Source organism: Dasypus novemcinctus, chromosome 4 (assembly GCF_030445035.2).
Source record: "Dasypus novemcinctus isolate mDasNov1 chromosome 4, mDasNov1.1.hap2, whole genome shotgun sequence".
Taxonomy (NCBI): Eukaryota; Metazoa; Chordata; class Mammalia; order Cingulata; family Dasypodidae; genus Dasypus; species Dasypus novemcinctus.
In genome coordinates this window covers 136,316,968-136,605,325 of record NC_080676.1, presented here as the reverse complement: position 1 = coordinate 136,605,325, position 288,358 = coordinate 136,316,968, and the positions used below count along the sequence as shown (strand labels likewise).

Genomic DNA, 288,358 nt, shown 5'->3' with positions numbered 1-288,358 from the left:
CATTCAGAATGCTGATTTGAAATTTTTACCTGTTTCTTAAATGATGGCCAGAATTGCAGATGGACTATAGTCACTAAAACCTATGAACTGAGGGGAAAGTTGGGGAGGAGGTATTCTGGGAGAAATGTTGCATGTTTTGTCTTTGTTTCTTTGGAACTTAGTCCTCAGAAGCACACAATGAGCCCTTTGAGGTAAGAAGTAGTAAGAAACCACCAAATCTGCCTTCGTTGCTTTACAAAAATGAAAAGGGGGAAATGTTGTGGGGAAACTGGCTTACCTGTTCCCTATTTGTTGCACTTGTCCCCAGTTATTGTAAACATTGCCATGGTGATGAGGAATAGCTGCTCTGGAGTTCCTAAAAAATATGATGCAGAAACTAGGGTTGAGGCTCGCAGCTATAAACCCCCTGGTTCCATCCTTGGTTCTTCTCTCGTGTTTCTCTCTGTCCTTTATTTCTATAAGTTCTGCATTGCCTTCCCTTTGAGGCAACTGATTGCTGACTTAGTGCAGCATCAGGTACTTGAGGAAATGCAAAAAATAAAATACTACTACCATTAGTTTCCTATTGTTGCTTAGTGGCTTATAGCTACACATATTTATCCTCTTATTTAGGAAGTCAGGGGTCAAATTAATCTCAAGGGCTAAAATTAAATGAATACATTTTCTTGTTTTCTCCAGCTTGTAGAGATTGCTGATGTCCCTTGGCTTTTAGCTCCTTTCCAATAACTGCATCACTCTTACCTCACTTTCGGTCATGAAATCTCTATCTCTGACTCTGATCCTCCTGTCTGCCACTTTTCAGTGCTCTTGGAATTATGTTGGACCCACTCACTCTATTTCAGGATATTTAACTTAATCACATCATCTACAAAGTTCCTTTTGTGATGTAAGATATTATAGTCACAGAAACCAGTGATTAAGAAATGGACATTTTTAAGGGATCATTAGTCAGCCTACATACTATTTAATGCAAACATAGACAAATTTTCTTCCAGATATTTCTGCTGGTTAAATAAAAGTTTAAATGTGGGTATTTTGTGCAATTGTAAGATACGTGTTTTACAATTGTATATATATTGCTTGCAAATAAGAGATGGCATTTGTAATCTAATCATAAGAGAGTAGGATTATTCAACTACTGTTTGAATTGGTTTAGAAATGGAAAATAATCCATTATGTTCTTCCCCAAGGCATTAACCATTAACATCCCATTAACACATCCAATGGGAAATGTTACTTCCATGTACTATTCTAGATCAACAATATTGATGCTTTCGTTGTAAATCAAATAAAATGGGGTGGGGGATTGCTGGAAAATGGTGAATAGGAAGATCCTGGAATAAGTGCCTTCACCAGCACAATTATCAGACAGACAGAAAATATCTTAATCAACTATGTCAAAACTCTGGAGTCCAGTAGAATACTGTACAGCATCCAGAGAAAAGCAGGAGGAAAAAGCTGGTAAATTATGGTAAATACCAATAAATTCTTTTCTCCATGCAGTGGTTATCATTGATCATTCCTCACTGTCACTGGGGGTCTGGCTTTGAGGAACATTGTTCCAGATTGTCCCATACGAAAAGTCAGAAGAGACTTTAAAATGTTAAATTTTAACCCTCTGGCCAATCCAGATAGAAATGAGAAGGGATTCAATATGGCACAAATAAAGAAAAAATAAAAACAAAAGTAGGGATTAACAAAAGAATTGAGGTACAAAAATTATTACTCAAAAAAGTAAATAGCAAAATGATAGAAGAAATTCCTGCATTATCAGTTGTGATTGTAAAGAAGGAAAATGGATTAAATTCTCCAATCAAAAGGAAGTGATTGGGAGAATGGAACAATAACAAAAAAAAAAAGCCAAAAAACATGAACCAACTATTTGCACTTTATAAGATACTCACCTTAAATTCAAAGACAAATGTAGGTTGAAAATAACTATAATTATAGAAAGCACAGTTTTATAATTATACTATTAAGGATAGTCCATGATTTAACACTATTGGTGTTATGCAGTTCTATAGGTAAAAAAAAAAACAAATTTTTGTAGTAACATATATATATATATATATAAAACCAACAGTTGTTCATTTTAACCACCTTAAAATATGTAATTCAGGGCTACTAATTGCAATTCACAGTACTGTACTACCATCACCACTATCCATTACAAAATCATTTCCAACAGCCAAAATAGAAACTGTATTTTAAGCCTTAGTTCCCTTTTCTTTTTCCTCACCCCATTCCCTGGTAACCTATATTCTATATTCTGCTTCTATGAGTTTCCTATTTTAATTATTTCCTATCAATAAGGTTATCATGCTTATCCATTTTTCATTTAATGGACAGTTGGTTTGCTTCTGTCTTTTAGCAATTTTGAATATTATCACCATAAACATTGATATGAAAATATCTTTCAAGTCCCTTCATTCTATTCTTTTAGGTATATCATAGTAGAGGGATTGTTACATTATATAATAATTCTATTCTGAACTTTCTGAGGAACTTCCAAACTCTCTTCCATGTAATTGCACCATTTTATATTCCCACCAGCAATGAATTAGTGTTCCTATTTATCCGTATCCTCTCCAAAATTTGACATGTTTTTTTTCTTTATTAATAGTGGCCATTCTTGTGGGTGTGAAGTGGTATCTCATTGTGGTTTTCATTTATATTTCCATAATGATCAATAATGTGGAGCATCTTTTTTTTAATAGTTTATTAAGAAACAAGAAAATGAGAAAAGTACACGGTCTAAGGCATGACCCATGGGTCTGCTGCAGAGTACGATGTACCTGTTGTGCATCATTTCATGTGCTTCTTAGTCATTTGTATATCTTCTTTGGAAAAGAGTCTATTTAAGGCTCTTGTCCATTTTAAAATTTGGTTGTTTTCTTTTTGTTGTTGAGTTCAAAGATTTCATTATATATTCTGGGTGGAAAATCTTTTCAGATACATTGTTTCCAAATATTTTTTCTCATTGCATAGGTTGCCATTTGCATTCATGAGAATATCCTTTAAGACACAAAAACTTTTACTTTTGATAAAATCCCATTTACCTAATTTTTTGTTTGTTGCTTATGTTCTGGTTGCGAAGTACAAAAAACAAAACAAAACAAAACACTGCTCAACACAATGAAGATGATTCCCTACAATTTTTTTCTAAAACTTGTATTGTTTTAGCTCCTATATTTATGTCTTTGAATAATTTCGAGTTGATTTTAGTATATAGTGTGAGGTAAGAGAGTTCTCCTTCATTCTCTTACATCCATACTCCAAAATTTTGCAGCACCATTTTTTGAGGATGAAAATTCTTTCCCTGTTGAGTGATCTTTTCAACCCTGTCAAAACTCAGTTGGCCATAAATGTGAGGGTTGATTTTATTGAGCTCTCAATTCCATTTGTTCATAAGTCTGTCCTTGGGCCAATATCATGCTATTGTGATTACTATGGATTTGTAATAAGATTTAAAATTTCTTCTTGATCAGGAAGCAGACTTGGCCCAGTGGTTAGGGCATCTGTCTACCACATGGGAGGTCCACGGTTCAAACCCTGGGCCTCCTTGACCTGTGTGGAGCTGGCCCACCTGCAGTGCTGATGTGTGCAAGTCGTGCGGTGCCATGCAGGGGTGTCTCCGCATGGGGGAGCCCCATGTGCAAGGAGTGCACCCCATAAGGAGAGCTGCCCAGCGTGAAAGAAAGTGCAGCCTGCCTAAGAATGGCACTGCCCACACAGAGAGCTGACACAACAAGATGATGCAACAAAAAGAAACACAGATTCCCATGCCACTGACAACAACAGAAGTGGACAAAGAAGAACACACAGCAAATAGACACAGAGAACGGACAACTGGGGTGGGGGGGAGGAAGGGGAGAGAAATAAAATAAATAAATCTTAAAAAAAATAAATAAAATAAAACTTCTTCTTGAATAGTACAATTTTTCCTATCCTATTACTTTGAACCTACATATGTCTTTGAATTTAAGGTAAGTATCTTATAAAGTGCATATAGTTGGTTCATGTTTTTTGGGTTGTTTTTCTTTTTTTTTTTGCCCATCAAGGGGCAGGGACACAAGGTCCTACTGACATGGCCCAATCAAAGCCCTAATCACAATTTAATCATACCCACTATAATCCAATATCTATTTTTGGAATTCATGAACCATACCAAACTGTTATACTCCACCCTCTGGATTCCAAAAAGATATTACAGTATTAAAAAAAAAAACACTTTAAATCAGTAGCAATTCTAAATATAGATTCATATCATAATCAGTTTAAAGAAATACAGTTTGTCTTGGGGCAAAGTTCCTTCTGCTGTAGACCTCTTAAACTTACAAAATCATTTACTGCTTCCAAAAAACAAATGGACAAAGGAAAACATTTCTATCAAAATAAGGAGAAATTGGGAGGAAAATATGAGTCATGGGTTCTCTACAGTTCAGTAAGCCTACAGGACATACTACATTACATGTCAAAGACTGAGAGTCATTCTTAAGATGATGGTTTCTTCTTCCTGGATCCTTATGGTAACCTGCACCTTCCACAGGCTCACCCAACAAACCTTCTTTGGGTCCACTCTCATCAAGTATCTGGGTGGTAACCAAGCTCCAGACCTCACCTTCCAAGAGCATTAAGGTGAATTCCACACCTTACCCAATCTTTGGGTTAGAGACTTAACCCCCCTAGTACAGTGAGGGGGAGGCAACATTCTCCCTAAACTTTGGTATACAGGCTCAAACCTCTCAGAGCAATGAGCTGACCACCTGGCTTTCCATAATCCATGGTGAACAGGCACACCCCTCTCAGATTTAAGGGATGCTGACCTCAACTGTCCTAATGCTGGAGAAAGGTGCTCCACCCTCTCTGTACTCTGGGATGGAAAAACTCTCCCAGCATCAGGTGGAAATATCCACCCTCTTCAAGTACTGGAGCAAACTCACTCTCTCTGTACATATATGTGGGGTCCTTTCTTGGCCCAAGGCAATGTCTTAATTACAGATCAAAGCTTCCATGGTTTTCCTCTTAAAGCTGTTCCCCCTTCAATCTTCCCTTTACATGTCTCCTTTAGTCCAAGCTGACAGTGGTTTTATTCATACAACTATCTCAAAAAGCTTGTTGGTTTAGCATGCAAGAAGCAGGGTTCCAAGCCATCAGACAGTAAAACTTTCCACAATTCTTTCCTTCTTAACTGCATCTTCAATCCTGATTTACTATTCCAAGTTTAGTTAGGTCCTTAAATGGGGGACATTCATCTGGGAGCTTGATTTCCAGGGGCTTGGAATTTCCAAAATCAGTTTCCGGTTTTTTTTTTTTTTTTGGTGTATGTGCCCTAAAGTTCAGTCCTCAGTGTATTTCTCTCCTCTAGCATTTTGCTATAAGCTTCAAGGGGAAGCCAAGCTGCATCCTCCGAGTTTACCTTGGAAAGTTCTTCAGCTAAATGCCCAGGCTCACCATTTTCAAATTCTGCCTTCCCTAAAACACCAGGAGTAAAGCTTGCTAAGTGCTCTGCAACTTTACAACACAGACTGCCTTTCCTCTGTTTCCAATAATAGTTATATTATTTACTTCTAAGGCATCATGAAAGTCTCTTTAGCATCCATTTTACTATCAACAGTCTCTTCAAAGCAATCTTGGCCTTTTCCATCAAGCACTTCCCAATTCCTCCAAAAAAGACCCCTTACCCACTAGTAAAACTGTGCCAGCATTTTTGGTATTTGCAAAAGCTCTTCTCCACTCCTCAGTACCAAATTCTTCATTAGTCAGCCAAAGGGGTGCTGATGCAAAATACCATAAATTGGTTGATTTTTACAAAGGATATTTATTTAGGGTAGAAACTTACAGTTACCAGGCCATAATGCATAAGTTACTTTGCTTTTGCCATGTATTGGAGCAAGATGCTCCAACATCAGCATCCAAGATGCTGCCAACATCTGCCAGGGTTCAGGCTTCTTGGGTTCCTCTCTTCCTGGAACTTGCTTCTCTTTCCTCACAAACTCCTCTGTGTGCTTTCTTCCCAGGGCTCCAGTTCAAGACTTGCACCTCCCTTCTATGTAGTGCAGTTTCTCTGTAAGACCCTGTTCACCAAGAACTCAATGTCCTACTGACGTGGCCCAATCAAAGCCCTAATCATAATTTAATCTTGACCAGGTACAGACAAGTTTACAAACATAATCCAATATCTATTTTTGGGATTCATGAACCATATCAGACTGCTACATAGGCATTCCTTGGTTTGCAGCTACATCATTTCTAGTCTCTGCCTCCATCTTTGTGTGGCCTTCTTCACCCTGTGTCTGTTGGTCCCTGTGCCCAAATTTCCTGCTTCTTTTATGGACATCAGTTGTACTGGATTATGGCCCACCCTTATCCAGTTTGGCCTCTTCTAAATTAGCTACAAGTACCCTATTTCCAAATAAGGTTATGTCTGAGGTGCTGGGGATTAGGACTTCAACATATCTTTCTGAGACACACAATTCAATCTATAATAACCACCCAAAATTAGTAATCTTAATCTCTAAAAGCTAATGGAAATCAATAAAGAAATACCAAGAACCACATAGGTAAATTTAGCATCTTAAGATCACTGAGAAAAACAATGGTATAAACATACACTTTTTTTTGAATGGGCAAAGTTATTAATGGATAACCCACACATTCTCAAAAAATAAATCGCTAATAACAAGCCATAAGAAAGCCATTCTTGGTAATAAGTGAAATGCAAGTTAAAACACAAATATCTAAAGATTTTTAAAAACCACAATATGTAGCATTATTTTAACTTCTATAAAGTTTATTATTAACAAATTAAAAATCAACTCTGTTAATAATTAAGTGTGTTGACCCTACTAGAATATCAGTTTCTGAAGGAACATGCTCAAGGTACCTTCAAAATTATTTAAAGTTGCTTCTGAAGGAACATACTCAAGACACCTTCAAAATTATTAAGCATCAATTCTCCACAGTGATTGTTGATTTCTTACTAAAGACACCCAGAGCCTTCTTCATTCTGACCCCTCCTGACAAAGATAAATGAGACAACAACTGCTGAACTGTCCCTCATTCTTGATAACCTGCAAAATGATCCTTCAAATCCTTGATTTGTCATTTAACCCAAGTGAAATTTTTAAAAAGGACCCCTATCCATTCATTCTTTCTGAGATGCTCTATAGTCACTCTGCTGTGTGCTAATCCCTATATCAGCAAAGTATATAAACCTAAATTAGTTCAACTGTATTTAGTATGTTTTTATGGTCTTTGATTATTGGACTTCTACAGTGGACATTTTGCAACTTCATTTTCACAAGGTAACTACTAACATGGTTTCAATTATTCAGCATATTCAGGAAATAAGGGAAGTAGGATCAGATATTAGATATTTAGCTCTACCATTTTTAAAAAAAATCTTATAAATGTATATCTGATTTCAATATTTTAAAAAATCTATATTAAATGTGGAATGTCTGGATAGTGAGTACATGAGAGTTTGCTATTATTCTTTTAGCTATCTATATGTTTTGATACATTAAGGAATGTATCAGATAGTGGAAAATCTACTGTGGTAGTTTGATATTGTTTATATTAATTCCAAAAATAGAAATTGGATTATTTTGTAAACTGATCTGCTCTTCTGGGTGCATTAGATTGTATTAAATTCAGAGGTTTCTCTTTTACTTGATTATATAATGATTAAGGCTTTGGTTGGGCCACATCAGTAGGAACTGACATGGCAAAGGAATTAGTAGAATTTTAATGCTGGAGCCCAAGGAAATAAACATATAGGAGAAAAAACATGAAGAGGAAGAGAGAAAGCTCCATAGACACAGCAGAGGCCCAAGAAAGAGAATGAGCCTGAGAATCAATAGCTGACATTGTGGAGAGAACAGAGCACCTGAGCCCAGAGAGAAAAGAGACCCCGGAGAGAGATGAGACATATCCCCACCTACAGCTGATACTGAAAGAAGCTGGAACCATGGAGCCTTAAGAGGAAAAGGAAGCCTGGGCCCTTGCAGACATCGGCAGCCATCTTGCTTTGGTGAGTGAAGTAACTTACACTTTATGACCTGGTAACTGTAAGTTTTTACCCCAAATAAATACCCTTTATAAAAGCCAACAGATTTCCGGTATTTTGCATCAGCACCCATTTGGCTGACTAATACACCTACTTTATGCCATTTTTACTGTAAACTTGGAAAAACCAAAGAAAGGAGATGCCTGTAACATAGGAAGCTACTTTTAGCTGTCTGGTGATTTATGAGATGGACTGAATAGAAGACCCTCCCTATAAGCAAGCTGTAGCCTAGTCAGTAACTGACAAAATCTTTCAGCTCCTCTTTCTAAGGAAGACTGAATTTGAGAGGCAACTAGGGCCTCATAAACAGTAGTGTAAGGCAGAAGCTGAAATCTATATAAATGAGAACATAGTAAATGTAGTAGGCATTCAGGAAACATTGCTTAGGAAGCCAAGATGGAGAAGAAATAGAGAGCATTATTAGATGGGGTAGAGAAATTAGATGATGCATGCTGAAAAAAAGAAAGCAGTAAAATTTGAAGCTGGAGCTACTGCTGATAAAAGAGCAAAGATATCCAAAAGGTTCTATTTCACTCAATATACAGTGAACAGACTGAGGCTTTTCTATGCTGAATAATGGTCCATTTATCCATGATGGCTTACCTGGTTGTGATCATTTTAGGCTCTTCATTACTTTCCTTGGGATTCCCTCAAAACCATAATTGTTTTCATCCTGATCTAAAAGGGAAAGCTATCAATCTACCCCATTGAGTATGATATTATCTATGGGTATTCATATATACTTTTTATCATTTTGGCTTTGGTATTAAAAGTAAAGTTGGCCTCATAAATTGATTGTGGTAGTGTTCATCCAATAAAAAGCTTTAGAAGGATTTGAGGAGGTTAGGTGTATTAGTAAGCCAAAGAGTTGCCAATGCAAAATACCAGAAATTAGTTGGTTTTTATAAAGGTATTTATTTGGGGTAGGAGCTTGCAGATACCAAGACATGAAGCATAAGTTACTTCCCTCAACAAAGTCTATTTCCACATGTTGGAGCAAGATGACTGTTAACATCTGCCAAGGCTCAGGCTTCCAGGGTTCCCTTCTTCCTAGGTGCTGCTTCTCTCTGGATTCAGGTCCTCTGTTTTCTCCACAAGGTCAACTGTAGACTATGAGGCACTCTAGGCTTTACCTCTCTCCAAAAGGTCAGGTATAGACTACCTGGCAAATGGCTCTGTCTCTCCCCAGGGCTTCTAATGTATCTAAGGAGCCACCTCTTCCTCTGTGTTCTTCTCCTGGCTCAGGTCTTCTCTTCCTGGGCCTTTCTTCTCTTTCCTCTGTGACCTTACTTCTTGGGGCTTTAGGTTAAGGCTTCAGCATCAAACTCCAAAATCAAAACTCCAACATTGAAAAACCCCCAAATCTGTCCTTTGCCATGCCTTTTATCTGTGAGTCCCCATCCATCAAGGGGTGGGGACTCAATCCCCTAACGACGAGGCCCAATCAAAGCCCTAATCATAAATCAATGATGCCCGGTACAGACCAGATTACAAACATAATCCAATATCTATTTTTGGAATTCATAACCATATCAAACTGTGACACTCCACCCTCTGAATTCCAAAAAGACATTACAATATTTGAAAAAGCCTTAAATCAGTAACAATGAAAGTACTAAAAATCATATCACAATCAATTTAAAGAAATAATTTTCACTGGGGCAAAATCCTGTCTGCTAAAGACCTCTGAAACTTACAAAACAATTTATCTATTTCCGAAACACAAATGGACAAAGGATAAACATTTACATTATAATAAGGAGAAATTGGGAGGGAAACATGAGTCAGAGGTCTTCTACATTTCAGTAAACCTGTAGATCATCCTCCATTTGATTTCAAAGTCTGAGAGTCATTCTTAAGAAGATGTTTTTTTCTCCTTCGGCTCATATGGGGACCCTCCCTTTCCACCCGCTTGCCCAATGACCATTTTCTTGGTTCCATGCTCATCAAGCATCTCAGTGTCAATGAAGCTCCAGAACTTTCCCTCCAAAGTGTTGGGGTGATTGCCACACTTTACCTAATCTTTGGATTAGAGTCTTAACCCCCTACTACAGTGATGTGAAGACAACATTCCCCCTAATCTTTGGCATACAAGCTCAACCATCTCAGAGCAAAAGGTTGACCACTTGGCCTTCCCTAAACCTTGGGGGATAGGTCCAACCCTCTGAGAACTTTGAGGTACTGACCTTAACTGCCCCAATCCTTGGGGAATGTGCCCCACCCTCTCTGTACGCTGGGGCAGCAAAACTCTCCCAGAACCTTGGACAGGAATATCCACCCTCTTCAACTGTTGGGGCAAACTCACCCTCTCTGTACACATTGGTGGGGTTTCTCTCTTGGCCCAAGGTGATGTCCTAATTCCATATCTCAGCTTCTATGATTTTCCTCTTGAAGTCATTTACCCTTTCATCTCTCCTTTCTGTGTTCCTTTTATTCCAGGCTGACAGTGGTTTTGTTCATACAGCTCTCTCAAAAAGTCTGTTGGTTTAGCATGCAGCAGGCAGGGGTCCAAGCCATCAGACAGTAAGACTTTACACAAATCTTTCCTAGGTAACTGCATCTTCAATCTTGATTTACAATTTCCAAGTTTAGTTAAGTCCTCCAATGGGGCACTTTCATCTGGGAGTTTGATTTCCAGAGGCTTGGAATTTCCAGAATCAGTTTCTGTTTTCTTTCTGTCCAACAGTTCATTCCTCAGCATTTCTCCCTCATCAAGCATTTTGCTAGAAGCTGCAAGCAGAAGCCAAGCTGTTTTCTCTGAATTTACCTTTGAAAGTTCTTCAGCTAAATGCCCAGGCTCACCATTTTCAAATTCTGCCTTCCATACAACACCAGGAGTTAATCTTGATAAATTCTCTTTGACTTCAAAACATGGATCACTTTTTCTCCAATTTCCAATAATAGTTTCATCATTAACTTCCAAGGCATCATAAAAAGTCTCTTTAGCATCCATATTGCTGTCAACTCTCTCTTCAAAGCACTGTAGGTGTTTTCTTTAAAGCATCTCAAAATTCCTCCAAAAAATACCCCTTGCCCATTTATAAAACCATACCAGCATTTCCATAATTGCAAAAGCACTTCCCCACTCCTTGGTACCAAATTCTGTATTAGTCAGCCCAAGGGATACTGATGCAAAATACCAGAAATTAGTTGGTTTATAAGAAGGGTATTTATCTGGAGTAGGAGCTTAGAGATAACAGGCCATGAAACATAAGTTACTTCCCTCATCAAAGTCTATTTCCATGTGTTGGAGTAAGATGACTGTTGATGCCTGCCAGGGTTCAGGCTTCCAGGTCCCTCTCTTCCCAGGTCCTGCTTCTCTCTGGGCTCAGGTCCTCTGTTTTCTCCACAACCTCAGCTGTAGACTATAAGACTCTCTAAGCTTTGCCTCTCTCCACAAGGTCAGCTGTGGACTATCAGGTGAATAGCTCTGTCTCTCTCCCTGGGGCTTCTGCTGTATCTAAGGAGCTTTCTCTTTTCCTCTGTTTTCTTCTCCTGGCTCAGGTCTTCTCTTCCTGGGGCTTGCATCTCTTTCCTCTGTGTGCTTACTTACTGGGGTTCCAGCTTAAGGCTTCAGCATCGAACTCCAACATGAAAATTCCAACATCAAAAACCCCCAACTCTGTCATTTGCCATGCCTTTTATCTGTGAGTCCCCACCCACCAAAGGGTGGGGATTCGATGCCCAATCATGTGGCCCAATCAAAGCCCTAACCATAGCTCAATGATGCCCAAGTACAGACCAGATTACAAACATAATCCAGTATCTATTTTTGGAATTCATGTCCATATCAAACCACTACAATATGTACTAATCCTTCTTGGAGTGTTTGTTGGAATTGTCCTGTAAAACCATCTGGTCCTGGGCTTTTCTCTGTTGGAAGGTTTTTGATTACTAACTCAATCTCCTTACTTGTAACTGATCTCTTGAAATTTATTTCTTCAAGACTCAGTGTAGGTTGTTAGCATGTTTCTAGGTATTTGGCCATCTCATATAGGTTGTCTAATTTGTTAACATACAGCTGTCCATAATATAATTTATGATCCTTTTTATTTCTGTGGAGCCAGTATTCATACTCCTCTCATTTCTGGTTTTATTAATGTCTTCTCTCTTTTTTTCTTTGTCAGTTTAGCTAAAGATCTGTCAATTTTATTGATCTTTTGAAAGAAACATCTTGTGGTTTTGTTAATGCTTTCAATTGTTTGTTGTTATTGTTCTTAATTTCATTTATTTATTTTCTAATTTTTGTTATTGCTTTCCTTCTGCTAACATTTGGTTTAGTTTTTTGTTTATTTTCTAGTTCCTACAAGTGTGCACTTAGGTCTTTGATTTTAGTTTTTTCTTTTTTTATATACAAGCAATAAGGGCTACATAAATATTCCTCTCAGCATTGCCTTTACTGCATCCTATAAATTTTAATATGTTGTTTTCTTGTCTTCCTTCTCAAGATATTTATTGATTTACCTTGTAATTCCTTCTTTGACCCATTGGTTATATAAGAGTATATTATTTAACTTCCACATATTTGTGAATTTTCCAGTTTTACAACTGTTACTGATTTCCACCATCATTGCATGAGGATCAGAAAAGATGTTTTGTATAATTTCCATATGTTAACACTACTGAGACTCTCTTTTACCCAAGATTTGGTCTATGCTGAAGACAAACCACTTGTACTTGAGAATAATGTACTTCTTTCTGTTTTGGGGCACAAAGTTCTGTATATATCTGTTAGGTCTAGTTCATTTATCATATTATTCAAGTTCTCTATTTCATTATTGATCTTCCATCTAGAATTACTGTTGATGAGATTGGTGTGTTGAAGTCTCTAACTGATATTGTCTAGTTGTCTATTTCTCCCTTCAGTTTTGTCAATATTTACCTCATATATTTTGTGGCATTGTGGTTAAGTGCATAATTATTTATAATTGTCATTTCTTCTTGATGGATTATACTTTTATTAACATATAGTGTCCTTCTTTGTTTCTCGTAACAGCTTTAGACTTAAAGTCTATTTTGTCTGATATTAATATAGATACCCCAGCTCATTTTGATTACTATTCACAAGGAATATCTTTTTCCATCCTTCCGCTTTCAAGCTATTTGTATTTTTTGGTCTAGGGTGAGTTCTTGTAAACAACATATAGTTGGATCATGCTTTTTTTAATCCATTCTCTCAATCTGTGTCATTTAACTGTGGAGTTTAATCCATTAACATTCATTGATATTAGCATAAAGGCAATACTTACTTCAGCCATTTTGTCCTTTGATTTTAATATCATGTCTCTTATCTCTCCTTTCCTTTATTGAAGCCTTCTTCTCTTATAGTTGATCTTCTCCACCCCCCAAGATGGCTTCCTTTTATGTTTGCTTTTTTGTTGTTGTTGTTATCTGCTCATTGTCTGTTTAATTCTTTTGGAGACACTGAAAGCCAAATCCAGGACTTCCCATGTGGGAGATGGGTGCTCAACTTTTTGAGACTCATACACTCCCTACTTGTTTGTTTTTGCTCATTGTCTGCTTGTTGTTTTGCTCCTTGTCTTGCTCATTGTTTTTGTTCATTGTCTGCTCATTGTTATTTCATGTTGTCTGCTCTTTTTTTTTTTTTTTTTGCTCATTGTCTGTTTGTTGTTTGTCTTCTTTAGGAGGCACAAGGAATTGAACCCTTTTCTCCCATGCGGGAGGTGGGCACTCAACTGCTTGGGCTACATCACTCCAAAGTTCATCTTTTATGATATTATCTGACAGATTCCTTTCACATTTCTGTTTCTGTATATATTTATAAATTTTAAATATTTTCTTTGTGATTTTCCTGGCATTTATATTACATAACCTACAACTACAACCTACTCATCTGAAAAGATACTAACTTAACTTCAGGAGAATACACATTATCTGTTCCCATATCCTTTTGGATCATCTCTTTATGTTTTTGTTTGTTTGTTTGTTTGTTTCCTCCACATTTTCTCTTTATATTTTGCATGTCCATCACCAGGAAATGACTTTTTTCTTGTTCGATTTATTCTGAGTCATATAGGACTTAAAGAGTAGTGTTGTATTTAGACAGTACAGTGCTATTGGGTTTTGCAGATACACTTGTAGCTTCCTTTACTGATAATCTTCATTTCTTCACCCTACTCCAGGTCACTCATTCATGCATTTTCTTTTTAACCTGCAGAACTGCCTTTAGTAATTCTTGTAGGCATGTCTTTATGGACAAACTCTCTCAGTTTCTGTTTATCTATAATACTTTAAAATTGCCCTCCTCATTTTTTAAGAACACTATTCCAGATAAAGAATTTTTTTGCTGGCAGTTTTTATCTTTCAGTACCTTAAATATATCATCCCATTGCCTTCTTGCTTTCTTGGTTTCTGATGAAAAATCAGCACATAATCTTTTTCAGATTGCATTGTATGAGACAAATCACTTTTCTTTTGTTGCTTTGAGAAGTCTCTTATTTTTGGCATTGACATTCTGAATAATATTTGCCTCAGTGTAGGTCTATGAGAATTTTCCTCTTTGGGATATGTTGCACTTCTTGGACATATATATTTATGTCTTGTGTAAGAGTTGAGAAATTTTGGGACTTTCTTTCCTCAAATATTCTTTCTATTCATTTTCCCTTCTCTTCTCTTTCTGGGACACTCATGACATGTAGGTTTGTTCATTTCATACTGTCACTCATAGCCCTTATTCAATGATAAATTTTATTCTATTTCTCTATCTGTTATGACTGTATGACTTCAATAATCCTGTCTTCCAGGTCACTGATACTTTCTTCTGCCTGTTGAGATCTGCTGTTGTATAGCTCTAGTGTTTTGTTAATCTCTATTATTGTGCCTCTGAGCCTCATAATATCTGTTATGTTTTTTATACTTTCAAGTTCTTCTTTACACTTATGCATTTTCTTTTTAACTACTTATCAATATTTTGAATTAATTAATGAGCTGTCATTAAATTTATTTGATTTCTATTCCAATCTTTGAATCTCCTCTGAAGTTTAAATTCATTCCCATTACTGAGTTATGTCTATCTGATTCTTATTGTGGCTTTTAAGGTTTTGCTGATGCCTGGGCATCTGATTATTTTGATATGTCAATTCTTTGAATGTCAATTTCTCTATCTTGCTAAGGATTTTATGTTTGATTAGCTTTATTTTAAGGATCCTCTTTGATTCTTGGTCCAATTTGTACTGGACTTTTAAAAAGTCTCTTCAAATCTTCTCTTCTTCACCTGATTCTTGCAGTATAATTTTTAAGATTGCACTTTTTGTGCAATTGTTTCACCTGCAGGAGAAAGTTTCCTTCACTGGGATTCTTGGTCTGATCTGTATTTTTTTCTGCAGACTTTTCTCCCCAGCTCCTGTGATTTATTTAAATACTCTCCCTCACTTTGTGCGCCCATGTCCTTATACTTTTCAATTGTAGGACCCATACTGTCTTACAGCAGTTCAGTTTTCTCTCACCTTTTTTCCCTATGAGAATTTTCTGCTTCCAGTTTCTTCATCTTTCTGATACCCCACTCCTAAAAATCAGGTAGCTCAATCCAGACACATCAATTTTGCTTTTAGGTGGTCCATCAGAAAAGGATGGGATTGAGTGTGTACAACACTCACCAACACAACAATTCTGCTACAGCTGCAGTCTCTCTGTCTTTTTTCTTTAACCCTTTGGGGCACTTTTGTATGAAGCACTTATCAGCCACTTGAATCCTGCCCTATGTCTCTACAGACTTACATCACTGTGCCTGTGTTATTTACATACATGGTATATAACTGCTGAGTATCTCTGTGGTCTACATCATAGCTGGAGGAATCAAGGTCATGTTGTTTCTGCACAACTAACAAGCTTCATGGCACTGAGTGAGGGAGAGGGATCCAGATTGTTGGGTCTGGAAAAGAAATTTCCAAGCTGATTTTGGAAATTATTTTTTTCTTTTACTTCAATTCAGAATGTGTGGGGTTCTTCTAAAGACTCTCTCATATTCCAGAGTTCCAAGCAAGTGAGATCTGTCCTTTTATTAGTTGATTCTGATGGGAGACTTCCAGGGGATGTCATACTGCTGCGTTGATGACATCACTCTATTCATCTATTTTTAAAGTCTTGCACTAACTGAATTTTTCAGGAATTATGGTATAGGTATGGTATAGGCAGTTAATACCCAGTCTTGGGGAAAGACATCATGAAAGTAAGTGATTCAAATGAAAATTAAGATAGAAATATATGTCCAATAGAATATAGGCACAACTTTTTGTGGGGTGCACTGCTGCTCAGTGGTGTAAATTAATAAAATAGATGTGTAAAATAGATAAGCATCCCTTTCTGTAATCTTAGAGATCTTTCCAGGGAGGGGAGCCTGGAAAATACTGGATTTCCTCTTATAAGAGGAATGGTTTTTACCATTCAGTGTTCCCTCTCATTTTCAAACTTTGTATTTATGTTTTAAAATAAATGGAAGAAACCTCAACTGTTAATTCAGAAATATTTGTGAGATAATCATGGAAAATTTGCTTTGATGGCAAAACTAATTTTCATTTGAACATAACTCATTCTTCTCTCTCATTAAGGTAGATAACATGAATGTTGAAAAGCACTAAATAGCATAATCGCAGATTTAATTTTGTAATTTTAACATAGTTATGAGTTGTGTGAAGTGTTTGGTGGCTCAGGAAATATAGTTTGCCTTCTTTTGATAGGTCTAATCTCCTTGTGTTTTACAAAAATTTTATAGTATAATTATCCATTTTATAATGTATTTCAACTTTGTTTATACCTGCAATATACACAAGTCTATATTCATAGCATTTACAATCAGAAATTTTAAGCACAACTACAAAAATATACAACATTCAATTCACACAGTGATTAGGATTCAATGGAAGCAAATTATTAGTAATAGAAATTTATTCTGAAATAGCATAAAAGGGAACTTCTGTAATGGTGATACATATTTCTTTGCTTATTACAATTTTGTTGCAAAGTATTCACTAACATTCCTAAATTTCTTTATATGCAAAGCATTTAATTCTGACTATATTTTTTAAAATTTATATTTCTGTAATGATTTATTTGGGCCTATATTTAGAGCATTTTTTTTAGGTTTTCTGCATGGAAGTTAAATATTTTGATGGGACTGTGTTTGTATTGATTTAATCAAAATTCTTACAGCTATCTTTTCAATTAAATACTTTTTCTTCCAAGTTTGTTTTATGCTTCTTTCAGAAATTTTGTTATTTATATGAGTATTCCATTGAAAATCTTATAATGTTATGACATTAGCTATTAACAAGTTTCTAATCATTGATAAATATATCATATGGAGAAAAAATATATTTGGACCCACATTTGCTATATGTATAGCCAGAAAATGAGACTTAATTGCTGTGTTGCTATAGAATGAAAAATTACATTAGTTGTATTAGCCAAAGGGGTGCTGATGCAAAGTACCAGAAATCTGCTGGCTTTTATAATGGGTATTTATTTGGGGTAGGAACTTACAGATACCAGGCCATAAGCATAAGTTACTTGCCTCACCAAAATCTTTTCACATGTTGGAACAAAATGGCTGCCAATGTCTGTGAGGGTTCAGGCTTCCTGAGTTCCTCTCTTACAGGATCTTGCTTTTCTCTGGGTTCAGGGTTCCTCTCTTCCTGGGGCTTGCTTCTGTTTCCTCTGTGAGCTTACTTCCCAGGGCTCCAGCTTAAGGCTTCAGCGTCAAACCCCAACATCAAAATTCCAACATCAAAAACCTCCCAAATCTGTCCTTTGCCATGTTTTTTATCTGTATTTTATTCGTGGGTGGGGACTCAGTGCCCTACTGGCACAAAAGGTTTACATAATTACTTAACCAAGTAAACATATGAATCCCATATGATATAATATGCCCAGAGGAAAAGATCAGTTTACAAACATAATCCAATTTTTGAAATTCATCAATAATAGCAAACTGCTACATTAGTCTACTAAGAAACTGTAGAGAAATAGAAGAGTTGATTTATCTGTACATTTTACTTCTTTTTAATAACAAATACAACTCTAAATTTCCCATTTTAAACACTTACAAGTGTCCAATTCAACAGCACTATTCACGTTCACAATATTGTGCTAACATAAACCTGTATCTAGTACTCCAACGTTTTCATCACTTCAAACAGAAACTCTGTACTAATTGAACAAAAACTCCCACTTCCTCTTCCCACTATAGACCCTGGTAACCTATAATATACTATCTTTCTCTACAAAATTTATTTCTTCTAGGTATTTAATATTAGTGAAATCAAACAATAGTTGTCTCATTGAATGTGGCTTATTTCACTCAACATGGTGTTTTCAAGTTTCACCCATAAGAAGCATACACCAGAACTTCATTTCTTTTTACAGCTTTATTTAATAGGTAATTACATGCAAAAATAACCATAACTTTCATGGTATAATCATTTTATCTGAATATTAAGCATTTAAATGATAGCATTTGTTATGCCATCATTTAATATATCAGCTGGTGTTCATTTTCTTACTTTTAGCTTTATATTTGCAGAAAAATCCTTCAATGGACAAAATGTAACTAACCAAATTCTGTAATAGTCCTATTTGTTTTTACATAGTTTGTGCACTGTATCATAAATTCAGTTTATCATATTTTTGTTGAGATAAATATATTTAATTTGAGGACATTTTAAGCATAATATTTTGGACACAAACTGTCAAAGAATTTAAAACATGAAAGTTACTTTTATTCCATTAAGGTAATCAGTCTTTTTTTCCCTGAAATTATTTATTTATAAATCATTAATATTAACCAATATATACATTGAAATCTTTTTTGTCCATTTCCTTTCTGAAAATTTAGAAAAAAATTGGTTTAATATTTAATCTCAAATACTAGTTGTAGAAATCATAATTTCTTCTGCATTTTCTTTGCTTTCTTGCCTTCAGAGAATAATTGTATTTCCCCATTTATAAAATAAAGATGGTGCTAATTGCTAATGATTGATTTCACTAAAAGAGGTTTTTAAAATTCATGAATATTGTTTAACCGTGCTTTGTGGAAGAAATGTACTATCTAACTAGAATACAGAATTGAAAATAAATTCTGCAATTTTACCATATTCCTCTCTGTATACCATAATGTTCTCTTTTTTCACTAAAATTAATGAATGCTTTATCCACCCTGTCAATATCCTTTAGCTAAGTATCACCTGGAACACATTTTTGGGTGAAAATGTTAGGTTTATTACTACTTACAGGGAGGGAGAAACCTCACAATGGGTAACCATGTGGAGTGTCAGCAAGCAGGTGTTAAAGACTTATAATAGGAGTTGAGCTTGAATCAGACAAGCTGTGCAGGGCTTAAGAAAGCTGAGCTTTGCTTGTATTAGAGGCTGCCAGGAAGAAGGGATAATTTTATGGTTGGGTATCTTAATAAATCTTATCCAAAGGAAGGACAACTAGATTGAAGTTAAAAATATAACTGGTATAAAAGCATTACTCAGATATATTAGGAGAGGGAGATGATTGGTAATTTTTGTGGTTTAGACAATATTCATGTTTGTCTGTTTCCAGACATAATTACAGAATAGTCTTTTTTTGGTTTGTTTCAATCATCAGGGCCACAGGGTGCTCATGTTTGATGCTGATGTACTGTGAAATTGTTAATATTCAATAGTAGAGCACGAGGGCCTACTTCTGAGTCCCAGGTCAATTTCTTGCCATACCAGCACCTGGGTGATAGCACCACATCACCTTTGGAAATTCAGTGGGTGCTTTTATCTTTCTCAACTGCATGAACTCCAAAATCCTTAAATTAATAGAAAGTGTATTAGGTCTTTTTTTTAATTTTCTTTGGCTGAACAGAAATGGGATGAAAATATTTGGGGGAAAGACAAATTATGATTTAAATAAATCAGAACAAAAAATTTTAATAACTTTTTCTACAAAAATAAAATATTTTACATAAAATATATGTTTCATGTACAATTAATGGGAGAAATAAAATATGTATTGAGCATTAGAGATCAGAAATAAGATGCCATCTCTGAGTTATTTTTGCCCTTTTATTTAATTATTGAAGTTAATCATTTTAGGAAAACTTGTAATACTTTGCTATACTCTGAATGGGATTTAAAATTTACCCAATTAATCGTTTTTACTCTATATCAAAAACTGTGGTTGAAAAAATTTTTAATCCTAGAAAAGATTTCTCTGAGTTGTTTTCACAAAGTGGTTATAAAAATTAGTTTATTAGAAAGCAGGAAATTTCCAAACTGTGGTCTTACAAAAAATTGTTATGTTAATGTTAGTTACAGAAAAAACAAAATTCTGATATAATAATTTTAAAAACCTGTAGACCAGCAGAGTTTGAGGTTGCAGGGACAAGAAGTGAAAATTTTCCTAGTGGGTCACTAGGGGTAATACTGAGTAGTACCAGTCCCATTTCCACCCCTTGATTCTTGGACCCATGGATCTTGGTTATGGGAGAAACAGCATCATAAAGTGGATGCTGATTTAGAGCACACACAGACTCCTAGAGAAAATTGTCCCAGCCCTGCAAGGTATTATCATCTATTTGGTGCCATAATTGAGTCATCAAAGGGCCATTCCACCATTCTATCAATCCAGCTGTTTCAGACTGATGGGGAACATGGTAAGACCAGTGAATTCCATGAGCATGTGCCCATTCCCACACATCATTTACCATTTGCTGTGAAATGGGTTCCTTGATAAAAAGCAATGATGTGTGGAATGCCATGGTGGTAGATAAGACATTGGTAAGACCATGAATGGTAACTTTGGAAGAAGCATTGCATGCAGGAAATGTAAACCCATGTCCAGAGTATATATCCAGTTAAAACTAATCGCTGCCCCTTTCATGGTGGAAGTGGTCCAATGTAGTCAACCTGCCACCAGTTGGCAGGCTGATCATCTCGAGTTGAGTGTGGGGCTGAGTGTGAGTCTCTGCTGCTGGCAGATAGGGCACTCAGCAGTGGCTGTAGCCAAGTCAGCCTTAGTGAGGGGAAGTCCTTGTTGGCAAACCCATGCCTAACCTCCATTCCTACCTCCATGGCCACTTTGCTCATGACCCCATTAGGCAATGACAGGACTAGCTGGAGAAAGAGGCTGAGCATTAGCCACAGAGTGGGTCATCTTATCCACTTGATTATTAAAATCTTCTAAAATCCTCCTCTGCTGAGGTCACCCTCTGGTGAATGTGGGACACAAATATTTACATGTTTTTTGGCCACTTAAAAAGCTCTATCCAATACCCCAGACCTCTTTATCACCAATTTTTGAATCATGTTCCTTCTCATTCCCTGACTATCCAGCCAAATCTTTTGCAAAGCCATGAACAGTGTACAAAAGCACACATGGACATTTCTTCTTCCAAGGAAAATGAACAACCAGGTGCACTGCTTGAAATTCTTCCCACTGGGAGGATTTATGCTCACCACTACTCTTCAGGGGTTTCCCAGAAAGGGCTTGCAGTGCTGTAGCTGTCTGCTTGTGGATGTCACCCGTGTATCATGCAGAACCATCTGTAAAACAGGCCCACGTTTTCTCATCTTCAGTCAGCTGATTGTAAGGGACTTCCCAAGAGGCCAAAGCTGTAGAGTGGGAAAGAGAAGGTAGCATAGCAGGGTTGTGTCCATGGGCATTTGGGCTTCTTTCTCATGTAACTTGTGCCTGAAGGCCTTGCTCAAGCCCTATCTTGTATATGCCATTTTATTATGGAGAGCTCCTGTGCATGCCTAACTTCATGGTTTAGTGGGTCAGATAATACCCAGCTCATGATAGGCAACTCAGGTCTTGTAGTAATTCGATGGCCCACAGTTAAGTGTTCAGTCTCTACTAAGGCCCAGGAGCAATCCAAAAGCTGTTTCTCAAAAAGAGAGTAGTTATCTGCAGAGGATGGCAGGGTTTTGCTCCAAAATCCTAAGGATTTGTGTTATGATTCCCCTATATTAGCCTGCCACAATCTCCAGATAGCATCTCTATTTGACACTGAAATTTCCAGCAGCATTTAATCTGTTGGATCATATGGCTCTTGCACAGTAGCCTGGGACCTGTTGCAGAGCCTCCTCTTGTTCCAGTCCCCAATTAAAACTAACAGATTTTCTGGTGACCCAGTAAATAGGACAGAACAGCACACCCAAATGAAGCATGTGTTGTCTCTAAAATATTAAGAGTCCAACTAAGCATTGTGTCTCTTTTTTGGTCATAAGAGGGGCCAGATGTAACATCTTATCCTTCACTTTAGAAGGGATATCTCAACATATTCCATGTCACTGGCCACCTAGAAATTTCACTGAGGTTGAAGAACCCTGTATTTTCATTAGATTTATCTCCTATCCTCGCTCATGCAAATGCCTTAACAATAATTCTAGAGTCTTTGCTACCTCTTGCTCACTAGGTCTATCAACATGATATCATCAATATAATGGACCAGTTTGATATATTGTGGGAGGGAGAGAAATCATGGTCCCTGCAGACAATATTATGACATAAGACTGGTGAGTTGATATACCCCTGAGGCAGGACAGTGAAAGTATACTGCTTGCCTTGCCATCTGAAAGCAAACAGTTTATGTTGGTCCTTACTAGTAACAATTGAGAAAAAAAGCATTTGCCAAATCAACAGCTGCATACCAGGTACCAGGAGATGTGTTGATTTGCTCAAGCAATGATACATCTGGGACAACAGCCACAGTTCAGGTCACCACCTGGTTAAGTTTATGATAATCTACTGTCATCCTCCAAGATCCATCTGTTTTCTCTCCAGGCAAATAGGAGTGTTGAATGGGGATGTGGTGGGAATCACCACCTATGCATCCTTCACATCCGTGATGGTGGCACTAATTTCTGCAATCCCTCCAGGAATCCAGTATTGCTTTTGGTTTACTATTTTCCTATGTAGGTGCAGTTCTAGTGGCTTCCATTTGGCCTTTCCAACCAAAATAGCCCTCACTCCACAAGTCAGGGATCCATTATGGGGATTCTGCTAGTTACTGAGTATGTCTATTCCAATTATGCATTCTAGAACTGTGGAAATAACCATAGAATGGGTCTGTGAACCCATTGGATCAATTGTGAGCTGGACCTGATTTAAAACTCCATTAATCCACCTGACCTCCAAAAGCCCCTACTCTGACTGGTAGACCACAGTGGCATTTTGGTCACTTCTGAGCCAGGGTCTAATAATCCCTAAAATGTCTGATCATTTCCTTTTCCCCAATGCACAGTTACTCTTGTAAAAGTCCATAGGTCTCCTTTGGGAAAGGTGGGAGAAAGATTAACAGTATAAATTTTGGGCAGATTAACAGAATCCCTTCCCAAGGGAACCTGGTCTTCTCCTCATTCAAGGGGCTCTGGGTCTGTAAACTGCCTCAACTCTGGGAATTGATTTAGGGGCCATGATTCTCTGCATCAGTAATTTGAGTTAGGATTTTGTTCACTCAACCTAGAACTCTTCTGTTTATACAGATCCAGAAGAAATTTAGTAGAATGCCCACTATTTCACTTCTAGGCACCCCATGATGTATTAGCCAATGCCATAACTACACGACTCAGACTATTTTGAGTGCTTTTTTGTTTTTTGTTTTTGTTTTTGTTTTTTATCATTTCAAACATTTTTATTTATTTTTTTAATTGATTTTGTAAAAATATTACATTAAAAAAAAATATGAGGTCCCATTCAACCCCACCACCACCACCCCACCACTCCCCCTCCCCCCAGCAACTTTGAGTGCTCTTTTGAATCTGTCTTTCATTGCAGTAGCCATTCCCATCTTGTCTTTGATGATTAACTGCAAAAACTTGACCTTTACCAGACCAACATCCAATCATCCCCATAATGCTTAAGAATTCTTAGTCCATTACAGTCCTCCCTATAGTAATATCTGGACTACAGGGAAAAGCAACCACTAACTCTATCTGAGAGATAGAGTTAGTCTTACAAATTTATTCCTCACACCCCTGGTTAAAGGTGTGTCCTCTGAATATTCCTGGGGTGGATGGGCAAGTCTCAAATGCTAAATCCACTCTAACATTCCAATATCTTTAAATCTTTGAATTCCCTCTTCTCTACATCAGGGCAAATTGGGCATCTCAACCTCAGACATGCAGGGCCATCTTCTGGCTCAAATTTTATCAGTCACTCACACAACCGTGGGGATGCACAAGTCCAGATTCCACAGGCAGCCCACAACCAGGGCCTCCAATGAAGTCCAATGAAGATCCCTGATGAGTTCAGAGAGACATTGGCTGTGCAAAGATGAGCTAGGAAATTCTCACTCAATGCTGGAATCACTTCCCCTCTTAAGGTGTTCAACTGGTTGGATAAAGTGTCACTCATTGCTGATGGTAATCTCCCTGGTTGATGTAACTGTAATTAACTATCTGCGATTTACCCCTGCACTAAAGTCAATGGTGACTAAAGTCCATAAATACCCTTGTATTACAATTAGCCCACTGCTTGCCTGACCAAAACTGCACACAAGTACCTGTCTGAGTTGACACATTAGCTTAACCATCACAACTACTTAGTGGGTGTTCATGACTTCCCCAAAGAAAGAGGTGAGGGTGAGCGAGGTCTAGGCAATGGCCTCAATCACAGACACTTAATGGGTGTCTGTGATTTTCCAGTCTACCCCTAAACTTTTAAACTTTTAAAGATGGAAATGGATCAGACATGCTGGCCTGTCACCTTCATCAATATTGACTAGTTAAGATTTGAGGACACTAGTGACTGAAACATATTAAGATGGCTTCACTTATGCATACCATTACTCTGAGCAGGGTGATCAGGCCTGTCTGAAGTAATGGATGCTTCAAATTCCCTTGCTCCCTGGGGATAACTGAATAGTTCCCATAAATAATCCATATACCTTGCAGCCAGTGGTCTTGCTGTTGAATTTTAGATACATCCCATTTTACCTCCCTTAAAGTACTGACACATGTATGGCAGTATATGTGACATAATACATGACATAGTAACCCATGTATTTGTATTATCTCATATGCCTCTTTGTTAGGCTTTAAGGACGTCTAAGGTAATATGGTCATCAGACATTATGTTGGCTAGAAGTCTAATGATTTTTGCTGAGACTGAAGGAATCATGACGTGTATTTGGCAATGCCAGCCAAGATGGCTGACAGAATGCATAACATAAGTTCACTGATGAACAAAGTGGAAAGATGACTGAGCCACTTGCCAGTTTCATTGCAGTGAATGTTGTTGTATCTTGACAGGTTGCAGAAGACTGCACAGCCAATGGTTGTGCCAATATCCTTGTCACAAGGACTTTCCAATTCAATACAAATGTGAGACAGGGAAGATAAACTCCTCATGTATCAATCTGGGATTGGCAAAGTGGAAAGAGTGAGGAATCAGATGGCAGATTCAGCTGTTGATCATATTTCCCTCTACCATGATGGCCTGGGTCAGCTGGAGAAGGGTGTCTTCAGGGCAACTGCAAGATTAGGTCTATAGGAAACAGAAGAAAATAACAGTAACTTGTCTGACAGAGTAGATGGGTAACCACCTCCCATAGGAGACACTTCTTTTGCCTTATTTGCAGTACCTATTTTTTTCCTAATAAGACTACCCAATCTGTCGGTCCTTTTCCCTGAGCATCAACTTCACCCCTTTCATATTGATCTGAGTGCCTTATCCATATCTTCTGACCCACTTCCACCCCTTCTTGATAGATGTGAGTTGTCAAGGTGTCCTATGACCATTCGCAAGGAATTATTGGACTAACTAGGATTAGATATTGCCCACTATGATTGTTAAGTTAATGTGTCAACTTGGCCAGGTAATGGTGCCCAGTTATTTGGTCAAGAAAGCACTGTAATAACTGTAATGCAAGGATATTTCATGGACTTTAATATTCAGTGAGTTGATTGCATACATAGCTGACTACATCTATAATCAACTGAGGAGATCACCTTTAGCTTTAGCAATAAGGGACAACTCATCCAATTAGTTGAAGACCTTAAAAGGAGCATTGATTTTAGCATTAAGAAAGAATTTCCATCTCTGTTTCAGAAAGTCAGTATCTCTTCGAGAATTTACTGAAGACCTTCATCAGAGTCCTGGACTTGCAGCCTGCCCTACAGAATTTGGATTTGTGTATCCCCACATTTGCATATTACAATTTTATAAAATCTCATACTATTTACAGATAGCTCCAGTTGGTTCTGTTTCCCTAGAGAACCCTGACTACAATACCCACTAACCTCCAGTATGGGTGTGTCAGATGCCACAGGTCCACCCCACTGGATTGTCATTCCCTGTTAAGCACTTGTAGACACACTTCCACCATCTCACCACTCCAACTGGTTGCCCTAACCTCCAACCATCCTTGGAATTGTGTGGAAGGTATAATGGTTTGAAAAAAGTGAATGTTACCTTGACGATGGCTGGAAAGGAAAATCCAAGTGGTGTGTCCTAGTTTTCCCTTCCAGGGCCTATCCTCATTCTGATGAGTGTAAAAGTAGATGTCCAACAAAGCCTGGGATCCTCCTCTACCCTCAAACTCTCCCCATGTTAGGAAGTATGATTAAACCATGTTGCCCTCCTAGGGAATTGCTGAGTTCAGTTTTCACAGGGCCCAAATAGTATAGAAAGTGCATCCAATGAGAAAGTTGTCAGCATGTTAATGTCAAACTTCCTTTTTCAAGCAGTCAATCAATCATGCCACAATTCCTGTTTCCTGTGGATAGTGATGTTATAGAAGGTCCATATAATTCTCTGAATCAGGGCCCATCATTGAGTGGACTGTGTAGTAAAGTGGGATCCTTGGTAAGAACTGTCATCTGAATACCCAAAGGATGAAATATTAGATTTTCCAAGTTGTCCCATATGTGTATTGCATCTGCTGTACACACTGGAAAGACAAGGCCATATCTTTTAGTGGTGTCCACCACAACCAAGGCATAGGATCTACCCTGGGATGGCAGGAGAAGGCAGAAGTAATCTATTTGCCATGAGTTGCCCAGTGTGACCTCTCTGGGAATAGCTCCCAATGTCCCATTCAAGTTCTGTTTTCTGGTTGTAGTCTCTCACATTGGTAAATGATGAATTGGGCCTCTTTTAATGGGTTCCTGGGCCCATAATTACATAGTGTCAGAATTTCTATATCCAGTTTGGTGGTGGATCTACACTGGAGCAGAAGTATCCACAGGCATTTTAGTTTTGTCATGGATGTCACCCTGGATAATTTCATTGCCCTCATTCTATAGGAAGGGCTGATCCTCTGCCTCTCTCCTAGGAGAATTTCCAGTGTTGTTGAGTATGAAAAGCAGCTTGTGTGTATCTTTTATACCACTTCCATTTGATGATGCTCTGTTGTTGAGCACTGCCTGGGTGAGTATTCTGATTATCTAGAATCCAGAACATTATGGGAATCTCTGGTCTCAGGAGGCCCTGGGAACTCTGGGTAATCCTTTCTATTTACATCAAGGCCAATAGCATGCCAGAAGTTGTCTCTCTAAGAGAGGATAGCCATGGCATGCATGAGGTAACATCTTGGTCCAGAAGCCCAGGGGACTGAGAATTATTATTTTTTTTAATTTGGAATAAGGAAAAAAATAATTAAAAATATAAAATTAAAAGACACTGACATTCTATCTTACATCACAATAAGATCTATTATTTTGTATGTATGGTGATGTTTTCTTCTATTTATTTCCCCAGTGCCTTATTTTTTTCCTTTTGTTTTCAAAGAAGCTTTAGGTTACAGAAAAGTTATGTACAGAATATAGGGGATTCCCATAAACCAACATCCTCCCCCTTTTCCTTAAATCTTTCTGCTCTCCATGTGCCAGCTGGGCCCTGAATCTCAATAGAGTTGCAGTACCTGCTCTCCAATTCATTGGACTTACCCAGGACAACTAACAAGGAGATGATAATGGATAATGACCATCTCAAGGAACAGAGAGCATACAAATGCCAGCAAGATAGTTCCATCCATCTGCTCCATGGAATCTAAGATCCCTCTCAATTAGAGGCAAAGTGGGCATCACATTCCCCAAATCCTCAGGACTGGGGAATGAACTACAGACTAGAACGGACTTACTGGTATTCTAGTATAAATTTATTGTGATTCTAGCAATGAAAAAACTTTTATCATTTGATGTGGAGGCAGTGTTGTTCTGAAGGGAGTGAGAAGGAAGAAGAGGTGTAATATGGGGGAATTTTTGGGACTTGGGGATTGTCCTGATTGACATTGCAATGACAGATACAGGCCATTATATACCTTGTCATAACTTAAAAATTGTGCACAAGAGAGTGTATGCTATAGTGTAAGCTATAATCCACACTTAGTGGCAATGCTCCAAAATGTACTCATCAATTGTAAGAATTGTAACAAATGTACCACTCTAATGAAGGATGTTGTCAATGTGGGAAATGTGGCAGGATTTGGTAGTGAGACATATGGGAATCCCTTATATATTTTGAAGTAACACTTAAGTAAACTAAGTATCTTTATATATATATATATACATATATATATATATTTAAGAAAATAGTCTATAGTCAAATGTCATACTCCACTCTCTGGTGTTACTGGCCACACTGGGCTATTATAAGCACAGATGTTAAAAGTGGAGAAAAACCACAGATAAAAGGTCTTTTATGCATTCAGTAATGTCCTTTTCACCACCAAGGAGGTGTTATTGCTGCTGAACAATGCAGTGAGTAGTAGAGGGTACTAGGAATTTCTCGTTGTCACTTGCCAATTTTGATGGCCAGAACTTGTTGGGTTGGGGGGGCATATTTTCACAGTCACTGCTGGGAAATGCAGTGGTGTGGGATTAACAATTCCAACAATGCATTCCTCAGAGGGAAGCATGAATATAGAGGCAGAAAGGGGTCTAAATAGACCTAACCACTGGATGTCATTAACTTCCTTTCCACACACACGTGTGTAATACCCATACCCTCCCAAAACTATTTGCCATGGCTCCCCTCTATGCCTTCTAGAATAATTGTGGCATGGTTTCCTGTATCCAAATGCACCTTAAAGGTTTGTTTACTGCCCCCAAATTGCGCACATACTGGGACAAATGGCCTTAAATTCCTGGGGATTGGCTGGAGACATTGGTCCCACCCATAGGCTATTTTTAGTCAGGTCTGGGTAGGCTGGGACTAAAGGGAGTGGCAAGAGATATACAGACTCCACCTGACCCTCCACCACTGGACCTGGGGATTATGGGAAGGAGGTAAGGCAGAAGCTGTTTATTCCCATGGCCTTTCTTGTAGCTTGTATTTTCCCCAAAGTCCTCCAAGGAGACCCTGTCTATTGTGTCTTTCAGGACTCCTTGCTCCAATAACCACAAGAACAAAGTTCAGGGAGTGGGGGCTCCGAGCAACATGGGTAAACACTTACTGCTTCTGTGGGTCTGAGAGTCTACAACATTCCTGGGCAAGAACTCACTGCCTATCCCTACTCCCCATGTCACCACGTGGCCACAATTTTAACATGGGTGCCCTTCCTCCCAAATGGGGAGGATACAATAAACATGCTCAATCACATCTCTATGAGGGAAGCCCAGGGTTGAGGAGCAAAACCAGAGAGATCCTTTCTAGTAAAATCACCAATGTCTTGTCACAATATCAGAATCCAGTGTGGGCTAAATCCCATTGTTGTGGCTGGAAAATCCACATAACACTGCCCAATTGTCTTGGTGTAATCACAACTTACTCTTCCTTACTCCAAGGCTAAGTCAGAATTTGGAAGAGATCACCCAGAGTGGAGTCATACTAATATGACTTCTATTAGTTAGTACTCAGTCAAACTAAGTTGGGGTCACGCCATACCTACCTGAGGCTCAGTCAGGGTTTATTCCACATATGTGTGGGAACAGAAAGTTAATGCCACCCTGTAGGTCAGTCACTTTAGACTGTTGCTCTCTCTCTACCTCCTGATTCCTCCTCTCTCAGCTCCAGTTGGCTGAGAGTCTGTTGAAGGAAGGAATTGGATATAAGATGGGTAAGACTTCACACAGCTTGGTTAATCAGAGCTCCTTTATCAGAAAATTGGGACTGCTGTAAGGAAGTTGTCTTCTGTCTTCTGCCCATATCTATCTTTCATAGCCCATTACTTCTTCTCTGTAAAAACTCACACTTTTGCTTTTATCTCCAGTTTCTCATCTTCAGTTCTTTTAATATCCTAAATAACAATTGCTCTTACAGTAACCTGAGAAGCCATCTGGGTACCCTTGGTTCACTGAGTTTTCTTGGCTCCAGAATAAGAACAGATGTAAGAAGCCAAGAACCATAGGAGTGTAGTTTGGATGGCAGAAACCCCAACCTCTCTAACCTCTATGTGAAATGAATTTGCCAACTCCCTGCTATTCATGGGGGGATTTTCAAAGTCCCATTTATCACCATTTCTCCCCTAAATAGCAGAAACAGTATTCCCTAGGCCCCTTAGTCATGGATCTATGCCTCTACCCAGGCTGGTAGAGCAGGTACGACCCCTCAGTTTAGTCCACAAAGCCACAAAGCCGTGATTTCTGTATTAGCCAGTACAAAAGGAACAAAAGAGGAGAAAAGCAGTTAAAAAAAATCAACCCACTCCATAGGTCCCTGTGTGCCTTATTCACTGTGCCAAGAACTATGGAGTGAATTGTTACAAGGGTACATCATGGGAACACAGGTTCAGAGCATAACAGAGACTTTCAGTAAAGGATCTCTTTATTACTTGAACAAAATATAGAATCCAGAAAAGTCAACAATCTCCTGTCACTTAAACAACACAAAGTGTCCAAAAGAGCAAGACAAGAAGTCCCATTATGGCTGATCTCTTGTAACTTCAGTTTGGAGTCAATAGAGAGTAACTCTGTACATCCCACTTTCTATGGAAGAAAAGAGACCAATCTACACTGTTGAAGTGGTTTTTTGCTTACTCAGAGGAGGGGGCTCCGCCACTAAGAATTTCTGTTACCACAAGCACCTGGGCCTGCTTGTTGCCAGTTGCTGGGTTTTGAGTCTGGCTAGTCCTCTTTATTAGACTTAACATCTCCCTCAGGTTGTGGAATGGCACACAATGGAAAAAGAGGTGGGGTAGCAGAGGCTGGGGGATGGAACTTAGTGTGTGATTTTTTATTTCCCCTGAGAAGGAGGTGGGGGTAGGTGTTGTCTTAATAGATGTCTGTAGCTGCTTAACAGGTGTTTGTGATTTACCTTGTCATAAGGCTCATTACAGTTTTATCCATTGTAGGCTCTACCACACAATTTATTCTGTCACTAGAGTTCATTTATCTATTATGGCATATATTCATATTACAAAAGTCTGCTTTGAGAGGACAGGGTTGATAAGTAAACCCCAATTTTATGATTATAAATCCATTTTCACAGTAGTTACTTAATCTTGGTACAAGAATCTTAACATCAAGGAGTTTATATTGTCCCTGACATTAAACGTCACAATTCAAGACCAATTTTCTTAAGTCAAAAGACTCACAGAGATAATAAATACTTCAGAAAGTAAAAAGAAATCATGCTAAAATTAAAGTTTATTTTATTTATATTATGTTATTTCTTTTGGGTTGTAGTCAAATCATGTATTTTTTATTTTTTTACATATTTTGCTTGAGTGATGGACTTTGTAGATAAAAATGTATAAATATAATTCAAGTTTCTGGGTGATGTTATGTTCCTCCAGGGTGGAATTACTATTTTTTCTATTTGGAAGTTTGATTAGGAAGGTAAGTCAGATATTGAGGAGATGTGAAGCTATATTTAAATTCCTTTAATGGATGATCCCTTTATGGCTTCCTCTTACTCTAGAAAGCAGTACTGGGGTGTTCAAATGAAATATCTGGAGTGTATAAGAGGGCCCATTCTCCTAAGTGGTACCTGAATTCTATTTTTTTCCCAACTTGGTTAGTCTGCCAAAATCTCTGTTCAGTTTCTCAGATTCTCAATTGCCCTTTTTGAAAAGGGAAATGCCTTTAGTGTAAAAGGTGGCCCCAAATATTAAACTTAACAGTTGATGTGTTCTTCTCTTTGGCATCTTGTTCCTTCAATACTTTGATGTTTTCTTGAAGGTTCTCCAATACCTTCAAAAATATTTTGTTTTTAATATTTTTTCTAGTGTTTCTAATTATTTTCATGGAATGGTTGCATTCCTTCTTTTTTGTTGTCACTCTCTCATTCTCTATGTTTGTCACTCTGATGAAGCCAACTACCAAATTGGGAAGGGCCATGTGGCAAAGAATTGATGATGGATAACAGTCAGTGTGGAACTGAGGATCTTGATCCAACAGTCCAACAGGAAACTAATCCTGTCAAGAACCATGTGAATGAATTTGGAAATGGATTGACCCATGTCTAAACCTGAGATGACAACAGCCTGTTATTAGACAGCCAAAGGGGTGCTAATTTAAAGCACCAGAATCCATTGGCTTTTATAAAGGGTTTTTATTTGGAGTAGAAGCTTACAGTTACAAGGCCCTAAAGAGTGCAACTCAAGGCACTATGAGAGATACTTTCCCATCAAATGTCTGTTGACACAAGATGACTGCTGATATCTGCAAGAGTTCAGCATCCTTTTTCCTCTTAAGGCTCCATGGGCCTCACTTTTTCCAATCTCAGCTATAGGCTGGAGGGCTTGTTTCTTTGGGGACTTAGCTGCTCTGGTCTCTTCACAAAGTCAGCTGTAAATGATCAGGCAGATGGCTTATCTCACTTTCCAGGGCCGCAGGATCAAAACTGACAAGTTCTCTCCTCTTCCATGTTTATGGAGCTCTTCTGTTTCTCTGTGTACCTTCTTCCCCATCTGCTTGATTGAAAATCTGTTTATGCAACCTGTAGCAGTTTGATATAGTTATGAATTCCAAAAATAGATATTGGATTATGTTTGTAATCTGGACTGTATCTGGGCATGATTAAGATATGATTAGGTCTTTGGGCCATGTCATTAGAGCATTGAGTCCCCACCCCTTAGCGTTTTGATGTTAAGAGTTTGATGCTGAAGTCTTAAGCTGAAGTCCTGGGAGAGAGACAGAGCCGTTTGCCTGATAGTCTACAGCTGACCTTGTGGAGAGAGGCAAAGCCTAGAGAGCCTCATAGTCTAGAGCTGACCTTATGGAGAAAACAGAGGAGCAGAGCACAGAGGAACCCAGAAAGCCTGAACCCTGGCAAACGTCAGCAACCATCTTGCTCAACATATGGAAATAGACTTTGGTGAGGAATGTAACCAATGCTTTATGGCCTGGTATCTATAAGCTCCTACCCCAAATAAATACCCTTTATAAAAGCCAACAAACTTCTGGTATTTTGCATCAGCATCCCTTTGGCTGGCTAATACACAACCCACAAAGGGGGTGGGGATTCAAACTGAGCCACCCTAATGACATGGTCAATTCAAAGCTCAAATATTGATTTAAATCAAGTAAATGTAAAAGCTTTTGAAGTTAAATTAATCAAAGAGTATCATACCCGGAGGAAGAGATCAGCTTACAAACATAATGACTACCTCTTTTTGGAATTCATAAATAGACTGCTGCTACCCATTCCTTGATAACATCCTTTGAGAAATTGAAGCAGAGCACCCAGCTAAGCCTTGCCCAGTTTCCTGACCCACATAAACTGAGAAAACAAATGTGTTATTTCTAAGTGGCTAGCCTATGGAGTCATTTGTTATATATGAATGCATAATTAATAGGCTGATTCTGGAAGGGGAACCCTGAAAATTTCAAATTTCAATACCTCACTTATTTGGCTAAATCTTGTTGTTCAGTACTATGTTCCTTTCCATGTATGAGTGGTTCTTCACTTAAGAATGCCTGATTATTTTTTTAATTATTTAAATCTTGGCTATGAATGACAGTAATTGGTTCACACTTCTATTTCCTCAGAATTTTGCTGGTATCATTCTGTTCTTTTGTGGTTTTGTGATGGGGCTCAGCCCTTGCTTAACAGGCCCTCCTGCCTCTCCTTTTATTCTGCAATGATGTTTCAGTCTGTTTCCATTTCATAGCCTGGGGGAGATATTAAATCTAATGAAAATGCCAGACCAGATCTTAAACCCAGAAACTGGGAATGGGCTAATCAAAACATGTATTTTCAGTGACTGGGTCCCCAACCACTGAGGTGGATAAATAGCACATTCAAGCATCATAGATTTGTCTGTCTTCTCCAATGCAATGTGAGACATACAGAGCTTCCATTTATCAAACCTGACCTGAGCAGTTTGGGCCATTCTGGGGCCTAGTTACCTGTGATCTCTTCTTGTTCTTTTTTTTCTTCCCTTTTTTTCTCTATTTTTTTAAAATGTTACATTCAAAAAATATAAGAGGTTCCCATATACTCCCCACCCCCACCCCCCACTCCTCATATATCAAAAACCTCTTTCATCATCATGGGACATTCATTGCATTTGGTGAAAACCACAGAGCTAGCAGAGGATGGTTTCGATCCATCAACCTCTGGGTTATGGGTCCAGCATGCTTCCACTGCACCACTCTGCTCTCCTTTTCTTCTGGACCTTTTTGCCTATGTAAATAATAAAGCACTTATTTGTTAAAAGTTTCTGTTGTACCTGAGCCTGTGTTCCCATGAAACTCCCTAGGTCCTATGAAAAAATCTGAGACCATTTTTATTTCCACCTCCACCAACACTCAGAAGTATAAAATCTTTTCTCTCTAGTTTATTATTATTTCTTTGTTGAATCCTGCAAAATATAAGTCTTATTAAAAGTTTGATGTGGACAGAAGAGGGAAAAATGGTAAAAATTTTGAAAAATAAAGAAAAAATATTAAAATTTTAAAAACAAAAAATTAAAGTTTGATATCAATTTTTGTTTTCTATTTATGGATGTGCATATTTATGTGTTCATGTATCTACTATTTATTTATTATGAAATATTGAATGTTACATGCAGTTCTTTCATTACAGAAAAACTTTCTTGTATTAAAATTTAGGAAACTTTTCTATTTGTTGAATTGTTCCTACTTTTATTTTTACTCTAAATTTCCTGAGATTATCTGTGGCTTTTCATTTATTTAAGTGTTCTCATTTTTTCCCATTTATTCAATTTCCTGTAATGATACTGTTTGATTCTCATTTGTTTTTTAAAATCCTAATGTCTTTTAATTTTTATAAATAGTTTATTATCTAATTTTTAACTATTTGCTTTATTTAAAACTCTCCAAATATTAAGGCATTTATGAGGACATTTACTCATTTCCTTCTCCCACTCCAAACTGAATACTTTGCAATTTTTTTATGCCAGGTATTTTTTTTTTTAGTTTTCTATTTATAATGTACTTTTTTTTTTTTAAGATTTTTTTTATTTATTTATTTAATTCCCCTCCCCTCCCCCGGTTGTCTGTTTTCTGTGTCTTTTTACTGCGTCTTGTTTCTTTGTCCGCTTCTGTTGTCGTCAGCGGCACGGGAAGTGTGGGCGGCGCCATTCCTCGGCAGGCTGCTCCCTCCTTCGCGCTGGGCGGCTCTCCTTACGGGTGCACTCCTTGCGCGTGGGGCTCCCCTACGCGGGGGACAACCTGCGTGGCACGGCACTCCTTGCGCGCATCAGCACTGCTCATGGGCCAGCTCCACACGGGTCAAGGAGGCCCGGGGCTTGAACTGCGGACCTCCCATGTGGTAGACGGACACCCTAACCACTGGACCAAAGTCCGTTTTCCCTATAATGTACTTTTAAAATCTTCATTATGTTTATCGTCATCAAATTTGGCCAGTTTCTATTCTTGAATTAATTTTCTTTAACTTTCATTCAACTATATCAAATGAAATTTGGTTTTCTCCTGTTACAGGTGGAATACTCTATTCATATTTCCATAGCCTGAGTGTGGTGAGTAACTCAATTACATTTGGGTTATTCTTTCTTGGAGTACTTTGCTTCTATTATTTTTGGTATTTTCATAAATTCTTTCCACAAAGCATGTTTCCCAATTATGGAGAAAGATGTGTGTTCTTTTTCTCTGACTTCATATTTTTCTCAGTTTAAATAAAGTCCTGGTATTTTGCTTTCCTTATAGAGAATTCATGACAATTTTTCACTTGCTCCACCTATATACTGCATTTTTTCCCACCCAACTGTCAAAATAGAAATACATATGTATATATATATATGAAAATACTGTTTGTGGATAGCAACAGATTTGGGAAAGTTGATATCTTTTCAACTCAACAGTAGATCCTGTTTCAGTGTCATGTAAGTTCAAAGCCTTTTGTCAGAGCCATTCAGGATTTCTTTCTTCTTTTTTCCCTGTTTCTTCTTTTACTATTTTGAATTAATGAATACTATATTCATTGTGTTTATGCCATTTATATTTTCCTTTTAACATTGTTTAGCTTAATTCATGCTTCTTCACTTGGAAATCCTCACGTTACTTTTCCCTCCTTCCCTTCCTGAGGAGGTCCCCTCATCTGTCTGCTTATTGTCTGCTTGCTATGCCTGCTCATTGTGTCTGCTCATTGTCTCTGTTCATTTTCTCTGCTCATTATCTGCTTGTTTTGTCCATTCCTTGTCTGCTTGTCTTCTTTAGGAGGCACTAGGAATGGAACCCAGGACCTCCCATGCCAGAGGAAGGCACCCAACTGCTTGAGCCACATCTGATTACTTTTGAAATTAAGCACTACTTTTGCTTAATTTGCTGATTACTTTTGAAAATAAGAAAGTACCAAACTAATAAAAGAATTAGTCCCAATATCTGTGCTAAATACTAAATAGAAATAACTTGTCTCATATTTAGTGGCAAAACATAAAGGAAGAAATAAAGTTCTTAAAATTGACTTAACCTACCTATCCTAAGTGTAATTTTCATAAAATAAAAATAAAAATAAATGTATTATTTCTAAATTCTTAATCATTCTATGCAGTAGGCTCTAGATCTATATGTCAGTCCAAATTCACAGAACTCTACACTCTAAAAAGAACACATATAAACTAAAATTTTCCAATTTCTGTTATTTTTAAAGGATGTGTGCATAATGCTTATGTAAATCATTATGTAAATCTGGAATATAAACTGTCATTTCAGAACATAAATGTACAACTTTTCTATTGAAGTTTGGTGATTCATAACTGATTAGATGGGTGTTCTAACAAAACTTACTTGAACAAATTACAGAAGAAGTGGAAATCACAAGTCAGCCTTAACTTGAAACCATATTAAAATAAAATGAAACACTTTTTAATTTAAATTTTATAATTGAGTTATCTCATTTGGCAACACTGGGTCCTTTTCCATTAATCAGGAGCAGAATGAGTCAATGAAACTTAAAACTGTTAATAGTGAATTATTCAAATTCAACTTGCAAGAGGTATTTCTAAGTAAAAATATATTCACCAAGCTTCATTACCCACTTTTATTAAAAAATAAAAAAATAAAAGTCCATAAACATAACCCAGTATCTTCTAAATATTCATCACTAGATTAAATTTTATATATATTATAAATGCAATATATTTGAATAACAATTTTTATAAATTAGAACTAAAAATGTTATACTTTGTCACTCAGTTAGAATATTCAGTTACCAGAATATATACTTAGCCAAGTATTTTAGATGGAATAAACCGGGAGTACTTGGAGTTTGAACACCATGGTGCACTGAGTTTATAGCTATACAAACAAGCTGATTCACTGGAAAATGCAGTATATGTTTAATAACTGTTACACAATGGATATTAGTAAATAATTCTAATTCTAACAGTTCTAAGTTAGAAAATAATAAAAAATAAGATTTTAGAAATAGTAGCAATAGCAGCCATATATTGAGCACTTATGTTTTTAATTCTTGGGTAAGGCTCTACAAATATCCATACTCACATCTATCTATCTATCTATCTATCTATCTATCTATCTATCTATCTATCTATCTACCTACCTACCTACCTACCTACCTACCTATCTACCTACCTATCTATCTATCTAATCTACATGTATCTTTGATCTAATCATGTTTTCTCAATAACCCTGTGAGCAGCTTTTGTAATTTGAGAAAACTGAAACTCTAGGAGGTTAAGTAACTTATATAAAATAACAGTTTGTATATGTCAGAATCAAAACTCCAACTTAGATTTATTTGACTCCAAAGTCTATGTTCTTTTTGTGTATCTTGTTTTTATTTTCAATTACTATTTTCTACTTCCTGAAATTGGGAGATGAGAGTTTATTTATTCTTAATATCAATCAACACCCTTCAGTCAGTATTGTTGCTGCTTTTACTTTGTAAGATATATAAAACTCTTTAAAATTATGAAAAATGATAACCTGGAACCTGGTATTTGATTTAATTTATTCCTAATGTTAAATTGTTAGTCATATTTTAGTTGTTTTTATGTTTTAAGAAGTATGCTATTTGAAAATAATGAAAAATGAAAATTCCCACTTCTGAGGGAATTGAAGTATAAGTACATGCACACTAGAAACACAAATGCATGTATATATACATTCTATAGGTAACATTGTAGAAGTATTCTCTTTAGTTATAAACACTGGGTTATATTATTTATTACTCTACTTCATTTTGAGTTAGGATAGAAAGTAAGTGAAATTCAACTCAAACCTAAATGCATTATATTGTTACAGGGCCATATTGAAAATATTGCCATTTAGGAACTTTATTTATTTATTTTATTTTATTATTTTATTATTTTATTTTTATTGATTTTGTAAAAATATTACATTAAAAAAAATATGAGGTCCCATTCAACCCCACCACCCCCACCCCACCATTCCCCTCCCAGCAACACTCACTCCCATCATCATGACACATCCATTGCATTTGGTAAGTACATCTCTGGGCATCTCTGCACTTCATGGTCAATGGTCCACATCATGGCCCATACTCTCCCACATTCCATCCAGTGGGTCCTGGGAGGATTTACAATGTCCGGTGATTGCCCCTGAAGCACCATCCAGGGCAACTCTAAGTTCCAAAGGCACCTCCACTTCTCATCTCTTCCTGCCATTCCCCATACCCATCAGCCACCCTGTCCACTTTTCCCATTCCAATGCCACCTTTTCTCTGTGGACCTTGGATTGGTTGTGTCTGTTGTAGGAACTGTTAGGTTGTTCATATTGCTGGTATTCAAAGTGATTTTCTTGTTGCTGAATACATAGCTAAAAAAAAAATGTAGAAAAGAAATTTTCACATTGCTTTAGAAAAATCTCCAAGTGGGGATCCAAGTTCAAATTCATGATTTGGGAAAGAATAGGTTTTTGAACAATTTAACATTAAAAAGGTTTAAACATGTTGATTTGGTGTGAAAATTCAGTAAAAATGCACACATACTCTTAAAAAGTCGTATATATATGTCTTTACTTTTTAAGGGTAATAACTGTTTAGATAGTTATAAATATTATAAATATAACTATAGATAGTTATAAATATTCCATCTCAAATTGTATTTTAAGTAAAATAGAGAAATAATTAATCTTGCCTTTTTCTGTACATTCAAGGATGGCTGAAAACAAACCAAGCTCAATAAAGATACATTTGTATCACACAGAGAAGCAGAAAGTTGTTTTTAAAATATGAAGCATACTTTTATTTCTCAAATATTGATTTAGTAAATTAATAAGGAAATTAAAATAACAATATTAATTTATTTTTTCATTCATCAATATTATTGCACATATATGTTATATGCATTATGCTAAGTGCTGAATATTTATCAGTGATCAAATTGTCTTGCCCTTCTATATTCAATGAGATAGAATGATAAATGAGAAATGATAAATGGTGCCCTTACACATTGAATTAAGAAAATTAATTAGTAATAATATTAATAACATGAATCTCAACTAGAAAATAATCTCATTTCCAAAAATATTCTTTGTCTTTTAGTTAACGTAACAAATTAATGAAAAATCACAAAAAATTATTTTGGAAATGATATGTCCATAGTCTTAAAAACTTGTCTTTTCTATATAATACCAGTTACAAACCTTTTCATCTTTAACTGCAGTTCATATAAGTCATTCATTTTTTATGCACCATGAAAACTAGAGTGGAGCAGTTAACAAGTTGTTTCAGTGGTTAATTCACTTATCAAACTGGAAAGATTAACAACATATATTTGTACAAGAAAATACAAAATCTATAAAATGATTATGTGTATATGGAAAGCTAGCAATGACAAGATTGTGTTTACAGTTGTCATGAAAGATGTGAGTAATAAATTATCAGTCAGAAAGAGAGACACCTATTACTACTTCCAGGGTTGGAGTATCACCACATGGAGGGTAGCAAAAACAGCGATTTCTCCTACATGTGACTCAGTCAAAGGTGAATCAACATACTCCATTGTTTGCAGATGTTAGGGTCACCCAACAGGTACGACTCACATAGCAATGGACATAATAATATTTTATTAACATAGAGAAGGAATTGAGTAATGTCAGCTTCAGCAGTGGGTGTCAGTTTCGCAAGGCCAGCATGTTTCAATCTGTGCCCCAAGCAGGGTGATATTCTAATTGCAATAGCTCTCTTGTGTGTGTGTATGTGTGCACATGCTATAATGGGAGTTACCCTGCTCCCTCCCTGCTAGAGAAACAATTGAGGTGTGAGTTAGATGTTATAAAATATGTCCACTTCAATCAGATGGCCACAGTGAATATTTACATGCTCCAGGCAATAGGGGAATTTCCCAGCAGGCCTCTTATCCACTAAGTTATGGTGTTTTATCTCACCAGGACTAGATATCTGGTCCTGAGCCCAGGATGAATTTATGGGTCCCAGGGATCCTACCACAAATATCACCTACCACAAATATCGACTTCACCACCTTCCCAAAATCTAGGATGACCGTCTAACCTCCTGCCATATAAAACATTTTATTTCTCCAAGGCACAGAGAATATTAACGATGGGGGATTCTTAGGTAAACCAGTAGACCAGTATTCATTGCCTCTTTTTGGTATGGTGTTGGTGCCATGTTTATGCTGAGAGATAAAATGTGTATATATACAACACTGTGAAGAACTGTATGAAATACATCTTCAATATCCATTATGAAGAGTTTTCCAGACCATGGCCATTTCCCTTTGATTTACCTATCATCCATTTCTAAACTAGTGCAGTGTATTTTCCTTTTTATGCTTACAAATTTTACAATGTTTGTTGTCTATAGTTGTTTCTTGAACATTCATAATAATTTGAGATAAAAAAATAAACAACATAGTTTTAGAAAATACTTTTAAAAATAGATTTGCAAGGTTTTGCTTGATTGTTTTAATATTTTAAGTGTGTCTGGGCAAGTTGATGGAAGAAGAGTAGATCATGTCTCCAGCTTTCCACCAATCTGTTTTTGGTAGAGAATGGCTCCAATAATAGATTGTAAATTTTGATGCCCTTGTAAGTAAATGCCAAATTTCCAGTATAACAAAAATCTTTAAAATACATTTCATTGATAATTAAATATTTCTATTCTTCTGTATTTTAAGATGTAAAACAATATAATTTATAAAAATTTAATTAATAATATTTGAATTGGATGTGAATTGTATTCCATTGACTTAAACTTGTATTAATTTCATTTCTTATTATGAGTGGCCTATTCCTGTCAAGGTTCATACCTGTTGATGGTGACTACTCTTAATTTCTTTTATATGGGGTCTTTTTTTTTTTTATTGATTTTGTAAAAATATTACATTAAAAAAACAATATGAGGTCCCATTCAACCCCACCACCCCCACCCCACCACTCCTCCCCCAGCAATACTCACTCCCATCATCATGACACATCCATTGCATTTGGTAAGTACATCTCTGGGCATCTCTGCATCTCATGGTCAATGGTCCACATCATGGCCCATACTCTTGATGATGATGGTTCTTAGACTTTTCCTGGAGCCTCAGTTTGGCTAAGATATTCTATAATATTTGTGGTCAGAGTTGGGTTTTTGGAGTACAGGGCTGACAATAAATGATAGAGACTAAAGTGGGGAAACTAATCAAACTATTTCCTGAAGAATGAGCACAGATCAAACTTGATATCACCTTCAGGTTTTTTTTTCCTTTATTAATTAAACATGTTGGTAATAGTCATTGAAGATGCAGGATAATGAATACAGACAAAGCGAATTTACTAGTAAACTTTTGCATAAGAAGCACTATTCTTTTATAGAAGGATTCACTAGAAATTACAAAAAAATGAAATGTCAAACACTCAGTGAGCTCAAATATTTTCCAATTTGTTTTCATCTTCATTTAAATCTAAGATAATGGCAGAGGTATAAAAATTCAGGCATCTTGATTCTTCTATATTTTTTACATGTCATAAGTCATAAGGGAATATAAAGATATACATACAAAATAATTACAATAATAAAATAACTATAAATAATTTCTTAGAAAAACTGTAATTTGAAAATACTGAATAATATTTACCCAAATCCTTTCTTCATCTTTTGCAGATGAAAAGAGGAAAGGAAAGAATATAAACTTTTTTTCCATTTCCTATAAAGTTTCCCTACAAGTTTCTTTTTTAAAACTAACTTCTGGTCATTGTCCAAAGGACTTTAAGGTAGAACTGGAATCTCACAGAAAATAAATGAGTGAAAAGAGTAAAGAAGTCAATTTAGTGGATAGGACAGAAAAGGGTATATAACTTTCTGAAGGAGTTTTATATCCTCTTTGAAAAAGTGGGAGAATAAAGCCTTCTACAAAATAACTAAAATGTTTGTTCCCTATATTCCACTTCACATCAAACTCTGATTTCATACATCTTTTTCTTTGTCCACTATTCATCAACCAGATGCTTCATTCACTCAGAAGCAGAATTCTAGGTCTGCAAATTTCAGATACCCAGCCAGCTCTGTAATGTAATATTTTCAGCAATGCACTGATGCCAACACTTCACTTTTTTTTCTTCTTTTATCATCAATACAGCTCAGATGCTGACTTCACCAGCTGGGATGCATATACCATGTGTTTAGTTGTGATAATGGCTATCAATGTTTAATTATATTTTAAATTTGTAATGGAAAGAAATTATTAATGAATTGTGATAAGCATGCTATGTGAAATATGTAATAATTTGCTGCTGACAATGTTGCTGAATTTTATGACAAAGTAACCAGATTGAAAATCAGTCATGCAATACTTAGCAAACTTGCACAGCTCTTGACCAAACACAATGGAAATTAGTTTTTTTTTTTTTTAACATTTGCATATGACCCTTGCTCTGCTACCTTGCTCTCCTGGGGCAAGTTACTTATGTTCTCTGCAACCTCAGTAAGCTCCTACCTAAAATGAAAATGAAAGAATTGGATAATATGATTTCTAAAGTTTCTTACAGGTCTATTATCCTTTATTACCCTGTTTCCATAACTGGATTTTAAAAATCCCTTAAAGAGTGATATAAGGTGGGCATGTGGGGAAGATGGCAGTGTAGGGAGCTCCAGGACTCATTCCTTCCATCATAGCAACTATTAAACAGGCAGAATTGTCTGATAGAACTGTTTTGGGGCTCTGGAGGCCAGGAGAGCACTGTACAGAATCCAAAAAAGAGTGAAAGGAAGAGACATCCATCTCTTTTTGTCATCTTGTTGCATCAGCTCACCATGCCTGCCCATCACATCAGCTCACTGTCTTCTTTAGAAGGCACTGAAAACTTCTTCTTCCTGCTTTGTTGTGTCTCTCATGTTTTTTTCTTCTTGTGTCCCTTGTGTTAGTTTGCCATGCCTGTGTACATTGCACTAGCTTGCTGTCTTCTTTAGGAGGCGCTGGGATCTGAACCAGTGACCTCCCATATGGGAGGTAAGAGCCTAGGCCCCTGAGACACATCTGCTTCCCTGATCATGACTTTTGATTAGTGAATTTGGATCCCTGGGTCCCTGCTCTGAGCTACTGTTTCAATCTAACCCAGACAAAGGCAACCACAGCCATTCTTTCAATTCCATACTTTAAAGGGACAGATTTGGTGGAGATTTAAAATTATCATATGATTTGGCAATCATGCTTCCAGGTATATACCCAGAAGAATTGACAGTAGGGTCTTGAACAGATATTTGCACAATGATGTTAATAGCAGCATTATTCACATTGGCAAAAGATGAAAGCACCTTAAGTGTCCATGGATGTGAATGGTTAAATAAAATGTGGTACATACATGTGATGGAACATTGTTCAGCTCTAAAAAGGAATGAAGTCTTGGTGCATGTGACAACATAGATGAAACTTGAAGACATTATGTTAAGTGAAATAAGCCAGACACAAAAGGAAAAATATTATATCACTGGTTATAGTCTAATTATAATAAGCAAACTCGTATAATCAGAATCTAGAATATAGGTTATCAGGAGATAGATTGGGATTAGAGAATGGGGAGTTGATGCTTAACTTGCAGAAAATTTCTATTTGGGCTGATGGTAAAGATTTGGAAATAGATGGTGGTGATTGTAGGACATTATTGGGCAAATAATCAACAGCACTGGACTGTACAGGTGAATGTGGTTGAAAGAGCAAACATTAGGGTATATAAATTATTATAATAAAAATTAAAAGATAAAACAATAGTATATAGCACAGTGAACCCTGTTGTAGATGAAGGCCTTATAGTTAAAAGTACAGGTATAAGAATGTTCTTTCATGAATTATAGCAAATGTATAAATCTAATACAAGATAGTAATAAAAGGGAGGTATATAAATAAAAATACACCAAATGTAAATAATGGACAATAGTAGAACTATTTTAATATTTCATCAATTGTAACAAAAGCAGCTGCTATTAAAAATGGTACAATTACCAAAAAAAAAAAAAGTGGGATCCCAACAATAGTAACAAGTATTCCACAGCAACACAACATGTTGGTGGTGTTCTTATATAGGTAAATTCTGTATTTTATGCATGATTGTTTTGTAAACCCACCAATTTTCCAATAAAAAAATAGGTGACACAAAATTGACATAAAATAGACATATACATGTCAATATTTGTCATGAAGGCATTTTGCTTTAATACTAATCTTAAATGTTTATGAGTCAAATCTGTAAAAATAATATTTTGGAGGATTATGGATAATAATCATATGAGAGATTTATGTTTTGTATACTATGTAATAGAATGTCTTTTTTATTTTTGAGAAATATATCATAAGTGAACAGTAAAGAAACTTGTTCTATCTTTACAGTTTCTTCAAATACTCCTTTTAATTAAAAAAACTGAGCTCAAATTGCCTCATATCGTATTGCTGCTAATTAAGTTTTTAAGGTTTGATTTACCTCTGATATCAAAGAGTAAAGAATTTAACAATCTGCAGGAAATGTAATTTCATTTCTCATTGCTCTAATGTAATTAATAAAATTAAGAGTTTTGTCACTTCAAGATTATTCTTTTAAACCAGTTATTTTTAAAGAATATATTTATTTTGTTTTCTGACACTTCATGCATTTGTTCAAAACTGATTAAATGTGGGAACTACAATTTTATATTATATTTTATATTAACAATATCATAATTATTTAATGATAATTAAAACATACACTGATAAAAAAACATACACTTAGTCAAAATATGCTTACCCAGCAACTATAGTAGTTTTCACATGAAAAAAAACTATTATTTTACTTAGTGAGATAGTCTAAAGTAATATATAATGAAGTTATATTCAAAGCTCTTGGACAATAAAAAGTAGCATATGGACCAAGAGACCAGATTTTGCTTTAAAAATTAAATGATGTTTTGTTTATTCATTTATTTAGATTTTTGTATTCATGACATGAAAAACCACTATTATTATTTCCATTTTGGTGCTTTTTTTTTAAATATCAGTAGTGCTGTGTTCTTTTATTAAGACCATTTTAAATGCTATTTGCAGTCAATCCATCATTTGTATGATTGTTCTTGCCTCAAATTAATTTTTTTCCTGAATTCATTTTCATAATATAATTATTTTAATATATCATAGATTTTCCCTGATACTTCCCAACTTCTGAGTTTTTTACAAATCTCCTCTCAGTACTTTCAGTCACTGGTACTTAACCAATTTTCTTCTTTATTTTCTTTTAAATGTTACATTAAAAAATATGAGTCCCCCATATACCTTCAAACCCACCCACCCCAACACTCCCACATCAACAACCTCTTCTATCATCCCAGCACATCCACTGCACCTGGTGAATACATTCTGGAGCACCGCTGCACCACATGGACAGTGGTCCACATTGTAGTCCACACTCTCCCCCATTCCACCCAGTGGGCTGTGGCAGGACACACAACGTCCAGCATCCATCCCTGCAGCACCACCCAGGACAACTCCAAATCCTGAAAATGCCCCTACACTATATCTCTTCTTCCGTTTCCCTCCTATCACCAGCCACTGTGGCCACCCTCTCCACACTGGTGTGCCTTTATCAGTTTGTGTCCTTGTTTTCAGTTCTACTGTGTATATACACAGCACTGGAATTGTTGGGTCACAGGGCAAATCTATAGCTAGTTTTTGAGAAACCGCCCAACTGTCCTCCAGAATGGCTGGATCCTTCATTCCCACCAGCCGTGGATGAGTGTTCCCTTTCCTCCACATCCTCTCAAACAATTGTAGTCTTCTGATTTTTTGATAGCTGCCAGACTTATAGGAGTAAGATCATATCTCATTGTTGTTTTGATTTGAATTTCCCTAATAGATAGTGATTTTGAGCATTTTTAATGTGTTTTTTAACCATTTGTATACCTTCTTTGGAGAAGTGTCTGTTCATATCTTTTTCTAATTTTTTAAATTGGCTGTTTGTCTTTTTATTTTCAAAATGTAGGAGCTCTTTATATATGCAAGATATAAGTATCCTATCAGATCTATGGTTACCAAATATTTTCTCCCATTATGTAGGCTCTCCTTTCACTTTCTTGACAAACTCCTTTGAGACATAGAAGGCTTTAATTTTGAGGAAGTCCCATTTATCTATTTGTTCTTTTGCTGCTCGTGCTTTTGGTGTGAAGTTCATGAAGACGTTTCCTATTACAAGGTCCTGTAGATGCTTCCCTACATTGCTTTCCAAGGTCTTTATGGTCTTGGCTCTTATATTTAGGTCTTTGATCCATCTTGAGTTGATTTTTGTATAAGGTGTGAGTTGGTAATCCTCTTTCATTCTTTTACATATGGATATCTAGTTCTCCAGGTACCATTTGTTGAAGAGGCCATGCTCTGCCAGTTGAGAGGGTTTGGTGGCCTTGTCAAATACCATATGGCTGGATATATGAGGATCTATATCAGAGCCCTCAATTCGGTTCCATTGTTCAGTGTGTCTATCCTTATGCCAATATCATGCCGTTTTCACTGTTGTAGCATTGTAGTATGTTTTGAAGTCAGGTAATGTGATTCTTCCAACTTCATTTTTCTTTTTCAATATGTCTTTGGCTATTCGGGGCCTCTTTCCTTTCCAAATAAATTTCATAGTTAGTTTCTCCAGTTCATTAAAGAATGCTGTGTTGATTTTTATTGGGATTGCATTGAATCTGTAGATCAGTTTGATATCTTAATAATATTTAGTCTTCCTATCCATGAACAGGGAATATTCTTCCACTATTTAGGTCTTCTTTGATTTCCTTGAACAGTGTTGTGTGGTTTTCTGTGTATAAATCTTTTGCGTCTTTAGTTAAATTTATTCCTATGTATTTGATTTTTTTATTTACTGTTGTGAATGATATTTGATTCCTGATTTTCTCCTCAGATTGCTCATTACTGGTGTACAGAAATGCTACTGGTTTTTGCACATTGATCTTGTAACCTGCAACTTTACTGAACTCATTTATAAGTTCTAGAAGCTTTGTTATAGACTTCTCAGTGTTTTCCATGTATAGGATCACATCATCTGCAAATAGTGAAATTTTGACTTCTTCCTTTACAATATGGATGTCTTTTATGTCTGGTTCTTGCCTCAGTGCTCGAGCAAGTACTTCTAAGTCTATGTTAAACAGGAGGGGTGATAGTGGGCATCCATTTTTTATTCCTGATCTTAGAGGGAAAAATTTTAGGATTTCACCATTCTAAATGATGTTAATTGTGGGTTTTTCATATATGCTCTTTATCATATTCAGAAAGTTTCCTTGTATTCTGATCTTTTGCAGTGTTTTTATCAAGAAAGGGTATTGTATTTTGTCAAATGCTTTTTCTGCATCTATTGATATGATCATGTGATTTTTCCCTTCAATCTTTTTATGTAGTGTATTACATTAATCGATTTTCTTATGTTGAGACATCCTTTCATATCAAGAATGAATCCCATTGATCATGATGTGTAATTTGTTTAACGTGATGCTGAATACGATTAGAAAGTATTTTCTTTAGGATTTTCATGACTAAGTTCATTAGAAAGATTGGTCTGTAATTTTCCTTTCTTGTGGTGTCTTTGTTTGGCTTTGGTACTAGAGTAATGTTGGCATCACAGAATGAGTTAGGCAATGTTTCTTCTATTTCAATTTTTTGGAAGAGTTTAAGCAAGATTGGTGTTAGTTCTTTCCTGAATGTTTGGTAAAATTCACCTGTAAAGCCGTCTGGTCCAGGGCACTTCTTAGTTGGGAGATTTTTAATGACTAATTCTATCTCTTTACTTATGATTGGTTTGTTGAGATCATCAATTTCTTCTTTTGTCAATATAGGCTACTTATGTGTTTCTAGGAATTTATCCATTTCCTCTAAATTGTCATTTTTGTTGGAATATAATTTTTCAGAGTATCCTCTTATGGTACTGTTTATTTCTGTGGGATCAGTGGTGGTATCTCCTTTCTCATTTCTTATTTTGTGTATTTGCATCTTCTCTCTTTTTTTCTTTGTCAGTCTAGCTAAGTGTTTGTCAATTTTATTTATCTTCTCAAAGAACCAGCTCTTGGTTTTGTTTATTTTTTCAATTGCTTTCTTATTTTCTATTTCATTTAGTTCCACTCTGATCTTTGTTATATCTTTCTTTCTTCTTCCTTTGGGGTCAATTTATTGTTTTCTTACTAATTCCTCCAATTGTGAAGTTAGTTCTTCAATTTTAGCTCTTTCTTCTTTTTTGATATATGAATTTATAGCTATAAAATTCCCTCTTAGTACTGATTTTGCTGCATTCCATAAGTTTGGATATGTTATGTTATCATTTTCATTAGTTTCAAGGTAGTTATTAATTTCTTTTGAGATTTCCTCCTTGACCCACTGTTTTTCTAAGAGTGTGCTGTTTAACTTCAAAATCTTGGTGCTAAATCTGGGTCTCTGGCCCTTGCAGATTTCCAGCTTCATTCCTCTGTAGTCAGAGAAATTATTTTGTATGATTTCAATCTTTCTGAATTCATTGAGACATTTTCTGTGGCTTAGCATGTGGTTTATCTTGGAGAATAATCCAGGTTCACTGGAGAAGAATGTATATCCTGCTGTATTTGGGTGTAATGTTCTGTATATGTCTAGTAGGTCCAGCTCGTCTAATATATTGTTCAAAGTCTTTGTTTCTTTATTGATTCTCTTTTGAGATGTTCTGTCCAAAGCTGATAGTGGTATATAAAAGTCCCCCATTATAATTGCAGAGGCATCTGTTCCTTCACTTAGTTTTTCCAGTGTTTGCCTCATGTATTTGGAGGCAGCCTTGTTCAGAGTATAAATGTTTATGATTGTTCTTTCTTCTTGAAAGATTATCCTTTTCACTAATATGTACTGTCCATCTTTGTCTCTCACCATTGTTTTGCATTTAAAGTGTATTTTGTCTGATATTAATATATCTACTCCTGCCTTATAAGATTGTTTTCCAGACATTCACTTTCAGCCTCCTTGAATCCCTGAGTCTAAGATAAGTTACTTGTAGACAACATATAGATGGGTCATATTTCCTTATCCCATCTTCCAGTCTGAGTCTCTTGATAGGTGAGTTTAATCCATTGACATTCAGTGTTATTACTTACAAGGAATTACTTATATTAGCCATACTTTCTTGGGATTTGTGTTCATCATATTTTGTTTGATTTTCTTTTTCTGTTTTTGTCTTTTTAGTTGCTCCTACACTCTCCTCCAACTTTGTCTCTCTTGTTTTTTTCTTTCTTTATTCCTGCAGAACTCCCTTTAGTATTTCTTGAAGGGCAGGGTTCTTGTTGGCATACTCTTTCCCTTTGTATATTGGAAGAATAAAAATTGTTTTCTAAGTTCCATAGGTCTATAGGCAGAGAGGACTTTGCCCCAAGACAAACTGTATCTCTATCTCTTTAAATGATTGTGATGTGATTTAGTACTTAGCACTGCTAACTAAAAGGATTTAAAGTTTTTTGAATATTTTAATGTATTTTTGGAATTCAGGGGGTGGAATGTGGCAGGTTGAGATTATTTAACAAAGAGAGATTAGGTTTACAAACTGATCTGTTCATCTGGGTATGATCCCCTTTGATTGCATTTGATTCAGCTGTGATGTCTTTGATTAAATTATGTTAAGTTTAGGGGTTTGACTGACTCAACCACATGAGGTAGGGTGTAACTCAGGGTTGAGTCCCTGCCCCCTTGTTGAGCTATATAATGGACACTCACTCAAGAAGACACACAGAAGAAGACATGAAGAGGAGGGACTTGGTCACTTTGGTCTTGGCATGTGAAGAGAAAGGAGAAGTCTCAAATAGTCAAAGACATGGGTGGAGAGACAAGCCCTATACCAGCCTGTGGTTGAGAGAGAGGAATGCTGAACTCTCTGAGATTGGCAACCATCTTGCTTCAACATGTGTCAAATGACTTTGGTGAGAAAGGAACCTTGATTTGGACTCTTTAGGGCCTCGATAACTGTAAGTTTTTACCCCTAAATAAATACTCTTAATAAAAGCCAATATGTTTCTGGTACTTCACACCAACACCCCTTAGGCAGACTATTACAGTCACACTAGTATTTTTACATATAATTTTTTGCATTTAATTTTCCACTTTTTGTTCTTGATTTATTTGTGTCTTAAAGTTTCAATTGCATTTTGTGTGAATAACTTATAAAGTTTAGCTTTATCATAAAGTATGAGAATAATCCTCTTTTAAATGGGGATTTTAGTCTTTTTAGATTTAATGTAATGTTTGATATGTTTGGATTTAGGTATCCTATTGGCACTTTATTTATATTTGTACCATGTCTCTGTTTTGTTTTGTTTTTTTAATTACATTTCTCCAGCCTTTTTAAGTTGACTCAAATATTGTTAGTGTTCAATTTTATCTCTTTTTATATGACTTTTTAAATAAGCCTACTTGAGTTATTATTATGTTAATTCCTTTAGTGATTACAATATGCAACTCTAACCTATTAAATTCTATGTTTAAAAGAACTCTATTACCTCACAAATTAAAAAATATATATATGACAAGATATTTCTAATTAATTGCCTGTGTACTACTTGTGTTCTTATATTTACATTTTTCATTCTAGAAAGGCCATAAAATGCATATTTATTTGATTATTATTATCTTTTTCTAAACACTGATAATCTTTAGGAGATTTAATTATAGATCAATAGAGAGATAGATAGGTAGGTAGGTAAACTGATGGATAGATAGGAGGATAAATTGATATAGACAGATAGATGGATGAGTAGATCAGGTTTTAAAATTGATCAACCTTAACACAATTGATGTTTTGGGATGGGTGATTGTTTTTTGTGGGCATGTTGCCCTATGCATTGTAGGAAATTTGGCAGCATCATTATTCTCTACTCACTGGGTGTCAATAGTACACATCTGCCATTGCCACCCAAGTAACACCAATGAAAAGTATTTCCAGACTTTGTTAAATGTCCTCTAGAAGAGGTATATGAAGCTGAAAATCATTGGTATAGAGCATATATCACTTTTGTATAATGGCATATTTATACTTTTGCGTGTTCTTTTTTCCTGGGTTTCTATCTGTTGTCATTTTTTAAGTCTATAGAGTTTCTTTTTAAGCAGTTCTTATGGCCATTTACTAAAAATGATTTCTTTCAGTTTTGTCTCTCTAAAATAGTCTTCATATATAGGCTTTATATTCTAGATTGGCAGTTCTTTTTTATCATTAATATGTAAAAACATGCAAAAATATAATATAAATATATATCCTATTTCTTATCACCCATGAATGAGTTGTCTGTTAAAAATTGGATGTGAAAAAAAATTGTTATCTAAAGTAAGAGAGAAAAAAGGCTTAAAATGAGACAAAGAGAATCAATATGTCTCAGATGGAATATATCTGAATACTCTAGAGAGATGATACTTCAGCAGTTTCAAGGATTTGCAGGTAGGAATGATGGAATGGTGATGATAATATTATAGATTCTGGAGAGATGGCAAAGTAGGAAGCTCCAGGAGTCAGTCCTGATAGCAGAACAGTTATTGAACACTCAGGCAGCAGCTGTCTGAATCAATTATTATGAAACCTACAGTCTAGCAGACCACTGTACAACATCCAATTAAAATTAGGAGGAAGAAACTGGTGAAATTGTGATAAATACTGGTGAATTCCTCTTTCTGTGAAAAGTGAAGCATCCCCCTTCCCTTTTGAATTGGTTTGTTTGGCTGTGTTAACTCCTGGCAATCAATAAATTGCCATGATATAACTGGCTGGATATAAACTCAAGAAACAAATGGTATTGGGAATACACATTCTAAAATATTAAAATATGCAGAATGTAACAAAAGATTACAAGACAAAGAAATAAGAAATGGTGGCCAATCCAAAGGAAGAGGATAAATATCCAGATAGCACCAATGAAGAATAATACACTAGAAATATCAGAGAATTTTTAAAAGATATTTAATATGCTCAAAGAGATGAAAGAAAATATGTAAAGGATATCAGGAAAACAATGAATATGAGAATCTCAATAAAAGGATTGAAACCTTTAAGAGGAACTAAACAGAACTTGTAGAGATTATGGCTACAGCAATTTTTTTCTTTGTTTTGGCTTTATTTTTTAATATTGCATTCAAAAAATATGAGGTCCCCATAAACCCCCAAAACCCCTCATCCCACTCCTCCCCCCATAACGACAACCTCCTCCATCATCATGAGACATTCATTGCATTTGGTGAATACATTTCTGAGCACCGATGCACCTCATGGTCAATGGTCCACATTACAGTCCATACTCTCCCACATTCCAACCAGTGGGCCATGGGAGGACATACAATGTCTGGTAACTGTCCCTGCAGCACCACCCAGGACAACTCCAAGTCCCGCAAATGCCCCCACATCTCATCTCTTCCTCCTACTCCCTACCCCCAGCAGCCACCATGGCCACTTTCTCCACACCAATGCCACATTTTCTCTGATTACTAATCACAATAGTTCATGAATAGAATATCAGTAAGTCCACTCTAATCCATACTCTATTCGCCCATCCTGTGGACCTTAGAATGGTTGTGTCCACTCCACATCTATATCAAGAAGAGGCTTACATTCCACATGGATTCTGGATGTAATTCTCCTGCTTTCAGTTGCAGGCAGTTGGCTCCCTGGTGTGGAGGTTGACCTTCTTCACCTCCATGTTAGCGGAGTGGGGTAAGTCCAATAAACCAGAGTGTAGGAGTTGCAGGTCTGTTGAGGCTCAGGGCCTGGCTATAACATGGTCAGTCCAGAGATTCAGGTCCCCCGGGTATACATTAAACCACAGCACCAACTACAATTCTGGTAAAAGTAACAGGAGAGGCTTGTGGACAAAGATAACATCTAAGTCCAGCTCCATTGCACAGAAACACAAACCCCAAAGTAGGGCCAACTGACATGGCACTGAACTCCATCTGCCATGACCATAGAACCTGTGGGTCTCTGTAGCCCTCAGAAGAACCAATACCCATGCTTGTATCTACTTTATCTGTCTCTGGGACTCTGCTGAGGTGTGCATAAAGGCAACCCTTATGATAACCTCCTGGCTCATTTTGGAGACTCATAGCCATATAAACTCATTTGTCCTTTCCATTTCCCCCTTTTCTTCAGGGCAAAAAGCATTTTAACTCCTGGTATTATAGGCAGACTGAGATATCCAGTTAGTCCAAGTTGATCTTTTTATTCAAGGTCATTTTCTAGTTACATCATCGGTTGGTACTTGGTAGTAATCCCTCAGTGCCAGGGAGGCTCATCCCTGGGAGCCATGTCCCATGCTGTGGGGAAGGCAACACATTTACATGCTCAATTTGGCTTCTAGTCTGGCCACATTTGAGCAACATGGAGGCTCTCAGGAGGTAACTCTTAGGCACCCTGCAGCTCTAGGCCTTGTTCTTATTTCAGGCACACAGGCTTACAAGCATAGTCATTAGTATCAAGGGCTCATTGTTGGACCTTCCTTCTTTTTGGTCTTTGCAATTGCACTTAGGGGATTGTTGCTATTCCTTTAGGGACTGTGATAGAGCTCCCCTGGCTAGGAACTCAACACTCCCTCAGTTGTTGTTTTTAATTGTAACCACTATGAAAATATCCAAACATTTTTATGTATCCTGGATATATGCCTTGTAGGACTCCCTGCCAACTGTGTGTCCCCGTCAATAACATCCCACAGCAGTATTCCTCCCCTGCCATTGTTGAACCTCTCTGTGATCCAAAACTTCTTCAAAAGTGAAGCCCGATATATTGCCAGGCTGCATTAATAGTAAAATGGAATATAGTGATGAGTTTAAAGGTTAGATATAGAATACATATTAATTTAGAAAAATTAAGGTAAAAATAAATTGGAGTATCAAAAAATTTAAAAATGCAAAAACTTTATTTTGATATTTTGCCTTCCATCACTGCAATAAGTGTTACCCTGTATGAAAATTGGCAAGGCAACTTCTTCTGTCTTTTCCTCAGTGTCTACGTTCTATCTTTTTCTTTTCTTTTTTCTAATCATTAAGCTTAGCTTCATGAAAGTTTTAGATCACAGTAATTCATATATACAATATACAGTACTCCCACATATCCAACATAAAACCTTTTCCCTTCCACAGCAATAATCTTTTTACATATTCATATTATATTTACTGAAACTGATGTACAGATATTGAGACAATAGCTTTTAAATAAGGTAGCATTTGGGTTTACATTGTGGTTTATATTTTAGACTATACAATTTTCTAAAGTTTTAGTTATCTTATGTTTTACATTATAATTTGCATTTTAGCCTATAAACCCCTATATATTTTTGGTGTAATTTAACATGTCATATCCATCCTTGCATACTCTTGTGGAATACTTCTATTGCCCACACAGTTACATTGGTTCCAACTATTCAATACCTCTTTCCCCCTGCCCTTAGAGCCCACAGTGACAGTCAATCGTCATTGCTTGAAGGGCCATGTTCAGAGATACTTGCCACAGTGTTGAGGGCTTGACATGCTCAACTGCCCTAATGCACTGGGAGCCACCATTTTTCTTGTGAGATACAATTCCCTCTATTTGAGAACATCAGTCCTCCCCACGACATGGGTATACCTTCACTCTCATTGTATGCTTTCTATCCAATGATATAACCCACTATGGCAAAATGAGGATTCACATACTCCCTAGAAGCCTGCCCTGTGTTGGATTATCCCCTTTAAGCATCTTAGATAGGTAACATTCCTTATCATATTTTTGAAAAAGTATTCTCAGCATTATACTCTCAACCAAATACCTGACAATCTCCTATGTTCTTATGTTACCCCACCCTCCCCCCAATTTCTTGGGCAATATTACACATCCTCCCATCTCTAGCCCCCCTCAAGCCCTCAAAGCCCCACCCAAAGATAACTCTATTCCCCCATTTTATCCCTTCCTTGTACAAATACTTACCTCCAACTTATCATAGCTTTCACCCATGTAGGTGCCAGCTTACATCCTTCCCCTACCACCCACTTTCCTTTAAGCCTATCATCCAGTCTCTAGTTCTCTGAGGCAGCTTAGTTTATTTAATTCATATCATTAACATCATGTAGTATTTGTCTTTCAATGCCTGGGCTGCTTCACTCAACATAAGGTTCTCAAGATTCATCCATGTTATCACATGTGTTTGTAAGTGTATTCATTCTTAAAGCTGACTAGTATCTCATTGTATGTATATACCACATTTTATTTATCCATTCATCCGTTGATGGGCATTTGGGTTGATTCCAACTTTTGGCAATAGTGAACAATGCTGCCGTGAACATTGGTGTGCATATATCTGTTTGTATCCTTGTTTTCAGTTCTACTGGGTATATACCCAGCAGTGGAATTGTTGGATCATGGCAAATCTATTGCTAGTATTTTGGGAAACTGCCAAACTGTCCTCCAGAATGGCTAGATCCTTCTACATTCCCACCAGCAGTTGATGAGTATTCCTATTCCTCCATTTCCTCGTCAGTATTTGTAGTGTTCTGTTTTTTTCATAACTGCCAATCTTGTGGGAGTAAGATGGTATCTCATTGTAATTTTGATTTGCATTTCCCTGATAGCTAGAGACTTGGAACATTTTTTCATGTGCTTTTTAGCCATTTGCATTTCTTCTTTGGAGAAGTTCCTGTTTAAATCTTTTTCCCATTTTTTAAATGGGTTGTTTGTCTTTTTATTTTCAAGATATAGGAGTTCTTTATGTATGCAGGTTATAAGTCTCCTATCAGATCTATGGTTACCAAATATTTTCTCCCATTGTGTAGGCTCTCTTTTCACTTTCTTAACAAACTCGTTTGAGGTGCAGAAGGCATTAATTTTGAGGAAGTATCATTTATCTATTTATTCTTTTGCTGCTCTTGCTTTTGTTGTGAAGTTCATGAAGCCATTTCCTATTACAAGGTCTTGTAGATGCCTCCCTACATTGCTTTCCAAAGTCTTTATGGTCTTGGCTCTTATACTCAGGTCTTCGATCCATCTTGAGTTGATCTTTTTATAAGACATGAGATGGTAATTCTCTTTCATTCTTTTACATATGGATATCCAGTTCTCCAGGCACCATTTGTTGAATAGGCCATTCTCTCCAAGTTGAGAGGGTTTGGTGGCTTTATCAAATATTATATGACTATATATATGAGGATCTATATCAGAACTCTCAATTTGGTTCCATTGGTCTATTTGTTTTTCCTTGTGCCAATACCATGCTGTTTTCACTGCTGTAGCTTTGTAGTATGTTTTGAAGTCAGGTAGTGTGATTCCTCCAATTTCATTTTTCTTTTTCAATATGTCTTTGGCTATTCGGGACCTCTTTCCTTTCCAAATAAATTTCATAGCTAGTTTTTCTAGTTCCTTAAATAATGCTGTATTAATTTTTATTGGGATTGCATTGAATGTGTAGATCAGTTTTGGTAGGATAGACATCTTAATAATATTTAGTCTTCCTATCCATGAACAGGGAATAATCTTCCATTTATTTAGGTCTTTGATTTCCTTGAACAGTCTTGTATAGTTCTCTGTGTATAAGTTTTTTACATTTTTAGTTAAATTTATTTGTATGTATTTGATTTTTTATTGACTATTGTAAATGGTATTTGTTTCTTGATTTCCTCTTGAGCTTGCTCATTAATGGTGTACAGAAATGCTACTGATATTTGTGCATTGACCTTATAACCTGTGACTTTACTAAATTCATTTATGAGTTCTAGAAGCTTTATTGTAGACCTCTAAGGGTTTTCTATGTATAGGATCATGTCATCTGCAAATAATGAAATTTTGACTCCTTCCTTTCCAATTTGAATGCCTTTTATATCTGGTTCTTGCCTCAGTGTTCAAGCAAGTACTTCTAAGACAATGTTAAATAGAAGTGGTGATAGTGAGCATCCTTGTCTTGTTCCTGATCTTAGAGGGAAGGATTTTAGGATTTCACCATTGTAAACGATGTTGGCTGTGGGTGTTTCATATATAATCTTTATCATGCTCAGAAAATTTCCTCATATTCTGATATTTTGCAGTGTTTTTATCAAGAAAGGGTGCTGTATTTTGTCAAATGCTTTTTCTGCATCTATAGATAGAATCATGTGATTTTTTTTCCCTTCAGTCTGTTTATATGGTGTATTAGATTGATTGATTTTCTTATGTTGAGCCATCCTTGCATACCCAGAATGAATCCCACTTGGTCATGGTGTATAATAGGCAGGAGTAGCTATATTATTATCAGAAAAAATAGACTTTAAATGCGAAAAAATGGTGAGAGACAAGATGGATACTACATATTAGTGAAAAGGAAAATATTTCAAGAAGAATGAACAATCATAAATATTTATGCTCCTAACAAGGGTGCCTCCAAATATGTGAGGCAAATACTGGAAAAACTAAGTGAAAGAATAGATGCCTCTACAATTATAGTGGGAGACTTTAATACACCACCATCAACTTTGGACAGAACATCTCAAAAGAGAATCAATAAAGAAACAAAAACTTTGAACAGTTTATTAGAGGAGCTGGGTCTAATAGACATATACAGATCATTACACCTGAATACAGCAGGATATACATTTTTCTCAAGTGCACATGGATCATTCTCCAAGAAAAACTATATGCTAGTACACATAGAAAAGCTCAATGAATTCAGAAAGATTGAAATCAAACAAAATAATATCTCTGACCACAGTGGAGTGAAGCTGGAAATCTGCAAGGGCCAGAGACTCAGATTTCACACCAAGATATGGAAATTAAACAGCACACTCTTAGAAAAACAGTGGGTCAAGGAGGAAATCTCAAAAGAAATTAATAACTACCTTGAAACTAATGAAAATGATAACACAACATACCAAAACTTATGGGATGCAGCAAAAGCAGTACTGAGAGGTAAATTTATAGCCATAAATTCATATATCAAAAAAGAAGAAAGATAAAAAATTGAAGAACTGCACTTTTGGAGGAATTAGTAAAAAAACAACAAAGTAACACCACAGGAAGAAGTAAGAAAGAAATAACAAAGATAAGAGCAGAACTAAATGAAATAGAAAATAAGAAAGCACTTGAAAAGATAAACAAAACCAAGAGTTGGTTCTTTGAAAAGATCAATAGAATTGACAAACTGTTAGCTAGATTAACAAAGAAAAAAGAGAGAAGATGCAAATACACAAAATAAGAAATGAGAAAGGAGATATCACCACTGACCCCACAGAAATAAAGACTATCATAAGAGGATACTTTAAAAAACTATATTCCAACAAAAATGACAATTCAGAGGAAATGGACAAATTTGTAGAAACACATAAGCAGCCTATATTGATGGAAGAAGAAATTGAATGTCTCAACAAACCAATCACAGGTAAAGAAATAGAATTAGTCATTAAAAACCTCCCAACTAAGAAGAGCTCAGGGCCAGACAGCTTCACAGGTGAATTCACAAAACATTCCAGAAAGAACTAACACCAGTCTTGCTGAAACTCTTCCAAAAAATCAAAACAGAAGGAATATTGCCTAACTCATTCTATGATGCCAACATTGCCCTAGTGCCAAAGCCAAACAAAGAGACCACAAGAAAGGAAAATTACAGACCAATTTCTCTAATGAACCTAGACACAAAAATCCTCAACAAAATACTTGCTAACCATATCCAACAACACATTAAATGAATTATACTCCATGACTACAGAAATTTATATGAATCTTCTCAGCAGTGTTTCAATAGCAGATTAGAACTGGCAGAAAAAGGAACCAGTGAGTTACAGGGAATGCAGGGTTTGGGGAACACGAGGTTCAGGGAACACAGGTTTGTGAACCATGTTTGACAGTTATGTTTCACTATCTGTACATCAGCTGCAGCAAATATAACATGAACATGTAAAAAGATCCTTGCTGGGGAAGAGGGGAAAGGGCTTAATGTTGGATATATCAGAGTCCCCTATATTGTATATGTAACCTTACTGTGATCTGAAACTTTTTTGAAGACAAAATAAAAAATTAAAAAAAAAAGGTTGTAGACACTGAGGAAGAAGTGTAAGAAATTGTCTTGCCACTGTACAGAAAGGGCAACACCCATTACAGTGATGAAAGGCAAAACAGCAAAAACAATATTTTATGATATTTTTCATTTTTAATACCCCTATTTATTTTTATTTCATTTTAGCTTTTCTAAATTAGTATATTTTCCATTTCTAATCTTTAAACCTATCATTACTATTTCATTTTCCTATTAATTGAATTTGGCAATATAATAGGCTTTATTTTTTAAGAAGTTATGGCTATACACACATGTTCTACAATCATGGCAGTTGACTCTGGACTTCAGTGCCTTGTCAGTGGGACCATTTTTGGAATTTCTGTTCTGGAATGTGATGGAGTTGAAATTAGATGTAACCTTTCTACACATGCCTCTTCTGCCACTTTTACTGAACCTGTGGTTAGCACTGCAGTTGGTGCATACCCAGGAGCCTTGAATCTCTGGACTGGTCATGTGCCAGCTGGGCCCTGAGCCTCAGCAGAGTTCCAACTCCTACTCTCCAGTTCATTGGACTTACCCAGGTCAGCTAACAGGGAGGTGAAAATGATCAACCACCACATCAGGAAATTGAGAATGTCCACAACTACAAGCAGGAGAATCACATCCATCAGCCATATGGGATCAAAATCCCCTCTTGATTTAGACATGGAGTGGGCATCACCATCCCAGGATCCACAGGATGGAGGAATAAAATATGGATTAGAGTGGACTTACAGGTATTCTACTATAGAACTATTGTGACTCTAGCAGTGGTAGAAATTGTATTATTGATGTGGAGACAGTGGTCACATTAGATGCTGAGGGCAGGGAGAGGGAAGAAGAGATGTGATGTGGGGGCATTTTCTGGACTTGGGGTTGTCCTAAGTGATATTGCAGGGACAGATGCTGGGCAGTATATATCCTGCCATAACCCATTGAATATACTGGGGGAGAGTGTAAACTACAATGTGAACTATAATCCATGTGGTGCAGCCGTGCTCCAAGATGTATTCACAAAATGCAATGAATGTGCCATAATGATGAAGGAGGTTGCTGATGTGGGAGGAGTATGGGGAGATGGAGTGTGGGGTATTATATTTTTTAATATAACATTTTTTGTGATCTATGTATCTTCAAAAAATACAATAAAAATGAGAAAACAAAGAGAGCCAGTGAAATCAAACAAGACAATTTAGATGAGTCAGACTGCAGGAAAAACTATTAGGAGAAGTGAGAAGTGAAGATATTCTAAGAGACCTTGGGGACACCATCAAGTATATAATATATGCTTATGGTAGTCATTGAAGAAGAGGAATGAGAGAAAGGCGAGAAGGAATGTTTAAGGAAAATAATGACAGAAAACTTCCCAAACTGCAAAAGATGTGAATGTGTATATTTAGGAAACCCAGAGAACAAACAGGATTAACTTGAAGAGAAATGTGCCTAAGCTTTAGGTTCCTCAGCTTTTTCAAGCAAATGCCACGAAATGGTTCTACCTGAAAAATAAGGATTCATTATCTTACAGTTTTGAGGCCAAGAAAATGTCCAAATCAAGGAATCAACAGGGTGGAGCTTTCTTTCTTTCCTTCCTTCCTTCCTTCTTTCTTTCTTTCTTTCTTTCTTTCTTTCTTTCTTTCTTTCTTTCTTTCTTTCTTTCTTTCTTTCTTTCTTTCTTTCTTTCTTTCTTTCTTTCTTTCTTTCCTTCTTTCTTTCTTTCTTTCTTTCTCTTTCTTTCTCTTTCTTTCTTTCTCTTTCTTTCTTTCTTTCTTTCTTTCTTTCTTTCTTTCTTTCTTTCTTTCTTTCTTTCTTTTTCTTTCTTAACAGAAGACCACTTTTATTTTAATCATTTGACATTTGTGTGATATATTCAACTCAAATGTTTTATACTAAATACTGTTTTCAAGAGATTAGGACTTGAATCTGAGTTGACAGAATTCACAAATTACATAGTTCATGAGAAGTAAAAATTCTAAAATCTGATTTCAGATTCCCCCTCATACCTGACAATGCAAGAGAAAGTTTTCACACATTTTAATGTTGCCCAAGCATGAGAACCATAATTCTGATTTATTAACTTTAGGTAAAAATAAGGTAGAAAAGTCCTGGATTACAGGAATAAAAAGATTGATGGCTATTTGTACAATAAATGCTAATAAAACAGGCCATACAGCCTGTGTGGTCATACAGCCAACACAGTCAGTTGGCAAATGCAGCCAAAGGTTCCAGGTATATTGTACACCATTTTCTGTGTAATGTCTTGGCCTTTTTGTTTAGAACAGAAAAGGCAGATTGGCAACATAAGCCTTATTAAACACATCTATTTGTTTATAGTTCCTTCTGAAATTAAAAAATTTGAATGGAATATATGTTAATAGTTTATGCAGCATTAGTTTTCTTTTGAAGTTTAGGAAATCAGGTTGGCATCAGAATTATGGAAAATGTTAGAAGTGATGACACAATCAATAAATCAGGACTGTAAGACAATCCCAGGTGATTATTTTAAGTGTGAAACACAGGTATAATCTAAAAGTTCACATGTAGAAAAAGTTTCTCATTTGATCCTTTCATACCATCTAGAAGGTGGGGGAAATAAAATTTGAGAAATTAAATGTTACTGCACCTCACAGTTGTTGACTGAGCTCACCAATGTCAGTCAAGACAATGCCGCAATTCCTAGTACATTAGGTTTTAATTTTTTAACTGAAAGATCACTCTTTAAAAAACTAACTCCTTTTCTCTTATCCCAGGATACCACTGTGCTGTGGGATAAAACACACAACTTGTCTTCTATGTGGCCTCAACTAGATATAACAGATAGGTATGCACAGGATGGACTTGAAAATAGATTTTAAAAATACTTCAATCCATTAAAGAAAATAAAGCTTAAAAATACCATGCTTCATCTACATAGGTTTAACTTTAGTTACCTAGTACATTTTGAATTGGCTCCCATTAAGTGGATTCAATGCTTTGGTGTAGAAACCAACAAAGTTCATCTATACTAGGCTTTTAGCTGGACAGTGCAATATTTATTTGCTTGTAAAGTGCCACTTGTATATACAAACTAGAAAGTGAGCTTTAAAATCTGCTTTAAATGAAACAGGAGGGTGACATCTTCCAACTGTCTTGTGGTAGGTAGTAACTGCATGCTTAATCCTGCTGGATTCAATGAGTTTGAGGGTCTTCCCCCTCAAAAGCTGAGAATGCTCCTGGAACATTAGGAAAGTCATGTAACACCAACCTACTGGCAAAACCCAAACATTAGCAACATCTTTCATAAAAACCCTACTAACCTTTTGTCTTAGATGTCCTCTTTCTAGGCAACACTATAATAGTATTAACAAGACTAGTTGAGGTAGCTACACAGTTTTAAAGATGCCATCAAAGAATATTAAATTTGTGTCAACTCATGATGTAGCTGGTTGATACATTTCAGTAGTTGATGTTTTATTCTTGGGGGGAAAAACCAGCAAAATAAGAATACACCTTCAGTTTATTTAGAAGTCAGCATCCAAGGTAAAGGAAACCTCTGCTGAATTGACATCACTCTCATCCTCTGATACTCACCCACTTTCTTTTCAAAGAAGTTGGTCTTTCCTTCCAGTGAGATATTCTCCATGAAGTCAAATAGATTTTCTACCCTGAAAACCTTGTTGAAACCTAGTTCCAGCATAAATCTATCTGCCATCAATGCAATGTATGGCTTCATTAAAGTGCAAGTCATTCCAATCAGCTTCACAGCTAGGGCCTCAGTCAGGAACTCCTGTTCTATCTCAATAGTATTGATAATTATTTCTTTTACTCTCTGCTCTGAAGGTTGGTGAAGCAGATGTTTGAACATTAGGTAGACAAAGTTGCAGGGTTAACCCTCATCTCTGCTAATAAATTCTCTATCCTCATTTCTTGAGCCAGAAAATCAATGCAAAAGAGTCAGAAAAGAAGACTCCTACTGCTGTAAAGGCTACAACATGTTTGTCCTCCATAGGATAGCTTCTTTTTGTCCCCAAACCAATGCAAGGCCCAGTCTGGCTTCCTCTTTAAGGATGGCATCATTTCAATCACATTGGAGAGAAATTCCCTTTCTTTGTGATCTATAATGTGTCAGTAAGGAGAGTATACATTTCTGAATGTATGTTTTCCATGGCAATCTGGAAGCCATGGGTTTCTGTAATCTGAACTTCTTGGCTAAATTGCTCCTCCAAGTTTTCATTTACTACCAGTCACTTGCTGCAAAGAAAGCCAAGACATGTGATATAAAATGTCTCTCCTCAGGCTTTAGGGTTTCCCAGTGCTGAATGTTCTTGGAAAGACCCACCTCCTCAGCTGTCCAAAAGGAAGCCTCAGCTTTCTTATATACCTGCCAAATGTCTTGGTATTCTATGGGAAAGATGACAAAGCAGAGGGTATTTTCTCTCAGGAGTGTTTCATTCTCCTTGCTGGGTGCAGATACTTAAGTTTTGTTCTGTGGCTCAGCAGGCTCCTGAAAAATCTTCCTGGTGGCCTTGTTAGCCAGAGTGCAGGTGCTGCTGAGGGCCAGGGATGTATTCTCTTTGTCCAGCAGGCTGAAACCCTGGAGCTGCTATGGGTTGGTCAAAGGGAAGATCAGGATGGGGACAGACAGAATGGCAGTGGGCAGCACAGAGACCAAAGCAGCAAGACTGACAGAGATGAGTGGCACTGTGAAACTTTCTTCCAAAAGCCTAGCTACCAGACATCTTTGGCTCTTCTATTGTATGGCAAAGCACATAGTGGCATCTGTTTGTCTCTCCCTTCTCTCCTGGATTGGCTTGCTTTCATCATCTAGCCTCCATGACTTCTTCACTCTTTCTCTGTATTCATCCTCAGTAATACAATTAAGACCCATCTTGAATGGATTTTATTGAAGTATCCTCATCAAAGTTCCTAGTTACAATGGACTTCCAAGCACAGGAATGGATTAACTTTAGGACTAGTTTTTCTGGGATGCATTTAGCTTGAAGCCACCACACTCAGACAAATAGTAGTCAAATTGTTTACACAAAAGACAAGGAGAAAGTTTTAAAAGCTACAAGAGAAAAGTTTCATGTTATGTATCTGGGAGTCACAATTAGATTGATCAGAAACCAAAACCATGGAAGCAAGAAGGCAGTGTGTTGAAATACTTAAAATACTAAGAATAAACAAAATAAAACAATGGACAACCTCCAATTTTATATCCAGCAAGACTTTCTTTCAAAAGAGGGAGAAACTATGATGCTCCCAGATGAATAAAAGCTGATGGAGTTCATTACCACTAGATCTGCCTGGCATGCATTACTAAATGGAGTTCTTTAGACAGGAAAAGACACTAGACAGTGATTCTAATGTGGCATAAAGAAATAAAGACCTTGGGTAAAGGTAATCATCTTGGTAATTGTACATACCAGTACTATGTTTTGGTGTATAACTATGTTTTATTCCCTACAAGTGCTAAAATGCAAATGGATAAAAAGAAATGATAAAGTTATGGTTTGGGGCATACAATATGCAAAGGTGTAAGTGGTAACAAGCATGAAAAAATTGTGGTGGGACAAAGGGGTATAGGAAATGGGTATGTGTATGCTACTGAGGTCATGGTGTTTTTAAATTAAATTTTTGTTGTTATATATTTAGGTGTTAAATTAAGCCCCATAGTAATCACAAGAAAATATTTGAAAAATATATCCAAACAGAAATGGGGCACACTACATAAAATCAATGTAGGCACTATCAGAAAAACAGAGGGTCAAAAATGGTATAATACTAACAAATATAAAATAACAAAATGGCAGAAGTCCTGCATTATCAGTAGTGCCTTTTTATTCTTTATTTTTAAAGGTGCTTTACATTATATAAATGTTACATTGCAAATACAGGGAATTCCCATATATCCCACCCCCTCTCCATAACTTTTATTAGTGTGGTACTTTTAGTAGAATTGAAGAACACATATTGACCTATTGCTACTAAGCATGGTCTATTGCTTACATTATGGTATACACTTTGCACCACACATTTTATAGGTTTTGACAAAATGTATAATGGCTTCTATTTGTCACTGCAATCCAGTAAAAAGGCAGAAATTGGAAGATTATATATAAAACATGACTGAATTATATGCTGTTTAAAAGAGACACATCTTAAATTCAAAGACATAAGTAAGTTGAAGATGACAGGATGAAAAATAAAAGAAGTAATAAAAAGAGAGCTGGGGTAGCTGTACTAAGAGTCAGATAAAATAGACATTGGTCAAAAAGTTATTAGGGACACAGAAGGTTATTATATACTGATAAAGGTTCAATTTAACAAGGAGACATAACAAACACATATGCAACTAACAGAAGCAACCTAAAATATATGAAACAAATACTGACAGATTTGGAAGGAGAAATCAATGGTACTACATTAGTAGTAGGAGACTTTAATAAACAACTTTCCAAAACGGATAGAAAATCTAGAGAGAGTATCAATAAGGAAATAGAAGATATGAACAATACTCTAAATCAGCTAGGCCTAAGAGACATATAGAACATTTCACCCGACAGCAAAAGAATGCACACTTTTCTCCAGTTTTCATGATCATTTCCATGAATAGCCCATATGTTTAGCAAAAAACAATCTCACAAAATAAAAATATTGAAATCACCAAAAATATCTTCTCTGACCACAATGGAATGAAGTCAGAAATCAATATTAGAGAGAAAATTGAAAAATTCACAAATATGTCAAATTAAACAATGAATGAGTCTAAGAATAAATTACAAAGGAAATTAAGAAATATATTGAGAGGAATGAAAATGACAATACAACATACTAAAATGTATGGATGATGCAAAGGTAGTGTTGAGAATATTTATAACTTTAAATGTTTACATTAAAAAAGAAATTGGAAACCTAACCTTAAAACTGGCGGACCTGGAAAAAGAAGAGCAAAATAAACCCAAGTGAGCAGAAGCAAGGAAATAGCAAAGATTAGAGCAGAGATAAATGAATTAGATAATTTAAAAATCAATAAAGAAAATCAACAAAACCGACAGCTAGTTCTTTGAAAAGATCAATAAAATTGACAAACTTTTCACTAGACTGAGGAAACAAAAGAGAGAACATTAATACCTAAATTCAAAATGAAAAAGGGACATTACAACCAACCCAGCTGAAATATATACGACTAAAAGAGGATGCTATTAACAACTCTATGCCAGCAAATTAGACAATCTAGATGAAATGGATAAATTTCTAGAAACTGAAAGACTACTTATAGTGGTTCAAGAAAAAATAGATCTCAACAAACCAATAAACAGTTTAGAGATTGAATCAGTTATACATATATACAACTCCCAAAAAAGAAAAGTCCAAGACCAGATTGCATCATGGAGAAGTTTACCAAACATTCCAAAAGAATTAACACCATTGGCTCAAATTCTTCCATGAAACTTGAAGAGGAAGGAAACTTTTCTAACTCATAAAATACCAATATTACCCTAATACCAAAGCCATATAATGATACTACAAGACAAGAAAATTGCAAGCTTATATTTATCTATTATAAATGTAGGCAGAAAATCCTCAATAAAATATTAGCAATCCGAATCCACTAGCACAATTCACCAGGAACAGGTATGATTTATCCCAGGTATGAAAGGGTGGTTCAACATAAGAAAATCAATTAATGTAATACACTGCATTAAAAGAACTAAGGAAAACAAAACAAAACATTGATCTCAATTGAAGCAGAATTTTTTTTTTTGATAAAAAAAATTCCCACTCACTTAGAATACTAGGAATAGAAGGAAACTTCCTCAAAAGGATATAGGGCATATATGAATGATGCACAACTAACATCATACTTGATGGTGAAGGATTGAAAGCTTCCCTTCTAAAATCAGCAGTAAGGCAAGGATGCCCACTCTCACCACAGTTATTCAACATTGTGCTGGAAGTTCTAGCCACAGGAATTAGGTAAGAAAAAGAAATAAAAGCTATCCACTTTGGAATGTAAGAAGTAAAAATTTCTTTATTTGTAGATTACATGATCATACATACAAAAAAAATCCTGAAAAATCCATAACAAAGTTCCTAGAGCTAATAAATGATTTCATCATATTGACATGGTACAAAGTAAACATCCAAATATCAGCTGTGATTCTATACACAAATAATAAACAATCTGAAGAAGAAATGAAGAAAAAAATAATTTAAAATTACATCTAAAAGAAACATCTAGGAATATATTTAACCAATAATACAAAGGACTTATACAGAAAAAAAAAAAAAGCAGCAAAACATTACAAAACATTGTGAAAAAAAGACCTAAATAAATGCTAGAACATTTAGTGTTCATGGATTGGAAAAATAAGCGTTGTTAAGATGTCAGTTTCACCCAACTGAGATTTACAGATTCAGTGAAATCCAAGTCAAAATTCCAAAAGTCTTCTTTGTAGAAATGGAAAAGTGAATTGTTAAATTTATGTGGAAGGATAAAGGGCTAAAGCTCAAATAGCCAAATCTACTTGAAAAACAAAAATGAAGTTGGAAGATTCATACTTCCAGATTTAAAATGTCATTACATTTAGATCTTTTACATCAAAAGATTACAGTACTACCACAAGGAGAGACATAGATGAATGGAAATGAATTTAGAGTGAAGAAACCAATGCTTTCATTTATGGCCACCTGATTTTCAACAAGGATGCTAAATCTACTGAATGGGGAAAGAATCATCTCTTCAACAAATGGTGCTGGGAATCGGGATATCCATATGCAAAAGAATGAAGGTGGAACCCCTACCCCACACCATATATGAAAATAATCTCAAAGTAGAGGGAAAATCTAAATATAAGAACCAGAAATTTAAGACTCCTAGAAGAAAACAGGAAAGCAACTTCATGACATTTTGATAGGCAATGGTTTCATAGACCTTGCACCCAAAGCACAAGCATCAAATATAAAATAAATAAATGGGATGTATCAAAAAAAAATATTTGTGGATCAAAAGACTTTATCATGAAAGTAAAATGACAGCCTACATAATGGAAGAAAATTTCACAACCTCTTGTCTGATAAGGGTTTAATATCAAGAATATATAAAATTTCATACAACTCAACAACAAAAAGACAACAACCCAATTTTTAAAATGAGCAAAAGTCTTGAACAGACATACAGATGACCAAAATACACAGAAAAGATATTCAACATCATTAACCATTAAGGAAATGCAAATCAAAATACAAGAAAATACACCCACTGGAATTCTACTTATTTTTAAAAACATGGAAAATTACAAGTATTGATGAGGATCTGGAGAAACAGGATGTTTATTCACTGTTGGTGGGGCTATAAAATGGTGTAGTCACTTCAAGAAAATTTGGAAGTTTCTCAGGAAGTTAAATAGAGAATTACCATTTGAACAGATAATCCCACTTCTAGATACATACCCAAATATACTGAAAGCAGGGATTCACACAGATATTTGCACACTATTGTTCATAGCAATATTATTCACAATTGCCAAAAAGATGGAAGCAACCCAGTGTCAATCAACCAATGATTCGTTAAACAAAACGTGGCATATATACACAATGGGATATTATTGAGCTATAACAAAGAAATGAAGTTCAAAATATTTAACAATATTGATGAACCTTGAAGACAACATGTTAAATGAAATAAGCCAGACATGAAAGGACAAATATGGTATAATCTCATGGATATGAAACTATTAGAATATGTGAATTCATAGAGTTTGAAACTAGAATTTTGGTTGTCAGGGGCCAGGTTGGGTACAAGGAATGGAGAGTTAATGATTAAGCTGTACAGAATTTCTATGTGGGGTTGATAGAAATGTTTTGCTAATGGGTCATGGTGAGGTTAGCACAACATTGTGAATGTAATTAACAGCATGGGATTATTTAAATATGGTTAAAAGGCAGAATTTTATGTTATAAAGGGGGGAATCTTAGGACATATATGTTGCCAAAATAACCAAACAGTGAACCCTAATGTTAACCATGGGATATATTTTATAGTACAATAAAATAAATAATCTTTCAAGTATAACAAATGTACCATACTAATGCAAAATGTTAATAATAGGAGGATTTATGGAACTCTGTACTTAAAGCATGATTTTTCAATAATCCTACAGTTTCTCTAATATAAAAGAGGGAAAAAATTATACATATTTATATTTTTCTAATATCCCAATCATTTATTTTTCATTTTTACCCTCTGTTTCAGGGCCAGAGTTTTACTTACTTTTCTTTGCTAGTAGAGAATGATATCATTGCATTAAAGATTATAATTATACTGCTATTTTTAACTGTATATTACAAATGGAGTTGGAACATAATAAGCTCACCTTATATTTTTTTATTTAAGACTAATTAAAAAATAATCATAAATTTTATTTTTTGAAGATACATTACACAAAATGTTACATGCAAAAATATAAGGGATTCCCATATGCCCCACTCCCCACACCTCCTACCATTCCCCACATTAACAACTTCTTTCATTAGTGTGGTACATTCATTGCAATTGATGAACACATTTGGAACATTGCCACTAAGCATGAAGTATAGCTTACATTGTAGTGTACACTCCCACTCCATTCTGTAGGTTATGGAAGGATATATAATGACCTGTGTCTGTCATTTCAATGACATTTAGGACAGTTCCAAGTCCCAAAAATGCTCCCATATTACACTTCTTTTTCCCTCTCCCTGTGTCCATCACCTCCAGTGGCCACTGTCTCCATATCAATGATATAATTCCTTCCATTGCTAGAATCACAGTAAGTCTATAGTAGAATACCAATAAATCCAATCTAGTCCATATTTTATTGCCCAATCCTGAGAATTCTGGGATGGTGATGCCCTATCCACCTCTAATTGAGAGGGAGGCCTCAATCCCATACAGCTGATGGATGAGACTCTCCTGCTTGCAAATGTGGACTCTCTCAGTTTCTTGATATGGTGGTTGTCCAACCTCACCTCCTTGTTAGTTATCCTGGATGAGTTCACTGAACTGAAGAGTAAGTGTTGCAACTCCACTGAGGCTTAGGACCCAGCTGGCATATGGGCAGCCCAAATATTCAAGCCTCTTGGATGTACACCTACCAACTCCAGCATCCAACTCTAGGTTCAAATAGAAGGGACAGAAAAGGTACTTGTAGAGAAGTCACAGCTGAGTCCAACTGTCACACCGGGGAACACAAACAACAAGGTAGGATCCACTGGCAAAGGCACCAGACTCCAAAGCTATCTGCTGTGACCATAGGACCTGGGTGTCTCCAAAGTCATCAGGAGCCCCACTCTTTGGCAATCTAAGAGATCCTGCTGAGATGTACATAAGCATTACCTCCAGGATGACCTCCCAACTCACTTTGAAGTCTCAGCTATATAAGCCCATTGTCTTTACCTTTTGCTCCTTTTATTCAGGGTCTTTTTCCAGTTGCATTGCCAGCCATTGCTTGGTAGTAATATGAATTTTGTCCTTCAAGGAGCATTTTATTTATGCCCGGATGTATCCTCCATCACTGACACCCCACACCAATGATCCTGCCCTGCTACAGTTGTAACCCATCTGTTTGGCAAAACTTCAAAAATGAAGCCTAGAATATTGCCATATACAATCAATAGGAAAATGAAATAATAATGGTAGGTTTAAATATAAGAAATAAAATACATAATAATTTTAGAAAACCAAAACTAAAATAATATTTAGAATTTGAGATATTAAAATCATAATGAAAAATATTTTTTAAATTTTGATGTTTTGTCTTTCATCACTGTAAGATCTGTTGTCCTGTATGTACATTGACATTTTAATCCATTTATTCCCCCAGGGTCTTCCTTTTTTTCATTTTGTCTTCAATGAAGTTTTAGGTCACAGTAAAGTCACATACAGAACACAGGGGACTCCCATATACCCAACATCCTTCCACTTTTCCCCCTTCCCATATCAATAACCTTTTTATATGTGGATGGTACATTTGTTACAACTGATATACAGATATTGATACATAGCCACTAGCCATGGTCAATGGTTTACATTATGATCTACACTCTAGACCATACATTTTTATAAATTTTTGATGAAATTCAACATGGCCTGATTCCATCATTGCAAGATCATGAAGAACACCCCCTAAATACCCCATCTTCCATCTACTCTATCCCTCCCTCCCCCTCCCTTCTCAGCCCATGGCAACCACCAGGCTTCACAATTGAAAAATAAGATTTATATTTACTTGTGACAACACGGAAGTCTTGACACACTGGTCTGTCCTCCCCTATTAGGAAACACCCATGTTCTTGAGAGACAACCACCCCTCTGTTTAAAAACGTATCAGGCCTTCCCAGGATGGGAGTCCAACTCCTTTGTGCTCTTTAAGTGAGTCTCCACCCACTTATATATTACTCTATGACAAAGTGATCACTTGCACATTCTTTAGAAGACTGCACCAGGTGTACCCTGTCCCAAGTGCTCCCCATACAGCACCCTAAACTAGTGACCCTTCCTTGTCATATCACCAAAAGAGCTTTCCCAACATTGTATTTTCAGCCACATGCCCACCAATCTGGAGTGCTCACTTGCTACCTCCCCCAACACTATTCCAGTTCCATGGGCCATCCAACCCACCCTCCCCACCTTACCCCCCTGTCAAACTTATACCACCCAACCCAATAGTATCACTATACCCATGTCATATCCCTTCACTACACAACTACTCAATTCCACCTTATCATAGATTTCTCCTGTATGGACTTGGCTCACAAAATTCTCCCTTTCTATTTCCTGTATACCTGTCTTCCAGACTCTAGCTTTCTGAGTCTCCTCAACTTTCTTAATTCATATCAGCGAGTCATGTAATGTTTTTTCTTCAATGCCTAGCTTGCTTTGCTCAAGATAAGATTTTCAAGATTCATCAATGTTATCCCATGTGTTAGTATTGTATTCCCTCTTACAGTTAAGTAATGTTCCATTGTATGTATATACCACATTTTGTCTATCCATTCATCTGTTGATGGGATTTGGGTTGATTCCAACTTTTAGCAATAGTGAGTAATGCCACAATGAACATTGATATGCATATATCTGTTCTTGTGCATGCTTTCAGTTCTTCTGGGTATATATCCAGCAGTGGAATTGCGGGATCATATAGCAAATCTATAGTTAGGTTTTTGAGGAACTACCAAACTATCCTTCACAATGGTTGGAACATTCTACATTCCCACCAGCAGTAGATGAGGATTCCCATTACTCCACATCCTTTCCAAAACTTGTAGTCTTCTGTTATTTTAATAGCCACCAGTATAATGGGTGTAAGATAATATTTTAATGTAGTTCTGATTTGCATTTCCCTAATAGCTAGTGATATTGATCATCTTTCCATGTGCTTTTTAGCCATTTGTATTTCTTCTTTGGAGAAGTGTCTGTTCAAGTCATTTGCACATTTTTAATATTGGTTGTTTGCCTTTTTTGCCTTTATTTTTGAGATATAGGATTTCTTTATATATGCTGGATATTACACTCCTATCAGATATATGGTTACCAAATATTTTCTCCCATTGGGTAGGCTGTCTTTTCAATTTTTTGTTAAACTCCTTTGATGTACAAAATATTTAATTTTGAGGAGATCCCATTTATCTATTTTTCCTTTTGCTGTTCCTGCTTTGGGTGTGAAGTTCATGAAACCATTTCCTATTAGAGGGTCCTTACTTATATTATCTTCCAAGGTCTTTATGGTTTTGGCTCTTAAATTTAGATCTTTGATCCATCTTGAGTTAATTTTTACATAATGTGTGAGATAGTGTTCCTCTCTCATTATTTTGCATATGGATATCAAGTTCTCCAAGGACCATTTGTTGAAGAGGCCATTCTCTCCAAGTTGAGTGGGCTTGGTGGCCTTGTCACATATCAGATGACTGTATATGCAAGGATTATATCAGAATTCTCAACCCAGTTCCATTGGTCAGTACATTTATCCTTGGCCAATTAATGCAGTTTTGAGCACTGTAACTTTGTAGTATATTTTAAGGTCAGGTGGTAAGATTCCTCTGATTTCATTTTTCTTTTTCAATATATCTGATTATTCATGGCCTCTTGCCCTTCCAAATAAATTTCATAGTTTTTTCAATTCAGTAAAAAAAAAAAAAGGCTGTGTTGATTTTTATTGGGATTGCATTAAATCTGTAGATCACTTTGGGTAGGATAAACATCTTAATGATGTTTAGTCTTCCCATCCATGAACAGAGAATATTCTTCATTTATGTCTTCTTTGATTTCTTTAACAGTGTTTTGCAGTTTTCTGTGTATAAATAATTTAAATCTTTAGTTAAATTTATTCCCAGGTATTTGATTCTTTTAGTTGGCATTTTAAATGGGATTTTTTTTCTCGATTTCCTCCTCAGATTGCTCAGTATTGTTGTACAGAAATGCTACTGTTTTTTGTGCATTGAATGTATAACCTGCAACTTTACTGAACTCATTTATAAGCTCTAGAAGCTTTGTTGTAGATTTCTCTGGCATTTCTATGTATAGGATCATGTCATCTGCAAATAGTGAAATTTTGACTTCTTCCTTTCCAATTTGGATGCATTTTATATCTTTTTCTTGCCTGAGTGCTTAAGCAGGTACTTCTAATGCAATGTTAAATAGGAGGGGTGATAGTGGGCATCATTGTCTTTTTCCCAATCTTAGAGGAAAAGCTTTTAGGATTTCACCATTGTATATTATGTTATCTGTTGGCTTTTCATATATATCCTTTATCATGTTGAGAAAGAGTGCTTCTATTCCTATCCTTTGCCATGTTTTTATCAGGAAATGGTGCTGTATTTTGTCAAATGCTTTTTCTGTGCCTATAGAGATGATCTGTGATTTTTTTCTTTTGATCTGTTCATGTGGAGTATTTCATTGATTTTCTTTTTTTTTTAATATTTGTTTATTTATTTCTCTCCTCCCCCCCCACCCCAGTTGTCTGTTCTCTCTGTCTATTTGCTATGTCTTCTTTGTCTGCTTCTGTTGTCAGAGGCACGGAAATCTGTTTCTTTTTGTTGTGTCGTCGATTTTCTTATGTTGAACCATCCTTGCATAACAAAGATAAAACCCACTTGGTCATGGTGTATAATTTGTTTGATGTGTTGTTGAATACAATTAGCAAGTATTTTGTTGAGAATTTTAGCACTTAGGTTCGTTAGAGAGATTGGCCTGTAATTTTCCTTTCTTGTGCCTCTTGGTTTGGCTTTGGTATTATGGTGATGTTGGCATCGCAGAAAGAGTTAGGATGAGTTTTTTGGATGAGTTTAACATCCAAAATGTTTAGTAGAATTCACCTCTGAAGCCATCTGGTCCTGGCTCTTCTTCGTTGGGAGGTTTTTGATGACTAATTCAGTCTTGCTACTTGTGATTTATCTGCTGAGTTCATGAATTTCTTCTTTGATCAATATAGGCTGATTGTGTGTTTCTAGGAATTTGTCCATTTCCTCTAATTATCATTCTTGTTGACATATAATTTTTCAAAGTATCCTCTTATGTTACTATTTATTTCTGTGGGGGCAGTGGAGATATCTCCTTCCTCATTTCTTATTTTGTGTATTTGCATCCCCTCTCTTCTTTTCTTCGTTAATCTAGCTAAGGATTTGTCAATTTTATTGATCTTCTCAAAGAACCAGCTTTTGGTTTTATTTTTTTTCTAGTGCTTTCTATTTACTACTTCATTTAGTCCTTCTATAAATTTATTATTTCTTTCTTTCTACTTCATTTGAGGTTAGTATGTTATTCTTTTTCTAATTCCAGAATGTGAGTGCAGTTAGGTCATTGATTTTAGCTCTTTCTTCTTTTTTGATGCATGTGTTTATGGCTATGAATTCCATACTCAGTATAGCTTTTGTTGCATCCCATAGTTCTTTATATGTTGTACTGTCATTTTCATTTATTTCAAAGTAGTTGCTGAATCCTTTGTAATTTCCTCCTTAAGCTACTGTTTGCTTAATTGGGTTCTCTGCCCCTTACTGATTTCCACCCTCATTCTATTGTGGTCAGAGAAATCACTTTTCTAATTTCAATCATACTGAGTTCATTGAGAGTTGTTTTGTGGTTTAGCACGTGGTCTATCTTGGAGAGTGATCCATGTACACACAAGAATAAATTATATCCCACTAATTTGGGTGTAGTGTTCTGTATATTTCTATTAGGTCAAGACCCTCCAATGTATTTTTCAAAGTATTTGTTTCTTTATTGATTCTCTGTCAAGATGTCCTATCTAATGGTCATAATGGTGTATTAAAGCCCCCGACTATAACTGTAGTGGCATCTATTTCTCCACATAGTTATTCCATGTTTTCCTTGTGTATTTTGAGGAACCCAGGTTAGATGCATAAATGTAAGATTGTTCTTTATTCTTCAAAGATTACCTCTTTTACTAATATATAGTGTCTATCTTTACCTCTTAAAATAATTTTGCATTTAAAGTCTATTTTGCCTGATATTAGTATAACTACTCCTGCCCTTTTGTGGTGGTTGTTTGTTTGTAAAATTGTTTTCCAGCCATTCACTTTTAGCCTCCTTGAATTCCTGGATCTAATGTGGGTTTCTTGTAGACAGCATATAAATGGGTTATATTTCCTCATCCATTCTGCAAGTCTGTGTCTCTTGACTAGTGAGTTTAATCCACTAACATTCAGTATTATTACTCAGCAAGGAATTACTTACTTTAGCCATATTTTCTTTGGGTTTATATATGTCATGTGCTGTTTTTATTTTTTTATTTTTATTTTTTGCTCTCCTCCAACTCCCTCTCTTGTTTTTTTTTTTTGTTTTGTTTTGTTTTTTAATTTCAAGCTGCCACACTCCCTTTAGTATTTATTGAAGGGCAGGTTTCTTATTGGCATATAATGCTAATTTCTGTTTATCTGTGAATATTTTGAATTGTCCATCAGTTTTGAATGTCAACTTTGCTGAATAAGGAACTCTTGGCTGGAAGGTTCCTTTTTCTTTTAGCAGCTTAACTATGTCATACCACTGCCTTCTTTTCTCCATGGTTTTAAATGAGAGATCAGCACTTAATCTTATTGAGCTTCCCTTGTATGTGATGGTTCTCTTTGCTCTTGCAGCTTTCAGTATTCTCTCTTTGTCTTGAGCATTGGACAATTTAACAAGTATATGTCTTGGAGTAAACCTGTTGGGATTTATACAGGTTGAGGTGTGCTGTGCTTCCTGGACATGTACATCCATCTCCCTCAATGGTGTTGGGAAGTTTTCATCTATTATTTCCTTCAACACTCCTTTTGTCCCCTTTCTCTTCTCTTCTCCCTCCGGAATGCTTAGAATGCATATATTTGAGCATTTTGTGTTGTCATTCAGATCACTAAGTCCCTGCTGGATTTTTTCTTTCTTTCTTTTCTGTCTGTTATATCTGTTTGATTTCAGATGTACAGTCTTCCTCATCTCTAATTCTTTCTTCTGCCTGTTCAAAACCGCTTTTATATGCTTCCAAAGGGTTTTTGATTTCTTTGATTGTGCTATTCAGTACCACCATATCTGTTGTCTTTTTATGTATGTTTATGATTTCTTCAGTATATTCTCCCAGTGTCCTTTTAATATCCTTGATCTCTTCCTTCATTCATTAAGTTGGTTCATATTTGTTTGGGAAGCTCTGATTATTTGTTCCATGCTCTGCATCTTCTCATGGTTTTTAGTTTGCTCATTGAACTTGGACATGTCTTCCTGTTTCTTAGTATGGTTTATAACTTTTTATTGGTTTAGGCACCTCTTCATCTTGATGGGTTTATTCAATTGATTATTTTCTTTCTCTATTCTAGGGTTTTATTTAGTTGATTAGTTTGCGTCATTGGTAAGTTTTTTCTTTGACACTTTGTTTCTCTTATCTGTTTCCTTGCTATTATCTATGTTCTCTTGAAAGGAAAAGATTAGGGCCAGAGAAAGAGAAAGGGGTAAGAAGAGAAAAAGGATAATAGTAATAATAATAGTAAGATGGAAAGAAACTGTATAAGACCTAGGAAAATGAATGATTAATTCATGTAAGAAGTGTAGAGGAATAAGAATAAAACAATGAAATGAAAAACTGAAAAAAATCTAGAATGAATTAAAAGACCAGACTGATAAGAAGAGAACAAAAGAGAAAAGAAGAAAAAAGGTTTAAAAAGAAAGAAAACAGAGGATAGAGAAGATAGAAATAAAAACAAGAAAAAAATGAGGACTAAACAAAGAGAGGTGGAATGTAAGAATAAGAACATAAAGAAGAAGATAGGAAGATGAAGGAAGGAAATGGAAATAGTGTAGGTAGACAAAACTGGTATACAAAAAAAGAGGAAACAGAGAAACTAAACAACAGTATCTATTTTTTTTAAATGGAGGGAAGAAAGAGGGAAAAATTTTAAAAAGTACAAAAACAAACACTCAAGCAAGCAAACAAAAACTTAGGAAAAACAGCCTTCCGACTTAAGGCCTTGAAAAACTTCTCTGGCTTTTGGTGTTCATCAATCAGTTACTCAACATCCAGCCCTCAGCAGGTTTTGAATTGGGTTTTAGCAAGTAAACTAAGTTAAATTTTTTTAAAAAGGAATTTTTTAAAAGAAAAATAAAAGTCCCAAGAGAAGCTATTACAAAAGTACTGTCTATGTGTTTCCTGTCCTAAAGTACCAGCTGGGTGTTTGATAACCCAGCATATTACTTCTCTAAGGATTCAAGCCAGGGACCTCATATATTCAGATCAGAGACTCTTCCACTGAGTTTAATTTTCTTGTTGGGTCTGCTAGCTAGAGAGCTATCCAGTCACTTTCTCTGGGGCAAATTTCACTCTGCAGTTGGGTAGATTCCTGCTGTTTAGTAGCCTGTCTGTCCCTGCCCCATTTCTATTTGTATTGCTTTCTCTCCCAGGGCAGCAGGACACAATAGCCTGTGTGATCAGATAGACCCTCTCTTCTACTGACCAAGTTTAATTCCCTTCTGAAATTCAAATAGGACCTGGTGTTGGAACTCACCACAGAGAAATGACTCTCAGCCTTCTTCCAGGCCTCTTCCTCCTCCCAAGGTACCCTAAATAGGCCCATGGAAGGTTATTAAGTCCTTCCTACCATCTGCTTTATTTAGGAGAATTGGAATTTTAATAGTTTTCAGCACAGGACCAGTCAATTGCCTGACTCTATCATCTCCCAGCCCAAGTTCCTCTCTTGCAGGTCGGCTAGGTAAAGCAAGCTGCATGAGCATATTCACCTCTGCCCTCTTCCTGGGGCCACCTCTTGCCAGCTGGTATGCTCCCTAAATTTTAAAGGGAGTTTGGGAAACCAAACTCACAGAATGGAAACCCCTCTTTACCCTTACTACCAAAGAGCTCTTCCTCCTGATTGGTGGCTGGTGTGAATCAGGGGGTTCATGGTGACTTTTTGCCTTGAGTGTGGGGCTTAGCCACCCACCATTTTCAGCCACCAGGGTGAAAAACTCACAGTTTTTCTTTGGACTTTTATTTCTTTGTCCTGTTCCCTCCAGATTGATTCCCTGAAGCCTCCTGCTCACTCAGGCAGGATCTTGCCCCTCCTTAGTCATTTTTTGAGGGACATGGTGAGTGCCCACTTAAACTGATACCATTTTGCCTCAGTCCCAGAAGGCTAATTTTTAATGTTAACCCATGGCCAAGGGGCAGGACATTCTTAAAATTTACCTGTCAAATCCTGTTACATCAGTCTGAAATTTGGGTGATGGAAAACAAATCTTGGTGTGCATAATGTTACTTCCTGTTCAATAGACAGTACATTTTAACAAGAGTATACCCCTATGAGAAGAATATGGATTAAAATCATTATAAGTAAAAGAAAGAAAATGTGATAGAAAATTGGAAGAGGCTGCACAAATGGATCATGATGCCTGTGAATGAAATGATAGCACTCTAACCATAAGAGCATATAGAAAAGAAACCAAACAATATCCTTAAATATTTCTCTAAGATATAATGCCAATGAATGGCTGATACCTGGAGGCATTACCTGATCTATTTTGTTTAGAGAAGTGAAATTGGATTACTTTTATAAACTCTGCCTAAAAACTGTACCTGTATAATCTGGAGCAAAACTGGGAGACAAAACCCCTTTATGGTTCAACTACCTGGTAACCAGGTGGAACTACCATTTGATTCATGATTGATAGTCTTTATCTATAAACTTTGAATCTCATAGGATGGATGTTGCAGAACAGATGGGGAAATAGATGTAAATAAATATTTTCTGATACAGTTCCCTAGGTATGATGGGAAACGGACTGGTGACACCTTCTCATGTCATTAGAGATTGCTCTCTCTTTTGTCTATGACAAATGTGAATGTGGATAGGATGGCTCCAAGAAAAGTGACAAGGGTACTTTAATATGCTTAAGGGGAGAGGGAAAGGTAATGAGGAGGGGGCACATATCCTTTAGGTATTGAAGCCTTGTGACATTCTAAGTCTGAGATATATTTAGGTTAAAATATGCCAATTGAATTTGATAGAAACACATAAAACTTTGAGGTGCATAAATTTTTACCAAAATCTTGTCAAATTCATGAACATAAATGATGTCCCTATATAGAGCATAATGTATGCATCAGCTTAATTAGAAGTGACCCAGTAACCTTATATATGATTTCAATAAATTTTTCAGTTTATCAATTTGAACTCTTTACAACAAATTTTGTTGTCCAAGTATCTTTGGGCTTTCTTTTGTAACAGTTTAAAGTTATTTTTGTGAATCCAAAAAAAGAAAGATTATGTTTGTAAACTAATCTATTCCTCTGGGTGTGATGCCCTTTGATAGCATTAGATTCAGCTGAGAGGTCTTTGATTAAATTACCTGTTAAGATTAGGGCTTTGCTTCAACCACATCAGTAAGGCATGACTCAGGTTGAGTCTGCATTGCCTTGATGGGCTGATATAAATGGGCACTCAGTCAAGAAGACACCAAAGGAGATTACATTTTCATTTTGATCCTGCCATATGACATAAAGGATAAGGCTCAAACAATCCAAGTCCCTGGAAAATATGGATCATTTCCCTGATAGTTTATAGCTGATATTGGAAAGAGAGCGGATATAGGAAGCCTAGAGAGAAAGGCTGAAACTTGGCAGAGATATCCCACCTTCTTGCTTTAACTTATGGCAGCTGACCTGGTGAGAAAGTACCTCTTATGGTATCTTGAGCTGGACTTTCAATGGCCTTGAGACTGTTAGCTTTAATCCTAAATAAATACCCTTTATAAAAGTGAACAGATTTCTGATCCTTTGTACCAGCATCCATTTTGCAGACTAATGTACTTTCAAATGGAAATATTGATAGATCAGATTTGTTGATAGTTATGACCTCCTCTCTCTAGATGATAATTTTGGGGTTATATTTACCCACGGACCTCAATGGAGATATGATATTTAATATTATTATTTTGTTTTAAATGATATTTTTGGAAGAATATTTTAGAAAGCAATTCTTTCAGCCTACACCAATAAACAGTAATGAAGAGGAATTAAGCCCTTTAAGATATGTATTAAGTTCATACTTAAAGGACATTTGAAACACTCAATTTATAGGAAACTAGCCAAAGGGAATAATCTACATTCTCATTCCTTTTCCTCAAATATTGGATAAGAGTGCAAAGAGATGCAAGTTAAATCATGAGATTATCTTTAAATAGAAAAATAACTAGAATGCGTAAAAGATGGCTTTTATTGAAATGTCAGTTTTATTTTATTGGTGGTATGGGAAAGTTCCTTGATGCTTTCAGGATGTTCTAGTAAGTCACTAGGTAGCAATCGACAATCTACAATGAACTGTAGGAAACTGCCTTGGGCTAATTGCCTACGCTGTGTTAAAACCAATAGAGTTTACACTAAGTGCCTGATGAAGCTTGTTTAAGTAATGGATTTTCCTTTAGGTCATGAGAAATTCTGAGATAACTTTAGCTAACTAGGAGAAAGAGTAGAGGATATGGAAAGAGAGAGAAAAGCTTGAAAAATTCATGAGTAAGAAAAAGCTTGGATAAGTAAAAGGAGATTGATATGTTACTTTGGTTTCCCCTATCAATAACCTAAAGTGGTTTTATGTTGTAAATGGCTAATTGCATACATGCTTTATTATATTAATGCTAGATGGATGTGTTTTAAAATAAAGGCATTAAGCATCTTTAAAAAGTATGCTTTATACAAAATAGTATGTTTTCATTTTATAAAGTTATATATTAGTTTTCATCTAAAATGTTATTTTCTTCCTAAAGTATTACTTGATGATTTATGGCTCTCCTTTTACTCTGCATATTAAAGCAACCATTTGACAATTGTAGTTAATACATTTTAAGATAAATATTTTAAATGATTGATTATAAAAGATATTATAATTATATAAGGTATTGATTACTTGTACATATAAATTGAGAAGTGTTTTTATAGGATAAAATATTTTCTTTATTATATATTATTGGAGCATTCTGAATTACTTTCCTATTATTTATGATCCAAGCATTTGAGCTCAGATTCCACATTAAGTTTCTTGTTATATGAAACAAAAAAGTCATGCACTTTTATTAAGAGAGCTAACAGGCACCCCTATCAAATGGTGGAAAATATGTGTAATGCGCATATATTTAACAAATGACTCATATCCGAAATACATATAAATAACTCCAACAAATCTGCAAGAGAAAAATAGAAAAATATAACCTCTTTCCTGAAATAAGTCCAAATAGGCATTTTGAGTAGGCATATCAGTAGAAAGAATATCAGAATTGTCAATGAAATATGAAAACGTATCCAATGTAATTCCAAGAAAGTAGAAATCAATATTATTATAATATATGAACAATACACATGAAAAAATTACTAAAAATAAAAGCACTGATAGTACAAAGGATATGGTGCAATTGGAACACTAGTATGTTTTGGTGGGAATGTAAATTTGTGCAATTGTTGGAAATTATTTGGCAGTATCTCTTAAAACTAGGTAAATAAATAGCCATCATTTCTTCTATGTATTAACCCAACAGAAATGCATATATATTTATTTTCACAAAAGGACATGTTAATAGAAGCACTGTTATGAATTGCACCATGTCCCCTACAAAAATATGTTCAAGTATTAAGCACTGGTCCTGTGGATGAGAACTCATTTGTAAATGGGAATTTTGAAGACACTGTTAAAATAAGGTCAATCTGAGTCATGGTAGAACTTAATTCAAAATATCTGTACCGCTTATAGGCAAAGGAAATTTGGGCATAGCAGAATTATTTCCCTGGCTTATTGCCTTCAAAATGATGTCTTCAAGGATCATCCATGCTTGTATAGCTTAATAATATTCCATTGTATGCCACGTTTTATTTATGCATTCATCAGTTGATTGACACATGGGTTGGCTCCATCCTTTGGCAATTGTGAATAATGCTGCTATGAACATTAGTGTGCAAATATCTGTTCAAGCCCTTGCTTTCAGTTATTTTGGTTTTATACCCAGTAGTGGAACTGCCAGGTTATATGACAGTTCTATACTTAACTTTCTGAGGAACTGCCAAACTCTCTTCCACATTCACTATACCAATTTTACATTGCTGCCAGCAATGAATGAGCGTTCCTATTTCTCTGCATCCTCTCCAACACTTGTTATTTTCATTTTTTTAATAGAATCCATGGTAATGTGTTTGAAATATTATCTCATTGTGGTTTTGATTTGCATTTCCCTTATGGTAATGATGTTGAACATCTTTTCATTTGCTTTCTGGTCATTTTTGTAAATTCTTTGAAGAGATGTCTGTTCAAGTCTTTTTCCCATTTTTAAATATGGTTGTTTGCTTTTTTGTTGCACAATTAAAGGATTTCTTTATATATACTGGATATTAATCCTTTATCAGATATGTGGTTTCCAAATATTTTCTCCCATCCCATAGGTTGTCTGTTTACTTTCATGGTAAAGTCCTTTGAGGAGCAAAACTTTTATTTTGATGAAGTCCCATATATCTATATTTTGTTGGTGATGTTGCTTGTGCTTTTGTTTAAATCTCAGAAATCATTGTCTAAGGAAAGATCCTAAAGATGCTTCCTTACATTTTCTTCTAGGATTTTGGTAGTGCTAACTTTTAAATTTAGGTTTCTAATCATTTTGAGGTGGCTTTTGTTTATGGTGTCAGCAAGGAAGCATCATTTTTCAGCAATAGAAGATCCAGTTTTCCAAACAATATTTGTTAAAGAGATAATTCTTTCCTGATTAAGTGGTCTGTGCCATCTTGTAAAACATTGTTTGGACATAAATATAAGTGTACTTTTCTGAGCTCTCAATTCTGTTCTGTTGGTCTATATGTCTATCTTTGTGCCAGTACCATGTTGTGTTGGTTACTATGGCTTTGTAATAAGATTTTTTAAAATATATTTCTTATTTATTTTTAAAAGATACATAGTTCACACAAAATGTTACATTAAAAAATATAGAGGATTCCCATATGCTCCACTCCCCACCCCACCCCACATGTAATAGGTTTTAATATGGAGAAGTGTGAATCCTTTAACTTCATTCTTCTTTTCCAAGGTGGCTTTAGCTATGTAGGGACTTTAACCTTCAATATACTTTTTTTTTTCCCCTTGGTTAACAGCCTTTTTTCCCCTAGCATTTTATTTATTTATTTTTTGTTTTTTTGTTTTTTTTTTTATTTTATTTTATTTATTCATTTTTTAAAAAATAATGCATTCAAAAAATATGAGGTCCCCATTCACCCAGACCGCCCCCACCCCACCACTTCCACCATAGTAACACTCTCCCTCATCATCATGACACATCCATTGCATTTGGTGAGTACATCTCTGGGCATCGCTGCACCCCATGGTTAGTAGTCCACACCACAGCCAACACTCTCCCACGTTCCATCCAGTGGGCCATGGGAGGATATACAATGTCTGGCAATTGTCCCTGCAGCACCACCCAGGACAACTCCAAGTCCCGAAAATGCCTCCACATCTCATCTCTTCCTCCCATTCCCCGCACCCAGCAGCCACCATGGCCACTTTTTCCACACCAGTGCCACATTTTCTCGATTATTAACCACTATAGTTCATGAATAGAATATCATTAAGTCCACTCTAATCATTACTGTATTCCTCTTTCCTGTGGACCTTGGATTGGTTGTGTCCATTCCACATCTATGTCAAGAGGGGGCTTAGATTCCACATGGATACTGGATGCAATCCTCCTGCTTTCAGTTGTAGGCACTCTAGGCCCCATGGTGTGGTGGTTGACATTCTTCAACTCCATGTTAGCTGAGTGGGGTAAGTCCAATAAACCAGAGTGTAGTAGCTGAACTCTGTTGAGGCTCAGGGCCTGGCTATCATATTGTCAGTCCAGAGATTCAGATCCCCTAGATATATCTTAAACCCTAGCACCAACTATAATTCCAGTAAAGTAGCATGAAAGGCTTGTGAAAAGAGGTCACATCTGAGTCCAGCTCCATCACACAGAAACACCAACTCCAAAGAAGGGCCAACTGACATGGCAGTGAACTCCATCCGCCATGACCATAGAACCTATGGGTCTGTTTAGCCCTCAAAAGAACCAATACCTGGGGTTGTATCTACTTTATCTGTCTCTGAGACTCTTCTCAAGTGTGCATAAGGGCAATCCTTCTGACAACCTCTAGACTCTTTTTTAGAGACTCATAGCCATATAAACTCATTTGTCCTTTCCATTTCCCCCTTACTTTAGGTCAAACAGCATTTTAAACTCCTGTTATTATATGTAGACAGGGATATTCTGCTGGTCCACATTGAACCTTTAATTCAAGGTCATTTTCTAGTTATGTCATCAGCTGGTACTTGGTAGTGATCCCTCAGTGCCAGGGAGGCTCATCCGCGGGTGTCATGTCCCATGCTGGGGGGAAGGCAGTGCATTTACATGCTGAGTTTGGCTTTGAAACTGGCCACATTTGAGTAACACGGAGGCTGTCAGGAGGGAACTCCTAGGCACAGTGCTGTTCTAGGCCTTGTTCTTATTTCAGGTGTATAGGCTCACAAGCATAGTCATTAGTATCAGGGGCTCACTGTTGGACCCTCATTCCTTTTTGGTCATTGCTGTTGCAACCGGTGGACTGCTGCTGCTCCCCTAGGGACCATGACAGAGCTCCCCCTGGCCAGGAACCCAGTACCCCCCCCCAGCTGTTATTTTTAATTGTTTCCACAATGAGTATATCCAAACATTTCCATGCACCCTGGACACATGCCCTGTATAACTCCTTGTCAACCATATGTCCCCTGTCAATAGCATCCCATACCAGTATTCCTCCACTGCCATTGTTGAACCACTCTGTGATCCAAAACTTCCTGAAAAGTGAAGCCAAATATAATGCCAGAGTTCCCTTAATAGTAAAATGGAATATAGCGATGAGTTTAAAGGTTAGATAAAGAATACATAATGATTTGGAAAAATTCTACATCTTATCTTTTTCTTTTCTTTTTTCTTAATTATTGAGCTTCTCTTCACAAGAGCCATAGATCACAGTAATTCATATATACAATATACAGTACTCCCACATATCCAATATAAAACCTTTTCCCTTCCACAGTGATAATCTTTTAACTTATTCATATCATGTTTACTGAAATTGATGTATAGATATTGAGACAATAGCTTTCAAACAAGGCAACATTTGTGTTTACATTGTGGTTTATACTTTAGGCTATACAATTTTCTAAATTTTTCAGTTATCCTATGTTTTACATTATGGTTTACATTATTAGTCTGTCATCCCCTATATGTTTTTGGTGTAATATTACATGTTTTATATCCATCCTTGCGTACTCTTGTGAAACACTTCTATTGCCCTCACAGTTACGTTGGTTCCATCTATTCAATATCTATTTCCCCTCTCCTGGGGCCCACAGTGACAGTCAATCTTCATTTCTTGAGGAGCCATGTTCAGAGATACTTGCAACAGTGTTGAGGGCTTGACTTGCTCAACTGCCCTAATGCCCTGGGAGCCACCCTTTCTCTCGAGAGATACAGTTCCCTCTATTTGATGGCATTAGTCCTCCCCAGGATGTGGGTCTACCTTTACTCTCATTATATTGGTCTTTACACAATGGTATAACCCACTCTGGCAAAATGAGCATTCAGATATTCCCTAGGAGTCTGTCCTACATCAGATTATCCCCTTTAAGTATCTTAAACAGGTAACTTCCCTAATTATATTTTGAAAAGATTTTCTCAGCATTATATTCTCAACTAACCCCTGACAATCTCCTATGTTCGTATGTTGCTCCACCCTCCCCCCAATTTCTTGGGCAATATTACCCATCCTCCCATCCCTAGCACCCCTCAAACCCCCAAAGCCCCGCCCAAAGGTAACCCTATGCCCCCATTTTATCCCTTCCTTGTACACATACTTACCTCCATCTTATCATAGATTTCACCCATGTAGATGTCAGCCTAAATCCTTCCTCTACCCGCCGATTTCCTGTAAGCCTATCTTCCAGTCTCTAGCTCCCTGAGGCAGCTTGCTTATTTCATATCATTGAGGTCATGTAGTATTTGTCCTTCAATGCCTGGGTTACTTCACTCAACATAAGGTTCTCAAGAGTCATCCATGTTATCTCGTGTGTTTGTAGTGTATTTGTTCTTAAAGCTGAACACTATTCCATTGTATATATATACCACATTTTATTGATCCACTCATCTGTTGATGGGCATTTGGGTTGATTCCAACTTTTGGCGATAGTGAACAATGCTGCTATGAACATTTGTGTGCATATATCGGTTTGTGTCCTTGTTTTCAGTGCTGCTGGGTATATACCCAGCAGTGGAATTGCTGGATCATATGGCAAATCTATGGTTAGTTTTTTGAGAAACCGCCACCTGTCCTCCAGAATGGATGGATCCTTCTGCATTCCCACCAGCAATGGATGAGTGTTCCTATTTCTTCACATCCTCTCCAACATTTGTATTCTTCTGTTTTTTACATAGCTGCCAATCTTATGAGAGTAAGATGGTATCTCATTGTAGTTTTGATTTGCATTTCCCTGATAGCTAAAGATTTGGAGCATTTTTTCAAGTGCTTTTTAGCCATTTGCATTTCTTCTTTGGAGAAGTTCCTGTTTAAATTTTTTCCCCATTTTTTTAAATGGGTTGTTTGTCTTTTTATTTTCAAGATATAGAAGTTCTTTATATATTCAGGTTATAAGTCTCCTACCAGATCTATGGTTACCAAATATTTTCTCCCATTGTGTAGGCTCTCTTTTCACTTTCTTGACAAACTCTTTTGAGATGCAGAAGGCATTAATTTTGAGGAAGTCCCATTTATCTATTTGTTCTTTTGCTGCTCATGCTTTTGGTGTGAAGTTCATGAAGCCATTTCCTATTACAAGGTCTTGTAGATGTTTCCCTACACTGCTTTCCAAGGTCTTTATGGTCTTGGCTCTTATATTTAGGTCTTTGATCCATCTTGAGTTGATCTTTGTATAAGGTGTGAGATAGTAATCCTCTTTCATTCTTCTACATATGGATATCCAGTTCTCCAGGCACCATTTGTTGAATAGGCCATTCTCTCCCAGTTGAGAGGGTTTGGTGGCTTTATCAAATATTATATGGCTATATATATGAGGTTCTATATCAGAACTTTAAATTTGATTCCATTGGTCTGTGTGTCTCTCCTTGTGCCAATATCATGCTGTTTTCACTGCCGTAGTTTTGTAGTATGTTTTGAAGTCAGGTAGTGTGATGCCTCCAATTTTGTTTTTCTTTTTCAATATGTCTTTGGTTATTCGGGGCCTCTTTCATTTCCAAATAAATTTCATAGTTAGTTTTTCTAGTTCCTTAAAGAATGCTGTATTGATTTTTATTGGGATTGCATTGAATGTGTAGATCAGTTTTGGTAGGATAGACATCTTAATAATATTTAGTCTTCCTATCCATGAACAGGGAATAATCTTCCATTTATTTAGGTCTTCTTTGATTTCCTTGTACAGTCTTGTATAGTTCTCGGTGTATAATTTTTTTACATCTTTAGTTAAATTTATTCCTAAATATTTGATTTTTTTATTTACTATTGTGAATGGTATTTGTTTCTTGATTTCCTCCTGATCTTGCTCATTATTGGTGTACAGAAATGTTACTGATTTTTGTGCATTGAATTTATAACCTGCGACTTTACTAAACTCATTTATGAGTTCTAGAAGCTTTGTTGTAGACTTCTCAGGGTTTTCTATGTATAGGATCATGTCATCTGTAAATAATAACATTTTGACTTCTTCCTTTCCAATTTGAATGCCTTTTATATCTGGTTCTTGCCTCAGTGCTCGAGCAAATACTTCTAAGAAAATTTTAAATAGAAGGGGAGAGAGTGGGCATCCTTGTTTTGTTCCTGACTTTAGAGGGAAGGATTTTAGGATTTCTCCATTGTAAATGATGTTGACTGTGGGTTTTTCATATATACTCTTTATCATGTTAAAAAAAGTCCTTGTATTCCGATCTTTTGGAGTGTTTTTATCAAGAAAGGGTGCTGTATTTTGTCAAATGCTTTTTCTGCATCTATAGATATAGTCATGTGATTTTTTTCCTTCGATCTGTTTATATGGTGTATTACATTGATTGATTTTCTTATGTTGAACCATCCTTGCATACCTGGAATGAATCCCACTTGGTCATGGTGTATAATTCATTTAATGTATTGTTGAATACTATTAGCAAGTATTTTGTTAAGTATTTTTGCATCTAGTTTCATTAGAGAAATTGGTCTGTAATTTTCCTTTCTTGTGGTGTCTTTGTTTGGCTTTGGTACTAGGGTAATGTTGGCATCATAGAATGAGTTAGGCAATGTTCCTTCTGTTTTGATTTTTTGGAAGAGTTTCAGCAGGATTGGTGTTAGTTCTTTCCAGAATGTTTTGTAGAATTCACCTGTGAAGCTGTCTGGCCCTGGGCTCTTCTTAGTTGGGAGGTTTTTAATGACTTATTCTATCTCTTTATTGTGATTGGTTTGTTGAGATCATCAATTTCTTCTTTCGTCAATATCAGCTGCTTATTTGTTTCTAGGAATTTGTCCATTTTGTGTGAATTGATATTTTTGTTGGAATATAGTTTTTCAAAATATCCCCTTATGATAGTTTTTATTTCTGTGGTGTCAGTGATGATATTCTCCTTTCTCATTTCTTATTTTGTGTATTTGCATCTTCTCTGTTTTTTTCTTTGTTAGTCTCGCTAAAGGTTTGTCAATTTTGTTGATCTTCTCAAAAATCCAGCTCTTGGTCTTGTTTATCTTTTCAAGTGCTTTCTTATTTTCTATTTCATTTAATTCTACTCTTATCTTTGTTCTTTCTTTCTTTCTTCTTCCTGTGGGATTACTTTGTTGTTTTTTTACTAATTCCTCCAAATGTGCAGTTAGTTCTTCAATTTTTGCTCTTTCTTCTTTATTGATGTATGAATTTATGGCTATAAATTTACCTCTCAGTACTGCTTTTGCTGCATTCCATAAATTTTGGTATGTTGTGTTATCATTATCATTTGTTTCAAGGTAGTTATTAATTTCTTTTGAGATTTCCTCTTTGACCCACTGTTTTTCTAAGAGTGTGCTGTTTAATTTCCATATCTTGGTGTGAAATTTGGGCCTCTGGCCCTTGCAGATTTCCAGCATCACTCCACTGTGGTCAAAGATATTATTTTGTATGATTTCAATCTTTCTGAATTCATTAAGCCTTTTTTTGTGGCCTAGCATATGGTCTATCTTGGAGAATGATCCATGTGCAATTGAGAATAATGTATATCCTGCTGTGTTGGGGTGTAATGATCTGTATATGTCTATTAGATCCAGCTCCTCTAATATACTGTTCAAATATTTTGTTTTTTTAGTGATTCTCTTTTGAGATGTTCTGTCCAGAGTTGATAGTGGTGTATTAAAATCCCCCACTATAATTGTAGATGCATCTATTCTTTCACTTAGTTTTTCCAGCGTTTGCCTCACGTATTTAGAGGCGCCCTTGTTAGGAGCATAAATATTTATGATTGTTCATTCTTCTTGAAAGATTGTCCCTTTCACTAAGATGTAGTATCCTTCTTTGTCTCTCTCAATTTTTTCACATTTAAAGTCTATTTTGCCTAATATTAATATAGCTACTCCTGCCTTTTTTTGGTTATTATTTGCTTATAAGATTGTTTTCCAACCATTCACTTTCAGCCTCCATGAATCTCTGGGTCTAAGATGTGTCTCTTGTAGACAACATATAGATGGGTCATATTTCCTTATCCAATGTCCCAGTCTGAATCTTTTGATAGGTAAGTTTAATCCATTGACATTCAGTGTTAATACTTTCAAGGAATTATTTATGTTAGCCATATTTTGATTGTACTTGTGTTTGTCATATTTTGTTTGTTTGTTTTTTCTTCTCTTATTGTCTTTTTTGTTGCTCTTACACTCTCCTCCTACTCTGTCTGTCCTGTTTTTTCCTTTCTTCCTGCAGAACTCCCTTAAGAATTTCTTGAAGGGGTGGTTTCTTGTTGCATACTCTTTGAATTTCTGTTTATCTGTGAATATTTTGACCTCTCCATCATTTTTGAATACTAGTTTAACTGGATAAAGTATTCTTGGTTGGAAATTATTTCTTTTAGTACCTTGACTATATCATACCACTGCCTTCTTGCCTCTATGGTTTCAGATGAGAAATCACACTTAATCTTATGGCACTTCCCTTGTATGTGATGGCTTTCTTTTATCCTGCTGCTTTTAGTATTTTCTCTTTGTCTTGAGCATTGGATAATTTGACAAGTATATGTCTTCGGGTGTGCCTGTTGGGGTTTATGATGATTGGGGTGTGTTGTGCTTCTTGGATATGTACATCTGTCTCTTTCAGTAGATTTGGGAAGTTTTCAGCCATTATTTCCTGCAACATTCTTTCTGACCCCTATCCCTTCTCTTCTCCTTCTGGGATGTCTATAGTACGTATGTTTGTGCATTTTGCATTGTCATTCAGGTCCCTAAGTCCTAGCTGGATTTTTTCTATCTTTTTATCATTCAATTCTAGTATCTTTTTGATTTCCAATGTACTGTCTTCCACATCGCTAATTCTCTGCTCTGCCTCTTCTAATCTGCTGATATTGTTGCGAGTGTATCTTTAATTTCTTGAACTGTGGTGTTCATTCCCATCATATCTGTTATCTTTTTGCATATGTCTGCAATTCCCTCTCCAAGTGTTGTCTTCATATTGTTAACCTCTTCTTTTACTTCATTAAATTTGTCTCCTATATATGTTCTGAGATCTTTAGTTACTTGTGCGAAGTTCTGCTCCCCTTCCTGGTTTTTAGTTTGTTCATTGGATTCAGCCATGTTTTCCTGATTACTTGTTTGGTTTGTAGATTTTTGTTGCTGTCTGGTCATCATTTTATCTTGATGGGTTTAATCAGTTCCTTAGCTTCTTTGTCTAGTCTTGGGGATTAATTAGCTGTTGTTTTTGCATAAGTGTTATATCTTCTCTTTGTCACTTTGTTCTTCTTATTCTAATTTCTTATTGCTGGCTGAGTTCACTTTGAAGGAAAGTATTAGGGCCAGGGAAAGGCAATTGTGTAAGAAAGTAAAATGTGTAAAGTAGTATTGGTAATAAATGTTAACAGAGCAACAATATGAGATCTGGGAGGATGGATATTAGATTCATGTAAGTTGTGTAGAGTTATAGCAGTAAGTAGAGTACCTATAATGAGGTAGTTGACTGAATATGGGAGGAATATGGTATGTATTAAAAAGCTAGTGTTTTCTTGAGACAGGGAAAGAGAAAAGAAAGACAATAGTTTCAAGAGTGGATAAAAGACAGAAAACAAAACAAAAGTATTAGAAATTAAATGTTAGACATTTTGGGGATCAAAGAAAGGGAGGTGGAGTATAGGGGAGACAGTAGATGATAGAGGATATAAAGATGTGGGGGAAAGGGGATAGTGTAGGTAGCCAAAATCAATTCACACAGAAATGAGGCAACGGAGGATAAGGAAACCCAGCAAATGTGAGGTGTTCCCTGCAGCACCTATTGTATAATTAAGATAAAATAAAATAAGAAGAAAATGAGGGACAAGAGAAGAGAAAAAAAAAAGAGAAGAAAAAAAGAAAGAAAAAGGGAGGGTGGGTAAAGAAAGGGAGGGGATCAAGTAAGGAATAGAAAAGAACATATAGAACAATAACAATAGCAACAACAAAAAAACCCTAAATAAATGAAAAAAAAGACCTTGGGGGATACAATGGGAGAAAAGACTAGGAGATAATGCAATATTAGCAACCAGGACAATAAAAAATAAAAAATTAAAATTAAAATAAAAAAACGCAAACGTTGAGGCTAGGAAAATCAAGGGCCTCTGATGGACCTCAGGGCGTGGTGGATTCAGGGATGGAAATTCTGTGATATTGCAGACTCAAGAGGTGTGAGTCTCTGGGGTGTGGGCCAGCAGAGTTTAGGGGACACAGACCTGGCAACCTCAAATCCAGTTAACAGGGAGCCTGGGAGCACCGCAGTGCAACATAGCCTTCAGGGAATCCCCGCAGCTGGGTGTCAGCCCTATGGGGGAGGTCACATCCACAAACTCTGACCTATGTATCAGAAAACTGCAATTCCCCCTCTCACTAGGACCTCTTCTGTGGCTGTATCACCAATTTGACTTCAGGACACCTCCTGCCCTGCAAGCCCCCAAAACAGCCTCCTGGTGATGTCTCTTTATTGTGAGCGATTTAAGGCCACTGCAGATTGGCAGCTGGCCTTGGGGGCGGGGCCCTAGCCAGAAGAGCTATTATTTGTGTCCGAAATCAAAAATTCCCCGCCTCACAAAAAACTCCCGTCTTTCTCACCAAATCGGTTTGTGAAGGCCTCCTGCCCTATAAGCCCCTGAATTGCCTGCTCAGGGCTGATGAATTCCCCAGTACTGCAGAGTCTCCAGGAATCACCACCGTGGTGCCAGTGCCACGGTTCCGTCCAACCCAGGAGGGAGCGTCCGGAGCGCAGCCCCTAACTCCGTGTAAGAGAGCCTCAATTTTATCTTTTACACAAATTTTCTCTGTTACCTTCCCACCAAATTGATGTCCAGACACCTCCAGCCCTGCAAAATCCCAAAAAGCCTGGTCCTGAAGAATTTCTAAAGCTGCCCAGCCACTTCTTTGCACGAGAGACTATATTCAATATACTTTTGATGATTTTTGTTTTAGTTTGCCACCAGGATGCTGATGCAAAGTATCAGAGATGGATTGATTTTATAATGGGGATTTTACCTAGGGTAAAGCTTATAGTTCTGAGGCTGTGAAATATACAAATCAAAGCACCATCAGATTTTCTTTCTCACCAATGTCAGATACTGGTGACCCTGCGATTCTGTCACATGGCAAATGCAGCAGCTCATTTCTGCCAAGGTCCCTGCCTCCCTTTCTAGAGTCTACTATCTACTGGAGCTCAGTTGTGGGAAACCAGGTATAGGACTTGTCTCTTCCTGGACCTCCTCTCTCAGTCTCAGATGCTCCACTTTATATTCTTCAGTTCAGCTGTAGGCTACCAGGCATATGGCTCTTTACTTCAGCTGTGAACTACTCCATGCGCCCAGTTTCTTGGGGGCTTTGTTTTTAAGCTTTGGCTGTGAGTGATCCTCAAGTCCTCTCTCACATGGCAGGGTAAAAAAAAAAAAATGGTAGCTTTATTTCTATGTGTCTCCCTTTCTGTAGCTAAATTTATATATGATCCAGCAAGAAGGTAGAGACTCAACCTGAATAATGCCTCTTTGGTGTAATCCAGTCAAATGGGTCTCATAGCCACAGAAATGGGTTAGTTCAAAAACAATCTTTTTCTTTTGGGGATTCATAAATGAACTTCAGTTGTCACGACTGGCTTTTCCATTTATGTAAAGAAAGCTGTTGGAATTTTTATTGGGACTGCATTGAAACCATAAATTCCTTTAGATAATATTGGTATTTTAATGATATTTAGTCTTCCAATTCATGAACACAGAATATCATTCCATTTATTTTGGTCTTCTTTCATTTCTTTTAGTAATTTTTTTTTTTTTTTTTTTTTTAGTTTTCTGCATGAAAGTCCTCTACATCCTTCATTATGTTTATTCCTATTTATTTTATTCTTTCAGTTGCTATGGTGAGTGGAATTTTTCTCTTGATTTCTAAAATCAATTATTAATTGATTTTGTATAGATACATGATTTTGGCTGTTGATCTTGTACCTTGTCACTTTGCTTATTATCTCTAGGAGTATTGTTGTGGATTTTTCAGGATTTTCTGTATATAAGATCATGTCATCTCTAATTAGAGAAAGCTTTATTCATTTTCCAATTCAGATATTGTATTTCTTTCTCTTCTCTAATTGTGTTACAAGAACTTCCAGTACGATGTTTAATAACAGTGGTGACAAAGGCATCCTTGTCTTGTTCCTGATCTTAGAGGGAAAGCTTTCAGACTTTCACCATTAAGTAGGGTGTTAGATTTGGGATTTTCTTATATTTCCTTTACCATCTTGAGGAAGTTTAGTTCTGTCTCTTGTGTTGTGTTTTTATAAAGAAGGATGCTGGATTTTCTCAAATGCCTCTTTCCATCAACTGAGATGATCATTGCTTTTTTTTTCTTCATTGTGTTAATGTGGTTACATTGACTGATTTTATTATATTAAATCAACCTTGTACATCAGGAAAAAGTCCCATTTGATCACAGTGCATAATTTTTTAATATGCTCTTGGATTTGCTGGTATTTTCTTGAGAAGTTTTACATCTATGTTTACAAGATATTTTCTTCTGTATTTTTCATTTCTTGTGGTATCTTTTTCTGACCTTGGTGTGAGTGTGATGTTGGCTTTGTAGAATGAATTAGGGAGAGTTCCCTCCTCTTCAATTTTTTGGAAAAATTTGTGCAGAATTGGAGTTAAGTCTTCTTGGAATATTTAGGGGAATTCATCTGTGAATCCATCTGCTCTAGGGCTTTTCTTTGTTTGGGAGGTTTTTGAGTACTGGTTCAGTATCTTTACTAGTAATTGGTTTGTTGAGATCTATTTTTTCCCAAGTCCATGTAGGTAGCTTGTATGTTTCTAAGTAATGGCTCATCTCATCTAGGTTATCTAATTTATTGGCACACTGTTATTCATAGTATCCACTTAGAGTCCTTTTTACACCAATGGGATTGGTAGTAAGGTACCCCTTTTTATTTCTGCTTATTGTTATTTGTATCCTTTCTCTTTTTTCTTGGTTAGCCTAGCTAAATGTTGGTTGATTTCACTGATCTTTTCAGTGAACCAACTTATGGTTTTATTGATACTATTTTTTATTTTCTATTCATTTATTTCTGCTCTAAGTTTTGTTACTTCCTACTGTTTGCTTTGGGTTTATTTTCTCATTCTTTCAGTTTCAAGGTGAAGTCTCTGATTTGCAGTCTTTCTTCTTTCTTAGTGTGAGCATTTAAAGCTATAAATTTCTGTCTCAGCATTGCCTTTGCTGTATCCCATCGGTTTTGGTATACTGTATTTTCATTTTCATTCATGTCAATATATATCCTATTTTAGTTTGTGATTTTCTCTTTAAGCCATGAATTGTTTCCAAATACGTTGTCTAATTTTCACATATTTGTGAATTTTCCCTTTCTTCTTTTATCAATTTCTAGCTTCATTCCATTGTGGTCAGAAAATATACATTGTTTGATTTCAAAATTTTGAATGTATTGAGAGTTGTTTTGTGACCTAAAATATGGTCTATACTGATCCATGTGTACTCATGAGGTATGTTTATTCTGTATTCTTTGGGTTCAGTGTTCTATCTATGTCTATTAGGTCTTGTTGGTTTAGTGTATCATTCAAGTCCTGTAATTACTTATGACCCTTTTAACTAGATGTTCTATCCACTACTGAGAGTGATGCACTAGTGTTTCCTACCATTAATGCAGAACATTCAATTTCTCCTTTCAAATCTGTCAGTATTTATTTTAGGACTCTGCAGGTAGGGGCATATCTATTTATATTTTTTACATCTTCCTGTTGAATTGTCTCCTTTAACAGTATATAATGGCTATCTTTGTCTTTCGTAAGTGTTTTTGACTTAAAGTCTGTTGTATGCACCCCAGATCTCTTTTGGTTACTACTTGCATGGTATTTTTCTCCATCCTTTCACTCTCAATCTACTTGTATTTTTTCACCTTAAAATGAGTCTCTTACAGACAGTCTGTAGTTGTGTCATTCTTTTTTTTTTAACCATTCTACCAATCTCTGCTTTTTGCCAGGAGAGTTTTATCCATTTACATTTAAAGTCACTACAGATAATACAGATCTTTCTTCTGCCATTTTGCTACTTAGCTCCTTTAAAGCCTATTTTATATTAATTTGCTTTCTTGTGTTGTACCATATGAATGCCTTCTCATTTCTCTCTGAATATATTTTTCATCTGTTTTCCTGGTGGTTAATGCGAGGTTAAAATTTAACTGTCCATGTATATAAAAGTTATATTTGGTTTGATACCAACTTAACTTCAATAGCACACATACAGATTTGTCCTATGCTCCTCTGTCCCCTACTATTTTTTGTATTTATTTATTTCTTAAATCTTTGTACATTGTACATCTAAAAACCTAGAGTTATCATTACTTTTTATTCATTTGCACTTTAGCACCTGTAGGAATAAAAAGTATAGTTACATTCCAAACAATGCAATATATTATAATACTGGAATTTATGATTACCCAAATGGTTACTTTTATCACAAGACTTTATTTCTTTATGCTACTTTGAAACACTGGATGTCCTTTCATTTCTATCTGAAGAATTCCCTTGAGCATTGCTTGTTGAGTAAGTCTTGGGGTGTTGAGCTCCTTCAGCTTTTGTTTTCTGAGAATGTCTTAATCCTTCCCTCAATTTTGAAAGATTGTCATGATGGATGTAAAATCCTTGAATGGCCCTAGTTTTCCAAGTTTTTAAGTATTTTGACCCACTGCCTCCTTGGCTCCGTGGTTTCAGATGAGAAATCTGCATTCAACCGTATTGGGGCTCCCTTTATGTGAAAGGTTGCGTTACTCTTGCAACTTTCAGAACTTTGCTGTTTGCACGTGATAGTGTAATGAATACATGATGGGTTGTATTTTTCTTCACATTTATCCTGTTTGATGTTCTCTGATTCCTTGGATGTGCTTATTCATGTCTTTTGGTAAGTTTGGGAAGTTTTCTGTCATTATTTACTTATGTATTCTTTTCCCCTTTCTCTCTTTCTTCTCCTTCTGGAATCCCAGAAAGTGTATATTGGTGTCCTTAATAGTATTCTAAAGCTGTAGTAGGCTAATTTAGCTTTTAATATCTCTTCTTTTCATCCTGATCCTCAGCCTGACTCATGTCAAGTGCTTTGTTTTAAAGTTAACTGATTTTTTTCTTCTGCCTACTCCAATCTGTTCTTGAAACCCTCCTGAGAATTTTTCATATCAGTTATAGTGGTCTTCAACTCCAGTAGTTCTATTTGGTTCCTTTTTAAAATATCTACTTCTTTGCTTAGACCCTCACATTCATTAATTGTTTTCCTATTATCCTGTAGCGCTCTCTCTCTTCACTTTCTGTCATATCCTTAAACATTTTTAAGATCCTTTTTAAAGGTTTTGTCCACATTCTCATCTTCTTCATTGATGTTCTCTGTATTTTTATCCCTTTCCTTTGAATAAGCCATATTTCCTTTCTTCTTTTGTTTTATATTTTTTGTTGCACACTGTACATTTTAATATTTTAAAGGTCAACTCTTGGATTTACCCCCTGGGATGTCTGTTTCCTGTATTTGTAATCAGTTGGTGATAAGACAGAGCTTTTCTTGAACTTCAGATGTTTTATCAGGAAGTTCTGCCTTAGGCAAATGCATTGTCCAGGGATTTCCCTGTTTTACTGGACCTCTGTCTTGATGTGTGCTTTTGCTTATTAGTTGTTTTGGAGTTTCCCTGTTTACAGGAGTTTGGTAGTCCCCTCTTTTCCCAGGGAACATATCTCCCCATCCCAGGTATCTGAAACCAGCAGGTCTTTGTCCCAGAATGTCTGCCTCGATAGTTTTTAAAACTTATTTCATTGTCTCATGCTGCTTTTGCCTGGAAGGTAAACTCTGGGATGAAGGTCACCCAGAGGAGGAGGAATCTCCCAATTTGTTCTTTCATAGCCAAAACAGGGCCAGCAAGCCACAAAGAGGGAACAGACTGGCTCCAAGTCCCCTATGGTCAGTGAGGGCACAGAAAACTTCTCCCACAGCCCTGAGAAAACCCTGAATCTTTGAATTTTCCCCTTTTCTGCCCCTGTCTGTTTAGTGCTAAAACAATGGCCTCCACCTGGGTCTAGGGTGGTGCTGAAACAATGGTTGCTGCCAATTGTGTCCGGGGCAGTATTGAAATAATGGCTGCCACCACATTTTCCTGGTAAGGTTGAAGCAATAATTCAGCCTCCAGAGCCAGGATCAGCAATCTGAAATCACTAATCAAATGGCATGGTCAGTGATTGGTTGTGCACACCCCTGTTCTTGTGGAAGAAGTTTTTATGTACCTTTCTGTTCAAGTTTTGCTTCTTGATCAATGTATTTGTTACATTGGGTGTGCTCAGTTTTTGAAATATGACATGTATATTTATGATTTGCATACTTTTCTCTATGTATATTTGCCTGAACAATTTATCATTTGAAAGTTTTGAACAATTACAAAAGACAAAATGCCAACCTTCATAATTATCTATTTGTATAAAAGTAAGAAAAATAGAGATATGAACACCTGAAAAATTTCCATCAAATATGCTTTAGTCATTAGAGCTACATTATGTTAGTTATAGAAAAACTGTTTCCCTCTCTCTATACACACACACACACACACATCTTTATAATTACATACATATTTACTGAATAAAATTACTTAAATTGTAGCTTGAATATATCTGTTATAACTGATTTATTTTCATAACTGACATTTGTAATTTAGCAAATGGAGGTGGCTTGTAATTATTAAATGCACAATTAAAAAAATTTTAGATAACCAACTTCTCAAGCTGACCTTAAGATTAACAATAGAGAATGTAAATGTTTCCAGGGCTTTAGTATTATTCCGATATTCTTAGTACCAAAAGGTTACAACAGCAAGAGTGAGTATAGAAAGGACGTTGAAGAAAAGTCAGGACAGAATAGAGATGAAACAAATGTAATTATCAGATTTGGCCTGTGATTTGGGCAGCAAAGTTCTAAGATGTCCTGACAGCCTGAGATGTTTCCTTTAGGAAATACTTATCATGATTATTTTTTAAATTTTTATCGAAGTATATCATTCATCCATGAACACACATAAACAGTAAGTGTATAGTAAAGATTGCAAACTTACAAAATAAACATACACAACATCACAGAGGGATCTCATACATCACCCCTCCACCAACTCTTCACATTGGTGAGAAACATTTGTTACAAACTATGCAAGAGCATCATCATAATATTATTACCAACTATATTCCTTATCTTACATTTGGTGTATTTTCCCCCCAAACCATACTATTTTTTAAAATATATTTTTGTTACAGATATTGTGAACTAGCAAAACAATCACACAGATGTGTAGATTTTCCATACAACTCCACACCATGGTGGAACATTTGTTACAGATTATGAGAAAATATCAGACTATTACCACCAATCATAATCTATAGCATACATTTGGCAAACGTTTTCCATACACCTCCACTATAAACACAGTACAGCTTGGCATTGATGCAAGAATATTATAGTATTGCTGTTAACCACAGTCTGTAGGTTGTACCAATTGTAGTTTTCCCGTGTTTCTCCATATTCCCATCACCCGGCATAGTGATATACATCTGCTCCAGCTCACAGAAGGACTCTTTTGCATTTGTACCCTTAACCACAATTCTCAACTGCCTCTGGGTTCACTGTGTTATTCAGTTCCTAGGTTATTCTTCAGCTTTCTTTATATTGACATTTACTTCCCCAGACTACATTTTTCAGTCATAATCCCATTTATAAACCTGTTTATGTATTTATTTTTTGGATGATTTAGGTGATAATGAATGGTTCAAGTCGTATAAATAAGTTGGAGGGATAGTGAATGAAATAAAGTAGAGAATGAGAAGGGAAGGAGCTAATAACAATATTAGACAGAAGGTATTTTGTCAATTTAAAAAATCATCAGTCCAGTGATAGCATGGGAGGTTTGAAAACATGATCTATACTGCTGGGGAAAATAATTGAGCTTGAAACAAATATTTTATTAAGTTCTACGATGTGTCATTTAATGCTTACATTTACCCTACAAGTGATATCTATCTCCTCACACACTTACCCCAAATACAAATGTACTTCAATTTATAGTCGTGGAAACAGAGGCCTTATATAATCAATATAAAATGCTCTGGGTCAAGAAATTAAGCCAATTCTAATTCTAATCCTAATCTTAATCTTAATTCCAAAATTAAGTTCAAAATCATTTCAAAAATCATGTTTTTTACACTGTAGCACATTGCCTTCATGACTCAAAGAAAGTTTTAAAGTTAGTACATGCAGATTACATTAAAAAGAAAATCCAAGAAAATTCTGCTCTATGCCCTGGATCAAGTATTCCATTGTAGAAAAAAATATGCTATCTCCTAATTTAAAAGCAGGAAACATCAGCACCAGAGGCTTCTGCTGTACATCTTGACCTGGCCATGATGTTGCCAACAAAGGACATCCTACACTGTGTTTGAGCAGGGGAGAACCTCAGGATTAATAGCCAGCAGTAGTGATTTTTTTTTTTTTGTAATTTTGAAACCTCCATACCTCTTTTTATAGTGTATAATAGAAAATATATATTGTCTATAGTAAAAATTTATAAAGTTGGCTTTAAAACATGCTTCAAATTGTAAACGCGGATTTCACATTCTATCCTCCAGGTTGGTGCAAAGGAATAATAACTTAATTTCTTAAATGTCATGTAATCATCTATTAACTACATTGACTTTGCCCCCTTCACATTTGTACAGAGCTAAATTTTCTATGCAAAACTTTCTTTTAAAATGAAAGCATTGTTTGGGGTTTAAGATACTTCGTTGATTAACCATTTTTCAGCTATTTTAGAACTGTCTGAATTCACAATTAATATCTTTGAAATAATGCATAGATACTGAATAAGAATTTGAACTTATGAGTCATAATGAATTTGAATCCAAACTCTGCCAGTCACTAGCTGTGTGACCTTGAATATGTCCCTTAACTTCTATGAGTGCCAGAAATAATAAGATTTATCTCATAAGGTTGTGTGGGAATTAAGTGAACAAATGCATAAGATTGGTCTAAGTATTAATATATTTAGCTATTAACAAATTTTTTGATTGAAGATATTTAATTGTTTAATAACAAAAACCAGTGCCCTCTTCCTTTCTTATGGAGCTAGATTTGTACAACCAGCAGTGTGGAAGGACATGGCTCTTGATTGGAGTAAGACAGTTTAACAGTAAATTCATTCTCCTCAGATTGTCTACAGGTACATGATTGATCCAATTCTGTCAAGAAAAAATAAAGTAAAATAATGGGAGGAATTATCGGAAAAATTATCCCTGATACAAAAGAGATTTGAAGAGAGAGAATACTCTTCAATCCGTTTCCTTTCTTGCTCCTTTTGACTACTTTTCAATGAGCACCCAACATCTGGAATCACAATAAATCTCTTGCAATCAAGAGGGATAAAAGAAGTAGGATGAAATGTCTGCATCTGTGATGAAATCAATGCCAGGAGAACATATATCCAGATGCCTTGTTAAGCATTTTAAAGTAGGGCATTTTTATCTTCACTATTTGTTGCATTTTTCTTATTACTTATATCAAATGGGGCTTAACTTATGTAACTTATAAATCTGTATTTATAAAATATATTTTAAAAGCCTAGTTCTTTTTAAGGCCTGTTCAGTTTTTCATTTAACAGGCTATAAGCATAGAGAAATAACAGAAATATACAAGATCATATGATGTATTCATGGGTTCAGAGAAGATTTCATAATGTCATTAGTAGGGAGTTCTTTACATATTTTCTAACAGGTCTGCAACATGAAAGCTATTCACTTCTTAAGAATAAAATTTTGTAAATAACTTGATGATTAAAATTTTACAAGATACATTAAAAAGTAATTGCATTTTGTTTTGGCCATTTGATATCATTTAAAAATGTTGATTTAGCTTTTGTGGTAAGAATGAAAATGACATTTGGATTTGGCAGAAATAAAACTCTCTTTCTTCTAATTACAAAAGTTAACCTTTATTAAATGTATAAAATATGCCCGCAACATGTTAATTACTTTGGATATATCATCATGTCATTTAAAACACTACATTGGAGGGATATATTTTTAGTTCTTCTATTTTTATACATGATGAAATTGAAGCCTAAAGAAGATAACTTACTTGTCCAAAGTCACTAAACTAATCAGCAGACATTAGAAACTACAAAATTTTGCTCATAATCAACCTACTTTATTGTGGTATTAACAGACCATATAATTTCCTTCCTTTTTGCTGTAAACTATCTGAATGTAAAAAGATACAATAGCATTTTAAAAATGTTAACAGTGAATGAGCAGGCATTCAAACAGAAGAAATACAAAAAGCCAGTGCATGTGTTAACCCATGTTCTCTGTGACTAGTAGTTAAAGGAGGTGAAATGAATAGGAATTTATAATAATACCATATCTTGTTTTCCCTACCAAACATTTTGATAATAATTCCAGTGAAGGGTTGCAGTAAAACAAGCCCTCTCATGTAATGTTAGAGTGATTGTAAATTGAATTTTCTGGAGTGCAATTTTGCAATACCCCAAGAGTCTTTCAACATTTTTATAAGTAATTGCTCTACTAGAATGTTTCATCGGGGACTTATCAGAGTTTTGCACAGAGTTTATATATCAAGATGTTCACTAACAGAGCTATAAATAAGTGCAACCTAGCACAACCATATACCTTTGCTTAAATATAATTTTTATATCATTAATGATATTGTTGAGTGTGTTAGTCAGCTAAAGGGATGCTGATGCAAAGTACCAGAAATCTGTTGGATTTTATAAAGGGTATTTATTTGGGGTAGAAGATTACAGATACCAGACCATAAAGTGTAAGTTACTTCCTTCACCAAAATCTATTGCCATGTGTTGGAGCAAGATGGCTGCTGACGTCTGCAAGGGCTCAACCTCCCTGTTCCTCTTAAGGCTCTTTGGTTCCAGCTTCTTCCAATATCAGCTGAAGCTGGGATAAGTCTAATCTTTCTCCCAGGGCTCATTCCTCTCCAGGCTCAGCTCCTCTGTTCTCTCTATAAGGTCTGCTATAAATGATCAGGCTTTCTCACTTCCTGGGGCCTCAGCCGTGTCTATGGAGCCATCTCTATTCCTGTGTTCTTCTTCTGTGTGTTTACTGCCCAGTTCCAGCATCCAAGACTCCAACTTTCTTTGCCATGTCACTTTCTCTGTGAGTCCCCTCCCACCAAGGGAGCAGGTATGCAATGTCCTATTGACATGGCCCAGTCAAAGCATTAATATAATTTAATCAAGTAAAAGTGAAATCTCTGAAGTTAATAAAATCTGGTATGCCCAGAGGAATAGACCAGTTTATAGACATAATCCAATATCTGTTTTTGTAATTCATAAACAATGCCAAACTTCTACAGTAAGTGTTTACTAAATGAAACAAAGTTTCAAAATGAGATAGAACTGTATTTATTTTTGAGAAGTGTTGCCAATTTTCCAAGTTTGTGTTTACCTACAGAAAGAAAATGAGAGACAGAGAGGGAGAGAATGCATCAACAAGGCTTATTTGTGCAAAAACGCTAAATAATTTTTCTTTAACTCAACTTCATTTCAAGCTTTAAACTGGTATTCCACAGAAAGACATTTATTTTGAACTTTCTTGGTGATCTCACCAGGGTAATGCTACACAATTAGGAGACTTACACAATGCAGGGTGGAATATGATGCAGGAGAGGAGGATTGCCATGTGTTTGCCATGGCTATGGTCTAATATATTCAAATATTTGTGTATGTAAGTCCCCAAGGGTCTTAAAATAAGTTGACATGACCTCTCACTCTATTTCCTTAACTGAGAAACAAGCACATGGCTTGGTTTCTACACACTTTTTCCAACATTACATCTTGGAAGAATCAAGATGGGTACTAAATCTAGTCTATGAACCATCTCTGATTATGTTGGTACTGTCCTCCTAAGTTTTGGGACCTTGTCTTGCTTCCTTGTTTGATCAGTCCTATTGATGGTTCCCCCAGGGTGCCATTTCTGGTGCTTCTACTACTCTCCAAAAATGTACTCCATCCATGTTGCACTCACTGATAAAAATAAACCAGCAAACATGGACCTGTGATGGCTCTACTCTTCCCATTGGTTGCTTAAAGAGACTAGAAAACATAACCCTGAATTGTGTAACATGGGGACTGAGAGGGATTATCCCATAGGGTGAGAGTTGATCATGAATTACTTAATCTTCCTTCCCTCTCTTCAACCCACTGTTTACTGTTTGAGATGCCATTGCAGCACCTTGGCATATGTTCCAGGTGTCACAGTTGTGTTTTGATGAAAAGCTGTGACCAATTAGCTAATGGATTTCTTTGTGTTTGTTTTTTCCTCTTCCCTCTATCACTTCCTATCCCCCTCACTCTTGCTTCCCTGTTCATGCACAATGACAATGAAATATTAGCCCTTAGGATTTGTTTCAGGCTTTATTTCTGTGGAACCCAGGTAGTATTCAGTTTCCATGAATATTACTGCCTTACCCATTCAGATGCTGAAAATCTACTATTAAAGTGCAGAAATAATTGTGTTTTCACCTTTTTATCTCCAAGACTTCACCCTATACATCTCTTCTCTGGACTTAGAAATTTTGCTCAAAAATCAGAATTTTTCTTTACTAATTGATGCAATGAACAAAGGAATGGCAAATGATTTAATTATTTAGTGAATAATTATTGAATTTGTTATAGGAAAATGCTTTTGCTAGATGTCATGAGGAGAAAGAAAGAAAAAAAATACAGATCAATGAAGTATAAACCATGTTAATATATCCAATCCAAATGAAGAAAAAGGGAAGAAAGGGAAACAATGAAGAGTATATCAATTTTTCCACACTACAAGTGCCCATAAACAAATAGAGATATAAAGGAAAAAAAAGTACAATTAACTATAGTAGCTTGAGTAGTTTTCTCTAGATAACAGAAGTTAGATTAATTTCATTTTTTTTACTATTTCTACCATTACATTCAAGTATTTATGTATATATTTAGGTATTAAATAATTATCAGCAATTAGAGGATCTTCATTACTGATTTTTCTATGTGATTTTGCTACATTATGAGTAGGAACTGATGGGGAGAGATAAAAATCATTTAGAATGCCAATTATAAAGAAAAATACCATGCAATGAGAAAGCACACAAAATTATACACAAAATGACCAAGAATGAATAAAGAGACTAGGTAGGGGTGAAAATTGTTAGTATGGAGTGATGTCTTAATTCTATAATCACTCCCAATAGTTAATTTTATGTGAGTTACTTATCTCCTTATAACAGAATATATGTTAAAGTAGAGATTAAGTTGTGGTCCTTTGGAGGATATCCCTATTTAAAATAAAGTAGAGGGGAGTGGATGTAGCTCAAGTAGTTGAGTACTTGCTTCCTATGTAAGAGGTCCTGGGTTTGATTTCTAGTATGTCCTAAAAACAAAGAAACAAACAAATGAAAAACCACCTGTAGCAGTTTGATATTATTGATGAATTCCGAAAAGAAATATGGGATTATGCCTGTAAAGTGATCTTTTCCTCTGGGCATATTAGTTTATATTGGATTCATAGGTTTAATTGATTAAGTAATTATGTAAACCTCTTGTGCCAGTAGGGCATTGAGTCCCCAGTCTTTGGTGGTTCAGGACTCACAGATAAAGGGCATGGAGGCAGAACCAGCAAGATACCTGCAGAGGAAGGAGTTCCTAGAGTCAGCTCCTGCTACAGGGCAGTTAATAAACACCCACAGCTATCTGAAGCTAGATGAAGCACCAGTTTGGGGGTTACAGGAGGCCAGAAGAGCACCCTACAACATCCTTGAGGAATAAAAGGAGGAGACTGTCCATCTGCAGAGGAAGTGGAGTGGACTGAAAATCCCAGTGTTGGTGGAGAAAAGCTTCTTTCCACCCAGATCAGATTGCAGCTCTAGCCTAGGTTTCAGTGTCACCCCCAGCAGGGAGGAAGCTGTGGGGACCTTCACCAGGCTCTCCAGGAAATTACAGGCCAAGTCATGGAGGATGGTGATTATCCTAATCTGGTGGCATGAGCTACCCCAGGAGCTATTCTGTGGCTGGAATGGGAAACTCCATTTCCCAAGAACAGGAGAGGAAGAGACAGTTGACTACTGATTTTGGCTATTGATTGGTAGACTCGGCAGGCTAAGGTATAACCCTGGGATGCGACGGCTTGCTCGGTCGGTAGAGGTGGGGTCTGGCTGCGGACGAGGGGTCGGTCCAGCTCTGGACGAGGGGTCGGTCCCGCTTGGGACGAGGGGTCGGTCCCACTTGGGACGAGGGGTCGGTCCGGCAGCAGACGAGGGATCCGTCTCACAAGGGGTTGCGCGGTTCGGCTGACGGGGTCGCCTGGCGAAGCCGGCGACGAAGGGGTCGCCTGGAGAAGCAGGCGACGAAGGGGTCGCCCGGAGAAGCAGGCGACGAACTGGGGACAAGGGAGGCCAGGCCCTTGTCGGGGGCTCTCAGGACTGGAGGGCGCACGGCAGAAGAACTACCGCGGAGACAAGGTAAACACGCAAGTCCACTTTATTGAGGGAGAGGCAACAGTTTTATAGGGGCTGGGGAAGGCTGATTGGTCGAAGCCATGCCCTGTTCTGATTGGTTGCTGGCGAAAGGTCAGTGGGCGGTACTGGACGGGGGAGGGGTGATGGTTAGGGATTGGCTGTCGCTGTTGCTGGGGGAAGGGGCAGGGTTTAGGGATTGGTGGCTGCTGTTACTGGGGTGGAGGGCAGACTTGAGTTTCCCGCCCACGCCTGGCTGTTGCTGCTGTCGGGGGAAGGGAAAAGGGTAGACTGGATTTCTCCGCCCACGCCTGGCTTTTGCTGCTGTCGGGGGAGGGGAAAAGGGCAGACTGGAATTTTCCGCCCTGCGCCTGCGCAGGGAGAAAGAAGAAGAAGGGTGCCGCCCTACAGGCATCGTGTGGCGCCATCCGGGAGGAGGGGCGGCCGCGGAAGCATGGCTGCCGAGAAGGGGAGACCCGAGGGCACTCTGCGCCCATGCCGAGCTCCCTTCAGGGGTGGCGGTGAGTCCGACCAGCCACCCTATAATGGGGGCAGCGGCTTGGCCTGCCGCGGCTGCTCCCCCGCCAGGCCAGCAAACCACACTTCAGCCTGAGGGGTGACCGCATTTCCCCCTTCTTTTCAAATAAGGGCCAGAATGGCAGCAGCAACAAGTAGCCGAGGCCCAAGAGGCAGTAAGCAATGAGGGAAGCGGGGCTGAAGAGGGAGGTGAGTATGACGGGGATATAAATGTACAATTTAGGGGGTGGTATCTTGCCGTTGCAAGCAAGGGTGGCCAATGTCCAATTCTTGTTGATCTCGGCGGCTATAAGATCCATCTGATGTTAAAAGTCCAGGATGACAGTGCGTTGCAGGTAGTCGATCTCTCCTTGGCAGCGAAGACATTGTAGGAGAGGATTACTTTTTCCTGCCAGAGGCTTACTGTCCAATTAAAAGGCTGATGGCTGGGGTTGGTGAGTGCAATGGGGAGTGTGAGGAAAAGAAGGGTGACAGTTTTGGACAAGAGGAGGCTTGGTGAAGTCATTATGGGAGGAAGATAAGGAGTAAAGCATAAAAGAGGATAATAAACAGAAAGGTGATGGAGAGTAAAATTCGTTGGCCGAGGTTCCAATCTTCTGGGGTGGTAGCGGCTAGACAGATGGCGGAAAATATTATCAAGAAAGCAAAGGTTATGAGGAAGAAATAAAGTATTAAAGGCTGTGGGGGAAGTGAGAAGATCATTTAGAGGATAGGGTTGAGAATGGTATGTTTAAGACAGAAGCTTTGTGGTTTGTAGGAGACTGCTTTATAAACGAAGGAGAATGAGGGCAGTAAATATAGTAACGATAGATAGGAAGATGACAGTGAGGAGGAGTCTTTGTTTAAGGTTTCAATCGTCCGGCGCAACAGTGGCTAGGCCGATAGTGAGGGGTGTTGCTAAGTAGACAATGGCTGCAAAGACAAAATCATCCTCTGTTTCCTTAAGAATAACTTTTCTTTAAATACTTAGTAGCATGCAATATTAGAAACCGTTTCCTAAAAGCAAGTTGGCAGGGGAGCTTGGTTGCTGTTAATCTTTCCTGTTATAAAATTACCTTTTATTATTATTATCATCAATTTAGTTTTATATATATATATATTTAAGAATGACCTTTTGGAATTAGCCATTTAATACCTTAATGTAAACTATTGAAGATAAATTTTATCTTTACAGAACATATTCCCTTATGTAAAGTTATCACAATACCTTTTACACTTGCCGCATGCAAATTAAATTTCAAGAGTTTATGAAAAATTAGCCATCCTACTTTAGGACAAAATACGTCTTTTTGCAAAACTTATTACATTTCCGTTAGCATTTTTACAAACTTTTAACCTTTTTAATATTCATATAAGTTTTACATTCTTTATATTATCCTGTGAAGAAAAATAAGTTATTCATTTTAATCTAGGCAAGAACAACTTTTTATGAAGACGTACAGTTAATTTTGTTAATTAAGACTTACAATTTTTTTAAATTGTAGATATCTAATTAACATTTAAACTTATGTATTAATATAATAAACTTAAGTATTAATATAAGCGCTTATTTAATTTTTGGCCATTTGAATAGAGCTCTTTTAAAGATTTCTAGTAATTTATATTTACCATCCGGAGGTATCACAATATACGTTGACATTGAACGAACAGACAGACAAACACAGAACAATTACAACACATTAACAGAAATATATAATTTATTTACAGTTGACTCATAATTCTTACTTTCTTGGTATAGCTGCTTTTAAATCCTTGTTTATATAGCATATCATAGATTATACCCTTTAAGATTTCTTCCGGACTTCATGTTGCCTGTAATAAGCCAGGAGGGAATCTTTTACCTTCCTGCTCCACAGCAAAAGTGACCCTATCTATAAGGTGAGTATAGGTGTCCGGGTCCCAAAGCTAACACGTGGTAAGCCACGGATCAAAGGGGAGAAGAAGGTCCCAATATACTTGAAGCTGTTTGAAAGAGATCTTACACCGGTGAGTGTCTAGGAGACCGGCAAGGGCCCGAACTTGTGGGGCTTGCTTAGCAGATAGGATGTTACCCATTGCTAATGGCCTTTTGGAGCCGATAAGAAAAGGGGCCCTTACCTTGAGAGCGCGGCGATGGGAGCCGAGGTGCGCGGTGAGACGAGGGGTCGGAGCTGGTGGGGCTCCGACGGTGGTCGCAGGCTAAGAGAAGGCCCCGACGAGGGGAGGGCGGGACGACGAGCAGTGGAGCAAGGCAAAGGGGAGCAAGCGCAGAGGGGAGGAGGCAGAGGTGAAGGCAGGGGTGGAGGTGCTCAGGCACGCGCTCCTGAGAGTTTTATTGGCGCCTCTTAATCATAGCGGGTCGGTATAAGCCCCCGACATGGAAGGAGAAAGCCATCCAGCGATTCTCCCAGACCGCCGTGGATCGTATGAGGTAGCCAAGGCTCAGGTAGCAGCAATGTTGCACGAGAGAAGTCCCAAGGTGAGAAGAGAGGAGGGGGTAGGGCTGTGGTAGGATTACTTCAGACATGCAAGCGCGCGCTCCCGAGATATCCAAGGCTCCTCTTAATCATAGCGGGTCAGTATAAGCCCCCGACATGGAAGGAGAAAGCCATCCAGCGATTCTCCCAGACCGCCGTGGATCGTATGAGGTAGCCAAGGCTCAGGTAGCAGCAATGTTGCATGAGAGAAGTCCCAAGGTGAGAAGAGAGGAGGGGGTAGGGCTGTGGTAGGATTACTTCAGACGTGCAAGCGCACGCTCCTGAGAAATCCAAGGCTCCTCTTAATCATAGCGGGTCGGTATAAGCCCCCGACATGGAAGGAGAAAGCCATCCAGCGATTCTCCCAGACCGCCGTGGATCATATGAGGTAGCCAAGGCTCAGGTAGCAGCAATGTTGCACGAGAGAAGCCCCACGGTGAGAAGAAAGGAGGGGGGGGGCCGCCAGGTTATGATGTGAGGCTGTGGTGGAGTTGCCTTGCCCCACGTTGGGCGCCAACTGCGACGGCTTGCTCGGTCGGTAGAGGTGGGGTCTGGCTGCGGATGAGGGGTCGGTCCAGCTCTGGACGAGGGGTCGGTCCCGCTTGGGACGAGGGGTCGGTCCCACTTGGGACGAGGGGTCAGTCCGGCAGCAGACGAGGGATCCGTCTCACAAGGGGTTGCGCGGTTCGGCTGACGGGGTCGCCTGGCGAAGCCGGCGACGAAGGGGTCGCCCGGAGAAGCAGGCGACGAAGGGGTCGCCCGGAGAAGCAGGCGACGAACTGGGGACAAGGGAGGCCAGGCCCTTGTCGGGGGCTCTCAGGACTGGAGGGCGCACGGCAGAAGAACTACCGCGGAGACAAGGTAAACACGCAAGTCCACTTTATTGAGGGAGAGGCAACAGTTTTATAGGGGCTGGGGAAGGCTGATTGGTCGAAGCCACGCCCTGTTCTGATTGGTTGCTGGCGAAAGGTCAGTGGGCGGTACTGGACGGGGGAGGGGTGGTGGTTAGGGATTGGCTGTCGCTGTTGCTGGGGGAAGGGGCAGGGTTTAGGGATTGGTGGCTGCTGTTACTGGGGTGGAGGGCAGACTTGAGTTTCCCGCCCACGCCTGGCTGTTGCTGCTGTCGGGGGAAGGGAAAAGGGTAGACTGGATTTCTCCGCCCACGCCTGGCTTTTGCTGCTGTCGGGGGAGGGGAAAAGGGCAGACTGGAATTTTCCGCCCTGCGCCTGCGCAGGGAGAAAGAAGAAGAAGGGTGCCGCCCTACAGGCATCATGTGGCGCCATCCGGGAGGAGGGGCGGCCACGGAAGCATGGCTGCCGAGAAGGGGAGACCCGAGGGCACTCTGCGCCCATGCCGAGCTCCCTTCAGGGGTGGCGGTGAGTCCGACCAGCCACCCTATTATGGGGGCAGCGGCTTGGCCTGCCGCGGCTGCTCCCCCGCCAGGCCAGCAAACCACACTTCAGCCTGAGGGGTGACCGCACTGGGACAAGTCAGAAAGAGGCCAGTGGCTGCAATTTTGACTCCACCCCCAACCTGAGGGGAAACCAGGATAACGAAAAATCACAGTGATGGTAGGATCCATTTTCATTCACTCAGATAGGCCTGTAGCCTAGGCTTCAGCCCCACCTCAGGCAGGGAGGAGGCCTGCTGGCCTTGCACCAGGCTATCCAGGTAAATGCAGGTACCTTTGCTGGCACTGACTGAAAAACAGAAGTCTACTGGGGCAACTGTGGTCATCCTGGACCTGCACTGCATAGACTGATGCACATGCCTGCAGCCCCAAACCTGCCCCAGGCAGGGAGAAAGGGGCATGATGCTTCATCAGACTCTCTGGGCAAATACAGTCTAGACCTGCATGACTTGGATTATTCCCCATAGCTGTGACTCTGTCCCTACTCCTGGCAAAGAAGAAACTTGGGAGATCTTCATCAGTCCCTGGTGCAATGAGGGCAGCTTAAGCCTCCACAGCTATAGCACCAATTACAACCTTGGTTCCTGCTGCACATCCAGTAAGGGAGAAAGGGCAGGAAGCCCTAAATAAAAGAGAAATACTGCACCCAGAAAAAGTACTCTAGTAAGATATATGTCAAGACACCAAAAAAAATTACAATCCATACCAAGAAACAGGAAACTATGACCCAATCAAAGGAACAAGATAAGCCTCCAGATGACATAAGGGAGCTGTGACAAATAAACATAGATGTTCAAACAAATCTCCTTAATAAACTCAATGTGTGGCTAAAGAGATTAAGGATATTAAGAAGACCATGGATGAACACAAAGAAGAATTTGAAAGCATACATAGAAAAATAGCAGATCTTATGGGAATGAAAGGTTCAATAAATGAAATTTAAAAAACATTAGAATCATATAATAGCAGATTTGAGAAGGCAGAAGAAAAGATTTGTAAACTTGAAGAAATGGTCTCTGAAAGTCAACATACAAAAGAACAAATGAAGAAAAGAATGGAAAAATTTGAACAAGGTCTCAGGAAGTAAATGACAGCAAATGGCATGCAAACATTCATGTCATGGGTGTCCCAGAAGGAGAAGAGAAGGTAAAGGGGACAGAAGGAATATTTGAAGAAATAATGTTAGAAAATTTCCCAACTCTATTGAAGAACATAGATATTCATATCCAAGAAGCACAACATACTCCCATCTGAAAAAATCTGAATAGACCAACTCCAAGACACATACTCATCAGAATGTCAAAGGCCAAAGACAAAGAGAGAATTCTGAGAAAAGCAAGAGAAAGGTAATGCATAACATATAAGGGATACCCAATAGGAATAATTGCTGATTTCTCCCCAGAAACCATGGAGGCAAGAAAACAGTTGTTGGATATATGTAAGATACTACAAGAGAAAAACTTCCAGTCAAGAATCTTATATTCAGCAAAACTGTCTTTTAAAAATGAGGGTGAGATTAGAATATTCATAGATAAATAGAAACTAAGAGAATTTCTAAGCAAGAGACCAGAATTTCAGGAAATACTAAAGGGTGTGCTAGAGCCTGAAAAGAAAAGACAGGAGAATGAGGCCTGGAAGAGAGTCTAGAAATGAAGATTACATCAATAAAAGTAAAAGTATCAAGAGTGGTAAAAATAAAATAAGACAGAAAAAATTCAAATAATCAGGAATAAGCTCAACCAATGATATAAAGCACTTGTATTCAGAAAACTGCAACTCAACGTTAAAAAAAAAAAATTTAAAGGCCTAAATAACTAGGAAAACATTCCATGCTCATGGATTGGAAGATTAAATATCACTTAGAAGTCAATTCTACTCAAAGTGATGTACAGATTCAAGCCAATCCTGACAAAAATTCCACCAGCATTAAAAAAAAAAATAGAAAACACAATCATCAAATTTATTTGGAAATATAAGGGGTCCTGAACAGCCAGAAACACCATATAAAGGAAAAACAAACCCTCATCTCCAGACTTTAAATCATATTACCTAGCTATAGTGGTAAAAACAGCATGGAATTGCCATAAAGACTGACACATAGACCAATGGAACCAAATTTATGGTTCAAAAACAGACCCTCACTTGTAAGGTTAAGTGATTTTTGACTAGCCTGTCAAACCCACACAGCTCAGGCAGAACAATCCATTCAACAAATGGTGCTGAAAGAACTGTATATCCATTGCTGAAAGAAGGAAAGAGGACCCCTATGTCACACCTTATCCAAAAATTAGCTCAAAATGGATCAATAACTGAAATATAAAAGCAAGAACCATAAACCTTCTAGAAGAAATTGTAGGAAAATATTTTCAAGACCTGGTGGTAAGTGGTGAATTCTTAAAGGAGATAAAGGAGGACTGAGAGGGACTAGAGATGTTTTAAATATGTAAAAGTTTTAATTAGCTTTACTGTAGAAGTGTGGAAATGTATAGAGTGGATGGTAAGACATAGTGAATAACAGCTTGTTTATAAATGAGGTTGTGGCTGAAAATCGTAGTTTAGCTACGTAAATACCAATTGATGAAATGCTATAGAATAATCTAGAAACTGAATAGCACAGTAAACTAAGAAGTGGATGAGAATTGTGTTCAATGGTCCAGAGGCAAGTGTGTCCTTTGTGAGCTAGAGCAAATGTACATCACTACAGCAGGGTGTTGGGAATGTGGAGAAGCATGGGAAAAATATAGCTTGAGTGACCTATGGACTGTGGTTAGCAGTAATAATATAATATTCTTTCACCTATGGGAAACATGTACTGTGTTGCTAGTAAGGCAGTATGGAAAATGTGAGTCAAATGTACAGTATGGACATAGTAACAATCGGATGATGTTATCTTATCTGTAACAAATGTTCCACCACAATGCAGTGTGTTGATGAAGGGGTGTTGTTTGGGAATTCTGCACATGTGCATGAATTGTTTTATAAGTTTACAACTTCTGTCATAAAAAGTACATTCAAAAATTAATAATAGGGTGGGTTTGGGGAAAAACACACCAAATGTAAGATAAGGCCTATGTTTAGTAGTAAGATTTTGACAATATTCTTTCATAAAGTGTAACAAATGTCTCATCACGATGCAAGGTGGTGGTGGAGGGTTGAAGTATGAGACTGCTGTATGATGTTATCCATGTTTGCTTTCCTAAGTTCACAAATGTTACTATACACTCAATTGTTTATGTATGTTTATACATAAATGATATAAAGATAATAATAATAGTGTTGGTTGGGGGAAAACTACTTTGGTTAGTAGTAATATTTTGACAATACTCTTTAATCATTAGTTAAAGTTTTAACAACAGTGCAAGTTATTTGTGGCAGGGTGAGTTATGAGAGCCTCGTATGATGTTATATATGTTTGTTTTGTAAGCTCACAACTATTACTATACATTTATTGTTTATGTATGTTTATGTGTAAGTGATGTACTTCAATACATTAATTTTAAAAATGAAAAAAAGGTATGGCAAAGGACAGAGTTGGGGATTTTGAATGTTGGAGTTTTGATGTCAGAGTTTGATGCTGAAGCCTTAAGCTGGAGTCCTGGAAAGTAAGCTCACAGAGGAAAGAGAAGCAAGCCCCAGGAAGCCTGAAGCCTCACAGATGTTGGCAATCATCTTGCTCCAACACTTGAAAATAGGCTTTGATGAGGAAACTAGCTTAAGCTTTATGGCCTGATATCTGTAAGCTCCTACCCCAAATAAATACCCTTTATAAAAACCAATCAATTTCTGGTATTTTGTGTCAGCACCCCTTTGGCTGACTAATACACTACTTCTCACTGGGGAGCAGATGTAGCTCAGTAGTTGAGTGCCTGCTTCTCAAGTTTCTGGGTTCAATCCCTGGTGGCCCTTAAGAAAATAAATAAATAAAAATGAAGTAGGTCCTTCTGATGTCATTCAACTCCATCATAAATTTAGAGCAGATTGTGCATTTGGTAAAGGAAAACTTGAGTGACCCTCTTTTGTTGGTTTGTGTGTTTGGGCAAGAGACATCTCAATACCCTAGGGTGCCGGGGTTAGGGTGGGAGATGATGAAAATGTTAAAAAATGTTCTTGTGTTGCAAAGAAAAACCCTGGAACCTATCACTGGGCTTTCAGAGTGCCCATGTTGAAAGGCAGTGGATCAGTGTGCATGAAGGTAAAGTGCCTCAAAAGGAGTACTCACCATGACATATAGAGTACTTTGGGTTTTGTACTGGGCTTATAATAAGGGCATGAGTTTTCAGACATAGAGGCTCTTTGTAGCATGATTTATGATTGCTCTGGGAACTTTTCCCACCTGAGGCAGTGCCAAAATCACTGAGCAAGGCAAAAAAAAGTATGGTCTCTTTCATCCTGGGGTACTATTAGATAACTCAGTCTCAGAAGTTCACATTGGCAATATCACAGCAGCACTACCCAACCAGCCCTTGAATGATCCAGAACCAACTATCAGTCACAAGAGGGAAACCATCAGACTCTCCTGTTTGCGTGGAATTTGAAGTACATTTCAAATAATGTGCCAACCAACTCAAATGGAATTGGAAATAGACATTAGCAAGGAAAGTCTGGAATTCCTGCAAATAGGAGAGAATGATTCAGATGGGAGAGTAAGATTTCCCATTAGTGGTTAATGAGAAAAAGAAGTAATAACAGAGAAGTGATCATCTCAAAGCTATTATTTAATGGAGCATGTCATATTGGATAGATTTACATGGCTTATGCATTATTAATCTGTATGTTCTCTCACTTTCTTCACATGGCATCTAGCAAAAGCTTTTCCATGTAATAGATTTAGTAATTATTAATTGAAACATTTGAGATAGTGTTTAATAACATGCATTTTAAAAAGAAGTAGATGTTAATTGGAAAAATATCAGGTGATATAGAAAAGTAGGTTGATGATAGCAATATCAACTGTTATCTCATCACCAAATAATGACTGCTGTTAATAGTTTCTATATTTTCTGTGTTATTTTATTCATTCTAATTTTTTAAAATTTATTTTATTTTCCCCCTCCCCCCACCCTGCTGGGTTATTGCTGTGTCAATTTGCTGTGTTAGCCTCTGTATCTATTCTCTTTCTTGTCTTCTTTTCTCATTTTTTCTCCTCTAGGAATCACCGGGATTTGACCTTGGGGACCTCTGATGTGGAGAGAGTTTTCCTGTCAGCTGTGCCACTTCAGTTCCTGATTTCTGCTGAGCTTCATCTTGACTCTCTCCTTTATCTCTCTTTTATTGCATCATCATCTTGCTGTGTGACTCACTTGTGGGGGCACCAGCTCACAGCATGTGCACTCAGCTCTCCACACAGCCACTGACTTGCCAAGTGGGCACTGGCTTGTTATAAAGGCACTCATGAAGGCACTTGACTTGTCATGCAGCCACTCATGTGGGCATTTGGCTCACCACATGGGTACTCAACCCACTGCATGGGCACTCAGCTCATTGCCCAGGCAACCGGGTCACCATGTGGGCACTTGCATGGGCACTCAACTCACCATGCATGCTTTTTGCTCGCCACATGGGCACTCACAAGGGTACTCAGTTCACCACACAGTCACTTGGCTCACCATGTGGGCACTTGGCTCACCACATGGCCACTGGCTCACCATACAGGCACGCTTTCTCTTTTTCACCAAGAGGCCCCAGGGATTGAACCCAGGTCCTCCCATATGGTAGGGAGAAGCTCTATCACTTGAGCCACATCTGCTTCCCCATTCCACTTTTACTTATAGTAAAAATAATAAAATAAAATAAATAAAAACAGTATCTGCTAATAAAGAATTAGGATCTCATATTTATTTGTAATACATGTAATTAATCTATTTTATGTGTGGAGAAAATAACTATCTTCAGATTATATTTCCTATTTTGCTTATGAGCAGGTTATTTGGAGACAGTCCAATCTGAGATAAACTTCTGGCTTCACTATTAATGAGCAATGGGACACTTGGAAAATCTGAAATCACGGTGTTGGTCACGTCATGCTCCCTCCAAAGACTCTAGGAAAGGATCCTTTATTGCTTCTTCTAGCTTTGGTAGCCCAGGAATTGTTTAGCTTCTGGCAACCTAAGTCCAATCTCCCTCTGCCTTCACATGGCTGTCCTCCCTTGAGTCTGTCCCTGTGTTCAAACTTCCCTCTTTTTATAAGGTATTATGACTTGATCCTATGTATCTCAGAAAATCATGGTCTTTAACTTAACCATTCCTGTGGATGTGAATTAATTGTAAGTAGGACCTTTACTGTTTTTCTTTTTCTAAAGTTAATAGATCACAAGGAATGTTAAAAAAACATAAAAATCCAAATAGCATAAGAGGCTCCCATATATCCACTCCCCATCCCCCACCACATCATTTTTGTAAATTGTATTTTTTAAAATATATACATCACAAAAAATAAGTTACACTAAAAAATATAAGAGGTTCCTCTATATCCCCAACCCCCACCCCACTCCTCCCACACCAACAACCTCCCTCATCATTGCGACACACTCATCGCACTTGGTGAACACATTTTGGGGCACTGTTGCACTACACAGATAATAGTTTACCCTGTAGTTCACATTCTCCTGCAGTATATTCAGTGGGTTATGGCAGGATATATAAAGTCCAGCATTTGACCCTGCAATATCATTAAGGACAAGTCAAAATCCCCAAATGCCCCCATATCACATCTCTTCTACCTGCTCTCAGCAACTCCTGTGGCCACTTTCTCCACCTCGATGCTAAAATTTCTTCTATTACTTGTCAATAGTTTTGTGGTAGAATATCAGTAAGTCCACTCTAGTCCATATTTTATTCCTCCATTCCGTGGACCCTGGGATGATGATGTCCTGTCCACCTCTAATTCAAGAGGGGGCTTATATTCCACATGGATGATGGATGCAATTCCTCTGCTAACAGTTGTAGGCACTTTTGATTCCCTGGTGTGGTGGTTGACCATCTTCACCTCCCTGTGAGCTGACCTGGGTAAGATCAATGACCCAGAGAGTAGGAGTCACCACGCTGCTGAGGCTCAGGGCCCAGCTGGCACATGGGCAGTTCAGAGATTCAAGTCTCCTGCGTATGGACCATCCCTAGCACCAACCACAGGTTCAGTAAATGTGACAGAAGAGGAATGTGCAGAAAAGTCATATCTGAGTCCAGCTCCATCACACTCAGGAGCACAAATTTCAAAGTAGGGCCCTCTGACATGGCAGAGTGCCAAATCCATCTGCCTTGACTATATACCCTGTGGATCTCTGTAGTATAAGTAGGCCCTTTAAATGAGGCTACTTCAGGTATGGTGTGGCCCAACTCAATCATAATGGGTCTTAATCTTGTTACCAGAGTTATTTATAGCAGAATGAAATTCAGACAGGTGGAGAGAACCATGGGAAGCAAGAAGCTGAAGATCATTGGAAACTGGAAGAGAAGGGAGAGCCCAGGGGAAGTTACCAAGTGTATCGCCACGTGACAGGGAAGCCATGGATCAATGATCTCTGGCAGTAAGCCTTTGGGCAGAAAGCCTTGTCTTGATTTGGAGTTTTCTTAGGCCCAAAGCTGTGAGCTAATAAATTCCTATTGTTTAGTTTATCCATTACAAGATATTTGCTTGGGCAGCCAAGGAAACTAAAACATAGGACATCAGGCATATTGGATTAGGACACAGTCTACCACATTATGACTTTTTCTTAACTAGTTACAACAGCAAAAACCTTATTTCCAAATAAGTTTTTGGTTTTAGGAGGACATCAATTTTGGTGTGTACTCTTCAACCCAGGACAGAGGAACACTTCAAAAATAGGTGCACCTTTGTAGCAAAAGAGCAGCTTTAATCACAATAGTATTGGTGATGGTCCAGGTATCATATAGTAGAAATAGTTTAACAAGAAAGATGTTAGTATTATTTTATTTTCTATTTGCTGATCTTTTTCTTAATCAAGATTCCTATATTACTAGGAAGTGATGATTCTGGATTGATTATATAATCACTAGTTTGTGAGCACAATAAAAATATATATAATACCTATCTTGTCTACCACTGTAATTGGACACCTCATATGGTGCCTGACACTTAGACGTTCAGTAAATAACTACTGAATAAATTAATTAATTGTTGAAAATCAGAATATAGATATGCCAATTTTCTAAGGTATTTCTTTTAAAAATTTAACCATTGTAAGTGCTCAATAATATTACTTTTCATATTTGGTTTTAGTTAGTATTTCCTGAAAAACAAAGTTTCCACCAAAATAGAGTAATGCACAATTAAAAAATAAAGAAAATAGAAAGTACATGTGCTAATTTGATGATGTTTATCCAATATTCCCCAGTTGAGCAAAGAAACTTAGAGTATTTAGGACTTATATCCAAAGTTATTCCTACTATGGACACTGAGAGAGGGGCTTTACTCAAAGAAGTTGTAATCTTCGGATTTAACAGTTCATTATTGAGTCTAATTTCTCATTGTACATGACTCAATTTAGTGATAGTTTATTTATATTTTCATTTTATCTTTAGAGACAAGTCCCAGTTATATGAATTCCAATAATTTTTAATCTTTATAGTAATAATACTTACTATAAACCAATATATTGGCATTCTAGCTTAATACATATTTCTTATAAGCTTTGGTTAACATGACTTTTACTCTTAAAAAAATCCTTTTCAGTGTTGATAAAATTACATATTTGATTATGTAAGGCTAAGGATCAAATATAGGAAGTTGTTAAAATTATTTATGTAATAAATGTCCTTATTTAAGATTTCTTGTGAAATATCATTTTTGTTTTTTCTTTTAAGATTTCCACATGTGATCAGATAGAACTGATTTTTTTATTTTATAAAATAATTTTCTGCAGTATTTTATGAATGTTCATCAATACACAAATAAATGCATTTATATAGAACAATATAGATTTTATCATATTACACTATTTAGAAATTATATAATAAAAATTATATAGAGACCAAGATAAATAACTGATCTTAGAAGATTAAAAGATAATCCAAGGAACAGATAAATTTTAAATAATTCTAATTAGTATTTTCAATAACTCTTGGCTCTGCAAAAATATTTTCAACATTAGAGAATATTTATTATGTGTAAAATATCAAATATATGATTTTTTTTTATTCTCCTAAAAACCTTCAAAGAATATATTATGGTCTCCTCTTTTCAACAGAAGAAATTCAAAGAATGTAAGTAAATGGTTTACTTTCACAAAGTTAAGAGACAAAACCAAAATCTAATCTCATGGTTTCAGACTCTGTATCCTACCAGACTTTGCTCTTTTCATAACAATGCATGTTATCACTTCATAGAGAATGTGAGTGAATTCCAGTCTTCTCTATTTAGTAAAATGGCTTTCCAGGGAACAAAAACTGAGAAGAGTGATTTAAGCAAGTTTCCAAAAGCTTAATAAAGCAGATATTTTTCAGTTCTGCGAAACAAAGAGTTTGAAAGAAAAGAAGAGAGAAAAAATTTACTAAGAATGGGGCATAGGTAGTAATCAGTGCGCACAGGAAAATAAGAAAAAAAAATGCTTATCACACTCAGTCACTGAAATTTTGAAGTAGGATTGCCTCTTTTTTTTTTTGCCTAAAAAAGTTTTTTTCTTATTAAACAACTGTATTCAAGCCAAACAGAAAACAGAAAATTGTTTAAATCTTTCCTCAGTCAAAGGAAAAAGCAAAAATCAAATCAGCATGTGAATTTCAAGTTTACAAAGAGATGAACAAAACTGCTCTGATAGGTAAAAACCTAAGATTTTAGAAATGTTTTATTTGGTTATTAAAAATAGGAAAATATTAAAGAAAGATCTAGGTCCTCAACAGATGATAGTTTTCTCCCTTTTTTTTTTTTCCCTGAGGTATAGTAAGAAATATAGTTCTTTGCTATAAAAAGAGCAGAAGTGGCTATAGGTCTTGGTTCCAAGAGACCTTTCCCCACTATTTTATGTTTAATGAGACTTGATGTCATATTTTCTTAATGTTAAAAACTATATATTAAAATTACATATTTCAATTTAAAAATTCAAACTTTCCTTTACTCCTTTTAAAAATCTTCCTTTTTGGGAGTTGGGATTTCTCAAATTTTTACCAGGAGAAGTATATTGCTATCCAATTAAACTTTATTATGGCCCTCTTTCTTATAAATAAGCACACCTTAAAGTATAAGCTTGTAATTCCACAATTTGATTTTCAAGCAAAACTAATTTTGGCAAGACAGTCATAATACAGATCCATATGCACCATGTAGGCAAAAATCAAAATCAACAAATAAACAAATGGATGAATAAATGAATTTTCAGAAGTTCATTTCCATATTCCCAGTAATAACATATAAATTTAGAGTAAAATAGGTAATAAATAAATTTTACCCTGTCTTTTATTAAAATTATTGATTTTTTTTTTCCTGAAAGCTCAACATTGGTTTTATTGTATATTGAAGTACTGCAGGAACAGTTACTGGACATTGTATGTCCTCCCATGGCCCACTGGGTGGACTGGGGGAGAGTGTAAACTTAAATGTGGACCATTGACCATGTGGTGCAACAGAGATATATCCACCAAGTGCAATGAATGTCCCATGATGGTGGAGGAGGTTGTTGTTATAGGAGGAATGGGGTGAGGGGGGTGGGGGTATATGGGGACCTCATATTTTAATGTAACTTAAAAAAATTAAGACAAAAAATTAAAAAAAAAAGAATAAAAGAAATGTGTGCAGTTTGGCATGGAAATAAATGGCTTGGAAAGAAGTCAGTGAAAGCAGACAGTGGTTTCTTGCCCCTCATTGTATGGGTACATGTTAAGGTCAATGTCCATAGTGTTTGCCAAGTTTTTAATTATAGCTTTGCAAGGGCCTTTTTAGTTTAAAGAGCATTGTTTGGAATTATACAAATACTATGACTTTGTACAGTAAACTTGTCAGTAGCATTTGCTCTGATCCCCTGGAAAAAAGTCTCAAATCAGAAAGATGGCAATGACCATAAAATTACTGCTGTAAATTCTATGCTATCCTCTTGTAATTTCCTGATTATAAATTAATACTTCTTTCATCCTACAATTACCGTATTATCCTTATTCAACATCAATGTCAAACATTTTTCAGTAAAATGTAGAGATACTTCTACTGGCCACACAGTGACCTGTTGCCAAAGAAATTATTATCTGAGTTGGATATGGTCATGTATTTCTCATTGCATAATTTCTTAGGAATAAAGCTAGAAGGTAAGTAATGGTGTTAACTGGGTATTGAGTAATAAAATGAACCAAATCTGTGGGAAAAATGTGCCTATTAGAATATCACTAGGAGCTATCAACACCCTTCTACTCAGATAAGTTTCTTAATTTAGAGCAAATTTTGCTCTCCAGCGGGCATGTGGCAATGACTGGAAAGATTTGAGTTGTTATGACTTGGTGGGGTGGGATGTAAGGGGGTGGGGGTAGTGGAGTATATGAGGCCAGGAGAGGCTGTTAAATATTCTACAATGTACAAAATGAATCCCACAACAAAGAGTTAACCATCCCAAAAGGTCAGTAGACTGAGAAAAATTCTGTGTTAGAAAATATAATATGGGATTTTCTTCCCCTAAGTAAGTTCATCTCAAAGTTAGAGCAGTAGCTGAGAAATTCTAGTACGAGTTCCTTGGTGTGGGAAAGCACTGTAATATTAACCACACAAAATTTAAATGCCAAATGCTGCCAAACTAGAAACTAATTAGTTTTTAGCAAGAAGTATCTTTTCCTCAACCTGTCATATTAACAATAATGAAGAAACTGTGTTATATTTTAAAATATAACTAAACATAAATTCAAACGATTTTTGGAGTTAAGGGTTCATAGTAAAATATGTAACTTAATCATTTTAGCTTCAAATCCAGGAAAGTGGTAACAATACAGAACTTTGAACTTTCTTTTTACAGACTTTAATTAAACTTAGGTAATTTGTTTAATCTTAAAAGTGAAAAACTATTTTGCCAAAAGATAGTGGAAAATGGATTATGTATATTAAACATAATAATATTTTGTTGAATTAATTTTAAAAAGACATAGTTATGTAGCAGATTTAAAAAACAAACAAGTTTGGTGTGATTATTTGATTATTGAACTGTTGTTAGAATGTTGCTTAAAATTTTACTGTCATGAATATTTTCAGTTAAATTGAATTAAGCTGGATGATTTTTTTCTTCTAATTGGACTTAGTGTACTTGAAGAAATTTTTTTTTATAGTTTATATAATAAAGTGAAAGTATTATAAAAGTAGAAATTTATGTACTAGAATTTTCACAGGATTAAATTTCACAGAACTTCTTGATTCTGTGGGTTGTTTTTTTATTATTAGAAATGGATATTCTTGGCCATTATCTTCTTGCTATTACTTCCTTGCTATTCTCTCACTTTCCTCCTCCAGGAAATGTATGATATCTGAATAGAACTTCCATTTTTTCACAAATGTTTGTTTTAGCCTTAAATTTTATTTTTAATATATATTCTTCTCCTTTTTCACTGTGAAAAATTTATGGTCTGTCTTCTATTTTAATAGTCCCATATTCTGCAGGGTCCATTTTTTGTTTGTTTGTTTCAACTATGCTTTATTAAATTTATTTCAGTACTTCTCAGTTTTGCAATGAATTTTTTATTATTTTATCAGATTCCAATTATCTGTTAAATTTCATCATTCTTCCACTTATTTGTTCATATTCTCCACTGGTTGCATTTGTATATTAATCATATTTATTTCAATATTTTTATCAGTTAATGTTATTATCTAGTGAATCTAGGAAGATGCTTTTATTTATTTTTCCCTTGTCCATTGATTGGTCTTATTTTCTTGAACTCATATCTAGTAATTTATGTATTCCAGACATTGTATGTAAAGAAACTGTCTAGGATCTTGTTTTAGCTTCTCAGATGCTAAAAAAAAAATGCCACAGGATTGCCTTTCTTCAATTTTCCAATAACTCATTCATCATTCCCTTCTAAGGCATCACCAGCAGTAGCTTTAATGTCCTTATCTCTACCTTCATTCTGCCCATGATGAATTGTGTATTCTCTAAAATGATAGAAACATTCTTTAGAGCTCTCACTCATTTTTGAGCCCTCATAATTCTTTTAGCCTCTGCCCAGTTCCAAACCTCTTTCCACATTTTTAAGTATTTGTAATAGTACCCTCTTTTCTGGTACCAAAAACTACTTAAGTCTCTCAGATGCTAAAACAAGTGTCATACAAAAGACTGACTTAACAGGAATTTATCAGCTCACAGTTTCAGAGGCTAGATTTGTTTCATCCTGGAGGGACCTTCTGGCTGGCTGGTAATCTTTGGGGTTCCTTTGCTTTTCCTTTACATGGCAATGCCCATGGCAGTGTTTCTCCTTTCTCTTCCAGGTTCCATTGACTACCAGCTTCTGGGTGCACCCCATGTTTTCTTCTCTGTGGCTTTCTCTAAAAGGCCTCCAGTAATAGTGTTAAGATTTTCTGATTCATTTGTGTCACACCTTAACTGAAGTAACCTCATTAAATTTCCCATTTTAAATAGATTCAAACCCAGAGGAATGAATTAAGAATAGGAACATGTATTTTTCTGGGGCGAATTCACCACAGATCCAGATGTTCCTATCTTGCACAAGAGGTGGTTATCCTTTTACTTTATGATGCAGATAGGATCAGTGGTTCATCACCTTAGTCCAAATGAGGATTAAGCATGGTCGTTATAAGTTGTGGTTCCACATAAATCTCAGGCTGCTTTTAGTTTTTTCCTGGTCCTTGTATTTGGCCCTCCCAGGGTTTTGATTGAGAATTTGGAGGGTGTTGTATCCTCAGTTTTAATGGACCTCTGGCTTTCATTGGTTTTAAGGGTAACACTTCAGTCTCCTGAAGCACACAGCTTCAAAATATGGCAAATGATTTGAAGAAGAAATGTTGGTGTTCCTTCTCTTCTAAATAAACAAAAAAGTGCAGAAAATAGGAATCCCAACAAAAAAAAACCTACTGTTTCCAGAAGCATTTGAAAGGAAATTGCACAGCTGATGCATTAATCCCCAAATGGAGTATGAAATTTCTATGTTAAAGGTTATTGACCCTTATATAAAAATAATATGAATATCAAGGATTAAAAAATCAACACTCATGTCTTATAGCTATATGGCACACACTTTAATACAGTCTGAGAACTGTAACAGTAATATCTGATAACAACAACAATGAAAAATACAGTTCAGAATCATGAGATTCCATTTAGTTGTCATGCATTTTTAACCTCCTTCAGAAGAGAAGAGCTTCTTAAACTTTTAAACTTTTATTTTTATGGCCTAGATCCTTTTGAAGTTACAAATTAATTATTTTATATAATGTAATGTTTAAGTTCAGGTGTCAACTTGGCCAGATTATGGTGTCCAGTCGTTTGGTCAAGCAATGGATGACTTGAATATCCATTTTGTGGACTTAAATAATCAGTAAGTTGATTGCATCCATGGCTAATTATATCTAAAATCAACTGAGGTGACTGCCTTGAACAATGAAATAAGTCTCATCTAATCAGTTGAAAGCTTTAAAAGGAGAAGTGATGATATCAGAAGTCAGAATAGAGAATTTCCTTTTCTACACCAGCCAACTAGCTTCTCCTGGGCATTAATCAGAAACCTACATTGGAGTTTCCAGCTTTGACCTGCGCTGTGGAATTTGGACTTGCCCATCCCCACAGTCAGGTAGGATTAAGAAGTAGCTTTTATGTCCTTATCTCTACTTTCATTCTGTCCATGATGAATTGTGTGTTCTTTAGAGCTCTCACTCATTTTGAGCCCTCATAGTTCTTCCAGCCTCTATACATTACCCAATTTCAAATCTGTTTCCACATTTTTAGGTATTCATAAAAGCAGCACCCTGCTATTACAAACCAAATGCTGCTATTACAAACTAAAACTGTTTTAGTTTCCTAGATGATAAAACAAATACTATACAATAGACTGACTTATCAAAAGGAATTTATCAGCTCATAGTTTCAGAGACTAGAAGATTTGCTTCATCCTGGAGGTATTCTGTCCAGCCAGAAATCCTTGACTTTTCTCAGGAATGTGAGACAATTCTTATAAAAATCCCATTATATTTACTTGTATTTCCTGTTAATTCTGTTTCCCTAGGGAACCATGTCTAATACAGCTTTGGTACCAGAAGTGTTTCTTGAGAAACAGAATCTTAAGGATGAGATTTTTGAATTGGGTCTAGGGTTTTGGAAATTGGTTGTCTAATCTGGTTAGATTCAAAGTTACTAATGAATATATTTCCAGTAATCAAGATGGCACTGATAGTCTATGGTGCTGGTTGGCAATAAAGATATACAAAATATCACCACTAGATATGGCTACCCAAATGATTATAAGGCTCTGGATGAGAGTGTTTTTGACATCTTAACAGAGATTTGTATAGTTAAAAGCTATATTACATTTGCTGGTTGTTCCTAAATATGCTGGATAGAGTTGAAAAAAAAAAAATAAGGGGTGAATACAAACATTGCATGAAAGACATGTTCCCTGGAAGAAAATTTTATTTTGTGCAGGCATAACTTGAATTTTCAGAAAACCATACCCAGAGTCTCATTGTGCAATTACAAAACAAACAAAGTTCCAGACCTTGCATGGTGTCTGCTGATAAAAAGAAGACATTGATTGGGAATTAATGGGATCCTGAAAATTGGAATGACAACATATGAGTTGATAAGGATGGCAGTGGGGACATTGAAACTCTAGATTTTACTGATTTTGCCAGATAAACATATAATATTCTGCCTGGAGAATTCAATGACCAGACCTCAAATCTACTACTGTTAGGAACAAGCCTCCCAAACTTCAGTCTCCCCTGAAGAATGTGACATCGAAACTCCTCCCCAAGAAATTAACCCTGCTCTGCCTGATAAACTTGTAACCACTTCCCTGGAGGAAACAGCCCTTTCTGCTCTCTGAAGAAATTAATCCTATTTCACCAGATGAAATTGCAGTGGAATGCCCTGAGGAAATTGGCTTTCAAGACACTTCTAATTCTTCCCCATGTCAGAACTCCAATACCCATCTTTTCTTCCATACTTACATCTGGACTGAATTATCAACAGGTCCCAAAAGATGAGGTACAGAATGTGACCCAGGAGAAGACACACTACATTGCAAAAGAAGTGCATGATTTTTCCAATGCACAGAGACAGAAATCATGATTTTTTGTATGGGAATGGATATTATGGTGTTTCAGAAAACCTGGGAGTTCTGAGCAGCAGAAAAGCCCAGTGGCACTCAGAGAAGTAGAGGAAGAGATTTATGACATGTGGGCCCATAGAAGAGTCAATGTCCAAATTCTGAACCCTGTTTTTCAGTTTTCATAGGTTTATATAGGATTTTATGTGGGACTAGCATGGCTCTCACTCACTGGCTAACACATTGCTAGGTGAAATTTTGCAAGTGGGGTTACAGAAGCAGAAGGCGAGAGGGGTTCGTTAGATGGTCTTTTGCAAGGTCATGCTCTTGTTGGCTGATTTACAGAAGCAGGGGGCAGGAGTGTCTTGTTAGATAGTTTTCTGCAACGTTATGCTTTTAATTTCTCAACATTGGGTGTGGTAAAATGATGGATATAAAGTTGGATCAAGCTGAATTTATTGACACAGGTCCATTAAGCATAGATTCTGGATTCAGCATTGTATCTTGAGGGGCTAGAAAGACCTCCAACAGTTCGTTTGTGTGGTTGGTTAAAGCCTGGACCAAAAGATGTCCTATATGGTCCGAGGTTGAAAGGTCACAACTGCTGTGTTATAGTGCAAATCAGGGGGTCTAAAGGTTTATAAAGCAACATCCAGAGGACACACCTTTCACCAACACTATGAATAACAAATTTCTGAGTCCAAATCCCTTATCCATGAAGAGCTCTGTGGCTATTCTCTGTAGGTCAGAGATCATTATGGGAAATGCTGTCACTGAACTTGGATGTAAAACAAAGTGGAGATGATTGTGAGGTAGGTTGGTTTAGGAAAAGGAAAGATGATTCTAAGATCTCCAGACAAACATGACCATGAAACATGTGGCTGTGAACCCCACCTGGAAACCCCCTTAAAGAAAGATCACCACTAAGAAGGCTGCTGGAAGAACCCCATGAGAAATCCATTTGGAATGAGATTGGAACAAGATCTCATTCGGGGTCAAGGGAAAGACCCAGATACCCTCTAGGGGTCTCACTGTTGCTTCTCTGTGGAATTGAAGGGTGGGGTAATCAAGCAGAAAAGAAAATAGCTGGGACTCTTCTTCCAACATTAAAATAGGAAAGAGTAAGTACTAGCTTAATAAAGATAGCTCCACAAGCCCAAAACACTCTCTGCCTAGAGGAGCCTGCATCTGCAGGTTCAGGTGTGTAATCCTGTTCTCTTCTTCCATTTCTCAATAAACTAACTCAAAGGCCTAACTTAGCACACATGATCTTAAATTCTTTTATGAAACATAGCCAAGAACCTAGAGGAGTCCATCATCACCCAAATTCCCCTGACTTCATTGGGTGAGCCCAGCCAGGATTTCTAGAGGCAGGTAACCCTCACATCCTGGTGAGAACTGGTGATTCTAAACTATGAATTATAGCCTGTTTGTGCCCTCTTTTTGTTGTTTTCAGAATAGGAAAACCACTGGAAGCCAACCTCCTCTAGGCCTGGGGACATCTTATGTAGCTGAGTGTGCACCTACTTGGTGTCCAAACCCCACCAGCCTGCCTTTCCACTATGCCACCAGGGTTCCCCTGATCTGGAATGAAGGGGTGGGTGGTGGCAGACAGAACTGAGGCAGGTGTCATGGGACAGCCAGATTCCCTTTTCCAGGGGGCTTGTGGGCTAAGGACCTGTGTCAGTCCTTCAGCTCCAGCCTCTCTTTAATCTTCCAACTACAGGTGGACTCTCCATTTGGTTTATAGGATTCTTTGGAATATTTTAGAAACAGAAAATGCATTTGCTAGAGAGGCTTTGATGCCACCCTTTGTAAAACAGGGAAGTTCTGTTCCTTCCCAGCCACTGGGAAGCCTGACATTGCCTCAGGGCCACTGAGACTGTTGGCTGGAACAATTAATCTCTGATCCCTTAATGAACTTTTAATGTCTGGTTTAACAGTGAGACTTCCAGCCTGTGGCCATAAAGTGAGTTTACTTAATAAGCAAGCCAGTCCCTTTTCTAGGAAGAATCACATATTTTGGGGTCTTGGGTTTGGAGAGTAACAGTGCCAAACATCTCCTAAAAAAACCCAGGTAGGCAGCTTTGATTCAGAACCTGTGTTTGGACATTTTCCAATAACTAGTTCTGCCATGGTGACACCTGATGGCACAACTCTGAGTTCTCAGGATGGTGAGCACAGCAGTGGCTTCAAATATCCCCTAAAGCCTGTGTGATCCTCAAGCTGTCACCACCCCTATCTTCTTAGAGAACTAAGTATTTTGGGAACTTTGATAAGGTAAAATTTAGTTACACTGAGATTCTGAGATACCAGATCAACTGACAAACTCTTCATTTTTCCTAGAATAATGGGCTTGTCCTATAACATACCAACAGACTTCCCACAAGGGTGTAAGAAAAAGAAAATCCTGCCCTGTTCCAAGGGAGGCTAGTGGAAGTTTTGACAAAGTATACCCCATTTAATCCAGACTCACTGGAAGGTGAGATTGTGTTAAAAACTTGTTTTATCAGCCAGTCAGTACTTGATATTACAAGGAAGGTCCAAAAGCTAACACTAGGACACTAAACCCTAATGAATTCTCTTTTACAGGCAGCTTTTTCCACCTTCAACAACTGTGGCAAGGCCATTGAGGAGTCAAAGGTAAGGAGAAACTGGGAGAAGACTCACCTTGTACCAGTCACCATGAGCAGTGGCCTGCCACCTTGGGGTCAGTTTGGACTGCAAAGTATTGAGATTCTACTTCAACTGTAGAAAGCTTGGCTACTGGAAGAAAGACTACCCCAGATCACTGCAATCCCATAGAGAGTACCCTGTTCCCTGCTCCTGATGTGGGAAAACAGGTCATTGGTCTCAGGAGAGCACCAAATCCTGAAGGGGGATGTAGCATGACCCATGGCCCTTATGGTGGTGTCATGGGAGGATTGATGGGGCCTGGGACAAAAGGTGGATCCTTGGACAACTCCATGGAACATCAGACTGGAGAAACTCTGGGTGACCTTTGACATGGCAGGTAAGACATTTAATTGCTACAGGAGCCACCTATTCAGTTCTGACCTATCATTCCAAAACTCTTTTAGTTCACATTGTCCAATAGTGTGTAGTGGGCATTGACAGTAAATCTAAAAGTAAACCCTTCATTAAACCTCTCCTTTGCCAAATAGGAGACCTAATCATAAGTCATCAATTTTTAATTGTCCCTGAACCTCTCAACTCCTTACTGGGATGGGACTTATTTTGTACACTGGGGGCATGCATCCAACTAGTAAGAATAAATAAGACTTCTAAGGTACCGTAGCCCAGCACTCAAGGGCTGTGAAACTTTGTGCTTGGTCATGATTCTAGATAAGGAACTAGGTGCCTTGTCAACAGCTGTACTCCAGGAAATCAATAGTAAAATAAATCCCACAGTGTGGAAAACCAGGATACCCAGAAGGGTCCTCTGGGTTCTCTGTTTCCATTGGTTATTATTCCAACCAGCCATGCCCTCATAAAAAGCATATCTCCCTCAAGGAGGAAACTGTGAAAGGCCTCAAGCCCATGGTTAAACAGTTGTTGGAGAATGTCCTTCCAATCTCCTTCCAACACATCCATTCATCCTGTTAAAAAAAAAAAAAAAAAAGTGCAAGGGCACCTACCTGATAGTTCAAGACTTAAGATCAGTCAATAGCTTTGTAATACCAATTCACCTGGTCATGACCAACCCTTATACTCTGCTAAACCAGGTTCCTGAAACCATGGCTTTGTTTATTGTTCTTGACTTAAAAACGCCTGTTTGTGCATTCCACTCCCCCTGGATTCCCAATTCCTTTTTGCCTTTGAATGGTGGGAGTCCAACTTTAAACTTTCAGTCTAGCTTACATGGCATGTGTTATCACAAGGGTTCTGAGACAGACCCTATATTTTGGGGAATGCCTTAGCTCAGGACCTAGCTGATCTGCACTTGCCTCAGAGCTCCCTCCTACAATTTGTGGATTATCTATTGCTTTGCAGTCTGAGGAAGGAAGTTTCTGGTAACAACAGCATTTTAGTCCTTAATTTCCTAGCTGATAGGGGCTACAGAGTATCAGCATCCAAGACACAAGTCTCTCCGCAGGAAGTCTTCTTTTTTTTTTTTTCTAATTGACTTTGTAATAATATTACATTAAAAATATATATATATGAGGTAGGAAGTCTTCTATTTAGGGTTTCTTCTTACTCCAGGGGAAAGGTCTCTCTCCCTAGAAAGAGCTCAACTTATCACTAGTATTCCCCAGCTTCAAACAAAGAAACAACTGTGGTCTTTCCTAGGAATGGCTGGTTACTGTAGACTGTGGATACCCAGGGTTGGCAAAAATAGCCCAGCCACTGTACAGTGCTATTGCAGGACTGATAACCATCCCTTATAATGAAGACCATGTTTTAAAACATGCTTTAATTAACCCTCCAGCTAGGAATTCCTAACCTCAACAAGTCTTTCTTTCTATATACAACTGAGAAGAAGAGAGTGCCTCTAGGAGTGTTAGTCCAGAAATTGGGTGAAATTTTTCCACCAGAAGCTTAATTCTACAAACCACTGGATAACACAGTGCAGGGATGGCCACCTTGCCTGAGAATAGTGAAAGCAACAGCCCTTTTAAATGAGTAAGACACAAAATTAACCTGGGTACAACCTCTCACAGTCTTCACCCCATAGCAGGGGAAATATGTGCTTGAGGACAGGGGCCATCTAGGACTTAGAGGTAGATGGTTGATTAAATACCAGGCTCAATTACTAGAGACCACTAAGATGAAGCCAGACCCTCAATCCAGCTACCCTGCTACTGGCAGAGGGCCCAAGGTCAGATCCTTAGGAGCCCTTCCTCCACTCATACTTTGAAACTCTTAAACAAACTATTCAATCAGCCAGATTTAATGGATGAGCTGCAGCACAAACCCAGATCTCCCTTCTAGATGTTATTCCAAAACTTGTCTCATTATCATAGCCTGGGGAGAACTGGAAAACCCACATGACATCTTGCCAGGGCTAAGCATTTCCCAATAACAGTGAAATGGCAAACAAGGTGGTTATGGACCCATGTCAGCTTAACCCTTTTGAGATGGTCTATAGACAACCTTTCCTCACCTAGGACCTGGAAATCAGGTTTGGATTAAAATCTGGTAGGAAAATGGACCTCACTCTCAGTTAGAACCAAAATGGATGGAATCTTACTCAGTGGTCCTAATCACTCTCACAGCTGTTAAAGTTACAAAAATTGCTGCTGGGCATACCTATCCCCAGTGAAGCCAGCTGACCAAGGAACTTCCAGCTCATCAGAAGGAACAATCTACTACTAGCCATTGGATGGCCTGAAATACGTCTTCAAGAAACAACATAGTGTCTGTGTCAAAGCCATTTCCATCTAACTTTAGTCCAAATGCTTATTGCTCGAGGGGAGGGCAAGACAGACACTCCTAAGAGATCTTGCCTGTGCCTATTTCCTGTATTTTCTCCCTATTCAAAACCAAAAACGTAATTCCTCTTCTCATACTACTCCTAACTGTCTTAAGCATAATCACTGCCATGGGAACTGGGGTTGGCAGTTTATACCCAAACCCAGCAGATCCACTAAAATCTTTCCTTAGAGTTAACCAACAGCACAATAGAATTCAAGAATGAATGCAGTTTTCCATCAATTTCAGAAGGATGTAGACTTTGGAGGTACCTGCTTTTCCTACTCTTGTAGTCCAGTGTCCTTTTAGTGGGACCATGTATCTTCAAAATTCTAATTAACTTTATTTATTCCAGAATCAATGCCTTATTATTCATGCAGGGATTTTATCCAGGTCTACCCATGGTGCCAGACTCATATTCCCCCAACTGTGATAGCCAGAGGGATTTAACCTTGTCAGGTAGGGCCTACTCACCCTAACCAGCAGGAAGTAGTTACAGAAGAATGACCATTGTCCTTCAGCACCCCTTTAAGAATAAGGTTGTAAACCCACTGAGAGGGGAGTTGAGGCAGGTTAGTTTATGAAAAGGGAAAACAAGTCTAAGAGCTGGCAGAAAAACATGGCCATGAAACATGTGTCCATGGAATCCTACCTGGAAACCCCCTGAAGGAAAGACCACCACCAAGAAGGCTGCCAGAAAGACCCCACAAGAACCTCATTTGGAATAAGATTGAAGTGAGATTTCATTTGGAGTCGAGAAAAAGCCTCAGATTCTCTCAAGGGGCCTCAGCATTGGCCCCTTGGTGAGCTGATAGGTATGGTACTAAATCAGAACAGCAAATAACTGGGACACCTCCCCCAACATTGTGAAAGGGAGGAGTAAGTAATAGCTTAATAAAGACAGCCCCACAAACTGAAGTCTCTCTGCCTAGAGGAGCCTGCATCTGCAGGTTCAGGTGCATAATTCTGTTCTCTTCTCCCATTTCTCAATAAACTACTGGCCTAACTAAATTGACACATTCTTGAATTCTTTTATGTAACATACCAAGAGCCTAGAGGAATCCATAGTCACCTGACTTCCCCTGAATTCATTTGGATCCTAGGTTGGCAGAAACTAAGTGGCAGCATTTAATTTTCAAAGACAAGTTGGGTATGACTACCATAATAGACACCAGACTCAAAGTAATGAAATTATACTGACACTCAGGGACCTATGGCACTGGATACTAGATCATGAGGTACCTAGAAATAAAAGACATCATCAGTTGTGGTAGTTTGAGGCTTTTAACAACCCCAGAAAATTATGTCCTTAGAGCTAATCCATTCCTGTGTGTGTAAACCTATTTTGGGTGAGATTTTCCTTTTATTGGTTCAGTAGGGAATGAACCAGAGTGATTCTTAATACTCGTATTGGAGTCATTTGTAAACTGCATAAATACACAGAGAAAAAAGCTGCAAAGACAAAGAAAGCCATAGGAGCTGAGAAAGATAAGGAAACCAGAAGCTCAAACCCAGAGGAGAAAGGAAAGGTCAGAACAAGCTGTCGTGTGCCTTGCCATATGAGATTGGCATCAAGGATTGCCAGCAGTTGGACTTTGGAGAGAAAGCTTGTATTTAGACATTTGCTTCATCCTTGAAACTGTAAGTTTACAACCTAATTAATCTCCTTTGTAATAGCCAACCCAATTTTGGTATTAATTTATTGCATTTTGGAAACCCAGCATACTAAAACAATAATCTACTAAAGTCTTACTTGATCTGCATAATCAAAAGAGTCTTAGCTAAAGTGAACAAAAGTCTAACTGGAATCACAAAAATAGAAAGTCATGGCTCCTCAATCTATTCTCAGACGTGATTCATTTGACAGACCCAGAACTCCTTGAATGAAGGGAAGTTCTGGTACACTTGGGAAAGTACCCAGTTACACTGTCAAAAATTTGTGCAGTTAATCTTCCTCTTAGCTTCCTTAAAGAGACCTACAGCATTTTCACTAGGGTAACTGTGCATTGGGTAAAAGGAAATGAAAAGATATTTGGGGGATTAATAGACAATGGCTCAAAAGTGACATTAATTCCGGAAGACCTAAGATGTCACTGTGGTCCACAAGCATAGGGGCTTATCATGGTCAGGTAGTCTATGGAGTTTAGGTCTATCTCACAGTTTTTTTAGTGGATTCCCCGACTTATTCTGTGCTTACTTCCCCAATTCCAGGATGCATGATTGGAATAGATATACTCAGCCACAAGCAGAATCCCCACATTTATTCCCTGTCTTGTGGAGTGAGGGCTATTATAGTAGGAAATATCAAGTGGGAGCCAGCAGAACTGATTCCACCTAGCAAAGTAGTAAATCAAAAGCAATACCACATTCCTGAAGGGACAGCAGGGATTAGTGCCCCCATCCAGGACTTGAAAGACTGAGTGGTGGTGATTCCCCATTCAACTCTCCTATTTAAAGCTGTGCAGAAAAAAAGATGGGTAGTGGAGGATGAGAATGGATTATCATACACTTTACCTGGTGGTGACTCCAGTTGCAGCTGCTGTTCCAGATATGGTATCATTGCTTGTTAAAAATCAACGTATACTCTCTTTCCTTGCATACAGCTCTTGATCTGACAAGTGTTTTTTTCTCAATAGCTTTTAGTAAATACCCCCAGAAACTGTTTGCTTTCAAGTGGCAAGCCCAGCAATACTTTTTCACTGTCCTACCTCAGGAATATATCAAATTTCCAGACTTACATCATAATCTAGCCTACAGGGGCATTGGTGATCTCTCCCTCCCAAAAGACATCACACTAGTCTATTATATTCAAAATATGTTGATTGGACCTAGTGAGCAAGGAGTAACAATTATTCTAGACTTATTTGTAAGGAATTTACATGGCAGAAGGTTAGAGATAAATCCCACACAAAAAAAGTACAATGGCCTCCCACCTCAGTGAAATTTCTAGGCCCCCGGTTGTGTGGGGCATGTCTAGACATCCCTTCTAAGGTGTAGGTAAATTGGTGCATCTGGCCCCTCTTATAACCAAAAAAGAGACACAATGTCTAGTTGGCATCTTTGGATTTTGGAGACAACATTTTCATCATTCAGGTGTGCTGGTTAGGTCCAATTACTGAGTGACCAAAAAAACTGTCACTTGGGTCATATGATCAAGCAGATTCAATGGTACTGGAAATTTCTGTGGCAAATAGAGATGCTGTATGGAGACTTTGGCAGACCACATGGGAGAATCACAAGGCAGACCCTTAGGATTTTGAGTTGAAACCTTGCCATCCTCTGCAGATAACTACTCCCCTTTTGAGAAACAGCTTGTAGTCTTAGTAGAGACTGAACACTTAACAATCAGCCACAAGTTACCATGAGACCTGAGTTGCCTATTATAAACTGATTGTTATCTGACCTGTCTAGCCATAAAGTTGGACATGCACATGAGTACTCCATCATAAAATGGAAGTGATATTTATAAGATAGATCTTGAGCAACTCCTGAAAGTATATGTAAGTTATATGAGGAAGTGGTCCAAATGACCTTGGCTCCTACTCTTCTTCTCTCTGAAGAGATTGCCTTTTCTTACCTCCCACATTACCTTTTCTCTTTCCCACCCCATTGCTATGGTCTCTTAGGGAGTTCCTTACAATCACTTGGGCCTGGTTTAGTTATAGTTCATGATATACAGGACCACCTGAAGGTGAAGAGTTGCAGTACCACAGGCCTTTTCTAAGACATCCCTGAAGGACAATAGTGAATGGAAATCCTCATAGTGGGTGGAATTTTAAGCAGTGCACCTGGTTGTTCATTTTGTTTGGAAGAAGAAATGGTTGGAAGTGTACTAGTATACTCATTCATGCATTGTTGCCAATGGTTTTGTCTGGATGATCAGTGATTTGAAAGGATCATGATTTGCTAATTTGGTGACAAAAGAGTCTGAGGAAGAGCTATGTAGGTAGACTTTTCTAAGTGCACAAAAAACATGAATGTATTTGTGTTCCATGTAAACTCTCACCAGAGAGCATTTTCAGAAGGGAAATATTTTAATAATAAAATGTCTAAGATGATATGTTCTGTGGATAGCGGTCAGCCTCTTTCTCCAGTCACTCCTGTCACTGCCCAAAGGGCTCATTTAAAAACTGGCCATGGTGGTAGGGATGGAAGTAATGCATGGGCTCATAAACATTAACTTCCATCACCAAGGCTGAGTTCGCTACAGCCACTGCTGAGTGCCCAATCTGCCAGGAGCAGAGACCAATTGTCAGTCCCCAAAATGGCAACATTTCCCAAGGTGATCAGCCTGCTACTTGGTGGCAGGCTGATTACTTTGAACCTTCCATCATGTAAAAATTTTGTGCTAAATGTAATAGACACATAATAGGTACAGGTTTACAATCCCTTTTCACAATGCTTCTGATAAAGCAACCATCCATGTGCTTACAGAATGTCTTGTCCATCATCATGGTATTCCATATAGCACTGCTTTTGATCAAGGAAACCAGTAAACATCAAATAAATAGTGGGAATGGGCACATGCTTATAGAATTCACTGGTATTACCATGTTCCCCATCGTCTTGAAGCAGCTGAGTTGCTAGAACAGTGGAATGGCCTCTTGAAGACTCAATTATGGTTCCAAATACCTGGTGTCAATACCTTGACGGGCTAGAGCAATAGTTTCTAGGAGGCTGCTTTATGCTCTAATTCAGCATGCACATTTTGGTACTGTTCCTCCCATAGCCAGGATTGATGAGTCCAGTAATCAATGGATGGAAAGAAGAGTACCACCATTCACCATTATCTTTAGTGAGTCACTAGAAAAAATGTTGCTTTCTGTCACTGCAACTTGAAGCTCTGCTGGTCTACAGCTCTTAGTTCTAAAAGAAGGAGTACTTCTACAAGGAGACACAACAATGTTACCATTGAACTGAAAGCTAAGACTTCCACCTTGCCAGTTTGTGTTCCTCATGCTTCTGAATCAATTGGCAAGAAAGGAATTGCAGTAGAGGCTGGGGTGATTGATCCTGACTATTAAGGGGAAATAGGACTGCATCTACACAATGGAGGTAAAGAAGAGTTTGTCTCAAATATAGGAGATCCCTGAAGGTGTCTCTTATTAATAATATTACCATGCTCTGTTCTTGAAGACAATGGAAAACTGCAACAACCTAAGTCGGGAAGGACTGACAATGGCCAAGAAGCTTCAGGAAGGAAGGTTTGGTTCATCTCACCATTTAAAGAATCATGGCCACCTGACGTTCTGAGGCCACTGAGGATAAAGGGAATATGGAATAAGTAGCAGAAGAAGGTAGTTATAAAAATGACCTATGACCACATGGTCAGTTATAGAAATGAGGGCTCTAATGGTTGAGTATTTCTTCCCTTTTGGTTATGAGAATATTTCTTCCTTATGTAATTCTCTTATATGGCATAAATTGTTTTAACCTCACATCGCAGTATTTAAGTTATAGGATATCGAATTTAGGAGTGAATATTACCCAAGGACTTCCACCCTATTCTGAGGAATGTTGGTGCATTTCCTATTGCACATTGGACAGTTGAGTATTGTTAGACAAATGTATGAATCCTACTGTTTTTATTTAGAGATTAATTGTGGTTTTGGGAGATGTGCATGAGTGCAGAGTTGACAAGGGTGGGCTGTGATAGTTAAGTTCATGTGTCAAGTTGTCCAGATTATGGTATCCAGTTGTTTGATCAAGCAAGCACAGGCATGATCCTTACTGTCATGGTATTTCGTGGACTTAAATCCCAGTAACATGATTGCATCTATGACTGATTACATCTAAAGTCAAATGAGGAAGTTGCCTTAAAAAATTAGATAAATCTCATCCAAACAGGTGAAGGCTTTAAAAGGAGAAGTGATGATGTCAGCAGTAAGAAAAGAGAATTTCCATCCTTACTTCATCCACCCAGCCTTTCCTGGGGAATTAATCAAAAACCTACATTGGAATTCCCAGCTTGTGGCCTACTCTATGAAATTTGGACTTGCCCATTCCCACAGTAACATGAGTTTTTACAAAAATCTCATTATATTAACATATATCCCCTGTTGATTTTGTTTTCCTAGAGAACCCTGACTGATAAATACAATTTTCCTTAGAATATCTCTTAATTAGTGACTCTTCATGAGTACTGTCATGTTATGCATTTTGCATGACTTTTCCAGAAGTGGTATAAATTCATCTGAATGCGTACTGTCAAGTGGCATACAGTTTCAATTTTCACCTTTAACAATGATATTCTCCTTGGTCACTGGATTAACATAGCTTTTGTTAGGACTTTTTTGTGTGAAGTTACTATTTTACTTTATGCAGTTAATAATTATTTTAGAGGGAAAAAGTTTGAAAATCTGTCAGTATTAATTTTTTCATAGAAGTTTCCATTTTTCTTTATTTTTTATATATTTATATCTGAACAGATATTTGGCCTCTTATTTTATTCAATGGGCTATCATCTGTTACCTCAATTATATTTTGAAGCTCAAATTGTCCTCAATTTGGCCAGAGGTAGTCTTTTCAAGCTTGTTTTTGCATCTTTTAGACATATCCCTATCAATATTTCAGCACATCCTTGTTTGCTAATACAGAAAGATGTTTCTAGTATCATCATCTTGTACTTTTCCTATCCCAAGTTTGGAATGAGTCATTTTTCCGTATAGCATACCTTTTATTGGAAATCACATTTAGAAGATAAGATCTGAGTAGTTGGAGGACCCAGTGCAATTAGATTGTTATTGCTCCTGGGCCTGTTGTTGTGTGTATACATACAAATCTATACTGATACCATTCAATTCAGCAAACTTTACATATGCTATATAGCTACTCTGAAATCTTACATATGCCCCAATCAAAATTTGGAATCACTTAAGTTAAATAATTGGGATTAAATTTTAATTAGTAGCTCAAGATATGGAAAAAATGAAAATTCTAAGAAACACAGATAAAATCACACAAAATTCATTGAGGTGATACCACATTTTTCATACTTCTAGATATTCAAAATGGCTTTTAAAATATGCATATAAATATAAATAGTTCATTATTTTTAGTTAGTTTTAATGAAGATTAAACTTGTATATTTTTGCTTGCAAAGAATTAATTATATATGTTTTAGTATTTTTTTTTTGTAATGGGCTACTGTAACAAGACTAAAAAACTAAACATACAATGATAGAAAAATACAACATCAATTGTCTTCTATGACTTCATCATTTGAAGCTGATCCCACTTTGCTTGAAAGAAAATACAGAATAAAATGCAATGTTTGTTTCGTTTTGCAAGACTCTTGGGTTCAATGGAGGAACAGATTATTATTTTCTTCTACTACTTTTCTGTAAGTCTTTAACAACAAACTCAATGATTTGTTTTAAAACTATAATTACATTCTAATTTGATTTAATTAAAGCAATCTGAATGCAGTTTTTATTTCCTCCCTAAGGGACAAAGAAAGTACAAAGATGTGGTTAGACATGATACAATTAACAGTGCAACTGTATTCAATGTTTGGGTTTTACATTCTGTCTTACCATAATATTATACATTCTGGTGTTTTCAATATCAGAAAGTATTGATAATTATTTTAAATATTTTAAGAATCTATATAAATTTTACTTTTAAAGAAAAAATACAGAGGACTGAACCACAAAAGAAAGCACATTACTAAAATAAACTTGAAATTCCACTCTCTTATTCAGTCACCAAACCTTAAAAATTTAGAAATGATAACAATGCATCTCTTATGGTGTTTATGAAATTGAGACATTAATACTATGTGTGTAATTTCCAAGGATAGTTTAAATTTGCATTTTCTTACCACATATTAGAAAGTTCTCAGAATTATTAAAAATGTCATACTGCTGCAGGAATAATTGCTCTAAAATACTTTATTTTAAACAGTCATTCATCAATATTCCTTTACTCATTTCTTCATTCATTCATTTCATGCTACTTACTATTTATTTTGGTCCAGCAATTTTGCATAAAACGTGGAAAGAGACCTTAGTCTCTTCAAATAGACCTGAGTTCAGTGAGGAAAAGTATAACTGATTAACTAATTTTATACTAAGTCCACTTTGTTCAACCTCACTCATACAGTCAGTACACCTTTCACATTATCCCTTATTTTCAATAGTCCTACAATAATAAAATATTCCAGTTTTGTCAGAAAGAGTTCTTACTCTCCCCTCTTTATATCTACTCATTCCTAGTAGCTGGACTTTGTCCACTTTCCCAATCTGTAGCACTCACCTTGCTCATATTCATCTGCAAAATATGTTACCTCTTATTCAACAAGGCTCTTTGCAAATTTCACTTTCTTTGGGAATTCTTGGTGATCTCACTTCTCTCCCTCCCTCTTATTTGAATTCACTGTCAATAACACAGCTTAGATCTGTTATTATATAATGAGATGGGCAATTCTTTGATTTCTTTTGTCATCTTGTATTACTCAGGGGAATATATTTGTATCAATCATTTCTTAAACTGAGTCTCCTAACTTGGGTTTTCAGAACATTCATTCTATTCTGTGTGCCTGCATTATATTAAGGAAGGGAATACATATTTTAATGGAGTATTTATGATGATTTTATTGGCCAAAAATTAAAATAAGGCATAATTAAGTTGCTGTAAGTATGACTATACCCCAGCTACCCTACTATTAGAAAAAATTTAATCAAAGCAACTAAGATCACTATTTTGTAATGTTTACACCAACTGCAAATACATGGATCAAGAAGGCAAAATGCCTTCAGTCTGTGGTTTAAATAATTCCATGTTATAACCCAGTTGAGTCACAGGAATTCTCAAATCTATGGTCTCTCTAAGACTGTAGTAAATAGAGGTAAATTTCTATAAAACACTGTCTTAATTTGCCACAGAGCTGTTGATGCAAAGTACCAGAAATGGGTTGGCTTTAATAATGGGAATTCCATTTAGAATCAAAGCTTATAGTTTGTAGGTGATGAAATGTCCAAATCAAGGCATCAACAGAAATGCTTTCTCACCTAAGTCAGCTACTGGTAATTTATATGTGAGACCATGTGGTGAAGCAAGATGGTGGGCAAACTCTGTCAAGGTCTCTGCCTTCCTCTCCAGAATCTACCATCTTCTAGAGCTCAGCTGTGGGCAGCCAGGCATAGGGTCTTCTCTCTCAGTCTCTCAGAGCTTCTCTGCCTTTCTGCAGCTATAGGCAAACCTGAAGTTCTCTCTCACATGGAAGGATCAAATATGGCAGCTTCTTCTGTGTGTGTCTCTATATATCTCCATTTATAACAGACCCAGCAAGAGGGCAGGGACCTAAGCTGGCACATGCTTCACTGATGTAGTCCAATCAAAGCCCTAAAGAGATCTTACCAAGGAATCTAATAAAAGGCCCTCAACTGAATTTAATGCAATCAAAGGATACCACACCCACAGAAATAGGTTAGTTTAAGAACATAATCTTTCTCTGGGAAATGTAAAATAACTTCAAACTGTCACAAAGACCAACTTGTATGAAAAGATGGTATCACAAGGAATTATACTTTAAAGGAACTTATTTTACTTTATTTCTTTATTTTCGGTGTTTGACAGAACTAGGAAATATTAAGTTGCAAAAATGAACAGCAAACTCAAAATATCTATATTCTGAAATGGTATAGAAGGTTATCAAATCATAAACTAAGTGACAAATATCGAAATGTTCAAAAAGCAGTATACATTATTCAGGAAACAGTACATACTGAGGTAGCAAATATTGACAAGACAATGCAATCAAATTTCTTCATATTTTATGTGCTATCAAAATTGTCCTGTTTCTGTTTGTGTGTTTGAGTGGAGAAAAATAGAGAAAGAGAGGAGAGAGAGAGAGAGAGAGGGAGAGAGAGAGAAAAATGGTTTCTGTGTAATTTATTTTCCAAATGAGATTTAACATCTTAAACCAAAATTTTCAAATGAGTTTAACTTCTGTTATTTGAATGGCAATTGAAGTAGAATTACCATGATGGCCTAAAAATGTGAGCATTCATTTATTTCCCATTTTCTCTTCATCCACTTGGAACTTCAGTTGGAAACTGAATGTCATTTTAAAACCCATAATTGTAAGGCTAAATTACAGACCAGCTCAGTGTGATGTTTGAGTACATACAGAGGAAATGTAATTAAAAAACATAAGGAATGTTTTAAAAGATTTCTCAGTTTAGCAATATCTTTGTCTAATTTTGTCATTTATAATATAATATTTATGCATATTCCAACTGTTTTAAATTTTCAATATATATGAACAACTTTTCAGTTGAAAATAGTCAAACATATATTTAAACCTTTTTACAAATAGTTTGCATGGTCCTGCATTCTTATGGGTAATAGAATTAATTAATACCAGTACTTAATATATTAGCAATATGTGTCATACTAGCTTGAATTTAGTTAATTTTTTTTCATATAGTAAATAAACTTCATCTATCTGTTCTTCCAAGATGTTGATGATAAGAGTCATAAGTCTGCGTATAATACAGTTTTGTGGTTTAAATAATTTTGTCTTGACTATTTAAAATTTAGAGAGGTATTTAATAATTTTTGATTAGGTAACTTTTAACAGACTTCTTTTCTAATTTCACCCTGAAATTTATGTATTAGTTAATAAAAATTGTGCTAATGGTATTTACAATTTTTCCAAGCCTAGGCATACACTAAACTATTTGTGTTCCTTGTTTATTATCTGTGAATATTTGAAACTGAAGAACGTTTGCAAGATCCATATGACTAGAAGGAATAAAATATAAAGAAAAAGAAAGACACAAAGCATTCATTTCAAATATAAGTATTTATTAAGAACATAGTATTTTAACTCAAACCATATATTAAGCCTTACATTTCAAAAAAATAATGAGAAGGATATTTCCTTGTGAAATAACCTTACTTTGATTATTATCTATTATGAAATTGATAAATATGACATAATTATATAAAATATATTCTTTATAAGTTCTTACAAAAACCGGGAGTGTCCCAATTTTCATATTCAACAAGATCAACGCAGGATGTTGTCCTACAACATTTTTATCATGTTTAAAATTACAGTTTGAAGAATAGTACAACAAACTCCAGCAATCTCTTTATGTATGTAAATTCTCCAGTTAATATTTAGTCACATTTTATTCCTATCTCTCTCTGTAAATGTCTTTACTTTTTTTGGTGTGAACTGTTTAAATGAACTTAAAGTCCCTGAGCCTCAGCAGAGTTGCAAATCCTACTCTCTGGTTTGTTGGACTTACCCAGATCAGCTAACAGGGAGGTGAAGATGGTCAACCACCACAACAGGGAACCTAGAGTGCCTACAAACTGCAGGCAGAAGAGTCACATCCATCAGCCAAGTGGGATCTAAGCTCCCTCTCAACTTAGATGTGGAATGGACATCGCCATCCCAGGGTGCACAGGATGGAGGAATGAAATATAGATTAGAGTGGACTTACTGGTATTCTACTATAGAACTATTGTGACTCTAACAATGGAAGAAATTTATCATTGATGTGGAAACAGTGGCCACAGCAGCTGCTGAGGGCAGGGAAAGGGAAGAAGAGATGTGATGTGGGACTTGGATTTGTCCTAAATGATATTGCAGGGGCAGATGCTGGACATTATATATCCTGCCATAACCCACTGAATGGACTGGGGGAGAGTGTAAACTACAATGTAAACTATAATCCATGCAATGCAGCAGTGCTCCAAAATGCATTCACCAAATGCAATTGAATGTGCCACAATGATGAAAGAGGTTGTTGATGTGGGAAGAGTGGGGGTGTGGTGGGGGAGTATAAGGGAACCTCATATTTTTAATGTAACATTTTTTATGATCTATGTAACTTTACAAAAAAAAGTCAATTAAAAAAATAAATAAAATTTTTTAAAAAGTGCTTCACTCCAGAAAATCTACAGGGAAAATAAAAGATCCTTCCTTCCTAAATACTTCAGCATGAGTCTTGTAAATAAAATGACATTCTTCCATATACCACAAAAAATTAACATATTTAACATTAATTGTTTCAACCCAACTTTAAAGGACATGGGTTGAGGCAGCTGTAATCCAAAGAACACATGAAGCAAGTGGTTAGACATGAGCTTTATTGGGACATACGAACAGGAGAAGCTTTGATGGCAACCAGTCAAAAATGAAGTCAGTGCTCTGCAAAGAAGCAAGGAAAGGAGGGTTACTATAAGGAGTCTCAGGACAGACATTTCATAGGGTATGAGAACAGAGTTTCTGCAAAAGTTACACAAAATGTACAAACATGGTACTTGGTGATGTTATCACAGGAAGGGAATATACAGCCTTGAGGTGATTAAAGTTTGCAGTAGGCCTGTTACTTTTTAATTAGTGAGTATTCAGTTTATGCCAGGTGACTACATGCTTCCCTGGGCTCCCACAATAATTTAACAAAATCATTAAATGGAGAAGAATTATTTAATTTTTCCAAATTGTCACAAAATGTTTTCTTTCTTTTTCTTTCTCGATTGTAAATAAGGTTCTTGTATTGCATGCATTTTCTTTTGCAATTAATAAATTATCTGTGGGATGTTACTTTATCATGTGAATATTTTATTTCATGACGAAGAAATATTTTAGCATCCACTGACATTAATTATTTGGATCAAAGGTTAGATTGGTGGTGGCTGTTTAGGGAAATTACAACTGTTAAACTGTCATTGCCCAGACCTCACCTACTCCCACCTCTTTTTCTGGGGAAATCACAAATACACACTAAGTAGTAATCCTCTGACCTTCCACTGCTCCCACTTCCTTTTCTCTTGTGTGCCCTCCCACAACCTGAGAGAGAAGTTATATGTAATGGAAAGGCCTGGCCAGAATTTAAACAATGAACAAGGAGCCCCAGATGCTTATCAGAACAATAATTTTCAATGACAAAGCCATTGCTTCCTCCCCTCCCCCAAGATGGATAAATACCACATTTAAAACACTACAGATTAGTTTCTCTACTCTGATGCCTTGGGGCATAAGGAGCTGCCATCTTGGGACCCTGACCTGGAGCAATATTCAGCATCCCAGGGCCCAAGCCATGCTGGGACTTCTACCCATGCTCTTTTGGACTCTCAGTTATATGAATAATAAAGAGATTATCTGTCCTTTCCAGATCCTTTACACTGTTCAACTATTAAAGGGATCATTTGTTGAAACTTAAATCATGCTCTGAACCTGTGTTCCCATGGTGCAGTCACTGTTTTAGTAACTTGCTCCACAGGTGGAATATGCTTACTGTTCAAATCAAGCACTTTCTTCTCCTTACGCCCCTTACATTTTAGAATCTCAAGGACTCCTATTCTGAATTTATTAATTCTGAACCTATCCATTTTCTGGAGCATTTTAGGCAGACTGGAGGTTTCTATTAATGTCTCTCCCCACCTGGTTCTAGGTATATCTGTATCTTTCACCCAAACCTTGCTTTTGAGTTCTATAGACAAATATCCAAACAGCCAACAACACACCACCAATTAGGACTCTCATGGTTTTGCAACTTCAATGTGGCAAAAGATAAATTCAAAACGCTTCTCTCTAACCTTGCTCTAGTTTACATGTCTAAATTAATCTCAGAATATCTACTTATCTTTTTAAATAAGAAATTCATAAATAATTCTGTTTCTCTATATCCTTCACGCTCCAAAATCAATCATGCATAAAGGCTTAAACAAATGTTATCCAAATATTTTTCATAGGCATCTCCTCATCTCTGTCTACACTGACCTACCTTGAGTGAAAAGTTAATTACCTGTAGGGAAGTGGGTGTAGCTCAGTGGTTGAGCACCTGCTGCCCAGGAACAAGGCCCTGGGTTCATTCCCCACGATCTCATTTTTTTAAAGTTAATTACCTATAGGCCAGCATATTACAATAATCCTTTCACTTTCCTCCCTGCCTACTTTTCATTTTCTACCTCCTACTCAAAATGTGAAAATAATTCTTTCTAAAAATTGAATGTGATCACATCACTCTTATAAATCACAAAAAAATTACATATACCAGCTAACCAGTAATCAACACCCTAACACATTATTATCAATGGGATATAACTGAGATTGCTTAAAGCTACTTAGAATGACATACTCCATCTTTTGACTTCTGCTTATATTTCTAAATTCTTTTCCCATTGATCCTTTATCACTTCTTACAATACTGCCTTGCCAGTATAGCTATAGTTTTGATAATGTGTGAGGTTTCATAATCTTTACATAAACTTTTCTTTTTAAATCCCCATCACAGAAGGAATAGGCATGCAGGTACATGCACTGACTCTTACTCTAGTAAAAGGAAATTTTATAAATTATAGACCAAGAAAGCTCCTAGAGATTCTTCAAAATTTTTCTCAAGAGTCTCTTTATATAAGTAGATGGCTCTGATGCACCTCCTGCAGATATTACAGCACTATACAATGTAGTCATTTCATATATTTAATCATAATTATATCTTGGACTTTTCAACATGTTCTCTCTACATCACCCATTTTAGTTCCTGTGAGAATTGTTTCTTATCCCATGTTTTCTCATGTAAATATAGTTGCCAATTACAGAACCCTTTATCAACACTTCATGAAAATTATTATAGACTTTCTTTGGACAGATAAATGGTTCAGTGATTGTCACATGATACAAAAAAGAAACCAAAGTAAATTTTCTTTGTTTTAGAGAAAAACAGAGCTAACTGGGACATGGAGACTGATATGATCACAAGCAGAGAAAGAATTTATTGAGAAGCTCTCCCAACAGAGGGAGTCTGAAGAACAGACTTCAGTCCCCTCAACAGCATGATAGGATTCAGAAGAGGAACTTCAGTCAACTAATGGAAGGTGCGGATGTGAATTTATACAGTACATCAATAGGCGGGGAAATGTTAGTTCATGGAGGGGGTTAGGGTCCAGAGTGCAGCCTTAGGTCAATAAAGGCCTATGAAATGAATTCTTTTTGTGTATGGCTTGGGGTTGGTGGACTAGGAATGCAGGAGGGTTTGATACCCTGGAAGGGATGAGGGCCCTTATCTGCTGCATTCCCACAATGATATGGCTTATTCTTAGGGGGAGAGACACTGTCTTCCACATGTAGGCACTTGCTCAGTTGATCAGACTGGAGCCATAGCCTTATGACCTAGTAATCATTGCAAACCTCTAACACTTTGGAAACTAGCATTTAGATTGGCTTAAATGTATACATTTGACTATGCCAGTTATATTTCAGCATATGGAGAATGTTTACCTCTTGAAAAACAGGCCAATAACAACATAAAGAGAATATAAAAGGAACATACTAATATATGTAGATAAAGCTCTTGCAATAAGGTTTGATTCTCTGGGTAAGCCTATATTTGAAAGCAGATACCCCTAGTAACAATAACTAGTAATTTTCCTTCACTGACACTTTGGGCCATTATCACTTAGTCTAGAAAGAGGTCTGACATGTTATACCACTGATACAATACTTTTAACACTTGCTCCAATTATTTTTCCATATAACTCTTACATAAAAAACTATGTTTCTGAGGTATGAGACTATAACTTACACATTTTGTATTCATTATGATTAATGTAATGTCCGTCCCACAGTAGGATTTTATTAAGTGTTCAAAGTAAAAACAAGATGATAATAAGAAAGATAATCTAAATTAAGATATAGAGTTTTTATCTTATAAAACTTGACTGCAACATGAAATGGACTTTAAAAGTGGGGTGGAAAGAAAGCAGGGAAGTATAATGAGAGACATTTTTTTTTTCAAATAGCATGAAAGTTGTTTTTAATGTTAAAGATGAACATAAGAGAACACAGTGTATAATGTTTTCCAAAAAAGTTTGAGTGTACACATGAATAAATTTCAGCAGATATTATTTGCCAGAATTGGAGTAAGAAGTGATATAAAAACTGAATATATAAATAACCATTGATGACACTGAAAATGAATCAAATAGACTAAACACTAAGACAAAGCATTTTAAGGGTGAGTTTTAGTTTTATTAAACTCCTAAAGAATAAATAATTCCTAACTTAAATAAACTCAAAGAAAAAAAATCAAACCAAAAAATTACCAAATTTATTGCAGAACTGCAATAACCAAATTGGACAGTATATGAAATAAATACTTTAAACTAATGTCACATATGGCCACCAATTCAGCAATATTAAATCAATTTTAAGATCTTGATTTTAGTAGTATTTTTATTTAAAAACCATAATGTGGAAGAGTTTATCCCAGGCATTTAAGAACATCTCAACATCAGAAAATGAGTATAAAATACCATAATAACTTAGTAGAGGTAGAAATAATCATAGCATGCAAATAGATTAGAAATAGGAACTACTTTAGAAAGATATTTACTCAAGATAAAATTTACTCAAAAATTAGAATAAATTACTCTTGTATAGAAACAAAAAGCATTAACCATAAAAGAAAAGAATGGTTTTATTATATTCAAGTTAAAAGGTTTTAATAATTAAAAGAAAGAAAAGAAACAAAAGAATTTAAAAAAAAACACATCTAAACGAAAAACCCTAGACTGGCAGTAAATATTTCCAAATTGCAATTAGAAAACATACCCATAATAATAAACTTAAAACCAATAAAATGAAGTACATAACCCATTAGAAAAAACAAAATAGAAAAGAAGAATTCTGAAAAGAAGTACTACAAATGCCAAATAAATCATGACCAATAATTAACCTCCCCATTACCAAACACAAATTTGAAGAAAGCAGAGGATTTTGGAGTGATGGAAAAATCATTCCACTCTCTTAGAAGCTACACAATTTTAAAACTCAAAACCACCCAATATTGTTGAGGGCATGGAGGAATGAGAATTCACGTGCCCTGCTGGGAAATGAATTCTTCTGTATAATAGTATTAGAGATAGAGATAGAGATAGAGATAGAGATAGAGATAGAGATAGAGATAGAGATAGAGATAGAGATAGAGAAAGATGACAGAGATAGAGGTAGAGATAGAGATAAAGATAGAGATAGAAATAGAGGTAGAGATATATATCATATTTCAGTTAAAAATCTAATGCCAATTCCACATATTATTAAGGCTTGATAAAGCTAGTAATTAGTTACATTAATGAAATCTGTTTAAAAATAAAAAGAGAAAATTCATTTTAGATTAAGACTGATATCAATATCCAAAGGGTTTCCTTCAGGAGCTTGGATCATAGTATCAGGATTTTCTAGACAGTTGCATTTCTCCAAGTCAGTCCATCATTCTTTCCCATGGATGTGTCCATCTCAGTAGAGAGTTAAAACCAGTAAGTGTGGAGAGAGAGCCACCATCATCCAAAAGATGGGAAGAGGCACAGACCTAACAAGTTCACAGGGCTGCAGCCATGAAGTCATTGTTCAGGAAGACTACTCATAACTAAAATCTGGTAAAGCCTAGTAGGAAAAGGATTCTTGAATTTGGGACTAAATAGAAGATTAAAGCTCTGCTTAAATCTCAGGAACCTAAACTGGGACTACTGCAACCCACTTTTAAGGACCTAAATTGTTCCCATCTGTTACTGGGAATAAAGTTGTTATATACCCAACCTGTACTGGGTATGTAAATGACATCAGTGGTCGAGGTTGTATATTAAAAGTGGTTGCATTATAACCCAAGTAGTATGAGCCTTAAAGGGAAATGAAAATTTTACAATTCTTGTAAACATATATGTTATATGTTTGTATGCCATGAAAAAATTTGAATCCATATTTTTATTTAGTTCAGACACAAAGCAATTTTAATTTAAAAATTTTTCATAATTCTCCCAAATAAAATATCCAGACTTTTCAAGCTTTTATAGACATTCACTTCTTTTTATCTCTGGAGAAATAGAAAGGACTATTTCATTCTGTGATTTGTGAGTCAAGGAATTATGGAATAATTCAAAAATGACTTTGCCTGAAATACCTTTGAAATAATGTTATTAAAATCATGTGGTGTATGATGTAGATGAATTGAACAGATCAGAGATAATACTGCTTTATATTTCTAATAATTTCCATCTATATGGTTGCCAGGTTCATTGTGGTAAAACTTTTAACCATCGCCTAGAGTAATATATCTAATAGATTTTAGATTTTACAGAATTATTTTTTAATATAATGTAATTTCTAAAACTGGAAGCTTTCCACTGAAATCTATTAGCCTGTCTTATCATAACATAATGTTCATTTCTATGATACTTTGATCTTCTGAATAGCATTCATTTCATTAGCTTTTTCTTCTCATAAACCATGTTTCTTTGACAAGTCTTTGATTCATTGTACTTACTGCATAGTCACATGTACAAGTTAATGTCATATATATATATATGTGTATTTATATGCCTGCAAGCATATGAGTGTGAAAATCAACACATAATATGTATCTAATAAATGTTATGACAGATTTTATGTTTTACTATGCACATATACATATACACAAGGTATAAATGTTTAATGATATTTTGGTATTCATTGTATTTAGGCAGAGGAATTTTTTAAAGCCTCTCTTTAGAGTCTCAAGTTATAATGAATATACAGCTCCTATTTTCTAATACTTACAAGATATTTATCAAAACAATATATTTATGCTGTTTTATTATTTTGCAAGAAATTAAGAAGTTATTAGACATAAAGACATGCTTTAAAATGTAAAAATGGTTTATGGTTTGCTTTAGTTTGGAGTGAAAATATTCCCTGGGATACATTCAGGTGAGAAGCAAAAGTTCTCCAACTCTTTCGTTTTTTGAATATGTACTCTTTCAAGTATCTATAAATATCTATTACATTAATATGAAAAAAAGTCAAGCTTTATAAGCAATTGTAAAATTTCATACAATGTGAAAATTGAAGTTTTTATTTGATACATTCAGATAAATTTATGAGGAATAATTGTCTTTATGATAAATTTAAAAAAACATGTTATCTTTTTCATTGATAAATGGTGATTGTTATGTTCTAGTATAGTTACCTTTTTCAAGGATATGGTATTTACTTATAATTTTGAGTATATAACTAGTCATATCTATTACATTTTACCAAATGTAAAATCCAATATGGCATCTAAATAGGGACTGAGTTCACAGAGTCCAAATATTTCAAATATTTTTCTGGCCCACTTTTCTATTTCAGAGTTTAAAAAAATATAATAAAGTATAATATAGTTAACATTCTGATTACTCCACAAATGGTAATTAGAATGCTTAAAATAAATTAAAATTAAATACTAAAAACTTTTCATAGTGCTTTTCATCCACCCCATCATTACTGACTCACTAAGCCTGACATAACTGGCCTATTATTGAACATTTAGTACTGCAATTTATTGAATAAATTAAAGAAAACTTGCTGTAATTATAGATGCACCAAAGTGAAACTATGGGTCATAAACTACAAACTTTTGAGAATATCTGTCATAAATAATTTGTTAAAAATGGTAACTTTTAATATGTAATTATCTATTTTAGCAGACATATTGAATTAATATAATGTTTCAGTTTATTTACAGCCTGAATCCGAGAATTTTTACGTATTCTAACAGCATTCAAAATTGAAAATACCTGTGTTCCTATATTATGACCTTAGAATAGGAAAAAATGAATAATGTAATCTTTCAGCCTTTTATTGATAGATTTCATTTCTCATTAGTAACGTTTATGCCAGTGTTAGAGTTAGCAGCCCTGCCTTGCCCCTGGAGAAACAAATAGTAAGCTATTGTTCAATAATTCTTAATCTTTGATATTAATTCAATATTTTCTTGAGGTATTGAATAAACAGGTTGAAAACAAAAATTAGAGACTAAGCATGTGTTTAATTTCGGTTTTAAATGGATAATTATAGAAATGTAGAAACCAGAAGGACTGAAAATTTCAGCAAGTGTTAACAAGAAAAATGGAAAGAAGGGAAAGCTATCAGCAACAAATTAATTCAAATGCAAGTTTTTTTTTAATATATTCCTTTAATATAAATGTTAAAATATATTTCTAAATAGAGCAATTTATCCAGAATGGAGAAGAAATCATTCTCTGTTTTTAAACCAGAGATGTCAATTATTTTAAACTTACCATTAGAGGAGGATACACAAAGAAGCTGATGAAGCTTGTTACAGAATCTCTGAGTTAGACAGGCTTCTGAGTGCTAGGATTTGATGGGAGTAGACTATTCTAGGTGGGGAAGGGAAGATGATCACAGTCAGAAATCATTTCTATATAAGTATTTGTGGTAAATTGCCTTAAAAGTTTTTAGAAGAAAGAAGTATAAATCTCAAGAATTCTAGTAATTCATTGTGGTTTCCCTTTGTCATACTAAATATGCATAGTTTAATTTCATAGCAAAATTTTGATTTTGTATGTAGCCTTTTTTCACTTATGCAAGACATGCTCAAAGTATGTAAGCTTCAGAAACACTAATCTGGACCCGCCTTGGGTTATCTGATGTCTCTATAAATTTAAAAATAATTTAATTGAAAAATTTAATTCTCCACAATTATCCATTAAATTTAAAATCTTGCCATACTACTTGGTCGAATGAATTTAAATATCAATAGTAATGCACCGATAATAAAAGAGGCTTAAATGTTTGAATCTGCAATGAGTTTACACAGTCAAGAATTTAAACATACATATCCACACACACACCTCCTAAGGACACATCTGAAGTAAGTGCAAAGAAGATTTATAATTTTAAATGTAAAATTCAAAGTGAATTCATAACTTTCTTTGTAGATCTGGCAAAGTAGACTCTTTGATAAACAAGATATCTTTTTCCCAATTTTGCATATTTGATGATTAAGAAAGTATAAATGTCAGAGATAACCACCTGCAATGTTATACCCAACATATCTTAAGCTTAACTAAAGAATTTCAATCAGATATATATATATATTTTTTTGCTTCATGGCCCAAATGCCAAATGAAAATTGGCAAGGTAGATCATTGACTAGTTGTTGGATCAATAAATGTTCAAGAATCATTGTGTATGTATGTGTTACCTGTGTGTTTTTATTCATACATACAGATGCCTAATGAATTAGGATAGATAAAAATTTATCTCTAGCTAACATTCAACAAGTGAGTAGAATCATGAGCAAATTACAGCGTGTATATTTGTAGTATTCACTTGCCAAGGCAAATTGCTTTGATTATAGCAATAGTAAATTGAGTGTTGCTCTGTTTCTTATTTCTTCTTTGTTATTCCAAGAGTTTTGATTCAGGAAGAAACTATGTTCAGCAACAGAATGCAAGAGGAATATATGTGATTTACTCATCAGTTAGAGCTTAATTGGTATCATATATATTCCCATAAAATAAACTTTATATAGAGAGAAGTTTTAGATGCACAAAAGTTACACTGATAGTATAGGGGATTCCCATATACCTAACCCCCTCCCCCTCCTACATTTTCACCTAGTAACATCTTACATCTTTGTGGTACATTTGTTACACCTGATGAACAAATATAGAAGCATCGCTACTAATCAAGGTCTATAGTTTACATTATGATTTACACTTTTTTTTAAGGAGGTAGCGGGGATTCAACCCAGGACTTCATACATGGGAAGCAATCATTCAAACACTGAGCTACATCCACTCCCCATGGTTTGCATTTTTTATTGTACAGTTTCATAGGATTTGACAAAATGTGTAATGTCCTGAATCATCATTACAATATGCAGAATAATTCCAGTGCCCTAAAAATGTCCTATGTTCCTTCTATTCATTCTTCATTCTTCCCCCCTACCACAGAACCTCTGGTAACCACTATCTTTATATCAATGTTAGAAGTTCTTCCATTATTACAATAATAATGTCTACTTTGGTCCATGGTTGCATTTCCCCCTTATTTTTGTTCATTTCTCAACCGTGAGGACTTTAGGAAGGTGATACCTGCTCTGTTTCAGATTGAGAGGAGGTTAGATCTTATTTGGCAGATGGAAGGAACAGTTTTACTTTCAGCTACAGATACTCTTTATTGGGGGGATGGTTGTTGTCTATCATCATCATTTTCTTAGTGCTAGGTGAGTCTCATAAATTGGATGGTAGGTAGTGGCCGCAACTCTGCTGAGATTTAGGATTCAACTGACATGTGAACAGATCAAAGATTTAAGCTCTGGGACATATATTTAATTGATATAATGCAAGCTCTAGACTTAAATGAAAAGGGTAAAAGAATCATGTGTAGGGAAATTAAAAATAAGTCAAATTCTGTTACATTGGGAACATAGATTTTCATATATTCCGACGGAAGGCCCACCAGCAGAGTGATCGTTTTATAGGTTTGTGTGCCTTGCCTGTAGTGCCTGGATGTCTCTAGAGCCCTTGGGAGCATCTCTGTTTCAGTTTTGTTTACTGCAGGCACTTAGTGAGATCTGCCTGAGATGTGCATTAAGTGTAACACAGAAATGCCCACCTGACTCATTTTTTACTCTCTTAACCATAGAAACTCTTTTGTATTTAGTGTTTCTCCCTTTTGGTCAAGGTTTTTTTCCAAATGCATCATTGGTTGGTGCTTGATATTAATCCCTCAGTGCCAGGAAATCTCATCCCCAGAAGTCATGTCCGATACCATGAGGAAGGTTAGTGAGTTTATATACTGAGTTTGGCTTAGAGAGAGGCCTCATTTGAGTAACAAGGAAATTTTGAGGAGGTAACTCTTAGGCAATAGTTATTAGGCTATTTCAATTTTGCAAGAATAAATGCTTGTTCATAAGTACAAGCATTAATATTGTAGGCTTGGTATATTGGTCTGTTTTCCTTTTAGGCCTGGTCTATGTGCCTAGAGATTCTTGCAACTCTTTTTGAGAAGATAGCAGGACTTCCTATGACACCCTATGTCAACTTGAACACATTCATATTCTTAGAGGCATGTCCCAGGTGTTCCCTTACCCATACATTTCTCAGCACTGATACCCAGCATCGGTGACCCTTCCTTGCCATAGACACCAAAAGAAATCTACAATTGCATTCCCAACCACAGTCCACATCCTCCTCAGAGTTCACCTCTTCTTTCCTCCAGCTCTACCCGCAGCTCTGTGGATGACCTAACCCATTCCCTCAACCCCACTCACACACTCACAGTACAGCGCCATCAACCCCACTCACACCACTCCACTCCAATCTCCCGTATTCACTGCCGAACCGCTACCCTCCACCTTATCAGAGATTCTCCCCAGATTGAGCATCATCTCACCACTTTCTATTCCTTTTCTATCTCCTGGTAACCTATCTTCCAGACTCTACCTCTGTGAGTCTGCTAAATATCCTTAGTTCATATATGTGCGATTGTGCAGCATTTGTCCTTTAGTGACTGGCATACTTCATTCAACTTAAGGTTCAAGGTTCAACCATGTTGCCACATGTGTAAATACTTCATTCCTTCTTAGAGCTGAGTAATATTCCATTGTACGTGTATACCACATTTTGTTCATTTATTCCTCCATTGATGGACACTTGGGTTGCTTCCAACTTTTGTTAATTGTGAGTAATGCTATGGTGAACACTGATGTGCTTTTATCTGTTTGCTTCACTTTCCTGCTTTCAGTACTTCTGGGTATATTCCTAGTAGGAGGATTGCCAGATCATATACAATTCTATACTGAGCTTCCTGAGGAATCACCAAACTGTTTTCCACAGTGGCTGCACCATTCTACATTTTTAATAGCGGTAGATGAGTGGTCCTAGTCCTCCACAGCCTCTCCAACACTTGTAATATTCTGTTTTGCTTTTTAAAATAGCAATCAGTCTATTAGGTATAAGATAGTATCTCATTATAGTTTTGATTTGCATTTCCCTTATAACTAGTGATGTTGAGCATCTTTTCATATGATTTTTAGCAATTTGTATTTTCTCTTTGGAGAAGTGTCTATTCAACTCTCTTGTCTCATTTTTTTAAATGGGCTCTTTGTTTTTTTTTATCATTGAGATGCATGGTTTCTTTATAGTTGCTGGATATTATACCCTTATCAGATAAGTGGTTCACAAATATGAATAGACTGCCTTTACATGTTCATGACAAACTCCTTTGAGAGGTCATATTTATATCTGTTTTATCATTCATTGCTCGTACTTTGGGTATAAAGTTTATGAAACCATTTACTACTACAAGATTTCTTAGATGCTTCCCTATATTATATTCTCGATGCTTTATTGTCTTGACTCTTATATTTAGGTCTTTGATCAATCTTGAGTTAATTTTTGTATAAGGTGTGAGATCCTGATCCTCTGTCATTCTTTTGGTTATGGGTATCCAGTTCTCCAGTGACCATTTGTTGAAGAGACTATTCTATCCCAGTTTAGTGGGCTTGGTTGTCTTGTCAAATATAGCTAGCTGTGTATGCATGGGTCTATATTTAAACACTCAGTTCTGTTCCATTGGTCTATATGTCTATACTTGTGCCAATAACATGCAATTTTGAGCACTGTAGCTTTGTAGTGCTTTAATGTCAAGCAGCATGATTCCGCCAATTTCATTTTTTTTTTTTTTAGATTTTTTGGCTATTTGGGACCTATACCCTTCCAAATAAATTTTATAATTACCTTTTCCAATTTGGTAAAAAAAAAAAAAGCTGTTGGAAATATTGGGGGTGTGGGTAGGATATACATCTTAATGATATTCATTATCCATAAACATGTTCCACTTCGATTTTCTATAGCAATTGTATAGTTTTCTGTGTATAAGTCCTTTATATTCTTAGTTAAGTTTATTCCTAGATATTTGATTCTTTTAGTCGCTGTTGTAAGTGGAAATTTCTTCTCAATTTCCTCCTCAAAGTGCTCATTGTTAGTGTACAGAAACACTAATGAATTTTGCACATTGATCTTATATCCTACCACTTTACTGAACTCAGTTATTCGGCTCTAGAAGCTTTGTTGTATATTTTTTGGAGCCTTTCTACATATAGAATCATGTCACATGCAAGTAATGGAAGTTTTCCAAATTGGATGCCTTTTATTCCCTTTTCTTGCCTAAGTGCTTGAGTAAGAATTTCAAAGACAGTGTTAAATAAGCGTGGTGACAGTGGGCACCCTTGTTTTGTCCCAGATCTTAAAGGGAAAATTTTTAGCATTCCCCACTGAGTAGAGTGTTAGCTGTAGGTTTTTCATATATGCTTTTTATCATGTTCAGGAAATTTCCTTCTATTCTTATGTTTTGAAATGTTTTTATCAAGAAAGGATGCTCTATTTTGCCGAATGTCGTTTTTGCATTGATAGAGATGGTCATGTGAATTTTTTTTTCCTTCAATCTGTTAATGTGGTGTATTATATTGATTTTCTTATGTTAAACCACCCTTGCATACCTGGAATAAAGCAAACCTAATCATGGTATATAATTTGTTTGATGTGTTGTTGGATTCAATCAGCAAGTATTTTATTGAGGATTTTTGTATCTATGTTCATTGGAGAGATTGGTCAGTAGTTTTCTCTTCTTGTGGTATCTTTATGTGGCTTTGGTATTAGGGTAATGTTGTCATCATAAAATGAGTTAGGTAAAAACCCCTTCTCTATAATTTTTTTTGGAAGAATTTGAGCAGGATTGGTATTAGTTCTTTCCTGAATGTTGGGTAGAATTAATCTGTGAAGACATCTGGTCCTGGGCTTTTCTTGGTTGAAGGTTTTAATGACAAATTCAATCTTAATACTTGTGATTGGTATGCTGAGTTTTTCTTTTCCTTCATCCATTAATGTAGTATGCTAATGTGTTTCTAGAAATTCATTCTTTTCACCTAAATTTTCTATCTTGTTGGCATACAATTTTTCAAAATTATACACTTAAGATACCCTTTATTTCTGTGGGGTCAGTGGTGATATCCACTCTTTCATTCTTGGTTTTATTTATTTACATCCTTTCATTTTATTTTTGCTTAGTCTAGCAAAGAGTTTATCAATTTTATTAATCTCAAAGAACAAGCTCTTGATTTTGTTAATTCTTTATAATATATATATATTTTTATTCTTGATTTCACTTAATTCTGCTCTAATCTTTGTTATTTCCTTCCTTCTGCTTGCTTTGGAATTAGATTGTTGTTCTTTTTTCAGTTCCTTTGTGTGTGCAGTTAGGCCTTTGATTTTTTCTTTTTTTGTTTTTGTTTTTTAAATGTAGTTATTTAGGACTATTCCTTGCCCTCTCAGCATTGCTTTAGCTTCAGCCCTTAAATTGTGATTTTTTTTTCTCATTTTCATTTACTTCAAGGCAATTACTAATTTCTCTGGCAATTTCTTCCTTGATTCACTGATTGCTTTAAGAGTGTGTTGTTAGCTTCCATATATTTGTGCCTATTCTGGTAATTGCCCCTTATTACTTCAAGCTTCATTCCAAAATGTGGCAGTCATTTTCCCCTTCTATTTTAACAACAAAGTCTGGTTTTTCTAGTTTACTACGTTGTATGTATGGAATTCAAAGATAAATCCTTATTATTTAAATCAATCATAGTGGTCCCTTTTCTTTAAAGGTAATATATTATGGGAATGTTATGTTATCATTTTCATCCCAAAGAGATAGGATGGAGGATTACTAGGAGGCAATCTGCCTTCTAAAAATGTTTCCTTCTTCTTAAGAAGACACAAAGGGTATATAATCTTTTCTCTTCCTACAGAAAATGTCATATCTTGATGTGATATTTTCTGCTATAAGGGGAAATACCGTGATCAAACCAATTTACTGAGTATGAGACACCAGAAAGATTAAAAGCATTTCTGATCAAGCATGATGTTGACAAAATGCTTAATTTATACACTAAATAAAATAAATATCTTAAAACTTCTTGTTTTGTATTATAGGAATCTTGCCAATTTTTAAACCACTTTAATTTGGACTTTATGCTACATTTAGATGAGTGTTTCCTGAGACACCTAAGTGTGTCAGATCATATCTGTATGTATATGTGTGTGCAGTTCACATTCTCTGCCATAATTCTTCTATTTGCCTCTCCAGATTCTTTCTTTGCCCATCAACCTTTTTATTTGATTTTTTTAAACAAATAAATAAACAAATAAAAGTCTAAAAGGGGCATTTTTCAAAATGCAATCTTGAAAAAGGTATGTTTTGATATCTAAAAATATTAAAATACTTGGTTTTATGACTTTTTTCTTGAACCAGAAGAAAAAAGTATTATTGACCAAAATCGTATTACTATCAAAACCACACTATTTTCTTATGATTATCTTTTACTTCCTCACTAGCAGTAAAGATTTATGTGTGTGTTCATATATGCCCCACAACCACAAAGATATCAACATATCTTTCAAAAGAATTGAATAAAGAGTCCCAAAAGAAGTTTTTATCTTTTCAGTTTTGAACATCACTGTTAGAGTAATGCTAGGTCAATCACAATAAACACATTGCATTGTTATTTTTCAAGAAATTTAGATATCTTTCCCTTGTGGGTACAGTATCAACAACGAAATCCTCAGTAGTTATTTCAAAGATTTCTACAATTTGACCTCAACTAGACTATTGAATCTACTTACAAAATATTGAATTTTTAGAGGAAGAACTTAGATTCTATCTAAAAATAATGTAGTGATCCCTCTCCAATAATATTTTTCTAAGGATTATTCAACTTTTGTTTGAATACATTCAGTAATGGAATATTATTTTCTCATTATTGTGTTATTTGCACTGTTTTTCTGCTGTGGGATTTTTTATTGGTAGTATTTTACTAGACTCATATTTACTTGTAATTCCCACCCAGTTGTTCTGGTTTTGCCCTTTGGCAGTACACATAATAACACAATCTTTCTACTAAATGGCAATGTTTAAAGGCAACTCTTATATTTATTCTTAATCTTCCCTTTCCAGGAAATCCATCAACATTATAACTAAAAAATAATTTGTAGAAACACTTGGAAAATATCATTTTTAAAGTTCTTTTCACATGTATCATCTCGTTTCTTATTCATTACTCATACACCGTATTTTCCAGCTCCTTCTGAGTATTCTGTTTACCAAAGATGGAAGTATGCATGCTCTGTATAAGGTTTCAATATGAAGTAAAAATAAAAGTGTAATACTGTTGACCAATGGTACAGCCTAGTCATGCCATCTCTTTTTGGCTGCTATATCAATCAGGAATCTTTCATTTCTGTTCCTTACAAATTATTTTTTTCTAACTCATGGAATTTACTTAACAGTTTTCAAAATTAGAAGAGCTTTCTGTTTCCTTTCCAATTACATGAGTCTTATATATCCTTAAACACTGGGTTCAAGTACAATTTCTTTCAATAACATTGCCTTTTACTATACCTACATGAAAATTTACCTTTTCTGAAGACCCATTTTTCTTAGGGCTGGATTACAGAATTTTAATTATCCACATTCAATATTTCTTTTTCTCACCTCTCTCTCTCTTGCTCTATCTCACTCTCCCCCTCTATCATCACCATTATTTTCATAATCATTATCATCATCATCATCATCATTGTCATCTAGTTGTCTCCACCTATACCTGCTCCCTTTATTAGAAGTTTATTGATAAAAGGGAGAAACCCCAAGTTTCTTTTCTTATCTCCATTTTTAGTAATACAGTCCAAGGTCACCAGTAGATGCTCAATAATATCAGTAACTATAACATTAAGAAAACTTAATTGCATTTATGAATCAAAGAGTGTGTGATTCAGAAATAAGGGGCTTGGAAGAAAAATTTTTCCAAGGTCTTAGTTTATTAGGCTAAAACACTGACATTTAAAAAATTCATTTATCAAGCAAAAAAGAATTACCTAATGCTTTGTAGCAAAGCGATTAAACTCCAAGGTCTCTACAAACTGTAAGGTCAGACCTTTCTTCCTGACCTAAATGTAGGGCAATCGATAAACATGATGCCTAGGGATAGAGATCACTAGACTTAAGTATCCTTTCCCATTTATGCTGTCATTTATGCAAGGAAACCTACTCTAATTTGCTAGATGGACCCAGTTACCTCAATCTTTAAGTATAGTTGAAGAGCCAATTTTCCTAACCATGGGGAAAAATCAATTTATATTCATAGAACAGGATCAGCTAATAAAGTATTTTCTGCTCAGTAGATGTCATGAGTTAAGTACTGAATTGCATGTACTTCATTAAGTGCCACCACCTCAGATGTCATTTAGGTAAGTAGTGATCTTGGAAATCCTCCAAAACGTAAAGTAACTGTATGAGGCTTATAAGCCGAGCCTGGTAAATGCTACCATCTTTGCTGAATCTGCAAAATGCTGATATATTTGATGTAATTTTAAAGAAAAAATGTTCTATATCTATGTTTTAAGTATATATCAACTAAAAGTGATGAGTCAAATTGCTATGTAAGAGAACTGATTATTGAAATTTGCTCCATTGTTTTTAAAATGCATCTTTAAACTATTTTCAGTATTTAAATCTATAAAACACCAAGGAAAGTATTGTCCTTGTTCAAAGTCGAAGAAGGATATAAAACTTCTTGGTGATCTATATATTTAATATGTCACATAGACGTTGCATGTTCTCATTGAAATATAGTCTCAATTTATATATACTCTCAAGATAACATAAAAGTGATAATAACTTGAAATATTAAGCTTTATTCTTTTCCAGATCACATAGCCTGTAGATGAACTCTTCCTGATTCACTTCAAGTCTAGGCCAAAAGGAATAGGGAGTGTGGCATGGTGGGAAGGTCATAGACACTTGAGTCATAGAGTTAGATCAAATCAGTAAGCTATGTTCACGTTGCCTACAGAAGAAGAAGGACCATTCAAGCTGGAATTAAAGAGAAATATAGAACAATGCTTAGGTTTTGAGTTCCAAAAACGATTGAGAATCAGAAAGGATGAACTGAAGGAAGCAAGCATTGAGTTTCAGTCATAAAATCAGAATTGCAAATAAATAGAAAATGAGCTAAACTTTCTGGTTCTAAGGAGATAAGTAAAGGGCAACTTGGGGTATAGGTAAACAGGAGGATGATAGGGTTGTATCATAGAGGTAGAAGGCAAGGACAAGAAGACTACCTCTAGAAACACTTTTAGAACCTGTATGGCATGGGCCCTAAAACATAAATAATAAAGGTCTATCATTAGAACCTATATTAGTTGTGGGATATATACCTTCTGTTGACAGCTTCCAACAATTCGATTTTAGATTTTCCAATAGAATGGTGTCTGTCAATGCCCCAGAAACCCATCTGAATTGCCATAAGTAAACATACAATTTTAATAACACAATCACTTAAATCCTCACACATATCAAGCTAAATGCTTTGAGTACTTGATACATAAAGACAAGTGTAAGAGGAAAAGGTTTGGCGTTAATACTGAGTAGAACTATATGGTGGCAAATCCTTCTTATAATTAAAGCATTCCCACAATATATTTGCAATTGAAATCTTTACCTTCAAATGTTTATTTTCTATTAATTTAAATAATATTAATTTTTATATTGAATAAAATAATAAAACATTCCAAAATGAAGCTATTGGGCTCTTTTTATCAAAATTATCTTGGAGTGGCCCCAAGATAATTATCCATATTGCCAGTGCACTTACAGTTAGTTCTAGTCAGAATGATTTTTCTAAGTTCATAATTTTAATCTGACACCCTTCTCCAATATATTGCAATAATACACAAAAAGGAAAAATTAAAATCTGTCCTGAAAATCACAATTAACTTCTCATGGGATAAGAAAGATTAGGAGTTTAAGCTACTCACCTATTGAACTTATGTTTCAGAAATAGCTCCAGTTTGACTTGTTTATTAAGCAGAACTAAGATTGATCATTAAATACAGTGGATTCGATTCAGATATGATATTTAAAACTATGTGTGGTGATGGGACTTCTCTGGATCTGAGAGGAGCCTGAAATGAACTGCTTATAGACTGTTGCCTGAGACTATGGTTTAGATGAATTTGTCTACTATATGTCTGGAGGAAGCTAACAGAGCCTAACAATTAAGATCTGACCTCAGCCACCCTCTACTTGAGTGATTGGTTTTACCATAGTCCAAAAGCTCCCAAGGGCATTTATCCCACTCGTCCAGTATAAGACCTGGTCTAGAAGTAGGACCCCAGGACCACTGGATAGAGACAATGTTACAATCAGTAACTAGAAAAAGTGTTGACAAGAAATCCAAAACCATAAAACAGGAAGAGGCAGTGCATAGTGTGATAAAGAGAGATTGACAAAAAGCAAATCGACTTCCCTATGTAAAAAAATTGCAAATTCCAAAATATATGTGAAAGTCTTGCTCTAAGATAAGAAATGAAATCATGAATTTCAAGGTTAATTTAGTCTAACTGAAACAAAATTAGTAGAGCTATTTCAAAATGATGTTAAAATTATAGTGTTTGGGATATTCACAAAGATAAAAAAGAAATTATATGCATAAAAAATATAAATTAATTGCATTTAACAGGAAGAAATAAAACCAGAGCAAGTGGATAAACCAAAGCCCAAAAGAAATATTGGAATTAATGAAACTAAAGAACAAATAAATATAATAAAGACTAAACTGGATAAAGGTAATGAGTGAATTGCTATGTAGGTAGATATAGCAAAAAAAAAAAAAAACCCCACAATAAATAATGGAATAAGCTCTAGAGATTTAGTGAAACAATAGTTTGAAAGGCCATCTAAAAGGCAGGAACAAAAATGTAGAATGATAATGGAAAAATCAGTGTTTTTTCATTACCCTTTCTTTATAAAGATATACATTTTCAGATTAAGATTATTCATTAATGCTGAGCCAGTTAAATAAAAATCAGTTTCCCTCTATATACGTTGTAAGAAAAGAACATTGAGAGCATATTAAAATATGATGATAATAATAGATATATTACTTAATATGAGCAACAGTTAGACTGACAGGAGATTTCTTTCAGCAAATCACAGACTAGATACAATTGAAATATCTTCAGTGTACTGGGATATGTACTGCTAACCTAGAACTTCACAAAAAAACAGTCATTTAATGGTGAGTATGAAAATTTTACAAAACATAAATATTCTTAAAAACAACAAGAAATGCTACCATATATAAGTACTTTTTTGTTGGAAGAACAACAAAAGATGTATGCCAGTGAGAGGATAAGTGAACCCAGAGGAAAGGATTACAAAGCAAGGACAAGATTGATGTAGAAAGTGATAAATATTTCAGTAATCTTGCTAATTTACATCTACAGGTGCACAAAGTATGTGTATGAATGGATTTTAAATGTCCTGGACTAAGGATACCAAATAATATTGTGTCAGGATGAATTTATCAATATGAAAGCAGAAGAGACAGAATAATGTTGGCTATTTATTCTGCAAGTAAGAAATATAATGGATGCATTCGGGGCTTTATGGAATCCCTTTAATCTTCTTCCTGTCCCTTAGAAAGAAAAATAATAATAATAGATCTAAAACAATACCACATTCTTGAGAAATTGCAGAGATTATTGCTACCTTCAAAACTTGAAAGGTGCAGGAGTGGTGCTTCTTTCCAACTTTTCATTTAACCAAACCTTTTAACCTGTGCAGAATGTGGTTGCCTCTTGGAGAAAGAGTATTATAAATTTAATCGGGTGCTGATTTTAATTGCATATGATGGTTCAGATGTGTTCTCTTTACTGGTAAAACAGTTCAGACAAATCTCTGCAATAGGTCCAGAGCATGAAACAAACTGTTATGACATTTATCTTTCATGATTCAGTAGATCCAATGATGCTTGAAGTGTTTGTCGTAGACAGGGATACTCTATGGAGCCTCTGGAAATCCCCCAAGAAAGAATTGCAGTGTCACTACCAAGGTTTTAGAGGATTTGAAGAAAAACAATGCCAACTTTGCAAACTATTTTTTTCCTTTGAAGAATTGCTCATGGGACTTTGTAAAGATGGTAAAGCTGTCCTTGAGACAGCAAATGACTACACAATGAGAGATGCCTATATGAGTTACCTGTCCCATCTAGCCATAAATTAGGGTGTGCACAGAAGAGCTTAAAATTAAATAGACATGGAATATAAAGCTTGAGCAAATTCTGAAAGCACAGATTTCCACAAGCAGGTGACTCACTCTATTCTGGCACTTACCACTGAAATCTTGTCTCAACCCAAACAGACAGTCGCTTGGACAGTTTTCTATAACTTAGTAACAGAAGAAGAAAAAAACTGTGACCTGGATGATTTTGTAAGATACAGTAGTAACAGAATACTTCTAAAAGACAGCAAAGAAGGACATTTCTTTCTGTGAGAAGAACCTCAAATAGTACACCTGGTTGCTGATACTACCTGAAAAGAGATAAGGCTAAATGTTTTAACTTAAACAAACTATTAATAATTCAATTTGATGGCCAGAAATTATCACAGATGCTCCTCCTCTCTGAGAAGTAGATTTAGTATTCAGGATGTATATTAGGGAATGCACTTCAATTTACACCTCTGAAAGGGAAGAGAAGGAATCAGAATTGAGCAGATGTAAAAGTTGAACCGTGATGAAGGCACAGTGATAGCTTTCGTCAAAACTGTGTAGAGTTTTCCAACAAAAATAACACATCAGTATTGTCTTGCATTTTGCCAAAAAATAGCCAGACTTTCACACTTCCACCTCCATTAGTCACTGAATGTAGGATACCCTGGGCAGAGAAAGAGACCTTCCAAGATGAGCCCTAAGAGGATATGTGTCTTACTATTGCAGGTAAGTCTTTCAATCAGAGTGGTCACTTATTATCTGAAAGTCTTTTCTCACCCATCCTGGTGCTTACTTAATGGGCTTATTTATAAATGGATGGAGGAGCTAACATGGAGGCTATATATGGGTTTACAACATGGACTTCTCACCAAGGCTTATCTGACTCTCACTGTTGTGTGCCTAACCTACCAACAGCAGAGGCCATATTATACCGTAATAGTCCATCAACTCCCCTAGAGAGGAATAAGTTAGACCATCAAAAAACTGTAGATGTATATACTATTTTCTTTCCTTCCTAGATACCCTCCCCCAAATTTATCTGAGTTTTCAGTTTTATGTCATAGTCTCATCATTCTTCAAAGAACCCATAAAAATTAGGTTTGAAAACCACAATTATGACCCATGCGCAGTGCTGATGAACGCAAGGAGTGCCATGCCACACAGGGATGTCCCCGCGTAGGGGAGCCCCACGTGCAAGGCGTGCACCCCGTAAGGAGAGCCACCCAGCCTGAAAGAAAGTGCAGCCTGCCCAGGAATGGCACCGCCCACATGGAGAGCTGACACAGCAAGATGACGTAACAAAAAGAAACACAGATTCCCGTGCTGCTGACAACAACAGAAGAGGACAAAGACTCAGCAAATAGACACAGAGAACAGACACTGGGGGGGCGGGGAGAGAAAGAAAGAAAGAAAGAAATCTTAAAAAACAAAACAAAACCAAAAAAAAAAACCACAATTACATTTGCTGAGGAAATATGTTTGAGGCCATTGCACACTGTGTCATTCATTGTTCCTGATGTAAAGGCCCACAAAAGGAAAGCAAAATATTAGAAGTAATTACAGGAAAAGCTTAGCTTTCCCAGAGAAACATGATGTTCTTATGATATGGGCAATGACAATATTCTTGTTGATTTTCTTACCCTTTTCATTTAGGCTGCCAGTGGTCTAGGATTCAAATGTACAGCTCAGTTATGGACTTCCTGATCCCCACCTCTAGCATTTCAGCCATGTAATTTGTATTCCAATTTGTGTTTTGTGTCCTTTTCTACTTTTCATGTTCTTCCTCTCTCTCTTAGTTTTCTATATAAACTTTTTAAATCATCTGTGCCATAAAATGAAGGTAATAATTGTTTACTTCATTCTCTGAATTCAAGAGCAGGAGGCAATTGAAATAATTGTTTTCACCCCTGAATGCTGCTGATCTCTGCAGTTTCAGCTGGAGATCTCTCAGATGATACAATCCTCACAAATCAGGATTAAAACCTCTGGCCTCTTCCACAGCTCTTAGGGAGCCAATCTTCCTACCTTTTAGTGAGTTCAGTAATGGAGGGAGGAGTTCAAGATGTTAGGCAACAACCTGCAGGTGCTAAAACCTAGTGAGCATAGGCCCAGCAGTTACTACAGCTGCTGCTAAATGCAGCAAGCCAGGAGACCACTGTTCAGGCTAGTTCTAGAAAATCTGATGCAGCCCATAAAAAGTATCAGATATAATATCCAAGCAGCAAATCAATTGAATGAGAGTTTCATCCTAAATTACTTCTGTTTACTTAAGTTTGGAAATTCTGTATCAAATTTTCTCTCTCCCTTTTTTCTCTCTCTCCACGGTTCCTTTATGTTTTTCACATTCTATTTTGCTCCAACACCACATCCCCAAGTACATATTTCTCTTTCTCTACCTTATTATTTTAATTGCCTCCTAACCCTTCTACCATCCTCCAGCTTGACTTCACACTATATATTGCTACCACAGGCATGCTTAAAAACAAAAAAACAAACCAAACAGCTCCAAATCAGTTACATGCAACTATCTGGACGTTTTCAATGGCAACCCATTGCTTTACAAATCTAGAAAGAGTTATTTACTCTTCCATCAAGGTCACCATAGGCTAAAAATGCTTCTTTGACAACATTTTCCCACATATAGTCTTTGGGTTCTTGATATAGGGTCTTCTTTCTGTTTTTCTGTGGAATTAAACCGGCCCCTGTCCCATCTTGCCTCAAGTTCTTGTCATGCTCTATCTTTCTCTGGAAGTCTTTCCCCCCAGAGACCATTTCTTTTAAGTTTGTTCATACACACACACACACACACACACACACATATATATATATATTTAATTTTAATCTGAAAGGTTACACAAACCAGAACAACCCCTCTAACACTGTCCAGCTCACCTTCCAAGCTTTATTCTTCTTCAAAACACTTGTCATCTAGTGACAGGTTATATAGTTGCAAATTTGTTTATTTTCTGTGTCAATTCAATTGGAATTATGCTGTATTAAATCAGGGTCTTTGGATTAATTCTCTGCTGTGTTATCAGCCCCTAGAACTATTCATGGTTCTTAGAAGATTGTTGATAAAGAGTGTTGTTAATGTTGTTCTTGTTTCCAGGCTTATCTTTTTCTATCTCCATTCATACCATTTATTTTCAGAAAACTCCACAAACCCTCCTTGCTCTCATTCAAAGAAGCATTGCATTTTCTTATTTCAATATCTTTGTCCATCTTTTATTCTATTTAGAGGTGTCTTCCCCAGGTTAAAATTATTTAAAATTATTTTAATTCTTCAAGTCACATTTCTTGACATTACTTTTTCTAATTCTTCCTACCATTGTGACCGCATGGTCTCATAGTACTCAAAAAGCATAAATTCCTTAATTATATATCCTATCATTTTTTATAGTTATTTCTGACCTTTCTTTATTCCTTTTAGTAGATTATAAATTCTTTGGCAACAATGCCAAGCCTTAAATTTGGTTATAATTCTTGGAGCTTCTAAGACAAATGATAGTACTAAAATGAATCTAAAATATTTAGGCAATAAGTTAGAAAGGAATGTATCAGTTTAATTTGCAATGCTATTTTTAAAGTGCCATTAGAAAATATTAAATTGCTGTTAGAGTAGTAAACTGAAGATTTTCCAAGAGTTGACTATTAAAAAATTTATCAACCACATATTAATTTGTATCAAATATAAGCCAGTCATTGTCAAAAATACACATGTATCTATACAGAAATACCGCATGAAGTAGGTAGAAGAATGTTCCCCCACAAATGTTCATGACCTAATACGTGGAACTTGTGAGTATATTACATTACATGGCAAAGGATCTTTGTAGACGCAATTAAGGTTACAGACCTTAAAATCAGGCTCTATATAATCACATGAACACTTCAAAATAGAGAGTTTTCTTTTGCTTGAGGCAGGAGAGAAGAGACAGAAGGAGAGTTCAGAGGGATTTGAAGTATCCAAAGCACTCAACCGACCACTGCTGGCATTGAAGGGGTCATGAGCCTGGAAATGTGAGAGCCCTCTGGAAGCTGAAAATGACTCCCCATAAACAGCCAGCAAATAAAGGAACTTCAGGCCTATAACTGCATGAAACAGAATTATTGCAACTGCTTGAATGAGCTTAGGACCAGATTCAGCCCCAGAGTTTCCAAAAAAGAATGTAGTTCAGCTGGTGCCTTGTTTAAAGCCTTATGAGATTCTAAGGAGAAATGCCAGAGAGTGAATGTTGTACCCAGATTTCTGACCTGCAGACACCACCAGATTAATCTATGTTTTTTTGGGTGACTAAGCTTGTGGCAATTTTTCAAGGTAATAATAGAAAACTAGTATACCTCATAGACCTTGCATTATAATGGAAGATGGAGAGAGACAGATAATTTACTAAAAACAAACAAATACAACAAACAGAAAACAATAAGTAGAACATATAGTAAGCTAGATGATGGTAGTGCTATGAAGAAAAACAGGAAAAAGATATAGCGAATATCAGTGGGAATGGGGTAGAGATCAAATTTAAATAGGATGGCAGGGAAGAGCTCAGATAAAGAATGAAATTTTGAACAAAGAATGGGGACGAACATTTTGAAGGGTTGGGATGAATGTCTGAAGAAAGAGATTTCCCAGAAAAGGATCAGCTGGTGAAAAGCCCGGATATGGGAGCACACCTGGCATATTAAAGGATTTATTAGGAGACCAGTGTAACTACAAAAGTGTGAATGATGAAGAAAGAAGTAGTACGTGATTTACAAAATGTAACAACAGGCCAAGTCAGTTTAGGTACTTTGGCTTTTACTCTAAGTTGGAAGTTGTGGAAGGTTATGAGCAGAAGAGTGACATCCATTTGACAGGCTCACTATGGATGCTACGATGGTACTAGACTGAAGGGGAGAAAGACAGAAATGGTGAGACCATTTCCACCTGAGAGGAAACTGTAGCTATATAGTCAAGTGGTAATGTAGATTTTAAGAGGTAAGAAGTGCTGAGATTCCATTAAAGAGAATTCTAGGATTTGCAGAGAGGTAAATTATGAGATGGAAAGAGAGGACCAAGTCAGTGATGACCATAACAGAGAGGTGTCAATGATGAATCTAAAATTTTTGTTCTGAGAAAATGGAAAAATTGAGTTGTTTAGCTTAGGTGGGAAACCCTGTGGGAAGAGATGGCATTGGGGTGAGAAAGAATCATCTTTGGGCCAGTTGAGTTAGCTAGTATATATTGAATATGAGTGGAATGCAATGGAGGCATCTAAGAAGGAGAGGGAAATTTTGGAGTCACCAATGTAGGCAGAGCATTTAAAGTCATAACTTGGTGAAATCATCAAGAGAGTGAGAGTACATAGAAATGAGAGCCATTGGTAGATGGCTTTGGAGTATTTAATGTTACAAGATTAGAGATGTGAGAAGAAGCTAGTAAAAGGTACTGAGGAGTGACAAGTAATGAAGTCACAGCAAGCCCTAGAAAAAGGTAGCTTACAGGAAGCCAAGGGAAGAAAATATTTCAAGAAAAGGAAGTTATCAACTGTGTCAATTTTTCCCATTCATTTTTTATGATAGTGAATATATTACATGAAGTTGTAGGTTTAAACAAAAATCAGGCAGATAGAGTTACCTATATACTCCCCTATTATTTACATCTTGTATTAATGTGGTACATTGTTAAAATTAATGAAAGAATAATATTATAGTTGTATTATTAACAAGTGTCCATGGTTTATATTAGGATTCCCTATTTATGTGATCGTTAGAAAAAAATGTTTTAGTCCAGTAACATATATATATATACCCTAAAATTTCCTCTTTTAACCACATTCAAATATAAAATTCAGTGATACATATTATAAAATGCACATGGGTTGTTTCTCACATTTTCATACATATGTTTTTAATTTTAAAATAATTAAATGTTTACTTATAATCAAATAAAATATAGCATTTTTGTTATTGACATTGGTATTTTTCTTCATATGAAAATTTTCCAATTTCTATAGGCCTTCCCCAAACTTTATTGATTAGTTTAACAGGGAAATAATGTATTTGAAGGAAAAAATTTCAAAGCCAGCTATCCTTTAAATATACAATAAATGTAATGGCAAAAGTAATACATGCTATGAAAGAAATTTTTGAATTTTTAGACAAAATTATTATTTTTTAATCTTGAAAATGCAGTTAAATAGTCTTCTGTCCTCCATAAATCAAGGTAATCATCCCTTGAGTTCACCCCAGTGTAATTGCAAAAGGCATGCTAGTGACTTTCTGGTATAAATTGGCACCGTTTGATTCGATAAATTCTAAACATCCATCATTTAGATTTCTTCTTTATTTTCTTTTAAATGTTACATTAAAAAAATATGAGGTCCCCATATATCCCCCACCCCACCCACCCCTCCCCTCCCACAACAACCTCTTCCATTATCATGGCACATCCACTGCACCTGGCGAACACATTCTGGAGCACAGTGATCCACATTTTAATCCACATTCTCCCCCAGTCCACCAAGTGGGCCATGGCAAGGCACACAATATCCAGCATCCATCCCTGCAGCACCACCCAGGACAACTCCAAATCCTGAAAATGCCCCCACACCGTATCTCTTCTTCCCGACCATCAGCAGCCACCGTGGCCACCCTCTCCACATGACCACTACAATTTCTTCCCTTACTAATCACAATAGTTGCCCAGCAGACCACCAGTAAGTCCACTCTAAGCCATACTCTATTCCTTCATCCTGTGGACCATGGGATGGTTATGTCCAGTCCCCCACTACATCAAGAGGGGGCTTAGATTACACATGGATAATGGATGCCATTCTCCTGCTGGTAGCTGTAGGCACTCTTGGCTCCCTGGTATGGTGGCTGACCCTCTTCCTCTCCCTGTCAGCTGGCCAGGGTAAGTCCAACAAATGGGAGGGTAGCAGTTGCAAGTCTGCTGAGGCCCAGGGCTTGGCCGTCACATGGACGGTCCAGAGATTCAGGTCTCCTGAGTATACTCTGCAGTTAAAACATCCAAGTGTAGTACAAAATCATTCAAGAACTGAATGTGACATATGGGTATGAGAGATCTTTTTAAAAACTCTTCAAGAGAAATTTGCATTATTTGTAATTGAGTCAGTTGGTATTTCCTAAAAATAGAACACAGCCTCAGAAATCTTTACATATTCCTATAGCAATTTTTCTCATAAATATTCCTGTTTCTCCATTTAGAAAATGATATGTTCAAAACAAATTACTCTCTCGTATATTTTCTCTCTTTACATACTTTTTCTCCTCTACGTGTGAGAGTACTGTTGGGATTTCAATGAGCCTCCAAAGATTCAGTATCTGAAGGGTTAGCATATCAGGGGCCCTCAGGCACCCAGCACCTGCACTGGCACCTGGGATCTAATTAGTCAATGCCCTTGCCTTATCATTTCATAAATATTTTAAATATTACCCTTGGTTTTTACAAACAAGGGAGAAGATCCAGGGAAAGAGGAGAACAGCTGTTGGGTTGGCAATAAATAATTTCCGCCTAACACTTTTCCATCTTTATCTCAGTTATATACTTCTCAGTACTCAATGTGGTTGACTGCAGCTTGGGTGCATCAGGCCGTACACCTAGAATATGGCCAGAAAAACACATGCTTCATCATGGAGCCCTACTTAGAGCAGGGCCAGTCATCTAATTAAAAAGAGAAAATAAGTCTGAATAAACAATTTCTCCTCTTAAACTGACCTGCCATCCTTACTGTATAACTTCAAATCGTGAGTTTGTTTGTTTGGTTGTTATTGTTTACAGGTCTGAAGGCTATCCTTTCCAGATCTCAATCTAAATCTAGTTCTTTGTGCATCAGGACCAGCTCCTCTGGATCCAGATGAAATTCCCAAGTCAAGGGAGAGATATCTATGTCTCCAGAAGAGGACTTTCCAAAATTATTTATTGAGTAATTGCTAATTCTAAAAATAACACATTTTGATTGCTAATTCAATTACTACCTATAATTTTTATGATCCTAAACATGCCTTTACCTAACCAGGTTTGGATTTTTGATGTAAGGAATTCCATAACTCCACTTAGTGCTGGTTTGAGTGCTTTATAATTTCACCTGTCTTTTTCCCCATCACCCAAAAGCATTTTCTGTTATTGATTACACTCGCACTTGCTTTCACTGATGTTAGAATTTTTCTTCCTACCTCAATGACAACCACTTCTTACTAATTTTGTCTTTTTTTCTTGCCTCTTATTATCGCTGTCTTCAGTCTTCTGTGCTCCATAAATCTGAATTATTTAAATAATCTTATGCATGCTTGTTTCAATACATAATTACCTTTTTGAGAATGATTAAAAAATTCTCATCTCCATTTCTGCTGTTACCTGAAGTACAGTTCTCACTCAGCCACACAAGGACATATTAATTTGTTTGATGGCTGTGAATTTAAACTTGAAATTTTGTCAAACTAATGTTATTATGTTCTCAAATATTAAAATAAAATTGAAGTCCTCACTGACATTTCTCATTCAACCTCTGTACTTTATTCTGTCAACAATCACTCCTCTTCAAGTTCTCTCTCAAATTTACCTAATTGTTTTTAACACTACGGTATATCTAAGAATCTCAGGGAGCAGTTTGAATGGTCTTTTTTTTTTTGTTTTTAGACTCTCTTTATTGTATTTTCTTCCTCATGTAGTAGCTAGATATGTGTTCCAAAGTCATGGTTTTAATCATGAAAGAAATTTTGCTTATTAGGACTTTGCTATTGATTCACAATCTTTATGTTCCTAAATGCAAATTCTTCTTTCAGGTTTTAAATGTCCCTCATAATCTAGCATGTTTCAATCTTTAAATCATCTCTTCTTTTCTAATGGGCACCCAAACTGAGCAGCAAGGGATTCTTACCCAACACCCAACATTCCTTGCAACACCCACTTTTTTTTTGCTTTCTTCTTTCCTACCCAAACTTGATTCAAAAAGCTGAGTCTTTAACCAAACACCACCATAAAAAGACAGCCTGCTGTTGAACCACTCCCGCCTGTTCTGATCAATGCCTCCTTTAAATTTAGTTATTTAGAGTTTTAGTTATCGATAACTGTTTAGCAAATTACCTCAAAATTTAATGGCTTAAAACAAACATCATTTCAGTTTCTATAAGTTGGGAATTCTTGCACAGTTTAGCTGAGTCCTCTGCTTCACGGTTTTTCATGAGCTGCAATGAAGAAATGCTGCCTGGGTCATTTCTATTTTGAGGTTCAATTGGAGAATGGTCTATTTCCAACCTCAGTCATATAACAAAGGCAGGATTTAGTTCTTCATAGGCTGTTGGACTAAATGTCTCAAGTCCTTACCATGCATAATTCTCCTAGGGTAGCTCATAATATAGCAGCTTATTTCTTCAGAGAAAAGAAAGAAGAGCAAAAGAATGTGCATGTAAAATGTATGTCACAGTTTATAAGATACTTTTTCCAGATTTTTTTTCTTTTTAGTTAGATATGTGTCACCAAGTCCAACCCACAGACAAGGGGAGGTAATTACAAAAGGGCGTAATTACTAGGAGGAGGGAACAATTGAGGACAATTTGAGAAGGCTGCATATCACTTTTAGCTTTTTTGGTGCATATGTCACTTATCACATTATATTTCTGAATAGATTGTAATGTCATAAGGATTGGAATCATGTATCCTATATCTTTTTTTAACTCCATTATAGTATCATGTACTAATGTGACAAATAGTAGACAGTTAAAAATATTTCTTGATGATTTCATCCATTGAATACTTGTTATGGGTCAGTACCTATGCTAGATTGTTGAGGTGCAGGAATGGTTGTGTCAACCCTTATTGAGACATGGTTTTCTGAGATCATGTAGAGGTACTTTGATAAATTCTACATTAGGAATTTTCACCTCCATAAATTGCTGTTTTTTAGATTAATTTAATATATTGGAAACACTATGTTTGCTTTTTTTGAAAGTCAAGTAAAGTATTATTCAAATCCAAATAATAACTTTTTAATTTCATTTTCAAATCTATTAAGAATTTGCAAAAATACCTTTTATTCCTTTTTAAACATTTTATTCTTTTATTTTTTTAATTGAATTTAGGAAACTTTGAAACCATTTTAAAAACTTCTTTGAAATTATTTTCTCAAAATTTAGTGCCACTATCCAGATGTGAAATTCAATAGTAAACCATTGGAATTCTGTTTACAATCTTTTCATGATATTTAGATAAATACAGCATGAGCAATAGCTCCTCCTCTTAATCATAAAGCAGAATATATAATTCTGCCATTTTTATCACCTCAATACAGATAAATATCTATTTGTCATGAACATTCAATCTGAGAATAGACAAGAACAGAATGTAGAAATTTTATTCTTAGGGGAAGAAATTTATTCTTGCCATATGCAGATATTGAATAGGTATTTGGTCACTCAGAATGATTGTTCTATTGTTATTTATTTCAAAGTTAGTTTTCAAATTGGTCTTTCAAAGAATGTGATATATAATTTTATAGGAAACATTTGCAATAGAACAAAAATTATCTTGGGGAATAGATGAAATAGTAAATCTCTGTAAAAGAATATCTGCCCAATATTTCTCAAAATGCTTTTTTCTTTTCGTTCAACACAAAGTCACACAGTTCATGTCATAATTACAATAAGAACATAGACTGTCTTACTTTGGGGGATAAATATCATGGCAACTCATTTTTTCAGTGTTGAACAAATGAAGTTACTTTTTGCTTGATTAGTCCTGGAATTTAGAGAACTTTTAAAATGGTGATATGCTTTTCATTCAATTTTCTGAAACAAAGTGTATTTAAACATTTCAAATATTCTATGAGAGGCAAATTTGGAATTGATTTCATGACAGTGAGAAGAAATCCCTTTCTAAGTTATTCAATTTTAAGAATATAGCTAACATAAACAATTTAATATCACCTATATAGATGAAATTTTCATTGCAATTTTTAAACAACACAATAGAATGTACCTAACTATCAGTAGTGGAATTGCTCGATATTAAGGTACACAAATGCATGACCCTCTCTATATAAATCTCACATACTTTTCCATAGTTGGTGTAAAGATACCAGACTAGAATATCACACAGTAGCCTGTACTATGAGTGATGTCTCAGTGGTAGAAAAATGGAATTGCAGAGAGATGATTATTCTTCTGTACCACTTGAAAATTTTCAACAGTGATATTCATTCTGTTGAAATGTTTTGGGATTGTTTTGTGCAACACTTATAATACCATCAGAAGTGGTATTTTTCCCTCAGTTAGTTTCCCTCCATTTATTTTCAATTTTTATGGTCCTCCATAATTTCGACCCTCTTTCTCTCCTATTTAGAGATCAGAAGATTTTCTGCATTGCTGGTTTGCAATTTGCCCAACTGATATTTGGCCAGACACAAATGACACACGGGCCCTTTTTCTTCAGTCATTTCATGCTTTTTCCTAGCCACTTTCATAGGTATTAGATTCTAAATAACAATGCCTGGGTCACCTTCTCTGAGCTCAGGTTCTGTCCCTGCTCTTATCTTACAGCTTTGATCTGGTGTGTATCTCAGGTAATGATATATTTTGGTATTAAATTTATTGTGAAGCTTAAATATAATCACCCCTATCATTGGAGAGATCACACACCAGTGACATTGAAAGTTCTGATTAATATAAGGTACAGGTGTGTGAATTATTAGATTGGAAAGTAAGGCAGAAAAACAACAGCAACCAACTTTTAAAACCCGAGCGACAATGAGGACAAAATGAATTAACTTTAAATAAAGGCAGGTAAATAAAGGTGTAGGCTTCACTATTATACCATCAGTTTTTGGTGTAGCAATTGAGACTTTGGAAATTCAGTCTCAATTCACAACTAAGTTTCCCTCCTTACAATGTGACCAAGGGTAAATTACTTAACTTCCTCATTAGCAAGTTAATACATATTAGGTTATTTTGAGAATTATTGCATCTATTTTACCCTTATTAACCTGGTACACAAAATGGAATCAATAAATTGAAATATTATTTTAACAAAATAATTGGAGTGATTTTTCAGTACAAGGGAATTTGTAGGCAAAATATAATTTATATTTAATGAAATCTTTCAAAAGACTTATTTTCAAACACAGTAATTCACACAGTTGTTTTCAATAATCCCTTCATAAATTCGTAAGAAACCATGTAAACCCCTAGCATTTGGAGGAAATAATATAAGGCATGATAATAAACAACACACAAAAATGTTCTTATATTCTTTTTATGTCAGGGCAATCAAAGTCATCAAGCTTGATGCTGTGATGTGGATGTAGTCTGTAATAAACTCGTGTTCAAAAGAATTAATCTAGTACAAACTAACAAATAATAAATTTATACAGAATACAATCACTAATGAACCACAAGCAGCAACAACACATTTCAAATAGATAAAGGTGGTCTGTAATAGAAACAAAAGAAATTGAGGGGAGTCAAAAGAAAGAACAAGAACATGACAACAATAAAATAGCTTACATCAAATACTATTTATCATTTCCTAAACAGAACATTGTTTGTTTTGGAAATTCTATTAGTTTTACTGAGAAGTTGAAGTTTACCTGTAATATATACACAATAATGACTACACTTTTTACTTTCCAACTGTGACATAAAACTTTCACACAAAAACAAAATAACATTGATATATTCCTTCTTATGTACTTTTGTTTTTTATTTAGATCATTCACAGCAAAGAAACTTTCAAACTAGTTCCTTTCAAGGAAGCATTTGATCGTGAATTACTAATTGTCAAAGTGGTTAAACTATATGTCTGTCTCAATTATTACACACCACACTAATGTACTTAGATTAAAGATTCTCATTTATGTTAAGAGAATATATTTATATATAAAGTTTTTCATGAGTAATTGAAGTGCACATGTAGCAACATGAGGTTGATCTAAGCCACAAATGATCTAAGCCACAAATTGTGCTGAAACAACTGGATAGTTGCATGCAAAAGAAAAGAGCTGGACACTTACCTTATAGCAGAGATAAAAGTTAACCCAAAAAGGTCATATGTTTAAATGTAAGAACTAAAACTATAATACTCCTAGAAGAAAATACAGGTGTAAAACTTCATGACCTATGATAAAACATTTGACTTTTGATACAATATCAAAAGGACAAGGGACAAAGGAAACAAAAAGAAACAACTTAGATTGCATCAAAGTTAAAAAACTTTTGTACTGTAAAAGACACCATATAGGAAGTGAAAAGACAAACCACAGAACAGGATAAAATACTTGAAATTTATAAATCTGATAAGGGATTTATAACCAGAATAGTATACATTAAGCCCATAGATCTGATAATTATCTGTATCAACAACTCAGAATATATCTAAATTAAGTAATGGGTAAAAGATATGGACAGACACTTCTCCAGAGATGTAGAAATGACAAAATCTCATATGAAAGAATATTCATCATCATTAATTGTTACGGAAATGCAAATCAAAACCATATTAAGATACCAATTCACATTCACTAGGATGGCTAAAAAAAATACAGACTGTAGCAGGAGTGGATGAAAATGTGGAGAAATTGGAAACCTAAAACATTGCTGGTGGAAATATAAAATGGCATAGCCACTTAGGAAAACTGTTCGACATTTCTTCAAAATGTTAAAAATAGAGCTACCATATGATCTATATATTCCATTCCTAGGGATTTATAGCCTTCAAAAATTAAAAAAAAAGTCATGTGTCCACTTAAAAAAAGTTATATACATAGTTGGATCTTGTTCTTTGATAATCTGTAACAAATGTTCCATGACAATGTAAGGGTTGATGGAGGGGAGATATATGGAAACTCTGTACATTATGCATGATTGTTTTGTAAGCTCACAATTTTTCTAATAATTTTTAAAGTTAAATATAAATGTTCATAGCAGCATATTGATCATAGACAAAATTAAATGCACATAAGTTGAAAAATTGAATGCACATCACTTGAAAAATTGACCATTACTCAACAATAAAAAAATAAATGAAATACTAATACATTCTTTAATGTGGATGAACCTTCAAAAACATTGTTAAAGAGTTAAAAAGAGCCAAACACAAAAGTCTACATTGTATTATGCCATTTATATGAAATGTCCAGAATAAAAAAATCTATTGAAACAGAAGGTTGATTAGTGGTTGCCAAGAAATGGCTAGAGAGAGGAATGGGAGTGACTGAAAAAGGATTATAGGGTTTCTTTTGGGGATGAAAATGTTCTAAAATTATATAGTGGTGACTATTACATAATATTATTAATATACCGGATTGTACACTTCCAAAAGATGGATTATATGATATATAGATTATATCCCAACAAAACTGTTGATTTAAGAAATGATTTAGAACAAAAGTCAGCAAATTTTTTTTTAGTAAAAGGCAAGATAGCAAATTTTTAGACTTTACAGACTATCTACAGTCTCTGTCACATATTCCTTCTCTTATTATTTTTTCACATACTACCTTAAAATGTGAAAAATAGTCTTAGCCTGTGTAACATACAAAAAAATACAGCCTTGTGAGCCAGATTTGGCCTAGAGGTTGTAATTTCTCTATCCATTATCTGGACCAATGGTTCTCAAACTTCCTTAGGCACTAGAAACACTAAGAAATTTAAAAGCATGTATTCTTTACTGCACCCAGATGATTTCAAGCAATATTTGAAGAGGTAAACCTTGGGAATCTTTATCTTATTTTATTTTTTAGAACTTTTTATTGTTACAATATAAAGAAATCTCAAAATTTCCCATTGCAACTACTTTTTCTTAAACAGTATTCCTGCAGAATTGTTAAGCACAAATACAGAAGGCAAAGACTACAAAAGAACCAGCCTAATAAATTTATTATATTGGTGATATTATTAAAGGTCAAAAGTGTATATCACCCTTGCATAATATTCCTTCCATAAGTGATGATAGTAATTATACCAGAATTGGTATCTCTTAATAGCTGATCAAACTATATAATGAAATATATTTGCTCCTTACATTACAAAGCATCAATATATTTAAGAATCTTTACTCTTTCCTTAATTTTTATCATAAAGATCACATTTTCTTGAAAAATTTCTTTGCTATTACATTAACATTTCTAAAAATGTATACTATAGCTAGTGCTATGAGAAGTTGGAAAAAAGTTTAACAAATGCTTTCGATTGAAATTCTTAATTAGAAGTTTGTAATATTCATCAGTAAATTAGAATATGCTAGCTATCATAAAAAATCTGAATTTTTATTCACACAAGATTTCTTACACTTTTTTTTTTTAACATTAGAACATCTAGGTTTGAACATTTGTTCATTTCTAAATCATATACTTTGATGGGAAGCATAGTTGGCTCAATGGATAGAGCATCTGCCTACCCAATGGGAAGTCCAGGGTTCAACCCCACAGACTCCTGACCCATGTGGTGAGTTGCTGAAGCACATAAGGAATGCTGTGCCAAAAAGGGGTGTCCCCCATGTCGGGGAGCCCCACGTGAAAGGAGTATGCCCAGTAAGGAGAGCTGCCCCACAGGAAAAAAGCACAGCCTGCCCAGGAGTGGCACCACACCATGTAGAGCTGATGCAGCAAGATGACACAACAAAAAGAGACACAGATTCCTGGTGCCACTGACAAAAATGCAAGCAGACACAAAGAACACATAGTGAATGGACACAAGAGAGCAGACAGGGGAGGGAAGAGAAATAAACAAATCTTTAAAAAAAAATCACATATTTTGAGAACTTTTTCATTAGGTTAATTTATTTAAGATTCTCTATTCTAACCTATCTGTCATTAGTAGCCATATATGTTATTAAGACTACAGTTGCCAACTTAGCATTCATGCATTAATCTACAGGAAAGCAAGATGAGATTAATAGGGAAAAAGCACATTTATAAAAAATAAAATTATGAATATTAATCTTTTAGTATCAGACATAATTTATATCTCAACAGGGATCTGCATTTAAGAGGAAACATAATATTTTCAGCACCATTGAATAAGGACAGTTTCTTGCACAAGAAAATAATATGAACCTGAAATCATCTTATATCTCATTCCATTAAAGCGAAACACAATCAGTAAAATTCTCTTAGGTATCATTTTCTATAAAGAGTGTTGCTGCTTGAATACTTCCAATTTTAGATAAAAATAATAGAGAAATTACATTTAACTAGGAAAACTGAAAACTATGAAATAATCTTTGGATACTACTTTAAAAGTTAAACAAGAAAGGAAGCCTTTTAATTTTCAGAGGACAATTTTAAACTCTAGAAAACTCTAAATTAATAAGAAACATTTAAACGTCTATTTTAAGATATGGAAAACAGAAAATTTGTTTTCATTTTGTTGTCCTATTGTTTCATTGAAATTTTTCATAGTTGGAAAATAATAATAATTTTTTTTGATATTTATTAATCTAAATAATAAATATTTTAAATCAAGGGCCTTGCCACACAGAATTCACTAGGGTTTTCCTGAATAAGTAATAGAATTATCTAATGTTACATGGAAAGTTAATGTGAAAGAAATAGAAAAGGCCATATGGAAATATAATTCCTAATTACACATATATCAAAAATATCATTCATGAAAATAGTACAGAAGTAGTAAAATGGATATCTTCAGAACATTCAGACTACAGATATCTGTTTCTGTAGTTGATGTTATTGAAGTCCTAAGAGTTTTCTTACTTAGTAGAAGATACATAAAAAAGGTCTTAAAATGAGACTCCTTTGTTTAATAGTTATCATAGGTATCTGTTGATTTTGAAGACCTGGAATTAAAAACATAGGGAACTTACCTGACTCACTGTTTTTTGTTTTCTTTTTTTTATTTCCCATGCCATGTAGCACACAATTTGCACCATAAATATGATTTAAACAGTTTTGGACAAGAAGGAAGACTAGTATGAGCTGTTGACATGCACTCTTTAACCTCAATCTCAAGACTTAAAATAGAGACAGGAACCTGAACAAATAATTAAAAAGCTTCTTATGACTTTTTTTTTATTGTGAGTTAATACAAATGATACTGGGCTGGTGAGGATGTGGGCTACGTGATTTCTGGGGCTGAGAAGGACTGAGGTCCAGCGGGCAAGTTTAGTTTGGAAGAACACTTGCCTATACTACGTCTAGTTTAAGGGCAACAAAATAAACACCAACCGCTCCAGTAGGCTGGACCCAGTCTGAACAATGATGCACAATAATAGTTGTTGCAATATCTGATGAATCTGAAGCTTTCCTTCTGTTGTTCACTTCAGACCTTAAAATTAGCATATTTCACTTAGGTGAGAAAATTGGGGGAAAGGAAATGAAACTTCTTTAAGCAAAGCTACCATGAGTGGTAGTAAGGGACAAAATCTCCTATTCAGCACTCTGAATTGCTTATTCCCTGGCCCCTAAGGAAGGGGAGGTCTGGGGCTAAGGCTGAGACTTCAGCTCCTGCATACAAGCATACTAGTAGTAGAAAACTCTGTGAATATGACTTCTTCGGAAAAGTTATAGCACACATTTATTGGCAATCTATAAAAGATAAAGAAACCAAACTAAACAGAATATGAGTAAACACAATTATTCTTTAAAATTCTTACAATAATAAAAATTGAAATTTGTGGAATGAAGCTACACCAATACTTAGAAGAAAATGTATAGCTTTAAATTAAGCTTATATGAGGAAAAAACAAAATTTGAAATTAATGACCCAAATTTCACTTTAAGAACAAGGTGTAAACAAGCACATCAAATCCAAAATAGTAAAAGAAACAAAGTAATAAATATGTCAGAAAATAAAAAATAGAAAAAAAAGAAATAAAAACAACACAAAGAAATATAGCCAACAGAGAAAATTAACAAAGTAAGAAGTTGGTTCTTTGAAAAAACTTAATACACTAATTAAAGCCCATGGCCTATAAAGAAAAAGGAGAGAATACTTAAAATACCAATTTCAGGAATGAAAGGGTAATATCACTACAGATCCTATTGCTATAAAAAGGAAATAAATATTACAAAAGACTTTATGTTAATATATTTGACAATATAGATAGAATAGAAAAATTCCTTTAAAATACACTTACAAAAGTCAATAAAAATTAAATAATAATCTGAGTACCCTGCATTTATTAACGAAATTAAATTCATTATCAAAAGCATTCCTACAAAGAAAACTCTAGCTTCGGATAATTTTCAATGGCGAAATTTATCAAACATTTAAGAAAGAAACCATATGGTTCTTGACCCGGCCCGCAGGTCAAACGAACCGGCACCTGAAAGAGGGAGTGGGAATTGGGGGACAAGAGGCGAGAGAAACGGAGACAAGACAGGATTCTGATCAAGTCTCCATTTATTGAGGGTAGAGCATCAGAATATATACTAAGGGGAGGGTATTAGCAGGGGGTGATAGGCTGATGAAGCGGCTCTTCCATATAAGGCAACAAAATGCTGTTACACCACTTGCTATAGGTTGCGAGTCTTCAATGCTGGTCATGGCTTCAATATCTTGTTGCGCAGGCGTGACACTTTTTGCCCGGGAAACTGGGGAAAGGGGAAGAAGAAGGCGGAAGCACAGGGGTGGAGTAGGCGTACTTAATGAAAACCGCCATGTTGCTGGAGACCGCAAATGCACGTAGCTCCGGGCGGCTCCCCACAGCTTCTCACTCAAACTTTTTCAGAAATGCTAGGTATAAAAATCTGACAAAAACATTCAAGGAAATAAAATTTAAGACTGCTATGACACAATATAAATGGAAAAATTGTTGGGAAAATATTGCCATGTCAAATTCAGCAATATTAAAAGAAATTAATACTCAAATATCATGCAGTATTTACCCAAAGATGGAATTTGCTTTAGCATTCAGAAATTCAATAATGTAATTCATCACATTAATAGAATAAAGTGTTATGTCAAGATACTGGAAACTATTGATAAGATGAAATACCCATGGTTGGTAAAAACATACAAAATAAAAACCATCAACAAACTAGAAAAAGAAGAAATTCCACAATCCGTTAAGCATATCTATGTAAATCACAAGGAAGTCTGTGATAAAGGGTTGGTGTGGCCACATTCAAGTTTATTTGTTCTTTCTTTTAATTTTCGTAGTGAAATAAGAAATGAGGTCATAAACTGAGAATAAGGCTTGTGGAGAAAGTGCTTGAAGACATGAAAGGAGTGTAAAATAGAGTGCCAGAGTAAATGACTTGCAGAATTATAGTAAAATTGGCAGTCATCAACAAGGGGACAATTGATATAATAGTTTCTAGATTCAGAGTAAGACTACTCAGAAAGTTCCTGTTTTCTCCACCCACACTTAGCCACTGTTGTGAACATAAATAGGGTTCTTCTCAGCCTTGTATCATGAAGAGAGATAGAGAGAGAAGGTAGTTGAGGTTGTATCAAGTGAAGTTTTATAATGAAGAACATGGGATCCAAACACTATTAAGGGAGAATTTAGGATGTTGAAAGAAAGAGGGCATAGGATAGTAACAAGATGATATGATCAACTGAGTTTAAACTTTCATTGTTATATGTAAAAGATAACTTGAGTAAAAAGAGAAATTATACTTTTTTTTTCCATTGAGATGATTTAGCATTATAAAGTTTTATTTTTTCTTCATTGGTCAATAAATAAAATGAAATCTCAGTAGCAGTAATAACAAGACTTTATTGATGACCTCAAACAACCTATTCTACAAATTGTGAGGATGCATAAAGATCCATGAATAACTAAATGATTATCACAAAATCATAATAAAAATGATATAATCCTGATGGTGAAATTAACAAAAAGCCACATTTTTAAATTTGAAAGCTTAGAGTTGGGTGCATGTGCATATAAGCTATTACAAGATGATAAAAGTAAAATCGTATATCCCTGGGATAAAGACAAATTTTTACTGAATTGTTAGGAAATAAAATATTGAGAAAGCATAAGCTATATTTCTACCCTATGCTGTATAAAAAATACAGTCCAGATAGATGAATGCTCAAAATTTCAAAAAAAACATTTCCAAAGTTAATCAAATAAAAACACAGAGAACTTCTTTCTTACACCTTGTTAGGGACAGACTTATTATAAAGATTCCAAAGAAAGAGAGCATAAGCAAAATTATGTGTATGACTACAAACCGATTAATACTTTCCATTCAACAAACAATCCTCCAGACAAAAGATAAGAGAGAGATAACAGTCAAGAAGGTGTTTGCTATATCTAAATCCTGAAAGGAAATCATCTCTAGAATGTAAAAGATACTTTTAATATAATCAAAGTGAATATTAGAAAAGAAATACAAAAGTGGATAGTGTGTAAATAGGTAATTCATAAGAGGAAATAAGTCCATGAAGAGATGCTTCATTTATTATATCACTAGTAATCTTTATTATTATTATTATTATTATTTAAAAAACTTAAAAAACCTGGATGGTACTCATCATAGATGTCTTTGGAAAACAATAGTCCACTAAGCTCCTTGTGGGTTTGTAGAGAGATATAGTCTTTTTTGGAAATCACCTACAAGAATATAAGAAATTAGGCAAATACAGCCTAGGATCTGGCAGTCCACTCCTGCCTATATCCAAATGGAAATGCTTGCCCTGAAGCATAAGGGACGTTTATAGAGATTTTCATTTTAGTAAGGTTTTGGGTATTGGTTGTGGAAAAAATATGTATCTCCTCAGTATAAGTGAAACATGATGAATGCACCAAAGCAATAAGCTCAGCCATTATAAGCAGTGAACTAGTTTATGTATAGGAGCATGGCTGAATTACATATGTTTCATAATGAATAAAAAATAAGAAAATAATGAGAATTTTTTTTCCAACTCTACAGATCTAAATTAAAAGCAAAAATATAAAAAATCTTTCCATGTATTTTTAATCATATAGAAATATTCAAATATGTTTATTAAACACATAAAGTATATGCTTTAGGGAAAAGGGAAATGGTAGTGTGGACAGGGATAAAGAGATAAAAAAGAAAATAAAAAGAGAAGGGTATTGCTCGCCCAATAATAATGTGACATTTTGATGGTTAATTTCATGAATAAGCTTGTCTAGGCTATGTCCAGTTCTGTTTTGTTTTTTTATCAAGCAGTGGCCTAATTGTTATTGTGAGAGCATTTGGTGTATGAATTTAAATTATTCATCAGTTGATTGCTAGTAGAGCTGATTACAAAAAAAAAAAAAAGAAAAAGGAGATTGCCTTCAGCAATGTGCGAAGTCTCCTCATCCGAAGAGTCGTAGGCCTGAAAAACCAGAATTGAGAATTTAAGCATTCAGAAATAATTTCCACCTTTTCTTCAGCTAGCTGCTTTTGGGTAATACAACTTCACATTTATCCTAGTTTCTAGCTTGCGGCCTGCCCTACAGAATTTGGACTTGTCAAGCCCTATGGTCACATGAGCAAATTCCTATAAGAAATTTCTCTCTCTCTCTCTCTCTCTCTCTCTCTCCTCTCTCTCCCTCTACTAACACACATATTAACTGAGAAAAATGATTATCACAACTCTACACATGGGGATTCTAAATTAAAAGACTTATAGACTTATTTTTCTTTCTCTTTTTCCTTTTGCCAGACAACACCATATTTTTTTATCTCCTCATTTTCAGGATAGCTTATTTTTTTAAGTTTTTTTTACAGAGGTTTAAATACATTCTAAATATCTACTAAAATTTCAGATTCTTGTAAGGGCAAGATATTCATACACTGATATATAATTATATATGTCTGTTGTACAAGTATATTATTTTCCTTCCATCATAAACTAAATTGCATTCATTTGTTTAGTTTCTTTGTAACTTTTAAGCAAGTTAATATAAAAAAAAAAACTTAACATTTATTTCAAAACAGTTTCTAAGATTCCCTCCCATTTTAACTTTTATTCTATTATTGTCAAGTTGTGTTTTAAAACAGAACACTCTCCCTTTGGTGGTTCATTTAACAGTGTGGAAAGCCAGATTCTGAGTCAGAGAGTGAGAGAAGTGCATCCTATGGACTGATATTTACCTTAAAATTCCATTAAATCTCCCTAGTTTTATAGTACTGTAACAATTCCCTGAGAAACATTGGATTTAATATGAATTCAACAGATCAATACCTTTGCAAATACCAATTTATATTGTATTCCTAGTGGTTTCAAACTACTTCTGCCAATAAGAATATGTTTTTAAGAAAGCATAAACTATGTTTTCTTATAGAGAAAAAATTAAATTTTAAACATCTTTATATTGATCAATATCACTGGGCAGTTAATATTTATAAATATTCCAGTATACATTTTTCATTAAGAATTACTCCAAATAATGAAAATCAACTAGCACTTTTCTTTTCCACTTTCAAATTGCTTTTTCCCTTGTCTTGAACTTAAATTTAGAAATGGCAGAATCTCAATAGAGGTAGAAGGTAATTTCCCACAAGACCTGGCTAATTTATAGCTTTCAACACACCAATGACCCCTGCAATTTGGCAGTTGCTTCATTAATTCCTCTACACCTGCTCCATTTATCTTGGAAAAAAAAAAAGACAGATAAAAGGCACAATTCTCTCTCACTGCAGCTATTGTGAAGAAAGGTCCTTCATGTCTTTCTGAAGTAAATTGTTAGCCAGCATTATGGAGCACAAAAAAGATAGTAGTGTCGGATGGATGTTTCCAGTCTGTCACTGGGGATGGGGAGGGGAACTTCGAAAGACCACATATTTTTGGAAGAAGTTTTTTCTACTATTTGAAATGTTATACCTACTCAAGGAAATCTTCAGCTTAAACCAGGTGTTGCCATCTGAGTCACACAATTTTAGAATTTAAAAAATAAACAAAATAGTTTGAAAGACTTTTAGCAATAATATTTTCTCATATTTATTAACTATACAATCACTCTAATATCTTCCTCTCTCTCTCTCTCCCTACTAATCTATCAACCGTCTATTATCAATCTGTATCTATCAATTGTGTATGTATACAATGAAAACACCTAAGCACAATTTTATACTAGATATATTTTACACATTTATAATGCCAAACAATTTATTTCCATGAAAGGTAAACTAGAACTTTGATACTTTTAGCAGCGTGAAAAATACAGTTTTATTCAAGTTGTTTCATTAAATAAGACCAGAATGTTTTAATATCAAACATAGTAAATCATTATCCAAGCACTTTATCCCTCTGCTGACTTTTGCAGTTACTTTTACCTTCATAGACTATATACCACAGGAAAACAAATGCAATTTGTATTTTTGTTCCTTTTTAGTACTAAAAAGCTTGGACTCTTGGTCTCTAGTAGATGAAAAATACATTTGAAAATTACAAAGATAAAGAATTTTTTAAATTAAGACTTTTTAAGAATGTGCATTATTGGCATAGGTTGACAGTAGATGTAAATTCAAATTAGTTTTACATTTCTTTCTAATATTTCCGATATTCCTAATTGTATTAGTATAGATCGCTGAGGGTTAGTGAGTATTGCAAAGATTGTGGGTATTTAATACTTTGATAAGATCTCCATGCCATTAATGCCAGAACATGGTTAAACTTACACATAAGCTGTTTCCATCCTTGCTTTTTTCGCACTTATCCTGTATTAAGGTACAAATCCATGCCTCTTCTATGGGCAGAGACTGAATAATCCACAACTAAAATATAAACAACTCAAAATATCAGGCTACAGATTGATACAGTGGCAGGATTTTTGTATGTTTCAGTCTATATTATTTGATTATAAACATCTTAACATAACATATAATTAGTGTTTTCAGGTGCTACTAAATATTCATGGCTCAAATCATTTTAAAGATAACTCATAATTATGTATTAGTAAATAAACTAGGGAAAGATTTGAACATAATAAGCTTGCATGCCAATATCACATTACTCTCTCTTTACTTTTAATTAATTTAAAATTATTTCCTAATTTAAATCAAACACACTACTAGCTCTGGTAGATATCAACAGAAATAGAAACAAACATTGTAAAATCTACTTCTTTCAAATGCAGAGTGTAATAGTGCAACTATTGGTAAAATGGTGCTTTATATTTTATGATTCAGATAAACCGTTTTTTTTTTTTGTTTAGGAAATCATAATTGATATAAATGGAAACCATTCATCTGACTATTGTCCTTTTCAGGCAAACACGTGACTTCTTGTAAAATAATTGGCATTTCAAATATTTATTTCAATATGTCACTTACTATTTATGTTAGGTTCTATTATAAAACTCATAAAATAAAATTGTTTTGGGCACATAAAGTACAGATTTAGGCTGAAAATTTCCACTGGTCTAGTATTGAGACTGGAGGTTAATTTAAATGTAATAACTATATAGAAGAGAACAAAACCCAAATAAATTAAACAACCCGTCCAGGTGCAGTGAGCTACTAGTGGAAAAATAAGTGTTAACACCTTGGTGACTTGTTACTTGCTGTGTAACAAATTACCCTAAAACTGAGTGCCTTGATAGCTGGAAAACAATGCCATCACCAATAGTGCTCTTTCAAATCTTCTTTTTAGAATTTTTCAATACTTCTAATCTTCTAATCTCTTTTTATATTTCCTTATGGAATTTAGAATCTGCTTTTTTTTATTTTTTGTAAAACATAATGTGTCACTACATCCCACATTTTTTCACCTATTTATATTATTTTGTGATTGTGTTCCTTGGTGTTTTGAGGTACTTGTGTCACAGTTCAATTTCTGCTAGAATTCTCTTCCAGAAAGGATGCCAGTGAGGTGGCATAAACATTTTCTATGACCTGGCTTTTCATTGTTTATAGTTATTAATCTGGCCTCACACTAGCTGCTGAGCTCTGGGCTCTGAATCAAACATACAACTCATTCCCAGGCTTACACCAACAAGAGATCAATATCCAGTCCTGATCTTTTATAGTAACTGTTCATATCTGAAATGGTGTGAATAGCTCAATTCCAAATGTAAACCTAGGCAAGTAGAAGTGTCCCAGCCAAGCAGACAGCATGTCTACAGACCATGTTTATCAGGGTTATTGGGGTTGGCCCTCAATGACCAACTTCTCACAGGCTGTAATATTTTAAACTCCAATACTTACAGGCTTAAAGGAATGTAGTTTTGTTGTGAATCCCAGAAAAGATCATGTTCTTAATCTAATCCATTCCTGTGGGGGGGTGCCCCCCTTTGATTGTATTAAGGGACCTTTTGATTAGATCACTTAGGTCCTTTGATTGGACTGTATCAGTGAGGCATGACCCAGGTTGTGTCTCCCCCTTCTTGCTGGAGTCTTATATAAACTAAGAGATGGACCAGAAACACACAGAGAGAAAGACAGTCATTGTTTTGAACCTGCCATGTGAAAGAGGACTCCAGGATCAACTACAGCTAAGAGAGAGGCTAAAGAAATCTTGAGAAGCTGAGAGAGAGGCCAGAGGCTGGGATCAGCAGAGAAGCTGGAAGAGATGAGTCATTTGCCTGATCACTCACAGCTGAGTTAGAGGAGAAGGTGAGGCAGCAAGGGAAGGCCTGGGCCTGGCAGAGATTGCTGCCATCTTGCCTTGCCATGTGGCAGGATGCCAGGACCTGCTCTAGCTGAACTTTGGTGAGAAAGCATCTCAGATAGTGCCTTGATTTGGACATTTCATGACCTTGGAACTGTAAGCTTTAACCCCAAATAAAATCCCTTTATAAAATCCAATCCAGTTCTGATATTTTTGCAGCTTTAGCAAACTAAAACAGTAGAGGATCTTCTCTTCTTGAGAGGATTCATAGAGGGTCTTATAATAAAAATATCACTTAAGAAAATCCATTCATTCATTTGTTGGGCCAATATTGGTGGCTTAAAAAAAACCAACAAATATTGATTAGAAAAGCCTTTCCATGATGGATTTTTCAGTTCTTTTTCAAAGGTAAATAAGATTTTTCAGTAACAAATCTTTTGAAGTAACACATCTTTTGAAGAGAATAAAATACTTCACTAGAGAGATGGCTAACCTAGGACACATTTAACAACTGATTAAATATTGCCAGAACTTTGTTTTGCTTTTTAATCCATGTAATAGGAATAATTTATTGATATGCTTATCAGAAATTTAAAGTCTTTCCAAATCATTTTGGATAAAGAATAATAGAAATTTTTTTTTTAATTCTTGTATAAAGATATATTTTTTCATGGAATCAACACAACTTTCACCTTGAAATTAACACAAATTCATCTGTTTGCATTCTGAATCAAAGTGAATTATTTAACATCATCTAAACTTTTTCAATAATAGCTATGTAGTTAGGTCGCTGAGTTATGCATTATGCATTATAAATAACTTAATGATAAAAATTATGGCAGAGAAAAATGTTAATAGATTATACAGTAAAGTGTCTCATGGATGACTGCCAACATTTTCACATTCTATGCTATAAAGTATAATACAATAATTTAATGAAATCTATAAATATTAAGAAATAATTTTCATGGAAAAAATCTATCCTAATGTGCTGAAGTCCAAAATAGAAGCTATAGGATAGATGATTCTGATTCAAGAAATTTTCAGCAAGTTCATGAACTTAAATTAATTCACTTTGAAGCTAATATATAGAAGGTATAATGAAAATGGTATGAAAGTATCTGGGAGATTTTCAGTCAGTTTTTGGAGAGATTTTCATATCTTTATTAATCACAATTTTAAATTTGAAGTTTTATAAAATTCTTATTAAACTACTATAAGTCAAACAAAACTGAGAAAGTTTCTCAATGTATAAAATGGGATAAGAACTAATTTATTTAATAATAAGTGTAATAAAGAAGATTTAGGTTAGAAAAACATGTCAACAATCCAAGGAAAAAATAGGTTAAAACATGAGCTATATTTTTTCACAAATAAATACAAGGTACAGTTAAACATATAAATAGATGATGCTTCACTAACCATTTAAAAATTTATAAATGAAAAGTATAGTGAAATAATAAATGTTCAAGTTTTCAAGAACACCTCAAATGAATGGTATCTATATTGTCTTTGCAGTTCCTGGACATAAGAATAAAGAAGAATAATTATGATGTCTGTACTAGTCAGGGTTCTTAGAGAAACAGAACAATCGAATATATATATTTGTAAATATTCAGAGATTTATTATAGCAATTATCTCACATAAACATGTGGAATAGCAAATTTGAATTCCATAGGGCTTAATGCAAGTGGGAAACTCCAAAGAAGGTGTAATTGAATTCCCCAGAAGAAGTTGGCTGGTTGAAGAAATTCTTCTGACATCTAAAATTCTCACTTCTAACTTTAAGACCTCCAATGAATTGGGTGAGGAAAGTCCCCTCATTACTGAAAACAATCAGTAATTGTTTTAGTTTGCCTAAATTGCTATCACAACTACAGTGATACAAAGGTCTAAACAATAGGAGTTCATTACCTTACAGTTTTGGAGGCTAGAACACTTGCTTCTTCCTGGGTCAGAAGCATTCTGGAGCTGGCTTGCTGGAATTCTTGGGATTCCTTGGCTGGCATCTCGCCTCTCAGTCCAGGGTGCTGTCCTCTCTTTTGTCTTCTGGATTCCTGCTGACTTCTACCTTCTCTGATTTCCAAGTCCTCTTACAAAATGACCCATAATCCATATTAAAACCTACCCTACCCTCATTTTGTTGGGCCATACCTTAACTAAATATAAAATACTCAATAAATTCTTTTTATGGTGGTTTCATACCCACAGGAATGCAGGTTAAGAACGTGTATTTTTTTTTCTGGGCTACAAAACAATCTATTACAGCAATCAGCTGACTATAGATGCAAACTCATCTATGAAATACACTTACGGATATAATCAAGCCAGGGCCTGATTGACCAAACAACTAGATACCATAATCAAGCCAAGTTGACACATGAAATTGACCATCACAATTTCCACAATCTAAACTTTATTGTTATTGAAATAGAGTTGGATATTGTAGCTTGAAATAAAAAATCAAGTACACTCTTTAGCTCCTTGGCCTTCAGTGAAGACCTTGGGGCAGTCCCTTTAAGAGAAATGTGAGTCTCCCACACAGACAAAATTATTCAATTCATTATCTGCCACATTCCCTAGCAGAGGAAAACACAGAAACTCATGGGAATGTTTTCTAGGTTAACTCTATCCTGTCAGAGTGAAAGAGCCAACCACAATAGGAGCGTGCTTGGGAAAACCTGCTCTTCGAAGAAACTGAGTGGCTTATAGATGCACTGCTATATTTGGGGGGCTGGGGAGAAGTTGATAGTGCATGGAATAAGAAAAATGTTCCTCTCATACCCTTTTGACAAGTGTGCTATCAATTCGAGGTAGTTTCAGTAGTAGTCATCAAACAAACATGAACATACTTAATGACACTGAAGTTCTAGTTCTCAGCTTTTGCTACTGAAGAAATCATGTTGACCTCAGGGACTATGATTTAGCAGAAGTTCAGGTGTAGGAGAAAACAGAAACAAAATCTGAAAACATGTGAAGCAGGAGTTTTACTAGATTGCTCTTCTAAATTTTATGATATCTTATTTGCATGTTTGTTTGTTTTAAATTTAAATCTACCAGAATAATAGACCATATATTTAACAATTTTCTTCCTAAATTGTTTCTGGAACAAGTTGAAATATAGAAAATCTAATAAAAGTGAACTGTCAGGTAGATAGGTATAAAAGTAAATTGCAAAATACGTCAATTTGATAAAATCAATTTTACCATGCCTAGGCAGAAAATTGTAATTTCTAAATACAAGTACATAATAATAATCCCAAGGAATTAAATACTCATATATTCATCACTACCCAAGCATACACATATTGAATTCAAAACTTGTAGTTATATTTTTCCCAATGCCTCATATTATTAAAAATACACACACATTCATATACATTTAAAACATCAAGGTCAGGTTTCCTCACTTGAATGAGAATTAGAAGTAAAAAGTGATATAAAGAGGACTTCAAATTTTATAGGACTGCAAATTCAACTAAAATATAAAAATATAGCTAGTCATTTTTCTGTGAGGAATCATGTAGGTCATTAGGTAATTATGTCAGAAGACTGATGATTATGATGTTAAATCAAGAAATGATTAATCATTTATAAGCATTAACTTAAAAAATATTTTTGACAGCACATAGAACTTACAAATGTACTATAACAATTATTTGTTTAGATAGCATTTTCTTTGTACTTTACTTCTTGACTTAACATTTTTTTCTGTCTTTTAGACTTCATTGCCTTTATCTGCATAAGGACAGAAAAGATATTTTAACTAAAATACAAAATATATACTTGATAACAGTTTATTTTTTCTTGGGCTCTTAATGTTACCTACTTAGAATGTTACTCCCAGAGTCATTTTTTGTTTGTTTTGTATGTTTTATATTATGCATAATTAACAATTTGATGCATTTGAAAACTTGCCTCTCCCTTTTTAATTTATTTGATGCTCAGTGGGAAAAATCACTTAGAAAATAATTTTCAAAAGTCAATCTAAGCAATCTACTCTGTTTTATCATTCCCATGTATTCTTCATATTTAGATGTAGAGTGGAAAAAGGAAAAGAAGACAAAATAATTTCTAGGGATACTCTGGATAACTTTCTATAGCTTTGTCTTTCCATTAAAGCCCAATTATCTTCACAAAACCTAAATAGCAGGGCCTCACTAACTTTTACTCACAGGCTTACATAATGAATATATAGGCTAGTAATTAAAATAATACTTATAGAATTAAGAAAATAATTACACTAATTTTAGAGATGATCACCTCACATTAGTTTAATTTGATGTAATCATTTTAATTGGCTTTTGCATATATATGACGTTATTTAAATGAATTCTTTGATGTGTTTCTAGCAAAAACATCCTGAATTATTGATATATGGTATTCTGTACAAAATAGGATTTTATGGGAGTGGCCAATATATTAGAATTATAGTATAAAAAGCTTTGCGTAATTCCTTTTGTCTTTAATGTTTGGTTGATGTGGATTGAATGCCTAAAGACCCTTCAGATTGATAATCAGTGAGGTATGAACATCCAATGTGCTGCACCATGGCAAAATTCACTTACCTGCCCCTTTCTTACAATCTCAGAGTACTTCTTCAACTTAATATTCCTGTGAATAAAGGTTGGAAACCATTACCATAGAATATAGCTCACTTTTTGGAAAGAAAGTCATTCAGATTGAGTTATTTGGCCGGCAGTTCAGATCAACTACAAGGGCAATTTAACTGCATGTTCCACAAAATCAAGGACAATGAGTATGCACAAATTCAAGATGCTATTGAGAATAAATTATTTTACATTCAGTCTATTTGGAATTTTGAAAAAATTATAGGAAACTATTCTATTAGATTAAAACAAAGGATATGTTCTAAATGTCTTTCCCTTCCCTTATTCCTCTCTTCAGCTTTATGATATGATTGCAAATTTGCTTTCATTTTACAAATGAGGAAATTAGTGGGTGAATGATTGCCTAGTATTAGAAGTACTAAGCAGAGGAGCCTAGGTTCAAATTAATTAAACATGACTACAGAGCTCTTGTTCTTAAACACCATACTAGGGGACATGCATATAATTGATACCCCAGAAGAGTCTTACTAGTGATGAATGACGGAAGAACAAAGGCTGAGGATTTAAAAAAACTGAAAAAAGTCAGAAAATAACTGATTTTAAAAGCTCTTCAAATCCAAATTGTATAAGTACAAAGAAAAGCACCCCAGGCATATATATTAAAACTAATGAAAACAAAAAACAAAAAGGAAATATCATAAGAAGACAGAAAATACAGACATTATTTTCAAAGGTGGAAAAATGAAACTGATTGCTTTCTCAAAAGGTAGACCTCAAGACAGAAGACAACGTGCTAAAAAAAAAATCAATTGCCTACCTAGAACACCATAACCAGAGAAAAAAGGCTTCCAGAAATGAAGGAAAATTAAAAACATTTTCCCAACCCAAAATGAAAAGACTTAGTAGCAGGGTTGCATATAAGGATCCAAGAAAAAAGAAAATGTATAAGATGTAAGCATGGAGGAGAGAACAATGAATACCAAGGAATAGAATGGATTTATGCAAAATATAAATGACTACAGACTACATAAAATAATAGTATTTTGTAGAGTGTGCAAAATATAGATATAGAAATAAAATATATATAAAAGAACATATTATATAGTTGCAGTATTCTAAATTCAATCACTTTTTAATAAGTGGTTGAAGTTCTAATTGTCTTTAGTAACACAATGTATATATTTTGATATCTAGATAATTGCTAAATCAGTAGTAAGTCATGCAAAATTAATAGGCTGATAAAAATAAAATGAATAATAAAAGCATGTAATCTGAAAGAATGAAAGGAAAAAGAAACAGAAAGAACAAATGGGAAAATAAGTAGGTAATTAAAAATATATCATAATATTACATTAAAATACACAATAGTAAATATAAATAGCACGATTGCAAAGCAATCAATAAAAATAGGGAGACAATAAGGTAGAAATTAGCAGAATGGGAAAGATATAGCCTGTATACTAATTACGGGGGGCTGAATAAAAGCCCTGAAATATCTACAACTTAATCCCCAGAAACTGTGCACATTACTATATATGGCAAAGGATCTTTGCAGATGTGATTAATTTAGGGATCTTGAGGTGGGGAAATTATCATGGATATGAGCCAAATAATAATACAGAATGATAAAAACTATGATGACAGGAGCAAGACAGTGATTTGAAGAAGAAGTCACAATTCAAGAAATGCAGGAGACCATTAGATACTGAAAAAGGCAAGGAAACAGACTGTCTATTCAGAGTCTTCATGACCGCACCTTGATTTTAGCCCAGTAAGGGTGATATCAGACCTCTGCCCTTCAGAACTGTGAGAAAGTAAAGCTGTATTATTTTAAGCTAGTACATGTGTTTAAATTTGTTATAACAGCAATAGGAAACTTCCAACGAAATCAAAAGAAACTGGGAGTCACTGTAATAAGAATAGACAGAATGGACTTTCGGACCAAAATACCAGAATAATTATTAGATGTACAGTTGGACATCTCTAATTTCGACTGGGCAATCTATCAATTTTATGGATTGAGTCATGTCTTTCACAAAAACAGATTTAATTTCTAACCCCTAGTCTGGAGTGTGAACCCATTTGTAAATAGAAACGTTGAAGATGTTATTAGTTAAAGTGAAGTCAAACTAAATCACCGTTGATCATAATCCTCTATGACTGGAGTTCTTATTAACAGAGGAAATGTGGACATAAGGGTAGGAAACAGAAGGAGACAGACTAGGAGACAGATGCCATGTAACACAGATAAACTTATGGATGACCAGCAAGCCACCACCACAACACTACAGTTCTCTGTATTCTCTGAATACAGAACCTTGAATTTGGATTTCTAGTCTCTCCAAATTAATGTTATCATGGCCCTGAAAATCTCAGATAATCAGGGAGATAAAAACTGAGTCTGCATGTACCGAAAAATAGAGCTTCCAAAAAAAGAAAATAAAATTTCCAAAATCTAAGGAAAAATGGATTGGTAATCCTAGGTGGATATTTTTCATATACTTTTCTCAGTAACCGAATGACCAAGAAACAAGTCATTAAATATATATAATATTTGAACAACAGACAAAATAGACTTAATAGATATACATCTTTCAACATTGCACACATGGGACATTAGCCTAAAAACAAGTCCTAACAATTTCAAGAGAATGAAGGTTTATGAAATTATGAAAATGTAGATGAAAGTGACAAATTCTTAGAATAATATTTAACAAAATGAATACAAGAAGTGTAGATGCAAATGAAAAATTCTTAGAACAATATTTAACAAAATGAATACAAGAAGAAATATAAAATGCTAATAGTCATGCACTATTAAAGAAATTGAATCCTAATTTTAAAACCTTCATACAAAGAAAATCCAAGGCTAGAAAGATGAATAATTTCAAATACAGAATGGAAAACATTACTTTAATCTAAGAAAACAAAAAAAATTTAGAGGAATTAAAAAGAAGAAAATATACTGCTCCTCTTTCTTCCTTAAACAATAGGTATTTTTAAATCTCAACTTTTAAAAAATTTTATACAAAGGAAAGAGTATTGTATTCTTCATCTGCAACTTGCTTTTTAAAACAAAACCCAGATCTTTTTTCTTTGTGATGCTCCCACATTAATGCAATTTTACTGCCATTAGTTTTCATTTTTATGTCTAGACAACAGCTTATTTAACCATTCTATTTTTAGATGAACATTGTGATGGTTTCCAGGTTTTACTATCATGAACAACATGGTTATGTATATTCTTACTCATGTTTCCATATGAGGAATGGAATTAATGGGCCATAGGTTATGTTTAATTTTACTAAGCAATACCAAACAGATTTGCAGAGTGTTCATAAAAAATTGAACTCCATCATCAGTAAATGATGATTCCTATTGATTTATATCCCTACCAGTATTTAATGTTGACCCAATTTTCAATTGTCATCTGTCTGGTGCACACGATATAGTACTGTCATTGTGGTATTTTAAAAAAAATTTAATTAGGTAAGTTGTAAGCCTACAGAAAAGTTACATACAAAATACAGTGTTCCCATATAACCCCCTATTGTTGACACTTTCCTTTAAGATGGGGCCTATATTACAATTGATGAAACAATACTCAAATTGTAAAATTCAATATAGGCCATAGTTTACATTAGGTTTACATTAGGTTTATTTTCCCATATACTGCTATTAACACCTTGTATTAGCGCTTTGCCTTTGCTATAATTTATGAAAGAACATTCTTGTACTTGCACTATTAGCTATAACTCACAATCTACGTAATCACTACATTATAGTCTTATCTTTTAATTTTATTCTAGTAGTATATACATCATAAAGCTTTCTCTTTTAACCACATTTGTATATATAATCCAGTACAATTAATTATACTCACTACCACCCATTTCCAAAACCTCATAATCAACTTACATAGAAATTCTGTACAAATTAAGCATCAACTCCCCATTCTCTAACCCCATCTATCTGCTGGTAAACTATAGATTTTAACTCTCTGAATTTGATTATTTTTATAAGTTCATTTCAGTGAGATCGTAAAATATTTGTCCTTTTGTGCCTGGCTTATTTCTCTCAATGCAATGTCCTCAAGGTTCATCTATGTTGCCACATGCATCAGGACTCCTTCACATAATAATATTCCATTATACGTATATACCACATTTTGTTTACCCACTTATAGTTTGATAGACACTTAGGGCGCTTCCATCTTTGGGCAATTGTGAGCAATACCAGTATGGACAGTAGTGTGCAAATATTTGTTTTAGTCCTGCTTTCAATTCTTCTGGGTATATACCTAATGGTGGGACTGCTGGGTAATATGGCATTTTTAAATTTATCTTCCTGATGAATTGCCAAACTCTTTTCCACTCTGGCCACACCACAATGTGCAGAAACCTAAAATGATTCTAAAGGGTGTGAAATATATCTCGTTGTGGTTTTGACTTGCATTTACCTGATGGCTAATGATGTTGAGCATCTGTTTTATTTTGCTAAGGTTGTCAATGCAAAATATCAGAAATGGGTTGGCTTTTATAAAGGGAATTTGTTATGGTAAAAGTGTACAGTTCCAGGGCTGTGAAAATGTTCAGATCAAGAAATTATCAGAGATGCTAATGGCAGGTCCTGGATTCTTGCCACACGGCAAGGCAAAATGGTACCTCATCATCTGGGGCTCTGCCTTCTCACTTCGGGGCTCTCCACTGATTTCAGCATCCTGCCTCTTAGCTTCTCTCCTAACCTCTCGGGGTTTCTCTTGGCCTCCCTCTCAGCCACTTAGGGTTCCTCTGTTCTCTTTCTCAAATGGCAAGTTCAAAATGGCAGGTGACATCCTCTGTTTATTTCTGCCTTCAGTTCTCAGTGTGTATATGACCCCAGCAAGTGGGCAGAGACCAAACTTGGGTCACACTACATTGACATAGTCTAACCAAAGTTCCTAAAGTGATATAATCAATTGATTTTATCAAATGGTCCCTTGATTGAATCTAATGTGATCAAAGGACCCCACACCCAGAGGAATGAATTAGTTTAAGGAATGTTACATTTCTGGAATTCACAAAACTTCAAACTATCACATCATATTTTCATTCTATACACTAGCAATGAGCAACCTGAGGAGGAAATCAAGAAAAAAAAAGCCCATTTACAATAACAGCTAAAAGAATCCAATATATCAAGGAATAGTTTTGCTGTTTGACCATCTATATCTCTTTGGAGAAATGATTATTTAACTCCTTTGCCATTTTTAAATTTGGTTGTTTATCTTTTTATTGCTGAACTGTAGTTCTTTATATATTCTGGATATTAATCTTTTATCAACTACAGATTTCCAAATATTTTCTTCCAATGTATAGGTTGTCTTTTCACTTTTGTGTCAAATTCCTTTGAAACACAAAAGGTTTCAATTTTGATTAAATTCCATTTATCTATTTTTCTTTCATTGCTTGTGCTTTAGGTGTTATGTGTAAGAAAACATTGCATCACATAAGATCCTGAAGATTCCCTACATTTTATTCTAGGATATTTATAGTTTTATATTTAGGTTTTTGATCCATTTTGAGCTAACTTTTACTTATGGTGAGATAGGTATCCTCTTTCATTCTTTTCTATATGAAAATCCAGTTCTCCCAGCACCATTCGAAGAAACTATTCCTTCCCCATTGAATGGATTTGGCAGCCTCAAAAAACAATTACCCATACATTAACCATAGAAGGTATATTTCTGTACTATCAATTTGATTCCATTGGTCAATATTTCTATTCTTGTGCTAGTACCTGATTTTTTGACCACTATAGTTTTGTAATAATTTGTAAATTCAGGAGGTGTGAATCTTCCAACTTCATTCTTCTTTTTCAAAATATTTTTGGTTATTTGGGGTCCCTTACTCTTCCAAATAAATTTGATAATTGTTTTTTCCAGTTCTGCAAAGTTGGTTATTAGAATGGTAATGGAGTTTCATTTAGTTTGTAAATCATATTGGGTAGAATTAACATCTGTACAATATTTAGTCTTCCAATCTATGAACACAGAATATCCTTCCATTTATTTAGGTCTTCTTTAATTTCTTTTAGCAATGTTTTGTAGTTTTCTGTTTACAAGTCCTTTATGTTCTTCCCCTTTTATATAATGAATCACTTTTCTTTTGCTTCTTTCAGAATTCTTTCTTTACCTGTGGTCTTTGACATTCTGATTAGAATGTGTCTCAGGGAAGGTCTATTAGGATTTTTCGATTTAGAGTACATTGTACTTTTTAGACATTTGTATTTATGTCTTTCATAGGAGTTGGCAATTTTTCAGCCATTATTTCCTTAAATATTCTTTCTGCCCTGCTTGCCATTCTCTTCTCATTTTGGGACATCTATGATACATATGTTTGCTGTCACTCAAATCCCTGAGACACTACTCAATTTTTTCTATTATTTTCTCCCTTTGTTCTAACTGTATGATTTTTACTGTCCTCTTGTGATTGTTCAAATCTCCTCTTTTATGCTGTTAGTGTATTTTTATCTCTACCACTGTACTTTTCTTCTCCACAATTTCTATATTTCTTTTGATACTTTCAAATTCTTCTTCATGCTCACATGTTGTCTTCTTAATATTTTTAGCACTTTATATTTTCCTTCATCTCTTTGAATTGTTTTAAAAGTTTTGCTAGAATTTCTTTTATTGTTCCAAATTCTGTGTGTGAAATTTTAATTCATTCCTTTGACTGAACCATATCTTACTGTTTCTTAGTAGGGCTTATAATTTTTTTCTGATGTCTAGGCATCTGAATATCTTGATGAGTTAATTCTGAAGTTCATTTCTCCATCTTGTCTAGGGTTTTAATGGTGATTTGCTTTGTGTTAAGACTCTTCTTTGATTCTGGGTCCAACTTTTTCTGGATCTTTGGAATAGTCTGTGATTTACTAAACAGATTTTCTCACCTCCTTTTCATCTGATTCTTGTCCTGAATTTGTAGAACAATGTTTAAGACTGTACTTTTTATGTAATTGTTTCACCTCCAGGAGAAAGCTTCCTTTGTGCCATTCCTTCTCCATTCAGTGCCTCCTTTTCCTACACATTTTGGTTCTGTGACAATCCTGTTTTACAGCAGTTCAATTCAAACTCCTTTTGTTTTTCTATGAAGTTTTTCTGCCTCTGGTTTCTTCCCTATTAAGCTATCTCACCCCAGGTAGCAAGATGGGGTCAACTCAGAAAGGTGGGTCACTCCAGAAAAATCAGGTTTGTGTTTAGGTGGTCCAGCCAAATGAAATCAGTTTGAGTGAGCAAACCTCTTAACAATTCTGCCATAGTCCCCCCACCCTTTTGGCCCCTTTGAATGCAGCACAAGTACAACTTAGAGGCTAGTATTTTGCCCTGGATCTCTGCAGACTTCCCTGTGCCTGGATATGTGTGGAATTCTAACTCACTACTGTGAGTGACTCTATAGTCTGTGTCTGTATTGGGAGGGAATGGGCTGCACCTCTGAGGGACATCCAAGCTGCACAGGACAAATGGAGGGAAAAGGGAAAGGACTGGTGGATCCAGGATAGAAATTTCCCATCTGATATTTTCCTTTTCTTTGATTCTGCATTTGTGGTGTCCTTCTCTATTCTCCACCATCCTCCAGTGCTCTAAGTGGGATTAGTCCTTTTATTTACTGTTGCACTGAAGAGCCTTTTCCAGGAGATGTTTTACATTGCTATGTTGATGATGTTCCCCTGTTATGGGGTCTTTTCATAAAACCAGCATAATATTTGAAAAAGAGTAAGCAGACATTACATAATGAAAATTAAAACTATCTCCTATATACATACATTAAAAAATGATTAACAAAAGATTAGCAGAAGAAATTCAGAGTCATTTAGAAATGTTATTTTGGGCTTTATGTCAAAAATGCAAGTTTCATTTAACAATTAAAAATAAAAAAACAATCAAAGGAAACTATGGACTGTGGGGTATATTATTATATTAACAGTCTACCATCAATGATTAAAAAAGGAAAAGAAAGTATTCTAAGTGAACGAAAAGAGAGAGTAGTTCATACTGTTTGACTCCATCTATACAAAATGTAAATGCTAATAAATACATAGAACCAGAAAAAAAAATCAATGCCCATGGTTTACTACATGATCAAAATAAATAATAAAAATTGTACAGTACAAAAATAGAAAAAATAAAGAGAATATTCTGTTAATCGTAGAAACAAGAAGATGTTTCGTGAATTCATCATCCACTGAAGTAAAAAAAAACAACAATGAATAGAAGTAATTTCCTTAATCTAGTGTAGATTTACCACACAAAATTCCACAGAAAGCATCATGTTTAATTTTTAATTACAATATATTACTCTTAAAATTGGAAATGAGATCAAATACTCATAATCAAAACTTTTATTCACTACTGTCCTCTAGGATTTACCAAGTAGAATAAGGCAAGTAAATAAAAATAAGTTACAGAGTTTGAAAAAGGAGCCTTAAATGTATTGTAATTTTAGACAATGTGATTGTGTATGTATAAATGAAAAAAAAACTACATATAAATAGATATAAATAAATGAGTTTAATAATGTTCCTGGGTGCAAAATAATATAGAGAAAACAATCAATTTCTATGTACTAGCAAAAATATAAATTAAATTGTGGAAGTGATACCATTTGAAATACCATAAAAATTACTAGGTATAAATCTCATGAAAATTGTGAAATACTTCCACTAAAAAGATGTAAAACCATTCAGAAGAATTAAAGGAAGCCTAAATAACAGAGAAACTTAAAATGCTCTTAAGTGGAAAAATAGTCAATTTTATTAAACAATTTTTTTCTGAATATACATAGACTTAATTTAATCTCATTCAAAACCCAAGCACTTATCTTGAGAAAATTGACAAGCTGATACAATAATATATATAGAAACACACAGGGAAATAACAGACAAAATGATCTTGAAGTAGAAGAATAAGGTTGAAGATTTACAATACTAGGTAATATTATTTGGCTATAGTAAATACAAAAGTGAGTTAGTCTTTACTTGTAATATAGGCTAACAGAACATAATCAAGTTTAGAAACAGAAACACACATGCATGACAGTAATTTATAACAAAGTTGCCATTGAAGTGAGTCAAGAAAGTTGAAGATAACAATTAGGAAAGAAGAAAAAAGTATCATTACTCTACTACATGCAAAAAAATATGAGTTTAGGTGAAATAAGTATCTTTTTTCTCTTTTTTTTTTTTTTGGTCTTTATTTTTTAATTGTTACATTCAAAAGTATGAGGTCTCCATATACCCCCCAACCCCTTACCCCATTCCTCTCCCCATAACAACAACCTCCTCTATCATCATGAGACATTCATTGCACTTGGTGAATACATCTCTGAGCACCACTGCACCTCATGGTCAACGGTCCACATCATAGCCCACACTCTCCCACAGTCCACTCAGTGGGCCATGGGAGGATGACATACAATGTCCAGTAACTGTCCCTGCAGCACCACCCAGGACAACTCCAACTCTTGAAAACACCCCCACATCACATCTCTTCCTCCCATGCTCTACCCCCAGCAGCCATCATGGCCACTTTCTCCCCACCAGTGCCACATTTTCTTCGATTACTAATCACAATAGTTCATGAATAGAATATCAGTAAATCCACTCTAATCTATACTCTATTCCTCCATCCTGTGGATGTTAGAATGGTTGTGTCCACTCAACATTTATATCAAGAGGGAGCTTAAATTCCACATGGATGCTGGATGCAATTTTCCTGCTTTCAGTTGTAGGCACTCTTGGCTCCCTGGTGTGGTGATTGACGTTTTTCACCTCCATGTTAGATGAGTGGGGTAAGTCCAATAAACCAGAGTTGCAAGTCTGTTGAGGCTCAGGACCTGGCTATCACATGGTCAGTCCAGAGATTCAGGTCCCTTGGGAATACATTAAATCCCAGCACCAACTACAGTATTTAAGTGTGAAAGTTAAAATAATAGATTTTTGAGAAGAAAACAGAATACATGAACTAAGGAAATGAAAGAAAACAAATGAAACAAAATAAAAGTATATAACGCATGGTTTCATTTACAGAAGATTCTAAAACAAGTGAGGTGAAGTAATGGTGCTACCTCAATATAGCAGTTAAATTGAAGGTGAATAATCTTGGTACAAAACGGAAGTGTATCTGGGTATGATACTGTTCTTTTTTTTATCTTGATGTTAAATATTTGGCTGTGTTCAGTTGTGCTGATTCATTGCAATGCATATTTTTAATTTGCATATATTTTATTATGCATATTTTATATTTATGTTAAAGAAATTATATTTATTTATTATATTATATTTATGTTAAAGAAATTCAATATTGTGAAGGGTTGGCCAAATTTTCATATAGTTCTTTTACTTTTGCTCCATGTCTTTTGGAGCCCGTTAATTAGGAACAAATATTTCTAATATTAAAATATTTTTAATATTCTGATGAGAATTGAATTATCATTATTGAAGGACTCTGTTCATTGTCATTAATGCATTTGGGATTAAATACCTTCCAATTGATTAGCATTTGCCTGGCATACATTTTTTCAATGTTTACTTTCTCTCTTCCTGCATCTTATGTTTTCATGTATGTCTTTTGGAAAGAGTATTTAACTAGATTATTATTTATACCCAATAAGACAACCTGTTTTTCACAGGGTACTTTAGTCCGTTTGATTTCTGAATATTGGTATATTTTAGAGTATTTAATCTTTCTTATTTGTACTTCCCTTATATGTTTCTGGTGCAAATGATGTTGGAACCTTGGCCAGACATCCTTCAATCTTCTTAGCATTTATTATTATTCCCCCTTGGATTTGGCAACAGCATGCATTTGAGGCTCATGTTTGAAGCATGATGCTCTGGCTACTGAGGCACACTTTGCTGGGGCAGAGCCATGACTCTTCGGGAATGTACACCCCCTTGGAGCAACCCTCTATCAATGTCTGATAGGAGCGGGGGTATAAAAGCCGCTTCCTTGGATCCGTGTAAATCCGAGACATAATTTGTACCCCAGAGCTAACCTAAAAGAATAATCTGAAGATACCCTTCGGAAACTGCTTAGGTCCGTCCCCTACCCTGTTCTACGTCCCTCACTTACCGTTGGGCTTCCTTGATATTTAAAACACCACTTACCTAGGAAGCTCCATCAGAAGACGAGCTAGGGAGCCAGATCTAAGCTGGCCATTTATATAAGCTGAATGTTTCCTTCTCCTCTGCCTACTTTTTGATTGACTGATTAAGGTTTGGTTTGCTTTTATTTTTTTAATCATTTTTTCCCCTTCTGGTTTGGAATTTACATATTGTATTTCTCATTTATTAATGATTACCTAAAATATTAAATTGAATGCTAAATCTGACCAAGCCTAAAATTAAATCATCTGTGTTCGTTTTACTTACAATTAAAAGGAGAAAAAGCCTTATATGAATATAATCCCAAGCACAGTAATACCAGCTTTATGTTTGTGTTTTCTGTTTTTTGTGTGTTTGTTTTTTCTTATTCTAATCTATTTTTACCATCCCTAATGAGATAATAACCCAGTATCAGGCTTGGAGACCATCGATGTCTGTTTGAATCCATTCACATGATTTTCAGTTTAATCTTGAATCCTCGTTTTAAAATATCTCTTCTTACTAAAGAATATGTTTTGAAATTGCTTTTGAGTATTTTGTGGATATTGTTCCTGTCATCTGCCTTTCCTGGATGACCCATTTATTTCCTAGTCTACCCTATCACTGAGGAGATAGGTTTTAAGGTTCTATTTTTTACCAAAATGTCTGATTGTGCATGTGAATGTGTGAAGCCTTGACTTGTCCCCCTGAAATCAAATCATTAATACTTAATATGCTTGATTGCGCAAAACAGCAAATGGCATTACAGCTAGAGAGGTAATTTCTGCTGAACATTTTAATTATTCTACATGTTTATTTTTGCCTTGAAGAAATTTTTTTCTTTGATTTTTGCACTTGTGAGTGTATAAGAAAGATTATAGTTCTAGGTATAAACACATTGCCTTTGTTCAAATTAGGAACATGATTCTCAAGAAACTTCACAGGCAGTCATTAATTGTGCAAATTTACCAATGTTTGTATTTTTGCCACCAGGCATAACTTTTTTTCATAATCCCAAAAATGTTACTCTCTTTCATATGGGGCAAAATTAAATTAGTAAAGAGCAGAAGAAAACCATGAAATATTAATGTCATTTATTTCTATTGAGAAGCAATGCTCACTGGTGCAGCAATATTCACATCTACAACTATGGCATTCTCTCTCAATGGTGCAATGGGTTGTTTGGTGAGCATGAATGCAAGCAAATTGAGTAAGATGGCCTTAGCATTTGATGGCAAAAGGTTAAGTCATGTGGATGTGTTTAGTCCAATTGATTTGGATCAGCTAATGAGGCAAAGTTGTTTAAAGTCTATAGGTCAAATTCCCCTATTTTTCTAGTTTCTTTGAATGAAAATGAACAATATTTTATACAATGTTTCTCTTCTTCTATGATTTTCTGGTTGAATAGGTCCCTTTTACCATGGGACACTTCTATTTTATATATGTTAATTGCTTCAAACAGGTTAGACTCCCAGTCAGTTGCCTGTGAAATCTTTTTTTGTAAAACATATGTATTTTTAATTTGACTCATATATTGTTTTAAAAGTCCAATTCTCAAAAGACATTCCCTTTCCTATAATATTCATTTCTAGAGAATATACCTTATAAAATTATATTCTTGCCAAGGACGATTAGTGTTAATCATTGCATTTCTTCTTGTGTATAGGTGCTGAAGGGAATATGGAAAAGTATCCTATTATCAAATCATATTCGTATTTCAGATTGTAGGATTTGCATAACTCAAGCATGTGGAATACTAAGCAGTGTGTAATTTTTAATTAAATTTTTAAAAGCATATTAAACATCTATATTAGCAACACTGATTTTCAGAGCTAGCTACAACGGAATTAGTTGCCCTACTTAATAATAAAATATCATTTACTGAAAATTCTCATTGGCCAAGACTTTGCTCTGCCTTTTATAGGAGGTATTTTTAAATGAATTGTGGTATTGTCTTAGGATATCTGAAGGGAAATATTAATTTCTTTTACTGTATCCCTGTGTACTATAAGTCATATGATGTTATGGAATAAAATAAATTTCTTTTAGGTTTTAATAAAAGGTTTCAAATGGATATTTACCCAAGTAATTATGCAATATTTCCTAAATATTAATATTTACTAAAAAGTGAGGAGAAAGAACAAGAGTAAAACTTCTATGTCATTTAAAAATTTAATTCCAGCCTTTAATTGCAATTTACATTGCACTTCGAGAAACTTTGAATTAAAGGATGCAATTTTTCTTCTTTAACAAGAGAGGTGACCTCAGCCTTCATGAAGTGCTTAGTGGAAGCAGTTTGCCCAGCAAAATTGCAAGAGCATCCCAAGAGAAAATGAACTGTCATTGATATCGTTGCCCTCTATAGAAAAGGAACTTCAAAACTCATTTTACTTTAATAAAAGAATGGAGATAGAACTGATTAACTCCAAGCTGATCAAAAGGATTGGCCAAAGAACTAAATTGGTAATCTCAAAGCTTTTTTAAAACAAAAGTAATCAAGAATCTGAATCATGCTAATGTCTTTTATCACAAGTTTCTGAAATCAAAGTACACTTAGTCAAAGGGATTATTTCCAAATATAGGTTGCCCTTAGCCTGTACTGTACTTTGTTTTTGCCTTTTCGTAATACTGGTATAGATTTCAAGATTTTTTTTTAAGTTTTCAAGTTTATAATTTCAGAAGGCACAACTGACTTTAAGTCAAAAAAAAAAATCAAGTAGTAAAAAAATCCAAAGCTTTATATGAACGTATGTATGTATGTATATATACATATGTGTTTATTGATTTATATTTATAATTTCATATATTTGTTTGTGCGATTTGACTATAGATGAATGCAAAATGGAAGTTTATCAAGATAAGCACCAAGAAATAATCGGAAACTAGTGCTGAAATATCTGTTCCATTCACAGTGTAGAGCATATTATTATCAAAATAGACCACTAAAGTAAATTTACAACCTCTCTAGTAAAAATAAATAATTTTTAAAAGACCCCTAAAATTCCAGAACAAGTTTTTGCCACACATCAATATATTAATGGTTAACTCATAATAGATATAAGTAGTTTTGATCCACATCTGTCTTTTATTGAATACCTCACAGAAATCATAAGTGTGCCTAAATATAAGTTTCTGCTTTCCAACTGAGTGTATTGTTTAAAAAAGATAATATCAGCATTTGGTTTATAAGGTGGGTGGCACTGAGTACCCAAAACCAACACACTGCAAACAACTGAAGACAAGATTCTCTCTCTTACATATATTATATATATATATGTATATATATATATATATGTATTATTTCATATCAGCTCCATGTTGCAGGGCTATCAGTCATAGTTAATATGCCTTTTGCTTACAAATAATAGAAATGAAATTGAATTAATTAGATAAATAAGGACCTTTATCATAACGATACAAAAGATTTTTATGAGATCTCAAATTAGGTTGAAAACCAGGGTCTGGGAACTCATCAGAGACCATTTTGAGTCCCCAATGAAATTTTCAGCCCTTTAAAAGAGTTTCTTTGCTTTTGCATGTCATGAACTTAAGCTCTCTTAGACAGAGGTCAGTCAAAAATGATTCTCTTAGTCTCAGTTTCAAATGTGTGAGAAAATATACTGTATTGGCCCAGCTTAGGGCAGTTAAACCCCTCTTTTGGGTTCTACTTTTTATTACTTATTTCTTTCTGCTTGCTTTAGCCTTAAGTTGCTCTTCTTTCTCTAGATTCTGAAAGTAGGAGCTTAGATTATTGATTTTGGATCTTCTTCCTTTACTAATATATGCATTTAATGGTATAAATTTCTCTCTATGCACTACTTTCACTACATGCCACAAAGTTTGCAAAGTTGTTTTTCTTTTCAATTAGTTCAAAATATTTTTAATTTCCCTCTTTAATTCAAGTTTTTTGTAGAAGTGTGTTGTTTAAGCTCCAAATATTTGGGGATTGCCCAGCTATTTTTCTGTAACTGATTTCTCATTTAATTCCATTGTTGTTTAATAACACACTGGTATAATTTCTATCCTTTTAAATTTCTTACAGAATGTGCTCTATCTTGGTGTGAATGTTCTATGTGAGCTTTGGAAGAATGAACATTCTGCTATGTTGGATGAAGTATTTTTTAAATGTCGATTTAGATCAAATTGATTGATGGTGATGTTCCCCTCAACTATATCTTTACTGAATGTATCCCTGCTGCATCTATCAATTTCCTTAAGAAGTGTTGATAACCTACAAAAACAGAAATGGATTTCTCTATTTTTCCTTGCTGTTCTGTCAATTTTTGTTTCACATATTTTGATGCTCTGCTGTTAGATACATAAACACAGGATGTCATTACTTCTTAGAGAATTGATCCCTTTATCATTATGTGATGCCTCCCTTTATCCCTGATGATTTTCCTTTCTTTGAGGTCTGCTTTTTCTGAATTTAATTTGGCGACAATAGTTTTCTTTTGATTAGTGTTAACATGATATATCCTTCTCCATCCCTGTATTTTTAGCCTATCTGAGCCATTGCATTTAAAGTGCGCTTCTTGTAGACAGCTTAAGGTTGCTTCTTGTTTTTTATTCACTTTGACATTCTCTGTCATTTAACTGGGGGTGTTTAGACTATTTACATTTAAAGTGATTATTGCTACACTTGGATTACATCTACTATGTTATAACTGTTTCTTTTCATTTTTTATCTTTTTTAAAATATACATATATCACACAAAATGTTACATTAAAAAATATAAGAGGTTCCTATAAACCCCACTCCCCATATCCTCCACTCCTCCCACATTGACAACTACTTTCATTAGTGTGGTACATTCATTGCATTTGCTGAGCACATTTTGGAGCATTGCTACAAAGCATGGATTATAGTTTACGTTGTAGTTGGGAGAGAGTGTAAACTACTGCAACTACAACAACGTAAACTATAACTTTTTTGTATGTTGTGTTCATTCTTTGTTTTTCTGTCTCTTTTCTAGCTACATTTGGTTTTAATTGAGCATTTTGTATGAATTCATTTTATCTTCTCTCTTACCAAATAATGTGCTTATTTTTTAATATTTTGGTGACAGTTCTAGAGCTTGCAATATACATTTTAAACTAGTCTAAGTCCAACTGCTAATAATACTATGCCACTTCACATGTAGTGCAGGTATCTAAGAGCAGCGTATTCTCTATTCTTTCCTCCCAACCTCTATGACATTGATGACATTCATTTCACTTGTCCATATTCTATAATCATTATGACTATTCATTTGAACAGTTATCCTTTAAACAAGTTAAAAATAAGAAAAACAAAATATTTTTATTTAACCTTCATTTATTACTGCTTTAAGCTTTTTCCTTTCTTTATATACAACTTACCTACATCATTTTCAATCTCCCTGAAGAACTTTTAATGATTTATTGCAAGTTATATCTGCTGAAAATCAATGTGTTTTGTTCTGTTTTGTTCTTATTTTTCTGAGACAATCTTTATTTCTCATACCCACTGGGAGAATAAATCTCCTGAATATAGAATTCTAGGTTTCTAGGTGAGATTTCTGTTTCAACACTTTAAATATTCACTCTAGTCTCTTCTTGCGTGGATTATTTCTGAAGAGAAGTCCAATGTAATTTTTAACCTTGTTTCTCTGTAGATAAAATGTCCCCAGCCACTTGGCTTCTTTTTTTTTTAATATATTTTTAATTTTTATTTTAAAAGATATTTAACTTACATGAATGTTACATAAAAATATAGGGGATTTCCATACGCCCCACTCCCTACACCTCCCACATTTTCCCGCATTAGCAACATCCTTCATTACTGTGGTACATTTGTTATAATCGATGAAAACATTTTGGAGCATTGCCACTAAGCACTGATTATAGTTTACACTGTAGTTTACATTCTCTCCTGCACAATTTTCTAGGTTATGGCAAGATATGTAATGAACTTTATCTATCATTGTAATGCCATTCAGGACAATACCCAAGTCCTAAAAATGTCCCCATTTACACCTGTTTTCCCTCTCCCTGCCATCAGAACCTCCACTGGCCACTGCTTCCACACCAATGATATAATTTCATCCATTGCTAGAATCACATTAAGTCTATAGTGGAATACCAGTAAGTTCAGTTTAATCCATAGTTCATTCCCCCATCCTAAGGATTCTGGGATCATGATGCTCACTCCACCTCTTATTGAGAGGGTGTTTTGATCCCATGGGGCAGATGGATGGGACTCTTTTGCTTGCAGTTGTAGACTCCCTTGATCATTGTCCATCATAATCTCCTTGTTAGTTGTCCCAGGTGAGTCAATGAAATGGAAATTCGGTGTTACTACTCCTTTGAGATTCAGGGCCAAATTGCCAAATGGGTAGCCCAAAGATGTTAGTCTCTTGGACATACACCTATCAACTCTAGTATTGATTATAGGTTCAATAGAAGGATCAGAAGAGCACATGTTTATGGAAACCACCACTGAGGTCAATATTGTAACAAGAGGTGAGCATAAATTTCAAAGTAGGGCCCACTGGTGAGACATCAAACTCATGAGCTATCCACCCTGACTATACTGTCTGGATGTTTCTAGAGAACTCAGGAGCCTTACTATTTGAGGTAGTATTTACTTTGGCAATATATGAGATCCTGCTGAGACATGCATAAGCATAACCTCTGTAATGGCCTCCCAACTCACTTTGCAGTATTTTAGCCATCTAAACTCATGTCTTTACTTTTTCCCCCTTTAGGTCAAGGTCTTTTTCCAGTTGCATTGCTAGTTAGTGCTTGGTAGTAATCCCTTGGTGCTAGGGAGGCTCCTTCCTGGGAGTAATGTCCTATGATGGGGGCAAGGTTATGTATTTATATGCTGAGTTTGGCTTTGAGAGAGGCCACATTAGAGCAACAAGGAGGTTCTCAGGATGTAGCTCTAAGGCACCCTATAATAGTGGACTAAGTTTCAATTTCAAGAATACAGTTATCAATATTAAGGGTCCATCAATATAAGGGCCCTTCACTAGGCATTGACCATCTGTCTTCACTAGTCATTGTGTCTTGGCTTCTTTTAAGAGTTTTTTGTCTTTATTTTTTTTTTCAGTTTATATATAATAAGTCTTAAGTGTAATTTGTTAGTTTCTTGATTGGTATTCTCTGGTCTTCTTACATCTGTGCTCTGCTGTTTGTTATTAATTTTGGAAAATTCATTCATTTTTACTTTAATTGGTACTTCTACATTTTTCTATTTTTCTTCTTCTTTCTGGCGTTTCAATATGCTTATGTTAATACTTTTGAAATTGCCCACAGACCTTTTATGTTCTCTTCTTTATATTTTTTTCCTTATATATACTGAGAAATTTTGACTGAACAATCTTTATGTTCACTGATTCTTTCCTTATCCATGTCCAATCTACTTAGTCCAGCAAAGGTGCTCCTTATTTCTGTTACAGTGTTTTGATTCCTACCATTTCCTTTTGATTCTTTCTTAGTGTCTCCACATCTGTGCTTGCATTACCTATCTATTTTTGCATGGTGTTTACTTTTTAAATTAGAGTCTTTATTATATTAATCTTAGGTATTTAAAATTTCCTGTCTAATAATTCCAAAATCTGTCATATCTGAGACTGTTTCTGAAGGTTGCTTTGTCTCTTTAGATTGTGCAGTTTCTGATCATTAAGGATTTCTTGTAAATTTTTATTTTCAAAGCTGGACATAATATAATGAGGAAAAGGAATGATAAAACTAGCATTTATATGTAAGACTTTTTCCTAATCTGACAAGGAGTTGGGCTGTGCTTAAGGTTTACTGTAGCTATAGATGTCAAAAACCTAAATTCCTCTAGAGGTACTATTTTTGCTTTCCTTGGTATCTTTGGTCATCAGAAAGAGTATATATTTTGCATCTCTTCTAGATGTAATCCACTGTTAATATACTGCTCTGCTGGTGTGGTGATAGATATGGAAGAGAGGAACCAGTTTATAATCACGTGATTAAATGTCAATCTTTCAGTAGGCCTCTGTCCCTGGGCTGTTCTATAACCTCTACAAGTGTTTCATAGCTGTATTTCCTCCCTAGATGAAACAAGAAGAGTAGGAGGAAAAATATCTTTCCCTCAAGTGGAATAAAGATCTGAAAAAGTCTCTTCTCCTATAGAACAAGCCTTTGTTGTGGACAACACACTGGGAGGATTTCACGAAAATTGGCCCTTTCCCTCTTTGTCCCCCTTCCAACCTTGGACAGAACCACAAAACAATTTTACTTGGTTCTTCAATGTGAGACCCTGATAAGGTTCCTGGAGTTAAAACCCATGAATATGTGCAGGACTTCCTAAGATGTAGGCCCCATAAATTTCTTAATTTCAAGCTAGTTCATATTTAGCAATTTGTCAAAATTTAAGTGTTCCTACCAGTTTATAGCTCCAGTGGCTTTTGCTCCAGGCAATAGATGACTGTGAATCTCTAAATTAACCTGTCTCTGCTAATTGCAGGGAAGCAATTTGCCCTGCAACATCAGTTTTTGGATGAGTTAAAGAAAGGTTATTGATTTTCAGTTTGTTCAGATTTTTCTAGTTTTAAGGAATGGAATAATGACTTCCAAACTCTTTAAATGTCAACAGAAACTAGATGCTTGTGCACCAGTTTTCAATAATCCAAATGGGAAATGTACATTGAAATGCTCAGCTTCCAGAGATATTTTGATGGAGGGGAGTTCTCAGAAAAGATTGACAGGGAAGTCATAATTATAGTTTTCTAACAAATTGTGTGTTTTCACATCAACCAACAGTATCATTCTACGGCTTTGATGGATCAGTAAAAATTATGAATATGTGATCTTTTCCTGTCCATATCATTATATTTCAAAAATGTTTGAATGAGATATTTGTAATCATATTTAGGAGTAAAGGATGGAGGCACAAATGCTTTTGCCTAAAGTAAAAGATTATTATAACACCATGATTTCATCCAGTAAATTCCATTATGATCGTTTGTTTCTTTTGATTAAAGAAGTTGTTTGTTTACAGAGAAATCATGCATAAAACACAGGATTTCCATATACTACCTCAACAACAACAACTTGCATTGGATACAATTTATGATAGCACATTTTTTATAATAGTACCTTGGGTTCCCAGTTTATGTAGTGTAGTTCTATGGATTTAAAAAAAACACTTTGTTACCATGTATACAATCTAACATTTCCCCTTTAATCATATTCAGATAAATATTTCAGTGTGGTTAATTGCACTCTCAATGTTGTGCTAGCATCACCACCACCCATTACCTAAACATTTACATCATTCCACATAAGAACACTGTACATTTTATGCTTTAATTTCCCATTCTCTATCCCCAACTTGTCCTTTGCTAATGTATTTTCTAGATTATGACTCTATGATTTTGCTTATTCTAATTGTTTCATATCAGTGAGATCATACAATATTTGGCATTAATGTCTGGCTTATTTCACTCAAAATGAAGACTTCAAGGTTCAAACATGTGTTGTCACATATATCAAGACTTCATTCCTTTTGAGGGCAAATAATATTCCATTGCATTTATATACCTCATTTTTATTTATCCATTCATCAGTTGATGGACACTCGTGTTGCTTCCAACTTATGGAAATTGTGAATAATACTGCTATGAACAACACTGTACAAATATTTGTTTGAGTACCTGCTTTCTACTCTTTGGGAAATATACTTAGTATTGGGATTGCTAGATCATATGGTAATCCTATACTTAGTTTTCTGAGGAACCACCAAACTGTTTTCCAGAGTGGCTGCACTATTTACATTGCCACCAGCAATGACTGAGTGTTCTTATTTATCTGTATCCTCTAAAACTCTTATTATTTTCAATTTTTAAGATTTTAAGATAGCAGCCATTCTAATGTTGATGACATTGTATCTCATTACAATATTGATTTGCATTTCCCTAGAGGGTAATGATGTTAAGAACCTTTTCATGTGCTTTCTGGCAATTTTTATATCTCTTTTTGAGAGATATCTATTCAAGTCTTTGTCCACTTTTAAATTGTGTTGTTTGCTTTTTCTTGCAAAGTTGAAGGATTTTTCTAATATATTCTTGATATAAAGTCTTTATTGAACATGGCATTCCAAAATATTTTCTCCTATTTTGTTAGTTGTTGTTGTACCTACATGACAAAGTCCTTCGTTGTGAAATTTTTTTAAAATTTTGATGAGTTCCCATTTTTTCTTTTGTTGCTTATGCTTGGGCTTACACTCTAAGAAACCATTGCCTAACGCAAGGTCCTGAAGATGCTTCTCTAAAATTTCTTCTAGGACTTTGATAGTTCTGGCTCTTATATTTCAGTATTTGATCCATTTTGGGTTGGATTTTGTATTTGATGTGAACTAGGGGTCTTCTTTCATTATTTTGTATATGGATATCTAGTTTTCCCAGCCCCATTTGTTGAAGAGACTATTCTTTCCCCATTGAGTGGACATGGTAGTCTTGTCAAAATCAATTGGCCATAGATTTGAAGTTCTATTTCTGGATTCTCAATTCAATTCCATTGGTCAGTTTATTTATGTTTGTGACAGTACCATTGCTGTTTTGACTACAGTTGCTTTGTAACAAGATTAACATCAGGAAGTGTGAGTGTTACATCTTTATTCTTTATCAAGGTGGCTTTATCTTCTTGAGGTCCCTTACACTACCATATAAATTTGCTGATTGGATTTTCATTTACTGTGAAGAAGGTTGTGGAAATTTTGATTGGGATTCTATTGAATCTATAAACCATGTTCAGTATTATTGACATAATAAAATATTTAACCTTCCAATCAATGTATACAGAATGTCTTTACATTTATTAGGTCCTTTTTGATATATTTTGGAAATATTTTCTAGTTTCCTGTTTATAAGTCTTTTACACCCTTGGTTATATTTATAACTAGATATTTGATTTGTTTAGTTGCTATAATGAATTCATTTTTTTTTCTGATTGTTCTTTGCTTGTCTATAGAACACTACTAATTTTAGGGTGTCAAATGTGTACCTTGCCACATTGCTGAAATAATTTATTAGCTCTTGGAGCTTTGTTGTGGATTTTAGGATTTTCTGTATAAAGGACTATATCATCTGCAAATAGAGAAAGTTCTACATTTCCAACTTTGATGCCTTTTATTTCTTTTTCTTGTCTAATTGCTCTGGCAAGATCTTCCAGTAAAGTGTTTGAATCACAGTGGTGACAGTGGGCATCCTTGCCTTGTTCCTGATCTTATATGGAAAGTTTAAGTCTTACACTTAAACTTGTAGTATATTATCTATGGGATTTTTTTTATATGCCCATTATCATTTTGAGGACGATTCCTACCATTCCAAGTGTTTTAAGTATTTTTAATCATGAAGGAGTGCTAGATTTTGTCAAATTAATGTCTTTCTGCATCAATTGAGATGCTCACGTGTTTTTATTCCTTCATTCTCTTAGTGTGATTATAACATTAAGTTATTTTTACATTGATCCTACCTTGCATAACAAGGATAAATCCCACTTGCTCCTGGTGCATAGTATTTTTAATATGCTGTTGGCTTTGGTTGGCTAATATTTTGTTGAGGATTTCTCATCAATATTCATAAGAGATACTGGTCTACAATTTTCTTTCCTTGTGGCTTTAGTATGACAGTGATATAGACCTCTACGAATGAGTTAGGGAATGTTCCCTTCTCTTCATTTTTTGGGGGATATCATGTGAAGTGTTGAAGTTGAGTATTCTTGGAATGTTTAATACAATTCCCCTGTGAAGCCATCTGGTCCTGAGATTTTCTTTGTTGAGAAGTTTTTTATGACTGATTCAGTCTCTTTAATAGTAATTCATTTGTTGAGATCTTCTTTTTATTCTTGAGTCAATGTAGGTAGTTTGTGTTTCTAAGAATGTGTCTATTTCATCTAGTTTAATTTATTTACTATGTTGTTCATAGAATCCTCTTATAGTCCTTTTAATTTCAGTGATTTTGGTAGTAATGCCTCCTTTCATTTTTTATTTTAATTATTTTTACCCTTTCTCTTTCCTCCTTGACAGACTAGGAAAATATTTGCCAATTTAATGGATCTTTTCAGAGAACCAATTATTTATTTTATTAATTCTACTTTTGTGTTTCCGTTTTATTTATGTCTGTTCTAGTCTTCATTATTTCTTTTCATTTGCTCTCTGGGTACAATTTGATCTTCTTTTTCCAGTTCTTACAGTTTTAAAGTTAGGTCTTTGATTTGAAGTCTTTCTTCTTTTTCAGTGTTAGCCTTTAGCTATAAATCTCCCTTTCAGCACTCCCTTTTGCTGCATCTCATTAGACTTGGTATGTTGTATTTTTATTTTCATTCACCTCAAGATATTTACAAATTTTACTTCTGATTTTCTCTTTAACCCAATTGTTGTTTAAGAATACGTTGTTTAATTTCCACATATTTATGAAGTTTCCTTTCTCCATTATTGATTTTTAGCTCCATTCCATTGTGGTAAAGAATATGCATTATATGATTTCAATATTTTTGAACTTGTAGAAATTTATTTTGTGATCCAACATGTGGTCTATTCTGGAGAATGATCAATATGCCCTTGAGAAGAATGTGTATTCTAGTTTTGTTGGCTGAAGTGTTATATATATATGTATGTATGTATGGTATAGTTGGTTTAGAGTGTCATTCAAGTCTCAATAATGTAATATTTTGCTTCAATGCACTATCTACACATTGTTTTTCTTCTTAATCCCCTACATATTTTGTAATAACTCCCATTTAAGCTTGTATTAGTCTGCTAAAGTGGTGTTGGTGAAAAGTACCAGAAATCTGTTGGCTTTTATAAAGGGTATTTACTTGGAGTAAAAGCTTACAGTCCCAAGGTCATGGAAAGTCCAACTCAAGGCATCATAAGAGGTACTTTCTCACCAGTCAGCTGCCACATGTTGAAGCATGATGGCAGAGGATCTCTGCCCAGTCTCTTCTTTCCTTCTGGTCTTCCTCTTCCTCTTGAGCTCAGTGAGCCCAGTGTCTTGAGGCTTCATGCTTAAGTGAAATTCTAGTCCTCCCTCTCTTGGCATAGGACTTGTTTTCTTTCTGGACCTCCCATATCAGTCTTAGGTGTTCTGTTCTCTTCTTAATCTCAGTTGTAAACTGCCAGGCAAATAAATGGTTCATTTGCCCCAGGAGTCAGCTGTTGGAGTCTTCTACTTTCCATCACATGGCAGGATAAAAAACAGCAGAGTTCTCTCTTCCTGTCTATCTGTCTCAGTAAGTCTTTCTCTGTTTCCATTTATGTCAGACCCAGCAAGGGGTTTGAGACTCAACCTGAACTATGCCTTACTGACATAGCCCAATCAAAAGAGTGAAATTCACCTTATCAAGAAATTTAATACAACCAAAGGGTATCATACCCAGGAGAATAGGTTAGTTTACAAACATAATCTTTCTTTTTTTGGAATTCATAAATAATCTCAATCTGCCACAAGGCCTATCATATTTTGCTCCTCCCTAAAATATATTTTCTTATGTATTATATTTTTCAAATTTTATTTCTACTAGCTCTCTCTATATCCTATGACATTGATTTGTTGATTTTCATCTGATTTTCTAAATTAGTCTCTGTCTGACACTGCTATAAGTTGTGGCAGTAATAGCAGAGGGAGGAGCAATAATAATAATTAAATCAATAGTCATTGCAATATTAAAGCATCACTGTATTTCAAGCAAACTTTCTGGATTACATTGTGGTTTTTAAGCACTTCTGCCTTCCTAAAGCATATTCACACTTACCTTGTCTTCCAGCAGCTTACTATTAAAGAAGGGCTCTTCCTCATCATCTTGATGTTCACCTGGGCTATGTTCCTTCTCTGTTTTCTTATCAGTGTCATTTCTTATTGAGATCTTCAAAGTTTTAGTGGTATCATATAGAATTTCTCTTTTACCTTTATAAGCCATTTAAATTGAAATTTGGAAGAGGATGGAAAGTTGAAACCATGGAGACTATTTAATATTCAAAGACTTCATGTAAAATTTCAGATTTTTTTTTTTTTTGGCTTTCAAGTCTTTTCCCAAAACCTACTTACCAAATAGAAAGCCCTCTACCTTTCCACAATTCAATTCTATATTCATTTAAAACTTTTAATTTCAAATTTTTATTTCTCTGAAAAAAAATTGTATTCATTTTATCCACAATGAATGATGCTTGTTCTGAATTTTGGCTTTATTATATGAATAAGCTAATTATTTAAAGATTACCTGATAAAATTTCTTGTAACACTAAGATAGTGTTTGGGGAAGCAGATGTCGCTCTAATGATAGGGCTTCTGCCTACCATATGGGAGGACCCAGGTTTGATCCCTGGAGCCTTCTGTTGAAAAAACCTGCACTGGTGATCCAGTGCCCACATGGTAAGCTGAGTGCCCACATGAATGCCCATGTGGCAAGCCGAGTGGTTGTGTGGCTAGCCAAGTGCTCATATGGTGAGCCAGTGCCTGTACAAGTGAGTCCTGAAGCAAGATGATGATGCAACAAAAGAGAGAAGGTGGTGAAGTGCAGCAGAGACCAGGAACTGAGGTGGTGTAGCTGACAGGGAATCTCTCTCCACATCAGAGGACCCCAAGATGGAATCCTGATGAATCCTAGAGGAGAAAAAATGAGAAGACAAAAAGAGAAATAGATACAGAAGATCACACAGCAAATGGACACAGACAGCAAAATTAGCAGGGCTGGGAGAGGGGGAGAGGAAGGCAGAAAAATAAATAAATCTTTAAAAAAAAAGATAGGGTTTGGTGTACTCTTTTAATTTGCTTTACTGACCATGTAATAGATGTATAATCTGCAAGTGTCTACTAAAATTCAAATAAATGAAAAAAATAAAGAAATGCTGTTATATGTTTCCTTGACAAAATTAATTTAATTCAACAGCAATCAAGACACACCAGGATATTAAAAAGTCACAATTACAAAACCAGCACAATAACTCTTTCAGAATTTCCCTTCTCTTGTGCAAGGTGTAAAAAAAAAAAAAACCTGTAAAGATAAATTATGCCTGTGTTTAGATCTAATAGAAATTGAAAGCCTTGTAGCATCTGCTCTTTTATCTCCCATGAGAATCACAATATTTACACAAGAGTCATTATTCTATCATGAGCAAAGTACCCTCTCTTCTATGATGTAATGATATATTTACCCATAGTTATTTCACATTCATTCAAAGTAAAGCAAAATTTAATGAGGCAAATCTCCTTTGTTACAGTAATGATTATCAAATATGAGTTCAGACATACTCATATACTGGATATTTAATTAAGCTATACTATCCAATATTTTTCCACTTATCAGTGATTTTCACATGCTTCTCTGGAAAACTTTAAATTCAAAAGAGAATGAAAATACACTCCACACAATCAAGAGAGAAATCTAAATGCATCCCAACATCAGAATATTTTCTTGAAAGTTTGTATTTTAGCATAATATTCCAGAAAAATAGTAAATACTTACAAAAAGCACTTATTGCTTTAATACTTAATTATAAATTTGGTTAGCAGATTCAATAATAATAGGCTTCAATGAAGAAAAAGCTAATGCATGCAATTTTATCAAACTGATTTTTCTTAATTGCCCTCATTTCATAATTTGGAGACCCCCTCCCATCTTCTTATAAACAGTTGTTCATCCATTCATGAATTTACTTATTAAATATCTACTTAGTCTCTGCTCTTGATGCAGGGAAATATATTCATATCAACATTTACATTTTTTCCCCATGTAATTTCTTTCTTGGCTCACTTTGTTGTACTTACTACACTTAAGTCCTTTTTTACTTTATCCTATGTTCCCTCTCCCCTCATCATCTAGTTCACTTATCACTCTATCACTCCCAATTAATTCCTTAAAGGCAATCTATGAGCCTTTAAATTTTTCTCATATAAACTCTCTTTCCCACATTTTTGGTAGTTATATGGCAGAAAATAAAACAAATGCATTTTATTTTAAACAAATGTGCCATATCTCCATCATTTAGGGTTGTTTAACCATTAAAACATATTCAGCATTCAGCATCAGTCCTTTTCATGAAATATCTCTATTTATTTCTTGGTTTTCTGAAAGCTCTAAGGGACATCTCAGGAAGGATTAAAGGGGAATTATGGCACTTCTATTTTTGAATGCTCATAGAAATTTGTGTCTTTTTTACATAAAAGTATATCAGGACATCTCTTTGGCTTACATTTTCTTTATTTTACTTAATCTTTTCCTGGTATAAAGCACCGACATCTACAAAGACTTTATATAACTACTTTTTACACATAAGATTATATATATTTTTATATATATGTTTATATGTATAGTTTTCAATATTTCTGGTTTCAATGTTAGTATTTTCTTTGCTGAGGTCTCAAATAAAGCTAGGTAACTAACTGACTAGTTTGATGAATAGATAGAAGAGTAGGTAGATATTGATATATTAGATCTTCTTTATTTATCTTCCATGTCTATCACTTTCTCTCAAGTACTTTTCATGATCTTCATTTCTGTGTGATTTTTTTTTTCATTCCCTCTCATTGTATTCTCTATTTCTCTGACTCTAAATTTTTTTCTTTTTTTGAGGTACCAGAGCCACATGAGTTGTTTTTTTTCTTTGTTCTCTTGCTTGTTGTTTGTTTTTAGGAGGTACCGGGGACCAAATCTGAGACCTTACATGTGGGAAAGCAGGCCCTTAACTTTTTGAGCCACATCTGCTCCCTTGATTCTAATTCTCATGGTGGTTTTACACTTTTGCATTTTTGAAATATTTTCTTTTCTTATGAAAGCTGTCCTTTGTTTTTCTAATACTTTCCTGAGTTCTGTTTGTATTCTTTACATAGCCTTTTTTCATCTGTTCATATAATTCCTGAGTTTTTCTATTTTGAATTTATGTCCTCCATGGATAATTTCTGACATTTTGATAGTTTTCTTTATCTTACATTGAAATAATCATTTTGCAACTTTTCAACTGCATTTTCTTCATACAACATTAACATCACCATGGTGCAATTTTTAGAAACAAATACTTATCATTATTACAGTACTGTTAGCTAGACTTAAGACATTCAAATTTCAGTAGGTTTTTTTTTTTTTTTTTTTTTTTTGTATGTTTGCTTAGTTTTGGTTGGCCCTAATATCCTTCGGTTCCAGGATCTCACATAAAATTTAGTTGCTGTATCTCCTTTTCTTCTCGATCATGTGCCAGTTCCTCACACTTTCCTTGACATTCAGAACCTTGACTTTTCTGAAAAATACTGCTTTTTTCCCAGAGTATATACAATTTTATTTTTCTAATATATTTCATGATTAGGATGAGATATTAAGTTTTCTGCAAGAATACCACAGAATGATGTGTTCAATGCAAAACAGGGGGCGCTTAAGGTTAATATGCCTGATAACTAGTGATGTTACTTTTGGTCCACTTGGTCTTCTAGGTTTCTTTTCTGTAAGGTCAATACTCTTATTATCTTTGTAATTGATAAATAAGTAGGGAATATACTTTGAGACTATGCAAATATTCTGTTTCTCCTTAACTTTGTCCCACTAATTTTTTAAAGAAATCAGTTTTGTTGATACATATTAATACAACATACAATTTATCTTGAGTTACAATCAATGGTATTTGGTATAATCACATAGTTGTGCGTTCATCACTTCAGTCATTGTGAGAACATTTCCATTATTTCAATAATAATAACAAACAAAAAACAGACAAGAAAATTCCTCACCTCTCAATCTACCTATGTTTGCCCTGCTGTATATAGCTGCTATTTCTGTTATTATTGCACAACTATATATTTGTTTATTAAGCAGTTTTAGTGAGATATATTCACATACCAGATGATCTACCTAAAGTGTATAATCAATGGCTTTGAATATAATCACAACGTTGTACATTCATCATTTCAAAAATTTTAGAACAATTTCATTACTCTGAAAAGAAGACTTCATCAGGATATTAACTAAAACAATTATGACTGTGGTTATCATCACTTCTTAAAAATGATTAGGTATTTTTAGTTCTGATTGGGTTCATTTTTAAATTTGTTGTCAAGTCTGTTTTGAGTATTTATGTGAAAATGGCATACCTATTTTTGTCCCTTAGCTTTTGCAGATTTTAAACTGTCCTCTATTTTCTTCCAAATTTTCACTGATATTTTTTAACCTCTTTACAATTTTCTCTTTCTGGACTCCAAAACATACTGTGAAATAATATGGAATAAGAATTGATTTAACATAATAAAAAGTGTATGAAGCAAACAAAAATCAATGGTGACAATAACAACAGGAAGCCAAATACATTTATGTTACTGGTTGTGTGTAATAGACATTTTAAAAAATTAAGTAACAAAAATTTAGCTCAAAATCAAGGTAGGTAGCCTCAAAAAGAAACCATACTCCAACTCATTCCCTCAGGACTAGTTTGTGATGACAAAATACTTTCATAGCTATGATAGTTGCTATGTTCATTTTGACAACTGCAGAATTAATAATAGCTTCTTTGATAATGCAAAAGTATAAAATTAGTTAATCCTTTAGGTAATTGCTTTTTCTACTTATCAGAGTACCTCACATACATACACAAAAATCTCACACAAAATGTAGTATTCTACTGACTGGGCTTGCACAAAAACTCAAAAAAAAAGTTTTTGGAAAACAAAAATTCATAATGTTTACCTGTAAATTCTAAAGCACACTTTCTAATATGGGAAAAATCATCATGTTTGTAATAAGACTTTGCCTAATCCTGCCATATCTTTGCATAGTCTCAGGTGTACACAAAAAAGTCTATATATAAAAGTTTTAAATAAATATTGCTAGGAAATAAAAGTTTTGTTTTCAACATGCCAAATATTTTTGAAAAAAAATCTTTTATATGCTATTTATTTTTATGTAGCAATATCTTCACTTTTAGCTAATAAAAGTAGTAAATATCTTATGAACTCTAAAGTCCCTTCCACATCAAACAAGTTGGTAACCGTAATTTGTAATCAGAAATTTTCCTCTTAGCAATATAGGTTTGCCTTCAAGTATGAATTGCCAATTTATGAAAGTTTGCTGTAAAATAAATGTCTGAAAGTTGCAATTAGTTTTAAAATGTTTTTATTTTGAAATTATTATATAGTCACCAAAAGTTGAAATAATAGTATAGAGAGGTACCATGTACCCTTCCCCAATTTCTCCCAATTGTAATATCTTAAATAACTATAATATAATATTGACACTCAGAAATTAATGTTAGTACAATCCGCAGACCTCATTCAAATTTCAGTAGTCAACATGCACAGATTTATATGTGTGTTATGTATGTGTGTTTCTATTCATTTGATTACATGAATGAAAATATGTAACCACACCAAAATCATGATACAAAACTGTTTAAATGCCAAAAAAGATCTTCCTCCTACTATCCTTTTACTCATACTCTACCCTATCCTTTCTCTGTACCTAAACTCTAAAAACTCCTAAACTCTTCTTTCCATGTGTAATTTTGTCATTTCAATAATATTTAATAAATAGAATCATACGGTATGTGACACTGGGGATTGGATTATAACATAACATTTTTAGCATAATCCTCTAAACATTCATTTAAGTTGAATGCATCAATAAGAGTTTCTTCCTTTTCTAATGCTAAGTAGCATCCTGTAGAAGAGATGTTCTACAGCTTGTCTAACCAATTCTATACTCAGCTTTCTGAAGCACTAAAAACTTTCTTCCACAGCTACTGAACTATTTTACATTGCCACCAGCAATGAATGAGTGTCCCCGTTTCTCAGCATCCTCTCCAACAATTGTTATTTCTGTTTTGTTAATTGCAGCCATTCTAATGAGTGTGAAATAGTATCTTTTTGTGAGTTGATTTGCATTTCAGTGATGACTAGCAATGTTGATCATCTTGTCATGTGCTTTCTGGTCATTTGTATATCTTCTTTGGAGAAGTGTTTCTTAAAATTTTTTGCCCATTTTTAAATTTGGTTGTTTTTCTTTTTGCTGTTAAGTAAAAGGATTTCTTTACACATACTGAATATTATTTTTTTTTACTGGATATGTGGTTTCCAAATATATTCTCCCATTGTGCTTGTTGTCTTTTTACTTTAATGATAAAGTCATTTGAGGAAAAAAAGATATTTATTTTGATGAGGTCCCATTTATCTATTTGCTATTTTGTTGATTGTGCTTATTTGTCTACAAAATCATTGCCTAACACAAGGTCCTGAAGATGGGTCTCTAGAATTTCTTCCAGGATTTGACAGTTTAAGCTCTTATCTTTAGGTTTCTGATATATTTTGAGTTCATTTTGGTATATGGTATGATGTAAAGAACCTCCTTTTTTTTTTTTTTTTGCAAATAGATGTTGCAGTTTGAGATTATTTTATGAATTCCTAAAAGAGAAAGATTATGTTTATAAACTTGTCTATTCCTCTGGATGTGATAACCTTTGATTGTATCAAATTCAGTTGAGGGGATGTTGATTAGATTACCCATTAAGTTTGCTTTTAATGTTTTTTTATTTGACTAGGTCAGTAAGGTGTGACGAGGTTGAGTCTCCACTGCCTCTCTGGATCTGATATAAATGGACACTCGCAAAGACGCACAGGAAGAAAGAGCTCCATCATTTTTAATCCTGTCATTTGACAAGAACGAGAAGGCTAAAACAGCTTAGACTCCAAGTAGAGATGAGCTATTTTGACTGATAATTTACAGCTGAAATTGAGGAGAGAGCAAAATGGCAGAGACTGAATAGAAGGCCTGGAAAGATACAAGCCCTATTCCAGGAGAGAGAGGAAGCCCTAAAAGACAAACTTGCAGCTGAAACCAGAAAGAAAGAACAGCTGAGTTAGAGATAGGAAGCCCAGAGGGTAAATCTGAAATCTCATAGAGATAGGGGGCCATTTTGCTTAACCAACCACATGGCAATACACCAGGATCAACAGTAGCTGACTTTGGTGAGAAACATCTCTGTTGATGCTTTGATTTGGCCTTGGAAGAGTAAGCTTTCACTCCCAAATAAATTCCCATTATGAAACTAAAAAGCTTTCTGGTATTTTTCATTGACACTACTTTGAGAGACTAATACAATGGAGATCCAGTTTTCCAAGTAGCATTTGTTAAAGAGACCACTCTTTCCCAATTGAATGGTCTTTACCACCTTGTCAAAAATCAATTGATGATAAATGTTAAGGTTGATTTCTGAGATCCTGATTGTATTCCATTGGTCAATATATCTATCTTTGTGCCAGTAGCAGGCTGTTTTGATTACTTTGACTTTACAATAAGTTTTAAGTATTGGAAATATGAGTCCTCAAACTTCATTCTTTTTTTTCAAGATGGTTTTATCTACTTGGGACCCCTTACCATTCCAAATAAATTTGACGATTGTTTCTTCTATAGTTGCAAAGAACATTGTAGACTTTTGATTGGTATTGCAGTCAATCTATATATTGCTTTTGGTATTAAAATCATAATGATATTTATTCTTCCAATCCTCAAACATATAAGATCTTTTCATTTATTTGTTTTCTTTAGTTTCTTTTAGTAAGTTTTTAAGTTTTTTTTGTGTATAAGCCCTTTATAGCCTCTCTTAAATATATTACCAGATTATTTGATTCTTTAGTTACTATTCTTAATGGAATTTTATTCATGATCTCTTCTACCTATTGTTTATTGTATCTTTATAGAAACACTCCTGATTTTGGGCTTCTGAACTTGTACCCTGCCCCTTTGCTGAATTCACATATTAGCTCTAGGAACTTTTTTGTGGGTCATTCAGGATTTTCTGTATCTAGTTTCATATTATATGCAAATAGAGAAAGCTTTACCACTTCATTTCCTGCAACAGTTTGCTCGGTCGGTAGAGGTGGGGTCTGGCTGCGGACGAGGGGTCGGTCCAGCTCTGGACAAGGGGTCGGTCCCGCTTGGGACGAGGGGTCTGTCCCACTTGGGACAAGGGGTCGGTCCGGCAGCAGACGAGGGATCGGTCTCACAGGGGTTGCGCGGTTCGGCTGACGGGGTCGCCTGGCGAAGCCAGCGACGAGGAGGTCGCCCAGAGAAGCAGGCAACGAACTGGGGACAAGGGAGGCCAGGCGCTTGTCAGGGGCTCTCAGGACTGGAGGGCGCACGGCAGAAGAACTACCGCGGAGACAAGGTAAACACGCAGGTCCACTTTATTGAGGGAGAGGCAACAGTTTTATAGGGGCTAGGGAAGGCTGATTGGTTGAAGCCACACCCTGTTCTGATTGGTTGCTGGAGAAAGGTCAGTGGGCAGTACTGGACGGGGGAGGGGTGGTGATTAGGGATTGGCTGTCGCTGTTGCTGGGGGAAGGGGCAGGGTTTAGGGATTGGTGGCTGCTGTTGCTGGGGTGGAGGGCAAACTGGAGTTTCCCGCCCACGCCTGGCTTTTGCTGCTGTCGGGGGCAGGGAAAAGGGCAGACTGGATTTTTCCGCCCACGCCTGGCTGTTGCTGCTGTGGGGGGGAGGGAAAAGGGCAGACTGGAATTTTCCGCCCTGCGCCTGCGCAGGGAGAAAGAAGAAGAAGGGTCCCGCCCCATAAGGCATCGTGTGGCGCTATCCGGGAGGAGGGGCGGCCGCGGAAGCATGGCTGCCGAGAAGGGGAGACCTGAGGGCACTCTGCGCCCATGCTGAGCTCCCTTCAGGAGTGGCGGTGAGTCCGACCAGCCACCCTATTATGGGGGCAGCAGAATTAGGCCTACCGCGGCTGCTCCCCTCGCCAGGCCAGCCAACCACACTTCAGCCCGAGGGGTGGCCGCAATTTCCAATTTAGATGACTTTTAATTCTTTACCTTGCCTAATTACTGTGGCAAAAACTTCCCGTACAATCTTGAATAACAAACATGACAGTGGTCATCCTTGTCTTGTCCCTATCTTAGAGGGAACAATTTTAATCTTTCACCATTAAAAAGGATGTTAACTGTAGGTACTTTATTTATGCCCTTTATCATGTTGATGAAGATCCCTTCTGTTTCAATGTTCTAAAAATTTTTATCACGAAGGGGTGCTCTATTATGTCAAACATCTCTTCTGCATGGATTGAGATGATCATGGTTTTTTTTTTCCCTTTACTTCATTCTGTTAATGTGAAGAATTACATTAATTGATTTTCTTATGTTGACCAACCTTACATAATAGGAACAGATCCCAATTGATCATGGTGTAAAATGCATTTATTATATGTTAGATTTGATTTGCTAGAATTTTGTTGAGGATATTTACATCTACAGTCATAAAATATATTTGCTTGTAATGTTCTGTATTAGTCAGCTAAAGGAGTACTGACACAAAATATCAGAACTCTGTTGGCTTTTATAAAGGGTATGTATTTGGGGTAGAAGCCTTCAGTTACCAGGCCATAAAACATAAGTTATTTCCCTCACCAAAGTTTGTTGCCACATTTTGGAACAAGATGACTGCTGTCATCTACAAGGGTAGAGGCCTCCTCCTCTTAAGGATCCATGCTTCCAGGTTCTTCCATTATTGGCTGTAGGCTGGGATAAGTTACGTCTCTCTCCCAGGGCTTGCCTCTCTTCAGACTCAGATACTCTGCCCTCTCCACAAGGCCAGCTGTAAACTATCGAGTGAATGTTTTGTGTCCCTTCCAGGCTCACTCCTGCATCCAATGCAGACTTCTCTCTTTCTTCAAATATCTGCCTCTCTGTGTATTTACTTCCCTGGGATCCATCATTAAAACTCCAATTTTCTATTCTACCATATTGTTTCTTGGTGGACAGGGAGTCAAGGTCCTACTGACATGATCCAATCACATCCTTAATCATTATTTAATTAAGTAAATGGGAAATCTCTGAATCCAATCCAATCTAATATGCCCAGAGGAACAGACCAGTTTACAAACACAAACCAATATATATTTTTAGGAGTTCATAAACAATAACAAACTGCTACATGTTCTTTCCTTGTTGTATCAGTATCCAACTTTGGTAGGAAGGTGATATTGACCTCATAGAATGAGTTAGGGAGTCATTCCTTCTCTTCAATTTTTTGGAAGTGTTTGAGCAGAATTCAAGGAAAGTCTTCTTGAAATGTTTGATAAAATTCAAGAGTGAAACTATCTTGTCCTGAGCTTTTCTTTGTTCAAAGTTTTTTGATGACTCACTTAATCTCTTCATTAGTAATTGGTTTGTGTAGATCTTATACCTGCTCTTCAGTCAATGTAGATGGCTTGTGTGTTTCTAAGAATATGTCCATTTCATCTAGGTTATCTAACTTATTGCCATACAGTTGTTCATAGTATTCACTTAGAGACCTTTTTATTTCAGCAGTGTCGGTAATAATGCACCCCTTAATATGCAGCACTTTCCTGTTCTGCAGATCCTTAAAGCAACTCCTTCACATAGGTTTTTGTCCTTCCTCCATAATTTTTGTGAGAGAGTTGAGCCCTGCCTACCTACCCCAACTCCATCTTCCCCTATTTGTGTTTTTAATATTTCTTTTTTCCTTCTGCTCTTCACCCTGACTCATTTCAAGTGACTTTTCTTCAAGTTCCTGGATTCTTTCTTCCTCCAGTTCCATTCTAGTCTTGAAACCCTCCTGGGCCATTTTTCATTTCAGTTATTGTTCTCTTCAACTCCAGGAGTTCTGTTTGGTTCCTTTTTAAAATTTTATCTCTTTACTTTGACTCTCATATTGTTCATGCATTGTTTTCCTTTTGTATTTTCTCTGTACTTTCCTTCCGTCTCTTCATGCATTTTTAAGATAATTTTCTTAAAGGCATTGTTTGGTATGTTCACATTCTCCTCTTCTTCATTGGTGTTTATTGTTTTTTATTTCACTCCTTTGGATAGGCCATCATTTCCAGTTTCTTCATTTGTCTTATACTCTTTCGTTGCACACTGTACATTTTAATATTTTAGCAGGTGAACTCTAGGTTTAACAACCTGTGATGGATTTTTCCTGGTTTTGTAACCAGCTGGTGATAAGACAAATATTTTCTTGTGCTTCTGCCTCCTTATCAGGGAGGTCTACCCTGCACTGTGCAAGGTTTTCCCTATCTTTCTGGGGCTGTGTCTTGTCCTGGGCTTTTGTTTAATTGTTTTAGAATTCCCCTATTTACAGGAGTTTAGTTTGCTTCCTCTGTTTCCCAGGCAACAAAACCTGCAACCCCTGGGTATCTAAAACAGGCAGCACTTTGCTCCAGACTCTTTGCCTCTATAGATTTTTACACGTTTCTTTTTTACACTCATTTTATTTTCTCATGCTACTTTTCCCTAGAGGACAAATTCTGGGAAGAATGTCACCCTGGAAAGGACTTCCCCAAATCACTCTTTTCTGGGACCCACAAAGATCCAGGGTCGCACAAAAGGGGTGCAGTCCTGCTTCAAGACACCCTATGGAGAATGTCAGGAAGGGCATCAAAAGCTTCTCCAACAGCTTCCCAAAGCTGAGTTTCCTGGCCTGCCCAGCAAATGCAACCCTTCAGCAAACTTTCCTCCACACTCCAGAGAAAGCCTTGCATCTTTAAAACTCTACTGTCTCCACCCCCTTCAGGGATATGTGAAACAATGACCGCTGCTGCCTTTGTCCAGGTAGGTTGAAACAATAGCTGCCCTCTGAGTCAGGACTCATTGATCTAAATTCATTAATTAAAAGTTATCAGTGGTCTGCCAAAGGTATCCCTGTTCTTGGACAAGAGGATTTTAAATCTTTTTTTAAATTTTTTAATTTGCTTTTTTCTTTTTATCTCCCATCTCCACCCCCAAAATGACTCCCTCATCTGTCTGCTTGTAGTCTGCTTGTCTTCTTCAGGGTCATCAGGAACCAAACCCTGGACCTCCCATGTAGGAGGCAAGTGCCCAACCACTTGAACCATTTCTACTCCCTGCTGGTTGTAGCATCTGTTCATCTTCTTTAGGAGGCACTGGAATCAAACTCAGACCTCTCATGTGGGAGGCAGACACCCAATTGCTTAAGCCACATATGCTCCCCAGTCAAGAGGATTTTTACATCCTTTTCTGTCAGCAGGAGCTAATCAGAGAATGGATCCTGTAGCAGCCTCTAACAAGAGTGGGGTATGGGTGCTGGTAGCTGCTGTGCAGAGAGAGCAATTTATATTTCTTGTAATAATTTATCAGCTTCTTCCTCCCGTTCTTCCCTAGATGCTCTACAGTTTTCTTCTTGCCTCTGGAGTTTCAGTAGAGTTGTTTCAGATAATTCCTACCTGCTTAAACATGGGTTTATTTATTTATTTTAATGGAAGTACTGAATCCTGGAGTTCCCTACTCTATCATCTTCTAAAACAACCTTAAGTTTTTATTTCTATGGATTAATATATCAGGAGCACAATTGCTGAGCCATATGGTAGTTTCATTTTTTTTAAATAAACCAAATAATTCCATTTAAGAAAAAAATAAAATTACTAGCTTGTTTAAATATGGATTCAATATACAGAACATTTACCTCACCACTATGATGCCACATGTTGACTTTTTTCCACCACAGAAACTTACATCCCACCACTGCCCCATTAGCCACAGTCACTACTAATCTCTTCTCCATTTTTCTAATTTTGTCATTTAAAGAATTATATGGGATAATGTAGTATGTGACCTTTTGTGATTGACTACATTATACTCAGTGTAATTCTCCTGAAATCCATCCAAGTTGTCACATGCACCAATAGTTCAGACTTTTATTGCTGAGTTATTACATGGTATGGGTATACTAGGATGTGTTTAACCCTTCACTCATTAAAAAGTATTTGAGATTCTATACCAAAAGACATTTTAGATGCATCTGTTTTATTAGCACTTTAGAGCTATTTTATTTAATTTCAAACATAATTCAAAACTTTTTATCATAAAAATATCTGAATTTGATTCTATATTTTATGTTTGCATTTTAAACATCATTTCTCATTGGAGCATTTGAATTCCTGTTATGTAGAGATTCCACATAGGCAACCTGCCATCTGTCTGGAGAGGGGGGTACTTATTTTAACCATCCTGTTTTCAGAAAACTGTATTTCATACTGATGGGTCATAACATAAACAGATTTTCAATATATTTTCAAGAAAGCTCAAGGCAGGTTTGTTGTATTTAAAAGGTATTAGAAGAACAGAAGTGAAATAGGGACAACAAACAGAATTTGATTTACTTTTGGAAACCAAAAGTTATGTTTGGTATTTATCCCAGTATCAACACACTAACTTGAAAATCAGAAAAGCTTTGCCATCAAGAATAGCTACAATATAACTAAAACAAATAGAAAAACTTATTTTTCTTTGAATGTTTGGTGGTATTCTCACATGTATTGTGAGGAGTCAGCAGGAATTGGTTGGGATTGAGCTCATCTAGGTTGGGCTCAATGGAGCAGTATGATTCTGTTCCATGAGTCTTTCTTTTCCTCCTGAGAAAAACAGAATAAATCAATCATGTCTTTACACAGCAATTTCACATGTTCCTGAATAGGTACAAGCATTTTTCATGCCTAGGCTTGTTTCTTGAATGATATAACTCCAAAAGCAAACTGCATAGCTAACTTCAAGTCTAAGGGTAAGGAACTATGCTCCTCGTAAGGAGCATGGTGAAGGATGTGAATGTATGATCATGTTACTGAGGGGGAGAGGGAAATATTGAAAAAAAATTACTTAGCCTAATGCAACAGTTTGATGTTATTTATGAATTCCAAAAATAGATATTGGAGGGAAGTGGACTTGGCCCAATGGATAGGGTGTCCGCCTACCACATGGGAGGTCCACGTTTCAAACCCCAGGCCTCCTTGACCTGTGCGGAGCTGGCCCATGCACAGTGCTGATGCGTGCAAGGAGTGCCCTGCCACCCAGGGGTGTCCTCCACATAGGGGAGCCCCACACACAAGGAGTGTACCCTGTAAGGAGAGCTGCCCAGTGTGAAAGAAAGTGCAGCCTGCCCAAGAATGGCACTGCACACACAGAGAGCTGACCCAACAAGATGACGCAACAAAAAGAAATACAGATTCCCAGTGCCGCTGATAGGATAGAAGCGGTCACAGAAGAACACACAGCAAATGGACACAGAGAGCAGACAATGGGGGTGGGGGTGGGGGAGAAAAATAAATAAAAAAATAAATTTAAAAAAAATAGATATTGGATTGTGTTTGTAAACTGGTCTGTTCCTCTGGGCATATTAGATTTTATTAGACTCAAAGGTTTCACTTTCACTTTATTAAATCAAGATTAGAGCTTTTACTTGACCACGCACATCATTAGGACAACTTGGTTTGAGTCCCTGCTTGCAGCTACCCTACAGCTGTAGGTTATATAACCTGATACTCAATCGAAGACACGGGAGTAAATACATGGAGAATGAGAACACAGAAACAGATACTCAGGAAGAGAGACTGCTCCATAGACACAACCCCATAGAGAGAGGTGAGTCTGATAGTCTACAGCTGACCTAGTGGAGAGAAGAGAGGAGCTGAGCCCAGAAAGAAATGAGCCCCAGGGAGAGTGATGATCCTTAAGCCAGCCTATAGCTGAGATCAGAATAAACTGGGACCACAGGGTCTTTGAGTAAGAAGAAAGACTGAACCCTCATAGACATTGCCTGCCATCTTGTATCAACACATGGCAACAGACTTTGGGGAAGAAAGTACCTCTTTTGGTACTTTGAGTTGGGCTCTTTAGGACCTGGTAACTGGAAGATTCTACTCCAAATAAATACCCTTTATAAGAGCCAACAGAATCCTGGTACTTTGCATCAGGACTCCTTTGGCTGACTAATATACCTACTATAAGTCCCAAACCTTAAAACATAATTAGACAGTAGCTATTTTATTCTAGGTAGGCCTAACAAACTGTTGTCATGTACATATTTTTAAGATCCCCAAGAAGTATGGGGAAGACCCCCAAGTGAATCTCTGTCAGAGAAAGAGGATTACTGTATGTGAGGAGAGATTGGAATCTCGTTCTAGTTTATTCTAGTTTGAAACTTTGGTTTATATATTGTCACTGATGATCCACTATTTCACAGTTAATTGGACAGGGAAACATGACAAATGGAAGGAAATGGTGGGGGCAAAGTAGCTCTCACTTGTCAGCCCATATACCACCATTTAGTAGGCATTGGTCACTGCAGAAGCTAGCCAAGATCGAACAGACAAGGTAAAGAGTACTGGCTACTAAAGGAAGTGCCTCTGCAGATGCTAGATTTCAAAAAAAGGGAAGCTAAAAAGAAGTGAAAATGTGATGTCAAAGTAATAAGGAACCTGTGGTAAATGGAAGGGCACTCCTGTGGAGTTTTTCAAAGACTTCACATGTGTGTGCAATGAGAGATCCAGTGTGAAGCCACATGCTTCAGGGAGAACAATATCAGGAAGGCATTAATAGCAAATAGGAGAATTTTACTGTTTTTTTAATCCTCCCCTTAAATTCCCAAATGCATCAAAGATGGAAAGTGTCCTCTAAGAGTGAATGGAATGGAGAGGAAAGTGCAGGGATGTTCTTTCAGTTGTTTTCCTAAGTTATGGGGATCACCTGAGTTTTAGAAAAAAGGAAAATGAATTAGTGTAGTGGTTTGAAACTGTTCGTACCAAAAAAAAAATTCATTCTTATGGGTGTAAACCCATGTAAGTAGGATCTTTTGGTGAGGCTATTTCAGTGAAGGTATGACCTACTTCATTCAGGATGGGATTCAATCCTATTACTGGAGTCATTTGTAAATGGAATGAGTAGTTAGAGAAAGAGAGAGAGAATGAGCCACAGAAGCAAGAAACTTCTTAAGAACATTTGGATATTTTCTTGGCCTTAAACTATAAGCTAATACATTTCCACTGTTTAAGCAACCTCTTTTCATGGTATCTGCTTAAAACATCCTCAGAAAGTAAAGCAACGGGCATACAATTTAAGTCTACATATGATTATTTTTAATGAGACTAACTTGTAAAAACTAAAAGTTTCCAGAAATCCAGAATCTGCCCAAGGAACAGGAAAGGAGGTGCAACAAAACATGACCAAAATCAATGATAGGAAAAAATCTATACATCATTGGGGTGCTCCCATGAGAGGTAAGGTTCAACTTGTCTAAGATTGGGTTGATCTCTTTCAGAGCTAAATGAAAAATTGTTACAACCAAGTTGTAAGGCAATCAAGTCACTAGAGAGCTGACAGTGACAAATCAAGCCACTCATCTCCTGAATCATATTAGCCATAATCCAAAGTTTAGGTCTCATTTGTCTGACCAAACCAGAAAATGAACTAATATTCCCTCAATCATTAATATTCACCTGGAAAAATAGTACTAGGGCCAAAGTTCTACCACTAAATTATGCCATTGAATCTAGTCCCAGATAATGAGAGGAAAATGGCTGTTGTGTAATCAATCGCACAGCTTAAACTCTATATTAGAAAAGTAAGAACCTTTTCCCTATGCTCTGTTGTTTTCCCTGCTGTCCAAGCATGCACTAAGAAACAGGATACCTGTTTCTCTGAAATTGATTCTCTCTCTTTGTGTTCTTCTATGTGTACTTTTTTTTTTCCCATGGAAAATCCAAACTATCTTCCCTGACTAACAAACCCTCAGACATCAAGAACAAAGCAATTCATCAGTGTATTCACTTGACTATGATGCCTGCTTGCCTCCTACTCCTCCATCTACATCTGTGACTAATGCTCTTTTATTTGCCTTCCTTTCAACATGGGTTTCCCTCTATCATAACATATGCAGCATTGAGAGAATTAAGTTGAGAATTGTTCTGTGCACTTATTTGTATGTTTTATGGATGTACTTTTTATCTGACTCTCATTGTTAAATTTGATTGACTTCAATAGCTATGCTTACTACATTTTATTGCCAGTTGTCTGCAAAATGCCTACAAATTTAGGCAATTTAAGTTTTCTTTTTTTCAGTACCTCCTATGTGTCAGCCACTCTGCTAGGTGACTTACATTACCTTGCACAAAAAAATAAAAACAACTGAGTATTTTTATAATATGTTTTTCATTATCTGCCAGTTTCTTTTCTGTGGCCAGAAACTGAATTTTGTTTGGGTATCCACCACTCTCAAATCCATATTGAACCTAAGTAATGTTAGTTTCAATACTTATGACAGGGAATGACTTAGATGCTTTCTGTAGGGTTTCTGGATGAAGTAAAAAACTGACTCCTTTAATTGCTGTGCCATCATGAATCAATAAATATTACTAGACTGAGGACCAGTTGGAAAACTAAATATGACAGCACAAAAGAAAATGAAAAGACACTGGGTATCAGATGAAGAAAATGAATCACAGAATTAAGTAACTCCAGAATCACACTTAGTTAAGTTCTTCTTGTAACATATGACAATAGTTTCCCATTTGGTTAAGTCACTTAGGTAAAGTTTTTCCTTCTATTTGACAATGAAGGAAAGTTAATTACTGCAGTATTTTTATCAACATTGTTTGGCATGGGGATATTGAAGCCCAAAGATTTTAAGTAAATCATCTATATACTTAAGCAATCAGCAGAATAAGAATTCAAATCCAAGTCTTTCTCTCCAAATCTAATGTTTCCCCATAGTGTTATGAGAGACCTTAGATATCTAGCAAGTGGCTGCATGATTTTCAATGAAATGTGCTCTGCTTTTTTAAATATAAATAGTTACTTAAGACACAAGAAAAATGTTATGTCTCAGACATTTGTAGAAATCTAACCTATTTATTTCATTAAATGGATGCCAATATGAAAACCAAACCCAAGCATCAACATTAATAATTTTTAACCATCACAATTAATTATTTATACATGATACAGTTTAAATCTTTGGCTAGCTTATGATTAAAAGGTTTATTTAAAAGGCAGTATTTAACATGAATAATTTTGATATTGACCTTCAACAATGTGAATAACGAGATTAATGATTTACATACCCAAAGTAGATTTAATGATAATAGATTTGATAAGATGTTTGGAAAGAGAACTAGGAAGTATCATACCAGACTTTATGTCCAAGGTGAGTTGCATTCTGTGATAGAGTTATTAAGCTATTCTTATTGATCATCAAAATGGTGCCCTGCAGAAAAGAATAAATGAACTCTAATAAAGTATAGGGATGGCAGAAAGAACAGTTAAATTACTTCACATTTTAGAAAGACACATATTTGAAAAAGAATTGAAAAGCTAGAAATTTCCTAAGAATTAGAAAAGTCTGCAAAAATATATAAAGAAGAAATATGCAATAAGACATTCCAGGCATCTCTCTTTTCAAGTAGTCATAAATCAAATACTAAAAGGAAGATCAGATTGTTTAGTGGAAGTACATGGCACACTGGTTATAAATTTGGGAAATATGTCAAATAAAAAAGAAAAGAAAGACAATTTTACACATAGTTAACTATATGAAAAGGTCTGCTTCTGAGAAATGATATTAACTCCAGAGCAGTGCTTATCATACTATAAATGGATCATCCAGAAGGCAAAGGGTTTCTGTTAGACTGTGACTGGTTCTAAACTTCCCAGCAAGAAGCAGAAATTGCATTTGTAGTATTCCCCAGAGCGTTTCTTACTTCTATCACTTTGGTCTTGGCTGCACTGACAGTGCAGTTTTGCACAGTCCTTTTGCTTTATGAAAAGCCCAAAGAGGGTAATTGAGTACAAGGGAGGAAAGAATTCACTTCAAGGTTGTGCTCAAACTATTTAACATCGAATTCCACCAATAAAAAAGCTGTTGGTATGAAGCAAGGTTGAGCTAAGCAAAATAGATGAGCTCCTTGAAGCAAATGGTAGAGCTCTACAGCGACACTGGCACTTCAATTTCATGAAGAATACTTGATATATGTAGGTGAGAGAATTTTTTCTATTGAGCCTAAAAATATTCTATAAAAGTATTGCAGCCAGAAAAGAGACTTTAAAAATGTATCACAGTCAATAATCAAATTTCAATATCTACATACTTACATATATATATATATATATATATATATATATGTATATGAAGTTCCATTCATATGTGAATCAGGTGTGAATTTATTTATCATTCCTTCTAGATAATGAAAAAAATGCAATGCAGCAAATAGTAATACCTATTGAATGAATTGCTGTACTAATTCAAATGCACTATTAATACCATTGGGCATGCCAGCCAATCTAATTAGGAGGAATAGCATATGTTAATCAAGGTAAAGGACTAACATTAAATTGTTAGAAAATTTTATTTTTGGCTGAGACACTATGTAAACGCCTCTTCCAAACTCCTTTCAAATATTTCAACTTCTCATGGAAACAACTTCCACATATAATAAATTCAACTTCTAATGATTACACAAGAAAGATTCAATACCATTTTCCAAATAATGTGATTATCAAAATCATTTCCATTAAAAAAAAAAGTCTCCTTTTAGCAAAATCCAAATCAAGACATCATTTGCAACTCATATTATGGATGATGGAATATACTCTTTTACTTGACCAGAGCAACACAAATAAACCTGCCCTTGAAGAGAATTTTAGACATTTAGGAAAATGCAACTCTTAGAACAGAATTCAATGACATTTCACTTTCAGGGGAAGATTAATTTCTTGTAGCAACCATACAGACTGTGGATTTCTTGCAAGAAATAGACAAGGGGCAGCTAAAAGGAGACCTTATCCATGAGCTCAAGTAAGGTTTAGAATAACTTCATTAGTACTGGAATCAAAGTCAGAAGCTTGAAATAACAGGACTGTAAAGGGCAGTTGGTCCATTACACAGAGGTCATTAAAGCTGAGACCAAAAGTGAGTCTGATGCTTTGATTTAATAGTAACAAAAGCATAAAGTAAAATTTAGTGAAAACAAACACAGAAACACCACAAAGCTTTAAACAGCTTCCCAATACTTAGATCGCAAACTTGAGTCTCTGAAGCAGTCACAGAGATGAGTGTCATGTGTCATGAAAAATGCTTGTGCACTGTGTTGTGCATGTTTGCATGTCAGGGCCATCGATAATCTTTCAAGGGCTTCAGTATAATAGGTTGTGACAGTTTGAATTTTGTGAATCCCAGGAAAAGATTATGTTCATAAATGAATCCATTCCTGTGGGCATGGGGCCCTTTGCATGTATTAAAGTCAGTAAAGGGACCTTTGATTAGATTACTTAATAAGATCACTTTAGGGATTTTGATTGGACTATGTCAGAGAGGCATGAGCCAGCTTGGGTCTCCACCCTCTTCCTGGGTCTGATATAAATGGAGACACAGAGAGACAGGGAGAGAAAGAAAGCTGCCATTTTTGATCCTGCCCTGTGAGAGAGGACTTGAGGATCACCAACAGCCAAAGCTTAAGCATGAAGCCCCCAAGAGGCTGGACCGGTGGAGAAGCTCAAAGACAGTGCTTTGATTTGAACATCTTGTGACCTCAGAATTGTAAGTTTTTACCTAAATAAAATTCCCATTATAAAAGCCAACCCCATTTCTGGTACTTTGCTGCTCTGTGGCAAACTAAGACAGGGCTTAAATTGTTTCAGGTAAAATAGTTACATTCTCTTAAAGAGGTATTTGCAATATCATTTAATCTAGTATGCTTTTGTTTGAGTGTAAAATGTAGTCTTTCATGTCAGTCAATCTTGTAATAGAATAAACTTTCAACTAGAAAGCATATTACGTTCTGTGCTTTGAAGATATTTAAAAGGCTTAAAATATAAGAATATTTAGAAGTATTATTTAGGTGGCACAGACAGTGTTTATTTTATACTAAGTGTAGAGGATATTTAAGTTGTTGGCCTAATATAATACTATTCATAAAAAGGAGCTCAAAGGTAGAAACTCACCGGATTATGATTGGAGCATTAATTTATCTCATCTGACCTGAGATAAGGTATATTGATGCAGTGATAGATTTACAGGGGCATTATTTTAATGTTAAACCTACTTTTGTGGGGAAATTGGGTGTGAAAAGAAGAGAAACTTCCTTCATTTACCTTTATTATTCATTATATGGATGCACCATTAATCACAAAGCTGCACTTTTTCCACCATGAAGGGAGTTAAAGAGTATTCACCTCTAAAAAAAAATACACATTTCATGTTCTTAAGAAGTACAATATTGACAGCTCCATAGCATTTTCAAATAGCTCTAATCATGTTTCACATGTGGAGAGCAATGAGAGAAAAAAAGCTCATTATTTTTTTCTAAATTTATGCTTCCTGCTGCATTGATACCTCATCACAGCCATGCCAGTACTTTATGGAAAAATCTTTTGGTGATAACTGAATCAAGCCCTTAATGTGTCCTTAATTTAATTTTTTTTAAAAAATCTCACAGGTGGTAATACACCGGTGACCCCGTAATAATGCAGCTAAACAAATTCACAAAGTAAATATTGTATGCAATTGGCCAACTGATTTAACATAACAAATGACACTCTCCTTCCAACAGCAAGTAAATTTAATTGAATATCTGTAATTGGCATATTTTACTATTGAACAGAATTAGAATATATGCCACAGTGCTCATGGATTCATCATAAATTTGGGGAGAAATGCCTGGATAAGTCCTCCTCACATAATTTTAAAAAACAGGACCTAGAAAAATCTCCCCCTAAATATTTAATTAGGCTTGCAGAGTCTTTTACCACAGCTTCACTTAGAAAACAATACATATCATTTCCTTTTAGGAGGTCTAATGATTTAAAAAATTTTTTTTTCCAACAAATTTTCTAAACCAGAAAGACAGAAACAAAATATATCATGGACTCCCGAAGATGATACTTGTCATTTATGTAAAAAAAAAATCAGAGTGGAGTCAAAATGTTGGTGTCCCAAACAACAGTTACGTGAAATGGTAAACCAGGGTTGAAGGGTGGCTTGCAATCAGCAGAATATGGTATTGTCAACTGATTTAGTCTCCTCTGCTCATCCTGAAATCAAGTCATTCATTATTCTGTAAACTTTCTGGAGGATGTGAGTTCTAAATGACACAAAAGACAAATGACACTGCAAGTTTAGAAAATTTTTTAAAAAAAATCCTTATGTAGAACAATTATCACTAAATCAGGATTTTAAATTTGAATGTTTTAGTGGGAATACATATTCAAATAGTGAATATACTGTACCTAAACACAATTAAACAAATTTTGACAATATTTTTTTTCAATTGACAGTAAATTGAGCAGTTTCCTTTAATGATTGGCATCTGTAAATATGGAGTGGAGTGTGCCAGATTTACATGTCATAAAATAGACATGGTCTCCCTACAAGAAAGCTATGTGGGAGTGAGGTGAATGACAATAACTTCATTAACGAACCCACCCATAAATGTGTTAACATTTTCTTTTATATTCCTAATGATAAGTGTTAGTTATCTTGTTTCTTTTTTCCCCCTAAAGTAAAGAATTAATATCTGGAGAGTCTAGTTTGCCTTTTTGCCAGAGAATTAAAGAATTAAAGCAAGATTTTACCATGAGAATGAGCACAATTAAAGGTCTTGTAAATACTAGAGGGTGTTGCTGTAATTCATTCCTTTGGGAAAGTTCAGACAAAGAAAACAATTAGGATCAAAAATAGTGCTTTAGCTTAGGCTTGCCAATGAGAAGGGAGTTTAAGTTATTATCTGTAATTAAGGACATAACTTAAGACCTTGGTATAAGCTATAGTATTATATCATGTATGACATTATATAGGTGTTGACTAAATGAAAAGTTACTTTATTTTTAGGAATAAATTTGCTGCTGAACAGAAAAAAATAATTATTCAACCCCATAAACCTTATACTCATAACTTTCTTCCAACCTATAAAAATGTAAGTTTGTTTACACTATAATATTAAAAAAGCAATCTTGGTGTTTACTTTATAGAGTATTACATTCTTAACATAGTGCTCATGTTTCACTTTCAGAAAGGGCACTTTCTGTCAGGTGTAATAAATGCAGAGTTATTAAAAGAAGCAAAGGATACTCAGTCACATTAGCAAGTGGGGGCGCTTTGAAGTACTGTGTATAGCATTCATGTACATAAGAGGTAAGCTGTGTTTAGACTAAATAAAATTACAAAGCTTATTATTATGAATTTTGGTAAATACTTACAATTAATTCTATAGCAATCAAACATTTTTTAGTGAAGGGTGGAGATTCCTTTCCGTATTAGTTTTACTAGAGCAGAAAATTCATCTATCCAAGTGGTAACCAGAAAATGACTAGAAAAACCCTGCATCAAAATATAGAATAGCATATATGATGTTGTAATTGCTGTTGAGATTTTATAAATAGTTTACTTTAGGTGGTACCATGTTTCTAATTATACTAGAAGATATCTTATTACATGCTACAGAGATTCTGAATAATTAAATGTAATAGGGTATAATATCTGACTTTAATAATCAGTGTTAGGAACTAATATGTGTTCCACATGGTGCAAGAACTGCACAGTCATTGGAAGCTGTTTTAACCAAAACAGAATTTTTCCTTATGTTTGCAAATAAAACACAGTTTATGTAGGATTTACAGCTTTTTAACAGATGTATGGTGAAATATGTTTTTATTTTGCAAACAATATATTTATACCCATCAATCTATGAATGTTTGATGACTTATAAATTGCACCTGATCATTTTAGTGCTCAAAAGTCTGTCATTAGTCATTGGTCCTGCTGAATCTTTCTATTAACCCAAGCAGTGGGGATATGAAGGTACACAATTATACCTTAGGGAAAAACTACCAAACAATATAAATGTAGTGCTGCTCCTATGTGTATGTAAACACACACAAAGGAAAAAAGAATTCTCTATCACACTTTTTCCTAAGTCTACAAATGGGAGGAAATACAAGAGGAGAGGACTCATTCAGAATTTTACTAGGACATATTTCTTCAAATTTAGAACAATAATAATATGATATGTATTTCTAAATATATAAGGTTGTAATTCTTTATATTATTATTATATCTGCATTACAAGTATGCTTTTGGGTGTATGTTTTTTTTCTATATGGTTTAAGAAACATTTTATTGTAGCAAAACGAATACTATATAATTTATGTTACAACATTTCATTTGGTAAGTAGACATAATATAATTATTAATTATGTATCTCAATTTTTGTGGTAGGAAATTTCACTAAATAATATTTGGAATGATGTAAATTTTAAAAAACAATTAACTTAGATCCTTCTGCCACTGCTTAATCTTTTGGTTTCTACCTTTTTTATATAATTCCAAGACATGCCTACTTGAGGCCCCCAGGTATTGTTTGCCATCCCCCTTACTCTTGTGTATAAGCTATAGCTGCCGAGTCAGGCCCATTCTAGACCATGGAACAACCACACTGGGATAAACATTGTTTCTTTCTTCCACGCCAACAGATGACATGTGCATTATGTAGTAATCCTACTGTATCTCACACTCTTGGCCAGCTCCGAGTCCATATCCTCTAAGCTGCAAACCCTGGTGAAAGAGTCTAATTTTCCCAGGCTTCTTGGCTATACTTCTGTCTCAGTGAAGTCATGACTCTAATTTTCTTGGTAGGACTGGAGCCCTGGTAGGGACCAGTTAATTCATTTGAGGACTTCTTCCTCAGGAGCAGGACCCAAATCAACATACTTCTACCAACTGCCTGGCAATCTGGTGCAAGGAACCGTCCTGAAACCAAGTACAAACTTCTTCCCTTACTGAAGTATAACAGGCTTCAGACAAAAAATCGCTTCAGTGCAGAAACCCACCCTTGAATTCCACAGGGATAATAGTGTTAATTTGTGTCAGATTCATGTCTGTCTTGCACTTTCATCTAAGTCGGTTTCCATAATTCCCCATCAACTCATTCCTGGTGTTCTCCCTTTTGCTACCTAGTTAAAACAGAGACTTAATAAAGCCCAATGGGGTTTTGACAAACTTAAGTGTTGAAGTGCCTCACCTCTTTCATTTCTTACCTTTTTCTACTCCTTTCTATAGTTCCAAATTCTTATTCATTTATCAGACTTACAGTAGATGAATTCTTATTTTTTCCATGCTAAGATACCATAAATATGTTTATTAAAATTTTTAGTGTGTGCATGAATACATCTTATACACATATTAGAGACAATCATGTGGCTCAACTGATAGAGCTCCTGCCTACCATATAGGAGGTACAGGGTTTGAAACCCAGGGTCTCCTAGCCCATGTGGCAAGCTGGCCCACAAGGAATGCTGCCATGCTCAAGAAGTGTCTCCCCGCACAGGGGTGCCCCTGTGCAAGGAGTGCAGCCCCACACAGGAGAGCAGCCCTCCCAGGAGTGGTGCCACCTACACAGAGCTGACACAGCAAGATGACTCAACAACAACAAAAAAGACAAAGAGAAGAGACAATATGAGATGCAACGAACTAAGGAGCTGAAGTGATGTGAGAGAATGGTCTCTTCGCCTCTCTCCCACTCCAGAAAGTCCCATGATGGGTTCCTGGAGCTGCCTAGTGAGAATACAACAGACACAGAAAAACACACAGCAAATTGGACACAGAGAGCACACAACTGGGGGTGGGGAGAGAGGGGAGGGGAAGAAATAAGAGAAAAAAAAAAGAAAACAGATTAATTCATCAATTTTAAAGAAATTTGGCAGTTTATATTAAACAAGCTCTTTAAGCTGAGAAGGAAACATTAAGATAAAAACAGAACTTTGAGGATTTTATTCTTTCAAAGAATCTAAAGCCTTAAGCTCTAATTCAAATGTCTGGTTTTTTATATATGAAGCTTTTTTCTATTTTTTGCATTCTTCAGATACTTAATACAGTGCTGTCAATGTAAAAGCACAGTTTTTTATCTTCTTAGTTTAGTTTTCAATGAAACATCTGCACTAGAAAGTAAAATTCTTTTTATCTTAATTTTTTTTTGTCTTTCAAGACATAAAGTGAGCAAATCAAATAAACATAATAATCACCTAATCATATGCTTAATTCAACTGGAAGCATATGCACACTTCTGTAACTATCATTTAAATGTGCATGTGTATCTTAACAACCCTCCTTCCTACCATTTTAATTGATTATAAATTTGCTTCTGTTTAGTTATTTTGCAGGTAGCAGTTTATATATCTCCCCTGTGATGGTGGTTGTCTGAGTATCCATTTACTTTTTAACTTACGTCTTCAGATGTAAATGTGAGCTTATTGGAAGGAAAATATCCGTTTCCTATCTTTAACATTGAGGTAATCTCACTTAACAAGGTAACGTTTGATTTTTTTTTTCAGAACCTATAAATGTCACTATTTACTTATTCAGTATTGTTAACCTCAAAATGAATGATGAGAAACAGTAGGGTAATTTCAAAAGAGAATTGTAGAATTCTGGTTTCATTCTAACATGTGAAGAACTTGGAAGCTGTCATTCATGTCTTTAAAAAAATAGAATTGAGCAAACTGAAAATCAGTGTGTTTTCTTGAACCCATTAGCAAACTGAAGTCTTAGGGCAAACCATTTCCCCCAAATCTGGAGAGATTAGGTGAATCTAAAATCTCATACCCAAGCTTTGCTTAACTGGACCAGAATGTGGTAGAGCCATGAACTGGTACGAACAATAAAATGGTGATTTAATGAATTGCTGGAATCTAAACATGAACTAGTAAGAAACTCATATGGGCCTCAAACTCACTGCATTCTGACAATTTCATGGGTTTTACTTTCAGGAACCTTTTCAGGTTCTTACTGGGAAGAAACAGAAAAATACATTCATGGCTTGGCAGAGGGAGAGGAAAACTAACTACTGTGAATTCTCCCAAAGTTTTGTCCATAACAAAAGTCTATACTCAAGGGGAAAAGATCTAACTACAACTTAATCCTACCTCTGAAAAAAGCATCTCTTCCTCTCTAGCTATCCTATCTTGAAGAAGAAAAAAAAAAAGAAAGAAAGAAAGAAAAAATTGCTAAGAAACACTTGTCATGATCATAACCCAGGGACAGAAGCCTAATAAAAGTTTGAGATTTAATCAAAATATTATAGAATGTGCTACCTAATATACAATTTACCACCAAAATGGCTCTGGTATAAAAACAGGGGTTGCAGCTAAAAGAGATAAAAGACACAGACTTTCTCCCACAAGTATTTAGGGAAGTCCAAATTTAACAGGAAGGACAAAAGAAGGGTATTAGAGGAACCTGAAGCCTCTGCCATAAATAAATAAAGCAAATATTAAATACAGCCCAACTACGACTCAGATAAACAAAATCTCACACAAAAGTCCTATTTGCTACAGTTACTATTACATGATATGTCATATCCACTATCAACAAAAAACTGCAGGACTCAGGATTGGGAGATAAAATATGGACTAGAATGGACTTAATGGTATTCTACAATAGACTTAGGGTGATTCTAGCGAGGGAAGGAATTATATCATTGATGTGGAGACAGTGGTCACTGAAGGTGCTGAAGGCAGGGAGAGGGAAAAAGGGGTTTAATATGGGGGCATTTTTGGGACTTGGAATTGTTCTGAATGACATTGCAATGACAGATACAAGCCATTATATATCTTGTCATAACCTACAGAATTGAGTGGGAGCGATGAAAACTATAGTCCATGCTTAGTGGCAATGCTCCAAATGTATTCATCATTTGCAATGAATATACCACACTAATGAAAGAAGTGTTTAATGTGGGAAATAGGGGGAGGTGTGCGGAATGGGGCATATGGGAATCCCATATATCTTCTTATGTAACATTTTGTGTACTCTGAACATCTTTCAAAAAAATGAAAATATGTTTTTAAGAATTGCAAGACATTCAAAAAGTCAGAAAAATTCAGTCTACAGAGACAAAACAAGCATAAGAAATGATTGAACAATGACACAGATTTTGCAATCATAAGACAAACATTTAAAGACTTTTGATTAATATATTACAGGCTCTTATGAAAAAAAGTAACTAGAATATGTTAATTTAAATGATAATTTAATATTTGCATTAAATATCTTTAATCTGAGGAGAAAAACATAAAGTTAGACTTTTAAAAAAGATTTTGTTTCCTGTGGAGACAGAACTTGGAAGATTTTGGTTTTTTTATAAAAATGTAGTCCCTTCAATTCTATTTCAAATGTCTATTAATTTTTATATGAATTTTTAAAATATTTTTCTTTCCTCAGAAAGTTAATACAGTAATGTAAGGAAACAGATGAAAAGTCAAAAATCAAAATGCAATGTTAGAAATCAAAGCAATGTAACCAAAATAAAGCAAGCTTTGAATGAGTTCATCAGTAGACTGGGCAGAACTCAAGAAAGAATCAGTAGGATTGAACATAGGTAAATAGAAACTCCAAAAACTGAACTACATATATGAAAGGATTGAAAAACACATAACAGTTTATCCAAGACCTGCTGGACAATATCAAAAGTTGTAATACATGCATGTATGACACAAGAATAAAAAGATATTGACTTCCTTCCAAAGAGTTGAGTACAGAAAAGGGGACAAAAATGTAATTTTACAGTGGAAAAATTGGACAGACACTACCTCAGCCAGGTGATCAAGAACAATATCAACAGTGATAAGCCATTTTAATAGCATGTACTATTGATAAAATATAATAAAATTGCATTATATGTCTGTGATCTACCTCTCAAAAATCCATAAATCCAGTCTAATGAGAAAAATAGTAGGCAAATGCCATTTGAGGTCTTCCCATAAAATACCTGACAAATGCTCCTCAAAACAGACTGGTTTATTGAAAACAAGAGAAATCTGAGAAACAGTTACAACCAGGAGTAGACTCAGGAGGCATGATGACTAAATACCCTGGATGGAATGGGATCCTTGAACAGGAAAAGGACATTAAGGAAATATGAATACATTATGGACTTTAGTTAATTATGATGTGTCAACATTGTTTCACTAATTGTAACAAATGTGACCTGTTAATAATACGGGAGACCTGGTTATAACTATCAACATTGTTTGTGTGGTGTCTTAGCATCCATCTTCCTTTTGCTAAGCCAGGTATCTCAGCAATAAACTTTGGCTGAGTTAATAAGCAGCTTTCCAGCTTTGTGGCATGAACTCCCCCAGAGCCCAAACCCATATCTGTAGGTACTACCCAAACAACTCACAAAGCTCACCCAAAACCACAGCTGGTCCCAGATGATAAGCTAACCATACCCACAACCTTCAGACCCCCAGACACTTTCCCTTTTCTCATGTGTTTTCTCTACACTAACCAATTCTTGACTCCTGAGGGAAATCTACCAGCCTCCACCCTGGGCCACAATGAAGGAACATGTCCATGGGTCCCTCTCGCTCTGCTTGTGTGGTGGCTGAGCCACCTGAGCTGAGAGTGCTTCCAATCGACCCCATGTGGCACCCCTCTCTTTAGGAGATCTGTGAATAATAATCTTACCTTTTCTCAAGTATTATGACCTCAGTTTCCCATTGTATCACACCTGACCTCCAAATAACAAATGTAACTTAGTTAATTTTGAACAACTGTCTACATCATATAGGGGAACTATATTTACTGTTTCCCCATCAGTTAGAACTATCTTAAAGTAAAAATTTACTTTTAAAGTGAAAAAAAAAATCCAAAACAAAAATCTGTACAATAACAAAAAGAAAGACTTATTTGATATTGGGTAAAATAGTGTTCTGAGGCATCATCTATGAAATAATGATCACAGGGATAAATCTTTGATGTGGCTGGTAAGTCGAGTACACTCAATCTTCCTCACACATATCTCTTTACTTTTTGCATATATAAGAGGACAGTCTTTCTACATAGGCATGAGTTGGCTTTTCCTGTTGCATGATATAAGTATCTGTGCTTTCCTCTTATATTTCCAGAAACACCTAACATTTTGGCTTTATGGGTTCACAGCAACAAAAGAATCTTAAAAAGAGTAGATTTTTTACAGAAAGGATTTCAGTATAATAATATCAGTTGTTTGCAGCTAATTTTTTGTACTATCAAAAGATTCAAAATTTGAAAAACAGAGTTTATCAATAAGTTTATTTCAGTATCTCTGAAAAACATTGTCCTGTATATACTTAATAAATATTTGTATAGAACCGACTCTGTGTTCTCGTTCCTAGGGAGCATGGCAGATAAAGATTTGTTTTCAATGAATTTAACATTCAGTGGCAGGTAGTTGATTATGGCAAATGATATAAGGTTTTCCATGATTAAAACAGCAATAAAAAATTTAAAAACGGATAACAAGATAGAGTTACTTGTAGTGACTACAGAATTTCACTTGTAGCTTGGAAGTTCTTCTCCAAGGAAGTAATATTTGAGCAGAAAATGGAATGATGAGTGGCAGCCATGTGAAGATATGCACAAGACAGTTCCCGACAGAGAAAATCACAGGTACAAATGCAGAGGCCTGAAGAGGAAAAAAGTTCAATGCAGATTCAGAGGACAGGAGTTCGGTCATGAGAGAAGCAATTGGGAAACCAATGAGCTGACATTACCAAAACCTAAGGTAAGTGTTCTATTGAAGTTAAGATGAAATACACAGAAGAGAGAAAGAAAAATTTTTCCACCAAGTATGAAATAGGAAAGAGCATAGAATAATCATGAACACCTATTGCTCTTCATTTTCCCATGAGACATTATACCTTATGGCTTAGATTTTTGTTTATGCTTTGTGGATTAACCATTGCAACCTAAACAGTGGCAAACACTAAAATCAATAACAAAAACAATGAAAAATACCAAGTTCAGGTAATGGATGTTTTGTCAAGAGGAAATAGAAAAAGTAGCAAGCAAAGGTTTTGATAACAATCTGAAGAACAACACAGCTCCAGGGAATATCAGAACTAACAGATGAACCCTGAGGAGAGGAAAGTTTTCAGTGAAGTGGCAGTTCCATTGGTGGAATTCCAGTCATTTGTGTCATGTTTCTCTGTGATCAGAAGAATGGCCTGAAGGAAACTTCCATGGCTAATTGCCATGAACTATGTTTAATTTAATAAAGTCACAGCTGCAGTGCTCTTCAGCAGGGAAAATGCCTGAGTTTGTATTGCTTCAGGAGATTGATAGGCATAAAACCCCAGCATTTCCCTGTCTCAATATTAAATATCTAGAAAAAGAAATGATTTCATGATTTTAGGGAATGAATGCAGTATAATTGACTTAAGATTAAATTTTAATAGGTACATGAGTTATTCTTTACCCATGCCTCAAAATAAATATATTTTAAAATCTGAAAAGAATAAAACATTAGCATTATTAAGCATAACAATGTTTATATACTAGTATTCCAAATATATCTATAGCAATATATATTCTAATATTTATACACATTGCTCCCCTGTAAACATAGCTCCATCAGGCCAAGGTTTTTATCTTGTATATTCCTATATCCTAGCATCTAAATAGTGCCTGGAACAGAGTACACATGAAATAACATTTGTGAATTAAAAAAAAGGATGCAATAAATGTGTAGTGATTCACTAAGTACATTATAGATTTTGCATCCCTTCAAGTTTATATAGTAAATACTTATACTGACAGCTTGGTATAATATCATTGAGAAATAATGTTATTTAAATGCCCACACATACACGTTTAAATATCTCGAATATATAAGTGTGTATATGATACACTTATAAATTTAAATACAGCAAAAAGTTGTGTTGAAAAATTATGATAAGATAAAAGTATGCTGAGAAAGTTGGCCGCACAGGAAGCAGAGCAGATGTAAAATATGAGTGAAAGGCTCAATGTATCCTGCATATGTGATTTGGATTTTTTTTCTCCCAGTAAGATTGCATCCCTTTGTTTCTTACTTTTATAATATTTTTTTCAAGAAAATCTGAATAGTAAAGAGTTTAGGAAACTTAAGCATCTTCATGAAGAAATAGAAGAAGGAAATTTGAATTTAGCTAAGAAAGAAAGTTGGCAGAGACAATTCATCTGTTGCAAGCATTATATTATCATCAGATCCAGTCAAAAGCATTTTTTTTCTGCAATGGCATAAGATTCAAAACCAGTTTTTGTCTCCGACAATCAATGATTTCAATAGAAAAGAAAAAGAGGGTATTCCAGCATAGAAGGATTGAAAAAGAAAAACTTGGAGGTAGGAAAATAGTATCATTTTCCCAGGAAAAGTATCAGTTAAAATTGAGTATAATTATCTATATGAAGGATGATTACAGAAAGAAGTGTATATGAGATAGGCAGGATTAATACAAAGGAAGAAAATGGAGAGATCTGTAGTTAATATGACAAACTATTGATATTTAAGGAGCAAGAGACTGTTAGGGCTGATTCTTCGCTCCTCCCTTATTAATTCTGAGGTATGGAGAAACAAGAAGCAGGGACAATTATCAGTGTCAGTTAGAGTTGTTTAAGCTAGCCTATCATCTATAGATTATGAATTATAATAAATAAATTATAATTAATAAATTATAAAGGTATCAAACATGCAGTTATCACTGCCCTTAATTTTGACAAAATGTGAATTTTGTTACTAACTAAATCATTGGTGAAAAGGAGTATCAGTTACTTATAATATACTCCCAATATTTTTTCCTTTTAAACCTGAGTTTGTAAAATGTGTACCATATTATACCTTGCTCACAGTGTAGCCAATGCATGGACATAACTCCTGAGGTGATAAAAATATGAAATACCATATAAGCAATATATTAAAAGAGTGATAAGTAAAAGAGGACAAATAGATTTAATCACCAAGGATGCCTCAAATGGTTGCATTTCATGCATCAAGGAAGAAGGTATCAGTGCAGAATTTGAAGTTGAAAACCAAGAGTCAGAAGATGTTTACAATGCCCCCCCATATACTATACAGATGAGAGAAAGCCTTGTTTAAAAAGATAGGATGGAGGGAAGCAGACTTGGCTCAATGGATAGAGCATCTACCTAATACATGGGAGGTCCGCAGTTCAAATCGAGGACCTCCTTGACCCGTGTGCAGCTGGCCCACACGCAGTGCTGATGCATGCAAGGAGTGCCGTGCCATTCAGGGGTGTCCCCGGTGTAGGGGAGTCCCACGCGCAAGGAGTGCACCCTATAAGGAGAGTTGCCCAGCGCGAAAGAAAGTCCAGCAAGCCCACAAGTGGTACTGCACACATGGAGAGCTGATGCAGCAAGACAATGCAACAAAAAAGAGACAGATTCCCTGGCCACTGACAAGAATAGAAGTGGACACAGAAGAACACACAGCAAAGGGACACAGAGAGCAGACAACTGGGGGAGGGTGGAAGGGGAGAGAAATAAATCTTTAAAAAGAAAAAAAGACAGGATGGAGCCATTGGTGAAGCTCTTTTTAGTGTGAGATAAATGAATCAAATTATCTTGAAGTAATAACACACAAATTGTTGCACTAACTTTGACCTCATTAACAGCACACCGAGCCAACTTTTGACTAAGCTGAGTTTCTTGTAAAGGTTTGTGTGTGTGTGTGTGTGTGTGTGCTCCTAAACAGTGACTTCACTGATTGTTACAACAGTATTCCTCTAATAGTTATAGCTTACTTGCAATTTTCTGAGTTCCTGAAGCTGGTTACCGTAACACAGATAACACGAAAATGTTACTTCCTTTAGCCTATAGATATTTCTCAGTAGAAGGACAGGATATGTGACCAGATGAACAACCAGATGAACTCCCCCTGATCACATGATTCTGCCCCACCATGTAACAAACATATTCAACTTTCAACTCTTCCACACTATCTCAAAATATAATTTTGAATTTATCATGACCAAAATTTTCTAAACTATCAGTAGGGATGGATAATTAAAATTTTTCTTTTTTTCATTTATCCATTATTTTTTGCATTGCTGATGGAAGATGAGTTAATCTAGTTGATGACTTATGATTGGTAGTAATTTGTCTTTTTTAGCAAATGATTCCAAACATGTTTTGAGAAATAGAGATAATAAATGATTTAACCAAAGTCAAATACATATCATTCCACTTTTGAATTTTAGTTTTTGTTTGTGATAATGCCTATGTTTGTAATTGACTTGTACAGAACACAGTTCAATTATCTTTTCCTACCAATAAACCAAGAACAATTGCACAGTGATTGCCACTGAGGAATAATCATCTAAAATGCATCACTCAAGTAATAGCCTCATACACAAAAGTACAAAATAAACCTACAGCAATTACCTTATTTTAAATGAAAAAAAAACCCAAACCATATGTATCTTTATGAACTATGAGAAGGGAAAGAATGTGTTTAGAGTCATCGTACATTGTTCTTTTCTCTGAATTCGGCATTCGTGTGTGCTCACATATGAGTATGGAGGTTTAGAAATTCTACCTTCACCCCATTTTCCCTTGGATATATTCAGACTACATTTCCAACAGATAAATTTCTCATAATTTAAGCTTTTCTTCCTTTTAAATGCATTTTTCTGAGTTTCTTCAAGATAAAAAACCCAAGCTAATATGATCTAAACATTCTGTCTTTACCTGTCTATAGTAAATTATATGAACAAATGTAAAGCTACTCAAGACTTTTACTAGGTAAAATCATTTATGTTTAATTGCTAAAGTTCTTCCCAGAATATCTGATGTAATTTTAAATCACATTAACATCTTAGCAAAGATTTTTTTCTCCATCAATTAAAAAGATAAATGACCCAAAATGATTACCATTTATAAAACATATTCATATATGTAATATATAAACAAATGAACTGTGTATTTTCCATAAAAAGAAAAGATGTCATTGAGTACTTAAGTTTAGGTTACAAATATTAATATTTCAAAACATCTGAATGGTAATCATTAAATAAGATATATTATTGTTTCAGGATAAATTTAAGAGGATGTCTGATTCAAATCAATTAAGCACAAATAGTTAAATCTAGAGTTTAAGCTATGAAGTTAGAGAGTTATTGATATTTAAAAGTGGCAATAAAATAACCAAGACATTTTAGTTGTTATTAGTATAAGATGGGAATATTTTGCCTCTGGCTAAGAACTCAGTTACTGTCAAACTACGATTATAAAGAAATCTTTCTCTTGGGGTTTTAAGATAATTATCCTCTTTGTCTCTCAAATGAATTCCAAGATGTTTCAGTAAACTCAGAGTCAGTTCCTTTCTGTTTTCACAAAGAAAATTTAGCTTGAAAATTTCCTGAAGCTTATAAATGGATCCTGCACAAAATTTCAAATTTTTGAGATTCCACAATATATGAAGCAAAAGGATTGTGTTATTTCAGTTTATTGTACTTCTTCCAGAGCATCAAAGGTAACCAAATTGTGCGCGAATTTCACAATAGAATCTTACAGACAAATGAAATATATGTAAGATTATGTTGGTGATTCAGCTTTCTCTCCCCTAGAGAGTAATGGATTCTTTTTAAATTACTTGAAATAGAATCATGTTAAATGACCACAAATGGAAATGAGACTTTTTGGGTTTTGTTGCTTGTTTGTTTTAATTAAATGATTCTATTTGGGATAATTTTTCCCCTGAAATAGGAAATCTTAGGTACACAAATTTTAACCTTAAAAGTATCTTAAACTTACTTTATAAATTAATCATGTCCATTTGCAAGCGCTAAAATTATCTAGCCATAGCACTTCATATCATGGAATTTCTTTTATATTTTAGTTTTTTGCAAGGAGTTTTCAGTATATTTTTCTAATAACAACCATTCAGCCTTGCTATACTCAAATGAAATAATAGCATCCAGGGTTCATATATAATTTGTGATTTTAATATGTAATATGTTCTTTTTAAAGAATTTAGATTTCTTTCTAAATTTAATCAACAGTGCCACCAGGTGGTTAAATTAATGCAGGAAAAGGATTTTATTGTTAAAATGATTTAATATTTTTAAAATTTAATATTGTGGGGCTTATAGTTCACAACAAAGTAACAGAGTTGACTGCCTGTGAATTTTTACGTTTAATGGAAAGGAATCTAAAATTTTCTTTAATTAATTGCTATTTCTGTATAATATGCTATTATTATCTATCCATCATCATGAAGACTTGGTAAATCACATAATTCTACAACTTGTTGCATTTAGTTCCTGTTTCATTAGTAATTACAAATATGTTTTCAATTCTGGTAGTTTGAATAACACATATGTGCCAACAATTCAAAGATACCCAATGAGAAATGCATAGAATGTCACTAATAATATACTATAAATCTGTTTTTCTCACTGAGATTTTTCCAAAAGTGTACCTCAATAAGCACTAATGATCTTTTATTTTATAAAGTATTCTGGGTTCCTCAAAATTAACAGCTATTTTATCATATTTTATCAATATTCATAATTATGTGCCATATTTAGAGCAACATTTAAATTAGTTGTTCCTTCTGTTTCCTTTCATGTGGCAGTACAACTTTTGGCCATCGGTAGCATCTCTGACAACCCTCCACCATTCCACCCACTGGAAGAATGACCCATCTGCTGACTTTGGGGTGAGGAAGGGCTTGCATATCTGTGTTGCTTACTCTTCTGCTTTGGGACTGTCTTCCCTGAAGAATATATATTGTGAATTTATCTTAGGTATGAGTAGGCTTAGCTTGATGAATCTGTTGTCTTCCAATTCTATCAATAAAGTATATCAAGACTGCCAAATTCTAGAAAAATTAAGAAACACAGGAAACTGTAAATATCAACTGCCTTCTATCAAATAACATTTTCAGCAATACAGGTGATATTTTGATGAGAATCCCTTCACACTTTAACTTTATATCTTAATTGGCTCACTACTGGGGTGGTGGTGGGGGGAACAGGATGCTTTTTATTTTACTGTTTTTATATTCAAGAAACAATAATTACCAACAACAATATTTAATGACTGACCAAAAAGAAATAGCTTCCAAAGTTAGAGAAAAGGAAACAGATGTCTTCAAATTTGAGAAACTACGAATTTCATAAGGAAGAGTTTGAGACCTATTTTATTATTTACTATTATAAGCAGAACACTAAGACTTAGCTACTTCAAATGTAGATGAGTTGTACTTTCTCCATTACTTAATGGAAAGTAGGACATGCATGGATCTTAGGATTGAATAAATTTGAAATAAAATTCTGCATCTATTACTTCATGTATTTTTATTAATCAGCCTGAACTTCAATGACATCATCTTTAAATTGGCAATAAAGATATTGTGCTGGGATCCAAATCATGGCCTACCTACAATCTGCTCAGCCCTAAATACCAACCCAGACCTCGGCCACCTGCCTCGTTTCTTGGTCTTAACTGGCTTAGTGGAGTCTAATGATAGTTCTACTGCTACAAAACCCAATACACCCATGCCCTCACTGCTCCTATTCTTGTGACAGATCTGGGAGCCTAACTGAGCTAGGCAACCTTTTCAATGGTCCACATGATCCTCAACACCTGGTATTCATACCTGTGTATAGTCTCCTACCTGCGAGTGTGACCTGGACCTAGAGAATCACTTTCAATGAATATAAAGTGGCAAACATTATGGGATATGAATTTCAAGATGAGGTTCAATAAAGGCCGTGAAGAGCCAGCTGTCATGTGACAAGTTGCACTAAGAATAGACCCACATGCCAGGAACTCTTATCTCTGGCCATCTGTCAGCAAGGACATACTACCTGCAAACAACCATGAGAGAGCTTAGAAATGCATCCTCCCCAAGTTGAGATGACTGCAGCATGAGCCAATAGGTGGACTCCAACCTTGTGAGAGACCTTGAGACTGAGGTATGAGCTAAACTTATCCAGATTCCTGACCCTAGAAACTATGAGATCATAAATGTTCCATGTTTATACCGAATTAATTCTGGAGTAATTTGTTAAGCAGGATTTGATAACGAATATATCTATGACTGACAAGAATTCTCCAGGTCTATAAGTTAAATAAATGGATTGCCTGAGTTTCTGGATTTTTCAGAAGTGGCTTTTGGGGGGCCAGGATTGCACATACATCAGAAATGCATGGGTGATAAGGATTATGTGGCAGAATTTGTCTATTAAAGGGCAGGTGAAAGAGAGGAACCAATAAATAAGTTTTTCATAGTTCATTGTTATTTATCCCATCAAAAGGAATTTACTCAGACATGATAGTTGGACATGAACTGTTTGCAGAAGTCCCCAGGACAACATCAGCAGTGTTATTAAGAACTGTGGCCAATTCTAGCACTGAAAGAATTTTATCATTGATACGGAAGCAGTGGCCACTGGAGGTTCTGAGGGCAGGGAGAGAGAAGAATAGGTGTAATATGGGGGCATTTTCGGGACTTGGGCATTGTCCTGAATGACATTACAGAGACAGATACAGGCCATTACATATCTTGCCATAACCTATAAAATTATGCAAGAGAAAGTGTAAACTACTATATAAGTTGTAATCCACACTCACTGGCAATGCTCCAAAATGTGTTCATCAATTGTAACAAACGTACCACACCAAGGAAGGATGTTATTAATTGGGAAATCATGAGAGGGGTTGAGAGTGGGGCATATGGGAATCCCCTATATTTTTTATGTAACATTTATGTAATCTAAGTATCTTTTTTAAAAAAATTAAGAAGGATATTAAAAAATATATATGGCCAGCTTTGTAATGAATCTTCTGGTATTTGCTCCCTCTTAGTCCCAACCTTTCTTTCCTCTTTCTTCACTTGGGCTTTGCTGGAATTATACTCCCCAATAATGCTTTAGCCAATAAGATTTGCCTTATGCACTCCTTTTCAGAAAATCTCTCTGCAGCAAATATATTCTTTATTACCCTCCTAAAAATAAAATATGGAAATCCACCTAAACCTTATTTTAATTAACTTTAGGTTTTTTATAAAAGTATACTTAATGCAATTTTTAACTTATTGCATTAGTCAGAGCTCTCCAGAAAAAGAGAACTGACATGATATAGATATTAAGAGATATATTATAGGAACTAATTCGTGTGAGTGGATATTAGCAAATTAGAGTAGGCTATGGGTTAGAAATTCCAATAAAGTTGATATTGAATTCCCTAGAAGAAGCTGGATGGCTGAAGTAGATACAGAAATTTTTCCTTCTTACATTTGAAATCCTCTTTTCTGGTTTTAAGATCTTCAACTGACTGGATCAGAAGACTCCCTACCTTGCTGAATGCAATCAGTCATAGATGCAATCAACTGACTATAAACGAAAATCTGTCTGTGAAATACCATTACAGTAACAGTCAGGCTAGAGGTTTCTCAACCAAAGAAATGGAATCATAATTTATCCAAGTTGATACATAAACTAATATCACAAGAGAGATATATGGACCATAACATTTCTGCTATTTGTTCCCCAATACTTGGGAGCATAATTCTGAAAATATGTAGTTATATGGTGTTCAAGATTGACCATGTACCCCACAAAGGACATGTTCAAGTCTTATTCTGTGAACCATTTGTAAGTAGAATCTTTGAAAGTATGCAATTAATTAAGGTATAGCTAAACTAAATCAGGGTGGATTGTAATCTGTATGACTGGAAGTATTTTAGAGGAAATTCAGATGGTATCAGTCATGAAGAAGCCAGAAGTCAGAAGATGCCAGGAAAGAGAAAGAGTGCCATGTATCCAATGACAGCCATCACCAGACCCCAATGGAAAGCATGGACTTGCTATTGTCTTGATTTTGGACTTCTAGCATTCAAAACTGTGAGAAAATAAATGCTTGTTGTTTAAACCAATGGATGGTGTGGACTTTGCCATAGCAACCCTAGCAAACTAAGACATATGGCAATGCTTGTGTGATATCATTTTTTGTCATAGTTATTTTGAAATAGAAGCAATAGAGTCTAAATTTTGAGGTTAGATGTTAAGGAAATTATGTACCAGATGGTTTTTCATTTTACATAACATACAAAATTGGCTAGAATATCTGAGAATTTGAGCATGAGGAATTTAAGAAATAATCTGCCAGGTTCTGGGTTTCATTTAAGGTTGAAAATGAGTAAGGGTTGGCAACATCTTGGTGTATGTCACTTTGGTATGAGAAGAATACATTTTTGTTTTTCTTTTTCTCTGCTCTCTATTGGACACATTTAACACAAGATTAAAATTTCTGAATAATGTGAGAAATTATATAAATACAAATTCAAAACCAAAAACAACCACACCTCAAGATTCTGAATATTAGGGAATACAGCAGCTATATGAAAGGTAATAAATATCACCTCAGCAACCACTGAATTACATTGAATCATCAAAATTTATTAGCTATATCTAAATTAGAGAAGATTCAAAGCACAAAGAGGAAGGATGACTTGAAAACTTTAAGGTATGTTAATGTGGCATAAAGGGTATGAAATATCTATGGTCTTGATTCTAAGGATACTTGGGCATCTGGTGAGAAATAATTTATAACTAATCAGAACATTTTGTGAGAAAACACACAAAAATGAATTTAAGCAAATTAACATCTTGAATGTGCAAATGATTCATTGGAGGCAGGGTTAAAGAGATGAATATAGAAGCTGAATTTTGGAACAATAACATAAGGCAGCATTACAAATAGATACTTTTGCACAAAGAATTGGTTTCTAGAGCATACTTTCAAGGTTATCTGAAAGCTTCTAAGCTAATTTTGTTGACAGACAAAAAATAACCCTAAAGCAGTGTTTGTTCAAAAATAAAATTCCAAATTTGAATTTATTTTTTGGATTAATAATTATTTTACTATAGCTATGTAGGGGTTAAGGCATTCTGCACTATTAATAGTTGTCACTGAAACATTGGCTTCAAAATATGCAACATCAATGCAGTAACAAGCTCAATATTAAATATTTTGGGATAAAATCAAAATCTATTTCTTCTTTGCTCTAAATATGTATTGTTCCATATTCCTTTCTTAAATTAAACATATTTATTTTGATGTAAAGCTTATCCTGGCACTGATGATTTCAATTATAAATTCATTCATTTGATTTCTCATCAAAAAATATTCTCTACTTTTGAAACAATAATAATTCAATCAATTTTTAAAAATTTGATAGCCAACTATTAGCTAGATTTATATCACCAATGTTCTGTCACTAAAATAAAAACCCTAAAACTCTTTTAATTTATAGTGACTTTTTCATGTAATGTGGGTCACTGGTAAAAATAATAACCCTGCTAGCTTCATAAAATTAAAGAGTTCCAAATCATTAACATACAAAATTAATAATAAACCATTTAACATAGACCCTTGAGGGAGACCAGATGTTCCTGCTTAATTAGAGAAGAGCTGACCCTAGATAATAGTATATTTCAATCACCTTTTTAAATAAGTATCAAGACAATCCAAAGAGCTTAACACAGCCCACAATCAAATTTAGAGGATTAAGAAAGCCTCCATGAGATATCAAAACTATGCAAAGGTTAAAAAAAGATTCACACTAACAAATAAAGAAATCAATCTCTCTTTGTCTTATGGAAATACAGAATCAAGTTTTTCTGTCATAAATACTGTTGAATGATGAAAATAATTCAAAAATCCCCATTAGGGGTGTGTGGTAGGTTGAATTATGTGTCCCTGAAAAAATGTCACTAATATTAAATCAATTCCTATGACCATGAATGCATTGTAAACAGAAACTTTGAAGATGTGTTTCTAGTGCCACAACTGAATAAGGCTGAGCCTAAATCCTATTACTGGAAGCTTTATGAAGAGAAAGCCATATAGACAAGGAGAAGCTGGAAGTCAATGGAACCTGGAAGAGAAATGAGAAAACAACACCATGTGCACTGCACTGCCATATGAGAGAAAAGCCAAGGTCCCAAGCATCACAAACAGCCAGTCCCAAAATACCCGTTTTTGGAGAGAAAGCATAGTATTGATATTGGACTTCTCCCTTCCTTAAAACTGTGAGCCAATAAATTCCAGATTTTTAAGCCAATCCACAGTGTGATGTTTGTCTTAGAATCCAGAAAACTAAGACTGAAGCTATTGGAGAGCATTAACTAATTGTATACACACACACACAGTAGGATCTTAAATTCCAAATTAATATATAAAAGTCAATAAAACAACAATTTAAAATCCAAAATTATCATAAATTTGAAAACATTAAATAATTAATTAGGAAAATTATCAAACCAAATGCTAGAATATGAGATATGGCAAGGCAAAAAACACAAAGGTGAAAGACAGATAACTATATATTAATAATCTAGAGCAAAGGTTGGCAAACTGTGACCTATGGGCCAAATATAGTTTTACTAAAACACAGCTATGGTCATTTGTTTACATTTTACCTATGGCTGCTTTTTTGCTACAATGACAGGTTGTTGTGACAGAGATCATAGTGTACAAAAGCCTAAATATTTCCTATCTGCCTCCTTAGATGAAAAGTTTGTTGATCCTTGATCTTGATGAAATTGGTATTTTTGGTAAAAAACAAAAAAACAAGAATTATGTGAGAATATACCAATAGTATTTAAGAAATTGAAGCAATAAGAAGAAAATAGTCCTATATAAGAATTCTAGAGATTTGTAGTGTTGAAGTTTGAAAAATGCCAAGAAAATATAACCTAACATAGTATTGAATATTATTGGTGATAATTAGAAAAGCTAGTTCATAAGCCTCCATAAAAACAGCCAAAGTAAACAAACAAAAAAAAACTAGTGAAACACTGATACTTTAGGAAATGGACAAGAACATTTGGGGAAAGTGAATTTTAAGCCAGACTCAGTTATGAAATTAGATACAAATAGCTAAAACCTATTACATGCTTTAAAAAATGTATAAAAGAATAGTTGTATATAGATAGAAACAATACCTTATTTAATATTGGGATTTTGTTGTTTTTTTAATAAAATAAACAAAAAAAATCTTACCAATTCATGAACCAAGGGTTAGCAAGTAAGTAATCATATAAACATATACAAATGTGTGAAACAAAATATAAGAAAAATATTAGCTATATTAGGTATATTAGGTTTCATTTTCTTTAAAAAAATGCCAATCAGTATTATATTATAGTGGTTGAATAACTGCATCCATACATCACTCTAACTATGGCCCTTTAGATATTTTTATTATTTGATATCTTTCCAAATACAAAGCTAAGTGAGTTATTTAAGTCAACCTTTTAATACCAAAAAACAATAGCACTATCAAGGAAAAAATATTAAAATCAATGTTCTTCCCTAGAATTGAAAATTAAAATAGGAATATATGCAAAATGTTAAAAGTCTTGGAAGAAATAGACTTCAAAAGCAAAGCAGTTATCAGAGATAGAGAAGCACACTACATATCAATAAAAGGGGAAACTTAACTATGAAGAAATAGCCTTAAATATAAATGTATCAAAAAAATGTCTAAATTACATAAGGCAAACACTGGCAAAACTGAAGGGAGAAATAGATGTCTCTACAATAAAAGCAGAAATAAAATAAGAACAAAAAAAAAAATAGAATTAACAAAACCAAACATTGTTTCTTTAAGATTAACAAAACTGACAAGACCTTGCTTTGAAAGATACAGAAAAAAAAGAAAAAGATGCAAATAAATACAATTAGAAATGAAAATGGTGACATTACCCTTGACCCCACAGAAATAGAAGATATCTTAAGGAAGATACTATGGACAACTGTATGCTAACAAACTAGACAATGTGGATGAAATGGAAAAGTCCCTGGAAACATATGAACAACCTACACTGACGCTAGATGAAATAGAAGATCTCAACAAACCAGTCACAAGTAAAGAGATTGAAAGGGTCATCAAACAACTGCCCCCACATGGAAAGCCCAGGACTAGATAACTTCACAAGTAAATTCTACCGAGCATTCAAAGAAGATTTAATACAATTCTTACTCAAACTCTTCCAAAGAATTGAACAAGAAAGAATGCCACCACATTCATTCTATGAAGCCAACATCACCCTAATACTAAAGCCTGATAAGGATACTACAAAGTGAATTACAGACCTATTCCTCTGATAAATAGTGATGTAAAAATCCTCAACAAAATATTCACTAATTAAATTCAACAGCACAGTAAAAGAATTATTCATCATCAAGTGGACTTTATACCTGGCTTTATAACATACAAGGATAGTTCAAAACAAGAATCAATACACCACATTAATATCAAAGAAGAACAACAGTCACAGCACCATCTTGATTGACTCAAAAAAGACATTGGACAAAATACAGCATCCTTTCCTGATAAAAACACTCCAAAAGATAGGAATAGAAGGAAACTTTCTCAACATGGTAAAAGACATATATGAAAAACCCACACTTAACAGTATACACAATGATGACAAATGAAAGCTTTCCCATTGAGATCAGGAACTAGACAAGGAAGCCCACCATCACCATTGCTGTTAAATATAGTGCTAGAGATTCTAACTAGAGCAATCAGGCAAGAAAAATAAATAAAAGGAAAATAAATAAAAAGATGTAAAACTTTCATTATTCACAGATGATATTATCCTATACCTAGAAAATCCCAAAAATCTACAACAAATCTCCTAGAGCTAATAAATAAGTTCAGCAAATTGGCAGGATACCAGATAAATATGCAAAAATCAGTAGTGTTTCTATACACTAACTATGAACAATCTGAGGAGGAAGTCAGAAAAAAAATTTTCCATTTACAATAGCAACTGGAAGAATCAAATATTTAGCAATAAACTTAAACAAGGATGTAAACAACTTGTATTCAGAAAATTACAATGCATTACTAAAAGAAATCAGAGAGGACCTAAATAAATAGAAGCATAATCTGAGTTCAGAGGTATCAGAAGACTAAATATTGTTAAAATGTCAGTTTTACCCAAATTTGTAAGTATATTGATGCAATCCTGATAAAAATGCCACCTGCCTTTTTTAAAGAAATGGAAAACACAATGATCAAGTTTATTTGGAATGGTCCATGGTCTGGGATAAACAGGAACATCTTAAAGAGGTAAAACAAAGTTAGAGGACTTATACTTACAGATTTAAATCATATTACCTAGCCACTGTGAAAAAACAGCATGTTACTGGCATAAATAAGACATATAGACTAATGGACCTGAATTGACACTTCAAAAACAGACCCTCACATCTATGGTCAAGTGATTTTTGACAAGACTGTCAAAGCCAACCAGACCCTTTCACACATCTTATACAAAAATGAACTTAAATTGGTTCAAAGACCTAAATATAGAGCTAGGACCTAAAACTCCTAGAAGAAAATGTAGGGAAACATCTTCAAGACCTGGTGACAGGTGGTGGATTCCTAAACCTCATACTGAAAGCAAAGCAATGAAAGGAAAAGAAAACTTAAACACTTTTGTGATTCAAAGTACTTTGTCAAGAAGATGACAAGGCAGCCCACTCAGTGGGAGGAAATATTTGGAAACTACATATCTGATAAGAATTTGTTTTCCATGCTATAAAAAGGGATCATACAACTCAACAATAAAAGAGTAAAGAATCCAATTAAGAATAGGCAAAAGATTTAATAGACATTTATCCACAGAGGAAATGAAAGGATGAAAAAGCACATGAAACAAAAAAGTTCAATATCACTAACTATTGGAGAAATTTATTTCAAAACTACAATGAGATATCACCTCATACCTCATAGAACGGTCATTATTGCAAAAACAGTAAACAATATGTGCTGGAGAGGAGAAGGAGAAATAGGAATATTCCTTCACTCTAGGTGGGAATATAAACTGGTGTAGCCTCTGTGAAAGATAGTTTGATGGTTTCTCAGGAAGCTAAATGTAGAACTGTCTTATCATCTGGCAAGTCCTCTACTAGGTCTATATCCAGAAGAATTGAAAACAATGATGCAAACAGACATTTGAACAGTGATGTTCAGAGCAGTGTTATTCACATTTGTCAAAAGATGGAAACAACACAAATATCCATCCATCAATGAACGGATAAACAAAATGTGGTATATGCACACAATGGAATACTATGCTGTTATAAGAAGAAATGAAATTGGGACACTCATGATAACATGGAGGAACCTTGAAGACACTATGCTGAGTGAAATAAGCCAGACACAAAGGACAAATATTGTATGGTCTTAGTAATATGAACTAAATAAGAAGAATAATCACATGGGGTTAAAACCTAGAGTATAGGTTACTAAGAGATAGAATGAGGGCTAAGAAGCTGTACTGATGCTTAATAAATGTAAAGTTTTTATTTATCTTGACTCTAAAGTGTGGAAATGGGTAGAATTAATGGTACACATGGTATAACTAACACAGCTGACTGATAAATGGGATGTGGCTGAAATAGTCTTAGGAATATAAATGTCAACTGAAAGAAAGCTGGAGAATAATCTAGACAGTAAATAACATAGTGAACCAGGATGTGTATGAGGATTATAGCACAAATATAAGAATGTCTTTCTTGTTATAGAAATATCAAACAAAATAAGCTAAACAAACATTGTGTAGGCCTATATATATTAAAGTTATATAAGTGTTTATAAAATAAATAGAAAACACAAGAGAAAATATGTCAAAACAAATGAAATTTTTTACAACGTTCTTGTTTAGAAAGATTCATATTGTAATGATTTTAATGTTTCCTAAGTGATCTAGAAATTAAATCCATTTTCAAAATTTCATCAAATGTTTTCATAAAACTTGAGAAGTACTCCTAAAGACCTACAAATATTCCAAAGATTTTCCAAAAGAGGGTAAAATTGCTCTACAACATGAGCACTAGTTATAAATACATAGTAATTAACTGTGCATGGTTTTGGTATAGAAAACTGTATCTACCAATGTTACATAATAGAGCACATAGAACCCAAAAGTATATACAGAAATCTTGAAAATGAGAGAAGTAACTTTAAAAATCAATCAAATCATAATGCAACTTTTAACAAATAGTTGTAAATAAATGGTTCTGAACACTGGAAAAAGAAAAATATTCTTTGAGTGAAAAAAAATAGATAATTGACTATATATTGTGCATAGTGCTAGTAAGCCTAAAAAGAAACCATAAAGAAAATTCAAGATGCCACAGCCTGGAAGGCGATATTTGAAAAGCATATTATACAAATTGATAAAGAACTACTATGAAACATTGAGTGAGCCACACATTTAAACAAAAAAAGAAAAATTCTATAACAGGAAAAAAATGGTCAAAACACATATGGAAAGGGAAACAAACTGGGAAATACAAAGAAATATAATTTCACAAACTTTTATGAAGGTTAAATAGTCTAAGAAGGAACATTATTAATATTATGGCAAAATGAGAGAATATAAATAAATAGAGTCAAATTGTAGAGCAAGTTGGCAATACACAAGAAATTTTAAGATATTTTCACTTTCCAACAAAAATAATTCTACTTTTAAGTAAATTATAGGAAAGATCATGCTTGTATGCAAATATATTTTAAACAGTGTGGCAGTTTGATATTATTTATGAATTACAAAAAAAGATATAGGTTATGCTTGTAAACTGGTCTGTTCCTCTGGGCACAAGACCCTTGATTGTGTTAGATTCAGCTAAGATGCCTTTGATTAAATTTTATTAAGATTAGAGCTTTGATCGACAATGTCATTAGGGCAACTCAGTTTGAGTCCCTGCCCCCTTGATGGGCTATATAAACAGACTCTAAGAAGTAGATAAGCAGAAGAAACACACAGAAGAAAAGAGAGAGCTCCACAGACACAGAAGAGGAATGAACTTTGATCCTGCAACCCTGGGAAGAGAGATGAGCAATCTGTTAGTCAAGAGCTAAGCCCAGAAAGAAACAAACATCCCAGCCTACATCTGAGATTGGAAGAGGCTGGGTCCATGGTCCCTTAAGAGGAAGAGGAAGGTTGAACCCCTGTAGACATCACCTGCCACCTTGCTTCAGGACATGGCGACAGACTTTTTGTGAAAAAGTACCTCTTATGGCTGAATTGGACTCTTTACAGGGACTTGCGACTGTAAACTTTTATCCCAAATAAATATTCCTTATAAAAGCCAACAGTTTCTGGTACTTTGCATCAGCCCCCCTTATAAAAGCCAACAGTTTCTGGTACTTTGCATCAGCCCCCCTTTTGGCTGATTAAAATAAGTAGTAAGTAGACAATTTCTTGCATTCAGAAAAATACACCAATTTGCATGTACAGACAAATAACTTTTAACATTTTTTACATTGTTCAAAAAAGATCAAGGAATAAAATATCTTTAACAGTGCCAGAATGTTTCCTCATGAATCTTTCATATATGTAACCAATGTCCCCATAGTAAATACTATTCTAACTTATATCACCATAGGTTAACTTTGCCAGTTTTTAAACTTCATTTAGATGGTATCATGCAGTACATGTCCTTTGATGTCTTGCTTTTCTTGCCAACATAATGTTTGTATGCTCCATTAACTTGGTGCATATTTTAGTACTTTTCATTACTTTATGATTATTATTTTTAATTTGGGTATTGTGTAATTGAATGAATATACCATAATTTATTAATCTTTTCTCCTTTTGATGAACTTCTCTATTATCAATAGTTCTACTAAGAATACTATTGTAGGCTATCGCCTTTGGACCCCTGTTCCTGCACCCCTCTGCACCCTGCTCTCACCATTTTTCCTCTGCCATGATGTCCATGCAAGTAAAACCCTGGCATTTATCATCTATAATGGGGAGTTGTAGTCTGTAAACCAGCCCACTTGAACACTTTTCAGCCCCTTCCTCTTCACCTGGGACCCACGGTCTGTTATTTTCTCCCAATTCTCGTCCCTTCCTGTCTGAATAAATTACTGGCCTAACTGAAAAAAAAAAAAAGAATACTATTGTACAAAAATTGACATATTGACATAAGTACTCCTTTTTTGGATATATATCTAGGAGTTTAATTGCTGGGTCCTAAATCAGACATATATTTATTAGTAAGTATCAAACCTCTTTCTTTTAAGTGATTGAGCCATTTTCACTCCTATAAGCAATACATGAGTGTCCCTACAACTCACATCCTCAATGACATTTTTAAAATTTTACCTATTATGTGGGTGGATAGTGGTTTTTCACTGTGATTTTTATTTATATTTTTAAATTAATAATGATAATTAGCAGAATTTAATGAACTCACCCTTGATATTTTGCATACCATCTTATTTAAGATACATGTTCAAAGGTTCTGTTAATTTAAAAAATCATGTTTTGTCTCTTTATTATTATGTGTGTTGCTTATATGAATTCTTTATATTCTGGGCTTAAACAATTTATTTCAATTATAGCATTTGAAATATTATCTGCCAGTCTCTTTATTGCCATTTTAGATTTTTATTTGTATGTTTTGATGAGCAGAGTTTATTAATATTGATGAAAAATAAAATGGTTACCATTTTTTATGCTTCTTGTGTCCTGTTCAAGGAATCTTTGCCCATTAAAAAGTAGATGAAGTTATTCTTTGAAGTTTTCCTCAAGAATGTTTAGAATTTTAGTCTGTACTTTAAATTTTGTGTTATAATATATATTAGGCATCAAGCTTTAAGGTTTCTTTTTATCAAAATAGATATGTCATTTAACATGGATTACTGAAAAGTTCTAACATTCTTCATTTGTGTCTCTGTAAAAAATCAAGTGATTGAGTATGTGTGGGTGTATTTTCAAGGCTTTCGAATTTCTTAAATTTGTCTATGTTGTCCTTAAAAAATACAAAATAGTATTATTTAATTCACCTATGTAGTAAGTTATAATTTTTTGTTCAAGATTATTTTTGCCATCCTAAATTGTTTGCAATTTCACATAAATCATTTGAATAGCTTGAAATTTCCAAAATAAAAATATCTACTGCACACTTTGGGGAAGGCATTGGAGTAGGGTGCTCAAGGACTCAGTTCTTTGACCAATACAAGTCTTAAACAGGCAGTAACTCTATGAAACAACTATTTTGAAAGTCCAGTAGCTAAAAGAACATTGTACAGCATCCACAGAAAAGCAAGAGGAAGAGACTGATAAATTACAAAAAAGAACCATGAGGTGTTCTCCGTAAGCACCAGCTACAGGTGCCGATCCCACATTCTTGCAGCAGGCCACCACTGGGTCAAGTTCCTGACTAGTTGCTGGTGACAGAAAGAGACATGAAAATCCTCTTTCCCAAGAATAGTGGTGGGCACAGATGATCACTGATGGTAATAGAATTTGAATCTCTAGGTTCCAGCACTGAGGGCAGCTTTTGTTTCAACCTGGCCCATACAAAGGTGGTGGCAGCCATAGTTTCAACTCCAAGCTAAGCAAATGTGGTGGAAGCCATGGTTTCAACATTCCCCTTAGAAGGGTGGTGGCAGTATAGCTTTAAAAACACAGGTCTTTCTCAGGGTTGTGAGGGACAGTTGGTTCAAAGTCTGCTTTGATGGGCAAGCCAGGAAAGCTTAGATTTGGGGATCCATCAGAAAAGCTTTTAGTGCCCTTTCTAACCTTCACAGGGCACTTTGGAGCAAGTTTGCACTCTTTCCTGGGTCCCTGGTCTTTTTCTTTGAAGTTTCCCTAGAACACTGGGGAAGACCTAGTGGAGAAAGTCTTCCCTGGGGTGACCATCTTCCTGAATTTGCCCTCCAGGTAAAAGCAGCATAAGATAACAAAGAGAGTGTAAAAAACTGTAGAGGCAGATGGTCAGGGACAAAGGCCTGCTAGCTTCAAATACCCTGGAGAGGGAGGTTCATTGCCTGGGAAACAGAGGGATTTGCCAAACTCCTGTAAACAGGGGCAATACAAAACAAGTAATTAAGCAAAATCCCAGGACAAAAGAGTGGTTCAGAAAGACAGGGAAATCCCTGAACAATGAACTTCTCTTGGGCAGACCTTCCCGATAAGAGGGCTGAACCTCAAAAAAAAAAACTCTTTCTTATTACTATTCCTAATTTGCTGAAAATTTATATCATAAAAGATGGAGTGATAAATATTATCAAATGCTTTTTCTCAATCTATTGGAATGATTATTCTTTTTTTCCTACTTTATTCTGTTAATGTCATGAATATTTGGTTTTTGATGTTAAATTGAATTTATAGGATAAAATTTCTGGTCATCATGTGTTTATCTTCTTTTTATATATTGTTGAACTTAATTTGTTAATATTTTGTTTAGGACTTTTTTCTGTCTATGTTCGTGTATTGGCATGCGGTTCTATTTTCTTAAATATTCATAGCTATCTTTTCCTTTGAATTTTCTTCCTTGGTGTCTTGGAGCTTATCGAATGTTTGAATTTTTAAATAAGATTTGAATAATTCTTTTTCAGCATATAATCAAATATTTGTTTCTCAATCTCTTGCACCTCTCTTTTAAGGTAGTAGACCGTTCAACCAAGTTCTATAACTCTTTAAGTTCCATTTTTATTCATCTAGTCATTTTCCTCCTTATGCTTAATGTTAGATTTTGCTATGGACCTTTAAATTCATTAATCATATCATTGCTTTGTCCAGTCTACTATCAAACTGATGCATTACATTCTTAATTTCAGGTATATTATGCATCTCTGGACTGGTCATTTGATTTTTATAGCAAATTGTGCATTGACATATGCCATATTTCTATCCATATTTTTCTTCTTGTTCCTCTTTTTCTCTTAAAGTGTTTATTATTTTTTATATATGTATCAGTCATGAAAATCATTTTTCAGTTCTTTGGCTTCAGGGACCATAATGACCTATGAACCTGGTTGTTGTTCTCTGAAATCCCTCAATGTGTTTGTGTAGACACCACCCTTCCCATGAGTTGCTTCCAGCTAATTCTGTGCATTCTGGGGACATTAATGCAGGGCCATTCCTGGAAGATGTGAGATTCCTTTGACAGTTGACTTTGGTTTGAAATCTGTTCACTGGATATGTCAAACATCCTGAGAACTGCATAGATATCTAAAAGGTTTCTACTAAATCTTCCTTACTTTCCTCTCTCTTACAGCAGGGTTTGTACCTGTAGTGATATTGTTGTAGAATTTGAGAGAGGTTCAATTATTTGTGTATAGAGAGGCCAGGACTCAGGAATGATTTTGAGAAGGAAAAATGGTTTATTGATGGCCAGCCGGACTCGGGAGCTTTCTGTTTCAATCCCGAGTTCCGAACAAGACTTTTGAGTTTCTTTTATACAGAGAGGAAAGGTTAAATGGTCCCTTTGTTTCAGTTCTCAATAGGCTTGAATTAGCATATATATCTTCCACATCTTAGGTAAGCTTTTAGCATGGACTTCAGACATTCTAGACAAGCTTTTATCATATTTTGTTTGCATTTCCCCTGAATACTTAAAATTTATAGACCTTGCATTGTTAAATTGTTTCCTGGGACTGGAGTCATTGCCATGGTCACCAAGGACAGGACTGCAGCCTCTTACCATCTCACACCCACAATTCAGACAGCTTAGGTTATCTCTGAAGAGACAAAGAGCCTTCTACCCATAGCCCACATCAATATGAGTAAAATGCGGATAGAGGGCATAATGAAAGTTTCCGTCAAAACAAGTGAACAAAGTCCTGAATGTTGGAAATGATGAAGTTCAATATAGGAATGCAAGTAGGAAATTTTTGGAAGAAAATCTGGGAAGCAATCTTATAAATAAACATATTTTGGTGATAACCAATTAAAGGCACAATTTCAATAAATCTTGATTAAAATATAGGCAATAAAAAGAAAAAATGAAGGGTACATTAAAAATTTAGGTAGAAAATGACAAATTAGAAATTGTGAGATTTTAATATATTGGTAAATAGTAAATACAAAACAATATTTTTAGCAAATTGAGATATATGAATGTTAAATCATTTGGTTGCTTTTCAAATATTAATGAGTATTTAACTACTAATTTGCTGCATAGGCTTATGAAAAGTACACATATATTCTCATCGAGCATTGTTTGCCTGATTCAATTTGAAACTAATTTCATGCCAGAAATATACATTCTGTCTTCCATATGGATATGTTTTTGAAAGTATCAAACTATCTGCAGTTTAGCTTACTAAAGTTTTCCCGAAGCAGAACAAGTAGTATAAACACATTTTATCTAAATCATCTTTTCAGTAAACAAAGTTATCATTCCCTCATTTTAAAATTGTTATTCTAGCTTCTTTGCTGACATCTCTAACTACAGTCTCAATCCCTCATTAAATGGCAGAGAGACTGTGCTTATAAAGGGCCAAGTTCATTACTTTGCTTCAACCTAACAATTACAGATAAATTTATTTCCCTCCAAAATTAAAATTGAATTCTGAATTGGATCTCCAGATAATAAAAATTCCCATTTTGCATATAACTTTTAATTTTCTTGTCAATTTCTTCACTCTGCCACCTGTTTCTATTTCCATACCATGTATTCATCAATTGGATCATTTAAAATTATCTTTCTCCTTTTTCTACATATCCAAATTTTGACTAATTTTTCATTAATTAAAATTTTAACCCAATGACTTTGGTTGAAATTTTGTCTTAATTGGACAAATTGACCATAAATATTTAATCTAAGAAATATAAATATATCAATACAGGTAATAATTATAGAGTTTTTCAAAATCTAAAAATTCATTCTAAGATGTAAATATGGCCAAGAGATATTGCTTGGCTGAATAGATAAGTAGTTTATAGCCTTACATTCTAGGATTGTGAGTTAAGGAAATTATCTTCCACATGATTTTTTTCTTAGAGAAAGCTAAAGACTAAAATATTATTTTCATATAAAACAGAAAAGAGTCTAGAAATATAGATTACAAACATATTCCATAGGTTAAATGCTGTGATTTTTATATTAAAAAAATTGAAACTTGTTTTCTTACATGTAAATTCATATAAATGTGTCAACAAGAAAATTTCCAGAAAGGAAATGTGTGGTTACATCAAAGTACAAACAGAAATTTTTGCCCACATAGAAAATATCAACTTGATGTTTTCAATGTATCTCAAAATTTTTCTCTGGATATTTTAAACAATTTTATTTCATCATTTTCATGTTAATATTATTCCTGTGGCATTTTGAAAAATGTGTTTTGTATAAAAACTTATTGTAAAAGTGAAAAATAACCTATTTTTATTTACTGTTTTACCAATGTAATGTATTTTGTTATTGGCCCTTTATGCCACTTTTTGCAAAATTACTTGATTAATTTAATGTAATTGAATTTTGTCTTCAGACATATGACTGGAATATCATACTCTTCCTTCCAGCATTAAAATTTCTAATAATTATCTTGAATGGTATCTTTATTATAAGTCTCAATTTTATAAATAATACAATCATGTGAAATGTGATTGTATTGCCCTCTATGGAACTTCAAATTGCAACCAAAGTATAGAATCAAAAATTCTATTTTAAAGCAGCCAAAACCAAACTGACACATTCAATGCACAAATAGTTTGATCTATCTTGGTGTCTAGAGTTTAGACACAACAAATTATTTTATAGATTAAACCCTCAGCATGACATAAAACCAAAGGAAATGAGGTTTATATGAAAAAAGTGTGAACCTTCAGTTAGAAAAAAATTTAAAGTTAAGTAGAATTCTATCTTATTTTTTTCTACAAAAGCTAAATGTTATCCTTATTATTACAATTATGCCAAATTAAATGAAGTGAGTTAATGTGGGAATTTTGTATTTTGGACTACTGTGAGCGGAGTAATGGAGATGGACATACTGCTTTTTATTGACTAGGAAACTGGGTTACATTTAAACAAATAGTTATGTCTGAAAATATAAGGAAAATTACATTTTTTAATAAAGCCCAGATCCCAAATTGAATGAGTAATAGCTCTCCAAATGATCTATAAAAGAGAAAAATGATTATGCCTAATTCCTTCTTGATAGCTTTAAAATTTCATATTTGTCATCTATTTTAATCCAATATCAATTAGTATATTTTGAAATCATATTCAATGGGTTTTAGTTATCTATTGCTGCATAACAAATTACTCCAACACTTACTGTCTTAAACAGAAAATTTAACAATTTTTGAGGGTTAAGAATTTAGTAACAGCTAAACTGGGTGCTGTTTCTCAGGTCATATCATGAGATTGTAGTCAAGATGTCAGCCAAGTCTGCAGTCATAGAAAAGCTTATTTGGGACTATAGGATCTGCTTCCAAGATGTCTTTGAGAAAAGTCTAAACATATCCACAAGGCTGCTTTAGTATTTTTATGACATTACAGTTGGTTTCATTCAGTGTATTAGTTCAGAGAATGAACAAGCCATAAACCTAAAGGTTTTTTATAACCTACTCTTGGATGTCACTCTTTACCCTTGTGCCTTAATCTGTTCTATAGAAGCTAGTCACTATGTACAGTTACAACCAAGTGGAAGGTATTAGCTTGCACTTTTGGAGAAAGGAGTGTTGGGGGATATATATATATATTAATGTGGTATATTTGTTACAATTGATGGACACATATTGAAGCATTTTACTAACCAAGGACTATAATTTACATTATAGTATACACTTTGCCCCACACGATTTTATGGGTTTTGATAAAAAGTATAACCTGTTTCTGTCATTGCAATGTCATGTAGGACAAATCCAATGTCCCAAAAATGCCCCCACATTGCATCTATTCTTTCCTCTCCCTCCTCTCAGAAATTTGGTGTTCATTGCCTGTTATATCAAAGACACAAGTTCTTCCATTGCTACAGTAATAAGTCTATTTTAGTGCATAGTTACCTTCCCCTCTTATGTTTGTTCATTCCTCAATCTTGAGGATTTGGGGATGGTGATGCCCTCCCTGCCTCAAACTGAGAGGGCATCACCCATCCCAATCAATCCCATCATAGATCCCAATGGGCAGATGGATGGAACTGTATTTCTTGCAGTTGCAGTCACTCTCCACTTCTCGCTTCTCCAGCATCTCCTTGGGTAGGTGCTGTTCATCATCATCCTTTTTGTTAGTTGTCCTGGGTGAATCTGATGAACAAGAGAGTGGGTGTTGCAACTCTGCTGGGATTCAGAGCTCGACCAGCATATGAACAGACTTAAGATTTAAGTCTCTAGGAGATTTACTTAACAAGTATAGTGCTAATTATAGGTTCAAATAAAAGGGGTAAAAGAGCTATGCATAGGGAAATTACAAATGAGTCTAAATCCTTTAAATTGGGTCCATTGGTGGGTTGCCAGATTGCTGAGATTGTCTGCCCTGCCTGTAGTGTCTCCATGTCTCTAGAGTCTTCAAGAGCCTTGCTGTTTGAATCAATGTTTACTGTGGCAGTCAATGAGATTGTGATGAGATGTGCATAAATGTAACCTCTGGAATAACCTCCCAACTCACTTTGAAACCTATTACCCATAAAAAAATCTTACTTGTATTTAATGTTTCTCCTTTTTGGTTGAGGTATTTTTCCAGATTCATCACTGGTCAATGATTGGTAATAATCGTTTGATGCCAGGGAGGCTCATCTCAGGAAGTTGTGTTCCATGCCAGGGGAGAAGGTAGTGCATATATATTCTGAGTTTGCCTTAGAGAGAGGCCATATTTGAGCAACCAGGCTTTCAGGAGGTAACTCTTAGGCAATATATAATATTAGGCTAAGTTTCAATATCTCAAGAAAAGGTTTGTACAGTCATCAATATCAAGGGCCTGGCATAATGGTCTGTTCTACTTTCCTAGGCACTGCCCATATACTCAGGGGATTCTTGCTGCTCTATTAGAGAATGTAGCAGGACTTCCCAGGATGGGAATTCAATATTTTTAATGGTTATTGTGTGAGTCTCCACCCACCAAGACAACCCTCATGACCACTTGAATATATTCATATGCCATAGAGGCATTCCCCAGGTGCAACCTTTCCCACACATCCCTTCATCACTGACACCCTGCACCTGTGATCCTCCTTTCCCACAGTTGTGACCTTTCTGCAATCCAAAATCTCTCCCCCCAAAAAGTCAAAATGAAATAAAAAACAAATTTAAAAAATATAATAATAATAAATAGCTAATAAAAATACAAAAATAAAATAAATATTTTATTGGGTCTTTCATCACTGTAAGGTCTGTTATCTTTTATGTGCAGTGGCAATTTCTTCTATAAGTTCCCTCTGTGTCTTGGTTTTTTTTTATCTTCAAAGAAGCTTTGGTTTACAGAAAAGTCACATAAAAAATATAGGGGATTCTCATATACTCAAATCCCTCCCATCTCCCAGTCTCCACTAATGCATATTGTAGGGAATGCTTTCCAAGGGAATGTTGTAGGCTATGTTAACTGCGCTATAATGTTTAAGTAAGGACAAAAATTAAATTGTTATGAAAAATAATACAGAATGAAAACTGGAGAAAAGGAAAAATTTGGCTTGAAAAAGCAGGCAACAAAGGAAGAAATTTGTGATCAAAGTGGAGATATTGAATGTGGAGACTTACTGATTGAGGTATAATAAAAAGCTTTTATGCTATTACTCTTTGTCATCTCTTATAATATTTTTATACACCTTTTTAAAAATTGGAATTGCATGTGATTTATTTGTGACCAGGTATATATGGATGTACTCAAGTTGAGTAGATTCAAATCTCAAGATATTTGACTACAGTACCCTTTCATATCTGGGTTATATTAAACAAATTAATGAAGATCATGAACTCTAATTTTTTTTGCAAATATTTAAGAAAACTAACTAAGCAAACTGACATTGGCCATGAAATATACTTAAGACACAATGCTTATTTTGCTTTAAGCAAATCTTTGTGTGCTACTATGATGAAAAATGTCAACAAATTAAGAGTTCTAAACTAATAAAAATGAAATAGAAAATATGAGCAATCTTTTCCAGAATGAAATGATAATCTGTGCTCTACTACTGTGGTCCATTGTGATCACACATTAAGAAAGATAATTTAAATTGTAAATGTACTAGGACAAAAACTATGCTGTCCTAACAAAGTCTAAAAATAGAACGTCCTTTATAAGATAATTCCTTCCTCTCACACATAAGGATCTGAACAGTATACACTGGTGGAGAACCTCCACTTCTCAGGTTCATTTGAGAATCTTTTTCATCTTGTTGCTTTGCCCTACCTAAGTGTTTTATTCATGTCTATGTGTCCAAAGAGGGGTCACTGCCACTGCTCTGTTCCAACATGCGATATGATTAAAAAAGAAAGGAAATCCGGATCAAGTGGCATGACTTTGATTTGAGGTGACTTAGAAGTTGCACACTTCAATTAAATTCACATCTATTGGTGTGAAGAGAGCCTTATAATCACACCCAACCCCAAGAAAGCCTGCTAACATAGAGAAGGGTAGCAATATGCCCAGCACAAACACTGGATATTTCCACTGCCAGGGTGTAATACACAATACAGAAACTTAGAAATCTCTGTCACAGTAAGAACATGGAGGAGTGGTGTGATGAAGTATGTTTTAAAGACCTGAGTTGAAGTGAAATGCAAAATAACATAGTAGGAAGTTTCACAGATAACCTTATCCACCAGAAAAATGAATGAGCTGAAAAAAAATAGATTAGGGTTTAACTTGGTGTTAAACCTGGAATTATAGTGGACATTTGGAACAACCAAAGAAATTCCAGAAGAAAGGAAATGCTGTCAAGATTTCAGCTTTTATAAGTGAAGTTGAGCACAAACCAGCCCCATTTCTGAGCTCTTCACTAAAGCTATGGTAATGCAGAAATGAAACCCAGATTCTGGGGTGGTAGAGGCAACTTCATCCTCCAAAAGGTTTGTTTGGAAATTAAGGATGGACATGCATATTCCAGAAGGTAGCAGTGATTCTATATTTGATTACAGTCCTCTAGAAAGTAGCAGCTTCCAACCTCCCATCATCATCAACTGTGATGTATAGATCCAGTGCAACTTTTATTGTTGGTTTTCTTTCTTTGTGTGTGGATGTTTCTTGGTTTGGAAGAACTGTGACATATCAATACAGATACTGACCTTGGTTTTGACCTCAATAGAAGCAGATTCTATAAGCCTGCTTGCACCTATTGAGACATTTGAAGAGGTAATGAACATTTTTTTCCTTTTTTCTTTTATTGTATATTTCTATGCTTGTTAGTATTTTACCTTTTTTCTCTCCCTTGCATTCTATCTTCCTTTTTTAAAAAGGGTTTTTCTTTTTTCTTGGTCTAGCAGAATGAAGAATGCTAGAAATACATTTCAAGAATGACCATGTTACTTATAATACTCAGAGTCCCCAGTTCTCAAAAAAATTAATAAAATGTACAATGAGACAGAAAAGTCTGGTCCAGTCACAAGAAACATTGAACTCAACAGAAGCTATCCCAGAGGAAGCCCAATCACCAGAGTTACTAATTAAAAGTCTTAAATCAACTCTCTTAAATAGGTTACATGAAGTAAAGGAAAACAGGGACAGAAAACTAAAAGAAATAATGAGAATGATACTTTAAAAAAATGAGAATTTCAATTAGAAGATAAAAATTATAAATTGAACCAATAGAAAATCTGGGGCTATAAAATATAATAACTGAAGTGAAAAATTCAATAGATGGTCCAACAGCAAATTAGATCAGAGGAAAGGATCAGCAGACTTGAAGATAAGACAACTGTAATTAACTGGCCTGAGGAGCAAAAAAGAAAAATGAATTTAAAAACTAATTAGAGCTACAGTATATGCATTGTATTGAGAGAGAATGTGGAGGAAGAGGCAGATAAAATCATATGACACCAAAAGCATGAACTACAGAAAAAACAATAGATAAATTCAACTTCATCAAAATTAAAAATTTTGTTCATCTACAGCATTATCAAGAAAGTGAAAACACAAACTATATAATTGGAGAACATAGTCCCACACCATCCATCTAACAAGGGCTTAAAATATGGAATATAACGAGATTTTTCACAATGTTACAACAAAAAGATGAACAGCCCAATTAAAAAATGGACAAAATACTTGATCAGATATTTTTCAAAAGAGAAAATACAAATGTCTAATAAGTACATGAAAAGATGATTAATATTGCCAGGATTTAGGGAAACACAAACCAAAACCACAGTGAGGTACCACTTCATACCCACAAGGATGGTTATTAACAAGAAAAATAAGGGAAATACAAGTGTCATAGAGGATGTAAAGAAACTGGAATTTTCGTACATTTTTGAAACAAATGTAAAATAGAGCAGCCACTGTGGAATGCAATACTGTAATATTTTGATTTTCTGGCTGTCAAAGCAAATACCATGCAACAGTTTAGCTTAAACAGTGGGAATGTATTGACTCACGGTATTGAGTCTAAGATAACTCCAAAATCAGGGCTTCATCAAGGTAATGCTTTCTCTCAGCAGACTGCCATATTCTGGGGGTAAATATTGGTAATCCTTAGTTTGGTTTTTCCAACACATGACAATGTACATAGTGATGGCTTCTCCTCTCTCCTCTGTGTTCTGATGTCTTTTAGCCTCTGGTTGCTTCTTCTGTGTCTTTCTCTCTGTGTATCTGAAATTCATTCTTCTTATAGAGGATTTCACTAGTTGGATTAAGACCCATCATCATCCCGTTGGGTCATACCTTAAACTAACCTCATTAAAAGACCCTATTTACAATATTCCACACCTAAAGAAACAGATTAAAGAACGTGATTTTCCTGGATACACAGCTCCAGGCTTCCACAGTTAAAACTGAAAACTAGTTAGATAAAGATTTAATATATGACTCAGCATTTCCACTACTAGGTAAACAGCCAAAAAAAAAAAAAAAGTGACAACAGGGTTTAAAATAGATATGTGTACAGCAATGCTGATAGAGGTATTATTTACAAGACCCAAAAGGTGGACCATCCTATGTCTCCAACAGCAATAAATGAAGGAAATGAGGTACATGTACACAATGGAATATTATTAGACCATAAGAAGGGATTATGTTCTGAGACATGTTGCAACATGAATGAAGCTTGAAAACATTGTGCTCATTGAAATGAGCAAGTTATGTAAGGACACATACTGTAGAACATCACTCAGATATTTGCAAATAGCAAATTTGTAGAGAAAGAAAGTAGACTAGAGGAAACAAGATTAGGAAATAGATGAATAAGTAGTTCTTATTTTGTAGATGGAGCATGTTTGTAAATAGTTAATTAATGAATTAAAAAAACCACAAACACCTGAATTGGTATAGCCAGTAGGTCCATCAATGGGTTTGTTTTACATCTCTAGTATAATCAATGTCATGGATAAGAAGAGTAAAGATTTTCTTAATGAATTTCCTTCTTACGAATCAGGATGAATATTTGTCTTTGAAACCTGAATATGTTAAGTTCCATATCCATCAGAGAACCGCAGTTGGTTTTAGCCCATTCACTGATGATGTATGTCAGTTTTCACCAAATAACTTAGATTCATGGTGCCCTAAGTCCCTGAGTGTCTCAGTCATTATTTTCACTTTCTTCTTAGAGAAAACGAAAACAAACAGAAACAATTCCTAAAGTTCATTTTAAAATCATGTACTCCAAACACCCTAAATATTTATATTCTGACAACTTACTAGCTTTTTGAAAAAGATTCATGTAAATAAAAAATAAACATGATTTCAAAAATTTCATTCTTTACAGCCACAATCATGTTCTAACGGGATATTTTCCCTACTGCCAAGAAACCAGCTTCACAAGGATGTGATAACATCTAAGAAATGTAGTGTGATATAATATTGAAACTGGGAACTACCTTGAGCTACTTAGCTTGTGCAGTATATGAGACATGTCAAATATTGTTCTGTTTTCCTTGAAAATTTAAAATACCCAATGACAACGCTATGACTTTGGACTGAGTCAGTGTAGGTACTTTGTATGTTTCTAGGAATTTATCCGTCTTGTCTAAATTGTCTAATTTTTTAGCATACAGTTGTTCATAGTAGGAATTCTCTTATTTCTGTGGGGTCAGTGGTAATGTCCCCCCTCTCATTTCTGATTTTATTTTTTTCTTTGTCAATCTAGCTAAGTGTTTGTTAATTGTGTTGAGCTTCTCAAAGAACCAACTTTTGGTTTTGTTGATTCTCTCTATTTTGTTGTTGTTGTTCTTGATTTCATTTATTTCTGCTCTGAACTTTACTATTTGTTTCCTTTAGTTTGGCTTGGGATTAGTTTGCTGTTCTTTTTCTAGTTCTTATGAGTGTGCAGTTAGATCTTCAATTTTAGCTCTTCTTTTGTATGTAAGCAGTGAGGACTATAAAATTTTCCTCTCAGCACTGCCTTTGCTTTGTTCCATAGGTTTTAATCTGTTGTGTTCTCATTTTCATTTGTCTCAAGATATTTGCTGAATTCTCTTGCAATTTCTTCAACACAATGATTATTTAAGAGAATTTTGTTTAATCTCCATATATTTATGTATTTTACCTTTTCTGCCCATTATGTATTTCCATCTCCCTTCTGTATGATCAGAAAAAGTGTTCTGTATAATTTCAATCTTTTTCAATTTATTGATACTTGTCTTGTGACCCAAAATGTGGTTTATTTTGGAAAAGGATACATGAGAACCTGAAAAGAAAGTATATCCTGCTGTTTTGGGGTAAATGCTCTATAGCTCTATAGATGTTTGTTAGGTCTAGTTCATTTATCGTATTATTTATGTTCTCTGTTTCCTTATTTATCCTCTGTCCAGATGTTCTGTCCAACACTGAGAGTGGTGCATTGAAGTCTCCAACTATTATTGTAGAGACATCAATTTCTCCCTTCAGCTTTAGTGTGTGCTTCATAAGATACATGGGGTACTCAGGCTAGGAGCATAAATATTTAGTATAGCATTTCTTCTTTGTGAATTGTCTCTTTTATATATATATATATAATGACCTTCATCATCCCTTATAAAAGTTTTGAACTTGAAATCTATTTTCTCCTATATTAGTATTGCTACTGCAGATCTTTTTTAGTTACTCTTTGCTGGAATAACCTTTCCAATCATTCATCTTTTAACCTAATTATGCCCTTATGTCTGAGGTGGGTCTCTTATAGACAGCATATAGATTGCTCTTTTTTTATCCATTCCTTCAATCTATGTTTTTTGATTTGGGAGTTAATTCCATTAACATTCAATATTATTGCTGTAAATGCATTACTTGCTCCATCCATTTTGTCCTTCAACTCTGTTGTCATATCATTCTATTGTCTGTCTTCTTACCCTTTAGTTTACCTTTCCTAATAATATTCATTTCTAAACTCTTTTTCAAATCTCTCACCCTTGTTTTATTTGTTGTTTATTTTTGTGTTTTTTTTTTTTTCCTTTCAGGCTGCAGCATTACCTTTAGTATCTTTTGTAAGTCTGGCTTTTTGGTACCATATTCTGTAAGTTTTTGTTTGTCTGTGAAAGCATTCAACTCATCCTCATTTTTGAACGATATCTTTACTTGATACAGAATTCTTGACTGGCAATTTTTTTCTCTTTCAGTACTTTAAATATGTCATTCAACTTTCTTCTCACTTTTGTGATTTCTGATGAGAGATCAGCTTATTGAGTTTTCCTTACATGTGATGCTTTCCTTTTCTCTTGTTTCTTTAGTGTCCTCTCTTTATCTCTGCTATTTGACATTATGAATAGTAGGTGTCTTGGGGTAGGTTGATTTGGATTTATTCTGTTTGTGGTGCATTGTACTTCTTGCATATTGATATTTATGTCTTCCACAAGGGTTAGGAAGTTTTTGGTCATTATTCCTCAAATATTCTTCTGGCTCTTTTCCATTCTCTTCTTCTTCTGGGACACTGATAATGCAAATGTTTATATTTTTCATGTGTCATTCAATTTCCTGAGACTCTGTTCCATTTTTTCCATTATCTTTTTTTTTTCCTGTCTTTTCCAGTTCAGATGTTCTGTCTTTGAAATAACTGATTCTGTCTTCAAGCAACTCAAGTCTGCTCTTATATGCCTCTAATGTATTTTTAATCTCATCTATGATGTTTTTCATTCCCATAAGGTCTGTTGATTTTCTTTGCAAGCTTTCAGATTGTTATGTTCACCCAGGGTCTTTATTTCTTTAGTCATATTTTCTTTCAAATCTTTCAGTGATTTAGGAAAGTCGTGTGATAATCACTGACTAGTTGTTTTAAATCCTGTATCTTTTCAGGATGTTTGACTTGTTCTTTTGGCTGGGCTTTCTCTTCCTGTTTCCTAGTATGGCTTGTGATTTTTTTACTGATGTCTAGGCATCTGAATATCTTGGTGAATTTACTCTGTTGGCCAATTTATTCATTTTGGCTATTTTTTTTTTTTCCCCACAGCTCTTCTTTGATATTTGGTGCAACTTATTCTAAGTCTTTATAATTGCCCAGCTTAAGTTATCAATATCTTGCCAGTGACTCACTAGTAAAAGTGCATATTTCTCTCCCAGGGGTTAGGATACAGAGAGAACAGAGAACAAGTTTTTGTTCATGCAATTTCCAGACTGACCAGCAGATGGCACTCATCAGTGCACCTTTCCTCAGAGGTGATTCAGTCTGGGTTTTCCTGTGTTCCTGTGCTGAATCACCATAGTGGAGATTCAAAGCAGGCTCTGCTGGCCAAATGCACTGAAGAAAAGTCCCCCAAATCTTCCTCTCTTTTTCCCTTAAAACAGCTGACAGGGATGAAGGGATATATTCTCTTCTTAATCAGCTGCAGTGAGCCAGGGGTTTTGCCCCAGCTTAATATCTTCGGCATAAGTGGAGGAACCATTCCTGGCTGCCACAGGGGCTTGGAAACTAACATTTGTTCTTTCCATTTCTTTGTCTCTCTCTCTTATTCTCCTTGGAGTTATGTAGCACTGTCTGGGTTTGCTGACCCCTAATGAAGTTCCCTTAGATAGCTTTTGACTCTTTCTCCATTGTTTTTGTGAAAACATTGAACTCTGCCTGTTAGTGTAATGCCATCTTCCCGCAATTCCTCTGAAATCATCTTCTTAAGCACCTAAGCAGAAGTCCTTGGTGTAGGAAACTAAAAAGAATAGAACCAATCTTTTTCCTTTTTTCTTGCTTAACTAGTGGTCAGTCTTTTTGTAATGTTTTGCTCCTAAACAAATCAAACATTGCATTATTTTAATTTATCAATACAGTAGCAGAGATGGATTAAATATATGACAGCATGTATACTTACAATGAAATCAATATTTATTGGGGTTATTTATTTATTATAGAGAAAAAGAGTTCCCTCATGAATTTTGTTATAAAAATAGCTACATCTATTTATATACATTTACATATATTATATATATATATATAGTGGCATATATTATATATTTAATATGTATGTGACGTGTGTATGCATATATATATAAAACTTTAATCTCATTATCCATATTTGACTACTAAAATAAACAAGAGAATAGGCAGAAGTAGTTTCTTTTTATTGATATAGATAAATTATGCCATATCATTTCAGGATGAATTTGTAGGTGTTTATAATATCTTTCCTAAGGTGTAGAATAACAACAACAACAATAAAAATGATATCAGAGTTCTGTTTCATTAGTGGTAGGCAAAGCATTACCTCCTTTCAGAACCTAATAAATCAGGAATTTCCCTTAAATATGAAGAGTAATTGGATACTGGTCAGTCAAAATTGTAAAAAGAAAAATGTCAGTTAAAGTCCAATCCTTTGTCTGCCCAGCAGCTCTCTTTATATATGAAAGCTTCATCTCACACATTCATTTTTTAAAAATAAACAAAAAATAAAAAATAACATAAAGCATCTGCTTCTCATCCTCAAAGAGAATAAATGTAAATCTTATCAATAATACACTTTGCCCTAAGTCTAGAATCTGTGGCTTCCATCCTATACAACTCAAATTATTTGACTTTCTGATTCTCAAAAGTTGAAAAGCGTTATAGTTTGCTAGGGCTTTGATGACAAAAATTGCACATGGCTTGTCTTAAACAACAAGAAGGTATTGTCTCACAGTTTTGGAGATAAGAAGTCCAAAATCAGGGTCTTGGGAAGCTATTCTTTCTCCAAGAGTCTATAATATTCTGATGATGGCTTGTCAGAAATCCTTGACATTCTTTGGCTTGCATCTCTGTCTCCATCCTGTGACCATCTCTCTCCTCTGGCTTCTACTTCTGCATTCAATTTCTTTTGTTTATAAGGACTTAAGCCACACTGAATTAAGGCCCACCTCTTGATTCAGTCTGTCATCATCTAAATAAGATTTTTAAAGTTCTTGTTTACACATAAGTTCGCACTCACAGAACTAAGGGTTAGAAATTGAACATGTATTTGAGGAGGATTTGATTCAACCCATCCAAGTTTTTTCTCTTGTGAAGGTCATTAGAAATACAAAGAAAAATCTTTAATGTTTTTCCATTATGACAAGCATACAGATCCATTATGGAATATTTTAAATGCAAATATCTCCCATATCCTATCTCCTAATGAAAAAAACAATTTTAATATTTTGGAATTTTATATGTATGAGTGTGTGTATGTGTGAATGTGTATGTGTAAAATTTCATATTGTTATGTACTGTCTTGTCTTTTGTTAAACTTATTATTTTATTTTTAATATATTCCAAATCATTAAATATTATTTGAAAATCTTCTGATTCATGTCAGCAAAATAACTTACCCAGGGGATTTATCATAATAAAAAATATATATTTTTTGCATTCTAGTTACTAATTAATCAACTTCATTTTTTATGAATGTGATGGACACCAGTGTTTAATATTGCTAAGGATATATTTATCATATTTTGTGTGCATTATTAATGCCAAGAAAAATACCAAGTACTTTATGTGCTAAATCTAACTTAATCTTTATAGTTAATTCTATGGGTTATACAGTATTGCAGTATATAATCTCTTTTTTTCACATTAGGAAGTTGTTAAATATATATACTATGCATACAGTAATTATATGTATATATGTCATTTATATGTACATATTACATACTACTTAATACATATATATTAAATGACTTAATTATAATACTCTAATAAGTGCTTTAAAACAAGCAATCTGACAATATGGTAATTATATATTTTTATAATCTTTTGTACATGATTATAGTAAACTCTAGAGAAAAAACATGTGTATATGAATTAAATAAAGTTAATTGTGTAAATTATATTCTCTCAAGCAAATACAAACATACCTA

General features: G+C 35.3%; 1 pseudogene; it reads right to left on the bottom strand.

Annotated features, from left to right (window-relative positions):
- Nucleotides 1-63,312: 63,312 nt before the first annotated feature.
- On the bottom strand, nucleotides 63,313-221,557 carry LOC101419950 (ribonucleoside-diphosphate reductase subunit M2 pseudogene; annotated as a pseudogene).
- Between the last annotated feature and the right edge of the window lie 66,801 nt (nucleotides 221,558-288,358).